This window comes from Pelodiscus sinensis, chromosome 2, assembly GCF_049634645.1.
Source record: "Pelodiscus sinensis isolate JC-2024 chromosome 2, ASM4963464v1, whole genome shotgun sequence".
In the NCBI taxonomy this organism is placed as follows: Eukaryota; Metazoa; Chordata; order Testudines; family Trionychidae; genus Pelodiscus; species Pelodiscus sinensis.
The window spans coordinates 158,787,811-159,076,168 of NC_134712.1; the positions used below are offsets into that span (position 1 = coordinate 158,787,811).

General features: G+C 41.8%; 1 long non-coding RNA gene across 1 annotated transcript; it reads left to right on the plus strand.

Moving 5' to 3' along the window:
* The first annotated feature begins 40,434 nt into the window (after positions 1-40,434).
* LOC142827252 (uncharacterized) lies at positions 40,435-148,557 on the plus strand. Its single transcript, XR_012901852.1, has 3 exons — positions 40,435-40,547; positions 131,741-131,862; positions 147,257-148,557. It is a non-coding gene; the product is annotated as an uncharacterized LOC142827252 (long non-coding RNA).
* Positions 148,558-288,358: the final 139,801 nt, after the last annotated feature.

Consider the following 288,358-nt stretch of genomic DNA (forward strand, 5'->3'; position numbering starts at 1 on the left):
ACACAAGGCTAGGTTCTGACCTTGGACTGGGAGGAAAAAAGAGCCTTCAAGGGGCCTTTGTGCTCTCCACCCATGTAAGTGGGCATAATAGGACAGGGGATGAGCGGAGGAAACCCACTAGGAAATTGTTTCATCCAGGTAAAGACTTGATTGTAGATATTCCCTGTGCTCCAAAGGGGGACCCAAATTACAGATGGTAGTTATCAGAATTACGTCAGCTCAAGAAGCAGTGCAGCATAGTGCCCTTGGGTTGTGGTTCGTGGTAAAGGCCCGACTGTGTCCACATTATATGTACTGCATGCTGTTTTGTACAAATTTCACTTAAATGGACTTATTCAAGATCTACAATGCTATAACTGAGTGCAAATTCTGGTCATTGTTTCTCAGGGTAGGTATTTTAATTCTGAAGTCTAGTGTTAAACCTCAGGTATGTTGGAAGCATTTGATCTATAAGCAATTGCAGACCTTATTAAAGCTGATGGGCATGCCAGCTCCCATTCATTCAGCCATCCAGAAGAAGCTATTGAATTCCTTAATGGAATGGATAGCTAGAAAAAAATGGACACCACTCAAGTCACTATGTTTCATGCAAGGCCTAAGCAGAGGTTGGCCTCTGGGCTGAGGTTTCTCTGAGGCTGATTCCAAATTGAATGGATGGGGCATGGACTGGTTGCAGCAGTATGTGTTTGAATGTATGTCAGAGGCCCAGAGCAACCAGAAGGTAAGCAGGCAGTGATAGGCATTCAGGAATTAGGCCTTGAAGGAGCAAAAGGAGAGCTTATTGGGGCATAGAACTAGCTAGAAAGGTGGACTTGGAAATTGTGATCTAGGAAATTACCTGCTATTTTTGTAGGACTTGGTGTACCTTCTTTCTAAATAAATAGGATTGTGCCAAAGAATATACCTGTTACCTAATGAGTTTTCTTTCTAAGAAAAAAACTTAAAAAACAACAAATAGTCTTCGTAGCACCTTAAAGACTAACTAAACATGTAGATGGTAACAGGAGCTTTCATGAGCAAAATCCACTTCTTCAGATGACCGGAGTATAATAAGTCCAGATCTAAGAATAAATAAGGGAACGAAGGGGGTGGGGAGGAAAAAAGAGAGACAGTGAGTAGATAGTTCAAATAGTTACAAGAGGCTGTTAAGAACCATTAGCACCTCAATTGTTTGGTTGGTCAGTTATGTCATTAAAAGACGGAAGATAGTGAGCCACCCTATATCCCAGTTCTGACCATTTGCATGAGAATTAAACTTATGAATGAAATTAAGTTCCAATCCTTCTCTGTGCATTTGGATTATAGAATTGGTCGGAAACAAAATGGTGACTTGGAGATCCATTAATGAGTGTCCAGGAAGATTAAAGTGTTCTCCAACAGGTTTTTGTGTATTGCCTTTTCGAATATCTGATTTGTGTCCATTAATTTGTTCCCGTAGAGATTGTCCAGTTTGGTCAATATACATTGCATTGGGGCATTGCTGGCATTTGATGGCATATAGATCACATTAGTGGATGTGAGTTAAATGAGACTTTGATTTGGTGGTTGATGTCATTGGGTCCAGTGATGAAATCGCTTATATAGATGTGTGCGCAGAGTTGGCACTGGGGCTGATGGCAGGGATAAGTTCCTGGATGATTATGATGGAGGTGTGTTGCGTGGTTATTGGAAAGAATTTGTTTGAAGCTAGGGGTTGTCTGTAAGCGAAAATTGGCCTTTCCCACAAGGCCTCTGAGAGTGAGGGGTCATTTTCTAGGATAGGTTGTAGATTGTTGATAATGCGTTGGAAGTGTTTAAGTTGTGGACTGTAGGAGATAAGTGGAATTCTGTTGTTTTATCTTCTGGGCCTGTCTTGAAGTAGTTCATGTCTGGGTACTTTTTTGGCTCAGTCAATCTGTTTTTTCACTTCTACAGGTGGGCAAGAATGTTCATTCAGTTTTAAGAATGCTCTATATAGATTCTCTAGGTGTTTGTCTCTGTCTCTGGGATTGGAGCAAATATGGTTATATTTTAGGGCTTAGCTGTATACAATAGATTGGGAAATGTGTCTAGGATGGAAGCTAGAGTCATGAAAGTAAGTGTAGCAGTTGGTAGATTTCCAGTATAGGGTGGTGGAAATTTGCCCATCATTTTATAGTATTGTAGTGTCAAGGAAGTGGATTTCTCTTTCTAAGGGAAACAATCCAGAAAGCTCCCTCAAATAGTAGGTTAAGGCATTTGGACCAAGAAACTGCAATTTACTACTTATTACTAATGTGTCTAAAGTTGCAGTTAGATATAGCATTCTTAAATTGCTACTTTAAATTGGTACACATGCATGACATCATTCAGTATTCGTGCTTCATCCTATGGGAAAATATATTTTGACTGTTTATGTTTGGCTAGTGTGTTGGGATCCATTTCCGTTCTAGGTATGTGTATGGACCCATGAGCATCATAGGAGGGTCCCTTTGATATGAATTAAACTATATTCATGTTAAAGATGATTATACACAAGCTGCATATGCTGTGGGGAGGCATATGCTATGGGCTGTTTAATTAGCTTATTGAGCATATTGGCTAGACCAGGAATAGAGGATATGCTGAATTCCTGGCCCCACTATATCAATAGGAATTTTGCCATTGTGTTCAGTGGAGCCAGGAATTCACCCCATAAATCTAAGTTAAAGGGAAAAATGCATAAGAAAAAATATTTTACAGAAGTGGAATGAACTTCCTGCTGAAGTGGTGGAATCAATATATATTTGTTTGAACTAAAATTGGATGACTATATGGAATGTTATTAGTCAATATTGTGCTTGGGAGTAGCTGACCACCTTTTCTGAAGCTCAGGAGACTTTTTTTTTTCACTTGCCATGTTTTATTCCCAATATTGACTATGGTATTCGGCATGGGAAACTTTGTTCTCCTCTGGCACAAAAAAAAATTATGTAAAAGTTGAAAGGATTTTTGAACAAGTTTTCAAAACATTAAAACCTTTCATTGCTTACAAAAATATGAATACATTTTATAAAATCAGAGATGGTATCAACCCACCCCAAGGTCTATTTTTGGATTCTAAACTGCTATGTAATTAATTGTAATTTGGCTAGAGCTATATGCTAACAAAGCAGCATAGCTTACTATGTTATAGGCATGAACTGCTGTGTCCAAGTATGCTTTTTATATCCAAAGCAACAAGTTGTGTGGAATAATGGTGCTTACCTGGTACCGAGATGCCAAAAGGGTAGATACACATATTGATAGATTAATTCTTTGTTTCAGGCTACTTGTAAAGGGTTCTATGAATAATTTCTTTAATATATTAAGCTGCCTATTCTCATGACAGAAGACGCCTGTGAGAGTTTTTCTTATAACGTTTGAGCTTTTGCCATTGTTAATATTAAATGTTGGTTTTGTGACTTGATTTAATTTTAGGTTTTTCATAATTTAAATCCAGAGTCCAGTTGATTTTTGTATATGAAGTCTATAAATTGCTGACCTCCCCACTTGGCTACTTTTCCTCAGGATATGCAATATTGCTTCTGGCAAAAGAGTGATTTCACCAGAAGAATACAGTCTTCTAACCTCCCACAACATCCTTTCCCCCCACCTCCAGAAAATTACCCTAAAACAAAACAACCTAAAGAAGCAAAAAACTAAATTAAGTCTGAAGTATCAAAGCCAAAACGCTACCACAAATAGTTTTTATTCTGAAAAGGGAGATGTGCCAGAAACTCCCTGGAGTCTCCATGAGGAAATTTTGCTATTGCTATTGATTTTACATGGAAGGTGCACAGATGCTACAGTGAAGGGTATAGGATAAAATCCATAAATAGATTCCAGAGATGTCCAACATTCTTTGTATTAATTCTGAGGTCAGATAAGGAAGCTAAAAGCTATGTTTTCCTTTGAAAACTTGCTGCTTTTTTTGTTTTCACAGTTTCTTTTTTAACTGTCTTATTGATTAGAGCAGGTAAAGTATTTATGAAGAGGCATCCATATGGAATGTGAAGCTGTTTGCTGCCTATGACTCTGCAAGAGAAGTTTATAAAAGGAGAGGTTATACCTCAGTACCTATTGTAGCTTCTGAAAGGGATGAGTAAAACAGTCAGTATGTACACAGGTGAGGGGAAGAGATGGAAAGGCTAAACGGACCTACTAGTTTTGGTCATGGGTCCACTCTTACCCTCCCTTCAGGGGAGTGTGAGAGAAATTCAGAAAACAATAATTAAAGGACACTGTTGCAAAGTAGGATTCTCCTGCTGACCTGTGCCTTAGAGGATGTTGGGATCTTGTTATTGCTGAGCTGACCCCTAGGGACAGGCTGGGCTCATCAGATTCCACCTTCTAAAATAGGAGTGGCCTTATTATAAAAGGAAATATGTAGGTTTGTGAGAGAGGGGTCGCTACCATATTACAGAAGCCTTACTAGAAACTTAAATATTAGGAGTTGGGTGGAACTTTGTTGTACAGTATTTGAGTAACCCTGCCGTCTAAGCTGAAAGGAATGTGTCCATTCTGGGTTTTGTTTTGGATAAGGGGGTGTGGGTGTCAGGGGAGGAAGAACTGAAAAACTGGGAAAGACAGAGTGCTTAAAAGAGAAACAGAAAGTACATTGGCTGACCCTGGAAGAAATCTTGGGAGAAGTTTCTGAGTCAAAGAAACAGGCTAAAAACTGCTCATGGTGCTGTGAACAAAATTAGCTGTTTCTTGTCAGTGAGTTCTTTTTGCGTTCAGAGACACAGGACTTTGTACAATCTTTGTAAATAAACAAAACCCCATGAAAGAAAATATCAGAATAGATCAATTTCTGCTTTCAACTGGAACATCCACAGGACTTTGAAATGTTGACTAGCCACTTTGGTCAAAAAAATGGTCAGAACTTGTGAACTGTTAATTCTATTGAGTCAGGATGGAGTAGTTGATGATAATTCTTAAAGATATCAATGATGGTCAAAGGGGATTGAAATAACACTTAAAACAGGACCTGGAGGGTTCACAGAAAGTGCTAATGTGGCATCTGAAAAATTCCATCAAAGGGCTGATGGATCAAGAACCATAAAGTGTTCATACTTGTTGGGAAGCTCAGCTGCAAAGCTCCCAGGCTACAATGGCAAGCAGATCAAGGAGGTGATGAGCAACCTAACAGACACGTAGTGTTTCAGAGCAACAGCACCACATGGCGCCCAGGGTCTGCCATGTTGAAATGCCACATGCAACCTGGAGCCAACAGGAAAGTAGCTGGCCTCGGGCTGCAGGTGGAGTTTCAAAACAGCAGCGCTGCATGGAGCCTTGGGTCAGCTGGGTACTTCCCAGCCTGAAATGCTGTGGGGAGCACAGGGCCAGTGGGGGGACTGTTTGAGTCCCCCACTGACTCTGTGCTTTCCACAGCACTTTCACTTTTTGTGCTCCCTGCAGCACCTTTAATCCCAAGGCTGTTGCTACACTTCAAAGGCAGAGGCACCCTTATTGACTAATCAAATAGTCAATGCAAATTGCATTGACTGTTTGATTAACCAATTAATCTAAATTTAACATCCCTAATCTTGGTATTCTTATTATCGCCATATTTGGGAATTACGTAGAAGAAAATGGGAAAAGAATGTATACCTTTGGGTAAATATTTTTTTCCAAACAACGCTTTTGATAAAGTTGATTTTGTACACTGTGTGTTCACAGCCAAAGTTTTACATCTTTGAAATGCTCCACAGAGCTACTAAAACTATGCCATACATGCCAGCTCCTAGATTCAATGGAAAGTTAATTTTCATTATTTAAAGTTATTTTAGTTTTGAAAATCCAGCAGAATAAATATAAAAGGAGGAATTTATGCATGTGTTAAATATGGAGCACAGGGGCTCAAAAGCTGCCTTAGGAGAACGTATCAATTTCTGTTATTGCATCTGAATCTCAAGACCTCTACCATATTGTAAAATGCACTAAAATTACTTCTAGAATGTGACTCAACACTTGATGCACTGAACCTGCAATATACTTGGTGCCTGCAACCCCACCCAAACTCCTTTCAGCCCATTTTGTATCCTATATAAATTGGAAAGTTGAATAACAAATGTCAATGTAAAAAAAATTACAAAAGGAAGAGGAATATCAGTTAGCAATTATCCCATATCAAAATGCAAAGTGATATTTTTTGTTCATTTCTTCCCTTTTTCCTATATTCTTTTCTTCAAATTTCCCATCAATTTATATTTAAAAATATTATAGTATATAAATATTTAGCAGTAACACAATGTGGTGCCATAGTCTTCTGCCTGGGAACTTATGACCTAAAGCTTGATGGGCAGCTTTAATATTTGTTTTATACTGAGCATTTCTCCAGAATGAAAACCAATGGTTGATTATAGTGCTATAAAACTGAGTGTTCCCCTACATGGGGAAGGATATAGGGAAATTCTTTGGGATCCACATTTCTTCTTTTAATCCTGTCTGATGAGATTTTTCTGTACCCCCCATAATTGTGATGAGCACACTCATAGCTCTCTCAAGTTGGAGGAGGCTTATCCTGTTAAGGAACTATGTGTTGAATAAAACCCCCTGTGTTTAAACTGTGTGTTGAATCAAAGTCTCGGCTGAGAATGCCTCCTTTGGATAAATTAAGCAAATACATCTGAGCATAGTTAGGCTTGGAGCTTTAAAAATGGACTGGGTGACCTTCAAATTTTTCAGGGAAGGGGAATTTATTTTCTAGTCAGCAGAACAGAGTGCTAGAAGCAGAAAAGATGTTTTCTTTATATTGTTTTGTATTCATAGATGAATTTATTATGGAGTTTCAGTATTTAAGGTACATGAGAGATGTGGTCATACCGATAATTTTTTTGGGGGGAGGAGGGAGTAGGTGATCTCTTGGTTGAACTAGAGTCCCATAAAATAGATCTGGCCACCTCAGAAAGGGTGTGGTGTGAATTTTGTTTGACCTGGGCCTCCATCAAAGTTTCATTCCCAGCTGCACAATTGCTGACTTTACCACTCATCACCTTCAAAGGAAACCTTTCCTTTTGGCTGCAGAATGCTATATGTGGTCCCTTTTCCAAGCGCTTCAATGCCTCTCCTCAGATGACTGGCTAGATGCCAAGTGTAGCAACTCCCTTCCTTCTTCAGTCTGAGTGGTCTCCTTGGTGCTTCCTGCCCCTATTGGATGAGGGAGGACAGGACTGAGTCCAGGATTCTGACTGAAATTTCTCCATTGGGAAAGGCAATGGTGCTGGCACCTATTTTGTTGTTTTGGAATGACACTGCAGGCCAAGTCTTCAAAGAGGCCTCAACGTGGTCTCTGTCATAGAGTACCCAAAATTGCATATTTGGTCATAACCAAGAACTTGAACGCTGGGCAGTCTATTTATGAATCTATTTATAACCTCGGAAGGGGATTTTTGTTTTGAAACCCCAAACTAGTATGACTTTACAGTAGAATTCTGTCAGTATATTATGCTTACAATTTTCTGTACCTTTTAATCATTGTAAAATTTCCCCTATTTTGTGTGTATGTGTCTTCCACTTTTAAATACACTTTAAAAGCAAGTTTAAAAAAAATCAAAAATTGGAGAAATCTTGCATGTCGAGCATGTTTTTTCCAGCTCTCAGTGCTTCTGGAGATGCATAGAACTAGAACAGATTAGACTTCTTTTTGCTAATGAAGTCAGCCTTCTATTTTAGCACTGGCTAATTTGCGTTTCATTTTCATTACCCTTTTAGAAATCTGATTCTATTAGAGATGTTGAAGAAAGCACTCTAGGCCACATTTCCAACAGGGTGTAGCTGCGGCACCCAACAGCTCTTATTTAGGCACTTCAATGCAGCAGACAGGTCTTTAAAGGTGTTCAGCTTTTATTAGCTGCCACTGGGAATAGCAGAACTTCTGGGGACTGAACACTGTGGAAAAGATGGCCAATTCACATGTATAAAATGGGAGCTGAGCTAGTCTCAAAATCTGGTTCAATTGGCTTTGGGTAATTTAGTTGAAAATTCATTTCTGAAATATTCAGTAACTTTTCCTTCTTTTTTAAGCTGACACCTATTTTTGGGCTATGTTGTTCACAAAGCACAGGCATTGGATGCCAAATTTGTCACCTTCCCACTTGCTTGTACTGTACATGATATCCTCAGCACAAAGCAAAAAAGTCCTTGTGAGAAATTCCTGATTCCTTTAAATTTTTGGAAGGTCTGTAGTACATACAAATATATTTTAAGCAGCTGGTTATAGGAAGTGCAGTTTTAACTATTTCATGTTTACTTTGGCAGATAACCCTGGTGTTTGAGCTTCAGCATTGACTTGACTTTGGCATTCATTTCAGATCAGCTGATATGAAATTCTCCCAAAAATAAATATTTATATTAAAAAAAATAGCTACATGTATTCCATATCCTGCTAACTGCAGTGCTAAAATATCATATGCTGCTGAGTGTCATGCTGCATTTTTTTGGGAGCTCTCTTTACATTTCTCTCATATTTTCCCAGGTATCAAGGTCAAGCTGAGTGGTCTATAAGTCCATTCTCCTTTTTTCCCCTTTTCAAAGGTGGCCATTATGTTAGTCCTTTTCTAGGCTACTGGAATCTCTGCTGTCATCTGTGAGTTTGCAAACATTATTGCCAGTGGCTCTGAGATGTCTTCAGCTAATTCCTTAAATACTCTCGGGTCAATAGCATCAGGCTTAAGGCAAGATCTCTGACATGTTCTTACACTTCCTTATGTGCTCTCCTGCCCCTTTAATTGTCTGTGATAAGTAAGTAAGTAAGTGTGTGTGTGTGTGTGTGTGTGTGTGTGTGTGTGTGTGTGTGTGAAAACTGCAGCAGAGTAGTTGAGCAGCTTTGTCTTCCTACCACTTCCATTCCCAGCTCATCTTATTTGTTGAGCAATATACCCATGGTATCCCTGATATTTCTCTTCTGTATGACATATGTGTAGAACTCCCTGTTGTCTCTTACATTTCATGCCAGTTGTAATTCATTCCTTTCCTTGACTTGGCTGTCTTGATTTTGTCCCTATGTGTTTGTGCTGTTCCCATGTGTACTTCCTTGGTGACATACCCCTTATTACACTTCCTGTATATATCCCTTTTAATTTGTAGAACATTAAAAATTTCCTTGTGTGGCCACCCTGAAATTCTATGGCTCTTCTTGTCCTTTCTCTGTACTAAAATAGCATGACACTGAGCTGTTGTATTTCATCTTTTAGGAACTGTCAGCCCCCTTCAACTTCTTTTCTTTTTAATTGGTCCTCTTTGGGTCCTTACTAACTATTTCTGAGTTGGTTGAAATCTGCTTTTTTTTGAAATCCAGTGTTTTTGTTTTGCTATTCTCATATTCATCTTTCCTTTGGATTTTGAATTCTATGAGATCATGATCATTCCTCCCAAGTTCAAGGGCAGAGTTTCAGGAGGGCAGGGAGGCAGCAGTTATGCACACTGGAATGCAGCTTGCTTTTCTTCCCATTCCCCAGACTATCAGGGAGCAAGGGGAAAGTACTTGCATTCTGTGATTTACTCCTCTGCCCCTCCCTTCACTAGCCAGGAGTGAGAGGCGTGCATGGGATGCAAGTACTGTACCCTTGCTCCCTGATAGTCCAGGGAACAGGAAAGAGAAGCAAGCTGCATCCACATGGCTGCTGCTTTCTCTTCCCTCCAGAAACTCTGCCCTTGCACAAGTTCCTGGACATCTTCATTCTTGCTGCCGAAAACCAGATCCAAAATGGACGTCCCCCTTGTTTGTTTCCTGGAATGAATCAGAGAGTTGTCACCTACACATTCTGAGACCTTTCAGGAAATAGTATGCTTTGCTTGGTCAGTGTTTCAACAGATATCAGGGAAATTAAGATCCCACATTAGCTAACACTTGAAGAATGCCTCAGCTACTTCCTTTTCTTGGTTTGTTAGTAATGATGTTTTACTGGGGATCCATTATAGATTATCTTTTCCCCTTTTGCTTTTTCCCAATATCAGTATATCTGCTGCTCACAACCTTTTGGATCTTGGAGTGAGTGTCTATATTCTTGATGTACAGTGCAGCTTTTGCTTTTTTACTATAATTATCTTTCCACAACAAGCTATATTGCTCAGTGCTAGTACGTCAATTTTGGGTTTTGACTTACCAAATGTTTCTGTAATGGTAATCAATTAATAATTTTCTGAATACAATATGACTTTGAGTTCAGCCTGCTTGTTCTTCTAACTCCTTGCATTGGCGTTTGCATTACCTACAGAAATAAAAAATGTTATTGCAGACTGTACTGTTTTTCTTCTTGCTTTTTTAATGCAGTTTGATTTCTAGTCTCTTGTCCATAATTTGGTCCCTTCTCCTGGTCTTCATTACTTGAGCCTAGATGAACATTGGCTGAATTTTTGTCACCATTCCCTATCACACCTACTTTAAAGTTCTCCTTACCCAGATGATGCCCAAAGATGCTCTTCCCAGTAGTTGGTACATTGAGCCCATCCGAGCACAGTAATCCTAATTTCTGGAAAATCAGCTCATTGTTGAAGAACTCAATGCCTCCTTGCTGACACTGTCTTTTTAACCATACATTTACTTCTACTATTCAGTGGTCCCTGTATGGGTCTATTCCTTCAACATAGAGAATGGTTGAGACTATCACTTGCATCTCAAACTCTTTTATCCTTCTCAGAGCCATGAATTCTGCAATGATCTGCTCATGGTCATTCTTGTTCCAGGTGAGTTAAATTCAAGTGTGAATTTGATATACTTCCTTCATTCTCAGACTACCCCAAATAGGCACGAATATATAATTATTCAGTGCTACTGTAATAAAAACAAAAGTACTTTTGTAAAGGTCATGAATTATCATATTTGCCTAAGGTTTGGAGAAATGAATGCATGAATTACAAGTAGCCCAGAAAGGATCAATTCATATTAATTTAGTTATCTTTTCTTCTGGAAAACATGGTATAACAATTAAAAGACAAACATTAGCCCTCCGATTTTGAAAGTGAAAACAAAATGCCTTTCCTTGAGGTGAAAATTCCAAGCGTGTAGTTCTCTTGAGACTTTTGTGTGTGTCTCACTTTAAAGGCAAAGAACTGTAATCCATGGGAGGAGAATTTTCAGACAGGCTGTATACATAGCTATGTACTGTGAAATAATCACAATATTTATTGAATGGTTATTTGTGAAGGAACACATTTATCAGCAATTTATAAGTAACCGCAAGGTGAAATTTGTTCCTCATTTGCAGGGCATTATCAATTTAATGAACATTTTTAAAAGGAGAAAAATACCCACTCCCAAATATATAAGACTGTTACCATTTTATGAAAATAGAATTTACAATCCAATAAACCCTTCCCAAAGGAATTTTAATAGAACTTGTTTAACTCTGTCTTAACGCTGGTGGAGAGGGGGAGATTTTTATAATGCATGAAGAGCTACTAAAGTCTCTTTCTGTAAACTTGTGAAAGATCATATTGTTCATTGGCCCCTGCAAGCTTTCTGCAATTTCTTTGGTTTCACGGATACGTTTTCCTGTTTTGCTAATCTCACTGTTTCTCCTATGATGCTGTGCAAGAGAGGCCACCCTCACCTACTCAGTACTGGAGAAGCTGTCTGTACCCGTAACTTCATGCACAAAATAGGCTCATTGATGTTAATTGTAGTACTCACTACAGTGGATACAGTTAAGGACACACAGAAGACTTTCCAGGACTCAGACTAAACTCAGGCCGCTACTCTTCAGTTATACAATTGCTTCCTCTGATATTTCACGTCTAGTACTCTTAGTTATTACTTGTATCACTATGCTAGAAAACCTAACAAATACAAAAATCTTTCCAATTGAACTATGAATCACTTTGGTCAGTGATGCCCATCTACATCTAAAGCTGTTCTTATGAACATTTGGATAATGTATGCTGAGGATCACTCACTGCTGTTATGGAACCAATCTCTATTATGATCCTAAATTTAAATATGTTTCTACAGTCTAAGAATAGATAGTAAAAAATTAAGTGTGGAAATGTAAAAACGAAATCCCCTATGTCAACTTTAACTTAGTCACTTTAAACATACCAATAGGAAAGGTTCTCCTGAAGTTAACTTTAACACTAAATTACACTCTTAAATTGGGTAGACAACTTTCAGTGATTCCACTGATTGGTAGACTCTGACCTCTGAGGGTAGAATTACTGCACACAGCATTCCTGAATATTCATAATTTTCTCACATCACAGGTATGTTTGATTTCCACAGAAGTTCTGCTTTTACATATTAGCATTAGAAACGACCACAGTTAACCTGCTGGTCCCTTAGGTTGGGTCTCTAAATGAAGAAAAATGTATATGCCCGACATTTAAAATTGTGCCCATTGTAAGTCAGAGAAAGGCTTTAATGAGAAATGGTTTCTGACCCCTTGCCATCAACTACTGTCCATGGATTTATTTTCCTTTCTTATTTTGAGGCTGTTGTGACCATGAGAGAACCCCCTAGTATTAGGAAATGAGGTTGCAGGGATTACTATCTCCAGAATTCCCGATTAAGCAGGGGCCCATGAATGAAGATCAGGCCTCTGATGATGTATTTAGTTCAGTTCCTTATTAGGGTAACAGTTGCTCTAATGTAATGTCCAGTGCCTCAACAAACCAGCCTTTCCTCTCGGCTGTGTCTTCAGTCTCCATTGCCAGTGCCTCTGGAGTCTTCTACAGCCCTGATAAGGAGCTCTAACCCCTCAGACCAAGTCTTCCTGAGGTGTCTATCCTGCAGACTCTGTCTCATGCCCCTTCATGGCAGTCCCAGTGGTTCTTCCTCTCACATTAAGCTCACTCCTATTTATGAGTCTCATGTATTCACTAAGTTATCCCTAATGCCTGTTTGTACGTTCTTTTTGGCTGAGAATTAAGGCACAGGACTATAGACGTAGCTAATCAGTTTTAGCCCATTCTACACTGGGAGGAGTCTCACTTAGGACAGTCTTTTAATTTTTATACTGAATCATTGACAGTTTTTGCTGGTAGTGATTTTAAGTAAGTATCTTGCTCTAACTTCATGATTAATGCAGGATAAATATTAAAGCATTTTCTTTAATATCATCTTATACATGTAAACACCAAGCCAGAAAAATTAGACTTGTCATCCTTCAGTTCCTTAAAATACTTTTATGGTGTCAGATTCAGTATTAAATTTCCTTGGTTAATTCTGCAGCAATCAGTTAAAAAACTGGTATTTTCTTAAACCTAAGATTTTCATATGGAGATTTTTGTCCCTAAAGACTCTGAAAATCCTTCTTGCAATTTATACTCGTCTTTTCTGAAGAGTGATCAATGGATCACCAGCTGACTTCAGATCCTTTCTTTATGTTGCTCAGAAGGAAATGTGTTGAGAACTAAGGAGTATTGGATTGCAGTGACTGAGTGGTGGGAAGAAGAGTCATCCATGATGCAATGTCAATCTTATATTCCACAGTACAGATGGAAAATATTGGAGAACCCCATTCCCTCTCAAAATATTTAAAATATATTTTCTTTCATTCTATTAAATACATTTTAAAATTCATACACCAAACTCAGCAAAAGCAATTCCTGAATTTTTGTATGTTTATTCATTAATCCAATATTAGAGCTGATAAACAGGCATTGGTCTATTTTCTTAAAATAGGTAAAAATGCAGTGTATGCTTGTGTAATGCTCACATTCCCATCACAACTAAACCATGTTTCCAAAAAGTCTGCAGAGAAAGTTGAGCTATGCTACTTGATCCCTATAACCACAGGTATTGAACAAATGCTTTCCATGGGATGCTAACCTCAAAATAGACTTTTTTTATGCCTTTTTTCCCCTCAGTAACTGTCCATCCTGGAAGCTGAAAAACACATTGCTGTTTTAGTTACATGACCTGAAGATAATTGAGAAAGTTAGTTATAGTGATGTTTTCCATGTCTACTAGGCCCTGGTTGTAGAGTATGGTCATTTGCTAAACAGGGCTTTATTCCTGCAGTATCCCTGCATTACTTTTCTTAAAAGACTGCAGCATTGACAATACAAACATCTCCTTCACCAACCACAAAGTGTCTGGAGCCTTCTTTATCTGAGGGTAATAGTTGTTTGGGAAGTGGAGGCTAAGATGTGAGTATTCTTTGAGATTCTTCATTCCACAGGGAATAGATCTCACTGTTGAGAAATATACAAAGACACTTGTGATGTGAGGAAAAGTCCATCTCAATTTCCTCTCATTTTGTTCAGTTCTTTCTTGAACGGAAAATGGAGTGCAGTGACCTGCTTTAATGATGCTTTTGTAGCACTGCATTTCTCTGTGGCACTCATAAAGGGTTTTGAGATTTGAAGTACGTGTTTCAATAGGTCCACTCTGTGGAATTGAGAAGAATGCCTTCCTAAATGAGGTTTACAGGATCAGTCGGCAGAGGCTTCCCCAGCCGACAGATCGGCATCTAGACTGCTGCGCTGTGCCCGATCAGCTGATTGTCGGCACAGCATGGTGGCCATGTTTATTTTAATGAAGCGGGGATTATTTAAATCCCCACTTCTTTGCCTATGACAGGTAAACTAGTTTACAAGGCTCCATCGATGGAGCCATGTAGTCTAGACATACCCTAAATGTATAAACAACTCCACAAGGTGCAGCAGATCGGTGGTTGCTGGTCCTGTAGGTATATGTCTTTAAATTACCAAAATGAAAATATTTGTACACCTGCATAGAAATGTACGAAGTCTTTGGATTGCATACTGCACAGATGTGGATTAAAGCAGGTAGAAGAACTGAATAAATGACCAACAAAGCCCCAACAAAGCCTCAAAACAATGTACTGAATCCTGATGAGCACTGAGAACGTAAACCTGAAAGCTAGCTCTGGAGCAGTGCACACTGCCAGCTCACTGAAATTGATTAGAATTCCACTCTCTGGAGCAGTGGGAGATGCTGTTTCAGCATAATCCTGGTGTGTTTCACTTCTTTGTCTACTGGTTTGGAAGAAATTACAGCTCTACTCAGTTGCATTTTCCTGCTAGGAGGAATGCAAGAGAGCACGCGTGGTGGGGTGGAGGGTAACTGTCTTCCAAGATCTAAAAATCAGACAAAAGGGAAGTTCAGTCTTTTGATGGATTCCTCAGTCTTATATATGGTTCCTGTTATTTATTGTCTTGTCTTCCCTATTTTTACATATCTGCATGCATTCTTTAGCTGCATTGATATAAAGTCTAATTTTGCAAACACAAACTGCACAATGGCAGTAATTGGGTCCTTGGTTAGCCACATAAGGAAATGACAACAGGGTAGGCCCACTGCTTAGTGAGGAGGGAGAAGCAGTAACAGGAAACTTGGAAATGGCAGAGATGCTCAATGACTTCTTTGTTTCGGTCTTCACCGAGAAGTCTGGAGGTGTGCCTAACGTAGTGAATACAAGCAGAGAGAGGGTAAGTTTAGAAGATAGGATACACAAAGAACAAGTTAAAAATCACTTAGGAAAGTTAGATGTCAGCAAGTCACCAGGTCCTGATGAAATGCATCCCAGGATACTCAAGGAGCTGATAGAGGAGGTATCTGAGCCTTTAGCTATGATTTTTGAAAAATCATGGCAGACGGGAGATTCCAGAAGACTGGAAAAGGGCAAATATTGTGCCCATCTATAAAAAGGGGAATAAGAACAACTCAGGAAACTACAGACCGGTCAGTTTAACATCTGTCCCAGGGAAGATAATGGAGCAGGTAATTAAGGAAATCATATGCAAACACTTGGAAGGTAATCAAATGATAGGGTATAGCCAGCATGGGTTTGTGAAGAACAAGTCATGCCAAACTAATCTGATAGCTTTCTTTGATAGGATAACGAGCCTTGTGGATAAGGGAGAAGCGGTGGATGTCATATACCTAGACTTTAGTAAGGCATTTGATACGGTCTCGCATGATATTCTTATTGATAAACTAGGCAAATATAACTTAGATAGGGCCACGATAAGGTGGGTGCATAATTGGCTGGATAACCGTAGTCAGAGAGTTGTTGTTAACGGTTCTAAATCTTTCTGGAAAGGGATAACAAGTGGAGTTCCTCAAGGGTCTGTTTTGGGACCCGTACTGTTCAATATCTTCATCAATGATGTAGATATTGGGATAGAGAGTACGCTTATTAAGTTTGCAGATGATACCAAACTGGGTGGGGTTGCAACTTCTTTGGAGGATAGGGACATAATTCAAAATGACCTTAGCAAGTTAGAGAAATGGTCAGAGGTAAACAGGATGAGGTTTAATAAAGAGAAATGCGAAGTGCTCCACTTAGGAAGGAACAATCAGTTCCATACATACAAGATGGGAAGCGACTGTCTAGGAAGGAGCATGGCGGAAAGGGATCTAGGGGTCATAGTGGACCACAAGTTGAATATGAGTCAACAGTGTGATGCTGTTGCAAAAAAAGCAAATATGATTCTAGGTTGTATCAACAGGTGTGTTGTAAGCAAAACTCGTGAAGTCATTCTGCCGCTCTACTCTGCACTAGTTAGGCCTCAGCTGGAGTACTGTGTCCAGTTCTGGGCGCCACATTTCAAGAAAAATGTGGAGAAATTGGAAAGGGTACAGAGAAGAGCGACAAGAATGATTAAAGGTCTAGAGAACATGACCTATGAAGCCAGGCTTCATGAACTGGGCTTGTTTAGTTTGGAAAAAAGAAGATAAAGGGGGGACATGATAGCGGTTTTCAAATATCTAAGAGGGTGTCACAAGGAGGAAGGTTTCTGAGGACAGGACAAGGAGTAATGGGCTTAAAGTGCAGCAAGGGAGGTTTAGATTGGACATTAGGAAAAAATTCCTAACTGTCAGGGTGGTCAAATATTGGAATAAATTGCCAAGGGAGGTGGTGGAATCTCCCTCTCTGGAGATATTTAAGAACAGGTTAGATAGACATCTGTCAGGGATGGTGTAGACGGAGTTTGGTCCTGCCTTGAGGGTAGGGGGCTGGACTCGATGACCTCTTGAGGTCCCTTCCAGTCCTATGATTCTATGATTAATTGTATCCATTGTACATGGAAACTGAAAACAAAAGCTAGGCACCAAACATTAGACTTCTAATCCATATTTATATTCTACAGTGTCCCAATTGTCAAAAGGGCTAATTATTGAGAATCTCTCTTTGTCAGTGAAGCTTTGGAATGCTTGTGAAAATCTGTCTATTTATTCAGATACCTAAGGTCCTTAAATTCCATAAGGATTTAGGGAATTTTAGGCACCCATTTTTAAGTTTTGGCCATAGTAGTTAACAAAGATGTGCAACCTGGGAGGGGAAAAAAAATCAATTTAAGTACATTTACTTTCTTTGAAGTATTTAAAAGAAGGTAGCTATGATTTAAAAAAAATTCTGTGGGTATTTGGCAAAACTCATACAATATGTTAAATTATTGAAAAATTGCATATGATTAAGACCAGTAGAAAAAGGACTCTCAAAGTTAATACATCTCTGTTGCTATGACCAGACTACTTTTTCTTTTTAATTCTTGGCTCTTACTATGCCTGGTAATGAGATTTAAAGTGACAAAATAGCATGGATTGACAAATGATCATATCTTTATGGTCATTTAACAACTTTAACTCATAATGCTAACTTTACTACATTGTGTTCACTAGTTTTCCAATGACTCACTTTCGAATTTAATGCAATTTATTCCAGCCAACTTCTGTCTTGTTTTTCATTTGTTCTCTAGTTTAGTATTTCAATATAGAGTCCTATGATCTGTCTACACTGACTCAAAATACCCCAACAACCCTGCAGCAGACCCCAGGTTAATTGACTCAAATTCCTGGTATGTGGCTAAGTCTAGCAATGTAGTGTGGACTCTGGTGGTATGTCTAGACTGCATGTCTCTGCTGACAGAGGCATGTGAATTAGACTACCCGACATAGTCAATGAAGCAGGGATTTAAATATCCCCTGCTTCATTAAAATAAAAATGGCCGCCACGCTGTACCGGATCAGCTGATTGTCGGCACAGCGCAGCAGTCAAGACGCAGATCAGTTGACAAGGGAAGCCTTTGTTGACCGCTCCTGTAAACCTTGTTCCACGAGCCTCTGTTGGCAGAGGCATGTAGTCTAGACATACCCAGAAAGTGGGGAGAGTCTCCCTACCAAAACTCCAGCCTGAGTAGAAAGGAACCTACATTGCTCTTGTTAGACTCATAACTTGAGACTGAGTCAGCTGACATGGGTTCTGAGACTGCAATGCGTTTTTGAATAATGTAGAGTTTAGGCCAAAAGTGACCACCCGGTCATCTAATCTGACTTTCTGTATATCATATGAAATCATCAGGACCAGTAAACAAACTTAGACTAAAATATGACTGTTGCAAGGGGATGTGGATTGCAACTGCTTTAAACACTAAGGAGAGGGGATCACCACATGGGAGTGTAAAGGATTTTTTATTCAACTAAAACTGGGAAGGGAGGGGAATCTCATTCATACACTCAATCACACTTACAGTCCCAGGCAGGATGATAAGGCGAGCAGAAGGCAGTTCATATTCTTTGATCTTCCCAAGTTGACTCCTAAGCTGGTCCACTGGCCAGGCGATCCGAGCAGAGGGCGTTCTGGGAGGCTTCACTTGATGGTCCACCACCACTGTGTCTCTGTTCCTCTCTCCTTCAAGGATCAGCCATATGCAGCCTCTGAGTCTAGGCCTCTTGGGGCCGTGTGCACACCCGGGGGCCGTGTGCATTGTTGTTTACTCCTGCTGTTTACCTCAGACATTCTTCTGCACTCACTCAGGGAAGGGATAGGGTGTTAACAGACAACACTCCAACAGTTTAAGGAACCAAATAACATTAACAGGTGAGAAAGAACAACCACCATTTTAACTGTCCCCTTACTTCTCCTTTGCCTCCAACAATGACTTGTCCTGTTATGTTGGCTATATTGTTACATAATGCTATGTATATAATTAGTATTTTTGTCAGCCTTCTTAATAAAATATACAACTATTTGTAAAAAGGTATTTACAGCTTCTAAAGACACAAATATTTGAAGCATATTCAACAAAGAGTAACAGTATTGAAAGAACATGTTCAACTGTTTTTTTTTCTTATACTGGTTAGTTTCTCAACTTATTTAATTTTATTTCAAATACAATTACACCAACAGGATATTGGAAACAGATTTGACCTTCTGACCTTCTGGGCAAACATATGGTCTTAGCCATGAGTATCAGCATGTGTCTAAATGATATCATGTGGTTTGCAACACCCCTGGGAGGGTAAACATTACACTGCCATGTTGCAGCTAGGTAACACTATAGCCCGAATGTCTGAAATGCACATTCAAGTATTCCACAATATATTCAGCCTATTCATCAGTAGGATACAATGCCTCTGCTGTAAGCTGATAAGATGTTGAAAGAGCTGCAATTGGCCCATCAAAAGATGCCTGCAGCTTAAATTTGTAGTATTTCACTACTTGAGGCTGCAGATGGATTTTACAGAGCAGCTGCTCTTAAGTTATAGATTTAGATATATAACAAAAGGTACAGTATGGGAAGTTTCAAGCATCCAAGAGAAGTTATTGCTTTATTCCCTTAGATTGTACACTTGATGCATCATGTGGCATATGAAGCCAAACAAGAGGGAGAGTCTGCAATGTTCAAACTTATGATAGGTCACAAGAAATTAGTCTGAAGCAAAATTAGTGTTACTGGAGCAGATTCTAAATTCAGTTGCTTTGGCTTTTAGGGAATTACAATAGTGTAAGTCATTGAGTTGAGAATTTCTTCCTCTATTTTATCCCATTATCAGTTGTGAACCTGTTGCCTTTTTACCATACATGGGCTCCTGAGTGCGTTCGTTGCAAGTTTCACTTTCAGTTGTTGTGTGTCCTTTCAATCTAAAGTTCAAAAGTATGAACTCTTCCATGAAAGGGTCAGAGGTAGTTACCACTGCCTGCCTGATGAAATTTTATAGTTGCCAATTATTGTTTTTATTATTCCTGACCTTTTAAAAGTATTTCTTTTTACATTTTCTTTGTGTTCACTTCTCAGGAATTTTTCTCCACTTTTATTTCCTCTTAATACAAGTCTACACAATGTAGGTCACATCCTTCCTTTGCTCCAGCCAGCCCCAAAGGCTGCACTTTTAAAGCTATCCTAGTGACTTTGCATGCAGACAGGAACCGTTTCTTTTTTTATTGACTCCTTGGGCCTGCCACAGCTGACCCCAACCAAGGAAAGTGTTCTGTCCCTTGGAGTTTCTGTGGAGATCCTTTATATTAACGAGAGTCTTGTGGTTTCAGTGGCGAGACAAATTAACTTTTGAGTGACGTTAAATCTATCACAATAAAACATATAAACCATTATGGGACTAGGGGAAGGCAGCTTGACTTGATGTACTTGCCCTCTTTCTACTTTACCTTCCTGCTTTTTTTACCATACCCTTTAATGCCATTTCCTCCAGAAACAAATATAGGGCCAGACTGTGCCCTTACACAGCTGTACAAAAGAGTGGGATGGGGTTAGGTCTCTCTCTTCTCTTCTCCAGCTTAGTTTCCATAAAGCCCTGCTATACCTGCAGCCATAGTGCTATGGGGATAACAGAAGTTGTGACTCAGATGCATCTCATTAAAAGTAACTGGATGGAGAGTTGGCAAGGAATAGGCAAAGCAACAGTTCTCCACAAAATGCCAGTAGTGGATATGTCTAGACATGAGGGGGCACGTTTGCTGCTACAACTTTTTAATAGGTGAGGTAAATTGCTCCCACCACCGAATGCAATGGGGAAGCCTTGTAGGCAATGAACGTCTTCAAGTTACAGTGCCTCCAGTTGCTTGCTTTGGGGCAATGCACCTCGGCACTATCCCTTACGAATGCTATCTGCTGAAAACTCAAACTAGGACTTCAGTTGAATCGCCTTGAATCAGAGGCCTACATCAGTGGAAAAAATCCTCTCCTGTATGTTACTCCTTTTGCAATTTTACAACCTTTTATGAAGCCACCTTGTGGCCTTCTCTGTTCCAATGAGAAGAAGCCAAACGTGTCCTAATTTTTGTTTCCCTGCAACTGCATATGGAGGGATCCTTTGTATACAGGTATTCCTGTGCCTAATGGAAAGTAGGGTTCCGCTACCCGACAGCACAAACTCTGAAACTCCAGAAGAAGATTTTTGGGTCAAGGGTCCATGCCTGGAGTGGAACCTGGAGGTATTCATGTTGTCCCACCCATCAACCTCATGAAGAGTTTTCTCAGATGTTAATGCAGCCAGAAGTTCCGTATTGCAAATGCTCCGAGTAGCAGAACTCCATTCTGTGGTCCTTTATCTTAAATAAGCCTTAAATAGATGGACGTACAAATGTGGCACCAGCATGTTCATTGGAGTTACTGTTTGATATGCTATGACTGCCTGTCGTGGAAGATTTTAGAATAAAATAATGCTACTGGATTTGTAGGTTTATCATCATCAAGCCTCTTCACTGGATGTAATGTAGCAGTGGTGATTGCACAGAATGGCACAGGTTGTCCCTCAACTGGGATTCTCTGGACCATAGAGTCCAGGTATAAGGAGACTAGTCGGGAGTGTGTGTGTGGGGGGGAGGTGTGCTCAGCCAGGAACTTCGTGATGAGGAAGGAGGATGCAGTAGGGAAATCTGGCCCAGCAGCTGCAGAGCCCTGGCAACCCTGGACCTCCAGCCTTTGGAACAGCAGGGCTTGGCTGGAGTCCTAGCCAGGGGGCAGCACAGGCCATGTTGGGAGAGATCTCCGCTCATTCGGCAAATCCCCTTGTTCAGGACCAGTCAAGTCCTGAGGATGCTGGATGAGGTCCAACCTAATTGGCTCGGCCCCAATGCTACTGGAATCAAAAGATGGTCTGCCAAGGTTCCAAACTGCATACAATTTTTTCCTGGAGTGATGGACACAGCTGCTGGTTAAAGTTAAACACTAACTTATCCATGTACATGGAGTTTACTCTCATTGTCTACTGCCTGTTTATTTGGCTGATGATGAGTATTCAAAAAAATTGGTAATGGTTGAGTAATGTAATAGACCTAATATTACCTTCTGTGATGGTTACAATTTAAGTCTTGATTCCCTGTGCAAGAAAGGAAAATTACAGAAAAAAATGAATTATGGACAAGTGCCTTGAAGTAATAGAAAATAGAGATGGGCCCAACCTGTGAAGTCCAAACTTTACTCCCCAGTATTTGGAGATGATTTTATCAGGTAGTTTTGATTCAGATCACTATATTAGGTAGATATAGGCAGTTGAAATCCAAAGCTGAAATCCAGGAAAAAACTTCTCATGGATATGGCTGTGTTTGGACTATCTCATTGAAAACAAAGGAGAGGAAGAGCCAGATTCTGCTTTCAGTTGTGCTGGTATAACTTGTGAGGAACTTCATTTAAGCCAGTGGAATTACTGATATTAAAGATGTTGTATGAGATCTGCCTCTTAGAATTAGTTTAATCTCAAGAAAAAAATAGTGTGTGTCAATAAATAGGAATATACTTGGCATTCTCTTGTGGTACTGAAGATGTAACTGTTTCTGCAAAGTGATAACATAACCCTAAATATGGTAGCATGAATATTTCCAAATTCAGTAAAGGAATAGGGAAGTGTACTAAGCTGACATTCTAAAGCTTAACATACGGGGGCATGAGAGCCTAAGGAAAAGCCATACTCTCCACATAGAAAAGCAAGACCTGTCAGAAGTAAAATATAGTAACAGAAGCTGCTCCTTATATAAAAAGTCAGCAGCAGTAGCTCTTAGTGACTTTTGACCTTGTAGTTCAGCCTCCTTATAACAAAAATTAATGCAGCATGAGGTCATTTGTACAACAAAGATATTTTCAGGAAGCTCCCTTTTTAAATAGGCAGAGAGGGCAAAATGAAATCTTTTTATTGATATGTTATAATGAATCTATTAGGAAAAAACATCCTGAAGAGATTTAGAATTTAACACAGTCTTACATGCCAAGTAAAATTGTTCTCTTTTAGGGAACAAGCCAAAACAAAACAAAATAAAAACCAAAAAACAAAACTCCACAATCATCTGTTTTGTACAAGTGCATGTTAACTATCCTTTTCTTTCACATTTTTCTACTTAAAGATTTAACAGCTGTGGCTCTTGATTCTTGAAGGACTTGATCAAATGCTGTTTCTGTTGTGTACGGATTTGGTTTTCTTAAAATAAGGTCCCTAATATCACTCTCACTTGGCTGGTTAATAATGTAGACGAATCATTACATCTGAAGCCACGTATCTGAAGATACGTTCCAAAAAACTTGGACTTATAGCGAAACAACTTAAAGTGGGGATTTTTTTCCTGCAGTTGACTTCCGTTTGTGCAAATTGGGGGGTCATTTTTTTTGTGCATCTTAAAAGAGGGGAATGGGAGGACTTATCATGCATCAGTTCCTACAAGTGTCAACAACTTTAGTGCAGAATGGATGTTTACCGGGGTGACATATGACTAGGATGCCCTGAACACACATTTACATTTGCTTATGGGAAAAATTCTCCCCAGTGTTTTGGTGCGAGCCTGAATCTGAAAGTGCTGAGTCTCTCTTTCTAAATTGTATGCACAGTGGTTGCTCATGCTTAGTGATATTTACCAGTGTGTGAGAGATTTGCTATACGCTTATCTCTTTTTTGTGAATGTAGTCCTTAATAAGGAGTGGTATGTACTTGAACTGCCTCAATAAGAGCCGTAGGAGGAATTGTGATGTGAGAATTACAGTTTTTTCTGTGATCACTTCTTGTTCTGGGTTAGAGAGGTAGAGCAGGACACAATTTACTCAAGTTCGCAGTACATTGCCCCACTATACACTAGCACATGAATGAAGGAAGAGAAAGGAAGCTGTGGATCCACCCTTGCTTTTTCCCTTTTTGCCCATTCTCCACTTACTCAGATTCCCCAGAATGGGAGGTGGTTCTCACTACAGGGAAAGCTAGCTACCTACCTGCCTGCCTAGCAGAAGGGCTGGCAACCCAGGGCCAATAACAAGGCTTCCCCAGAGAGGGGAGATATTTCCCTGTGTTTTGTGTTGTGAATTAATTTGTTTGGCAGCAGAGTACATCTGGCACCTGCCGCAAAGCCTTCCTGGAAAACAGAAATAAATCAAATGGGGAAAATAATACCCCTGCCAGAGGAAGATGCTCCGAGCCCAGTGAGGTAGAGGAGGTGCCTTGCCACATCACATTCTGATATGATTACTCGTGTAAGCCAGTGCCTGACTACATGAGAAGTTTGGTTAATTTCAGTGAGACTCTTCATCTCGTAAGATACTCTTGATATAAGTAACAGTGGCATACAGGAATGTTGAATAACTTCATGATACTAAAAAGAAACTAATGTGGAATGTACATTTGCAATACCCTTAGGACTATGCAGCTGATTGTTACCACTGCTACAGAATTACTTTGTCTATACAGTCAGTCCCCGGGTTACGTACAAGATAGGGATTGTAGGTTTGTTCTTAAGTTGAATTTGTATGTAAGTTGGAACTGGTACATATTGTAGGGGAAACTCTAGCCAAACATTTCTCCAGAGCTCAGTTTTATTCTCCCACACCTCACTTCCCTTAGTCCTTTATTCTCAAGCTGAGGTGTCTGCTGAGAAAAGCCGCTCCGCGTCTCCCTGGTCTGCTTGGGGGGGGGGGGGGGGGGAGGCCGGGTGCTAACTTCGTGTCTCCCTGGTCTGCTGGGGGGAAGCAGCTAGTGCGGGGTTGCCTCACCCTGTTTATAAGTAGGGATCCGATGTAAGTCGGATCCATGTAACCCGGGGACTGCCTGTATGTACACGTTTTCTGGACTAAAAAGGACAGGACAATAAGCCATCTTCACTTGACTCACTGAAAGGTGCTCACAGTTTTGGCATGCTTTCAAGTAACTCTTCCTATTTTCTTTTTAAAGTGAAGCCTTCTCCCCAAAATATTTCTGCGTAGGGTCCCCAATGGGTTACAACAACACTGGTTGTTGCACTTAACTTGTGCTGCTGTTGTTTATTTTTTCATGCTGATAGTTCAATGTGATCTGGAAAACATTTTCATGTTTAGCAGTGGGTTTTTTTTTTCAACCTCCAGCATGTGAGCCAAAGCATTGTTTAAAAAAAAAAAAAAAGTGAATGGAAAAAAAAGGTGCATACTCAGTGAAACCTTTACACGTTGGTCAGCCTACAAAATTTGAGATAACTTTAAAGATGTATGGATGTGGATACAGAGTGCACAAGCTTCATAAAATGAACTTTCTGGGTGCTGGAGGTCTATTCACATCAAAGACATTTGGAATGAATGAACATAAGGCCTACCAAGTATATTCATTTCTGCCACAATTTACTTTTGGCTAAATTATCTTTTTCTTCAGGAGCAAACAGAAGAAAATGATATGGAAAACATTAAAAACACTGGGGGATGACAATATTGAAAATCATTTTAATCCAATATCCACAGATTAAAAACAGGAAAAAAGCAACAAAATGAATAGGAATGGGAAAAAACGTCTGCAGATCCAAAGATTCATGGCCTGATTCTGATCTGTCTGGTTTTATTCAGATATAATTCAATTGACTTTGTTGAAGTTATTCCTGGTTTATACTTGTGTAAGTGAGGGTTTATCTATGTAGCCATAGAATCGTAGGGCTGGAAGAGACCTCAGGAAGTCATCGAGTCTAACTCCCTGCCGAATGCAGGACTAACCCTAACTAAATCTATCCAGCCAGGGCTTTGTCAAGCTGGGACTTCTAAATCTCTAGGGGTGGAGATTCCACCACCTCCATAGGTAACCCATTCCAATGCTTCACCACCTTCCTAGTGAAATAGTTTTTCTTACTATTCCATCTAGACTCCCCCTACTGTAACTGGAGACCACTGCTCCTTGTTCTGCCATCTGTCACTACTTAGAACAGCCTCCCTCCATCTTCTCTGGAACCTCCCTTCAGGAAGTTGAAGGCTGCAATGAACCCCCCCCCCCCCTCTTCTCTTCAGACTAAATAAATCCAAATCCCTCAGCCTCTCCTCTTAGGTCATGTGCTCCAGCCACCTTATTTTGGTTGCCTTCTGCTGGACCTTCTCCAATGTGTCTACATCCTTTCTATAGTGGAGGGCCCAAAACCTGATGCAATTCTCCAGATGTGGCCTTGCCAATGCTGAATAAAAGGATATACAGGCAGTCCCCGGGTTACGTACAAGATAGGGACTGTAGGTTTGTTCTTAAGTTGAATTTGTATGTAAGTCGGAACTGGTACATATTGTAGGGGAAACTCTAGCCAAACATTTTTTTTAGTTTTGGATAGCATAGGGAAAGGTTAACTCCCCTCTAATGTTTGTTTTGCTGTCTGTTCCCCTGTTCAGAAGATTTCACATCTATTTCTGTCCCTGTGACAAACTCAGGACTAAAGGAGTAACTCATCAAATACCAAACAGCTCTGCACCATGCTTTGAGCTAATAGCTTTATTTCCACACACCACCCAGGGTTCTAGGAGGAGGGTCCTTTTTTTGCTAACACAATGAGGCCAGCACTTTGTTTGTTTTGGTGGAGTCTTTGTTTGCCCAGGGAGCCCAGCATGTATAGGGGGAGGAGGGGCGGAGAGGCTGCTTTTGTCTGCTGTTCCACAGCCTGTTGCTCAGGGGAGGGGGCAGCCTGTTGCTGGCAGGGGGGGAGGGGGGAGGCGTGCAGGATGCGAGGCCGCGGGGGGGGGGGCAGCGGGCGTGGGGGGGCACTTTTCCTCTGCCCGGCAGCTCTGCGGGATCCCTGTCCCTGTGGCCAGCTGCTGCAGGCAGAGGCCAGTTGGAGCCGGCCGAAGAGGAGGAGAAGGTAGATTCTAGGACCCAGGTGAGCGAGCCCCGGGGACGCTGCTGCGCTCCGGGAGCCCGGCATGTATAGAGGGGAGGAGGGGCAGAGAGGCTGCTTTTGTCTGTTCCGCAGCCTGTTGCTCAGGGGAGGGGGCAGCCTGTTGCTGGCAGGGGGAGGCACTTTTCCTCTGCCCGGCAGCTCTGCGGGACCCCAGTCGGAGCCGGCCCGAGGAGGAGGAGGATCCTAGGACCCAGGTGAGCGAGCCCCGGGAATGCTGCTGCGCATGTGCGGGAGTTGCCTCACCCCGTTCGTATCTAGGGATCCGACGTAAGTCGGATCCATGTAAGTCGGGGACTGCCTGTAATCATTTCTCTAGATCTGCTGGCAATGCTCCTTCTAATGCCATTAGCCTTCTTGGCTACAAGAGCACACAGTAGACTCATATCCAGCTTCTCATCCACTGTAATCCCCACGTCCTTTTCTGAGGAACTGCTACTCAGCTAGTTGGTCCCCAGCCTGTAACAATGCTTGGGATTCTTCCATCCCAAGTTCAGGACTCTGCACTTGTCCTTATTGAACAGCATCACATTTCTTTTGGCTCAGTCCTCCAGTTCATCTAGGTCACTCTGGACCGTATTCCTGCCCTCCATCACATCTACCTCTCCCCCTACCTTAGTGTCATCCATGAACTTGCTGAGGATGCAATCCATCCCCTCATCCAGCTCATTAATAAATAGGTTAAACACAATTGACACTAGAACCGACCCTTAGGACACTCGGCTTGAAAATGACCACCAACCAGGCATTGAGCCATTGGTCACTCCCTGTTGAGCCTGACAATCTAGCCAGCTTTCTGTCCACCATTCAGTCATGGCAAGAATACTATGGGAGACTGTATCAAAAGCTTTGCTAAAGTCAAGGTATATCGCATCCACTGACTTTCCCAAGTCCACAAAATCAAATACCTTGTCATCGAAGGCAATCAGGTTGGTCAGACGTGACTTGCCCTTGGTGAATCCATAAATCATAAGTGTACTCCAGAAGAGTGATTAGGCTGGAGAATCCCATATCTCAAGATCACAACACTGCTTTACAAGTATCATTAACAATAGCAAGTCATGTTTACATATCTATTTGCCTATTTGTAAGTGTGAGAACAATGACAATCAGATCTATTATTTATTGTGGTCTCTGATTGCTCATATGTGACACATGGTAGTATTTCTACTGCATAACCAAATGAGTGAAAATTATATTAACAATGGAAGAGCAATTCAGAGATTTCATAATAGGAACGGGTGAATTTTTGTTGTAAGACATCTGTCTGAGTAGCCACACAACTTTTGCTTGACAAAAATATTCTTGAATACAAATGATGGGTAAATTCTCACCTAAAACAAATTTAAAAGGATCTCAGATGACATCTAAATGAACTTGTATGTTTTTTGGTTTGTTTTCAAATCTGTGTTCCTGCATAATTATTAGAAATATTCTTTCAGCTCTTAGAGCCTATTAGATATTTCAGGATAATTAAGGTTTCAGATTAATCATGTTGTTTTCAATGTTACCTGGTGAATATGTTTTGTATAATGGAGAATTCCAGATAAATGAGATTAGGATATTTGTAGCGTGTATCAGTAAACATTAGTATTAACCTTTCTCACCCACTGCCAGAGCCATATCAAAGGGACAAGTTGAAGAAGGAGATCATGGTTGATATCTAACTGAAGATCTATTAACCACCTTTTGGGATAATTCTGAGTAAGATTTAAAAAATAATGGAAGTAGATATAAAAGCTGTTTCTGTACTGAATTACAGTGTTGCTGCATGAACTATGGGTCAGATCCTCATTGCAACTATAGCAGGATCAAAAGAGCCCTATATGTTTGCTGCATCACAATGTCTGTACTGCAAGAGTCCTATCTGTAGATAGAGCACAGCAGCATCCAGCCACATGTCCTGAGTCCCATCACATCTTCAAAGTGCCACAAAGAAAATGGATTAGGTGGGAAACCCAATTTCTCAAGATCACAAATAGTGTTTCCAATAGCAAGATAAGTGCTAATGCTTTACAAAGATGTTTTACCCAATCCAGGATTTAAGTTATGGGAAGATGATATCCAGAGCACAGACACAACGTTTATGCCATTTTATATATGGAAAATAGTTTATCAAGAGGAGAAATACTTTGAACACTGTGTGGGGGAGGTCCTCAGCTGCAGTTAATTGAAGGCGCTTCAGTGACTTGAGTAGAGGTACACCATTTTTCACCTGCTTAGGAGTTGTCCTTTTCCATGGAGTTACTTTAAATTTATTCTCATGAAAATGTGAACAGACTTTTATCTAAATAATACAAAGGTTCTTTTTTCCCATTTATGACTGCTTTTATTTTTATTCCAAGGATTACATTTTGCTTATTTGTGTCCTTGAAGATTGAAAAACTAGGCTTGATACCCAGCTTTTACAAACAACTCTCTATAAAGCTGAACCTGAGTAGATTCAGCTGTGACTTGTGCCTAAGCAAAGACTTATAGGTCCAGGCCCTCTGGTATATATTAAGAATTGTACCCATTTTCTTAATAAAAATACCAATTAAAAAAAAACTTGGTTTAAAATAGAAATTGCAGTTCCAAGTGCTCCTGGACACTGTTGTGATGTGTATTTTAAGTTGAAACTTTGATTCTCCAGGGTGACTGAGTTGATAAAAATAAGTGTCTTTTTATGAATTCATCTCAGATTTCATTCTTTAAAACATTATTTCTCTGCTAGTTTGGACATTTTTATGCCATTTTTGGAAAGTTGGCTGCAAGAGCGGGTACACAATGTCCTGAGAGTTAGCAGGTCTGCAGATAGAATAGGCTTTTCCTTCCTTGTTAAAAGTCAGTCGTGGTATTATTTACATTGTATATTTAGCATATCTAAGTTCCATTCACACTTCCATTTGATGTAAAACCAGCAAAATATTCACAATCTGATTCTCAGCAATAATAACTCTGGATTATTATTCCTGACATTTGGTTGTCAAGAAAAACAGAGCAAAGGGACTAGTAACTAAATACAAAAATTATCAGTTGTCGGTTACTATAGACAAATCCAGTTTCCAGTGGAAATCTTCTATAGCATGATATGGCTCTTCATGATGATTTTTGGGTCTATGCCAATGCAAATTATATTGCATATTTTTGTATGTTTCCTTTCTGTGCCTTTTATTAAGAAAAAAATAGCAGAATCATTTCTTTATGGGATGTAAAAAACCCACCCTCTCAGGCATGTTGGGATTACTGTTCAAATGGTAAATAATTTTTTCTGCCATTAACAGGATCTTTTTTCTGCCATTAGCAGGATCTTTTTTTCTATGGCACTAATATTAAGGTGTTAATGATAATTTTCACATAGTAAGTACTTGGCAAGTATAAATTAGGTTTCACACACACACACACACACACACACACACCCCTCCAGACTGAGAAGTTGGTATGAATATATCCATTTTACAGTTGGGCACATCGAGGCATAATACAATTGAAACCAATAAATTTACATTTGGGATCCTGAAGTTAATCATCTGCTAACAATTCCTTCTGTCTAGAACTGTCATGGTGGCTTTCCCACTAGAAAAGGGCACATGCCTGAGGCCAAGGGAACATGGGAAGGACATGTCTTCAGACCCTGGCTCTGGCAAGCCAAAAGCATAGTCTATGACGGTAGTTTGGCCTGCAAATTTACCCTAATTGTGAGAGAAACTGTGGGAAAAGTGGATGAAATTAAGTGTCTCAATTTGCAATGATAAATGTTAGTGGGAAAAGGTACAAAAGAACAGATAAGCTGAATTATTCCAGACAAAAAGGCCTCCTGATATAGCTCAAAGGCTATGTAGAGCTCATACTTGTAAGTAAATGAAGTACAGGATTGGAAATTAGGGAACCAAAGTTGGTTGATGCAAATTAGACTTAATTGGTGAATAAAAAGAGGACAGAATGCTCTGTCCATTACTCCCTTCTGAGGTCCTTAAAAGACATTGTGGAACAAACAGATGTGAACACAGGCTGACTAAAAGATGAGCGAAGGGGAAGAGTGAGCTTCATTGTGGCTGCCACTCCATCAACTATTGGGGCCCCAGGATGCAGTGTGCCACCATTGTGCCTTTTTTGGTCCTAATCTTGAGAGATGTTCTGACCAGATGGAACTAGAACCAGGAAGCCAGAAGTCATTGCCACCTCCACTGGCTCTGGCTAAATCCTGAATACCTCCTGGGCTGGGAGATTTTCTCTCACACTGCCAATACCCCACTCTGCCTTCTGTATCCTTTTCCTTTACCATCTTATATCGTTTTTTCCTCTCCTCCCTTTAACTTCTTTTTTAATAGGAGTCTGGCTTAGCTGGCCAAGACTACATATTTGCAACACTGCCTGTGCTCAGAAAAGCAGCTAAAAGCCATCTTCTGAACCACCCAGTGCCGGTTATAAGTTTACCAGGCCTTGGAGCAGCAGATAAAACACTGTGCAGTGCTTGTCTTTCTGGAAGTGAGATTCTGTGAGAGATACAGAAGCTATATTTTTCTATCTTGTCTGTCTTGTGGGAAATGGGATTGGTCTTTAATAGCACCAGTGACAGCTCATCTGAACTATGTCTCTTTTCCCAGAATGGCAGTTTATATTTTTAATACCATATATAAGACTTAATGAGAGGAGTTTTCTTTTCAAAATTTCTTTCCAGCTAAAGGGAGATGGGGCAAATCTTGTTCTTAAAATTAGATTCTTACTTAATACCTTATATTCTAAATACTTGAAATATTTCCCTTCTTTTCTGTATCTTTATTGAAAGAATGCAATGATTCTTAATTGTTTGCCTTGTGCTAAGCAAGCTGAGGTTTTTGCAAACTCTGAAAAGTGTTTAATACTTTTTAGTGTTGGACAGAGGCAGTGTCATGTTAATATCTTTTACTCTTTAGGCCCATTTATTCCATATAAATTCACATAGTAGGTCTCTTGGGGCTGTGTGAAGCCAGGTCGAATTTAGAGCAGCCTTAGGCTACTATAAATTGTTCAGGGAGCTGAATCAGGCCCTAACCAACCCTAGAATTGGAGCTTTGCAAGGGTGGAATGAAGTAACTTTTCCTGGCCCTCTGCCCAGCACAGGTCAGCTGAACCTACAGATCCTGCCTTCTTAATTCATTTAAGCAAAACTGAAGGAATGCAACCCACATGAACTGAAAGTACCACAAAAAAAAGGTGTGGAGGAGGGGGAGGGTTTGCCACAGACCCCTATGAATCTCAACTGCAAAATTCTGCAGTTTTTCTCCCTTAAAATACTTTAGCTGTGGTATCTTATGATGACATAAATTAGAGATGCCAATGCTTAATGAAATACGAAGAATACAGATAAAATATCTTTCAGTTTGTACGTTTGCATTTTGCAACATTAAAAACAGCTCTGGTGAAGAAAAGCTGAACTTACCTACCAAGCTGTAGATACTGAAGGAGAGTTACTGAAGAGCAGGGTCTCAGCTAAATTTACAACTTTTATGTAAATGTAAAGAAACCACACAAACCTCCTATAGAGATGTTTATTATAACAACAGCCATCTCAGCTTCTCTAGTGTTATCCTTTTGATTGCAGGAATGCTTAAGGAATCCAACAAATGTGTGTGCTGTCTACTGAAGGGAAGATGAAATCAAAGGGCCCTTTTCAAAGAAGTAGAAAGGGGTAGCCCCCTATTCCCTCCTCATGATTTCCTCAAACACAGAACCAAAATAGAATAGGAACTGGTGTATTAATAACCTAAAAGGGCTTTTTTTAGCTCACATTGGTGCAGCTCCAGTATTTACAAGCTTGTGCTTTTGAGTAACTGAAAGACTGCTGTCTATCAAAAGAGCAAATTTATTTTAGATAATGTCCACTATGTGGTTGGTGCATTCTCAACAGTGGGGGGGGGGGGGGGAAAGACACAGACAAAGGGTATGTCTACACTGCATTCCTCATTTTATAAGGAGTAAGGGTAATTTCGAAAGAAGGGTTTTCTTTTGAAATAACCGTGTCTAGACAGCGTTTCTTTTTTCAAAATAGCGCCCGGACGCAATTATGCAAATGAAGCACAGGAAATTCAAATCCGTGCTTCATTTGCAGTTTCGCTCAGCTGCATTTGCATTCCTCTCTCGAAAGAGGAATGCAGTGTAGACATACCCAAAGAGAGGGGAAGGGTTACAGCATATAAGCGAAATAGGTAAGGACTTGATTAGCTACGATTTGGTAATATAAGCTTATGCTCATGTTTAAGGGTATAGAAACTATTCCCAGTTCCCCCTCAAACTTGCCATTATTACTCAGCTAGTTGCCCATAGTTATCACAAGAGAAGGCTCATGTCTCTGGGGGTATGTCTACACTACCCCGCTAGTTCGAACTAGCGGGGTAATGTAGGCATACCGCACTTGCAAATGAAGTGAAATGAGGAGTAACGGTAGTTCGAACTAAGAAGCCTAGTTCGAACTACCTAGTTCATGCCCCGTGTAGCCGCGCTGCACGGGGTTCGAACCTGTGGGGTTTTAAAAATGGCGGCTCCCCGCTTATGCAAATGAAGCCCGGGAAATTCAAATCCCGGGCTTCATTTGCAAGTGCGGTATGCCTACATTACCCTCCTAGTTCGAACTAGGAGGGTAGTGTAGACATACCCTTGGAGTGGCATTCCTTGCTAAAAAGGAGCATGTGAGAAAAGGCATGGAGAAGATGAGGCTGGCATCAGTGGATAACTGGAGAGGGTAAGGGTGAGGAGAAACTTGTAAAGAACTCTCTAGCAGTTATCACCGATATCAGCACATCTCTCTTAATTATCCCTTCATTGTATCCTTCATGATGGTACTTACTGGATAAGGAGAGGTGATATCCTGTTTCTTGTTTATACTCATTCTTGCAGGAAAATAGCTATTTCCAAAAAGGTCTTCTTATCCCCTTTGTCCACTCTACACCACTATGTGTTATGCTGTCTCACCCTGGTCTTGCGCCCTATAAAAAAAATTATGGTTTGCATAATCAGCTGATTTCTGTCCACGTTGATATTCAAGTGAAAACCAGGCCTAAGGGAAGTCTCATTGACTTCATTGCCTCCCCAAAGCCGTCGTCGTCATCATCATCATTAACAACCATGGGCTCAACGCCCATTGGTGTCCGATGCCTCCCTCATTATTTCCTTCCATCTTTCCCTGTCCAGTACGGAGTGGCTTAGTTTCTGTAAACTAGCTCCGCACCAATATACTATATCATCTACCTGTTCTCTGTGGGGTCTGCCTCTCCTATTCGGACCATCCATTATGCCGAATACCAGAGTCTTAACTTTTTGCTTGTTATTCATGCTGCAGATATGCCTGAATAGCTGTAACTTCCATTGTATCACATTCTGCAGTAGGTTCTCTTTCAGCTGTATCTTGTAAAGCAGAATAGCAAAATAATGTAACAACTCCACAGTTGTGTAACAAATATGTAACAATCCAACTGCTAAGTATTGTAACCCAATGAATTCCAATATGAGCCTCTAATGTATCACCTTGAACAGTGCATGTAAATGATACAGGACTGAAATATCTGAATGAATATACATCCAGGCTACATCTACACTGGCCCCTTTTCCGAATGGGGCATGCTAATTTTCAACTTCAGAATAGGGAAATCCGTGAGGGATTTAAATATCCCCCACGGGATTTAAATAAAGATGTCCGCCGCTTTCTTCCGGCTTGGGGAAAAGCCGGAAAAAAGCGTCTAGACTGGCCTGATCCTCCGGAATAAAGCCCTTTTCCGGAGGATCTCTTATTCCTACTTCAAAGTGCCTGGTATTCCTACTTCAAAGTAGGAATAAGAAATCCTCCGGAATAGGGCTTTATTCTGGAGGATCGGGCCAGTCTAGACGCTTTTTTCCCGGCTTTTCCCCAAGCCGGAAGAAAGCAGTGGACATCTTTATTTAAATCCCGTGGGGGATATTTAAATCCCCCACGAATTTCCCTATTCTGAAGTTGAAAATTAGCATGCCGCTTTCGGAAAAGGGGCCAGTGTAGACGTAGCCCTACTCATTATGTTTATAAATGTAAAATCTATGTGAAACCAATCCGTATATGTAAACATGTCCTATTTCAAAATGGAGTCTAAAACTCCATTTTAAGTTGAGAATTCTACTGACATCCATTTTTAGTTAAGATCTTGTCACGTATTAAAGCTACCTGTGTATCTAGCTGTTAGGATTTAAAATTCAGTACAGTATACCTGTTGAAATTTGAATAATCTATAAATATTCATAAGCATCTTGTGTCAGCCAATGATTTTAAAACATGCTGGTAAGCATCTTTTCTAAGCCAATTAGATCCTACCATGGAACCTAATGAATATGCATGAACCCAGACTATTTAAGTTTCTGCCGCGCAGCAGTTGCTGTCGCGTCGGGTCTTCGTCGGGTTCGTCGATTCCGTCGGGATAGGCTTAGCTTAGGTTAAGAGAGAGAAAGAGAGCATGCAAGTGTGGTCCTGTAAAGATATTCTTCTAGAGAAGCTAGCGGAAGGCTATGCTACCTCTATTTTATATAATATAGTATTTTCTTGAGTCAGGCTGGCGGAAGGCCAGACCTCCTCAAATAGATTAGTTAGGTTAGTTAGTTTGGTATTTTAGTTAAATTAGTTCCCGTCATCGAGTCTGTACGTCAGGCTGCGTTGGTCCACGTGTGTCGGCCGTCGTCGTGTCTGTACATCGGGTGTGTCGGGATTAGTTTAAGGTTTTATTTTTAGGTTAGGTTTAGGATAGATAGGATCCAGTCTCATCCATCGCCTGATCCAGTCGCACCGAAGCATGAGAAGAGGCGTCGAGGACCAGAAATTCTGCGGAAGGCAAATCGACCGTCTTCGATCTCAACTCCTGCTTCGAGGGATCACCTTGGCTGTTCCTCTCCTGCGGCTTCCAATTAGCCAAGGGATTGAAGGTCGCCAAGCGTCGGGATCATCCGTCGAGGGACGCCTGGTAGTTCCTCCCTTGAGGCTTTAATTAGCCAAGAGGTCGTAGGTCACCAGCTCCACACCAATCGCCCTCTGCGTCGTAGACTCTGAAAGTTAGTTACAGAACCTTTGGGGGACTGCCCCTCAAGTTTCCTTCAAGGCACTGTTAGTTAAATTTGTTAAACAATATAGTCGTGTGGTTTTCACTGAAATTTCGGTCTTAAGTTTTCATTTTATATGAGCCTAACATCCCTGAGAAATTATATACTCTCCGGTGATTAGATACGGAGTGAGAGTCGCACCTAAGATACCATCCCTAGCGGATGAGACCAGGGTATGGTTACAAAGTATCCATCTGGAGTAGCTAGTCTACATGACACTTCTCCATCAGTTCAAAGATTACTGTAACAATCTTCCTATATAATTCCTCATTGGTGACCTTCTGCATCCATTTTATTCTCAGGATCTTTCTATAACTCCTCTTAAATGCCAATATCTTTCTTTTCGAATCTTTCATTATCACCCATGTAAAACATGCTGCTAACTACACACGTTTTCAAGATGCTCAGCTTCATTCCTAAGCTAATCGCTTTACTTTTCCAGATCTTATCCATTACCTTCAAACTCACTCTTGTTTTCTCTATTCTAGTCGTTATTTTATTCTTACTCTAGATCATACGTCACGTTGCTCCCCAAATACGCCAAGTTCTCTAGTTCAATCCCATCTGCACTGATCTTCCTTCCTCCTTTCCTGTATCTGGCTGACCATCAGAGAGGCATTTTAAAGAGTCTCTAAATATAAACATAAATATGTCATCTTGTATAATAGTTTCTCCTTAATTAACAGTTAAATATAAAAATCCCTTTTTTCAAAGGGAGATGATGTGAGGTTTAACTTGTGCCCAGGAGCAGCCTTACTCATTATAATAACATAGAGCAACATGCCACCAAGTGATAAAGGATACTTTACAGAAACTTACTCTACCCTGAAGAGTTGCTGTTTATAGACTAGACAAAGTGTAGGAGGGGAAATGAAAGCATGGAGATATGAAGTAAGTTGTTGGAGGTCAGACAATAGGTCTGTGGCTGAGCCAGGAATACAAAACACAGGAGTCTCAGTGTAGTGCCCTGACCATGCTGCCTTTCAGTTATTCATGCAGGAATATTATCAAATTGTGTTTAATTTAGATAAGATCCTTCTGTCACTTTTGACATTCATAATGTTCAAAAGCCATTGGACCATCAATTTATAAAAGTAGCCAAACAATGGGTATTTTGTCTTGGTTTGCCACAGTTAGAATGATCTTGACACTTGGTTGAGAACAGTCCAAATAACAGCAGGAGACAAGTTCACAGTCAAGATCATTCTATGCAATCACATGACAATTTGGAACAAATAGTTAAAATCAGCTAACTCAATCTAAGAACTAGCTGAAGAACATGCCAAGGCATTGGAGCCAATACATGGCTAATTTGGAGAATGGTATGGTATAAAGCAACATTAGTATATTGAAATAACTTTATGAACTTTTGCATTGCTTATCAGCTGTTACGCTAACTTTTAAAGTAGTTTTTCTTCATGTTCAGGGTGTCATTACATTTATGTACTTAGAAGCAGAAGCAACAGTAAGTGAAATCAGCTGTGATTTAATCAAAGTTTCATGAGTCCTTAATTCTCTTCTGATGTCTTCAAGGGTAAATCAAGAGAAACTCCACTGAAGATGATGGAATTATACCAGTGCAAAAATGGCATGACTGAAAGGAAATTGAGACCTGATTCAGTTATAGCACTATGCTAATAAGGGAAGGAAAAAAACCCTTAATTTGTTTGGCTCTATTATACCCTGTGTAAATTACCATTGCACCTCTTGGTACCTCTGTTAGGTTTAAAAAAAATGAATTCATTTGACAGCTGGAAATGAGAGAGCCATTTGTAATGTCACTAAGTGATGGGATAGCATGTTGAGAAATAAATGATCGATTAAATGTAATGGCTGGCATCACAATGAAATATAGGATGACAGGAGTCCTTTGGTAGGAAAAAGTTGAGGAGTCAAATGACAAAAGTGATAAAGCAGTGGCTGTAATCAGATTTCCCATCTTTGCCAGTCTTCTGAATAGCATGGAGGGGATCTTACTGTGCCTGATTTTGAACCAACTCAAAAGGGGTTGTGCGCGTATGCACGTGTGTGTATGAGAGAGAAAGAGAGAGAGAAGTAGAAGCAGAATTCAAACACTTTGAAGTTCATGACTCATTTAGGCCTTGACAGACCATCACAATCACCCTCCTCCCTGTACTCTATGCCTGGGAGCTAGCGGGAACGCTATCCTGACAAGTTAGAGCAGCACTTAATTTGTAATGGAAGAGATGCCAGGGCTCAAGCAATTTTTTCACTTTCATAACTGATGTAGCAAGCCTGGAGGTGCCAGGGCTATGAACTGACAAGCCTAGAGGTGCCAGGACATGGCCCTGGCAGTCCCTGGCATAGTTTAAGCACTGCGATAGAGAGATCATGAGAGAATAAGTTTTTCTTCCCTTCTCCATCCATCTGATCCTCTCCTTGGATTGCAATGAAGGCAATAAATGTCCTCTCTGGGTGCCAGAGAATGGAAGATAGGACGAGGGAGCAACTTGTCATTCTCAGAAGCCAGCAGAGGAGACAAGGTAAGCTTCAGGCCTCCACTAAAACTTCACAAATAAAGGGAAGCCCATGGCCAATTATGGTCAAAGAGAGCTTTGTGAAATGCAGTGTCCCTTCTACTAGGAACAGGGCAGCCAGGTTTAGGGGCCAGCCAGGTCGCAATAGTTCAGATTTTCACAAAATGCAACCTCACTAAGCAAATTGCAAAATATCTGAAAAATAGTTTGTGAAATTCTCTTATCCTCATTTCCATATGGTGAGTTGCTTTTTTGGCCCTGATTCTATTGTCACATGTGCTAGATCAGGAGTAATTCTATTGGAGTAAGCAGGATTATGCCAGTGCATAAGCTAGTGTAAGGAAGATAAGAACCAGACTCTCATGATTTTAATTATGTCATCAGACTCTTCCCTGGATTCTGTTCCTGGCTCTGCTACTAAATGATCTCTGGCAGGTGTGTCTGTTTACTGTACTTATCTTTACACTTTCTGTTGAGCAGTATGCTTAACTTACCTCACTGGGATGAGGTGAGGTTTAATTAAGTAATACTTACAAAGGGCATTAAATAGCAATTGCTGTGTAGGTGCAAAGTATCATTAATTACCAATGACAACTTAAGTACAACTTATTTTAAGTCTGTAACACCCATGATTGAAAAACATTGCCAGGTATTTTGAAGGCTGAGCTTTGCTATACATAAACAATTCCACTTCCCATTTCTTTAGTGCAGCATTCTGCCATTAAGTGTAGGTAGATTTAAGTCCCTGTCCTGCAATGATCTCCATTCCTCCAGACTTCTGCACTCATGTGAAACCAATAGAACGATGATTTAGGCTTCAATGCAGGACTGGGGGCTTAATTTGTAAATGGAGAAAATATCTTTTCCTTTTGTATGACTGTAAATGAAAACATTAACTTTTGGTTAAAAATCATGCTGCTCAGAGTGATAGAATTCTATTTTGTGCTCTGTTTCTTTAAATGTACAGTGAGCAATGCAGTAGAATGTGTTCTTTATTAAAGAAGTATGTGAGATGCTGAAGGGTCTTGTGATTTAGCTAAAACAGAATTTGCTCAGGGCAGGGGAGCTGTTTTTTAAAACAAGACTCCTTGATTGTGTTTAGGAAGCGGGCAGCAGAGCAAGCTGAGATCCTCAAATACAGTAAAGAACTCTCTTCTGCCCCCAATCGTTCATAATCAAGATTCATCCCAGTAGAGTGCCAAGTTAAACGAAGCATAATTAATGTATTTGAAATTGTCCGGCTTTGCTCAGTTTTTAGTTGTCTTGTGTACTGCTGTAAATTCTAAATCAACAGCATAGACACAATTTGAATGTTGTATTTTGAATCTGGCAGTATGCTGTGATAACTCTGCGGCCTCATAGATTTTATATTTTTCTCAGGGTGACTTCTAAAGACAGTGATCAGTTTGCAAGTAAAAAGATGCTTTCGGATGTCAAGTTTTGGGAATCTCACAGCTCAGCTGTGCTTCATTGACATTAATAACGATTCTGCGGGATCCGGGGACCCTCAGTTATTGCTGTGTAACACCGCGGTCTTAATGGGCTTTTCTGAGGTGTCGCTGGGAAAAACAAACAAAAAAATCTACATACCCAAGAAGAGAGAGAATGCAGCACACACTCTCTTGGGCTTGCTCTTTCTCTAGCTGTGCACTTTTTGCTTTTCAGTTACTATGACATGGACAGAAAGCTGATTTCTGAGCTTGTCATTTACATCTGTGCTTTCACTGCTATGTGTGGGTGGAGAATTGTGATTTGATAGCATTACATATCTACTTTATACAGGCTTAAATGATTACACAGGGGGCAAGGCAGTAGAGAATTAAGATAATAGGGAGTATATCTATTGAGCAAGGAAGGGACCTGAATCGCTTTTCGTTGCATGGCCACTTTTTTTTAAAATATCTAATACAGCAGAGGATTGAGGCTCATAATGCAGCACTTTGGTGTCTTTGCCAATATATCTGAATTCCTTAATCATATGCATAGGTGTTCCTTAATCCTATACACAGATTTCCCACTGAAGTTTGGAAACTGCTTTTGCAATTGTTCCTGCTGTTTATTTAGTGCTAGGAATGTGCTTGGCCTGGTACAAGATACAACGATAAAGACCCTCTTGGTTCATGAGCACAGTATAAAGCAAGCCATTTCTGTAGGAAAACAGTTGGGCTTCACAGGATTCTGTTACAGCAGCATTTTGGGGGGAATTGAAGAGGTAAGGCAAACTGCTTTGGTCTTATAAGCTATTTAACTGTTTCAAGAATCTTTGTATGTACATGTTCACTTTATTTTTGTCATGTTACTCATTTTTCTCTAAGCAGTGTTAGGTTCTTTACTTGTAAACTAATGGGACTACTATTTTGAATGATGTTAATTGGGTATATAAAAGTTTTCAGGATCAAGGCTTTAATGTTTGCTTAATGTTTTGGTGTGAGTGAACAAATAATACCAGGTTGTCAGGAGTTTCTTTTGGCCTCTGGGAATTTAAAATAAATTGTCACAGTCATAAACATACGGTATAAGCAGAAGTTTAACAGAATGTTATTAACTTTTGTCCCCTTTTATGTTTTCATAAGTGTCGTACTATCATCTTGGGGTTTAGTTTCTTAGAGGCAAAAGAAGAAAGGAGATGTAGGGTATGTCTAGACTACATGCCTCTGGCGACAGAGGCATGTAGATTAGGCTACCCGACAGAGTAAAATGAAGCGGCGATTTAAATAATCGCCGCTTCATTTAAATTTACATGGCTGCCACGTTGAGCCGACAAACAGCTGATCAGCTGTTTGTCGGCTCAGCGCGATAGTCTGGATGCTCCCCTGCCGACATCAAAGGGAGTTGTCGACAATCCAGGTATGCCTCATCCCATTACTTAAATCGCCACTTCATTTTACTCTGTCGGGTAGCCTAATCTACATGCCTCTGTCGCCAGAGGCATGTAGTCTAGACGTACCCGTAGATTGTAAAATACCTTATAAGGTGCTGTTTATTAAAATATTCACTTAAAAATGGAATGAGTCATCCACAAGTACCCTTCATATATCCACAAACTCATGCATAGGAATGGTTTCCTATCAATGTCAGTAGGTGTTACTCATGCATAGAAATTTGTAGGATCAGGATGACAAATAGTCTCTGTCACATAGTAAGAACCCAGCTTTTTGTTTGCTTAGCGTTTCCAGCCCATATAGGATGCTGGCAAGGAGTTAAAGCGTGGTTGCCATAGCATCTTACTCTATCCTCTCACTATCCTGGCTTCTACCAGCAACTCCCCACCTGTCTTCCACCTTTTTAGGACTTTATATAGCTATATTTTTGTGTACTGACATACTCTTCTGTCAATTTTAGCTGTTTCTGGTCAGCAGGAAGCAATGTCTTATTAACTTCCATCCATCCATCCATCCATCCATCCATCCATCCATCCATCCAAAGAGACGCACACATACATGTGTGGGGGAAGAGACAGGACAAACATAGACTTGTAGTTTTCCATTTATTTAAATGGGAGAATGCAGTATTGCATATATAACTATGTAAGGTTATTAACAGAGTAAACTGAGGTCTAGTCACAGAATTCCAAAATGGGATTTCTCAGAAACGGACAGGATCTGTTTCAAGCACTTTATATATGAATACTAAAGGACTTACCCGGCATTGCTCAGGTCCTTCAGGGGTCTGGGAGCATGGGGCATGCAGGAGTCCAGACAGGGGTTTGAGGATGTGGGGGGTAGGTGGTGCAGAAGTCAGAAGGTGAGGGAGCTCAGGGCATGGGATGGGGCTGTAGGAGTCAGGCTTGGGGTTTTGGAAAGTGTGTGTGTGTAGGTGCGAAGGGGGGAGGCCACCGGAGAGGGGGTGGGAGCAGTTGCTGACTTCTCCCTGGGGCCAGTTCAGGGTGGTAGGAGGCCCCAAGGCCCACCCACCACCTATTTCTTGGGGTTGACCGAGTGCCCTCCTGTGGTCATTCTGTGTCTGCTGTCCCCCTGTGATCATTCATGTATAACTATCCTTGCTATCACAGCCTTCCCTTTCCATTTGGTGAGAGAGGATCATATTTCACACGTATCCCTTTGTCCTGGCACAATCAAACCCTGACATTTCTTTAAGTTATAATAGGAAGCTGTGTACCAAATTTGGTGGGCTTAGCTATTACCGTTTACGACAAATAGACTCATAGACAGACAGGTAGACACATAGATGCATAAACTTTCTTTTCTTGACTCTTTCAGGTTTAGGAAGCTCTATTTTTCCCGCTACTTTACTACTGTCCTAGGAAAAAATGCTAGGTATTAAACAGATATTAGATTATTATTATTATTAATTAATCTATTCTGGTGGATTTTATCAAATAGGTGTGTCTTGGACCTTGCTATAAAACTAGTCAGACTGACTCATTCTAAAATCTTCTGGTAACTTGTTTCATAAATGAATCAGAGCCCTGCAAAAGAGGGGTGACATTGCAATGGTGGTCATGGGAGGACACAGAAAAATGAAGAGTCTGGTCTACAACTGGCTTAAGTAGGCGATGCTCTTACCTAAAGTGGTCTCAGTTGCCTGTTCATTCACTGACTTCAAAAATCACTGGCCGCTTTTTGTGTGGAGCAGCATCCTAGGTGCCCTTAATAAAAGACCCACCACTGTACTCTAATGTACCATAATATGAGTGGGTCCCAGACCAGGAGTACCCACCCTTGCTGTCCTTTTGCTGGAAAGAACTGGAAATCTGGTGAAGCGTTGTTCCCTTTCTCTCCAGCCTGCTGCTTGAATAGCCCTATGTCATTATAGCACTTCCAAGGGGATGTTATCCATAAGAGAATGGTACCCCAAATAACCGTTTGCTTTCTGTGAATCTCAGAGGCAATCCAACAACTGAGAGACAGTAATATAAAATCACATTATGTCTCTATGGGTCATTTCAGATGTTTTTATAATGGAGAAATCATTTGATATTGTTAAAAGGTAAAATCTTGATAGAAAAGTAAAATTGGAAACTGTCTTGTTCAACCCACCTCTTCATTGGGCAGGTATTTCTACATGAAAGATTTAAGCCAATTAGGGATGTGCTCTAAATCCTTATGGGAATTTTCTTCTTTAAACTCTACTGATGTATCATTTGAATGCCCAATAATAACAAAAAAGACACTAAAACTTAGACCTAAGTGATTTTCAGCAATTAAAATAGCTCTGGTATTTTAAAAGCCAAATACATTGACATTTGCCAGATATAAATGCATTTTCCATTTACTCTGCCAGAAGAAGTTGGACTAGTAAAAGTCATTAGGGCACAAACTACAGTGCTTGCTGCAGGTTTTGCAAGGTGGGACCTTAGTCAGTTTCATCCTATAGAAGTGGTCTTAGGAAAGCATTTGTGTTCAGGAGCGCCGTGCTAATCCACTTTCTGTATGTTTGCCAGCCTGGTTGAAAGAAAGAATATAAAAAGGAAACTGAAAGATGGAAAACAGGAGGAATGAATCATATACTCATTAGACATCTTCACAGTTGCTGGTGACACTGACTGCACAGTGCAATCAGTGCTGAGTACCTCAGTATTTAAAAGAAAATGGGTATAAAACCATTAAAAAAATCACTCTGGTGTGGTTACCTCCTACTATGTTTTTGTTGTCTTTGAGTTAGCATATATATTCATAATACCTGTTATAGGTAAGAATGCAAATCCGCTTTTAACAGAAGACTGTTAGAAGTCCCCTTTCTTTGGCACATTAATATTTTGTGATGAAATTTTCCATGTGTTATTTCTGCCCTAGTGGAAACATTGTTGAAAGTTCACACAAATCTTGTAGCTTTTCATTTTCTCTGTGCTCCAGACCAACAGTTTGAAGGATAAAACCTTACAAGAAAAATGTCATGGTTAAAATAAATGACTTTCATTTTAGGGGAGTTTTAAGTTATTGATAGTTGTGGACAGAGAATATATATAGAAGTCCAAATGTTAGGAAATACATCCATAAATGTGCATCAAGAATCAGTGGTAGTTGTTGGAGTTGGCCATCATATTCCCTCTGCATGTGCACGTCCTGTAGTTTGTGTAAGAATAGTTGAAGGTCCTTTGGAAGCATCTGCTAGCTTTTGTTTCATGAAGAAGCTGGGAATGGGAATGGAATAAAATTCTTCATGGTTTGTTTTCAGGCAATTTAAAAAGAACTATTCTAGATAAAGATCCTTACTCAGAGAAGATAGTACTTTGCTCTTCCAACTCCCATTGAGATCAATGGGATCACTCCAAGATTAAGAAGCTACTCCATGTGAATAAGAGTATTAAAATCTGCCCCTTAGGATGCATTTCAAATTGCTGTCTCATGTATCCCGCAGTGGCTATATCTGTGCTAAAATGAAACACCCATGGTGGGCCCATATCAGCTTATTCAATGCCTTGGGGCTCAGAAGCAGGTCCGAAAATTATAGTGTAGATGTTTGGGCTTGATCCAAAGCATGGATTCTGACACCTTGCATGCAAGCAGGGATAATTTCAGAGCCCAAAGTATACCGAAGACCATACATCTACTCTGGTTTTTATAGCCCCCCAGTTCTGTGAGCTCAAGTCAGCTGTCCTAAGCTCTGAAACTTGATGCCAAGTTTTTTTGTTGTGGTGTAGACTAACCCAATCTATATGATGCTTTAAAATTCTGGGAGAGGTGAATTTCTATATGCATGAGACTTTAATCTTTTCAAATTCTAAAGATGTATGCAGATAAAAATATGTATTTTCACAGGAAGCTCAGGTTGTCAACTCTATGCACAGAAGAACATCAAAGTGTTTTAATATACACAAATCTAGAGGAGGTGGTGCAGCTTTAACTGTGAAGTATGTAGGTGGCCAGATGAAGTTTGGATTCAGATGTTCAAGTCTCACTTAATGTACAAGCTAAATTTTCCACACAATCTGTAACTTCAGGTAAACTTTACTTGGACAGGCATCTGTAAAGGTAAAGTGAGTCCTGTTTTCAATAAGACTGGTAAAACCTTGTCACTCGCAAATGTTTTTTGTGGTCTGGTTTTCATTATAATAACTCAGTGCAGAACTAATTTAATGCTGTGCTACTATCAAAAAATGACAGCAGGAAGTAAACTTAAATGCCGAGAACAGACCATATGCAATTCACTTTTATTTTTTAATGTCTTCCATAAACACACACAGATTAAATTAGGAAAGCTGGTATAGGTTTTTCGGTTACATGTGGTGTTTAGTTAAATACTGAAGGATAAAAATGGAAACCAGGAAGCCCACAAGTTTCAATTTATTTTGTGGGCCACTGGGCATCAAAGACAAATTGGATCTTTAAGATTTTCTTTATGGATGAAAAGTTAGCCCTAAAGTCCTTGCTACAGAAGAAATGGCATGAAAGCCCTTCTAAGCAGAGATATTAGCAGCAAGTAGTTACACTGGAGTTTGTCAGTTAATTTAGCACATTTTTTAAAAAAAGATTAAATTACTTTTTTTTCCCCAAAAGTTGTATAGCGTATTATATTTCAGGCATAAATAAAAGCTACAGAGCTGTTTGCAACTTGATTCATTGTCACTTGATTCAGTGGAGTCACAGAGTGATCAAGTGAAAAGACCTAGAGCACTCTGGCATACATTAGAAACAGGAAGAGACTTCTTTAAACCTAAAGTCTACAGTGATGAAGTCTTTTATCTTTAATCTCAAGACCACAGGATAATGTTCTGGCCTCCTGTGACTTTCCTTGGGTAAAGCTTCCCAAGGAAGCTCAGGGGTAAAGGTTCAGGGGTTTTGGCTGCTAAAGGAAGGAGTCTATTTTTGCGCCTATTTATTCTGTATGGGTCTTGCTGTATTTATCCTGTATTGGGCCACTTAAGTATTATGGTAACACAATTATATTATCATGTAACCTAGTCATTTGAGCAGCCTGTGCCACATAATTAAGGACAATTGCTTAAAGTCTTCCTTTTAGTTTCATTAATAGAGACCTGTTTGTCTATTTTGCTTATAACCAGACTGCATTATTGTAGCTACTCTTTTGTGTTATGTGAAATGCTATGGTGTGAACTTTTAAGTCCACGTATGACTTCAGAAGCAGTCAACTTTTTAAAAAAAAGTTCATTCTGCATGTAGAGGCATTGCTAATTCCAGTTGTTTTCCCAAGCACTGGATCAATAATGCCACTAGAATTAGAATGAACATTAAGCCTGTCCACTGCGAAGTCCATGCTTGTGCTTAAAAGCTCACATCTCAGCATTTACTGTACAGATCCATTGTGTCCATCCTATCAACCTATTTATTATTACATAAGAATGTAACATAAGAACGGCCGTACTGGGTCAGACCAAAGGTCCTTCTAGCCCAGTATCCTGTTTGCTGACAGTGGCCAGCACCAAGTGCCCCAGAGAGGGTGGACCAAAGACAATGATCAAGCGACTTGTCTCCTGCCATCCCTCTCTAGCCTCTGACAAACAGAGGCCAAGGACACCATTTTATCCCCTGGCTAATAGCCTTTAATGGACCTAACTTCCATGAAATTATCTAGCTTCTCTTTAAACTCTATTATAGTCCTAGCCTTCACATTATTATTATTATACTTGATTATTATTTCTTTTATTGTTAATGATTGTGCCTTTTAGACACACCCCTGATGCAGCACATAATACCAAGAGGAGCTCCAGCAAGGAACAGGGCTGGATTTACTCACCTATAGACACAACATCTTGAGTGCCTCTCCTGCCTATTGCTGACCTACATGTTTTCCAATTTAAAAAAATGAAACGTTTACTCACTTTTAACTTCACATGCCCCACAAAATACCAGTAGATACATGGCTAATTGAAAATCTGGTCATGGAAAAGAATTTCAGAGCACAGTTTCTCCAGGCCTCTCATCTTCCAGGTGGAGTGTGGTGAGATTCACATAGCTAACTCACTGTTTGATATTTAGGGAGCTGGAATCTGTCATTGCCCTTATTCAAGCCAGTGCTTCTGGAAGCAGGTATTTGATACATAGACCCTAATCTGTTCACATTTGCGTGGAACAAAGATTTAGGCAGGTCCTACTGTCTACGCAGGGAAGGATGAACTATTTACTACCTCTTCTCCACTCCATATCTATCTAGGAATAATACCTAATTGAGCCCTAATTCTTTGGTGTCAGATTCTGCCACGCTCAATTATGCTGGAGGAGTTCTTTAATTCATGAGTTTTACTGAAGTTATTTGAACTACTTGCCACATAAGGTGCAGTGTTCCCCGTAAGCTGTGCGCTTGTGTGGCTGCTCCGGAGAGATTCAGATGCTGCCCAGGTGTGTAGCACAGCGCCCACAGCTAGGTTTATATTTCTCCACTGGTGGACATCCACACATGCTTTGGCACGCACAAAAAAAATTTCTGCTCCTGAATGAAAAAATGCACACATGGACGGAGAAGATTAGAGGAAACATTGATAAGGTGCAGTAAGTATGATGGAATTTTTCTTTTAGCTACCATTGTGAACGCTTGCAGAGTTTTAACAAAGAGTATGCTTGGCACATACACAGAACCAAATTCATCTCCCATTTGATCATCTTGTACCCTTGACGTGCAGGGAGAAGTTCTCATAGATTCCATGGAGATGTTTGCTTAATAAATACTGGCATAATGTAGGTGACTTGAAGAGGAGCTGAGGACTGAACTGTGGTTACTTATTAGTTAGCAAGATGATGTTTGGATTGCGAGGGTACTATTATAGAGTGTTCTGGGTTAACTAGGGTTGGTGAAAAATTGGCAGCTTTGCTCACCAGAAGTTTGCACAGGCTTTCCCATTGGTTTTAGTCTATATTAAGGTTCACCCAAGTTTTGCTTTCATTTTAAAGTTCAAATGAAAATCTGAAAGCAAATTTCAGTAAAAAATGCAGTGTCGTGCTGAAGCAATTCCTCTAGGTCATGGTGGGGAACCTCAGGCCCAAGAGCTGGATGTGGCCCCCAGGCTCCACTCCCCGCGTTGGGGAGCCTGTGCCTACTGCAAGACTGGAGCACACAAAATCTGCTAGCCTGGCTCCTACTAGGCTCTGGTGTAGGAGGGGAATGTGGGGAGTGTCTTTCTCCTTCTCTGTCAGGGGCCAAGTTAGTGAGAGGTGGGTTTTTTTGTTTTGTTTTGGGGTTTTTTGGCTTCTCACTTGAGAGCAGCCCCTGACTGATTATCTGTGGGTCAGCAGCCCCAAACCCAAAAACGGTTCCCCACCCCTGCTCTAGGTTCAGTCAATATGAGGCGTAGGATTGCAAACCTGGGCTGGAATCTTGAACATAATTAGGAAAATCTTATATTTTGGAGTTTCCATATTAATACTTTGCTGTGCTCTTGGAGAGCAATATATTCAGTTTATAGATCAATATACAGTAGTCAGAATCTGTCCTGACCCATCTTCCTTTATTATTTAAAACTTATTACATTATTATTTTCTTATGCAATTTGTTTTCCCCTCTTGCAATGCACAGCTGAGATGCTGACATGCATATTGGGTTGATTTTATGATTATTATTCCATTGGGGGAAAAGGCATAAAGTGTTTTGAAATAAAAACTTACACAAAACATTAAATAGACTATGCAAAGATATTTAGTAAGAAAAGTTGAGCCAGATTGAGAGCCTCTGACACTGCTCCTTTCATTCCTTTGCATCGGTGACCAGAATAATGCCCTGAGGCACGCTTGCACTCTCTTTCACACACATACAAAAAATGGTTTTTGAGCCATACATATATTTACTTACATCATTTATGTCCTATGTTTCAGTGACTCCCACAATACATCCAATATCTCTTCACATCTTGGGGACTGTCAGATAAATCCTAGAAAAACATGTAATATATACCAAAATAAAATTATTTAAAAGAATGTTTCAATATTCAGAAGTGAGGGCTTTAAAATGGCAAAAATAGCTGTGACATAAAGGATCCTGGGGTATCTAAAGAAACATTGAAGAGACTTGCACAAGATAAAAAGTCCTTTATTTTTAAAAAAGTACGCCTCTTATAGATGCTAAACTGCAACTCACTATAAATAACTGAATAGTCCCTGAATAGTCCCTCTGAATTCAGTGTTAATATTCGTATGTTAGATAACATGCATGTTTGCAGGAAGAGGACAGGGATGTTAACTATTGTGTAATAGCTGGATTGTTAGTGGTTACAGGTTTACGTGCTGGGGGAGGAGGTAGGCAGGAGCAGGTGCTCATCGGAAGCTGGCTTTAAGCAGTTCCCCACAAGCACTGGCTCCCACCAGCACCCGCCCCCCCACTACCTCTGACAAGAGGCAGCTCCATGGGAACTGATATGCATGGAAAGCCAGCTTGAAAGCCACTTCTGGTGTTGACTTGCTCCTGCCTGTCCCCTCACGCCCTGTGCTGCTACCTCTTTTAAACCGACTCCCACCCATCCCCACTTGCTGCACTGCTGCCTCTGTGGGAGGTGGGGCAGGTCAGATAGCTCCATGTGGATCAGCTTCCACCTGCCCCTCCACACGTCTGCCTCAAATACAGAGGCAGCAGCGTCAGGGGGGAGCAGGCAGGTGCCTCCGTGGGAACCCAGCAGTATGCACAGGCAGTTGGCTGGAAAGCTGCATTCCCACGTTTAATGGCTCCTGCCTGCCCACCTCACCACCTTTGCTGCTGTCTCTCTATCAGAAGCAGCAGTGTGTGGGGGAAGTGTGGAGGGAGGGACAAGCAGTTCCATGGGAGCCGGTGTTCATGGAGAGCCAGCTCCTCTGTGCTGCTGCCTCTGCAGAAAACAGGCAACTTTGCAGGAGTCAGCACTTGTGGGGAACTGGCTTAAAAAGTCAGCTCCCCAAAGGCACCGGCACTTGCCTCCCCACCCTTCCTGCCTCCAATACAGAGGAAGGGGGGATGCATACAGTCATTAGGATTAACTGATAAGCCCAGGCTTATCGGTTAATCATGTAAATGACTACACACTAACATCCCTAGAAGAGGACCCTAATCTTGTATTCATGAGAAAGTTACATACATTTATTCTTCACGAATTATGCTGTTTGTTTATTTTCTGGATTTCTTAATAGTGCAAGGAGCTTTGTCAGTTGCACTTTGGTTTCTAGTCAATGTATTTGTTTGGTCCTAACTCCATACTGTATTGCCTGGATTTGCAAATTGTCAGGTGTACTGTATAGTGTTGTTTTTTGTTTTTGTTTTTGAGAGAGAGAGAGAGAGAGAGAGAGAGAGAGAGAGAGAGAGAACACATTCATAGAATTTAAAGAACGATCATGTAAACCTTTATAGTAGTGTTAAGTTTAAACACCGTATCTTTGGGAAACCTAGTATGGGCTAAATTTGACCTGATTGTGCTATTTTAGTGCCCCAATTCTTGTTTATAACTAAAATGCTGAGAAACTTTACCAGATCTAAAACACCTATTTTGTTCCAGTTGTATATTGTAGTTTTTATATACTTATCCCCCAAGATCTAGAATAAGAAAAGTATGATTGCTTAACTTAGTTTATATGAAATACTTAAAATGGAACCCTCACATTGTGTGGCGGTGGTTTTTTTGTCTATAGCCAGTAGGACAAATTCCTTCATTTTGTGTATGGGCATGCTGCTAAATAACTAGCCCCAAATCCAAAAAGCATCTTTTAAAAAGAGGCAGTCTGATTCCCTAACTCAGCAGTTATTGGACCAAAATGCACATGAAAGTGCATTGTGGGACATCTTAGGCTTCAGGATGGGTTAAGTGACAATAGTACCTCTGTGTACATTAAAACATCTTAGGGGGTAGCCATGTTAGTCTGTAACTTTAAAAACAATGAGAAGTACTTTGGCACCTTAGAGATTAACAAAAATATATATAGGATCATTGGTAAGACCCACTTAATCTGATGAGTTGGAGTGGCAATAAGAGAATCCAAGATTTATATACTAGTAAAAGAAGTACTTCTCAATTGTAGGACCCATGTTAATGAAGCTAATTAAGAGGGTTGAATGTGTCCCATACATGGCTTTTGATGTGAAAAGGCGGATGTCAAAGGCAGGGAAAATTGGCTCTGTAGTGCTGTAACCAGTTAATGTCTTTATTCAAGCCCAGGGTAACAGTGTTAAATGTGTAGATGAATTCCAGTACATTAAAATTTACAATAGTGTTTTATTGTTAAGGCACATTAAGTAGTGCAACTGAAAATATAGATATGCAAAGACTTTGTTTGGTCTGGAGAAGGAACCACCTAAACATATGTGAAATGCTTACCTAAGACATGGATACAATCAATACAATTCAAAATTAAATTTAAAATGCATTTTTGGTATATGATTGTGCTTGTAACTTTGAAATGGCCTTCAACTATCATTCATGCAAGTAAAGCTCTGTCACACAAACATTTATTGTAAGTAAACAGAATGAGTGTAAACACAATCAAAGCAGTTTCAGGTCCAAGCAGATGTTGAGTGAGCTGTTTTATGTTTGATGCTTTTAGGGAGTTCCCAAAGTATATGGGAAAACTTACTACCACCTGCTTTTACACCTTCTGCCAACCACAGATCAGTTAAATTGAATACATTCTTACAGAGATGAATAGCATTACTCTAGGGCAGAGGTGGGCAATAATTTCTGAAGGGAGGGGCAATTCACAAATTTCTGGAGTGGTCATGGGCCACCCCAGAAGGGGTAGGTCTTGGGCAAAATGGGCAGTGCAAGGAGACTTCCATGCTCTCCTGCTCACAAACCCATATTGGCCTGGGGGTGGGGAAGTGTGTGAAGTCTTTGCCCTTTGTCCCGTTCCTGCCCTGCCAGGGGTGTGTAGTGTTTAGAGGAACCGCCAGCTGTTTTGAATAGCTGGTGGTTCCCTCTGGTGTCACGTACCCATGATGGTGAAAGGAAACTTTGCGCATTTCCCTGCCCCCAGGTCTTGAACAGCTTGGTGGCCATAGGCCAGATCAACTGGTTGGTGGGCTGAATCTAGCCCAAGGACTCTGTCTTGCCCACCTTTGCTCTAGAACAAAGGAGGTCTGAGTGCAAAGTAGGGAAAGGTAGGTAATTTAAAAGACAATGACATGAATAATGAAAACTCCTAGAAAATACAAATCATTATCCCAGAAAGGCAAGGAGGATATGTAAAAGATTCCTTTTATTTTGTCTGTTTGGTTCCTAAATGTCTTTTTCATATTTGCTTCCAAATGATCTGCTATCAGCAAGACATATTTTGAATTTGACAGAGCCATGCAATAACTGACTCTCTTTACCCTGATGCACTTTTTAACCAGACACATGAACCTGATTAAGTTTTTCTGTACTGAGTTTTGTTGTTTAATTGGCTAATAATGGACAATTCTGTGGAATTTCAATAGTGACTTTGATTGTCTGCCTGAGTAACTAATTGCTGATGGAGCTTCCTGAATGATGCCAGAGAAAACATTGTTTAAATCCCATTGAATTTTATATTAGGAGAATCTTATTGGGCAGCTCTGGAGAAAATCTTTGTTTTATGAGAACTTCATGATAGAATGAAACAATATAGCTGTTTCTCAGAACGAGTTCAGTTATCCGCAGTACAGTTATATAAGCCTGCAAGGTCAATGGAAAAATCCCAGAAGGGATCAATACTGTTTTACACATACAAATTTGCATAAGCATCCATCAGACGTCCAAAACAATCATTCACATATTAGTGAGCAAAAGGGAGTATGCCTGTATACGACTGGGATCGCTTAATCTCCTTAAGGTTAGGCATGTACTGATGTGCTTTGCTGAGTGAGAACCATAGTGCTCAGTGAGAGCACTCAAGAAGAACCAGAGTGCAGGACTGAGCTCATATTTCTCAACCCTTTGGGGTTTATCATTTTGGACCTTCTGTCCTGTAGTATTATGACAGAAAATCATTGTGCAGCAATTTCATCTCTATTTCAATAAGTTTTTGTATGTAGAAGTGCTTTGGCTTTTTATTTTGGTTGTTGATCTAGAAATATTCTCTCAAGCTTTTGTGAGGGTAAAGTTTAGAGGTGGAAGCAACAGGGGTGATGTTGTGGTTGGTGTCTGCTATAGACCACCAGATCAGGTGGATGAGGTAGACGAGGCTTTCTTTGGGCAACTGAGAGAAGCTTCCAGATCACAGGCCCTGCTTCTCATGGGGGACTTTAATCACCCTGACATCTGTTGGGGGACCAATAGAGCAGGATGCAGACAATCCAGGATGTTTTTGGAGAATGTTGGCGATAACTTCTTGGTACAAGTGCTGAAGGAACTGACCAGGGGCCATACACAGCTTGACCTGCTGCTCACAAACAATGAGGAACTAGTAGGGGAAGCAGAGGGGGGTGACAACCTGGGAAGCAGTGATCATGAGATGGTAGATTTCAGGATCCTGACCACAGGAAGAAAGGAGAGTAGCAAAATACACACTCTGGACTTCAGAAAAGCAGACTTTGACTCCCTCAGAGAACTGATGGGCAGGATTTCCTGGGATGCTTACATAAAGGAGAAAGGAGTCCAGGAGAGCTGGCAGTATTTTAAAGAAGCCTTATTGAAAGCACAGGAAGAAAACATCCCAATGTGTAACAAGAAAAGCAAATATGGTAGGCGGTCAGATTTGCTTACTGGGGAAATCCTTGGTGATCTTAAACACGAAAAGGAAGCTTACAAGAAGTCGAAACTTGGACAGATGACTAGGGAGGAGTATAAATATATTGCTCGAGAAAGCAGAGGAGTTATCAGGAAGGCAAAAGTGCAATTGGAATTGCAGCTAGCAAGGCATGTGAAGGGTAACAAGAAAGATTTCTACAGGCCTGTTAGCAAGAAGAGGGTGATCAGAGAGGGTGTGGGGCCCTTACTGGATGAAGGACGTAACCTAGTGACAGATGATGTGGGAAAAGCTGAAATATTCAGTGCTTTCTTTGTCTCTGTCTTCACGGTCAAGGTCAGCTCCCAAACAAATGCACTAGACAATGCAGTACGGGAGGGAGTTGGACAACTCTTGATGGGGAAAGAACAATTAGGAACTATTTAGAAAAGCTAGACATACACAAATCCATGGGTGTGGATTTAATGCATCCGAGGGGATTGGCAAATGTCATTGCAGAGCCTTTGGCCATTATCTTTGAAAACTCGTGGAGATTGGGAGAGATCCCGGATGATTGGAAAAAGGCAAATGTAGCACCCAGCCTTCAAAAAGGGGAGAAGGACAATTCAGGGAACTACAGAACAGTCAGCCTTACCTCAGTCCCTGGAAAAATCATGGAGGGGATCCTCAAGGAATCCATTTTGAGGCACTTGGAGGGGAAAGTGATCATGAATAGACAACATGGATTCATGAAGCGCAAGTCATGCCTGACCAAACTGATTAGCTTCTATGATGAGGTAACTGGCTCTGTGGAAAGTGGATGTGATATACCTTGACTTCAGAAAAGCTTTTTATACAGTCTCCCACAATATTCTTGCCAGCAAGTTAAGGGATTATGGATTGGATAAATGGACTGTAAGATGGATGGAAAGCTGGCTAGACTGGTGGGCCCAATGGGTAGTGATCAACTGCTCGATGTCAGGTTAGCAGTCGGTTTCTAGTGGAGTGCCCCAAGGATCAGTTCTAGGGCCGGTTTTGTTCAACAATTTTATTAATGACCTAGATAAGGAGATGGATTGCACCCTCAGCAAGTTTGCGGATGACACTAAGCTTTGGGAGAGGTAGATACACTGGAAGGCAGGGATAGGGTCCAGAGTGACCTAGACAGATTAGAGGATTGGGCCAAAAGAAATCTTATGAGGTTCAACAAAGACAAGTGTAGAGTCCTGCACTTGGGATGGAAAAATCCCAAGCATTGTTACAGGCTGGGGACCGAATGGCTAAGTAGCAATTCATCAGAAAAAGACCTGGGGATTACAGTGGATGAGAAGCTGGATATGAATCAACAGTGTGCCCTTGTTGCCAAGAAGGCTAATGGCATATTAGCTTGCATTAGGAAGAGCATTGCCAGCAGATCTAGAGAAGTGATTATTCCCCTTTATTTGGCTCTAGTGAGGCCACACCTGGAGTACTGTGTCCATCTCTGGCCTCTCTCCCCCACCCCCACTATAGAAAGGATGTGGACGCATTGGAGAGGGTCCAGCGGAGGGCGACCAAAATGATTAGGGGGCTGGCGTGCATGACCTATGAGGAGAGACTGAGGGATTTGGGTTTGTTTAGTCTGCAGAAGAGAAGAGTGAGGGGGGATTTGATAGCAGCCTTCAATTTCCTGAAGGGAGGTTCCAAAGAGGATCGAGAGAGGCTGTTCACAGTAGTGACGGATGGCAGAACAGAGAGAAATGTTCTCATGTTACAGTGGGAGATGTCTAGGTTGGACATTAGGAAAAACTATTTCCCTAGGAGGGTGGTGAATTACTGGGATGGGTTACCTAGGGAGGTGGTGGAATCTCCATCCCTGGAGGTTTTTAAATCTCGGCTTGCCAGGGCCCTGGCTGGGTTGATTTACTTGGGATTGGTCCTGCCTTGGGCAGTGGGCTGGACTTGATGACCTTTTGAGGTCTCTTCCTGCTCTGTCATTCTATGATTCTAAAGTCAAATCATTCTGTATTTCTGTAATTTGGCAGTTACAAAGGGATCTGTAGAACAGAAGCAATAATCTGGGGCAGGGATAGCAAGCTCCTGTTTTTACATAACTAAACTAGCCATTGTTACCAATTCTCGAGAATGCATCATGAGCTTTTCAGTCTATAGTGTCTTTTGTTGGATTACGAGAGCTCACGGTACAATACGGTAGCTAAGAGAGTAAATGTGGTCCTGGGTTGTACAAGGAGAAGCAAATCAAAGAAGACTAGGGAGATGGCATTACTATTGAATAAAGCACTAGTGAGACGTTTACTGGAATATTGTGTCCAAATCTGGTGTCAGCCGTTGCTGAGAAATTGGAATGGGTTCTGTAAAGAGCTACAAGAATTATCAAGGTCTGCAAAACATGCCTCACAGCATGAGACTAAAGAAACTCAATCTTTCCTTGGTTAACCAAGAGACGGTTGAGAAGTCTTGATCATAGTCTAAAAGAAGAAGATTTTGCTAGCGTAAAGCTTTTGTGATCCAGTGGCTGGAGCTGAAATTAGGTACCGTCAAACTACAAGAAAGAGTATTTTTTTACAGAGACAATAATTGACCATTGGAACAATTTACCTAAGGTTGTAGTGGATTTTCAATCATTAAGTCACTAAGCCACGATTAGACGTCTTTCTAAAAGGATAGTCTACTTCACCCTGCAATTATAGGCTTAATGTAGCAGCTACTTTGTGAAATTGCCTGGCCTGTGTTATGCAAGAGGTTAGAGTAGATTATCACACCAGACCTTTCTGTCTCTAAAAATATGACTCAGCTTCCATTTAAAATAAACAAGTTTTCAGCCTTCATGGTTACAGAAAAATGCTTGGAAGTGTGAACTCTAAATGCTGGAACCCAAAACTGATTTTATTTGAATCTTTTGACTTTTTAAAAGAAAATGTCATGAATTTTAAGTTTTTGTGGTTGGTAATGTTTCTCATCACTGCTATAAAATTCTGCATAGCTGCCATTTCATTTTGTATCAAATGTCTAATATATAATGCCACAGGCAAGAAATGGTTCTTGCTAACATTGGTGAGTCTTGCTTAGTCAGTTTCCAGAAGCTTATCTTGATAAATTTGCAGAAGTTAAATTTTGGTCATGATGGGAAGAAAAATAAAGTTATGATAATTTATCTTACTATACAAAGGCCCAATTCTCCACTCCTTGTTCTAGTAAAAAGTGTCATTGAAATCACAGTTGCCTTAGTCAAGCGGGGCTAAAAGCTGCAGGGTTGGGTCTCTGTGGAATTGGAGTTATTCTGTTCTACTAACCTGCTCTTAAATATCTCCAGTGATGGAAATTCCACAACCTCCATAGGCAATTTGAGTGCTTAACCACGTTGACAGTAAGAAAATTTTTCCTAATGTGCAACTTAAATCTCCCTTGCTGCAATTTAGGTCCATTGCTTCTTGTCCTACCATCAAATGTTAAGGAGAACAATTTTTCTGCTTCCTTCCTGAAATAATCTTTTAGGTACTTGAATCTGTCACCATGTCCTTTTTTTTTCTTTCTTCAGACTAAACAAACCCTTATAGGTCATGTTTTCTAGAACTTTTATCAATTCTATTGAACTTCTCTGGACTTTTTCCAATTTGTCCATATCTTTCCTGAAATATGGCACTCATAAATACACTCTAGTTAATAGCTAATCAGTGTGGTGTACAACACAAATACGTCTCGTGTCTTCCTTCTAAAGTGCCTGCAATACAACCCAGAATGATGCTTGCTTGTTTTTGCAACAGTGTCACTTTTGAGTGATATTTTGCTTGTGGTACATTGTGATCCCTATTCCACTTTCTGCAGTACTTCTCCCTAGACCATTATTTCCCTCCAAAGGGGACTGGTGGTGACAAATGAGGATCCAATGCACAAACAAGTATTACCATGAAGTTCTTTCAATCCTTCCAGAAGGTCTTCAAGCAATACAAATAGGTCTTCTTTGCTTAACGTTCCATCTCCTGTCCTTTTTAGGTTGTTTTCCCCACCATAGATGAAAAATTGGATCAATTATATAAAAAGGTGTATTTTTGGCAGAATAACTGATCATTAGTCCAAGGAGAATTATTCTCTGTCTATTCAATGAGCTTTGGGAGTTGTCATATGACCTACATGGTCCATTTTTCTTATATTTTCAGTAATGTTTTCCAATATTAGACTGATACTGATTTAGGCTAATACAAAAAAAAAATAAATAATAAAAACAACCCTCTGAAAAATAATCACAACCTTGAATTTATTCTGTTCTGAAAGTAAGAAAAAGCAGTGATTCCTGAGAGCCTGTGAAAGTAAAATAAGAACATGAGAGCATCCTTACTGCATCAGACCAAAGATCCATTTAGCCCAGTATCTTGTATTCTGACAGTGGCCAATGCCAGATGCCCCAGTGTTGTCGGCAAGAGTAAGTCTCAGGTCCTACCCTAGGTTCTCAGAGTACAAAGGATGATACACAGGTATTTGTCAAACACATGTAGTTTATTTCCTGACAGCTAACAGCTGCACCCCTTAACTAGAAGGGCAACATAACAAAGAAGCGACATATCTTATGTCCCTTCCTGCTAGCCGGGGATCCCGAGTCAGCTGCAGACGAAGTGAGAGGTTGTCTCAGCTTCCAAGGCACTGGTACCCAAAGCCCATCGGTTAGGTCCAAATTGCTTTTTCTTTGGTGCAGTGTTAAATACAGTTCTCTTGCCTTGTTTTGCAGTTTGGAAATTTCCAGGGGTTACTCATTATATGATGATGTAGGCTTAGCTGTTAGTTATCGATCTGGTTCTGATCTAGTTCTACTTGTTCTTTGGCATTGTTTATGTGATCAGTACATTAGGGTAAACAGAATTGTTTGAGTTCTTGCCCTTTACCATTATCTTGTACTTGTTCTTGCTATACTGGCAACAATGCTTATCTTTAATGGTGTCTGTTCCCAAAGACTTGGTTCTGGATCATCAGATATAGGGGGAAGGGAAAGGGGGGAAAGAATGCAGGTCTCACCACCCCTAAACTGGCATGTACAAAGTTCTTCCACAATTAATGCCTATATCAAGAGGGAATGAACAGAACAAGTAATCATCAAGTGACTGTAATCATCAAGTGATGGACCCTGTTCTCCATTTCCAGCTTCAGGCAAAAAGAGGCTGGGGAAAACCATCCCTCTCCATCCTGACTATTGATGAATCTATGTAATTGGTGAGATGATTGTACAAAATAGCTGTTATGTTGTTTTTCTCCTCTATAAATTAATTAAAAACCTAAGTAGATCTTCATTCAATTTTTTCTCCTGAAACAGTAGATGAGGATGGTGACAAATCCTTATCTAGTGCAGACATAATATTAGGGAAGTGTGGGAAAACTTGTGTTGCCAATGCAAGTTCTTTACTTGTTCTGAGCACTATTAATTTAGCTCAGTGGTTTGAGCATTGGCCTGCTAAACCCAGGGTTGTGAGTTCACTCCTTGAGGAGGCCATTTAGGGATCTGGGGCAAAATCTGTTAGGGATGGTATTTGGCCTTGCTGTAAAAGCAGGGGACTGGACTCAATGAACCTATCAAGGTCCTTTCCAGTTCTAGGAGGTAAGCATCTCCATTCATTTTTTAAAAATACAATTGTTATTGTATTGTATTATATTGGAAAAGGTACATTACTTACCACTGCAGACCATTTCCATAGCAGTTGTGGAAATATGGGGGAGGTTCTCTGTCTCATTGTTCAAGGACTAAGTGTCATTACGGTTGAGCACTGTGTAGGCCATCCATGTCTGTAAATAGGTTCCTTGAATATACCAGACAGGATATAGTGTCACTGTTATATGTCTTAGTTAGGGATGATTCTTTGTGAAGAGTAAGTATGTAATGCATTGTGAGATTCATATTTAAGGCACCACCTGTATTAGCTATCAAAGCATAATTTTGTATACTTCTTGGACCAACTATACTATAGCACCTACTAACTGGTTATATTTTCAGGATGGAAACTGGTTTAGTCTCCGGAAGTAAAGTGAAGTTCTAGGAATGGAATGTTTCTTTAATGTTGTAACTGGCTTTTCCTCACTATGGAGTGCTGTCTTCTATAATATGTAGTTTACTGGTGTGGAGTAAGAGGTTTAAGGTACAATAAGTAAGGGTGCCATTTTGAGAGGTGTGGGGGGGGAGGGGACGCAGCAGCCATGTGCTCCCGGACACAGTTTGCTTTTCATCCTGTTCCCTGGATGCTAAGGGAGTGAGGGGGAAAGTATTTGCATTCCGTGCATGCCTCTCACACCTGGCTGGTGAAAGGAGCTCATCAGCCAGGTATAAGAGGCATGCACAGAATGCAAGTACTTTCCCCTCTCTCCCTGATAGTACAGGGAACAGGATGAAAAGCAAGCCATGTCCCAGAGTGTACATCTGCTGCCCCCGCACCCTTCCAAAATGGCGCTCTTGAGAATAAGAAGTATACAAAAATGAGAACATGTAGACTGACACGGAGACGACCGCAGGCCTTTATTGAAGTTATGGATATCTTTATCAGTTCTGTTCTGAAAAACTACCATAAAAACAGTGTTTCAAGGGTCTATATCTTTCTCACAATTCCCTGATCAAAAGTATTTATATTGACCAGTGCATAATATTTTCAACATTAAAAGGCAACCCTGAACATGTAACTGAATGCAACTGAAGAGACAAATGTTATTCTTTCTAGCTCTAGCGCTAACAGTGAAAGGTACACAATTAATAAATGAGGTAAAGGTGCCAATGAAGAACAGATTTCTGTATAACTCTATGTAATTACTTTGAAGGTTGAACTTAATATTTTGTTGCTTTACGAACCATGGTAAACTTTCTAGTATAGTCTTTCATAGCTGTGTGAGCTCAACACAGTGCAAACAGAATTAAAATCAGGAAATAAAATATTTTGTCATCAAAGCTGACTCTATAGTTGTTTTCAAAGTTGTTCTCTTCCTAGATCTGTTAGCTCAGAAGGAATGTATGCTCTGACCTACTTGTTGTGGAGAACCATATGTTGTAGTAGCAGTAAACAATGAATTTCTTAACAAGCAACAGCAAATCTTAGGCCTGTGTGACTGAATTGGCATGGAACTGATGCCCCCTGAGCCAAAAGAGTGGGCAGCCAACTCAGCTCAGTACACATCAAGGCTTGCCCACATTTGAAAGTTATCGGTACAGGAAGTGGGGTCTGTGGAGAGGATGACTGACACAGCCAAACACATGAGAAGGCCCATCTCCATTCCCATTTTCAGGGTAGGAGTGTGTGTGAGAGAGAGAGAATAGAGAAAGCATGTGTGTAGGAGGTGATGGTATGAACCAGGCAGGAGAAAAGGGAAATGAATGGAAATAATGAAGAAAATGATACTTGACCACTAGAAAGGGAAATATCTTGTGTTGCTCTGTGGCAATTTTAGTTGAGTTAGCAGAATTATTGGCCTTTAAGGAATCTCTGTCCCAGAGACTGGCTAAAGGACAGTCTTGATGAAAAGAAGATGGAGGGAGGGAAATATGATATAAAGCCAGAGGGTAGAATACCATGAGTACTTCAGTGAGCAGAAAAATAAAGACTTGCATAATGTCTTCAGTCTCTTTTGCTTGCTCTTCTCCCTTCCAGTCCCCCACTCCTTAAAAGCAAAAAGGCCAACCAATCATCAGAGAATTGGCCAGCCATTGATGGTAATTTCCAAGTGTCTTAAAAGTTTCTTAAAGGATCTATAAATTATGTTGTAGACTAAGGATTTTAAACCCAAGAAAAACAAGGAATATTCATCTTTAGCACAGCAACTGCTGAGAATGTTATAAACCATTCCTGATTGCTAAAAAAAAAAAAAAAAAAAAAACCCTGTTGAGATTAAATTCAACACTCTTAATTCCTGACATTAATATATTACGGGAAAATGAAGACTAAAACCTGTTTATATTTTTGAAGCTTTATTTTTATACAAAGAATTCAGAGAAAAGTAGGAAAACGTCCCATGTTTGGAAATTATGTCCTTCTAATAGGTAATTATTTTCATGAGTTGTAAAGTAACTGTAGAAAACCTGCTATGTAGTTAAACATGCTCAGTATCGTTGACATAAAAGCTCTGCCAAAAATGTTAGCGTAAAACAGGAATGCTTCAGCCTTCAATTCAACAGGGATTTTAAAGCAATAAAAATATGAAACAGTGAGGCTAAAATAGTCCTATGGGACTATTAGTGCTCATTGAAAGGACAGAATATAAATGGATATGGCAAGCCATATGGACAAAGACCATTAGAACTTCACCCAGTAATGTGCCATAGAATTACATTTCTAGTACAAAATGTTTTCCTTAAGATGGTTGGATGTTTCACCCTTGCTTAGATGGGCATGTATTTTTTCCTGTGAAGCTCACAAATGTAAAGATATTCACATATTTTAAACATGTAGCTTTGTAAGTGGTTTGACAGCCATGGAGATTGAAGTCTCCTATTTTGCCACAGAAGGGACATAGAAAAAGAGAGAGATTATTGTGGAATTAAAGGCGTGGGAAGTAAGAGAACAGGAGCGCTGCAACACCTCCCAGATTTTGTGCCCTGTGCTGGGGTCCTAACTGCTAGCCTTCACTCTGTCACCCCATTGCTGCCAGGAATCCCGGCTTCCAGCCCCACTGCTTCTGGAAGCCCCGGCCACTGGCCCCATGGTCATGGCCACCAGGGACTCTGCAGCAGGCTTAGGGGCCCCGTGAGTCAGTCCCCTGCTTGGGGCACCTCACCCTCTCCAGCTGTGGCCCCAGCCTGGAGTGGTGAGGGGCATGTATGGGGTAAGGTGGAGGAGGACACAGCTCAGCACCCCCACCCTAAAAATTATTCCATCTCTGCTGCTGCCCATTGATACTAACCTGATGATACTAAACTGCTTAAGATAGTTAAGACCAAAGCAGACTGTGAAGAACTTCAAAAAGATCTCACCAAACTAAGTCACTGGGCAACAAAATGGCAAATGAAATTTAATGTGGAGAAGTGTAAAGTAATTCACATTGGGGAAAAAATAACCCCAACTATACATTCAATATGATGGGGACTAATTTAGCTACAACTAATCAGGAAAGAGATCTTGGAGTCATTGTGGATAGTTCTCTGAAGACGTCCATGCTGTGTGCAGCAGCAGTCAAAAAAGCAAAAAGGATATTAGTAAGCATTAAAGAAGGGATAGAGAATAAGATGGAGAATATCTTATTGCCCTTATATAAATCCACAGTATGCCCACACCTTGAATACTGCGTACAGATGTGGTCTCCTCATCTCAAAAAAGATATACTGGCATTAGAAAATGTTCAGAAAAGGGCACCTTTGCTTAGGAGTTTGGAGTGGGTCCCATATAAAGAAAGATTAAAGAGACAAGGAATTTTCATTTTAGAAAAGAGGAGACTAAGAGGGGGGATATGATAGAGGTATATAAAATCATGAGTGGTGTGGAGAAGTCAATAAGGAAAAGTTACTTGTTCCCATAATATAAGAACTAGGGGCCACCAAATGAAATTAATGGGCAGCAGGTTTAAAACAAAGAAAAGGAAGTTCTTCACACAGCACACAGTCAACCTGTGGAACTCCTTGCCTGAGGAGGTTGTGAAGCCTAGGATAATAACAGGGTTTAAAAAAAAAGAGCTAGATAAATTCATGGAGATTAAGTCCATTAATGGGTATTAGCCAGGATGGGTAAGGAATGGTGTCCCTAGCCTCTGTTTGTCAGAGGGTGGAGATGGATGGCAGGAAAGAGATTGCTTGATCAGTACCTGTATGGTTCACTCCCTCTAGGGCACCTGGCATGGCCACTGTCAGTAGACAGGATACTCGGCTGGATGGACCTCTGGTCTGACCCAGTATGGCCATTCTTATGTCCTTATATTCATCTTTACTTATAGTCATTGATGGACCTAACCTTTATAAACGTGTTTTATTCTTTGCTCTGTTATAGTTCTGGCCTTCACAACATCCTCTGTCAAAGGGTTCCATGGATTGTTTGTGTGTTATATGAGGAAATACTTCCTGTCGTTTCTTGTAAACTTGCTTCCTATTAATTTCATTTGGTGAGGCATAGTATATAACACTTATTTATTCTCCCCACACAAGTCATGATTTTATACATTGTTGATGCCCTTCTCTATACCTTTTCCAATTCCACTATTTTTTTTAGGTGGGGGAGGGAGTGAGAACCAGATCTGCACACAGTATGCAAGATGTGGGTGTAGCATAGGTTTATATAGAGTTATGATATTTTCTGTCCTATTCTTTATCCTGTTCCTAATAATTCCCAGCATTGTCAACTTTTTTGATTGCCTTTGCACAGTGAGTGGATGTTCAAAGAACTAGCCACAATGGCTCCCAGATCTCTCTTGAGAGGTAACAGCTAATTCAGACCCTATCATTTTATATTAATAGCTGGGATTATGCATTCCAAAGGGCAGTGCTTCTGTGATTGTCAAGCTGTCCTTGTATCAGCATGCAACTGTGTCCAGATTTACTAACTTAAGAGAGGGAGGATAAATGGGCCTGTTTTGGGATGTTTATCTCATGGCCTGGTATTTGGGTGAGCATCAGATATTACATCTTCTTGTGCAGAGGCTGTTCTCAAAGTAGGACAAACTCCACCAGAAATGTTACCTGTTTAAATCATGAGTGGGGTACTTTGGACCCAGGGGCTGAATCCGGCCCCCTGCTTAATAGCACCAAGCCCACAGCAAATGTGTACAGGAAAGGCTGAAAGCCCCGAGCCTTCTTTTTCCCTTGCTGGGCTGGAGATGTGCCAACCAGCAGGGGTGATCAGGGAAGCTTTATATGCTATGCTTTCCTACAGAAACCATAGTCAGAAACCATGGCCAGAAACCATAGTCAGTGGGAGCTATGGAGGCAGCGCCTGTAGGTGAGGGCAGCTTGGACACCATGCACCACCATGGGCCACACGGACATGCCAGCTATGGCATAGGGACAGATCATGCTGTAAACCTGCCTTAGTTCTGCAGCTCCACCGACTGGGAACTGCCCAAAGTTAATGTCCCACATCCCTTCCCATCTTCCTGCACCAGCCCTGATCATCCTCCCACACCTTAACTCCCTCCCAGAGTCCCCTCCTGCACTCCAACCCCCTCATGACCTGCTCAAATCCAGAGCCCAAGACCTTTATTCCCAACCTTCTGGTCCAGCTCTGATCCTCCTCCCACATTCAAACACCCTCCCAGAGCCAACACTCCTGCATGTCAGCCTCCTGACCCAGGTTGGAACGGTCTTCCACACTCTAACTTCCTCCCAGAGTCTGCACCCCTGGTCCTGCTCACACCCTGCTCCTGTCCTGCACCCTCAGCCACATCCCAACCCCCTGCCCATTCCTGTACTCCATATCCCTTGGCTCAACACTGCAAGCCCCTCCTACATCCCATCCATAATTCCCAGTAAGGTGCATGCCTGCACGGCTGCACACAAAATATTCTCCACCCGCCTATCTCCTCTGCAAAGCTGCGCAGCGGCACTCACCTTCCTTCTGGAAGGCGAGTGGTGTGGAAGGCAGCTGCTCTGGGCTTGGGCCAGCTGAGGTGGCATGGTGGAAGGGCTATGGGGGGGGGGTTGAGGCTGCATGATGGGGGGCTGGGACCTGCTGTGTGGCGGGGGTTCGGGACCTACTCGGGGCAAAAACTGTCTCTGGGGAAGGGCTGCTTGGGGGCCAGTGACCTGCTTGGGAGGCCAGGGGCTTGGAGCCAGTTGGGGGCCTTTTAGGGGGTCAGGGGCCTCAGGGTGGGGGGCTGGGGCCACAGGGTTAGGGGCTGGGGTTTGTGTGGCAGCCAGGGTCACTCCAGTGGCCAGGGCCAGCTCCAGCTCTTCCCCAGGGCTGGAGCTGTGTTCAGGGCCACAAAGTGGCTTCCTGACTGCTGCCTAGGCTGACAGCATGGCCCAAAGCTGGAGCCAGGCAGTGGTGCAGCTGCTCCTGGGGCTGGGGCCCCTTTCACCTCTCTTCCCCCCTCCAGTACTTCTCTTTTGTCCCTCAGAGATCCCTGCCCCCAAGCCTCTGTCCCCCCCCCCCCCCCCCGCTCCCCACATGCCACTGCCCCACCCTCAGCACCTCACTCCCTGCAAACCTTGGGCACTGGTAGCAGCTTCCCTCTGCCCCAGGTGGGTACTCACAGCAGCCCAGGGAGCAGCATGTCTTATCACCTCCCCATGAGGAGGGGGCGCTCTACCTGTGAGAGTCTCTTTGGCGCAGAGCCACTGGTGGGTGCCACACATCCAAGCAAGTGCATGTCACTTCAATCTCGGTGCACAAGACAAAACTCACTTTGCTCATGGATGGAAAATCTTAGGAAAACATTGATCCCAACCCCTTATACTTAGCTCCACTCCAGAGCCCATACCCACAGTCAGAACCGTCACCCTCTCTGGCACCCCAACCTCTTTCTCCACTCTCTATACTGCAATGGGACCTCAACCTTGTACTATTGGTACTTACCAGACCACCATTTGAACCATTGGCCACATGCTTTATTACCCATCTTTCCATCAAGGTAGCTTTTTCAGTTGCCATCACCTCAGCCAGAAGGGGGAGAGAGTTGAGAACATTTGTGGCTGACAAAAAGGGTTCCCTTTGTCGTCACCTACTGTCCCCAAAATAATTTGAGCTTTGAATAAGCAAATGATCCACTTAATAGCATTTCCCCCAAAGCTTCATGTATTCAATAAATAGAAGAGACTTTAATTCCCAAGTCAGATGAGCCCCTAATATCCTACCTGCTTAGAAAATCACAAAGGTTATTTGTTGCTATAGCATTCTGCACTTAAAAATTCTGTGCCAATTTTTAAAAATTCTGCAAATTTTATTTGTCAGAACAATAGTAATACATAACCACTTGAGTTTGAGTTATTTTGGAATGTATTTAAAAATGCCCATGAACAAGTATGTCTGTAACCATACAGGCAGGCACAATTTTCCCCAGGAGTACAGAGAAACCTGCATGATAACCCACTTCCTGTTTCTCTTCTCCTTCCCCTCTTCCCCAAGTCCAGCTGCAGGCCAGACACTCTCAATCCCTCTTCACCGTCGAAGAGCCAGTAAAACCCCATTTCTCTACCTTGCAGAAGCAGTAAGAACAAATTAATGTTAAATAATATAAATGTCAAAGACTGTGGTGATGGCAACCATAAAAGAATCTACATAAAGTGTTCTACCAAAGTTTCTAGACATAAAGCATCTAATTCTGTTGGTGAGAGAGGTGGTATTTCAGTCTCCATGCCTCATTTTGCCTGGGCCCTTTTTTTGGGGGGGGGGGGGGAGAGATGGGGAGGAGGGAGATGGTATACTATAATCCACTTACTACAGGAAGGGTGTGTGCAAATGTTATCTCTATTTCTCCCTTATCATAAATAGGAGGTTTGTTATAAAAAAATACAAATAAACTTGTATCCAGCTGAAATTCTGTCTGGTTTAAAAGAGACCATGCTCTGTCCTTGAACTCTGTACAGCATGCACAAATACCTAATGTCTGAATAATATGTCATAAGTAAACACATCGCTAAACCAGAGAAGTGGATTGACATTGTCAAATTATTATCATAGAAAGCATCTATCAACCAGAAAATGGTAATGGCTTTGACATTTCTGACTTGTGGGTGATTTCAATCAGTAATCTAAAGGAGGATTTTGAGCCACAACTTTAATCGTTCAATACATGAAGTAGCCAAAACATTTTAAGAGTGCTTTCCTCTGTGGTTGGTATCATGCAGAGTAAAGCAGTCATGAAGGGGTTAACTGTATTGCTCAGAGTGTGATGGTTTGGAGCTTATGGAGTCAAGCTCCAACCTTCTCTTGTTTTGTTTATGTAGTTGGTATTTTCCCCACCTCTGCTTGTTAGGTAGTTCAATAAATCAACACGTTCTCAGACTGCAGTACTAAAAGTAAAGGGTGTACTACGTGATGTTTTTGAACAATAGTTTTATGGAGCTCTCTATAGAAAACAGTAAGCCTGAGCCAAGAACGTCTTGGTATCTTTCTGCAGTCTCTATGGAAAAGCTTTCATGCTTGTAGCTTTTAAAAAAATAGTTTACTGTTCATGCAAATAAAATTGATCTGAAGGTGAAGACAACTTCTGTATTTAGTATTCATTCTCATGACCTATTCCCTGCTGCCATGCTGCCAATTTTGCAGATCTATTAGTGTGATTATAGTCAGAGAAATATTTCAATGTCAAATAACAGTATCTAGTGACATCTTGATATCCCTTCTTTAGTTTTCTCTGGTTTTGACCCTATTTACATGAAAATAAGATAATTTTAAAAACTAAAGATATCACACAGCATTAAGAACTGAAATCTTCAGGTTTCTGTATTCACTGTAACTACATTGAATTACGGGCCCTAGCAAAGACAACTTCTTCACACTTCCATGTCAATGTATGTCAATTTCACATTGAAGGGAGGAGAGAGGATAATTCCTGTGGTCTACTGCTTTGAAAACTACTGATGAAAGAATATGTATTATTTACCCTACAGAGCCAGCAGTAGACCGAAATTAATGTATTAAATACGGTTGAAGTAACTTAAATACATTAACCTTAAGTGAAATAAACCTGCAATAAGTTTATTTTCATACTCAATTTGCAACATACTGCCTTTTATGAATTTGTGCTTTCCCTTTCAGCAGGTTTGGAGGATCTTTAGGTAAGCTGTATTCATTTTTTTTTTAAACACAGCGTAGTTTCTGGAATGCACATTCTATCTTATTTCCAGTGCCCTCACATTTTGGTTGTCTCCTGTGAATTCTCCCCCCTCTCCCCTCGCCTATTGTGCCATCTGAGATCCCATGTTAACCAAATTCTATTCACTCTCCCTCCCATAGTTTGATTCTTTTTCTTTTGCCATGGCAAAAGAAAGTCCTTGACACTAACAAGTCCTTAATATTTTATTCTAGCTATTTGGTCTCCATATCTGAATGTGTATCCTTGTCTAGCATGCTTCCTTTCTTGCTTTGAGTCTTTTCTGTTTAGGGAGGAGGGCTAGGTATCAGGCACACCCAATGATATGTTCGCTATCCAAAAATATTGTTTCCCCGATTTTCTTTCAGGACCCTGCCAAAATCTTATGCTGCCATCTGTTAGTTTTAAACATCAGAAAGCAGTGATATCTTCTTTCCAACTTTCCTGTATTGTTCTGGGTTGAGGAATTAAAATGGTCATGGCATCTTCTGCAGACAGGGCATGGGGTGGTAGTGTTAAAAGAGACTCTTAATCTAAATAATCAGCTCTAGCAAGAGCTTGTAGGCACTCCTAAGTTTATCACAAATTAGTTAAGAATGCTTGTGTATATATGTGTGTATTATAAAGGTATATAATTGTCTGGAAACCTGTTAATGTTTGGATGATTACTCTTCGGTGGATCAAGCCAGCCAGCAAAGGGAAGCCAGAAATTTTGTTTCTGTACCAAGGCAATTTGCTTATTCTGAAACAAACAAACAAACACAAAAAAGACTTGAAATCACTCCAACTTACTTTTCTTTCCATATTTTAAGTATTTTATAGCGGAGTGAATACTTTTCCAAGGAACTTTTTCTGGTTGCTTTTGGCAAAGTTGTACCAATGTTTCCACTTTAACTTGTTTTGTTATACTTAATTTGTTATACTTTTTTTGTTATACTTTTTGTTATACTTAATTCTTCTGTTTTTTAAAATTTTATTTTTGGTATTACAGTTCCATCCAGCTGAGCTCCATTATCCTTTATTTCGCACCCTACTTGTTCCCAACTTCACATAGTATGTGTTTGCCTTCATACTATTTTCTGGAAATTGCTGACCTTTCAGTAAGTGAAATCAACCAAGCCAGGGTTTGCTCTCCTGAACTGTAAAGAATGTCAGCACCTGTCTAAACAGTATGCTGAGACAGAATATAGCAGAAAATTTTAGAAACAGGTTAATGTTGGTTCTTTGTTTAGAAGGAGTCATATCTTTCTCTCATGTAGACCTCCTTGGCTCTCAATTTCATGTGTTTCAACATTCTCATGGTTGTGTCCTTTTCCAAATGAGCCGTCACATTCTCTTGTGCTGACTTCCAGTACCCAGAAGTGTGTGCATAATGCAGTCTCATTCTTTTCCTTCCAATCCCCCTGTCAATCATTACTATTTCAATTAGTTTTTCAAACTAACTTCCATCGAGCATTGAAGGTTGAGAGAACAAATTAAATCTTCTAATGTACCATATTAACAATAATAATAAAAACAGAAGTTTAACCTCAAGTAAATGTCATCCCTAAAATGTTCAACTCTTACCCTTGTGCCTCTCCTCCTTTTTTGTCCTACTTCACATCCCAATTCAGCAAAGCTTTCCAGCAATGTGAAAGAGCTTCTAGTGTTTAGGCTTTGAAATGTGCACTAATGCCACTTGTAACATTGGACCTTGGATTTTAAGCTCCCTAGACAAAATACTTCTCTTTTTATTCTAAGTTGACCGTACATGCCTATGATGCTATAGAAATAATAATAATAATAAAAAAACCTACGATGTGTTTCAATTCTGAAAGTCTAATTTTTGTCTAACACTGTTCACTAATGAGCCAAATTTTGCTCTTTGGCATATTATTTCTATAATTTCTACCCTCCAGGAAATAGTGTGTATTTTAAAGGTTGAATTTAGGCCTTTAATGTATATTAAACACACAAATGCATGTTTCACATTTTGAACAAAGGCCCCTTAATAAATCCATCATCACTTGTTCTCTGCGATGAAGCCACGTTGACCACATGAGAACAATTTTGATCTCTAGATGGTACAAGCCACACAAATAGTATAAGAGCAGCAATGCAGTAATACAAAAGCAGAAGAAATACCTGTGTGAGAATCCTCCAACATTACTATTGGTGTTATTCAAGTAATCATCAGGTTTGCTATTCTTGTTGCTACTGGAAAATATCTCTCAAAACACAAAAGTGGAGGATTTTCTACAGACTGAGGACTGCTAATCAGCAGACAAGAGAGTTGCTGCTCCCCATTTAATTCTGGGGTTAAAGAAAAGTTTAATTGGTGAATTAAACCAAGTGGGACTAAGACAAGTCTGAAGGGGAGACTTTGTATTCTGATCTTTTGCTGAATAAAAAGCACTTACAAGAGCAATGTGAAAGAGCTTCCAGTGTTTTCCATCTTCTTAGAAAACTCCAGAAATAGGAAAAATGTGAACCCTTTTTCATGGGTTTGCAGCCAAGGCCTTTGTCTTCAGTTTTCCACCCTTTGGCTGCATTTTGAGTCTGGAGTCATTGTACACTTGTAGGACGTGTAGCTGCCTTCTGGCAACTCCTATGCCATCATTCATTTATGGCCAAGGCCTTTCATACTAAGAAGTCAGTGGAACAACTCTAAATTTACACTGTTGTAAATGAGAAATCTTACGCATAATTTAGTATTTTTACAGTCTAAAATGTTTTAATATTTCCTAATATATTATTTCAAGTGTATAATTCCAGTATAAATTAGCCAACATGTCAATGTGAACTGGAATATGGATTATGAGACTGAAAACTATAAAGTCAATTTGAATGTGAATTGTATACATGTTTATGAAATTGGAACAAACTTTCACATTCAACCCTGAATCAACAGTAAACCTCTTAAACTGAATGTTAAGAATATATTTGATTCTTTGTAGCAAAACATGACTCCATACTTAACAGAGAGCACTTTTCTAACCTAAGCACTTTATTTTGTATTTGATGGGATATGTTAACCTAAAGAGTCAGAATTATTGCTCTCTATAATAAGACACTACTGGGAATTCATTTAAAAACTGCTAAATCTGGGAGAGATTCTATCTTTCATGCTCACATTGAGTGGTACCTTCTGCCTCAAGTAGTCCACTGAAGAAATTGTTAAAGCCACTCTAATGATAGGATGGTGGCAGCAGCATAAGGCTATAAATAGAACAGAATATTGTATCTTCCTTCCACCCTAAATCAATCTACAGGTCTATCACTCATTTGATGCCACATTCCTTGCATTACCCGAACACCCTGGACTTCAGTAGAATGTACTAAGATTACAGGATGAAGTCGTCAGTCTGCAATACTCCTCCATGTCACCTCAATCCCCATTGCATGCCTTTTAAATTGGAACTGGATGAAAGAGAAAAAATTTCATGACCAAGCCCATATGGAGGTCAGTAGAGATCTTGGGTGGATCCTTGTATGAGAAAAAAGTTAGTAGTGGAATTGGGGCCCTCGTTTGTAAATAAACCATGGCACACATACAGAGCATTTTGGTGCATTTTGTTTGGGTTTAGCTGTACTTCTTTCAGATCACTGAGAACATCAAGAAAAAATACCTTGGCATTCCAAATGCTGAAACTGGACTTTTGACAGCATTTTATGCATTTAAATTCTAGTATATATAGAAGCTCTCATTTCCACATGTATAATATATGATGAAATAATTAACCAGTATGCATACCAATACTTTCATTTCGGCCCTTTATATGAAAGAGGCTTATTGTCAGAACACGGAAAAGTTCATCAAACTCATGTCACAGGTATTTTTATAAATAATTTTTAGAAAAAAAGTATTTTAAAGTATACTTCCTGCCTAAAGAGTTGAATTAACAGCTTCAAAAATTGTCTTCAAATAATCAAAGAATGAGTTCTCAGTGGTTAGTAACTGATCAAATTTCTACCAATATTGTCTCATTGGCATGTTTCAAATAATACTCCCTCTAATTTTTTTCCATTTGTGTGCAGAATGCATTTTGTTATGTGCAGGAAGGCATGTGCAGATGTACACCACCAATAGAAACAGAATTCCCAAATAAGAGGAAAAGAGACAACCTAATATCACTATATATTAAAAAGCTACCTTATAGATAATTACTCCAGCCAGGAAAGGTTAGGAATTTTTTAAATCACTTACATTCAATGCAAATGAAAGAGAAATAGAAATTATGAAATGCATAGACCAGTCAAAATACTAAAATAACACATTTTTTGAAAAAATACAGAGAATACATGTGCATTGCAGGAAGGATGAAGTAGTAATAACAATCATAATACAAGTATGTGCTGTGAAGTGAGTGTGAATGAGACTGTGTGTGTGTGTGTGTGTGTCTCCGTCACCGTCAGTTTGTGTATGACTGAGAGAGAGACAGACAGTGTGAGACACAGTTTGTGAAACTTAGTGGGTGTGCAACACTGTGTGTGGCTGGGTGCATAGATGCCAAGTCAGAGTATGTCTACACTGCAGAGTTTTTCTGGAAAAACTGCTGTTTTTACGGAAGAACTACACTTACATCCACACTGCAATTGCATTCTTTCGACAATGATAGGAGTAGCTTCAACAATCTTTCGGTTGGCCCAAGTCTGGCTCAATATCAGAGCATTTTAGATCTCTCTTGTAGGCATGTTGAAATCTAAATTTTGGGCCTCCTCTCTGTTTGACCCTCCTTTAAATCATCATACAAGATATCTGTAGGAGATCTTCCATCTTTCAACCTCTGCATATGACCTAAACAAGAAAAAATGTCTGTGCTTGATAATAGTTGTCAGGCTGGAGATTTGGGCTCTCACTAGCACTTCTTCGTTGGTGATTTTGTTTTGCCAAGTGATGCCTAGAATGGAATTCAAGCACTTTAGATGGAAGCTATTGAGTCTTTTTTTCTTCCCTGCTATATGAAGTCCGTATCTCACTGCCATAAAGGAATTTGCTGACCATGGAAGCATTTTAAATTAAGATCTTCAACATACGTTTTTTGTTCTTCTATGCTTGCTTTGTGGAGTGATCAAAGTTGATGGCTATCTTCCCAAAATGTTTTGTTCAACTCGTCATCCAATGACAAGTTCTTGGTAATAGTAGTATTCCAGTTACAAAATGAGTCCAGGGTTTGGACATTGGTATTACTGAGGATGTGTCTAGATTAGTGTTTTTTCAAAAACCGTGGCCTTTTTTCGAAAAATCTTCCCCTGCTTCTAGACTGCTGCCATGTTCTTTCAAAAGTAAATTGAAAGAACATGGCAGTTTTATTGACCGTGGAAAACCTCGTTTTATGAGGAAGAATGCCCTTTTTTCTAAAGTGCTCTTTCGAAAAAAGGCTCTATGTAATGCAAAGTGTGCTTTTTTTGAAAGAGAGTATGCAGACTGGCTGGGTGCTCTCTTTTGAAAAAGCAGCTTGCTTTTTTGAAAGTACAGGTAAAGAGGCTTTTTCAAAAGTCTAGGTGCTCTCTTTCGAAAGAGGCTTGCAGTCTAGATGTAGCCTGAGTGTCATGGAAGGCTAGCATTGTGTGCCTTGTCCCATGATTGCTGTCTTTTCACTTTCATGCTGAATGAGAAAGTTTGACATGCATCTTGGAGGTGATTTACAAGCTCTTGTAGGTAAATTTCACTAGGAGAGACAAATGCAGCAGCAGCAGCAGCAGAAGCAGAAAGGAATTCTCTCAGAGCAATTTTTTGTACCTGAGACTTTGCTTTCAGTCTAATAGCTTCAACATCTTGCTATCTGATCACCTATGAAGATAAAATATAATTGTCTACATTTTAAGAGGCATAGCTCAAAAGTACTGAGAAGACTATTCCTAACAGTGTAGGTGCCAAGACACATCCTTGCATTACTCTGCTTTTTTTATCTCAAAACTTTCAGAGGTGTTTCCTTCCAATTACACTGTACTTTGCATACTGTAATAATATTGTATTATGCTGAGAAACTTTAGGGCGGCATCCAATTTTTCAAAGTACTTTGTAATCTGGACCTCCTTAACCAAATCAAACACTTTGGCCAGGTCAACAAAGGCAATAAAAAGTGTTTTCCCTTGTTCTCTATTTTTATCCTATAGTAAGCAAAGAGAGACTATCAAATCTCCTGTAGATCTACTTGCTCAAAATTCATTTTGTGTCTGTGGGTAGACCCTTTCAGCACATCTGTGTCAGCACCACTTTAACAGTTTGCTAGCGATGCTGAAAATTGAAATGCCTCTCTAACTCTGTAGTTGCTACAATCTCTCTTGTTTCTTTTGTTTTCTTATAAGGTAATGATATTTGTGCCTCGCATGTTCTGAGACTATATAGATGTACATTTGTGTATGACTGCTGGAATATCATCTTTTCCAAATGCTTTTCCCATAATGAGAGACTCTAAAGTCTTATCCAGCACTTCAGTGCTTGGTTCTTGATCAAGCTTCATTAGTATGTCAAACTTAGAGATATCTTCAAGTGTATTATCAGCGATGCCGTTACTAGCAGAGTACAGCTCTAAATAATGTTCCATGCAATGTACCATCTGTTGTGATTTGTCTGTCAAGATCTTTAGATATGATAGGTGTTACTTTGCATATCATTGTTTGGAGAGCTCTTTTAACACAATCATACATGGTTTACAGATTTCCAGCTCTACTTCAGATTGTATATTGTGGCATAGGTTTATCCAGTACTTACTAGCACATTTCTTCCATAACCCTTTTGCTTTTTGCAGGTTTTTTAAAGTTAAAGGTATTGGCTTCTCGGTATGTTTTGCTTAAGCGTCTTTCTTTGCTTGAACAAATAGTTGGAACTCCAGTTTCTGATGTTCAACCCTAGCACTAGTTTCATTTGGACCAAATATATTGTCTGATTTCATATATCTTTTTCTGTGATTTTCCCCCCCCCCCCTCCCCCACACACACACACTGTACTATCGCTAAATCCAACAACCTAAATTAGACCAAAGTTTACAACCCACAGGAAACTAGACTCTTATGTGCCATAGGCAGAGACTAGAAGGACCAAAGTACAGCAGTGCCAGAGGCCCCTCCAATGGTAGGGAAGTTATTGAGATATATTCAGATAATCCTGACAAGTGACCCACATGGTGCCGAGAGAGAGAGAGAGATGGAAAAATTTACAAATTCACTACTATTCTTGGTTCTTATGACAGTGGTTAATTTATATAGTATATAAATATGTTGCCCTTTTCCTTTTAATGTCATTGACCCATTCCTATATTAAGAAACTAAAGACAGAAGTGCATGACTTACTTTTCCTCGGTAATTTGGTATTTTATATGCCCATATTTATATGCTCCTCATATCTGTCAGCTCTGTAGATGGCCCTCATGTCTTTTTGAGAAGGATTTCTAATTGCCCTTTTTTTGATGGAATGCTGTGTGACTTAGTCCAGTAACATTGTGACCCGGTCTTCCCTACAAACTTAAGTTACTATAATTGCATCTCATGGGGTGTGGAAAATCCACACCATTAAGTGCATCAGTTATACTGACCTAACACCTGGTGCAGACAGCACTACGTTAATGAGAAGACTTCTATCGTTGACATAGCAACTGTCCCTTGGGAAGGTGAAGTACCTATGCTGTTGGTAGTGTCCTCATGTGTTTGCATGGCACAGATAAAAAATCTAAGTGTTTTATAACTCTATTAACAACAAATTCAATTAATTGCTACCAAACAGATTTGAAATTCCCAGGATAATTCCAACACTGTAACCCTTTTTTGTGATCCTTCAGTTCAGTTCTCTAATACACCACCTCTCATTTAAGTCAGACATTGTATTTTTTGTAAGCACCTCAGCCATTTAAACACTGATTCTTTCAGGGCTCTTGGATGAATCCTATCCACTCCTGGCTCTTTATTAGTTTGTTCCAGTGCTTTCTGTTTTAACATCTCAGTGTTAATAGGGATTAATTTTTATTATATAAAAAGAATATTTTCAATGTCTCATTCATTTCTTGACATCTGCTGAGACTAACAAGGGTGTTAGCTGTGATGCTGGCATCTCTTAGGTATTTAATAATTTTCTTTCATCTCACGGTCTCCAAACGATATTCAGTGTCAAAATCTGGATCAAGAAGAGCCTTTTGAAAGAGGAAATGCTAACCGAGAGTAGAACAAACCAAGAAATGATTAAATCCAGCGGTGTTATTCCATGACTTGCTGTGGATTAAAGGACACAAGTGAAGATAATAGTACCTGTGCTCTGTCTCATGACCTAACTGAAATATTTTATTTGGTCTGTTGTGAATATGGATAAGCAATTTGTCCATAATACAGGTCCTTGGAGTCCTGTAAGGCTGAATAATATTCATTCTTGGATTAGGTAAATGTTTGATCAGGCTGAGAATGACATTCCCTCTTTCTTCATACATTCCACTCATGTAGCTGTTAGAAGAGACCAAACGAAAAGTTATGAAAGCAGTTCATTGGTCTGGGTCAAAGACATTTCCATTGCCCTGTACTTTGGCTTTAATCAAGGACTTTTTATGTCTGATTCCACATTAGAACAAATAGCTTTTACCACTGGCATGTGATAGAAAGTGGACTAGCCAAGATGGAGTTATGTTTTCAAGAAAAAAATGATCCCTTTCCCTCCTCCTTTTCATAGGCGTCTGATATAAGTGCTACTTTTTCATTTCTTTCCCATCTCTCTCACAAAAAAATATTTCCCGCACAGTCAACCAAGACGGTGAAGCCTAAAAAAGAACAGTCAAGGTATTTACTATTTTGAGCTGCAGAAGAGGAAGAATTACTTGGACAATTACAGTGGATTTTGACTTTCATCCAGTTGTGGAATACTGTAGTTTTGCTCCAAACTTTTTGTCTATTATCATGAGTTAGACAGACTTCTGCTGTCAGGTACCTAGGCTTGTGTTGCTGTGTAAGCTTTTCTGGGGGGTGGGAAGGCAGGGGAAAACTTCAATCCACTCCACTGCTGTGTAACAGAGAGTAACAGGCATTTCTTGCCCTCACCAAAGGCCCTATTGCTTTGCCCTAAGAAGGTGCGCTGTTGGAAGGGAAGAGCAGAAAGTTCAGACTTCCAGGAGTGGCCTATCAAAGTTCCCCTTTTCCTTACCAGTTGCAGGTGGATCAAGAAGAACTTGGTCCTCTGATTCCTCTTTTGGTATCTCCTTGTTCTTGCATTATAAGAAAGTAAATAGGCATCTGTCTGGTTACTTGTATATCATTGCCTCACACACATCTGTTATGTGATGTCTTATTTATCTCCGTTCGAAACTAAATACTCATCTTTTCTCAAATGGAAAATGTTCCATACCTATAATTTTTTGCCCTTCCAGGGACCTTTTCTGTTTCTGCTAGGTATTTTTAGTGATGCGGTTGACAAAAGGGAACATGATGTTTAAGACAAAAAAGGTAATTTCAGTCATTTTCTTTATACAATTTAACTATTTATTTCTTGGGTAAGTCTAGGTTGCATTTTAAAACCCAGGTGTGACGGGGTGTCTTCCCCCCCGTCCCTTATTCGCAGCCGGGGAAGCCCTGGGCAGCCGCCGTGGCGGGGAGATTCTCCCGTGCGCCGCCTGCTCCCACACCGCTCCGGCGTCGCCTTGGGGCGATGTCAGCAGGAGCAACGGCGGGGAGGCCCCGGAGTGAGCGGGGGTTGGGAGGAGCAACTAATGAGCCCTCCCTGGGTAAGGAGATGGGCCGCAGGGGCGTCAGCGTTGGGCGGGGCTGGAGCAAGCCCCGGATCGACCCCGGCCCGTGATAGACCGGCCAGGACGGTGGGGCCCATTTTTAGAGCGGGACACGCCGGCCCGGGGGCGTGGGGGGAGAGAAACAAGCCCGACATGGAGCAGAGAGGCCGGCTAGGTGCGGGCATCTCAAACCCGAGCCGGAACCCGAGGTATTGGCAAGCCGCCGGTGCGGCTCCACTGGCAATCCTGTCTATAAAGGGGAAGGTAGGCGCCGTGATGGGAAGGCTTCCCCAGGGGAAGGGAAGTAGCCCAGGGCAGAACCCGGTGTGGTTGGCGGGTCAGTGAGTTGAGGCTACCCGCCCCACTGACCGGACAGGATCCACTCAGGGATCCGAGTCCTTAGGGCCCTGGGCTGGGGCCCGTGAGCAAGGGCGGGTCTGGGCCCCCCCTTCTCCCCTCCATGGGACCCCTCCGCGGTTCCGAGGGGGCCGCAGCGGCACGAAAGGCTGGGTTTGGGAGGGCGAGAGTGATGTGGGGAAGAGAGAGGGTTTGGCCGGTGATGAGCACCCGAGGCAGACTGCAGGCGGCCCCGCGGGGGACCGAGTGAAGACAGTCAGATAGGTGCACTGAGGCACGGTAGGAAGGGGGTGACGACAGGGGCACCTCCTAACACCAGGGAAGCAATAAGCATGTTAAAATGTGATTATCTGGCTAGTCATATAGTGAATACAATTTGTATTGACTGTACGATTAGTCAGTAAGCGCCACTGCGTAGAGCCGCAATGGCAGTAGCTCCAGGAGCTGACTCCAGCCAGGAATGAGGAGTTCTGGCTCGTGCTGGCTCCGGAGTCCCCCTGTGCTGTGGCTCTGTATTTTAAAGGTAGTAAGGAGCCTCTAGGCTCTTACTAATTCAAAATGCAGAGGCACAGTGATCAGCACTAATTGAGACTGCTTGTTTGTGGCTTGTGCTGAGTCCAGCAGCCCCTTTTCAGAGTGGCCATCCCTGTCCACTGCAAACAGGCACTGGTGCTGGACCAGCCCCTATTCATGGTGTCAGGGCTGCTCAGGCAGCAGCCCCATGTCCATGGCCAGCCCAGGGGCTTTGTGGTGGCAACAGCCTCTATCCATGAGGGGCCCAGTTCCCCTCTGGGACCCCTGTGGACAGGGGCTACTTTGCAGCATCCCCTACTGCCCCCCCCCACCCCACCCACTGCCTCTGATAGAAGCAGCAGGCAGTGGGGCTGGCAATACTCTGAAGATGGTGCCGAGGGGAACCGGCATTTAAGCTGGCTCCCCCCACAGCACTGGCTCCTGTTCCTCCCCTTACTGCAAGGGAGGGGTGCTGCAGACATCACAGGGTGAGCGGACACTGCTTGAGTCCCCACTCGCCCCATGTTCCCTGTGGCACTTCTTGTTCCGAAATGCACAAGAGCCTCAGAGGGCTCTCGTGCATTTCAAAAGCAGAAGCGCCTGCAGTGGGAATGGTGAGACTGAGGACTGAAGCAGTTGCCACTCATGCCATTTCCTGTCTCTGACTGCCTCCCCTGCCCCTATCTTCCACGGAGGGGCTCCGGCGGGCGGGCAGCCCATGCGCGCCTGGGATGCCCCGCCGCCGGCTTCCCCCGAGGCTTTCAAAGCCGCAGAGGGGCTCCGGCGGGGGGGCAGCCCATGCGCGCCTGGGATGCTCCGCCGCCGGCTTCCCCCGAGGCTTTCAAAGCCGCGGAGGGGCTCCGGTGGGGGGGCAGCCCATGCGCGCCTGGGATGCCCCCCCGCCGGCTTCCCCCGAGGCTTTCAAAGCCGCGGAGGGGCTCTGGCGGGGGGGCAGCCCATGTGCGCCTGGGATGCCCCCCCGCCGGCTTCCCCCGAGGCTTTCAAAGCCGCGGAGGGGCTCCGGCGGGGGGGGGGGGGGGGAGCCCAGGCGCTCCTGGCGCTCCTGGCGGCTTTGCTCCCGGTGCCTCTGGTCTGCTGGGGACCATCTCCAGCAGACCAGGGACACCGGGAGCAAAGGAGGCGGAGGGGCGCTGGGGTATAAGATGAAACCCTATCTTTTAATTAAAAAGATAGGGGGTCGTCTTATACGCCCAGTCGCCCTATACGCCGGAAAATACGGTATGTCTAAACTACATGGCTCCGTTGACGGAGCCGTGTAGATTTGTTTGGTTGGCAAAGGGAAATGAAGCCGCAATTTAAATAATCACGACTTCATTTAAATTTAAATGGCTGCCCCGCTCTGCCGATCAGCTGTTTGTTGGCAGATCGGGGCAGTCTGGACACTCCCCTGCCGACATAAAAGCCCTTTATCGACCTCCCCGGTAAACCTCATCCTACGAGGCATAACGGGGAGGTCGATAAAGGGCTTTCAGGTCGGTTCGGGAGTGTCCAGACTAGCGCACTGAACCGACAAATAGCTGATCAGCTGTTTGTCAGCTCAGCGTGGCAGCCATTTAAATTTAAATGAAGCTGCAATTATTTAAATCGCGGCTTCATTTCCCTTTGCCGATCAGCCTAATCTACATGGCTCCATTAATGTGTATAACAATATTGTTTCAATTGTTTCCTCTAATATGTATTACACAGAAGTTGTCAATGAGTTGTCAACTCTTTTTTTTCATTTAACCAACCAAATACAGAGTTAACATCACATGTTAATAATTCCAAAAATAAACCCTCACAACATTTTAAAAAAGATAGGTGCCTCATTCTTGTTTCATGCAAATGAAAGTTCTGAGGTAAGTGTTGCTTTGTGCTCAGCTGTGCAGAAAACTAAATAAAAAAATGGCATGTCACTGAAGACATTTCTTTCTGTGTTTGCTCCTTTTTATTTCTCTGGCACTCTAATAGATCAAGTAATTGTCACAGTCTTCCTTCAATTATTCTTAAATAATTTTTTATTTATCTCTGGGTTTTTAGCTGTTAGCTCTTCAATATTCCTTCATAATTCTCCTGATTTCCTGATTACATTCTACAAACTACTAATGATCTCTTTCTATTGATATCCTATACGTTGAATGTCCTTTCTGTGAGGGATTTTATTTTGATTTAAGTTTTTGTTGCAATTTTTCCAGATTAAATGCTTTATCTTATGTATGTATTTCATTATTTATTTATTCTGGGTTATTTGCTGGTATGCAGGGAGCACAGAAGAAGTTCGAGTTCATGTGCTCAATCACATGTTTGAAGTTAAATAGGTATTTAAATAAGCATTTTCTTGAGTAGATGCCAAAAGGGTTAGTGCGATAATGTCAAGGAACTGACAGGCTTGAAAGTTAATTATGTAATAAAAAGAGCAGAAGGAAAATAATCTGGTGATGATGGCATGAAACAAGATAATCATTATTACACATAATCTAGATGAGCATGAGAAGAAAATATAGAACAGGAAATTTTTTTGGCTACAAATTAGACAGAAAAAAATATAAGAAAAATGTCAAAATTACAGCTTTTCTATTGATTCAGGGTAAGTGAAAAATGCTTAGTATTTCCAAGCAATGAATCAGTTTCTTTTGCTAATGGCTTTTTACTATTATAATGGAAAGCAGGACTACACATCTTTGTTCAGGACAGTTGCTGAAATGTTTATCTAAATTACCTCACAAATGCTCATAATTTGAGTTTAAGCTTTGATGTTGGCATCACTTTCTTCTCATGGAATTGAATGAGCATGCCCATACAGATAGTGAAAGACCTACACTGTGTTCAAAAATGGTGATTTAGTTTTCATTCGTAATAAAATTGGCAGAACTGTTTATTAATTCACTAGCCAATTAGCCCGTCATAAGACAGGATGTTCAGGTCTCTCCTCCACATCAGTCTTCTCTCCTGAGCCTCCGGTCTCTCTCTCTCTCTCTCTCTCTTGGTCTCTCTCTCTCTGTCTTTCAACCGCGGAGCCCAAACAGCCATTTGGGCTCCGCACTTCCTGTGCTGCATAGGGAGCTTAGAGCCCAAGCTGTTGCTTGCGCCACTTGATCCCACGCGGCAGCCTGGCTGAGCAGCACAGAAGTCAGCTGAGTGCCATGGCAGGAGGTGAAGGGGGGCGGAGCCTGGAGCCGCTGCCATGCCACACGTCACCGCACCGCCCCCCTTCGCCTCCTGCCGTGGCGCTCGGCTGACTTCTGCGCCGCTCAGCCGGGCCACCGTGGGGGAGCAAGTGGCCGTTTGGGATCCACACTCCCCATGCAGCATGGGCTGCCCAGAGGGAACAGCCAGCATTTCAGGCAACAGCACCACCCAGAGGGAACAGCCAGCATTTCAGAGTTACAGACTCTCAGACATTGGGCTACTATATATGTGATGATAAACATACCTCTGTGAAATGACTAAAATGTTAACTATACCTATAAAATGATGGGGACTAATTTAGCGTTCCCATTCAAGAGAGAGAATCGTTGTACATAGTTCTCTGAAAATATCCACCTAATGTGCAGAAGCAGTCTATGATATAGGTCTACAAAATCATGATTGGTGTGGAGAAAGTAAATAAAAAATAGTTATTTACTTGTTCCCGTAACATAAAAACTGGAGGTCACCAAATGAAATTAATAGGTAGCAGGTTTAAAACAGACAAAAGAAACTATTTCTTCACACAACACACAGTCATCCCATGGAACTCCTTGCCAAAGGATGTTGTGAAGACCAGAACTTTAACAGGGTTCAAAAAAGAACTATAAAAAATTCATGGAAGATTGTTTCATCAATGGTAATTAGCCAGGATGGGCAGAAATTGTGTCCATAGCCTCTGTTTATCTGAAGTGGTAGGGATCACTTGGAAGACAGGATACCAGGCTAAATGAAACTTTGGGCTGATCCAATATGGCCGTTCTTATGACTGATAGTGCTCAGGGAAATTTTCCAGGTGCATCATATGGGTTTCGTAGTTATGGGAGTTACTTCTAAACTATGATGTTCTTTTCTTTGAGCTTTGACTACAGAGAAAGACATTGAAAGAAACTGAAATGGAGGGTCAAGGGTGCACAGGCTTGGGGAAAAAGACAAGAAGGAAAGTGATCAACAAGTTATAGAAAGTCTTAAAATGAGTCAGTATAATTTATTTTCCTTAACTGGAAGTCTTGCAAAAGAAGAAATACATTTCTTGTTAGTCTATAACATAGCTTGAAAAGGTTTTATAAAATGCAGTTATTGAACATCTTGGAGCCAAAAAAACCCCTCAAAAGTCATAACAAAGTAATAACTTATTTGAGGGAAGTCAGCGAAAGAAAAATAGTGAGTTTTCATTATTGATGTAGAGCCCTGAACTATCCTATAGCTAACTGCTTTTATTCTTTCCTTGGCATCGTCATATTTGAGAACATCAGTTGGCTCTGCTAATTCTTCTTGATCCCTGCCTAAAACTGCTGTGCTCTGTTAAGCAACTGACATCTTTCAACCTGAAACATAGTTGAACTTCAGAGCTGGGTGCTAGGGATGCCAGTTACTTGTGGGAGTTTCTGTCCCCATGGCATGATATTCTGACTGGCTCTGGCCCTTCTGCTTTTCTTTTTGTTCATTTCTAAAATGGGCATATAATTTGAATACAAGCACGGTGGCTTCTAGCCATTGTGGAGCTGACACATTGATAGTCATATTCCTCTCTTAGAGTGTGTCTACATGGTACCGTTATTCTGAAATAATAGCAATTGCATTATTTCAAAAGAAAATTGAAATAACTGATGGCTTTTTTCGCTGTTTGTAACCTCATTGCACGAGAAATAATGCCTCTTCCAAAAATATCTATTTTGGAATAGGGCATTTGTGGACATGGCACTAGGAATTTTTTTCAAAATAAGGGGCCTCCAGGAAATCCCACAGGTACCCTGCTGGCCACTCCATCCACACTCCTCAGGTCTCTGTAGTTCCTTGTCCCCTGCAGCTCTTAAATCTGCAGACACAGGGCAAAGGGCTTGTGGCAGGAAGCTGGCACTCACAGCCTCCAGCCAACCATAGCTGCCACTGAATGTTGTCTGGTCAATAGGGCAGACTCTCAAGCCCTCCAAGGATTGCCTTTGCATCTCAACAAGCACTCTGTCTCCCAGGAGCCTGCCAGGCACCACAAGAGGCATGCGCCATCCTGGTCTGGGGTGGAGATCCTGGCCGTCATCGAGGTGTGGGACAAGGAAGAAAACCTCCAGGATCTCTGCTCCAGACAGTGTAACACTAACATGTAGGGGCCACATCTGGACCCAGGAGCAGATCCAGAGTAAGATCAAGGATCTCCACCAGGCCTACACCAGGGTGAGGGAGTGTAGCTCCCACTCCAGGGCAGAATCCCACTCTTGCATCTATTTTGAAGACATGCACTGTATCCTGGGGGACAGTGCAGCTTTTTCCCCACCCCTGGTGGTGGACTTGGGGCTGGAGATGCCTGTCATCTCCAGCTGGGTTTGAGGAGGAGCAGGAAGAGGAGGATCCTGACGTGGCCATCTCCATGACCACGATTACCCTGGAGTCAGTACTCCATGGCCTGGATGTGTCTCGGGCATCCTCTGATGCTGGGGAAGTATGATCAGGTGAATGGTCTTAGTTTTCTCACACAGACAGGCTTGTGGTGGCAGTGCTGAGGTGCTGTGGTGCCATTGTTGCTCGGCCTCCTCAGTCTGGCCATCGTGCTGCAGTCTGCGCATGTGGATGCACATGCAGTGATTGTCTGTGCCACGCAGCCCCAGGAGGCAGCACCAGAGCACCTCCGGGCTCCTGCTCACAGGATTTGGGGAGCCTGGCCACACTTTTGAGCCCCACCCCGGGTGGGGGGACACCTTCCCACCATGAGCCACTGCTAGAAGGATGCTGGGGACAAAGACACACACATAGACTGGTGTACCGCACATGGGCATGCCTGCTCGCTTGAGGCAGCACCCGCTCCCAGGGACAATGCTGCCAGGTGCAGGTGTGTGCTACTCACATCCTCTTCCCCCTTCACCCTCACCCCTTCTCCTCCCAGTGGCCAGGGATGCAAGGTCTCTCCACTTGGGATGACACCACTGCCAGAGCTGATGTGTGTGCAGCACTGATGGAAGTCCAGCCAGCTCAAGCTCCCCTCCACCCATTGGCTCCCAGTGTGGCCTACAATTTCTCATGCCTGCTTGTTCCTGGGATGTGCGGCAGGTGGGAAGCATGGTCCCCTAGGAATGTCTGGGCCCCTGTAAGAAAGGGCCTGCTGTCCAGGCCACATGTGGCCTTGATCCTAGGACATCACTTTCCTCTGACCCAGGAACTGTCATTCTCAGCTCACAGATGAGGACCAGGCTTCAGGGACATTGTCTCCAGGGATGACTGACCGTCTCCTTCCTCATCCTCCCCCTTTCAACTCCCTCTCTTCCAAGGTTCTCATCACCCTTCCCTCTCCCCCCCCAAGGTTCTCTCCCTACTCCTTCCCCAGTTACTTCTACCCCAAATAAATCACAACACATTCCTGTTTTTATAAACCAAACCGATTTTTTTATTGTGACTGCATGGGAGAAGGGTTGAGTGGGTAAGGGAGAGGTTGTTGTAGGAAAGGCGGAGAGGGGCAAGACACAGGCCCTTAGTGGGGAGGACCTGGGGAGGGTGTCACTTAGACACAGTTGAGCCTTTTGGGTTAACATGACTGGGGATAAGAGGAGGACTACAGCCCAGAAATCTAAACTAAATGTGAAAGGACTTCTAAGTTCCACCCAGAGAATGGTGAAGCTAGTGGAACCTGTGCCAAAGGGGTGCACTCGACAGAGGCCAACAGATGTCTAAAGCACAGCTCATCACCATAGATGTGAGACCTGTAAAATAAGATGATGTCTCTTCCCTTATTGCTAAAGCACTTTGAGTTCCATGCAGGAATAGGACTTGTGCAGAACTCTGGTGAAAAGCAGGGATTGCTATCAGGGGACTCTTAGCTAAGGAGGCCAATCGTGCAATTTTTCAGATTATGATGGAGAATCTTCTTTCTCCAGGCATTTTCTTTGTAAGCAGGTTGCAAATATGAAGAAGGGGTGAAATGACTTTTCTCCCTGAAGGATCGTTAAACATAATTTATATAGTAGTGAGTGCATACTATGGTGATGGGTTCCTTAGAAAAGCATGCAGTCATTAGTAATACTAATATCAATTTGATATATGGAATGCTTTGTTCTAGACAAAAATGTTAAGCATAGAAATGCTAACGCATAGGAAGAACAACTAAGTGCAACTCTTTTAAAGCTCTTCGTTTTTCTCCCCAGTAGACCTAGCCTAAAAACTTTTACCATGAATGTACATTTGTGCTTGAATGAATTTACTTTGATTCAATTCATACCCTTTCTTTAATTTTCTTCAAATATATTAACAAATTAATTTTAATTTGTCAGGGATGTTCACAGAAACAACATATTTTATGCAAATATTGCTGAACTTGTGATATTAAGTTATGCTATTGTGATAATAAGACCATTAAAAACAGAAATGTGCTACATGACTTAAGAGAAAAACAACTCAATTTTTGAATTTGAAATATTGACTATTCAAAAAGAATTGCTTGCAAGCAAACTATAGATCAAGATTTGTTGAGAAATTATTCTACAAATTTTAATAATGAAAAAATTCACAAAAATCTTAATTGGTTTCCAGGTAATTTTTTAATAGAAAAAGGTAACATGTCTTCAGACATCTATATTAAAATACTTTTAAAGTTTGTTCCCCTTAGTCCTCTGTAATACATACAGACTCATGGTCTATATACAGATCACAAATGTTGGTAGCCTTAGGACTGATAGTCTTATACTTTCACTTCTCATCTTTTTTATGCAGAAAAATAAGCTGCATTGTTATAGATACTTCAATTTGAATGACAGAGGCTGGAGGTATCATGTTGATATTAGTAAACACTTTTTTGGAATTTCTAAATATTATAGCTGACAATTTCCTAGATCCAAAAGTATTGCATCCAATACATGGATGTAGACCTTGTCTTGGCAGATAAAATGGAACAAAATGTATACCATACTTACAAGATGAGGGAACTATATTCTGGGAAGCAGTGAGTCTGAACAGGATTTGGGAAAGGGGGGATGTCAGCTTATTGTGAGCTCCCAGTGTGATGCTGTGGCTGAAATGAATGGTGATGCATGGGTTCATAACTAAGGGGATCTTGAATAGAAATATCAAGGTTATTTTATGTCTGTATTTGTCACAGGCATGACTGCTGCTAGAATACTAAGCCCAGTTTTGGTGTCCACAATTCCAGAAGGACTGTTGATAAATTCTCTTCAAAACAAACTTCAAAGAGAAACTGCTGAGCTACAGTTACAAATTTGACACCATTAGAATTAAACAAAGACTGTGACTGGCTAGCCAAGTACAAAAGCAGTTTCTCCTCTCTTCGTGTTCACACCTCCATGTCTGCTAGAAGTGGGCCTCATCCTCCCTGACTGAATTAACCTCATTATCTGTAGCCTTACTCTTCATTGGAACTCTTTTCTTATACCTGTATATTTATACCTGCCTCTGGAATTTCCACCACATGCATCTGATGAAGTGGGTCTTTGCCCATGAAAGCTTATGCTCCAATAAATCTGTTGGCCTATAAGGTGTCACAGGACTTATCGTCGCTGTTGCTAAATTGGAGATGGTTAGGAGAAGAACCACAAGAATAAAGGACTGAAAAACATTAGAGTGAGAAACACTAGAAACTCAATCAATTTAGCTTAACAAAGAGAAGGTTGATGGGTGATTATCCCATTCCATACAACCCACAATGGGAACATATATTTGATAGTGAGCTTTTTAGTTTTACAGAAAAAGGTTCAATATGATTTAATGGCTGTAGGTTGAAACTAGATAAATTCAGGTGGAATATAAGATGTAATTTAAAAAAATAGTAAGGGTAACTAACCATTTACCAAGTGTCGTGGTGGATTCTCCATCATTGGCAATTTTTAAATGAAGATATTTTTTAAAGATTTGCTCTAGTAATTATTTGGGGGAAGTTCTCTAGCCTGTTTTTATAGCATATTAAACTAGATGATTACAGCAGTCCCTTCTGGCCTTGGAATCTATGAAACTGTAATCCCTGAGCACCTTCCATATAAAATCAATAGAAACAGTGACATCCCCTACGGACTTCAGAGTATCTGGTGTATCTCTTCTTTTTTTGAGGATGCTTTTTTGGGGAGCAGGGTGGACATGGAAGTTTAAAGATAGAATGGAGAATTAATTTAGTAGAAAAGATTGACTTTCTTAAATAATAAGTGAAGACTAGAGTCCTTACCGGTTTTACCTTAAAACAAATAAACAAACCCAACAACAACAACCTGCAAAGAAGACTAGTGGTATTGCCTCCAGTTAAAATGTTTCTTTCCAGCTCCCTTTGACTACCTTGAGAGGGATAAAAAGACCCTAAATCTCTGAAATTAATACTGTTCTGATTAGTTGAGTGACTAAACATGTAATAAAATGCTCAGTCCTGTATAGATGTATTTTTGTATTGTATGTATACCTTTAAATACAAAAATAAAACATTATTTTATGAGGACAGAAGTTCATACATGCTTCCATGTGAAAAACAAATTGATGTTCAAGAAGAAAAACACTCAGTTGCATGCTTACTGCATAGCCTAACCATTTAACAAGCCCAACAACAACTATAAAACCTATAAAGCTGTCAATGTAATTGCCAAAAGAATCACTATGAGGCCAGATTTTGTTGCTGAGACATATCTTCTAGAGTGTGGCATTTGAACTCCTCACTTTTAGATAATAGGGCTATTTAACACGTGGCCTGTGGGCCGCATGTGGCCCACACCCTGTTTCTTTGTGGCCCATGGTGAGGTTTGGATTTATGTGGGGTTCAACGCACGGCCCACGGGTGGGAGCCAAAACAAACAAGTAGTCAATATAATGGTCTTCTGTTGATACGCATTTTAGTACAGGCAGTCCCCGAGTTATGCGGATCCGACTTATGTCAGATCCACAGTTACGAACGGGGTTTTTCTCGCCCCGGAGGACAGGAGCGGCGGGACACCCAGATGTGCTGCGGTCCCGCCGCCCGCGTCTTCCAGGGCGAGAAAAGCTGCTCCGCGTCTCCCTGGTCTGCTGCGTCTCCCCGAGTCCCCCCCCAGCAGACCATGGAGACGCTGAGCAAAGCCACGGAGCACGCGGGCAGCGGGACAGCCCAGACGCACCGCGGCTGTCCCGCTGCACGCGTGCTCCATGGCTTTGCTCCCCGTCTCCCTGGTCTGCTGGTCTCCAGCAAAGCCGCGGAGCACGCGGGCAGCGGAACAGCCGCAGCACATCTGGGCTGTCCCGCTGCCCCCATGCTCCGCAGCTTTGCTCCGTGTCTCCCTGGTCTGCTGGAGACCAGCAGACCAGGGAGACGGGGAGCAAAGCCTCGGAGGACACCGGCAGTGGGACATCCGTGGTGTGTCTGGGCTGTCCCACTGCCCGCGTGCTCCGTGGAAACCAGCAGACCAGGGAGATGCGGAGCAAAGCCACAGAGGACCCGGGCGGCAGGACCGCGGTGCGTCTCGGTCCGCCGCCCGCGTCTCCCTGGTCTGCTGGGGGGGAGGGGCGAGGGGCGCAGCTAGTGCGCCCCCCCAGCAGACCAGGCTTTTCTCCGGACGCCTGTGGTAGAGCAGCTGGGGCGCTGCCGGTTGGTCCCGTAGCGCCACTCTGGGCGCTACTGGACCAACCCAGCAGCACCCCAGCTGCTCTGCCCCTGGCGTCCTGATTCAGCCGCTGCTGGTCAGTTTAAGCAGCGGCTGAATCAGGACGCCTGGGGCAGAGCAGCTTGGGTGCTGCTGGGTTGGTCCAGTAGCGCCGAGGAGCGGCGCTACTGGAGCAATCCAGCAGCACCCCAGCTGCTCTGCCCCAGGCGTCCCCAAGTCAGCCACTGCTGAAACTGACCAGCGCTGACTACAGGAAGCCTGAGGCAGAGTTGCTCTGCCCCGGGCTTCCTGGAATCAGCCGCTGATCAGTTTCAGCAGCAGCTGACTTGGGAACGCCTGAGGTTCTTAAGTTGAATCTGTATGTAAGAACTGGTGTCCAGATTCAGCCTGTTGAAACTGATCAGCGGCTGATTCCAGGAAGCCCGGGGCAGAGCAACTCTGCCTCGGGCTTCCTATAGTCAGCCGCTAGTCAGTTTCAGCAGCGGCTGAATCTGGATGCCAGTTCCGACTTACATAAAGATTCAACTTAAGAACAAACCTACAGTCCCTATCTTGTACGTAACCCGGGGACTGCCTGTAGTTAAATTCCTGGACTGTCATGGCTCATTAATAGTGCTGTCGTATGGGTGGGAATGGGGTACATATTGCATTTTTAATATCAGCTTAACTGATTTAAATGGAGTCTGTGTATTGTATAGTCTTGCCTTAATCTTTGTATTCATGCTCGTCAGTATGAAAAGCTATTTTCATATGTTTGCATATATATTTGCATGTTCATGTAACCACACTTAAGTTGTGGCCCTCGGCATGTGCTGTGAGTATCATTATGGCTCTCGGGGCTTCCAAAGTTGAGTAGGCCTGGTTTAAATGGAAGAAGGAGAGATTAGTGAAATGCCATCTTGTACTGCTGTTGTCCCTCTAGATACTAAAAGCAATATAGTAGATGCTATTTCATGTTGTGTGTGCTAGTTAGTCACATGAAAAGACTCAATGGAGTCTATATTATTGGTGGTGATATTCCTGAATAAAAAAGTTAGTTTTACCTGTGTTAATTATTGAATGAATAGTACTGCATGTTGGACTTAATTCTGAAGTTTTTAGCATCTTTCGATTGTTTTCATTTGTTTATTAGTATGTATCACACTTTCAGGGAAGAGATGTTTTCAGACTTCTAGGTCCAAATTTTTTCCAGAATAGTACTAAGGCAGCACCACCACGTTGCATTCAGTAAACTTATATGAGTGAACATAACAAGAGAGGCAGATCCCTCAGGATCTTGTTCAGGTTTTATTTAATATTTACTCATTCCTTATTGATGGAAACTCATATGAAATAGGGATTTGCCTGAGTTATGAATAAGCGCTGGTCCAATGGGGTAACTCATCTCTGGATTTGGTTCACTTATTTATACGTTTAAAAAAAAAATTAAACTAGTGTTTGTATTGAAAAGGGCAGGTGTTGCCAACAGAGAGAAACTGATACTCCTTGAGGAGCTTTGTGCAGCTATGTACGGTTAAGTGTGGAGGAGAAAAAATGGGCAAATAAACGGAGTCCTTTTTCCAGTTACTGAAGGAATATTTCTTGAATAGTGGAACAAATGGAGAGGTACCACAGAACCCAGTGTTTAGGTCTTCTGATGTATATGCAGAAATAGCAGAAACTCTCAGCAGATTTGTACATGTAGGAAAACCTCTGTAATACAATAAGAACTGTATATTGTTCTAGGTAGCCCCTGGAGTTGATAACTTGGTTGGATAACCGATTCTTCCCAAAATATACATAGCCGATGTACTAATGTTTGAACCAGAGTCACTCTGATGGAGAAAAAACATGTAGCCTTGATGTTATTGGAAAGTACCAGCGCTTGATATCCAGGTTTAAATAAACTGGCAACTTTTACACATCAAAACCACAATATTAATGTCGAGTTATTCAGTTCATTAGAAGATTCTTTAAAACTAGCAATAAGAATGATGGCTGTTATACAGAATCATAAATACCATCAAGTAGGTTGTTTTTAATACCTGATTGTTTTCCTGAATTTATTTATCTCACCAGCCACATGATGGCGGCAAAGTATTGAGGAAGCTTAGTTGCCTCCATTATCATCTTCTGTGATAACATCATTTCAGAATATCAGACTCTTCTGTACTATATGTTCACAGAGAGACCAAGCTGTACATAATGATATGTAGGGAAGAGCAGTTTACTTATGTAATACAAATATCATCTTCGTGTATATCCTTTTCTGGAGAATTACTGGCTACCAGTTTGTCTGAGCACCATATACTCAATAGCTACGTCTAGACTGGCATGATTGTCCGCAAATGCTTTTAACAAAAAGTTTTTCCATTAAAAGCGTTTGTGGAAAAGAGCGTCTAGATTGGCACGGATGCTTTTCCGCAAAAGCACTTTTTGCAGAAAAGTGTCCGTGCCAATGTAGACACGGTTTTGCGCAAGAAAACCCCGATTGCCATTTTTGCGATCGGGGCTTTTTTGCGCAAAACAATACCATGTTGTCTACACTGGCCCTCTTGAGGAAAAGCATTTGAGCAAGAGGGCTTTGCCCGAATGGGAGCAGCATAGTATTTCCGCTAGAACGCTGCTTTTGCGGAAAAACTTGCCAGTCTAGACGAAGCCTAATAATTAATGTGTTGAATACCGAAGTTGATGCTTACATGTTAAGTATGGGATTATATGTATGGTTTAGAAATTCTAATTCAGCTTAAATACAATTCATATTCACTTATAGGGTTCTGATCTCAGTTACGTCACTGTAAAGCTAGAGTGACCCTCTTGACTTAATGCAGCTAACTGTATTACTCCAAGTATATGCCAGAATGACTGACTTCAGGATATAGCCCATGCACTGTAAAGGCAGCATATTATTCTCAAACATTGTTCAAAAAGAGAACCATCTACTGCTATTGTATTTCTAAACCAAGACAACCTAGAATACTACTTCATCGTGTAGTTTTGAAATAGTGGAAATATATTGAAAGCAAACTTACTGCAGACAAGAACATGAAAACTGAACTGAGGCCTTCATTTTGAATTCTAACTCCATTCTATAGCACACTCTTTCACAAACTAAGCCTGCAGGAAAAAGCAACATATACATAGCTTGAGGCCAGACATGCTCTGGCACAAACTGGAAATTGGTTTAGAGCTACTAGAGATTAAAACCTGTATTTTAGAATCCATGCCCCTGCAAAGCATGTTATGTGGTACTTAAGTAGTGAATTGTTCTATGCATCATTTCACTTGATTTTTTTTGTAGGGGAGGGGTGTCAGGAAGTCTAATATTCCATTAAATTAGCGTTTCCCACCCCCTCTCAGGGAGCATGAGTTTTGCTGTATTAGAACTGATGCATCTTGTTCAGGGGTCCTATTTCTGACAGTGACCATGAAAGATGAAAATAACCCCATAATGCACCTGAGAAGTAAAATAGTATACCATGGGAGATATTTTTTCTTAACTCAGCAGGCGATCTGTTTGATCTCAAGCAGGAAGACAGCGAGCTCTTGGAGTTGTAAATTCCTTTTAAACAGTATTGCAACAAACTTTTACCAAGGGCTTAAGGCTGCTTTTTCTTGGGGTTTGCTCTACTTTGCTCCACATGGGTGCATTCTATGTCATTGTGCAGGGACAGCATATGGGATTATATTAAATAAGTGTTTCATTGGAACAGTGAAAGGAATAGGAACATTTACAATTTTTAATGAGTTACATAAAAAACCTTTTCCCTTTGTTTATTCAACTTTAATGATATGAAAGAACATTTTAAGTTTATTTTAAGGAGACTAATACTTGCTGGGCATCACCTATACATAGACATGAGTTAATGCCATAAAATGATTTATTTAAATATAGTTTCTGATTTTTTTTCAAAGGTTCAGAGTCCCTTTATTTGTTTTTGGTGAATGTGCTAGCAAATCAGTTTCCTGGCAGGAATGTTTGCTGTAATAGGTCTTCCCTGCAAAAGCAGGCAGGTACATTTTTCATAGAAAACACATTTTCTTTGAAATGTTCACTCTGGGAAACTTTTTGTAAGGGTTATGGCCATCCATTTAAGGCAGAGTAATACATAATGTAATCTACAGAGTGAATAAAAAAAGCTAAAAGTTAAGATATCAAATACAAGTAGGCATTGTAAATAGACTGCAGAGTGAAAATTACTCATGGAAATTATCCAGCAAAAAAAAAAAAAAAAAATTTTCAGAATGAATACAATTAAAAAAAATCAAATTCTGCCATTAATTTGTGCCTATAAAAAGCTAAATTTGGAGAATAAGTTTTAAGTTATTTGCCGAGTTATACCTCGCAAACTCAGCATGGTATCCTATTGAGAAAAATTGAAATGAGCTTATGTATTTGAATATTGCTGATCAGATTAGTTGAGTTTTGGAGAAACTGCCTTTTTTCCCCTCATGTCCTTTAACTTTTTCATGCCATCTAGAAGTGTAGAAATGTCAGGGGTAATGCTTATTCAGTTGTTATTTCTAACTGTTCCGAGAATCATTTAGACTATGTCTAGAATGCAAGCCTCTTTCGAAAGAGGCATTTTCGAAAGATACTTTCGAAAAAGAGCATCTAGACTACAATCAGTACTTTCGAAAAAGCAAGCTGATTTTTCGAAAGAGAGTACCAGGCAGTCTGGATGCTCTCTTTTGAAAAAGCACAGTTTGCATTACATAGTGCCTTTTTTCAAAAGAGCACTTTTGAAAAAAGGCGTTATTCTTCATGAAATGAGGAGTACCGCCGTCAAAAGAAAAGCTGCGTTCTTTCGATTTAATTTCAAAAGAACACAGCTGTAGTCTAGTCGCAGGTGAAGTTTTTTCGAAAAAAGGCTACTTTTTTTTTTTTTGAAAAAAACCCTGAAGTCTAGACACAGCCCCAGAAAGCTTGATTTCTTGAATACAGAGCCTTAAAGGGTAAGATTGCAAGACTGAGTCTCAGTGCATCAGCTGATAGGAACCACACCATTGTTAAAACTTGATTAACATTACTTTTCCCCAATTGGACAAAATAGCTTATTTGCATAATACCTATTACATGTGATTTCTTCTCTAAAACTATATGCTCATTTAGGCATACTTCTGGAAAGTAGACACACAAATGATATTTTTCTTTTCCCTCACATAGGCCCAGAAGAAACATGAATACTGAGTTTGTGATATACTAGGCTACTTATTGCTGTTCGCTTACATATGAGATCATTAATGTAATATTGAATATCAAACCTCTGCACTTTTAGTTCTCTCCAATTAGTATATTCTATCACATTTTTGTGTATATTTAGATGGAAAACCATAGTATTTTTTTTAAATGTACAAGTGAAATTGTCAGTCCTCTCCCTTGATTCAGGAAGATTTTTTGTTAGTCATTTAGGGCAGTGTTTCTCAAACTTTATATATATATATATATATATATATATATATATATATATATATATATATAAAACCCCAGTACCTACAGTTTTCAGACACACAATTTTTTTCTACCATTGCAACACATTTGTTTAAACAACTTAATTGTAGCCAGTTTGGGTGATGACATTTTTGGGTGTAAAAAGTACAAAAACAATAAAGCGCTGTAAAATTTAAATAAAAAATTCAGTTTTCTCCAAATTTCAGTTGTGTTGCTTCTCTTAAGTACCCCTAAGGGTACTCCTACCACTAGTTGAGAAACACTGATTTAGGGTATGTCTACATTGCATGCTTATTTATAAATAAGCTATTCCGGAATAGTTATTCTGAAATAGCTTGTTTCGAAATAGCATGTCTACATTGCAGGGAAGCCTCAAAATTAGTTTGAGGCAGGCTTCCCTAATGTAGATGTGCTAGCTTGCCTCCAGGAAGCACTAGGGAGGAATAACTTAGAATGGCCCTGGTGAGGGGCTATTTCAAAATAGCAACAGTGGAGCTTCTATTCATGCCTTATTTCAAAATAGCTATTTCAGAATAGGCATTATTCCTCGTAGAATGAAGTTTACAGATTTCAGAATAAGCCGTCTGTTTCAAAATTATTTTGAAATAACAGAATAGCTGCGTAGATACTCGCATTGTTATTTAGAAATAATGCTAGTTATCTCGAAGTAACAGTGCAGTGTAGATGCACCCTTTGATGTGAAATGTAGTATCTTATGTGTATCACTATTTAGCGAAGTTCAACACACACATTTACTATAACTAATACGTTCATTCTGATCCATAAACAACATGCTTTCATTGCATTCTTTTAGGTTAGCTGAGAGAAAATAAATAGTGCACTCTAAAGCATATGAAGAACATATTTTTGCAATGAATAAGGTTCCGTTTTCCATTTGTAAGTCAATGCAACCGCTGCACTCAATTCTGTACATGAACGGTCTGCATTTCCAAAAAGAAATAAAGATACTTGGATCCTTCATTGACTTTTCAGTTTTGAGGAAAATCAGAGTTGTCAGCACCAATAGATTCTTGATATGAGAGTAAAGTAGGGACTTGAGGCCTATAGAGTTTCAAGTAACATTATTACTTGCAATATTTCAGTATTCTCCATTTTCTTTTTGCTCTATAGCAAATCACATAGTATGATATATTTTAAAGCACTCATATAGCATTATGTAATCACTCCATTTATACTTGGTAATTGCAATCTCGTAACTTCATAGCGTGCACACAAACTCAGAAAAGTTAGACAAAAACATGAAATACTTTTGCTGGAAGCTTGTATTATCAAACTATTCCTTAAAACTCAAAACAATAACTTGCTAACCAAAAAAGGGGTGATAAAGCAGGCTGCTCCTTAAGACACACAGATACAACTCATTGCATTATTCTGCAGGCTTTGCAGACTGATTGCTTTTGGGCTCAGTCCATATGCTTCTTCACAGAGCCCCCTAAGCTGCAAGCGGGACTAGCAAATATTCTGAAATTGGAAGTGAGATCTTACCCTTCAAAACAGGTTTTTTTTTAGGAAAAAAAATGTTGATTACCAATTGACTCTCAAGAGTTTGAGTTGTAAATCATGTGATTTTAGAAACTCAGGAAATTAGGGGCTTCTGCCTTTATTCCCCATTATATGCCTCTATACCCACTACTTCCCAGGAGTTTCAGCTTTGAGAGACCCCAACTGTTCTCTCTCAGGTGTCTGTGCTTCTGCCTTCCCTGATTCTTACATCTCCCTGTTGAATCATGGCTCCTCTAGAGAAAGGAATTTGAGTCTTCCCCTCTCTGCTCCGCAGCCAGCCCTACTCTGCCTAGGATCCCCAGGAGGGCATTGCCATTGTGGGAAGGAATGCATGAACCAAGCTTCCTTGCCCCATAACCCCCAGTGGCACATGCTTCTCCTCCCACTGTGCTGCATCTCCTTGCTAGCAGGGGAAGGACATGCCACTGAGGGGGCAGCAATAGGCTCAGTGTGCCTCCACAACAGGATCATGAACAGCTTCCCTCTCCACCTGGCCACTGCCTCCCTCCCCTTATTCTCTCTACTTGCTTGAGGTTTTCTGTGCGCTGAGAGGAGCTGCCACAATCTCCAGAAGGAATGCCCACAAGCAGACCAGGGCCTAGGTTCCAGCTGTGCTCCCTCAAGAACTCCATCAGCCTTTTCTCTAAGAGTGTGTGTAATGGCTCCTGCCAGTAGCTTAAAGGGAATGTTCTGTAGTGAGTACTTCATTTCAGAAGAAACAAACAGAAAATGATCTCAAGATTATAAAATTGCTTCATATTTTAAAAACTTTAAAAACAACGAATAGACTAGCAGCACCTTAAAGACTAGCAAAACATGTAGCTGGTATCATGAGCTTTTGTGGGTATAACCCACTTCTTCATATGACTACGATATTAGAAGTTCAGATCCAAACAGACGAACTCAGCTACCCCTGCTTTTCATCATTTAAATATTTTTATATAGTCCTTTTTGCAATTCAAAACCTTTTGTCACTTATTTGATTTGCCTCTATTTGCCTTTTATAACATATCTGGATATAAATCTTAGCTGTCCCAAATACAGTTGATAAAGTAATAGTAGTAATTTTCATTTCTATAACATCTTTCATTTTCTATAAAGGGATGTGTTCTTATTTTTCTCACTTCCAATTTTTTCTCTTCCACTTTCTTCTCAGATCCATTGCCCTCCTGAGAGGGAGTATTTCTCAAGTACCAACTTCCATTAAAATATGGGGATAATATAAGCATATGAGAAAAGTAACACAAGGACCTGTCTCAAACCAATGGGAGTTTTTCATGGACTTTTTTGGGAGCTGGACTGATCAACAGAAGTAATGTTTTATTAGAAATAAACCCAAATTGGGATCTCTCTTATTCATATCTCTGAACTTTGGCAGTTCAGATGGAATGGACATTTGGATTCAAATGGTTTCTGGTGTTAGATTTCACATTTAAAACCTGATTGCAAGATTTAGAGAAACCAAAATCAGGGTTAGCCTTGTTGGCCAATGTTCTTTCTATTCTATGGTAAAATCAAATTAAACAGAAAACTTGTGGTTAGATGCATTCCTTTGCCACTTGTTTGTAATATTAGCCTATTTGAGGAGATGTATATGATTATAATAGAGAGTTCCATATTTGTGAATTTAATAATGCGTGTGTTGTGTTTAAAACGTATATTGTATGTTATGCAATGCCCCTGTAGCAAAAATATTTTTGTGGCAAAACTACTAAAATATCCTTCTGCTATCCTTAATGAAGGAGCTGATGCTACATGATGCAGAGTGGCTTTGTTAAATAGAAATTACAATGTGGGCACCTTTTTAGAATTAAGCCTGAAGGTAATCTAAAATTTTATGAGTTACAAGTTCAGTTTATAGTATTTTCTAGCCAGCCAATGCACTCTTACTTCATTAATATCTTTAACGTTTGGAACAGTATTAATCTGAAGTGAGTATGATCTCTAGCCATGGCAATATCTTGATATTCATTAGCAACCCTGTGTAGAATACTGTTTATCTGTGAAAGCTATTTAGATTGCATCAGATGCCAGACCAGTGAACATGAGTATATCTGCATTTTCAAGCCATCAACAATGAGCGTAGCAACTTCTCACATTGTTTTGTGGTGGATCAGGACTTTTTTTAAATTTCTTAGATTTAAGATGTGCAAGGTCTTATTTTCCATTTTGGAGGGATTATAAAGGCACTTCCCTTCTCATAGAATATTGCATATATGTGTAGAAAATTGTGCCTTCAGTTAATCCTTTTATAGTCAGAGTGTTGCCCAAATTTACCAGAAAGCATGCCAGGAAAAACTTTAGACTTTGGGGGATTTAACCCATGAAACTAGAAGATTTCCAATAAGGAATCAGCAATTTTACTCCTGGATCACCAAAAATCATGGTTTAAATTTAAGGACAACAATGTTTTGCATTTGTCCACTAGTAGGTCCTGAGACATTTGAAAAGGCATAAAATAACATTTTATTAGTTCACATCCATTCATTTAACTGAAATGCATTCCTTACGTTAGGAAAACATTCCTTCAAACCCAGCGTAATACAATGTTGGAAGGACTGTACTTAACATGTTAAGTATAGATTAAATTTATTATTTTGTTGCTCATTTTTTGTCTTCAAGCTATTTGTCAACATTCAAGGCCATTACTGATTATGATTAGGAATATTTACTTGGTCGTCAGCCTTCCTGACAAGGCTCCTGAGTTGGAGTCTTACTATCTCAAATGTAAATAAGGCATGTTTAGCCTATTTATACACAGAATACACCACTCAAAAATACCTGTGCTTGCAGGAGAAAAATTAGTGTGTCTTTTTCCTCACCTAATATAATAATACAGGTTAAGAAAGGCAGGTTAGAGCCTTATTAATTACCCAGAAGAGGCATCAAAGAGTCACCACTACTGGAAGCAGTGAGATTGATATCATGCTGTAATTAGCCATCCATGGGAGCGACCTTAAGCAAGACTATTAATATGCTTAAAATCACACACATTCTCGTAGGCCATCGGCTTCGTACCTTGCTGTCAGGGATTAACAATTGAAGTGCCTTAAAAAACAAATGGGGTTCATGAGAAGGTAGATGATGGGTGGTGATTTAGGACCAAAGTTAAGGTTGTTTGGAGAATAACTCTGGTTTTGATTGCTGTGAATCGAAGATGATGCAAAGTAGCACTTGCCTAGGGAGAGCAAGCATGGTTATGCAATGACAATGTGGTGAAGTGTGCACAAACTGCTCAATGCAATATTCCCAGTATCTCTGTTGATTTACACTGGAGTCCATGCCTTGCTTACTATTGGCCATGAAAACAGCAGCCATTGCCCTTTATTCTGTTCCTTGTCAATGAAATGAGAGGGAGAGAGAGATGTGCAAGAGGAAACGTTATTGCTGTTGATTCTCCTTAATTAGTGGGTAGCACTTACAGGCCTTACATTCCTTTTTAGTGTAGTTTTCCAGCCTCTGGTCATTATTATTGCTGGACATATGCCCCATATGCTCTTATAAGTCTGGCTCTCACGTTGCTTATGTGATAGAGTGCTGAGCAGAAAGACTTCAGAATCAGCCCCCTGCCATGCCAGCCCCATTTGTGTGAACAGTGGTGCTAGTTGGAAAGAAATCTGCCCTAATTGTGGAATAAGAGCCAGCTGCCAGTCCAATTAGCCCAGGGCTGTATAAGAGGCTGGGAAGAAGGAAGCTAGAGAAGGGAGGTGAGAGAGAACGGGAGAAAATTCTTCCCTCCTGGTTTCAGCCACAAGGAACCCAGTGCTGTATGCACTGTATGGGAAGAAGGTGGTGGGTGCACAAACTTGTAACTAAAAGTTCCTACATGCAACAGCCTCTGAGTGACTTTCTGGGTGTTTTTCTGGAAAAACAATACTTACATCCACACTGCTATTGCATTCTCTTGACAGCAAGTCAGTCAAAAGAATGGAGGGGTTTTTCTGACAGTGGTAAACCTCTTTCTACGAGGAAGAAACCTTTTTCCGGGAAATGATTGAACCCCCGGCTGCTGTCCCTGCTCCTGCCCAACCTCCCTGCTATGCCTCTGCCCCCTCCCTTGCCCCCCAAGCGATGCCTCTGTCCCATCCCCCTGCCATCTCTTATCACACTCCAACTCCCCTCCCCCCGCACACTCCCTGGTTGTCCCAGGCCCCACCCAACACCAAGTACCCCAAGGTCCTCAGATCTGAGGTGGCACTTCCAGCGGCACCATGTGCCACTGCCAGCCCTGAGTCCCCTTCCTCCCTCCCCCTCAAGATTCTCAGCCCCCCTCCTGCCCAGTTTATTTTATTATAAAAATACCACAAAGTTTGTTTTGATCAAATCAAAACAGGTATGTTTATTGAGAGTTCAGGGAAGGGAGGAGCTGTGGTGGGAAAGGGTTAGTGGAGCAACACACAGCACTTAGTGGGGAGGCCCTGGGGAGAGTTACTGGGGTCCTTGTGAGAAACTCTCCCTCAGAGCCTCCTGGATGTGCACCCCCAACTGATAAGCCTGGAGGATGGCAGCTGTGTGTGGCTGCTCAAAGGCCCTTCCTTCCCTGCTGGCCTCTTTCCCCCCCAACCCAGTAGGAAGGCCTCCCCCTTCCTCTCCACAATGTTGTGGAGGATACAACATGTGGAGACCACCTCAGGGATATTGTCTTCCCCCACATCGAGGTGGGTCAGGAGCACCTGAATCTTGCCTTCAGGTACATTCCACCTGTATGTGGGCCTTGCTGAGGTGGGTATTGAATTGGTCCCTGCTGGCGTCCAGGTGGCCGGTGTACATCTTCATGAGCCACGGCATGAGGGGGTAGGCTGCCCCAACCCCAACATCACGCCGGGGGGTGAAAATGTGCCAGCCTCCAGCTTCTGGCAGAGGCTGGAGTTTCTAAATACACGGGTGTCGTGTGCCTTGCCCGACCACCCCACAAAAATGTCAGTAAACTGTCCACAGTGGTTGACCAGGTACTGCAGCAGCACCATCAAGAAATAGTCCTACCTGTTGATGTCCTGGGCAGCTCGATGATGTGGTGTGCAGATTGGGATATGGGTTCCATCAATGGCTCCCCCGCAGTTGTGGAACCCCAGAGCAGCAAATCCTGTGATTTAGCCCATCAGTGAGGTCCAAATTGCTGTGTTCTGGTACAGCTTTAAATACTGTGTGTCTACCTTGTTTGTGGCAGTTTGGAAACATCCAGGGGTTACTCGTTGCTTGTTACAGTTTGGCTCCGTTGTATTGCTTGTTCTTTGACTTTTTTTACATGATCAGTACATTTAGGTAAACAAGATTATGTTCCCGCCCTTATCTACAATTCGTTCTTGCTACAATGGCGTATGTTCCTAGAGGCTTGCATCTGGCTCATCAGTAGTAGGGAAAGGGGGGGAATGGGAAAGGGGGGAGAATGCAGGCCTCACCACCCCTATACTTCATGTGTACAGAGTTCTTCTGCAATTGACCCCTACAGTACTCTTCTCTTCATGATGAGGCAAAAACATTTGAACATGGGCCTCTCCCATTACAGGAGTATGTCCAGGCCACTGGGCTATGGCATGTTGTGATTTGGGGCTTTCTCAGTCTCTCTTGTTAAATCTGTTGCATGTTGGGTTAGTAACTAAATACTCACTAGGTCAGGAATATGAATTTGCATCTCCCACCTGGCAGGAAATTGCCTTAACCTCTGGGCTGTAGGCTAGTCTGAAGTGGGACCTTTCTCAGTCTCTCTCTCTCTTTGTATTAAGACTTACAGCACAATAGCCCAAATGTCAGAGTTTGGGATGCTCCCCTGCAATGTGGGAGATCCTTATTGCACCTCAGGTGGAGAAGGGAAGTGAACCCATATACCCACCATTTTTCTAGGGGAGTGCCTAATCTAAGGGCCAATCTCTATTTTCTCTCCTCCTTTGGCCAGTTTGTGAACTAAAGCCTTTAAAAACAGCCCTCCAAAAAAAAATTGTCAAGTGAAATTAAACCTTTCCTATGATTCCAAATGGACTGTTTAATGTTGCTGGAGATTACATGTTGGATTTGATCTGGACCAAATTTTGTATGGATTTTTTGGAATTGCCTGCATACTGAAAAATCTGTTATTCCCCTGGCTCTACAAGCATGCACGGAGAATGAAATGGCTGAACTTCTGCTTGCTCATAAGTCACCTAAGTATTGCTTGTATACAGTAAATTGCACCCCCAGATTCTTCAACACTTCATTGGATTCAGACACTGCCTAATGAGCTGCCCCCTTTTCTCTCTGGTGCCTAAAGACTAGATTTGAACACCATGGCATTTGGAGGAAAGTTGAATCTAAGGGGTATGGGCTTATTTCTAAGTATTAATTGTTATCTCTGGTTTTGGGAACTTGGAATTCTTGTACCATTCATGCTGATTTCTATGTTGTGGAGTTTACTGTTGAGAAGTCTTTTAATATGTACATACTTCTGTGATTTTAAATGATAGTTTATGGAAAATGTTTGAGTGGGATGGAACAACCAGTTGAATAAAGCCCTACTTACAGGAGGCATGGCTTGGATAGTACACAGGTCACTTTGAACTTGAAATACTTTTCCATGAGAAGGAGTACCTAGTAACTTTTCATGAATTATAGCAGATTGCAGTTAGTGGCATTTATGGTTCACAAAGACTAATGTGATGGACCTTAGTAATTTTGATTAGCTTACATTTTATGTGAATTATCCATTGAGCCAAAATTGGTTTCTGGGAAATTGATCTTTCCTCTCTGATTATTCTTGGAAAATCTTTCTTAAAAAATAAAAATAAACTTCACTTTGATAGTCTTGGATATGGCAGTGTTTCTTGCTGCTTTATGGAGGCCCACTACAGAAGCAAGATTGTCAGAAAGTGTTACGGATAAAGATTTGATGAGTAGTGCAGCTGCTTGGAGAAGGAGACAATTCTACTTCTCTTGATGTGGAAATAGTTCCACTATCTCAACAGGCTATTTCTTTATTTGGCTTAATTATAGCAGCATGTGCTTGCACCATCAGGAAGGAAGGTTGTTTTTAAGATGGGACTTAATCACAGAATATGGTGTTATGGCCAAGATGTAGAAGTTAGACTCTTTCATTGTGTAGATTAATACTTTTTATAAGACAGGTCATCCATCAGCAGAGAAGAAAACTTTTATTTGCATCTTCCTTTCTTAATGTGTTTTGGCTTCAAATTTTTGAAAGCGATTCAGAGTAAGTAGCTAAGGCAGACTTGGAACTACGGTTACTAAGTTTGCAATGTTACTTCTTTAAAAGAATAGACAAGCATAGACATGGGTGCAAACACGAAGCTCCCACTTATTTAAGAGAATTAACTTTTCATCTTCAAATACAATCTGCTTATCCGAATGAGAAATACCTCCTATTCCAGGAAATGTGAACTGTGTAAACATGGGACTTCACTTACTGGTCACTTGTGAGCTGTTTTATGAAGATTTAAGTTATGTGCTTAAAAAAAAAAACATTTTAAAAGAACATTGGCCTTGGGAGTGCTGCATCTTGCATCTGGAAAACAGAAGTTGTATCCAGTTATTGCAAGTAAAGACATCTTGATCAAAGCAATGCAGAAGTTCCACTTACACAGATTACCTGAGATATGGATGTCATTTCAGATACGTACCACAATCAGAGGGGAAACTACCATGGACAATGATTCCTTCCCTTCCATTCACTTCTCAAAACCATTCTTCTTTCCTCTCCAAATGAACTAATTCCCTGATTATTATTCGCTAATGCTAATTTCCTATTGGCAAGAAGGGAGGGCTGAACAAAACTGTATTTAACATTCCCATACATATGTACCGGGCCCCCTGCTCTTACTAACCTTACTATCCCTTACTGGACACAGAAAACACCAACTGTGCTTGCGGAAACAGAATTTTATTTTATTTTCTAGCACATACAATGACATATCTGTTTATAACAGAACAGAAGGAAAGAGCTATGACTATACCAGTTTGTATGTAATAGAAACTCCTGAAGCTCAAATTTTGTCAAATGCAAGTACGTGTAATCCTCTGAAACGTATGTAAGTAGCTATTAATATATTACACAAAAATAATGTTTGCCGATGAATTTGCTTATTGTTAGGTACAGAGATTCTCAATCATTGGCACAGGCTGGATGGCTCTTTATGGGGAATCAGGATCAGCCTTTTCCATGGCCTAGAAGCTACTTGTGATAGGAAACCTTAATTATAGTTAATGACTGCAGTTGTGAAAGTGTTGTTGTGGGATGGGAAGCCATCCAAAGGGGAAAACCTCATTATAAAAGATCCAGGGGAGAAGAAAGTGGGATCTAGGGGAGAGGAAAATTTCCTTTCTAGAAAGGGCCTAGGGAAAGCAGACTAGCAATGGCCCAGGGATGGAACTAGTTCTTATGGTGAGCCCTGGAAAAAGGAGCAAGGCATAAAGAGACACTCCTGAGGGAATGGGTTAGCAATAGAGAAAAAAGAATCTGTGAGGACGTAGGAAGAAGCCAGAGGCCTGGGAATCAGATAAGAGGCTATATTTAGCACAGGCTGCAGGAAAGTAGCACAAATAGTTCAGGTAGAATGTAGCCCAGGGAAACAGTGACACATCTCATGAAGCAGAGCAAGCTGCTTAATACAGGTCCCAGAAAAGCAGTTAGAAGGTGGGCCTGGATTCCATTACCAAACTGAGGAAGGGGTGTTTGAGCCTGACATAAGGACTTTAGAGCCCAGGGTGTGGTTGAAGACTGAGCTTAAAGGACAGGTTAAGGAATAGCCCAAAAGGAGGCAGAAGGAGCTTTTGAGTTAGATTGTTTTTTGGACTTTTTTGTATTTTTTTTTTTTTTTACTCCTGAAGGGGACCAGACCTGATGAGACTTAGCCCAAGGGCTGAGTCACAAACAGAACCAGTCATCATAGGGCTAAAGAGTTGATCAACGGTGGATGCTAAAGACGAAGACCTCTATAGTGCCAAGATCTGATACCTAGGGAGTGGTACAGCTGAGAGTATAACCACTTCCAGTAATCAAAAACATTCATAGAAATACAAGCTTTTGTGTTGACAGGGTGTTCTCCATGAGGGGCTATCAATCCCCTTCTTGGTTTGAAATGACTCCAATGTGATGGACTTCAGTGTACACCTCTGATTCCATCTTTTTTTCTAGATCTTTCAATAATCACTTTACTTTGTATTATATAAACCCAAATAAAAATACATACATAAACATACAGGCGTCTATTTAAAATAATGAAAAGATTCAGGGGATAATTTTGGCTGGAGTGTGATTTTTTTTTTTCAAGTCTCTCTTCTCTGGTGGTAGTTGAGACGTTCCAGAAACTGAGACAAAATGTTCCAATACAGTACTCCCCTTTTAGTGCTACTGCATATGAGAGAGTCCAAAGACACCTTAGTTTTTGGGGAAGAATATGCAGAATGACATCTAGATTACATAGGTCAGATCACTGCTGGTATAAATTAGGTACTCCATAGACATTTATTTCATATATCATTTGAGGATCTGGTTCTAATACGTTGGGTTTCCCTAGCAGGTTTCTGTCCACACTAGATTTGTGCAAGTCTCAGAAGGCTTTGGCAGAGTTGAGAGATACAATCATAGAGCTGGAAGAAACCTCAGGAGACAGAGTCCAACCCCCTGCCCAAAGCAGGACCAATCCCAACTAAATCATCACAGCCAGGGGTTTGTCAAGCCAGGATCTGAGAACCTTTAGGGATGGAGATTCCACCACTTCCCTAGATAACCTATTCCAGTGCTTCACCACTCTCTTAGGGTACGGCTACGCTGCATGCTTATTTTGGAATAAGATATTCTGGAAAATATATTCCAACATAGCTTATTTTGAAATAGAGCATCTGCGCTACAGGGAAGCCTCAAAATTAGTCTGAGGCAGGCTCCCCTAATGTGGACATGCTATCTCAATATAGAGCCCCAGGAAGCATTGGAGAGAAATTAGTTAGAATGGTCCTAGTGAGGAGCTGTTTTGAAATAGCAGCAGTGGAGTGTCCACACTGCAGCTACTTTGAAATAGCTATTTCGGAAAGGAAGTTAGTCCTTGTGGAATGAGGCTTACAGAAGTTGTAATAAGCTGCCCACTATTTCGAAATAACGGAATTACTGTGTAGATACTCCCATTGTTATTTCAAAATAACGGTAATTATTATGAAATAACAGTACAATGTAGATGCACCCTTAGTGATATAGTTTTTTCCTAATACCCAACCTAGATCTCCCCCCTGCAACTTGAGACCATTGCTCTTTGTTCTGTCATCTGTCACCACTGAGAACAGCCTTTCTCCATCCTCTTTAGATCTCCATTTAACGTAGTTGAAGGCTGCTATCAAATCGCCTTTGACTCGTCTTCTCTCTAAACTAAGTAAGTCCAGATTCCTCAGCCTCTCCTCATAAGTCATGTGCTCTAGCCCCTAATCATTTTTGTTGCCTTCCACTGGACTTTCTCCAATGTATCCATATTCTTTCTGTAAAGGGATGCCTAGATTTGGATGCAATTCTCCAAATGTGCCCTCCCCAGTGCCAAAAATAAAGGGGAATAATCACTTCCCTAGATCTGCTGGCAATGTTGCTACTAATGTATCCCAATATGCCGTTAGCCTTCTTGGCTACAAGGGCACACTGTTGACTCATATCTAGCTTCTCATTTTTCTGGTGAACTGCTGCTAAGCCAGTTGGTCCTCTGCCTGTAGCAGTGCTTGCGATTTTTCCATCCTAAGTGCAGGACTCTGCACTTTTCCTTGTTGAACCTCGTCTGATTTCTTTTGGCCCAATTTATCTAAGTCACCCTGGATGCTATTCCTACCCTCCTACATACCTACCTCTCCCGCTACATTAGTGTCATCTGCAAACTTGCTGAGGGTGCAATCCAACCCCACCATCCAGGTCATTAGTAAAGATATTGAACAAAAGTGGCCCCAGAACTGACCATTGGGGTACTCTGCTTAAAACTAACCACCAGCCATACACTGAGCCGTTGATCACTGCCTGTTGAGCCAGATTTCTGTCCAGCTTAGAGTCCATTTTCCAATCCACACTTCTTTAACCTGCTGGTAAGCATAGTGTAGGAGACCACCATATCAAAAGCATTACTAAAGTGAAGGTATATCATGTTCACCACTTTCCCCATATCCACAGAGCCAGTTACCTCATCATAGAAGGCAGTCAGGTTGATCAGGCATAACTTGCCCTTGCTGAATCCATGTTGACGCTTTCTTGATCACTTTCCTCTCTTCCAAGTGCTTCAAAATGTATTCCTTGAGGATTCCCTCCATGATTTTCTGGGGACTGAGGTGAGACTGAGGTAGAAAAAGATCAGCAGCAGCTCAGGGAGGGTTATTAGGTTTTGCCAAAAGGGTAACCAGAATTGAAATAATTAAAATGGTTGTAATTCACATCTTTAGTTAGGACAGTGCAAATCAGTGTCTGGATATTCTTATTTCAGAAGATGAGTCTAGTTTTGACATAAATTGATCTTTTTTTTTACTGACTTTTGTTGTATTAAAGTTGGGCACACTTATTCTGAACTAAGTCCCTATACAGACTTCTACTGAAATAAAGAAAGATGCGAATTTTACAAGCCTTTTAGTTATTTCAGTTCCAGTTATGTAAACAAAACCATAATGTACAAGTTGGCATGCTCCCTGGCAAGAAAGATTTCTTTGATCAATAGTAAGAGGCCATATTAAATGATCTGATATGGCCTTAAACTATATGAAAAATAAGCTATCATAAATAGGAGGCACAGCAAGCTTGGAGCAGAACAATTTTCATTGGAGGGAATAATTTGGTTTCCAACATGCTATAACCATGTACAGGAAAAAATTACAGATAATAAACTATTTCTGAATCCCATAATTTTTAAGGACTTTAAATATTGCTATATTCTGTTTTCTGCAAAACATAAGGTTCCTTTCAGTTTTCTTTTACTATTTAAATACATCATGTCAACCAAGACAAAATTATTCTAACAAAAATAAGATAATCTGTTCATTGGGATAAATTATTTAACTGGCACAATTTGTATTAAAAATAGCACAACATGGGAAAAGTAGAAGTTCATCATCTTAATTACTATTGTTGGCTACAAATGGCCTCAAATTAATCAGGAAAACATTTTTTTTGGCAAAACAAACAGTTAATTCTCTAACCCATCAACATTTTTCTGCTTGTTTGGAAGAAAGAGAATTGAGCCAGATATTCATCTCCGGAACACTGAAGCTTTTTTCTACATTTGAAAGATTGTAGAAATGGTAATGGAGATAAAATTAACCACAAACCTTTGTAGAATTATTTACATTGACATTAATGATAGAAAGAAATAACCAAATTGCTATAAAATTCAAAGGTTGTTGATGTTGTTCCTTTATAAGACCAGATCTGAGACCAAAATTTTTCTGTGCAATGTTAGATCTTTTTTTTTCTTGCCGCGATAATTTCCACAGCATTAAACACTGCAAAGTATGCTATATTAAGAAACTGGTTTGTACTGTTTATTTAATAACTAGCAGGTGAGGCCCGTTGTTGACTGAGCAAAGCCATTTTTAGTAGATTACACATAGGAAAGTTCAAGAAATGAAATATATGTTATAGAATTTTGTATTAATGTGCTTGCAAGTGGAAGTAAAAGAACAGTTTTCAACTTCAACCATCATTCATTTTATTGAATAATTACCATACATAGTAAATTTGAATTAGAAACTCTTAGTGAAGAAAATTAATTGGTGTTGGTTGAAATAAATATAAAAATGAATCAAAATAAAATAAAAAAATCACTGGTTCATAAAAATCTTTAGACAATGATATCAAGCAATCAATTCTGATTCTTAATGATATTTATTATATTAGTAGGTATTACGCAAATACATTCTAAATAACAAAAGAAATATGAACACCAAAAAATGTTAACTCCTATCAAGTAAAGCTTCCGTTACTCTTTGCGTAACTAATTTGAATTATTTTGTGATATGTAACAGTAACATTTTCTTCTCACTAAAGTGACAGTTGAATAGGCAACTTGATTTTAATTTTGTTAGCAAATATTTTTATGAACTCTAATCATAGTAGTCATAACTTTTTTTCTACTGAAAAATAAAAATTATTTAAACTTTCACCCAGCATATTAAATAGTAGTGCATTCAGCTAATTTAAGGACTGTTTATGCAAACTTTGGTATCTGTAGGTAATTGTGAAGTATGACTTTATTTTGCACAAACAAACTCTTCAAAATCTATAGTAGATAATAACCCCTAAAATTAGTGCGCAGCAACAATTTGCGTGAGCTATAAATTTTCTGAAATGGATTTTAAAGACTGTTGTCAGGATAAGGCAATGTATTATCTAATCTGAAAAATGGTACATTTAAAACTACTCTTGAACATGTGAGAACAAGGTGAGGAGGTTTCCTGGTTGGCAGTGAAATGTTGGCTTTTGGGTCTTTTCTCTAGGTCAGTGTTTCCCAATTGGTGTTCCGGGGAACCCTGGGGTTCCGTGAAGCAAAATGAGGGGTTCTGCAAGGAGCCGGCACTCCCCCACCCCTTCTGAAAGAGAGAGCGAGCTGGCTAGCCAGCAGAGGCATGGGCAGCGAGTTATATGGGCTCGTGGTGCCCATGATCCACCAATATTTGGAGCTGGAGCGGGCCCCGGCCCCCCGAGTGTCCTCCCACCCAGGCCCCAGAGCATCTCTCCCTCATCCCCAACCCCTGTCCTGTCCCGTCCCTGCCATGCACAACCTTCACTGAGCTCCCCCTTGCCGGCTGCTGCTGCCCTGTGTGGCGTGCTCAACCCGGTGGGCGGGGAGACGCCCTGGCGTGACGTAACGTCACGGCTTGGGATTTTAAAACTGCTGGAAACTGCATTGCACCGCACAGCTGAGTTGCAGGTTCCGAGTCTGGGGATGGAGCGCAGACTCCAGCCCCACAAAGTGGAAGGCAGAAGGTAGGGGAAGGAAGAGGAAGCTGGGAGAGGAAGGGGCTTGTGCAGAGGGGGAAGAGAGGAGAAGGCACCAAAGGGACAGGGTAGAGGAGAGACAAATGCCAGGGGGCCAAATGCAGACAATGAGGAAAAAGGCAGGAGGGGAGGTGTCCGTGGGAGGGGGGACAGGGTGATGCTGGGAGGGGGAAGGGGAGAGGGTAAGGGCATTGAGGGCTAGAGGATGGAGGTGCTGGGAGAAGGCTTGAAAGAAGGGGTGGGCATAAGGAAGGCTGGGATGGAGCAAGTCATATGTGAGGGCACAGGGACATGAGGATGGTGAGGGGGTGGGCATCAGAGAAAAAGAGGGCAAAGGAGGTAGGGGCAGTAAGGGAAGGGGGAGGCAACAGGAGGGTGCAGGAGTAAGAGAAGGTGCAAGTTCCAGGGGATTCTGGGGATGAAGCAGAAGGGCAGACACCTGCAGGGGAGGGACCAGCACCAGAGGAGAGGGGCAGGGCAGGTTTAAGGAGGGAGGTGTTAGGAGGAGGGGTAGCTCACATGATCAGAGTGGGGCTACTGGAGGAGTGGGCACTGGGAGGAGAGAAGGGCTGGTGGAGGGGGGCAGGTCTCAGGAAGGCTGAGGGCAGTGAGAAGGGCAGGAGTCAGGACAGCAGAGGAGGGTGAGGTGTTGGGATGCAGCAGGCACCAGGGGAGCTGATGGAACAAGGGGAGGACACATGTGAGCAGAAGAAAAGGTAAAGGGTTAAAAAGATTTACTAATAACTTGGGTGCCACAGTGGCATATCCAAACAAGCCACATGAACTCAGTACTGGTGCACAACACAAAATTCATTTTGCTCATGCGAGGAAACTTCTAGGCTACGTCTACACTGGCGTTTTCTTGTGCAAGAACACGTCCACACTGCCATGTGCGAGCTGTGCTGTTGCCCAAGAGTTGTGAACGCTCTCTTGCCCAAGAAAGTGCTGATGACCATTTTAGCCATAGGGCTTTCTCGCACAAGAAATTCATGTCGCCTGTCCACACTGGCCTCTTGTGCAAGAACAGTTGTGCAAAAGAGCTTATTCCTTAGCAGGAGCATCATAGTTCTTGTGCAAGAAGTCCTGATTTCATACATGAGAACGTCAGTTTACTTGCGCAAGAACACACGGCCAGTGTAGACAGGAAGCAAGTTTTTGCACCAGAGTGGCTGCTTTGGCGCAAGATCACGCCAGTGTAGACACAGCCAAGGGAAGGGAGGGAGGCAGGGGCAGGGAATCAGCGCTGGCTCAGCATGTCTGCATGGTTTGTGGGAAGGTGCAGGGAAATTGAGCTTAGTTGGGTTGCAGAGTGGGGAGACTGGGCTGGGCTGTGGTGTAGGGGTATGTGTGTGGACCTCACAGCTCAGTTTGGCTGCAGGAGGAGGGAGGTGCCGGGAATTGGGGCTAGACTCAAGAGGAGGGAGGGGCAGGGAATGGGCACTTGGCTCAGCAATTTTGCGGGGAACCAGTGCAGGGCTCAGCTGGGCTGAGGTGGATGGGGGAGGGCATACGGAACAGATGGGCAGCTCAGCTGGGCTATGAGGGGCTGCAGGGAACTGGTGCTGCACTCCCTTGGATTGTGGGGGATGGTTTTGGGGGAGGTGCAGGGAACCAGCAGGGGTGGACAGCTCAGTTGGGTTGCAGGGGATAGAGGTGCAAAGAAGCCTAGTGGGGAGGGGAGTGGAACCATGAGCCCTGAAATGACCTCCCCTGGTCCAAAAAACCCTCATCTGGGACCGATCAGGGAGGTTTAACTCCTACCCAAGTCCCCTCCTTGCACCTTCTCTCGTAGCCAGACACCCTACCCCCAATCTGCTCCTGCTCCCTCCCCCTGGCCAGACACCCTACATCCAGCCTGCTTCTGCACCCTACCTACCACCCAGACCATGCCCCCTTCTGCTCCCCACCTCCCTCCCAGAATCTGCACCCCATCCCTATCCTGTTCCTTGGCAGCCCTGCCATCCACCCTAGCACCACCCTGTCCCTGGCCCCAACACCCTGCCTCACACCCCAGGACTCAGCAGCACCCTATTCCTTTTCCCAGCACCCAGCCAGTCACCCTAGTGCCCAGCAGGACCATGTCCCTGACCCCAGCACCTTGCCACCTGCCTGCCCCAGCATCTTACCCCGCCACCTGAGCCAGCATCCTTCCACCCAGCAGCACCCTCTCCCCAGCCCCAGCACCCACTTTCACTCTGTCCTCTGCCCCCACCAGCACATTTGGGACCACATTAGTGAGGCTTGGGGGTTTTTGGAGGGTTGTTGGGGTTTTTTTTGCATCTCACTTGTGTGGCCCCAACTGACTTTTCTGTGGGTCAGTGACCCTTGACTCAAAACAGGTTCCTCACCCCTCTCATAAATAAAGACAATGCTAAAACCCTTTGCGTTTGACATAATATTTTATTTAAAAATGAAGCCAGGCCAACAAGCCCCCAACTGGGGCCAAACCCCCCATCTCACTGCAGCATCATAACACTCCTGCATCACCTGACCCCAAATCTGAGCCTATCATACACTGGAACCCCCTGTCCTGAGCCTCTTACATCCCCACACTCCTGCATTCCCACATGTCTTCTGCCACAACACTCCTGCACCATCCACATATCACAAATCTGTGTCCTGAGCCCATCATACTCACAACCTTCTTGACCTTAGTCCCTCACATATCCAGCCCAAACTCCTACACCCCCACATCCATAAGCCCATGGCTTGCTCAATACCCCAACCTTCCACCTGAACCCAACACTACCCAGCCTGGAGTCCCCTCCCCGAGCCAACATCCCCTTCTCCTGCATCCAAATTCCCTCCCAGAGCTTGTACTTCTCATCTCTTCCCACCCCCAAATCCCTCATTCCCACCCCACACCTCCTGTCTCAACCTAGTGAGAGTGTATAAGGGCTGGGGATAGCGAGTGATGGAGAGGAGGGGAACAGAGAGGATGAGGCCTCAAGGAAGGGGTGGGGAGTCTTTGGGAAGGAATGTGATTTTCATGCATCGATGGGGATTTTCATGAATTGGTGGGTCCCTCTCTCCCCCCCCTTTCTTTTCTTTTTTCTTTTTTTGTTTTGTTTGACAAACCTAGGGGTTCCTTGAAATTCTGAAAAACTGAAAAGGGTTCCTAGACCAAATAAAATTGGGAAACACTGCTCTAGGTAGTATTCTATTATCCTTTAAGTTTGCCTTTCTTGCTTATAGATTATGAAAAAGTTGATCAGTAGAGAATTCTCTGGTATTGATGTCCACTTCACCTGTAAGGCAACCCTTTCATTGATATTGGTATCCGGCTCTTCTGAGAGGAAGTGAAATGGATAAAATAAGTCCATATTCTGTTTTGTGATGCATGGGTGCAACTCCTGTGTTTAGAAATTAAACTTCTGATTCATCTGATACTCAAGCATGTGTGAGTAGTTCCATGGCCAATTAAATGGAGTACTACTCACATGCTTAAAAGTAGTTTGTGTTTAAGTATCTTATGGAATTGAGTTTAAAATGGGTATGTGAAGGTGGAGGAAAATGTTTGTTTGTTCATTTCTGTTGGAGTGTGGATGTTAAGATATATATATAACATACATAAATGCTTTCTGGTGATAGTTTAGAAAAATGATCATTCATATGGAGGAGTACAAATACTTCCTCTGATAGTTTTATATTATGTTGCTTGCTGTCTCTTTGAATATTCAGTGGGGTGTACAGACTACATCTACATGGGGTGTAAAGACTACACTGTTGGTATATCAGGAGCTAATATGCTCTGACCTACAGCTGAAGTTTGAATAATTTAAGAGACAGGTTTCTAAGTAGTAATGGCTGATGTAGGGAGTTTGTTCATTTTGTTTCTCTCACCAGTTTGAAATAAAGCCTGTTGCTGAAATAGTAATGTTCAGAAATCCGTGGCCAGATTTGCAAGAAGCTACATGAAGTCATAGGGCATTTGATCCATAGCTGCTTTACGTGTTTTTGTAAATCCTTCTAGGCACCTATACCAGGGTACAGGAGTACTTCCAAGCTAAAGAGTTAATACAGCAATCAGTTAACGTTGAACTTTAAGAAGGAGCAGAGGAAATATAAAGGCCTGACTGGAGGATGGCAGGAGACAGGATGGAAGGAGGAAAGGACAGCTGCATGGGAACTGGAGCCTCACCCACAGTTTTGTATGGACAGACTGTAGCTTAAAGCTGTTGTCTTTACTTAGTTACCTCTGATTATCTTCTGGTTAGTATCTTTGTAAGTTTTTGTATATGTGAACATGGGAAAAATGGTCCACAACAGACTAAATACTTCTGGGCTGTTTTATTTTGTAAGATGGGAAATCAGTGCTTCAGTCCTTAGGTACTCGAACTCCTTGTGAAAATCTGGCCTCTAGTCTTTATATAACGGCATGTGTAATGCTGTGAAAAGCCAGACATCCAGTTCTTATTGGTCAATCTGTAGCAGTCTGTTTAACCCCTTATTATTGTGGCTATCAGTATAGCTCTCTTGGAAGTCTGATCATGGCATCAACAGAGAGATACAACCATGCTCAGCATTAGAAAAGGAAAAAGTTTGTTTTAAAATGTTTAAAGATGTGTGTGTGTGTGTGTGTGTGTGTGCATTCCTTTACTGTAATCACAAGAAAACAGAAACATCCCAGCTGGAACTTGTATGTTGCTCTATTAATCAGGTCATTAATAGTCTCAAAGTGCAAAATTCATTTCCAGTTCTGTTCCAGATTTTGAATGACTCGAAGTTTGGGTTATGTTTCCTTGCTCAGGGTTTTGGTTCAGGCCCAGATCTAGTCTATTAATGGATAACTGTTACTAAACATTTTTTTTTTTTTTTTTTGCTGCTTGGGGCTGATAAGATTTAATAAATGGCAGCTGACTTATAATTGGAATGTTTTGAGTGTGCAAGAGTGATTGTATACAAATGTCATGGCAGCCTGACACATCTGTAAACAAGATTCCTATCTCTATTAGGCCTCATAGTACCCTGGTAGATACTCAAAGATATCTCCCCTTTACTCCTTCTAACTCTGAAAGAACTGTGACCTCCACCACAGTCTTCCATTAGCCACCTGAGAAATCTGACCTCATATTCATACTAGCCTGGCTGCCTCCTAATTTGGAGGTAAAGTTCTCTCAGCAATATTTTTCTGCTGGTTGCAGCCTCTGCTGGGAATCCAAAATCCCTCTATACTCTTACTCTTGTTGATGTAATTTCCTTTTTCCATCAATGGTTCATGTTGATTTGATTTGTTTTTTATTTGATTTAATAATCAATTGACTCATTTATACTGTATTTTGCTGTTTGTATAATTGACTCATTTATCTTTGTCATCCAATGCACATTTAGTGGATCTCTCCAGTTTTGTACCAACTGCATAAATAAAAATTGTTTTCCTTGCTGTATCTGTTAGGCACTATCTTGTGCTGAACGTTATGTCCATCTCCCTTTCAGCTATCACCTCCACACCTGCTGTACCACCTTTTACAACCCACTTGACTTCACTGTATTTACCTTTTTTACTTTCTGCTTTCCTAACTTTGCTCTCTCTGCCACATTTTTTCCCGTCGTCTTTCCTTCCCACCTCCTATTATTTCATTTCTAGATCTCACCCTAGAACTCATCTTGTGTGATCAAGTTTTCATGTAACCCCCCTCACCTTATTGATCACATCCTTGTCTACCTTATGCCTACTAACATCATCTTAACCTGATCCTCCTTGTATACCATTCTTTTGTTTCTCTTCTTTTGGTCTTGTTTCTCACTTTATCCCATGCTGCCTACTCCAAAGTAGGGTGTTAAATATTAGTTAATTGAATAGTCGATTAACCTCATGACTTCTTATCGGTTAGTTGACTATTCTATAGTCCCCGGAGATGGGGCCGGAAGCCAGTGCACCCTGGCCCCACCCCCAAAGAGCCCCCTGCCACTCCACACTGCTGCCTCTGTATCAGAGGCAGCAGCATGGAGTGCCAGGCAGGAGCTGGTCTACAAGGGGAGACAGTTTAAAAACTAGCTCCCCTCACAGACTGACTGCCTGTTGCCCCGCACTGGCACGAATGCAGCAGCACAGGGTGGCAGCAGCCCCTGTCAAGGGGAGGGGCTGAGCTTCTGGACCTGGCACAAGCTGGAACTGAACCAGGATGCCTGCCTGCCTGGCTGCTAATACACTTATAATGCAGAGCTGCAGCAGGGTAGGTTCCAGACCCAGCGCGAGCTAGGACTGAACTGGGCTGCTGGCCAGCCTGCTAAAAAGTTTACTGGCAGGTGTGTGTGTTTCGGGGGGGGGGGGGCGGATGCGTGTAGCCTATAAGCTTTTACTTATTGGTTAATCGACTACACATTACATCCCTACTCCAAAGCCTGTTAGTGGCATTCAGTATCTTCTTTCACTCCTAGTGCAAGCTGCATGACTTTTTTTTTCTCCCTTCACCCATGGTATATCTATCATCTACCCACAAGCCTTACTTTTCTTTTTCCAGTTGGACTACTGTCTTCAAAAGGTATTCTTCTCTCCCTTGTTTTCAGTTCTCTCCGCTGATTGTGTTCACGACTATCCTTTCCTTCAACTCCCCCTCCTACACATTTATATATGATCTGTTGAGTAATCTGTCTAGTGTTCTCCTGGTATACATTGTCTCGGTACTTTTAAAGCATTTTTGCTCCAATAGCACTTTACAAATCAAACATTAGATCCTTGTATCATGATTTATGGAGTTTGCACTTCCACTGTCCTCCTGTATCGCTGATAAGCCCTAATGCCTCATTCTTTCTGTATTTATTTTTACAGTAATATTCTGCCCTCATGCTCAGGAAAGTGCTTGAACTGGGCTACTGCCAAACAGTGACAATAAGAATATGCCATGAGGGATTTAGACTTACCTATTTAAGGAAACAGGAGTTCTGAGGCTGTTTCTGAATGCACTGCCAGATTTCCTATACCAAGCAAGCCGCTGTATACATTCTGAGCAAAATTCTGGTCTTTTAAAATGATAAAATCTATAAGCAAAGTCAGAAGAAAACTTTGGGGCTCCAGTAAAACTTCATATATAACATGCCAAGATTACTTTATTTCCAACTCAGATAATGTTCTCTAGGAAAAAGGGAAAAATTGGGTTGTGTCTGCTGTTTCTTTGGTATGTAAAATATATCAACCAACTGGCATCTGTCAAGCTCTTTAATCAAATGGAATCCTGTTTTGTGTAGCCTTAAATCATTGCTTGGCTTACAAGAGACATTATGCATGATATATTTTGCCTGTACTTGAAACTTGTAGAATAAAAAAATAATTCTCTTTAGAAAGGAAATGAGCAAATAGGAATTATGTGTTTGAAAGCAGAGAATAGGCCTTCTTAGTCTATTTATTGTTACTTGACATTTTATAGCTTTTACCATGGATTTTCAAAACAGTTTTCAACTAATTAGATAACTCCTTTTCTGTCTGCAAACTGTCTAACCGGTCTGGGTACAGTAAGCTTCTGGAATTGGGGTAGATGTCATTCTTCCTATTGATTACTCTAAAGTAAAAATAAAAAAAGCTCTGTGTGTATGTGCCTGTCTGTATATGTATGGATATATTTAAAACATTTCTGATATATCACTTCCTAAAAGCTATGTAATGTTGCAGTATGAAAATATTTTATTAATTGAATCATTTATGCATATTTTCATAAAATATAAAGTAATTTTAGAGAAGATCAATTATTTTACAGAAACAATGTCTATTTGGGGAGGTAGAGAATGTATTTTAGATGATATTTCAGGATCAAATCCTGTTTGAGTATAGGTGGCATCGGAGACCATGTTTTTCTTACACTACACGGAACTGGGGGTAATGTGGGTAAATTATATGTGTCAAGGTCCTCAAAAAAGAGGTTGGCTGGTGAAAGCATAAATTGAAGGTCATAGCTATAGTTCTGAGTATGATGAATTTGCCAATGTAATAATATTTAGCTTTTTGCCTTGTGTTTTTCATTTGTAGATACATATAAGAATGTGCACTGAGCTCTTGCATCCTCCTTTTTATGTTTGTAGATTTCTGTGCTTTACAAAAGCGGTCAAGATCATTATCTCTTTTACAATGTCAAGTAATGAATGCTTGCAGCTCCCATTAATTAATACTATAATAGTATAAGATTCTTCTATTATAGCAAGCACCCCCCTTCACATGCTTCGGAACACTGCACAGCAATGAAAATAGAAAAAGCAATTGTATATAAACATTGTACATACACACTAGATACTGCAATCCAAATAGTACATCATTAAGTATGGGGACTGGGAGAATGCTGCATTGGGAGTCAACATTCAATTGTTTAAAATGCCTTCTTAAACACTATTTATATATATAAAACTGAAAATACATGACCAGAATCAGATGTCTATGAGGATACCATAGCAGAAGCAGGTCATCCTCAAAACTCAGCTGCAATGATGAAAACTCCAACAGACCGTTTTTTCCCTGGACTATGATAAACGTGTATGCTAAAATATAAGGTAATGTCCAGATATTCTAAAGAGTTTTTTCCCCAAACATAGTGTTCAAGGCTGGTCCATTAAAAAAAATCCTGTCAGAAAATTTGTGTCTCATGAATTTTTCCATGAGAAAAGATGTTTTTGGTGGATTTTTCCATGAGGAAGATTTAAATGAAACCTTTTGTTTTGGATTAACATTAATCTCTGCATTTCCTAAGCAATATCAGTGCCTCATTGGAGTTGGAACTCTGGGTGCCTGATGCTTCTATCTCCGCTTCTGATTGGGCTATATTTCCCAGAATGCTTTATGGTTTCATCTTTTGATTGAGCTGCCACTGAGCATCATCAAGTTCTGATCAGGTCTAATTGGAAGCTTTTGGGTTCTCTTAAAAAAATCTTGTCACTTCATTTAGGATTCTAAATGGAAACTGAGCTCCTCTGAAAATTTGAGGCTTAATGACTCTATGTTAAGAGACATGTCAAACAGTCTGAATTAACACCTATGATGCATTAGTAAGCTAGGCTATGGAAAACAAACTAAATTTAGGAATTAAATATGCACTACTTTTCTGCCTATTTCAGGGACACAACACATGTCAATTGTAAAACAACTATTTATTACCAAGCAAGACAAAATTGATCTATCTGCTGCAACCATCATTCTGTAGTTCTCTGGAAAGGCAGCACTGAACCAGTCTGAACAAACTTCATGACTGCTGCTCTTAATTAGAACAATATAATAATAAAGATAATTCTCTCAATAAAATATTTTTGATAACAGCTTAGCATGTAGTTTAATACAATACAACACATATTTTCATAGTATGTTTGTTTCTGGACAGATACATCTTAAACAGTAGCTCTGAAACTTCCTGGGAAGCTTTAATTTGATTTTTAGTTTCCATTGCTGGAAACCTTTCCAAATATCTTGTTACACATCCTGCCACTCTTACTTATGCCAAACTCTGATGTATCTCCACAGACCAAAGCAGTCTCTGGTTTAACTCTATTAGTGTGAGTGCAGAAAATAAGGTTAAACCAGGGATATTTTGGCTCATTGCTTTAAATAAGAGTTTTGCATGAATAAGAGCATAAGTCAATGCAGTTACCAGAGGACTGAATTGAATGGGCATAAGTGAATGGAGTTACCAAAGAACTAGTTCAGGGGCAGTTGCAACTAAGGAAGGACTAGAAAAGTCTGTTCCTGGTAAATAAAGTAAACCATTGCAGGTCTTTCAGTGTTAATTATGTTGCCTCCTGCAAATAATTAACTGGACGTTTGTACTTGAAGAGTGAGCTTCACTGTTTTCTGCATCATCATCAGACTGGAAATTTTAAATTATGCTAGACTCAGTGGCCGTAAGAACACTTTAAAAAATAACGGCCAGATTCAAACTGTGTCTTCTGCTTAATCATAAGCAGAAAAGGAGCCTAATGGGATACAACCAGAGTCAACTGTTATTTTCTGCCTTTTAGGGTACAGCATTGATTTGTTTCAGCTGGGAAACTTAACAATGTATGTTCCAACCCCAGTATTTCTTCTTGGCTACATAGGTGTATAAATCCAAGCACTGCACATATTTAACTTCAGTGGAATTTACTGAATAAAGATGAAGGTCAATCAAGAGCTATGGGTTTAAAAAGTAATTCAGAACATCCACAGTATTGAAAAGGATAAAGTAATTGGGTTTTGGCTTTTTTAAATTTTTATTTTTTCACCAGTAAGTCAATACTATGTGTGGGGTAGGAGAGGAAACCCATTTTTCATCCATCTGTAAGAAACAAATTCTAACAACAAAGTGCCAGATTTTGGTAACTTTAGTCATGTTCAATAGTACCTTATTCAGTTATGAGTCTCATTGGACTCAGTGGGTTACTCATGGAAAAATCTGCCACTTAATGTGAGGAAAAGTTTTGGAATGTGGCCTCCAATAATTTCCTTTGTAACTCTCTATAAAATGGCCAAAATAACCACAGTAACTAATTGGTTAAATAAAATTTGAAATTTCTGGTCCAACTCATTTTAGAGTTATAAGGTGAAAAAAAATTCCAAGATTGTGAATCATTACATCTCTGGAATCATTTGTACAAGTTGCTTCACACTTTCCAGTATAATTCTACCACAGGCATGCTATTATAACTGAGAAATGTCAGGTGAATTGGTTTGGTTCTGGAGATGTTAGATATAGTTATAGGAACAAAAGGATAAAATTAATTTTGTAATGGAGAGTGACTTTCCAATTTAATTATGAATAGGTTAGCATTTTACTATTTAGCAAGTTTTTATGTCTGGGCTGATTATCGCTTCCATGAAATATTTCACAAGCTTCTTGCTTTGCATTACTTCTTGATATATTTAACCTGCATGACAGAGTGGTTTGATTCTTAGTAATAAGGTTAGTAAATCAGAAAAGCTAATGACAGGAGGCTTAGAGGCTCCAGTAATGATTTTTGAGCATGCCGAGACAAGAGGATGAATCATTGTGATGAAAGGATGATTGTGCCAGCATAAAAGCTAATTAATTAAAAAGACATTTTATTTTATCACAGAAGATTAACTTGGGCTGGAACAATTATCATTATGCTTTCCTTATGTGCATGAACAGTGGATAATATGATTACAAACCTCCCATTGGTTACATGCTTCTCAAGGCTGGACTGCAAACATTCCAGATTAGAATGAAATGTAGCAGAGAGAGATGGATGGAAATGTTTGGTGTGTGGGGAGTACAATTCTTGTCTTGTTTAGACTGGTGCTGCATGTTTTTCATTGTGTAATATGTTTGCTTAACTTTTGTGTCTGTTAATAGGTTTGTCCCAGTTACAAAATACAGCTCTAGTAAATACAGGGGGGAAGGGAACCAAACAACAGTGTTGCATTTCTTAACAAAAGAAGAAAAGCAGAAAAGAGCTGATAGCAACTTTTATTATAACTTCAAAATTGTACATATCTGAATGCTGCACGTGTGGTGAAAATTGCTCATGATTTTGTTTACTAATTAATATTGCATATAATATTAAAATATTTCAGCATTGTTGTGTAGTGGAACCTATCTGCCCACTTAGCACAATGGGGTCCCCCAATTCTGGTGGCAGCTTTTTGGACCCTGCTGTCCCATACACAGTAAATGATGGTAATCTGCCATCCTGAAACAGGTTACCTTGGATTTTCCATACCAGGGTGTAGTAGAATCTTACCACAAGGGAAGGGAGATTTAAAATCAGTTGTAATTGTTGGCATGTGTATATGGGCCTTTAGGCAACCCCAAAGGACTTGCAGACATGCTTTTTAATGATCAGGAGACTTACCAAACTGTCTCCTACTCACCCCACATCAGACACAATATTTCAGTAATTAGTAATCAATTACAGTTTTACTTTTGAGACAAGCTTGCTTCCTACTCAATTATTCTTAGCTCATAATAGCTGTGCTGACAAGTAGTTGAGTCATATCTTTTACAAGCCTGCCAAAAGCCACACAGCAAGCAGAGAGAGGCAAGACTTAAGTGAAACCATGTTCATTGAATCCAAAAGATAATTAGTGTTATGGATAATTATCTAACTGCTGCTACAAATTTATGTTCTAGGTATACAACAAAGATGCTGTTGTCTGGTGAAAAGGGTATTTTTAGTTCCAAGAAATAAGTCACAAGTACTGTAATGTTGCCATAGTACCATTAGGGATATTGAGTGGTTTTTCACATTTGAGTTTCAGGTGTTCAGACCCTTCTAAATATGCTGCAATGTCTTTACAACACCCAAAGGAATGAAAGTGGAGGACCTAAAGATCATTCATGCAGACTGGGTTCTTAACACTAAATGTCAAAGATCTTTTCTTAAACTCATATAATGGACCAGCGGCCAGATCCTAACTACATTGAAGACTATTTGAAAGATTAATATTAACCTTGAATGGAGTTGATCAGGCCCCTGATGGGTAGTTCCTGAGGAATGCATTCAAATTGTGCATATGCCCATTTGCACAGCTAAACCACACCACATCCAGTGCCAAAGGGAACGCTCAGAGGCTGTAGATTTAGATGGAGGTTTTGCTGCTATATCGTACTGTATTTCAGCATGTAGTGTATCATGGAGCATATGCCCAGTTGGGTAACATGCACACACAAATCAACCTTAACCTTCCCAGTTCCTAACTTTTGGCATTTAGTTGTTCAACCTTAATGTTGCTTTAGTAGTAATCTTCATGCTGCTGAGTAGCTTTTTTTTTAGCATAATTAAAATATCTGTACCATGTAACTAAAGTATCCAGCTCTATATAGAGATATCATGCCTTTTCACTCCATATAATCTTCATAGGAATATAAATATATTGTTCTGTATGCACATGTTAACCAAACACATTTGAATTGTTCATTCCAAATCCTTGAAAATGGAGCCTACTTATAATTTTTGGAACATTGTGTTCGAAAACGTAGTATTGTGAAATAGCTGGAAATTAATTTCATTTTGTTGTTTTCTATAAGATTTATTTTGCTTTTGGTGAGCGATCTGTCACATTGTGTAGATTTTTATACTTCACTTGTAACTATGAACTGGCCAGTTTTACTGTAACCCATAACTGTATTTTCAATTAATAAAATATATCTATTTTTAAAAGTTCAGCGCCTATATCACTGTTATCCAGCCTAGCAAAATTGTCTATTATAATGATATATGTCATAGTGAAGAAAAGATTCATCTTAAATAATCTGAATTTCATTCACTTATATCTGTGAAAACAAAGTCAGAAATAATTAATCATTTTTGCTTGGTGGCTAAATCCTTCTCAAGCAGCACTTCAAACAGGCCTTAGAGCTTACGACCTTTTCTAATTGGGACCTTGTTCTTGCTGCTGGTGCTTAGTGTAATATATTTGCATTGGATTCACTGGTGATTTCTTCATGAATCATGGAACTGCATTTGCAGGTCTGAATCCAAAATTAAGAGATCCACATACTAATTAAAAATACCACTTTCATCATGACTAAACCAATATGCAACACTAAGCTCAAGTAGTCATTATGTGAGCATATCCTTGAGGATTTAGAAGAAAGAGTATTCACTTTCCTTCCCAGCTTGTGGAATGGTAATACCAGAGCTGGATTAAGCTCTTCGTAGGCCGTAGGCATTCTCATAATTGTAGGCCCTTAAATTAGACTACATAGAAATGAGAGAAAAATTCCCCATTACCTGTACACCTAATATCACTCACTTTAATTTTCACTCTTGAAAGTGTTACACCATGTGAGAAATTCATGGTACTACATTCTAAAATAACAGCCATTTTGTTGTATACTACAATTATACTTAGGAATCGGCTGATAAGGAGAAAAGAAAGCTGATGTTGCTGCTGCTATGACTATAAAATCCACAGAGAAATACATTGCTGATAACTTGGCAACATTCTGTCTCAAGATCGGTCAGCATCATTTACGAAATAACAATACATTGGCTGATGCTGGCCATACATTTCTGCCAGAAACAGTATTTAGTTGTAGCCCAGGTTCCCTGTAAGCTGTGTGCCTGTGTGGGTGCACAGCCCTTTTCTTAGCCCCACAAAGAATTTCAGAGCTCCCTGTGAAGTAAGGGAGCTCAGCTGATCAGCTGGAGAAGCAGGAGCAGGGCACTCACCCTCTCGGAGGAGCAGAAGCAGCAGCAGTTGCTGCTGCTGCTGACTGCTATAAATGGAGAAGCTGGCTCCAGCCTCGGCTCCAGGGCTGGGCAAAAGATGATCTGTGGGCTGGATGTGGCTCCCTGCCTGCCTTCCAGAAAGCTGGGTGCAGGGCCACCTGGGTGTTTGTGAATGCTCAGAGTCTGGAGGAAGGGAAAACAGGCTTCTCGTGCTGCCCCTTCCCCCACTAGTTCCCATTGGCCAGTTTCCACCAATAACAGCTGCCTGTTTGCAGGACAGTGCCCCTTCCCCCATCTTCCAGGCTTACAGCATTCAGTTCAGAACAATAAACGTGGTTTCTGCATCTCCCCTGAGCATGTTCAGGGGCTGGAAGGCAGGGACCCTGGCTAAGGAACATGCTGGGCTACTGGCTGGGAGCCAGGTAAGGTCTTCCAGGCACCCCAGCTCCTCCTTCCTTCCCCCAACCCTCTGCCCCCCTTCTGCATCCCTATCCCATGTTACCAAAACCTTCTGCACCCCTGCTCCAGCTCCCCTACACCTTCCTAGACACTGCACCTCTCCTATACCCCTCCTCAGGCAGGGCTGGCCCAAGCCATTTGTGCCCCAGGAGTGTGGCACCGCTGTCCACACAACCCCCACTCAGACCCTGTATCCTAATCTGCTATCCCTAGTCACAGCCCAAATCCATGCACTCCCCCTCCTGCACTCCTGTCCCAGGTCACAATATTCTCTGAAGTCCTGGCATCCCTTCCTCACCTCAGTCCATTGCCTCAGGTCAGGATCTCCTGTTTCACCCAAACTCTCTCCCAGATCCCATACCCCAATCCCTTACTCCAAGCTCCCTTCTGCACCCAAACTCCATCTCAGACCCCCACACCTCCTCCATTACTATAATGGAAAAGTGTGGCCCTCAACCACTTACTAAATTATTGTAATGGCCCCCCATCTATTGTCCACCCCTGTGTTAATGGCTAAAGGTAAGAAAGCAAACAATTTTTTTAACAGAATTTTTTGAGTGTTGCAGATATCTAAAACTCTGATCTTACTGATTTTTTAAAATCCTGTGTTACTAATTAATACATGGTAAACTATTGAATTAAGGCAAGATTTTTGCTATCTGTTAGAGTTCTGCCTCTTATGAGTCAGAAGTAGCAAGTACTAGCTGTGATGCTAGCTGCCTTGTAGGATGAAACCTTATTTGCAAGATCTTTGAACCATACATCTAAGGTCTCAGAGGAGTAGCCTTATTAGTCTGTAACTAAACAAACTTAAAAAAAAAAACCATCAATGGTCCTGTAGCACCTTACGCTAACAAAACATATAAATAGTATCATGAGCTTTTGTGGGGACAGCCCACTTCTTCAGCCAAGGATAATGTTAATTTTCTTTTCATTAGATTTCATATTATGTAATTATATGCATTGTTCCTTGCTAATTATCTTTTGTTTTAATATATTTTCTTTCACACCTCTGGACTATTTAAAATATATTTGTTTACTATTTTTGTTTGTACTGGTGGGTGCACAACCATATACTACCTCAGTATTGGTGTTGCACATAAGAAATTTCAATCAGCCCAAAAGAAAATTCAACCTGCCCAAGAATGGAAAATCTTAGCGGGAACACTGGTAGTAGCCTAGGGCTTCTGAAACATAACTCTGAAATGCAAACACTGTGGCTGTGTCTACACTGGCATGAATTTCCGGAAATGCTTAAAACAGAATACTAAAACTGTCTACATTGGCAGGCTGCTTTTCCGGAAAAAGGGCTTTTCCGGAAAAGCCCTTTTTCCGGAAAAGTGTCTGTGGCCAATGTAGATGCGCTTTTCCGGAAAAGAGCCCCGATCGCCATTTTTGCGATCGGGGCTTTTTTCCGGAAAAGACTACTGGGCTGCCTACACTGGCCCTTTTCCGGAACAGTGTTCCGGAATAAGGACTCATGCCCGAGTGGGAGCAGAATAGTTTTTCTGGAATAGCGCTGATTTTGTACAGTAGAGCATCGTTGCTTTTCCGGAAATTCAAGGGCCAGTGTAGACAGCTCGCAGCTTAATCCGGAAAAGCAGCTGATTTTCCGGAATAAGTGGCCCAGTGTAGACACAGCCTGTAGTAGTAAGTAGTGTTCCCGTTAACATTTTCCATCCTTGGGCGGGTTAAATTTTCTTATGTGCACCGCTAGTACAAACAAAAAATATATATATATAAATTCATATTTTAAACAGCTTGTAGGTATGGAAGACAAAAATTTTAAAACAAGGGAGAATTAACAAGGAACAATGCTTATGAAGCTTATTTAATATCAAGTAATAAGAAAATTAACAATACCCTCGGACTACATGTATTTTATCATCCTTTCTAACAACTCAAGCTAGTAAACACACCAAAATGTGTATTATCCACACAGCTCCTCTTTAAAATGCTAAAGCAATCTGAGAGTCAACTGGAAACAGTTATGTTCTCCTTGAAAATATTAATACAATATTTACTTACACTGGCAAGGAGAGAAAAAGGCACGCACTGAGGCATATACAGTTTCCCTGGGATGTCAACTCTTAATTTGATTAATAGTGCACAAACACAGAATAGTAAAAATAAGTAATAAAGGAATACAGAAAGCAAATAAAGCCACGCCTGTGAAAATAGGAAGGGAAGTAAAACATCAAGTGGTTGGTAATGGGTATTTTAAATAAATGTTTAGGATCACTACTCAAGTGAAACAAAGATCTGTAAACATAGCTAAAAGTTACCTTTGTTTGAAACTTTCACATTGTGTGTGTCACTAACTCTAGGTCTACATCTACACTGCAGGCTTCTTGCGCAAGAACTGCTTTGTGCAAGAGTTCTTGTGCAAAAGATCTCGCACAAGAGCGTGTCCACACTGCCATGTGCTTTTGCACAAGAGATGTGCTTTTGTGCAAGAGCATCCATGGCAGTGCAGATGCTCTCTTGCACAAGAAAGCTCTGATGGCCATAGAGGTTTCTTGCACAAGAAACCCCTGTTGCCCGTCCACACTGCCGTCTTGTGCAAGAGCTCTAGAGCAAGAGGGCTTATTCCTCGTGGGGAGAGGAATAATTGTTGCGGAAGAAGCCCTCTCTTCCAACTCTTTACTGTAAATTTACTAGCACAAGAACGGGCATGCAGTGTAGATGCTCTGCAAGTTTTTGTGCAAGAACAGTTGTTCTTGCGCAAGAAGCCTGCAGCATAGATGTAGCCAAAGAGTAGAAGCTCCAGAGTAGCACTTTAACACATGGCTTCAGAGTTTGTAGACAGATCCATTTTCTAAAGTGCTTGCAAATACAGTCTTCATCCTACAACACACCTAGCATCACACCTAATAACACCCATTGACTCATAAGAGCTAGAACTATATCATATAGAAAAGATCTGGCCTTTATGTCCCTCCCCAAACAAATTCTAAAACTTAAGGGAATCCACTCTAATTGAAAGTCCAAACAAATAAATAGGTTCCATGGTAAAGTTCTTTTAGTTTTAACAATTTACTAGTATTAATTAGTAATACAGAATATTTAAAAGAAAACCCAAAGACTAGAGTCTTCAGATATCTATAACACTCCAAGAAATCTGTTAAAAGAATTATTTTCTTTTCGTACCGTAAGCCATTAACACCTATGTAAACTTTCTTTGAAATGTAATCATGCAACTGTCATGAGCTAGGCCTTTCTACATATTCCTTATCTATAACAGCAACCTATGTTACAATAGAAAAACACCAATACAAGTCAAGTCAGATTCTGCATTAAGATCTGCTAATGCAGAATCTCTTCACCTTCATTATTTGTCTGCTCTGCATCTGTCTCCCTCAAAAACAAGCTAATTTTTATCTCAGGCTAACATCTCCAGGCAGATTGCTTCCTGTTAAACTCAACACGGCCAAAAGCAAGCTCTTTATCTTTCCCTCCTGATATTAGGTGAAAAATATTTTGGTCTAGAACTGCTGAGGAATCACTGTTTTTTGTGACTGCACTACAAGTCTAACAGTGGGTTCTACATTATTCTTCCCTCCCCCCCCATCATATTTTCCTGTTATATTTAAGATCCTGCAATTATGTCACCAATCACCAATTAATACTAATGTTCCCTCTAAACTGCAGGGCAGCACATCTTCACAGGTGATTAATCAGCCCTGCTCAGTCAGTCAGTTCCCTGCACTGAGCCCTGAGCCTCTGATTGGGGGGGTGGGGCGGAGAGGGTGATTTATCACCTGTGAAGTTATGCTGCTGAGCAGTTTAGAGGGAACACTGATTCATACCAACTCCTCCTCACTCCAGCCTCAACAAGGAAAGGGAAGTTATATTTGACTAAGCTCCCTCTGATACATTAATGAGACAATGAAGTTTCCACAGCAGCATCCCCATCTCCCATATAGCCACATGCCTCCTTACCCCGGCATATCAGTGTAACCCCTCTCATGCAGCCTGTTTCCCCCCCCCCCCTGCTCCAGACTGGAGTGAGTCAGAGCACCCAACAAACTCCCCCTACCTCACCACACAGATGCCAGCATCCACCCTTTTTTCCCCCACCTACCTACCCCATGCAATCTGCTCACCCTGTCCTCCTCTCCCATCCCAGCAGGCTGGAGAGTGCTAGGTTTCTCAATGAAACTTCAGCCAAAACCAGCTCCTGTAGTCACAAATAACAGACAAGTTGGTGACAAGTTTTCCAAATTTCACCACTGTTTTCAAAATGTATCTTGCCATCTTTGGAACAAAGTGTGAAGAGGAACACTCTTTTTCAAAGTTAAAACATATAAAGAACTGTCTTCGGTCTACCATGAGACAGAAACGATCATTTTCCCTTGTGCTAATTGAGCGTGAGCTTTTGAAAAAATTACCTTTAATGTAATCTCTGATTTTGCTAACAAAAAGAGTTGCAAAGTAAATATTGTGTTATACCTGTATGTTGTTTGTTGACTAAAGATTTAATGCATCTGCATTTAATTGACCTTCATAATTTGTGCATGTATACTAATACAACATAGCAAGTTAAGTGAGATTTAGCAGTTTTCTTTTCTTATTTTTGAGTCAATTATAAATTTTTTTAGCCCCTATAATTTTTCATAGGTCCTAGGCCTACCATGCCTAATGGATAAATTGAGCCTGGGTAAAACAGCAATTTCATCTCTGCTCTTGTAACCTAAATCTACTGCAGTATTCCCCAAACTTCTGCAAAGTTTTGGCCCTCTCCAGGAAATTGAAATCAGTGTCTTTTTGAGTTCATTTTCTCCCTCCTATTTCACCTTGGATGGTCCATCACCAATTCAAAATTGGTGAAAATTGACAATTGTTATTTACCCTCTGAAACATTATCCTCTCCCTTTTTTCAATCACCCTAAAACCCACCACTTGCTTGTGTTTAACATCTCTCACTTCCATTCTCCTCACAACCAGGCAATCACTATATTTCCTTTACAATATTTCTAAACTATTTTTCTTCAGTTCCACCAAAAACACTTGTTCCCTGTCTTGCTCGTATTTCAACTTGACTACTGTGTAACTACTTCCTTTCTGGACTCCACTCATCAAATCTTGTACGTGCGAATGTTCACCCTCAAATAGAGGTCTGTCTTGGAAAATGTCTGTTTGAACAGTGGAAGTTTGGCAGAGTTAAAAGCAAATAAAAAGCTGCTTTATAAGGATGATATGTAGGTTTCCTGAGCTTAAGCTGTCACTGTGTGCTGCTGGTATATTAGAATTGGTGTGGGCAATAATTTTTGGTGGGGGGGCCACGCCATGATTTTGGAAAGTGGTCAATGGCTGCATTTTTCTGTGGAGGAGGTGCGGAGTCTAGGATGGAGGGTGGGTGCAGAAGGGAACACAGGGTAAGGTACTGGGGTGCAGGACATGGTTTGAGGTCTGAGAGGGCATTTGAGTGAAGTAGGGGGTTGGAGTGTAGGGTCAGGGAAGAGGTATGGGTTCAGGAGAGATTTCTGGCTTTGGGGAGGGGTATAGGAGAGGGCAAAGGGTCTGGGAGAGAGTTATGACCTGGGGCAAAGGAGTGCATAGGGTTGGAAGCACTCCCAGTGTAGGCTGGGCTCCCTGCCTGTTGCAGCCCAAGACCTCTTGAAAATGCAGGTTGTTCCCTCCATGTGGCTCTCAGTTCCGAGACAAGAAAGAGGCTCGTGCCGTCCCCATCCCCCAGGCCAATTTCTCAGCTTGGGTTGGAAGCCGGGAGATCATACAAAGCCTCCTCTTCCCTCCAGAGCAAAAAGATATGTTTTGAGGGCTGGATCTGGCCTTGCATTTAAAATAGGTGCAGCTGAGTGCAGGGTGTCTATGGGTTGGATCCGATAGCTTGGCAGGCCAGATCCAGCCCTCAAGACATATCTTGCCCACCACGTATTAGAAGATATATAAATTATGCATGTGCATTTAAGTTTATAGTGCTGAGTTTCAGTTATCCTGGTTTTGGGATGGTGAAGGGAAGCTGTAGTTAAGGGTCATCAGAGATAAGAACAGCTTGAGTTTAGAAACACGTTTATTTTAGGTAAACTGAGTTAAACATTCTATCTTGCAATTTTTTCTCTCAACCCCTTATCTGTAGTACTTTTCTCCTATTACCATTCCTTGTCACTGAAATATTATGAGCATAGCTATTGTGAGAATGTTATCCATAGTGGAATATATGGATTAGACACATACTTACCATACCTTGTTAAATTGTATTCAATCTGTCCATTACATTGTAGGAGTGGCCTAGTCTAAGAGAAATTCTGGCTTTGGGGGCCTCTAGCTCTGTTAGATGACACTGCTTAATGGACACTTACTGATATGCTAATTTAGTGACACAAAATGTTTCCTTCTTGTAAGGGCTAACAGTTACACTTTGTTGCCATTATCATGTTGTAAAGATTTTAATCTTTAAACCACAGTGAGTGACTGCTGTGATTGATTTCACTGTTCTTGACTCACTGATTTTCCACAATGTATTTTCCAGGGCATCAATGTTCCTGATTTGTAACAGGAAGAGAGAGAAGTAAAGGAACAGTTTTATCCATTGCCTTGTCACATTTGTAACATTGGGAACTAATAATGAATCAGAAGGAAAAGAAATCAGAGGTAAGCCAAACATTTTGCTAAGTACTTTCCAAAACTAGCAGTCAATTTAAACTTGAAGGAAAAGATCTAAACACACTATTGATTTCCCCAAAACTACATCTTTGTTGTGAAAGCTTTAGTTTATAAGTTTGCACCTTTCAAAATACAAGTAGTCCTTGGAGTTACGATGTTTTGGTTTTCGTTGAGTAGAACTTACGATGCTTCTAGATTGATACTCTGATTCAACCTATGACTGTAGATTTCGAGTTTACTACACTTGGTCCTGCAGAGGAGTAGGTTGTTGCTCTAAGTGAGAGTGTTCTGACTTGCCACACAGTTGTAAGGAACTAACTGTCTTAAATCCAGAGGACTGCCTGTAATAATAATGATTAAAACATAAAATTGGCAAATGCCACTATCTCTCATTTTCTGATCCAGATTTTACATGTACACTGACTATCAATAACTTTATCCATATCATACACTAAAATTCTAAGCTTCTGAATACCTATTAACAAATAATGCAGGAGGCCCTCGTGATTTGTGGAATTGCTTTTCTCATAGTTCCGGTATACACAAGTCTCCTGGCCTGGCTTAGGGGGAGGAGAGTTGCGGTGTTCCCTGCAACTCCTGGCTACTGTGGTGAGTTGCAGTGAATTTCCCATGGCTCTTGGCAGCTGTGGTGAGTTCCCTGAAGCTCCCAGCTCCAGTCATGAGTTTGGGAGCTGCAGGGAGCTCACCACAGGGGTCAGGAACTGTGGCTCCCAGTATTTGTGAATTTTGCTATTCATGATAGATGCAGGACCATATCCACCACGAATGGCGAGGTTTATTTCTATTTTTTTAAAATGCAGTGCCCCAGAAACCTGTTTTTTCTTCCTCAAACATGGAATTCTCCTTTGAAAAAAATGATACCTGCTCAACGCCTCTGAGGAATAAGAGTCAACCAGTACTATTGAGTCCATTTCTCATTATGGAAAAAAAAATAATTAATGTAAAGTCTTCTATTTCATGTCCTTTGTAATCGAGAAAGGAGGAAGATTTTTCTCCATTTGGGAATGGAAAGTCTCATTTTTCCTTTTGCTTATGCACTTGTTTCTGAAATTAGAAGACCCTGGGAAAATTGACTTTTAAGTCAGAAGCTGTTGTCGTATACTTCTAGAAGTGAACCACAATATTCAGATGATGGAGTTAGTAGAACCAGGGCCTTGTAGAGTTGGACTTGGGGTAACTAGACCACATGGTTCCATAGGTAGAGGGATTCAGCCTACAGTATTACAATGAAAATAATAAAAAAAATTAAAAATTATTTTGTAGTATTTCTATTATATAGAGAATACCTGAGATTTGTGTGGGATGATTTGTATAACTCATTTGTGCCTTACCACTCATCACTAAGCCTGCCATCCCAAAATCATGCCAATATCATCTTCATATTCTCACTATCCTGTATTATATAATTTTATATTTTATATAAACACATAATGTCAATCATCAAAGCCTATCTAAGTATAAAAACTCATAGTGCTCTGCTCCCTGTCATACTTTACACTTCACATGTGGGCTTTCCTCTTCTTTTGTAACCATTTGGTTGTGGTGTTATGTGATGGTCTTTCTAGTGTGGCACAATGCATGCTAATATCATTTTTTTGGGTTCAGGGTTTGCCTTGGCAGCTAAACCTTGACCCTCAGTCAGAACTTCTATATTCCTCCACAGTTTTCTGTACTGGTTTGGAAGTAGAAAATTGTGAGCAATAGAATTAGATGAGTAGGGTTGAAAGAATAATTTGTTTCTTTTGTCCCATTACCGTTCCTCCTCACTGAAGTATCAAGAAGGTGGTTACTGTGAGAGTTGGTCCAACTGAGAATTTCATGCTGACACTTCCGATGTGCACAAGAGGAATTGTGATCACAGTTTCTTCCGTTATTCTTCCTTGTTACTGTTGCTACTCATATCAGTGCCCCTTTTGTGGGGGTTTCCCCTCTGAATTGTTATAGCATTTCTGACATCCTGCACGCAGCTGCCCCTATTTTAAATGTTTCTGGTTTTGGTGGCGTAAGCATCTTTTCTTTGCTAGAGAGGGAAATGCTTCCTTGTCAGCAGAGGCTTACAGGAAATGTATCTTGGCTATCTCACTCTGCTAAGAACAATAAACAAGTATAGATACTGACATCATAGTGTGAGTAGGGACAGAGGGCATGAATGATGGATTGTGAATCATCTGTGTCCGTTCAATGGTGGATTGTGAATATGTCACGTCTCTCTGACTTGGCAAAGTTAGCAGTTGTATGGGAGGCCACCAATCAGAACTGAACTTGTACCGGAAAGCGAGTCTGGTGATTCAATGGATGGTACCCTTCCCTCTGAATCATGTCTGAACTAGCATAAGGGGCAGAGTGCTACTAGAAGTGTTGCCTTTCAGAAGAGATTTAAAAGCAAGTTCTTAACTACTGTTAATTATTAAAATAGAGTAGCGCTGTTTGTGAGAGTTAACATCTTGCTTTAGTATGGTGACTGAATTCCAATCTACATAATTGCATTCGGTCAAACATTATTCACTTTTCATTTTCTTTTGGGGAAATTATATTTCATATGTGTTCTTGTATCATTGCTGTGAACACTTGAAATATTTCCTCTTTCAGATCAGAGTTTTAATTGTAGGAATTAATGTATATGTGGGTGTATGAGTAATACATAATATTAATAATGTGTGTGTGTGTGTGTGTGTGTGTACAAGTATGTGAATACTTCACATAAAAATGTCAGTCTAATACTAAATGTCGCCATTTGTGTGTGTACAACTCACCTCATTACATAGTATTTCTAACAGTAGTGGAGGATCCTTCCAAAACTAAAACATGCCAAATAATATATGCCATAGTTCATGTTTATAGTTCATACAATATAGTTCAAATGCTAATTTACTAACAGTTTCAGTGCATGTCTGTTAACTCCCCAACATCTGGGCTGGTTGCTTTTTGTACAGATGTGCACCTTTTATTTCTGGTTTGCATCTTTTTAGTGGTTGAAAACACCCAGCTATTACTCTTTGTGCATGACATAAGCTCGTATGACATTTTACTATTCATACTGGTTACTTTTATTTTGGAATGTGCTGTGTTTCCTACTGGAAATAACAAGAGTGCCATAAAGAGTGTGTCCTAAAGCTAAACTGGGCCCTGAATTAAACCTGAGGATTTTAATAGAGCCCAGTGTATTTGTGGAATGAACTAGGGACACACCTTTACTGTATAGGATATGCATCTCACCTGTTCAAAGGTGAGTGGTGTCTGGTTTTTGAACACTAGGACTGTGTCTACATTGCACACTTCTTGTGCAAGAACAGCTGTTCTTGTGCAAAAACTTGCAGGATGTCTATACTGCACACACGTTCCTGTGCAAGTAAATTTACAGTATAGCGTTGGAAAACAGGGCTTCTTGCACGAGAGCTCTGACACTCCATCAGGAAGAAGCCTTCTTGCACAAGTGTTCTTGCACAAGAGGCCAGTGTAGCCAGGCAGCCAAGAGTTTTTGCGCAAGAACTGGCCTCCCAGGAAAAAAGTCAAGTGGATGCTTGGATGCTCCGTACCTGCACTCACAGCTCCTTACTTCCTGGTTACCAGACGCCCCTTAAAGGCACATGCAGCCTGCAGATGCTGCATGGCAGCAGCAGCTCAGCCAGCAGCTCCACCATGCGGCTCTGCCCTGCTGCACCCAGGAGCCCCCCAGAGATGTCTGCTCCAGGGGGACACTGAGAGCCTCCACCTTCCTCCCAGCAGCCACCTCAGGGCTCCCAGGAGACCCGGAGGGGCACATAGCGCCATACCTCTTGCTGGTCCCAGGCAGAGGTCGAGGCCCTTCTCGACCTGTGGGCTGAGGAGGAAGCCCTCTACAACCCCTATGCCTGTCACCGCAATGTGGACATTTTTAGCCATATGGCCCAGGCACTCTCCCAGCAGGGACATCTGGCCCGGACCCTTGAACAGGTCCAGGCTAAGGTGAAGGAGCTGCACCTGGGCTATCTCCAGGCCACCGAGTGTCAGGGGGCAGGAGCCGACACCTGCCCCCACTATGACCGCCTCCATGCCATCCTGGAGAACATGGCCGTGGAAGGGCCCTTGGTGCCTGTTGACACCGGCCTGCACCCCTCAGTCACCAAGCCAGAAGAGGAGGGTGAGCTGCCCATCGGGTCTGGGTTGGAGGAGGATGAAGATGACCAGAGCAACACCGTCACCCTCCACCTTGAGCCAGTGCTGAGAAGGCAAGACATCTCCTGGGCTTCATCCGAGGCCAGTGAAGGATCCTCCGGTGAGTGTTATGCGTCTCACTCGCAAGGACCTAGAGGGGAGGGAGAGGGAGCATCATTCAGGCACTTTGAGCTGCACGCTGTGTAACAGTACACAGCATGTGCAACCTTGTGCAGCCTGACTGTGTGGCATGTGGACACAGCAGGCAGCTTCAGGGCATGCCTGGGACCCTGCTGCTCACACACGTCCTGACTGGGGGGGGGAGGGGTATGCCGACTTGAAGCAGCCAAGGCTGCAAAAGCTCAGGCCAGACCCCACACCTCCCGAAGGGTCCCGCACACAGAAAGCATGCAGCCATGCCTGCCCATGTGATACAGCAGCTGCTCCTGGGAAAACCGCAGCAAACCAGCCCTGTGAGCACGGCCCCCACAGAGCCCTCAGCTGCTCCCGGCCCCTAGGCTGCCCCTGAGGCAAGCCCCTCACTGCAGCCACACACTTCCCTGGACTACTTGTCTGAGGGCTAGCGGGAGGGGGAGCAGGGAAGCGGCCAGCCTGGGCCTATGGCCACTTGAGTTTTGTTGCAAGGATGGTTCGCCCTGGCTCTGTCTCCGAGGACATCAATTGACAGGGGTCCAAGAACCCAGACCTTGTCCGCCACACTTGCTCCCATGCAATGTGGGGATGTGTACACAAACAGGACTACAGCGTCACTGGTGTGTGGCTCACACTCAGTGACAACAGTCGAAGCCATGTGCTCTACCCTTGTGAGGGAGTGTGCACAGTGCAATGCAAACACACATAACAGAAGAACAGAAGAATGGCCAGACTGGGTCAGACTCAAGGTCCATCCATCCCACTATCCTCTCTGCAAACAGGAGCCAGTGCCAGGTGCCCCAGAGGGGGTGGACCAAAGATCAAGTGATTTGTCTCCTGCCATCTATCTCCGGCCTTTGACAAACAGGGGCCAGGGACACCATTCCTTACCCTTTAGCTAACAGCCTTTTATGGACCTCACCTCCATTAATTTATCTAGCTCCTCTTTAAACTCTGTTATAGTCCTAAATCTTCACAGCCTCCCCTGGCAAGGAGTTCCACAGGTTGACACAACACATGCCAAGTGGCCAGGACACAGACAAGGAGTCTTCAGTCACAGTGATGTCTCCTAAAGGTTACAATCTATGGAGGATCACTTTACTGCAGGGGGAATCCTGTATGCAAACATATGAACAGGGGACCAACTAGGCCCAAACCACAGTTGTGTGGTGTCACCTGGGCTCAGGACGGAGGGCAGGGGGCGCAGGGACAGTGTGGGCAGGGCTGCCTAACAGCCTCATCATTCTCTCTGTTCTCTGTAGCAGGACCACCCAGGAGCGAGGGACCCTCCAGCTCTGTGGCAGCGGCAGCCCCAACCTCCCAGGCCCCAGTGCAGCAGGCCAGGCAGCGAGACCAGCTCCTGTGGTGGTACATTCAAGCCATCGAAAGAATCCAGGCTTCACTCAACAGGAAAATTGAAGCTGACCTGGAGTGGTGGCAGACCACATGTGCGACGTCATTACTACCCTGACGTCACACATCGATCATGCTGTGCACTATGGCATGGCCTTAGCACATCCTCTTGCCCTCCCTGCCATGCCCATGCCCCCTTCCGTCACCCCTCCAGCCACCCCTTCAGCCGCTGCCATGCCCCCACCTGCTGCACCCTGTTCTGCCCACCTCCCCGTGCTGCCTGCCCCAACCCGGCCTGAAGGCCAGTGAGGCCTCGACACCCGCGGAGACACTGGCAGGAGACGCCCCTCCCAGCAATAGTTCCCCCTCCCAGTGGGCCCCTCCCACTTCCCACCCTTCTTCTCTATTGTACATACAAATAAAAGTTTTCTATTGTTTTAAAAACAAAACGTTTTTTTTATTGGGAAGGGAGGGGAGGGAGGTATAGATGGGAGACAGAAGCGACCCTACTGTGGGGTCTGGGAGAACATGTCCTTCAGGTCCTCCTGGATGCACACCCCATTGTGGTCTGCCTGGCGGATGGTGGCTGTGTGGGGCTGCTCAAATTCCCAGCCCTCAGCTGCCACCCATGCCGGGAGATAGGCCTCCCCCTTCCACTCCACAAGCGACAGGCTGCCGCAACTTCAGGAATGTTCTCCTCACCCATCTCGAGACGGGTGAGCAGGCAACGGAAGTGCGCCTTCAGCTGGCCAAAGGTGAACTCGACCTAGTTGTGGGCCCGGTTCAGGTGGTCATTGAAACATGCCCGGCCGGGGTCCATCCATCCTGTGTAGGGCTGCATCAGCCACGGCATGAGGGGGTAGGCCACCTCCCCCACAATGCAGAGAGGCATGTGGATGTCCCCAAGTGTAAATTCCCGCTGGGGAAAGAAAGTGCCGCCTCCAACCTGCGATGTAGGCTGGAGTTCTGAAGGACGCAGGCGTCATGTCCCTTGCCGGACCACCCAGTGTCTGTGAAGCAGCCACAGTGATCCATGAGGGCTCGGAGCACCACAGAGAAGTACCCCTTCCGGTTAATAAAATGGGCCACTCGATGTTCCGGAGCACAGATGGGGATGTGGGTCGCATCCATGGCTCCCCCACAGTTGGGGAACCCCAGAGCAGCGAAGCCAGCCACCGCTGCATCCATGTCCTGAAGGCAGATGACTCTCTGGAGCAGGATGCCATTGATGGCATGGAAAACTTGCAGAGGGGGGCACAGAAACACAGGGAATGCACCGAATGAGGAAGGGTAGGTGCCCGCCCCCTTGTGATGCCCTCTGATGCCCTCTGTCCCCAAACACACCAGGGCCCCCTCGCCCACATCCCCCCCCCCATACCAGCAGGCCTGTGTGAGGGAGGGATGGCACAAATCCCTAGGTGATTGGGCTTCCCCTACTCCCCCCATCCCTCCAGCCTGGAGTCTTCCCTTCCCCCAGGCAGGGACTGCAGTTCCCCCCAAGGGATTACGTGCATCATGCCAGCACCGACTGTGGACCTGCCCACCCTGAACTGGTGTGCCACCAAGTAGTATCTGTCTGGGGTGGCCAGCTTCCAGAGGGTGATGGCGACCCTCTTGTTGACCAAGATGGGGGCCCGCAGCCAGGTGGTACATCTCCGGAGCACAGGGGTGAGCCAGGTATGCAGCTCCAGGAACATCTGCTTTCTCATTCTGAAGTTCCAGAGCCACTGCTGGTCACCCCATTGCTCCGGGACCAGCCAGTCCCACCGGTCGGTACTGGTGTCCAGTCTCCAATATCGCCTCTCCACCGTCGGGTGAGCATGCCGCAGGGATGCCACCGCATCCATGGAGAGGGAGTCCAGATCAAGCTCAGTGTCGAGCTCCTGCAGGAGTAGCGCAGCAGCTGCAGGCACTCCAAGATGGCACAGCAGTGAGAACGCCAAAGGCACAAAAAGCACTAGGGCAGAAGCTGTGGTGTCCAAAGAGGCTGGGTGGCCGCAGCCAGTAGGTGGTTCTCTGGAGCACAGGGGCAAGCCAGGCACACAGCTCCAGGAACGTCTGCTTTTGCTTGCAAAAGTTCCGGAGCCATTGCTGGTCACTCCATTGCACCAGGACCAGCCAGTCCCACCAGTCGGTGCTGGTGTCCAGTCTCCACAAGGGCCTCTCCATCCTGGGGTGGGGATGGCACAGGGACTCCATGGACTCCCTGGTGAGGGAGTTCAGAGCAACCTGTGCCTCCAGGTCCTGGAGGAGGAGTGCAGCAGCCTAGAGCAGCAGCTGCAGGCATCCAAAATGGCCGGAAGGGGCCAGAGCAGGCACAAGGCCACCCCTGGCTCCATGGCACAAGAAACAAGCTGAGAAAACAAAATCAGCCAAAGGCACTAAAAGGCACAAGGCAGTGGTGTCCAAAAAGGCAGAGGGCAACCACAACTAGAACTGCTATGGCTGTCAGTCCCTACAAGAGGTCCCAAAGCACGCAGCAGGAGAGAAACGGCTGACCAGGGAGATCCCTTTAAGCACGTGTCTCAAAGGAGCTCCAGCCCCCACCCCAGAAAGTCCTGGTGCCCTTTTGCCCTTGGCAAAGTAGTTCCGGGCTGAAGTTTTTACACAAGAGCGTCCCGCCAGCATGGACACTCTCTTATGCAAAAGCGCATGGCTTTTACGATGCGCTGTGACCAGTGTGGATGCTGTCTTGCACAAGTATTTTTGCGCAAGAACTCTTGCATAAAATAGTCCTTGTGCAAGAAGCGTGCAGTGTAGACATAGCCTTATAGTAGAAAACTGCAGCTGGATTTTCCTTTACAAAATAAATCTCTGGTTCTCCATTGTGATTAGTTTGCTCTGACTTTGCTTTGATCCCTGTGACCACATGGGCTTCTGGAAAATCTGAATAGTGCTCATAGCTAGTGTTCCTTGTAAGCTGAGAGATTCATATACCACCCAGTTGATTAGCAGAGCGCCCACAGCCAGCAGCATGAGTTTCTACTGGTGGTGAACATCTGCACATGCCTCGGTGCATAGAAGAACATTTATTCTGAACATGGATGGAAAAAAAATAGGACCCTTCCTGAATAAGAACAACTTGGCGACAGTGATTCATGCTCTTGTTACATCCTGAGTGGATTATTGTAATACACAGTATGTGAAGAGTCTTCAGAAGCTTCAACTGCTCCAGAATATGGCTGCTCGAGTTTTAAATAATACTCATTATATGGAGCACATTATGCTGGTGCTCTGGCAGCTACACTGGCATCCGGTATGTTTCCAGGCACAATTCAAGGTCTTGGTTATGACTGGAAGGGTATTTGAAGGACTGTCTCCTCCTATATGAACCTGCCCGGGGATTGAGGTCAGCTGGGGAGGCTCTGTTCCATGTTCCTTCATGTATGGAGATAAGGTTGATGTCTATGCGGAGCAGGGCCTTCTCAGCCTTTGCTCCCTAGGCTATGGAATTCTCTCCCCTGGGACATTCACCTGGAGCCAATATTGGCATTTTTTCAGTGCCAGGCCAAGGCCACCCTTTTTACCTGTGCTTTTTATTGGTGTTTGGGGGTGTGTGTGTCCCTTCTCTTGAGGTGTTTTAGAAAGTATTATGTCTCCCCCTTTGGGGTCTTGTATTTCACTTTATATACATTTATTTATTGTGCTTTTAAAAAAAGTTTAAGCCACCTTGAAAATTTTAAATAGAGGGGTGGGGTACAAATATTTTAAATAAAAAGAAAAAGAAAAAGAAAAAGAAAAGAAAAAGAAAATTGCCCATAACACTCCAAAATCATGCATCTACAAAAATTAAGTCAGAGCCTTCAAGCTAAGTTCCTTCTTTATCCAATGGTCATAGATTGGAGATGGGACAGAAATATTAACAAAACCAGAATACTAACAGAAATATTAAGCAAAACAAACCAGTGGTCCCCAGGCCTCAGATAATCTTAATTCATCCCTGAACCTAAGTATATTCAGTATTTGTATAAAAGCTATCAAAAGGTACTCTAAGTTATAAATGTTTGTCTCTCCCCTTCAGTTTGTATGGCAAACAATGAGAAGGTTTATGAGGCTGTGGTTTCCCAGGAAGATTCAAACTGAAAAGTCCAGATATTTTTGCACTTTGTATATATGTGATTGAAAAAGTACCTTCCATCCTGCCCAAGAGATCAGGGATTAAAGTGATGACCTCTAGAGCTAAACTCATGAACTGCTGCAGCTTGAGTTAAAGAACCAAGAATCTGTTACTGGTGGCTGAAGCAGTTCATATCCTAGAATCATAGGGTTGGAAGAAACCTCAGGAGGTCATCGAGTCCAACCTGCTGCCCAAAGCAGGACCAGCCCCAACTAAATCAAGAGTGATCTGTAAAATATACTATTCCTGGGCACATATTAACATTTACTTTCATGAGACAAAGTTTTTGATTTGTGTCTTGACCTTTTTCTCTGCATTTTTTAAAGCAATTTGAAGAAATAAAGAATTTTGCTCAAACTAAAAAAAGAAAAAAAAATATCCGGCCTGAAACTACAAAGCATAATAAAATTTCATACAGCAAGAAGTTTTACAAAGTTTTGAGAATGTGAGAACAGGAGGTTATAATTAAAATCCTATTGTAACGGTTTCATTAATATAAATACCATAGGTTTTTTTGTTCATTTCAGTGTTTTGTTCTATGACCCCCACATGATCTAACTTTCTTTTCTAACAGCAGCTACATTTTTCAAAGTGATACATTTTTTCAAGTCACTGACAACTGTAAGCAATTTGCTTTGAACATATATCGAGTCAATTTCTATGCTGAATAATGGTTGTCCTGGAAATTTAAAACTGGAATATTCATCTATTTAAGTTACAATGTCAATAAAAAATAAGCATCCTAAGGTTTATTTTCAGTGTCAAGGGTTTTTCCTTTTCTAAGTACCGCATCATCAAAAACGACAATTTTATAACTCTGAATAAAATGGCATTTAACTGGATCTTGTTCCATTTAAATATTAGTTTGCATGAAAGCATTTTTACATCCAAAATTTTAGTATTCTAGTTTAATTTAGCAAAGCAAGGAGATCTGGAAATTAGCATCCATTTTGTGCACAGTAGTAGCTTTTAATTAGAGACTAATCTTATGCCCCACATTGAAAGAGTCACAAATTTTGGGGGAGTTTAGATCTAAATCCAAACTTTGTGACTTCAGGCCCATAGCTACTTTTAATCAGAGTTTTGCTCCATTACATTCAGTTGGAGGAAATTGAAAGGAAAAATACACTGCTGGCAGCCAGACTTAATAAATGAACTTTAAACAAATTGGAGTAAAGGGCCTTACTGAAGAGACAGCAAATGAAGTAGAAAACAAAACAGACAGAGAAAGAAAAGTGAAAATGAAATTGAGACTAAAGAAAAACAGTAAGAATTGATGACTTTTCAGATTTATGTATTTTTCCCTCAGGAGTCTTAGCAAAATATAATGAATCAGCATTTGTTCACCATTCATTTCTCTGGCAGTAGAAGCAGTGATGTGCAACATTCAGAATGAGGTCTGATTAAGTTTCATGTAAGGGAATTCCTCTGTGAATGTCCTTTGTGTTGCCTTCACACCTGCTGAGCTAGGAGAAACATAACAGCCCCTTTCATTGCTTCAGTTAAAGCCTGTCACAAGGATGACATCATTGCTCTCACAGACATTTTAACTTAGGGTCCTGGAGCCAGACTTTCAGAATGCTTGACAGATAAAAATCTGAACATCTTTAACTGATTGTGTTCACTAACTTGCCAGAGCCGGTTTACACATACAGTAGGTTATCTGGAGTTTTTTTTTTTTTTAGGGAATCATGCCTTTGAGCTAAACAACCTATATTATGTTGGATTTAGACAGAGATGGGTTTCTTGTGAAAAGTGACTTTATGCTAGTCTGGGCCCTGGCTAAACTTCTCAAGTACCTCAGAGGTTTGATTCTTATTGACATGGCTTCTTGGCCTCCTCTCAAATCCTCAAACAAAGAGCCCCACAGATAGCCCTAGTGCAGAGTGAGTTTTCAATTTTTTGACTAAGCAACAACAAAAATCATTAAGTGAGACTTATGCATACAGATTAACAGAACAGCATATTATTCTTGGCGCTCTCAAGACATTTTAGTTAATTGTTGCCACTGAAACTGTAAAATGGGATGAAGACTGTGGAGAGAGAGAGAAAAGAGGGATAAAGACTGGGAGGGACATACTCCTCACATCTTACTTAACCCTGTTTGCCATTCAGGCTAATCTGAAACTTATCTCCTTGCTGGCATTTTTGAGCACAAAGTCTGGTTTAATCTTTGTGTGCTGTGATATTGTGACTTAACGTACAGAAAGCACAATTTCAATCATTTGGTGAAAAGGGATTTTAATTCTTGTATAGTCAATGAGTGAATTGGAAATGAAAGCAGTGGATATATATTTTTTTAAAATTTTGGCAGCTGCAGAGCATTATAAAGGAGGGAACTCTGAGCCATAAGTAAAGTTGAGAAATAACTTTCAGAATTAAAAAATACAGGGTGAAACACTCTCATCCAGGACTCCTTAGTCTGGCACCATCTGTGGTCTGGAAGGGTCAGAGATATTGCTAGACCAGAGAACTCCGGCTGCAGACGATGAGAGCGGCTGGGAGTGGAGCTGGTCTGGTTGGCATCAGCCTGAAGATGCAGTGACCTGGAGGTAGAGAACCCTGGGAGCAACTGCCGCCCAGTTGCTTTTGGGGTTCCCCAGCCCTGCGTGGCGGCAGCTGCTCCTGCGGCTCCCAGTCCCCGTCCCGCACAGGGAACCCCAGGACCAGCTGCTGCCTCACATGGGTCCGGAGGCAGGGAGCAGAACCAGGCAGTAAGGCCAGAGGAGGTCTGGCCTGGTCTGAGGTCCGAGTTCTCGCAGGGCAGCAGCCAGGAGGGGTGCCCTGGGAGAGTTTGGACACCTTACCTCCCCTGCTCCAGCAAATTCTCTTGTTCTGGACCACTCCGGTCCCAAGGGTGCTGGACTAGAAAGGTTCAATCTGTACTTGCTGTTTAGTCAAGTGTCCTATCCTGTTGACCTCATGTGTAACATCTGTATATAGTATTGTGCCTTCACAGTGTCATGATATCACTATTAATTAATGGGAATGGGGGGAGGTTGCATGAGTACAGAGTTTAGAATAGTGTTTAAGTCCTACTCATGGTCCAACTGAAGACAAGTGGGAAGTTGGATGCTGATTTCAGTATTAGAAGGATGAGGTCTGCAGACTTCAGGTTAACACAGGTATAATGTAAAGAAGATTTAGCAGTCACATTTTATGAGGGCTTCCTTCTTGGGTCTGCTTTTGAGGTTTATTATGGATGAATGAATAATTTTTGCAGATAGTTGTGATTCAAAAAGTACCACTACTTCTAAAACTGTCAAAGATGAGGCATCAGAGTCTGAGCAAAAGTGGGACTTAATGATGAAATCAAACTTCTTACATCTTTCAGTTCAATTAAGGTAAATTCCCAAATTGTGCCATATTTCACCATCTTGCTGATATCCCACAATTTTACTTTGGGGTCTTAGCAAGTCTGCTGGACTGGCAGCTGCCTCCATATTTTTCATAATCCAGGGCCGTCCAAAGATCAAAGACTTGCCATGCAAGTCTGGAGTGTCTGTGTCCAGGGAAGGTCATGAGAGCATGTGAGATTTGAAGACGGCAGCTGCCTGGCTAGGACATTAAACCTGCTTTGAGAAACTTTGCTATCAACTACTGCTTGGATGAGACCAAGGTGGTGAGACTAGCTAAAACCTCAGTTGAAGGAAGACACACTTTACAGTTGAACAATGGAGGTATCTGTAAGCAAAGACCAGTGATTTCCAAAATTTTTGCCATGGAGGAACCCCTAAAATAAGTTTTCATATCCTGAGGAACCCCTACCTATGAAAACGTTTGCTTGGCCAAAAAAAGTTGACAGCGTGGAGCGCAATTCAATTACTGCTAAATTATTGTCAAGAAAATGTATTTGTAAAGAGCTGTTATATAGGGGTATGTCTAGACTACATCCCTCTGTCACCAGAGGGATGTAAATTAGACATACCAAAATTGCTAATGAAGGGGGGATTTAAATATCCTGCGCTTCATTAGAATAAAAATGGCCGCCATTTTTTGCCGACACGGAGATTTGCCGGCAAAAAGCGGCAGTCTAGACGGGGATTGGTTGACAAGGAAAGCCTTTTCCAACTGATCCCTTATGCCTCGTGCAACAAGGTTTACAGGACTGGTCAGAAAAGGCTTTCCTTGTCGACCGATCCCCGTCGAGATTGCCACTTTTTGCTGGCAAATCTCCGCGTCGGCAAAAAATGGCGGCCATTTTTATTCTCATGAAGCATGGGATATTTAAATCCCCACTTCATTAGCAATTTCGATATGTCTAATTTACATCCCTCTGATGACAGAGGGATGTAGTCTAGGCATACTCTATATATGTCAGCTTACATTGTAAGAAAAAAAATTGGAGCATTTTTCCTGTCTTTTTTGGTATTATCTAATCTTTTTTTTTTAATATCAAATCAAAATAAAGATTACTTAAACATCAAAATAAAGTTCACATCCAAAGTCAATATAAAGTTTACTTTCAGTGTGCCACTTAGGCTTGTTTCTTTTTGCACAAATGTTGAATTCTTGGCCGAATTTTTGACAAACACACTCGCAGTTCTTCCTCAACAGATAGCAGATGATTTCTTTCTTTGCTTTTAATGTTTGTAAGACATGAGAGAGCTTGATCGCAGAGGTAAGAAGTTGAAAACTGGAGTAAGATGTTCACTACTTTTGCTGAGATCACAGGATACTCTCTTCTTATTGAAATCCAAAACACATCAAGTGGCACTTGATTGAATTTTATCTTCAAAGTTTGATCGCACTGTAGTTCAGTCAGTTCTCCTTCTTCTTTCAGTCTGAGTAAATTTTGTGAGAATTCAACAAAAGGGTTCCTAAACCAGTCATACATTTCTGGAAGAAAGAAGGAAAGTATTGGTCAAGCTTTTCTGTCAGTGATTCCAAATGACTAGTAATTAGTGGGATGACGTCTTTATAATCTGTCTGACTGAAACAGAAGTAGGAATGGAAACATTTCAATATTTCCACTTGAAAGATGTCTTTTCCAAACCTTGAGTTAATTCTTGAATGCAAGAAGTTTGTCTGTGGAAGTTAGAATGTTTTCTTTTGGGCCCTGCATGGTGGTGTTCAAGGTGTTTAAGTGCTGATAAATACCTGCTAAGTAGGCTAGTTTTAGCAGCCATTTTGTATCTTCAAGAAAGTCAGAAAAACTGGCTTTGTTATCTTTGAAGAAAGCAGTAGTTCCTGTCACAGCTCAAGTACCCTTGTTAAAACTTTCCCTCTTGAAAGCCATCTAACATTGGTGTGTAGAAGGAGAGTCACATGGACTTTTTGCATATTTTCACACAGTTTTGCAAACATGCGTGACTTAAGAGGGTGCTGCTTTATAAAATTGGCCATGTTCACAGCTACATCACATACTAGAAAAGACTAGAAACATGGAGAATTCTGGGAAGCAAAAGGGCAGGCACAATACAACTAAATATAACCTTAGATATGAACTGACCAAAACAAAACAAAGAGACAGTTGGTAGTGTACGAGGATTACTCCAGTATTGCCAATTGCCGGACAAACATTCCAGCGATATTTTGAGGGATATTTAGAATTGTTTCCAGTATTTCAAAATTTGTATTTATTTATTCCTCGATTTCTTGCAGAACCCCTGACGATGGTCTGCAGAACCCCAGGATTCCCCGGAACCCTAGTTAGGAAACACTGGCATAGACCCACAGAACCAGTGAGGAAAGAGAGTGTACTGTAAGAAGAGAAGCACTTTTGAAGTAAAACTAGGCCTATTGCTAAAATATAGCAACTGTTCCAGTTAGATTAAGGGTACACATGGAAGAGGAGGGGAGGTGTGCATGAGGGATGATTGTTGGGAACGGGCTTGAAATAAAACTCAGAGCCAGAGATACCCTCTGCCCCCAAAACTTTATAAAATTTTGGCTCTAGATCTGAACATTGAAATTTAGCTCTGTTTCTATTGTCAGACTTCAGTGTATGGGAAAGTTTGGGTGTAACTCCGGCCTACACAGCAGATGGGGCCTTTTTAAGTCAGTATAAATATTTCCACTCTTTACCACTTGTATAATGTGCTGCATTGTGCCTTGTCATTGTGCCGCCCAAGAGAAAACATGAATAAAGGAGGTAGGGATTACCCTCTGTGGCTATAAAATACTGTAGGGTTAGCAATAGATTAAATCTGTTGGTATATGGCAGCAGTCAGACAGAATACAGTATTTAGTGTCCAATGTAATTTCATAAATGGAGACAGCTATCATTGCAAGCAAAACCTAATCAGATTGCAAGGCTTTGTCTTACTGCCTAAGCACTCCTCTGGATGGTATAGCTCTGTGTTCTATTGAAATTAATGGACCAGTCTGCCATATCACATTTACATGAATAAAAGAACACGTTTGAATTGAATGCATTAGTGGGAAGCATTAATGGCAATTAGCATTTTAATATGAATGCTATAACATAAGACCATTGATTGCTCAACTGATAACTGCAGCATTCAAATCCAAGAGACATTCTGCACCTGTTGATCTGAAGACAATGGAAGTCCTTAGTAATTCAGCCTTGATGACAAAACAGAAGAACTACAGTGTGTGCAAACTGCTCTGAATTGAGGGCAATGTCTGCTCAGCAGCAACACAAGTCCTTGATTTTGGTGGTAAAGTTCTAGCTTGAGTTGTGAGAGTAATGTTAATCTGAAACATGTTTTTTTAGTTTATTATGTTATAGATTGAGGAGTAATTCAAAAAAACCTCATGACACAGCACATCATTGTGAAGTTCATGCTAATAAACTTTTAGTATAAATGCTATAAAAGGATTATTGGCTTAGTGTAATTAGGTTCAGGATAACTTGGCTAACAGACTTTTTGGGCATCACATTTTTCCTTGTGTTCTTGCCAGCACCCCACCTATCAAGCATTTATATATATTTCACACACATACACACAACTCGATCCCTTTAATAAAACAAATATGCATTTCCAAAATACACCATATTACTCAACCTATTACTCATTCTCATAGTATTGTCTTTGACTCTGTTTCTTGTTTCCATATTTTGTTGAATTTAAAAGGGGCCTGCCATGTGCTGACTTCTGAATATTAAAGTTTTGAGTGTTTTGCAAAAGACTATAAAAAGAACTTCAGGAAAAGAGCTACACTGAAAAATCTCTTTTCTAGCAGTCTTGTGAAAAGGAAAATATTTTACAATTTCATCTCATATCTATCCTTGTTTTCCAGCAAAAGGTGACTCTTTCAGGTGGAAAATGTCTTTTACTGCAAAACTGGTTGTGAAACTGACCATTTTCTGGCTTAATGAACTATGTTGGGAGATTTGAGATTTCTTCCAAGGCAGAATTTTGCCAGTTTTTTACCATGAAAAATATGGAGATGATAATGAAAAATTCACAAAGACATCAAGGGAAATAATTTAGGCCAGAAACACTAATAGAACACTAAGTCAACATTTGTATAATTTCCAATCTCAGTTGAAACAGAAAAATACAGGAACATGTGACTGTGATTTTCAACAAAAAAAACACCAACAACAATTGCCCCAGAACAATTAAATTACAGGGGGTATAAATGGACTTGCAAGGTAATTCTCTCTAGTTCTATAGCCTATCAAAGGAAACTGCTTAAATATATTTAATGTTTCAATATTAATAAAAACGTAATCTGTCACCATCATGTGGCATTCATATACATCTATCTTTGAAGCAGGTGGGGTTTTTTTAGAAATATTTCAATAAATAGAATATGTATTTTTCTAAATTAGAGGTCATGAATATCTGAATAAATATTTTTGGCATTGTCTTTCTGACCTTTCCAGGGTTACATTTCACTGCCTTGCCATTGTATGACTTATTCCGATTACATTGTGTTAACCATTATTAATAATTTCCAGTAACACCTACAGGCTACGTCTAGACTGGCCCCTTCTTCGGAAGAGGCATGCTAATTTCTAACTTTGGAATAGGGAAATCCGTGGGGGATTTAAATAACCCCCGCGGGATTTAAATAAACATGGCCGCCGCTTTTTTTCCGGCTTGGGGAAAAGCCGGAAAAGAGCGTCCAGACTGGCGCGATCCTCCGGAATAAAGCCCCTTTCCAGAGGATCTCTTATTTCTACTTCAGGGCTTTATTCCGGAGGATCGCGCCAGTCTGGACGCTCTTTTCCGGCTTTTCCCCAAGCCGGAAAAAAAGCGGCAGCCATGTTTATTTAAATCCCGCAGGGGATATTTAAATCCCCAGCGGATTTCCCTATTCCAAAGTTAGAAATTAGCATGCCTCTTCCGAAGAAGGGGCCAGTCTAGACGTAGCCTCTGTGTGTTAGATGATTTACACACAAAAAAGAAAGCCCAATCTCTTGCTCACAATCTAAAGGCACATAAGTAAGCAGGAAGCTATTGCATGAAATTAAGGAGAGTAACACATATATAATAAGCACAATGAAAAGTTCATTTTGGTTCTAGAAATATGTACAGTTCTTGTACTGTTTTCCCTCTTACACCTGGGACACATCGCTGTAACTTATCATACTGTTAAAACCAGAATGAACACTTTTAACAGCAGCCTAATAGTTAAATAGTCAACTATTTGATGGAGGAATGGTGGGTGCAGGAGTCAGGACAGGGCCTTGTGGAAGTGTGGAAGGGACAGTGCAGAAGGCTGGGGGTGGGAAGATGAGGAGATGGGACCCCCCTGTCCTGAGCATCTGTCACAACTTTTCTTTCCCCCCACCCATGCCCTCCCCAGCTATTAGGGATGTTTTCTCTAAGCCCCAAGGGTCTTTTCTTTTCCCCCAGTCCCTCCCAGCTGCCAGGGGCCTTTTTTCTCATCTCCTCTTCAGTGCTGTGGCCAAGGGCCAAGAGTGGGGAAAGAGTTTTGGCCGGGATACTACTCACTCGGTGTGCTGGCAAGCAAGATGGTGGGGCGCCAACTTTGCTGGACACTCCCTTGGTGGTACGACTGCCCCCCAATAGACAATCTGCAGGATAGCTCTCCCCTGCAGGCTCACTGCCCCCCAGTGACCAATCTCAGCATCGTGCTCTCTGAACACTAGCCCCTCCTTTTCATGTTATGGAAAACAGTCACTTTTCCAGGGCTTTTTGTCTTCCTGACACAACCAAACCCTGACCTTGCTTCAAATAAGGAGAAGGGGAAGCTGCATACCAACTTTGCTGGCCCTACCACTTACCATTTTGGAGAAGTTCTTGAACAAATGGACTCACAGACAGACAGAAAGATGTACTCTAAGGCTACGTCTAGACAATGGCGCTGTTTCAGGATACTATAAATTTCCCAAAATATTTTTTTTGTCTTTAAACGTGCCTGTTATTTCAAAATACATTACAAATATTATATTTTATTGTAATATAATATTTTTATATATATAATATTGAAATAATGTGCGTGCTATTTCAGAACCACTGTAAGCCTCATTCTGTGAGGGTTAAGGGACTTGTCAGAATAGAGTTTTATTTTGAAATTTGACACTGTGTAGACAGCACTAAATTTTGAAATAAGCTATTTTGAATTTTCCCTGAAATTCCCAGGTAATGGTGCAGTGTAGACCCTGGTAGGTAGGTAGGTTAATGGATGGATGGTTGGAGCAAAAATAAATGAGGCATGTAAAATAAACACAAGGTACTCCTCAAGTACATCAGTGTCATTTAATAAGTTCCTTATTGGCAAGGTGATAGGTCTTAGGAGTGACTGAAATGTTGACAAGGTCAAATCTTGTGAATAAGATTTGCCCACATAAGAAAAAAGGCACAGATATAAATGGATGGGGAATGGAAGTTTACAGTTGAGAATGGCAGCATGTGTATCATGAATATTTTGATGTGTTTTTAGGCCCTGATTCTGAACACATTTAAGCACATGCTTCATGGGAGAATGTCCATGTAAGAATAGTGAAAAATGTTGATGCTTGAAGGTTCATAGTCTTACTTTCTGTTGCATTTAGGGAGCACCAGCTATATTCCTGAGCCCTTTTCTTTCTCTAGGACACATTATCTTAGTGGTAAAGAATAGAGTAACTTATTATTGACCAAACAAAAATTAGTCCAAGAAGTGAAGGCCATATGATAAGGTCTTCAGGTTATTTCTAAATGATAATTAATAATGTTGAATTTAAGCTTTTGATTTTAAACTTTTTCAGATTTACTATGGTAAAATCCATTGATTTGTTCAATTTATATTTTGTTTAATTTAATGAAAATGCAACCGTATGATCAAAATATTATGTAAAGAATGTGTATACACCAAAATGAAGTCCTAGCCTATCCTTGCATTTTACTTTGTGTGCTTGCACACCCCAGGTTTTTGTCTTTTTTCCTTCCTTTTCTTGCCTTCCTTCCAAATGGCACACAGGATGCCTTTAGTTAAGTACTGCCCTTGTCCCCAAGGGAGGAACTGAAGTTGCCTTCAGGGAATCTGGTGACCCCTATGCTATCAAGAAATGAAGTGGGAATTGATAAATGACAATGAAATCCATCTTTAAGGGCAGCTTATGCTCTCAGTCCCACTTAGGATGGAAGGAGATGGCAGGCATAAACTTTGGATTATGAAGAACCATGGTAAAAAGTGGTTCCTTAATGCCAAAAGAAATTATTCAAAATGTAGCCTTGCTCCAAAGTTTATTGAGTTTTAACTGTCTGGGAAACTGGAAGAACATATTCTGTTGTTAAAATAATAATAAAGAAAGTGACTTACCGAAGGATGCTAAATTTTTTAAAGGGATAGTTTTAAAATAAATGCTAACTGAATGACTATGCTGCTCTATCAGGAAATGCTTGATCTGTTTGGGTGTGGTTTTTTTACATTGCTTCATATTATTTGTATAGAAATTTTAGAATATATCATGCATGTGTATCTGCTGTGTCCCACCTATCTATGTATTGTGACAAAGCTCCTATGAAAACTTGGTGGGTCCTGCGCTTCCTGGCGGATTTGCTTGCCTCAGAGCCTTACAGCAGCCCATAATTTTAGGCACCATGCCCAAGACTCTAATTTGCTGTTTGTTGAGCTCTTTGCATCACTGACCAGTGTATGGTAAAATGGAGAATAAATACCACAGCCCCAAGTGGAAATGGGGAGATGAGAGTTGAGGGGAACTTGGGCCCACCCTCTACTCTGGGTTCTAGCTCAGCACTCTGTGATAGTAGTGGTTCATGTGAATCCCTGGCAACTGCTATAATACAGCTCCAAGACTCCTGGGCTACTTCCCCACACTTTCCTTCTCTGTGGTTCATCCTCCTAGTTGTGATCTCCTTTCCTCTTCTCCCGGCAGCGCTCTCTTCCTTCTTTCCAGCTGCACACACCTTACCACTGCAGGAAAGCTTCTTTTATATCCAGTCTGAACTGTTTTTTTTAATTACCCCTGGGTGTCCTAATTGGCTTAGATCCTGCAGGCCTGGTCAGTTAGCCCCAGGTGTTCCACTGCCCCTGATTGCTTCCACTGGTTCTAAACCAGCCCTTCCCTGTTACTCTGGGAGCAGGGATCTCCTCAGTCTGAGGCTTATAGATCTCTCCTCCACTACTTTTTCGTAGCCTTTTGTTCTGACCCTGTCACAGTATGTTCAACTTTTGATAATGACAAGATGGCACGTACAGTTTATGCAGCTCTCTTTCTTATACTGGGAAACTATTTCTCTGAAATGTGTAGAAGTGCATCATCTTTCTTTCATTGTCCCAATTCACTGCATGTCGGCTGAGCTTTCAGCACATTCCATTATTTGGCTTCACTCTTGACGTATCTGCTTAGTTCTTAATGTACTATTTTTTTGCTCATTTTCTGACAGCATGATATTCATAGCCGGCCTTCATTCGTCATTGTTTGCCACGTGTCTGGTTGCCATATGTCATCTTTCTTCATTCATTTTTGTTCACAGCATATCCTTCTAGAATTGTTTCTTTGTCCGCCTTCAGTCTGCGTGTTCACTCAGCATTCATTGATGCTTCCTCCATTCATTTTCATTACTTGCACACTGGCTCAGCATTCATAATTTTCTTTTCTACAGCCTGTTCCCTTTGCATCTATTCAGCGTTAGCTGCCTTTTCTTCATTCATCACCACTGACTTACTTTTGATTGACATCTGCTGGTGGTACACTACAGAGTAATAACATATTGTGATTTTAAAAATGTCTTAGTATTGCACAGAGTTCGGCCATATCAGTGGAAAGTTTTAAGTATCTGTAAATAAGAGGGCATCTATTTATCCCTATATAAGACCTATGTATTATGTAGACTCGGATATTATTAAATATTATTTATTATTTGTATATTAATATCTGGAGGCTCCAAGCAGGGCGATAGCCCATGGTGTTAGAATCTGTTCAAACAAACCTGGTTCCTGCCACTGTTAAATTTATGTGAAAGATAGCCTTTGCATTCAAAGCTGCACATTTGTTCACAGGATCTCTCAGGAACAGTATGTTGTTCTTATTGTCAGCATCATCAACTGATGAGAGGGAGGAAAACCAAAAACAATTAAGTTTTTTTAAAAAATACTACTGAAACTTTTTTAAACTAAAGCATTGCAAAACATTTTTATACTGAAAGCCAAAACCAGGTAAGAATCACTTTGCTTTGGTTTGTGTTACAAACTCATAATTTGCCTTGGCAGAACTTCTTAAGTGTGTGATCCTTCCCAGGAAACTTGCATAAGTTTTGAGCAAGGCTTTACTGATTTATGATTTTGTGTCATCATTGTGCAGCAATGTGTGGTTTCAACATGAAACCAGCTGTGTTAGTCTGTGTGAGGTATGAAGAGGATTTTTGACCTCTTGTTACCTGCCAAGTAAGTAGACCTTGGAAGATTAATGATATCACACCTGGAAGTGGTTTCTCAATAGGCATTTATTTACATCTCTCAAGCTGATGGCACATTCTTGAAAATTCCATAGGTTTTTAGCTGAGAAACCAGATCTTCCTTCTTATGATGATTTGAGTAATATTGCAATCTCTCATGCTTCTGACTGGTGAGCAGTATTGAAACTGACTGATTGCAGCTGATTCTGGTAAGAGAACCTCTCTCCTATAGCAGCCATTTTGATTTTGAAAGTGTGGCTCATGCTGAATTCTTCTTTGCCACTTCTTAAAACATCATAATCTACTGTGGATAGCACAGAATTCATGACACAGGTGGAACTTGGTGCATGTTCCTGAGAACATTTTTTGAGTTCTGAAGTTCATTCAAAGCACATCTCATCTGAGTTTGTAAATGCATTCCGTTGCACATCAGAAGAGGAAGAACATTGTAATGAGCTCCTGGGAAGCAAAAGTTGGGATGCAAATGAGTATGAATGGTCTGGAACCACTGCTTAGTTGCAATTACCCTACTGGAGCTCTGTGAGGAATTAATCTTTAAATTCTCCCCCATAAGCATGCCATTTGTTTGGCCTTTCTGATTAGGTCAGGCTAGGCACAATATCTGTACTTCTCTCCAAAGGGCTAGAGTTACAATTGCAGCATAAAGAGATGGAGCCATTCCTGTAATGTTTAGACTCAGATTTCAGACACCCAAAGTTTCTATTTTTTTTTCCAGATTTAGTGTTGTAGTTTGGGGTCATCATTAATGCTGTGTTTTTTCTCTCTCACATACGCATGCACGTGTATATATATATATATATATATATATACGTGCATGCGTATGTGAGAGAGAAAAAACACAGCATATATATATATATATATATAGTCATGCAACTTCCTTTTTCACAAGGCAAATAATTTTATGGGAAAAAGAAAAATCAGACAAATACAAAAGAAGGTCCAGTTGAGTTTATTTTTTTGTCTTTTTGGAAACATATATGGAAAATACCTATCCCTGCCTGTGTCTTGTGCTTTTGCATTCTCAAGACTGATAGTGATTAAGATTGGTTTTTTTTAAGTGATTCTCTCTCTCTCTCTTAAAAACATTTTATTGTTAATGTAGCAGAAACTAGAGTGGAATGAACCACTAAGTACCAGCTTAGAACGGGCCATTGCATAAATACAAAAATATTTTTCCTAGAGGAGTCTTGAATTTTTTCCATGAATAGTTCCATACTGTCCATCAGTTCTGATTGACTCTGAGCCAGGAGATTAGTTGGCCAGACCCATTTTTGCTTTGCTTCCAATGGTATCAATGTAAAAAGGAAAATACAATTTACCAATGAATAAAAAGCTTCCTTTACTATTGTAACTCTTCTGCCTGTAGCAGTCAGCAGCCGGAAGGGCTGGGTTCAGTATCTTGGAGAGATCTTTCAAAAAGGTAACCAAACTAGCTCGAGCCCCCATCTGCTGGATGCCATTAGAGGCAATTCTTCCCTTCTCACAAGTTCTGAGTCGGAGATAGAAACAGTCTGTTTAATCACAGTAATTTAGCATCAACCTACAGAAACACACATAAAGACCACCCATAACATAAACAAGGAAAACCTGCAAGCAAGGTACCATTCCCAGAGCCTCTTTGAGACAGACCCATAGTCTCCTATAGACAACCACCTAACCTCAAGATGATTCTTACCAACCACCACAGGACATACCACACTAATACCAACCCTGGTACCTTCTCTTGCAACAAACCCCGTTGCCAGCTTTGTCCACATATTCATTCTGCTGATACCATTATTGGACCTAACCAAGTGAGTTATAAGATCAAGAACACATATTCCTGCGCATCCAGAAATATAATCTATGCTATCATGTGCCGAAAGTGTCCGTCTGCTATGTACATTGGACAAACATCTCAGACACTTCGCCAAAGGATTAATGCCCACAAAACAGATATCAGACAAGATCACAAAGAGAAAACAGTTTCTTGCCATTTTAACCAGAAAGGACACTCTCTCAATGACTTAACCACCTGCATTCTGCTACAAAGACCTTTTACATCTGCACTTGAAAGGGAATCCTCCGAACTGTCATTCATGTTAAAATTCGACACTTGCCAACAAGGATTTAACAAACATTTGAACTATCTCACCCATTACCAAGACAGTTTCCCCAATTATCACCTCTAATACCATTAACTCACAAACATCCCACTCTCCCTACCTCTAATATCATCAATTCACAGACACTTACCTTCCTTCCTCCCTCCCCCCCCCCGCATCCCCCTCCTGTTCTGCAATGTGATTTGTCCTTTTCATATTTGTTCATTTTTTTTAAATTGTATCCTTTGGTATATATGGTTGTGACTACTTTCTTCCACTATTTGATCTGAGGAAGTGGGTCTGGCCCACGAAAGCTCATCATCTAATAAACCATCTTGTTAGTCTTTAAAGTGCTACATTGTCCTGCATTTTGCTTCAACTACCCCAGACTAACACGGCTACATTTCTATCACTATTAATCATTCTTGTTTCTCTTCTCTGGATCCTCTCCAATTTCTCCACATCTTTCTTGAAATGTGGTGCCCAGAACTGGACACAATACTCCAACTGAGGCCTAACCAGCGCAGAGTAGAGTGGAAGAATGACTTCTCGTGTCTTGCTCATAACACACCTGTTAATGCATCCCAGAATCATGTTTGCTTTTTTTGCAAGAGCATCACACTGTTGACTCATATTTAGCTTGTGGTCCACTATAACCCCTAGATCCCTTTCTGCCGTCCTCCTTCTTAGACAGTAGCTTCCTATTCTGTATGTGTGAAACTGTTCCTTCCTAAGTGGAGCACTTGACATTTGTCTTTATCAAACTTCATCCGGTTTACCTCAGACCATTTATCCAATTTGTCCAGAAATAAGATAATATGACCCTGAGGAAATTTTCACATATGGCTCTTACAAACTGCATGTATCAGTCCCTTTTAACAGCAGCTTTTCTACACCAACCTGGTCTTGCCTGAATGTGCTTATTTTAGCTGCTTATACAGGATAGAAGGCCTGTAGGTTTCTTGTGTTACAGCCAAATACTATGGATAACTATGAATGACTATGATGAATAAAACAAAGCCCCTGAAAATGTGAGTCAGTGACAGCAGGATATAACAACAAATTAGTATAAATCAGCCCAAGAAAAACATGTTATCTGGCCTAGCAATCTAGCAATTTAACCTTATGGGACTACTCCTCCAGTACTCTACTCCTTTTCCCATATGCTGAAGGGATGGTGAATGCAGATGAGATTGGAACTTCTCCTGATTTTTGCCAATGGGGAGTTATCTATGCAGTGGAAATTCTCCTCTTGATGTCATCAAGTAACCTTTTTTACATCAAACAATCCAGTCCAGTGAGTCTACACAAGCATTACAGCTGATCAAGTAAATAAGTCTACTGGTTTATAAGTACTAGTCCTTCAGCTCAATTTGATCTCATTAGAAAACTTTATTATCTACTAACTTGCAGTGTTTCAAAATAATCTGCTGGTGTGGCTAAATGTGTGTATTAAGTAGCAAGTAAGCATATTAGACCCTTATGACAATTTGGCAATTCACATAATTAATATTGCCTGTGAACAATGAAGAAGCTGCCAAACATTTGTTCGTGAAATATTTTCAAATAGATGATAGATTTGCAAATTACAGGACTGAGTTGCAAATATTTTTCAAAACAAAGATTCCTTGAATCAGTAAATACCATTCAGTAAACTCTACTAAGAATCTTAAGGGGGTAGCTGAGTTAGTCTGTAAATGGAAACACTTAAAAAAAATGAATAATCTTGCAGCACCTTAGAGATTAACAAATACCCACAAAAGCTCATGATAACATCTACATGTTTTGTTAGTCTCTAAGGTGCTGCAAGACTATTCATTGTTTACGTTTTTCTACTAAGACTGTATTGCAGATATTGCTTCAGGTGAGTTGAGAAACTTAGGCAAAGAATAGGACTAGGGTTTCTGCTTAAGGCAGGCCTGGGCAAAATACTGCCCATGGACTGGATCCAGCCTGCCAAGTCACCAGATCTGGTCCGGGGAGGCAGTGGGGAGCCCCAGGCAAGCTCCCGTGCTTGCCCCGCAAGCCGTGCAGAAACACCGCTTTTAGGCTTCCTTTCTGCTTCACAACTGGAGGGGAATGGGGAAGTTTCAGGAGCTACCCCCAGCATAATCCCATTGGCCGGTTTCTGATCAGAAACTGGCCAATGGGAGCTGCTTGTTTGAATAACAAGAAGCCAAGAAGAACCACTCTCCCTCTTCTCGGCTCAGTTATTCACTAAAGCACATTGCCAGGCAAGCAGGCAGGCTGGCTGGCTGGGAAACATTTTAAGCTCTGAAAGCCTTAGCTCTGCACACAGACAGGCTGGTTTGGCTGCTGACTGGTAAGTCTCCTGGCCACAGCCTACATCTGGCACCCCAGTCTCTCTCTGCCCCAACCTCTGTCCCCTACCACTCAACATACCCAAGCCCTTGACCCTCCCTCTTGCACCCATACCCCCTCCCAGATCTGGCACCCCAGTCTCCTGTCCCAGATCACAATCCTCTCCCACCCTAGGTCACATCCCAAACCCCTGCACTCCAGTCCCCTACCCTAGGTCACAACCACCTCTTTCACCCAAACTCCCTCCCAGACTCCATTCTCCCTCCTGCATCCCAATCCCTTACCCCAAGCTCTCCTTTGCATCCAACCTCCATCCCAGACCCTGCATCTCCTCTGTTAATATCATGGAAGACTACAAACCTTGACCACTTTCCAAAATCTCGGAATGTCTCCCTGTTAAAAATTATTACCCACCCCTGGCATAGGGTGAGTAAGAATTCATCAGAAACTGTAAGCAAATGTATGAAGATTTATGTTTGAGCCACTACAGCTCTTTCCCTTAACTGCTAGCTGTTGTCTCAAGCCTTGACCTGGTCAGCAGTTACGTAGTGTATGGGCACCGTAACTTTTTTCCTTACAAAGAAAGAAGTCAATGAAAGATAATAATAATGAGCTTTTTGGGCAGAGAGCTGTTTGGACAAGCATGTTAAGCAGATTAGTTCACATGCACAGCAGTTTTGCTCCTTAGTAAAATTAATTTACAGGTCTACAACTGGCTTTATTCAGTTGTCTGAAGTGGTTTGATTTCTAGACTGAGGATTATGGATTAGGGTGTGCAGACTTAAGGCTCAGAAATAGCCTGTGTGGGTTTTTTACTTTATTTTTAATTGACACAAAGACGGTTACAAATGTATCATTTTGGGAGGTCTGTGTTGCTTAAAATTTGTAAGAAAGAGTAATATTTTTTTCTTAATAAGTTGTCAATTTGATAGAACAATTGTGAAGTGTGTTGAAAAGCAGAACATTTTTTTTTTTTTAAAAAACTGAAGTGGGAAGACTTGTTTAATTTGATCTTTTTTTTACTGTTATATATATATAGATGGAAAAGTTTTTACGTTCAAATACTGTTGTTTCTTCTGGAGCTCCAGACAAGCTCTGCTTGTTTCCCATCATATTGATAAACAGATTCTTAGGCAAAACAACAGATGACAATTGTCAAGTAGAGCTTATGCAGGAAATGTTTTCTCTTGCTCCCTCCACCGGATCCTGCAACTATTTTGTAAGTTAATTTCCCTTCAGTTCAACTGGGACATAAAGTCAAAATCTCAAAAATCTTAATGAACTGAAAATGTTTCTTTTCCTTTTTTGGGTTAATCAAAAGAAATGTATTAGATAATTTATAAATATTTCAGTTGGCTTTTTACCTTTACACTTTTTTTCGGTCTAATTAGCTAAAATGTCTAAAAAAAGAAATGTTTGTCTTTTTAATTGGAAAAAAAGAGTTTTTCATTTAGAAAATTTTGAAATGAAACATCTTAACAATTTTGTATATATTTCCTTTACATTTTTTCTTACAAGTCGGGACATTCTTTGAACCTGATCCTGATTCACAAATAATCTTTGTTTTAACAAATCTGGTTTTTTTTAATAATTAACTGAAAAATTCCCAGCCAGTTTTACTATCAAGTATTTGGATAAATTCTACATGATATGGGTGGAAAGTGTGCACTGATATGCATATGAATGAAACAAAGCCATTTATGTTGTTATTAAGAATGTGGGGTCCAATTCTGAGGCTATGTCTAAATTACATTTCTCTTCCTTTTCCGAAAGAGGAATGTAAATGAGTCTGATCAAAAATGCAAATGAAGCTGAGATTTACAAATCTCACTTCATTTGCATAACCACATGAAAGCACTTTTTTGAAAAAGGGGTTTTCGAAAAAGAAACTGCAGTCTAGACGGGGTTCTTTCGAAAAAACAAACAAACCCCTTTTTCGAAAGAACCTGTACTCCTCATTTTTTCAGGAGAGGCACCAATTCTTTTAACTCCCATTGACTGTAATTGGCTTGATTTGACCCCTTTTATTTTTTGCGTTTGTGCTGTTGCAGACTGCTCCAGTGCAGTTATTGTAATGTAAAGGAAGGGAGAGAAATTACCAGAGTGTGTAAAGAAGTTAAATTATTTTTTTAAATGACATTAGAAGTTGTTATACTCAACTTCTTTTTAGTACCATTAGGACTGCATGCTGGAACAGCTTCAAAATTAATCTAAAGCCAAGCCATGTGTATGAGGTACAAATTATATAGCCTGTCTCTAGATGATTACTGTCAAATAAAGAATAATCTATTTTCAATGTTCCATTCATCATGTAGATCCCTGTTTATGGGAGTGTTCAGTCAGTGTGTGTCACTTGGTATCTTTTCAATGTTTGTTTCACCAGGTCTAGTGAAAAACTCTTTTGTTAAAATATTTTTTAAACCATTTTTTTCTTGTTCAGTAAAGTTAGCTATGTAGTGGAAGCAGTAGGATCCTAGCAGTCTCATGAATTCCAATGGTTGTCAACCTTTTGAACAGTGGGTCTGATTTTTACAGATGGGGAAGTCGAGCTCTGAGCTATTGTGATTAACCACAGGGCATACCGGGCATCTGAGAGAACTCTGATTAGAATTTAGATCTCTTTTGTCCAAGTCTGGAGTGGTAACCATGAAACCGCCTTTCCATTCATTTTTGTGAATAATATACCATTAATATACCTCAAATACAACATACTATAGTTACTATATAAGACCCAATAAGAATTTCGATCAAATGAAAATTCCGAGTCAAGTATTTTTCACAAATGTTTTCCTTGATCTAACTAATTTATTCTATAGATGCACAAAATATAATAATGTACAAAAGTGCCAAGATTCTTGAGTCTGTGACTCCTACCATAAGGATGACAGGACACATTTTGAAAAGTGAAGAGATGAAGTGAAAGTAACAGACTTTTGTACACACAATGTATATGATGCTAGTTAGATTTTCAGTTGGCTACTTTTGCTTAAGATCCTGCTTCTGCACGTAGATATATACATGCAGATACACGTTTGTGTCATTTTGGCTCTGCTCAGGCAAGAGGTTTCTGCCTTCATCCTTATTCCTATAATGACGTACCTAGGTACCTAATTTGGCGCACAAGTAGTCCCCCTGAAATCAATTAAACTGCTCATGTGCGTGGAGTACATACATAAATATTTGCAGGAATAGGCACTGTTTGTGCAGTTAGTTGAAGGTTTCTTGTGATTTTTTTCCCAACTAGAAAGTGAAGAATATATTTTTTTAAATCTTCTTGTTATGAAATAAAACAAAAACCATATACTGTACTATGTCATTCTCTTTATGTGCATATTATTTCTAAAATAATAAGTGTGCAAATCTGTAAATGAAAAACAAGAATATGAGAATTTTGGCCTCTATTTGAGAAGGGGTAGATATGGGTGATTACATTAGAATCTCAATTTTGAATGTATTATACAATACATTTTTAGCCCTTGTAGTTGTAAAAGAACACTTGAAAATGTGATCTGACAGATGTGGTAATGCCTGCCTTCATATTAAGCCTGGACTTGGACTCAGATTGGAGTCCAAGTCCCACTTCCATCCACAGACACATCTGTCTGACTCAGGTGGGCAAACACTCATTATTCAGGTCCCAGGACCTTGGTAGTGAAAGGGTTCAGAGTCCTAGTCACCTAAGATATGGGTCCAAACCAGGCCTGCCAATGTGTGTGTGGGGGGGGGGGGGGGGGCGGCAATGGGGCCAGTTTTCCCAGAGCCCAGCAATTCAAAAGGGCTGGGGCTCCCATCAGCCACATCCTGCTCCTTTGCTCAGGCCATGGCCAAGTATAGAACCAAAAGGAGGAAGAGTTGTAAGGCAGCCCAGGTCCATGCCAGGCATGTGTCTGGGCTTTCTCTCATTCCTTGTTGTACAATTGTAACAGAAGCTACAGAGCCTTGGGCTAAGCCAGCCTTAGCTACGTGATGAACTGTACTTTAAGGGACTCAAGCTCTCCATGGTTAAAAGGTAGCAAAAATCTCCTGCAGATAAGGGATTTAGAGAGTAATTGTATCCAAGAGGAAAGGGCTTGGCCCATATGAAATGGATGAAGACTGTAGAAGTGTGTGTTTTGGTTTGAATGACGTTGTGATGCACTAGAGGGAGACTGACACGGAACAAAGGTTAGGGAGGCCTAAATGAACCTGACAACTAAATAAATCAGATTCTTCAGTAACTTAGTGAACTGTGAGTTCTTAACAGGCCACTGAAGAGACAAGATGGTCTCAGATACAGGATGCCATAGATTGACCTCTGCCTCTCAAGCACCTTCTCATGGACAATAAGGACACATCTACACAGCAGGGCAAAAGTAGAATTAAGATGGCTTAATGCGGCTTATGGCGCTGTCTACACAGCAGGAAGTTGAAGGAAGAACACTCTTCCTTCGACTTCCCTTACTCCTCATGAAATGAGGGTTATAGGAGTCAGAGTAAAAAGTCCTCCACCTCAACATTATTTAGAAATAATGGCTTGCTGTGTAGAAGAGCACTTTGTTATTTTGAAATAATGTCAGTTATTCCAAATAATGCTGCTTTGTAGACATATCCTAATTGACCATACTGAAGAACCAGTGAAAGTTCTTACTGTCTTTGGAGCAAGATGTTTGCACTCCCCTACAATGAAAGCTCAGTGTTCCCAGAGCAACTCTTACGAGTTGTTAGGAGGATGCTTTGACCAATACATTAGGGCATGCTCCCTCGCATATGTAAATTGGGGTTAGAAATTAGAAGATAAGATCTTCAGTTTTAAATGCCAGAAATATATAATTTTATTTTAAAACTGACACGATGATTTTCCCATTTAATAGAAAAATTTAATATTGGTCCTATTTTAAATTTCCATGTTAAAGCCAAAGTATTAAGTAAAAATAGGTCCCAATAACAGAAGAACATAATAACGGCCGTACTGGGTCAGACCAAAGGTCCATCTAGCCCAGTAGCCTGTCTGCCGACAGTAGCCAGCACCAGGTGCCCCAGAGAGAGTGGACCAAAGACAATGATCAAGCGATTTGTCTCCTGCCGTCCTTCTCCATCCTCTGACAAACAGAGGCCAGGGACACCATTTCTATCCCCTGGCTTATAGCCTTTTATGGACCTAACCTCCATGAAATTATCTAGCTTCTCTTTAAACTCTATTATAGTCCTAGCCTTCACAGCCTCCTCTGGCAAGGAGTTCCACAGGTTGACTACACGCTATGTGAAGAAGAACTTTCTTTTATTAGTAAAATATGAACAAAATTGCCTTCATTATAAGAATATGCATAAAGTTGTAATTTAACTTTAAGACTGTTGACTATTTTGTGTCCACTTTAGCCACCTACCCACAAACATACATACTTACCACACAAAAATTGTCTTTTTATTTTACTCTATTTAAAAGTTTTCTACTTTTTACTGGTTTTGCATTTCTATTTGCCAAAACTGAATGTATACTTTCTCTTGAAATAGAAAAATTAAAGATAAATTTTCCCAATAGTACTTGTACAGTCTTTTAGATCCAACCAAGCAATTGCAAAATGCCCATTGCCTTATCCAAGCTCAGTAATTTTTAATTGACCACATTATATTCCCATATTTAAAAAAAGGTATCAACCATATTGAGAATAAAAATAGTTATATTTAGAGTATAGATAAAAAAGAAACTTAAATTGTACTAAATAAAAACTTCTTCACATTTCCTCATTGTGACATATTTTAATGCCTGGGTAAATTTTGTATGAAATGTGGAGGAAAGGGTAAATTTGTTCACATAATTTACCTTGACTTACTGGGCATGAGCTGCATTTTTCATTTCAAGACAAAAAAGCTGAATTGTGCTACGGATTTGTGCATTTTAATCATATGTCAATCATGGCAGCTGATTCTGCTTCAATTGGAGTTATTGGTGAAACTTCTGCTGTCTTCCATGGGAGCAAGATTTGATCACAGGTCATGGAAAACAAATGATTTTCAGTGGAGTTGCACTGGATTTATGCCCCAGTGAATTAGAGAGGAATTTGGGATGGTAACTTGAACATAACCAGTAGCATAATTTATTATTATTATTCAGTATTTAAATGAAAAGTTACATAGACTTTTGCCAAATATTTCCAAAATATGCGGATATGGTCTAGTCTCTATTTTGTTCTTTCCTGTAATGTACTTTTTGGCATCATTTGAAGGAGACAAGTTCACTTCAGGACAGGTTTAGAATGGGAGCTGTTTGACACTCTTTTTTTCCTCAGATAATATTTTTGCTATGGTTCTTTGTTTCTTTATGTATTTATAGTTCATCTAGCCTGTCGCTGTGAAGTCGTGTGTGTGTTTTCAAATGTAAGAAATCCATTGGTCTTGTAATGTGACATTCAAGTCCCATGCTACCAGGAGCAGATATAGGGCAGGGCGAACGGGGCGGCCGCCCCGAGCCCCGCGCTTCAGAAAGCCCCGCACATGCACCGTGGCGCCGCTGTGCATGCGCATGGCGTCACTGCGCATGCGCCGTGGCAAAAGGGGGGCCCCGCGGAATTATGCTGCCTGGGGCCCTGCAAAACGGTCATCTGCCCCTGCATGCTACTTTCCATCTCCTGAAATGTCAATGGAAGAGTTGAATCTAATTCAAAAATCCTGAGTCCTTCAACACGGAAGTTGGTTGAAAATGTAATTATAGAGGAGTTAACAAGGCCGTATTCACACTGAGGGATTTGCACTGATTTCAGCCCTCTTGTGTCCATGATTTCTGCAGTTTAATGATGCATTGAGTTAAATATTTGTGTAGTTATATTAAAATGTTGTTGCCTTGATGCTATAGCTTTGGATATGTCCAGACTACTAGGGGGTGACAATGGCATGAATGGTCATACCTAAACAAACATTATTCTAGCTAGCTCAGGCCCCAAACCTGTGGCAGTGAACTTCAGTCACAACTTGAGACGGCTCCATACACATATTCTTAGTAGGATTCCAAAAGGTTATACATGCCTAATACATAGTGAGACTATCCATAGGAGTTTTAATTTTTTAAAGAGACATTAACTTATGTTTCAGGATACTTCCTTCATGGTCAAATTATGCTAAATTTTCCATTGTAGCTCAGTCATGGTCTTCTGTAGCATCTGATTTTAATCACTGATACAGACAGAGACTAGATGGATTGTAATTGGCCTAGTTCTGATATGTTGTGACAATACTTGTGTTCCAGTAACAAAAACAAAACAAAACAAAACAAAGTCCACAAAAACTCATAACCCACCCCGAAATCAGCAAACAAACAAAAACCAACCCTGTAGGTAACCACACTTAAACCATAATAAATTTAATCTCCTGATAATGTGCCTGGCCATTTTCTCCAGGACACACCAAACGTAACACTGGATTCAAACCCCTTCAAACACTGGAAAAATTCACATCCAGACAACGTATCTCAGATCTGTGTCCAATTCCAATCTTCCAAATATTTACATTTGCACTGATTATAGATACATGATTTGTAAGATGCATTTTTTGTTGTAAATGCAAAATGCAAATGAAAAGAAAGAGAAAGGAAAACCCTTTCAAGAGTCTGACATTTAGCATTTGGTTAGTAGCAGTATTGGCTATAACACTGAAATATTTTGGAAGAAGCAAAAGGCATGATGTGTTTACACGGATTGATTATCCAGAATATCCAAGCTCTTCTTTTATTTTATAGAGATTATTATGGGAAATAACTGTTTTATTGTTTATAAAACAGCTGTTTTAAGTAAATACTACTTCCAAGAGTATATGTCTGTTTGTCTGTCTGATAACACTTGTGACCTATTCCCTACTATTGCAGCTGCAGATGACAGAATTCTGTGCATCTGGAAAGAGTACAGAAAGTCCATGCAAGAATGCACCAAGAAACCCATGTATTTTTGAGCCCAAACCCCCATAACAAGAAAAATAAGTGTATTATAGTCACGTGTTTCCTTTTCTCTTTTGCTCTTTGGCTTCAAATTTAGATTGTACATTTGACATTTTTTTTTCATTTGTCTTTTTTGGAAAGGATAGAGTCCGCATCTGTTAAGAGGAAAGGACTTCTTTGGTTGGAGATAGTCTGTGGAAACAGATTTTTCACCTCACTTGTGTTTTCCCCTAAGAGAGTATTTTCAAAAGGACCCAATCTTGTTTCTAGCTGAAGTCAATTAGAGATTTATCATTGACCTCAATGGTAGTAGAACTGAGTCACTCACAGCAAACCTTTAATAGAGATTGTACACTAATTAGGACTTATATTATTATCACGTAGTTCTCTTTCATCAGTTTGGTGTATCCTGGGTTCTCCAATAATGCCGTGATACAGTTTTCATTCACATGATTTAACCTCATATCTGGCATTTTTGAACATTTCTCTCTAATACTGTTGAAATATCTAGGTGTCCATAAAATGTATTGCAACAGAACAAAGAAATTAAAACTCTCCACCATACATATTTAGCTGTTTTCTGCACTCAGCTAATGCAACGTGTTTTATTATAACCCTCAGAAGGAGGATGAACGTGTTTGGGAGCAGGTCATGTGAACAGACAACTCACAAAATATCACAACTGTACTGGGCAACCTCTCATACAGGCATACCACCTGTGCATTCGTGCACACTTTTTTTTTTTCCAAGCTAAATCTGCTCCATGGGATTGTTTGTGAATTATAATTAATGAAAACAAAAGTTTTCAGTATAATTCATTACTGATCCATGTAATGAGACGACATCACATTTGACATTACAGCATTGTTCGCTGACTTACGCATCAAAATGTTAATGCAATCTGTGAGCACTAACTGTTGTTCAGAACAAACCAGCCAGAAACAGAATCTTAGTTTGTCCTAATTAGTGGAACTTAAAAATTTATCCCCTTCCCCTCTACACATCACATAGGCAGATGAGATTGAATGACAGTTAATTAAACAGGGAATCCAACACTGTCTCTAAACTAACGAACTCACATGGATTTTCAACTCACCAAAATGTTGCTAAGTCCTGGATCACACTGTTGAAATTCTGTGGGGCCTAAAATGTAAAAGTTGCATTTTCCATCTCCACTTCTTGCAAAGAACACAGTAGGGTATGGACCCAAAATGTCACAGTAACTATAAAGTGTCGGATGGAATCCTAGCTCCACTGAAATAAAAGGAAAAATTCCCATTGAGTTCAGTGTAGCCAGGATTTCATTTCATCCTTGGTTACTGCTTAGCATCAATGATGACACAGCAAAATTTAGAAATGTACAGAATTATTCAACTGAAGGGCTTTTAAAAGAATACTCTTTCAGATCACGACAAGATACAAACAGCAGGGACCAGTTATGTTTATATTGGTAGATAAATATATACATTTATTTATTATTATTAATAATATTAATTATTATTGTATTATTGCTTATCTCCTAAATAAGGCATGTATCGGAGGCGGGGGGAATCCTAAAGCTAATGCTAAAATTATTTAATACACATAGTAGATAACACACTCTTTGATTACTGGTTGACTAATGGGATGGGAAAGGAGTTACATAACTTTTCCCTGATAGGTGGTATATCCAATGTCAGCCGTGGCCTAGATCCCAGGCATATACCTGGTTATTGCCTTTTGGAGAAATGTATTTGTCTAGTGTTATACAGATGTCTATAAAGCAATAACTGCCATCAGGTTTGGCTGATTTGCTGTAGTCCTGGAGGAGAGATTAAGGGCTGAATGGATGTAGAACATAATTGTTCTCTTGCCTGAATCCTTCAAAATTAGATAGTAAATGTATTAGGCAGGGTGCGTGAAATTTTGAATGGAAGCACCACTTCTGGTCAATCAGAGTTTTAAAGGACTTGGACCCCACAATTGACTCCTCTATGGTTTTGTGTTCGTTGGAAGTGGAGAGGAGTTTAAGGCAAGAAAAAGAGTCAAATGAATATCTGAACTGAGTAATTTTAAATGTTTTACTAATAGGAAAGAGGAGAATTTGGTGCATTATATTTTGCCTCACAGAGAGTCTTTGTACTCAGCATACTCCATGAATAGGACCTTTGTTTAGTGGTCTTTGGAGAAATGAAATACCTTGATGAAATTTTTCCTACATCCTCCTATGTACCCTTCATAATAACTTGTTGCATGGAAGTAATTAGTTTCAAGTAATTCTGTATATTGTTTGATGACTAACATAATAAAAAAATATAGTCCAAATACAAAATTACCTTTAACAACATGCTTCTAATTCCCTACAAGCTAATACTTGCGTTTTCCCCCAGAAGCGCTAAACAAATGATAATTTTAAGGTTTTTGCACACACTGTTCTGATATTAGCACTATATTTAGTTGTACTTTCTGTTATTTTATTGAAACAGCAGACAAATTCTAGAATTATACACCTCCATATTGTCAATTTCTCCAGTATTTGAATGTTGGTAGTCTTGGTTCAAAGATTTATTGGAGCTCTATATAAAACATTAAAATATTGTCATCATGGGAGACTTGATTGGTGCTGATTGATCCTTTCTGTTAGATAACCTGAAAAATGTCTTGGAAAATACCAATTTTGTTACATGTGATTTTCAAAGCCAGTTGTAGTTTCTCCTTCATATTACACTCATTACTAGAAGAATATATCGCTTATCCTTATATTGGATTTGGTTCTTCAGAGGATCATTCATAAAAGAAATCCAAATGGTAAAGGAATAACTTCAGGGTACTTGTTTTTTGTTTTGTTTTGTTTTTTTTTGCATTTTTTTTCTTTTCAGAAGATTACTTACTTTGTGAGTCATGAGAAGGATTTTACAAAATGAAGCACATTGTGAGCATCCCCATTTAAAAAAGAAGTACAGTAAAACTCCATTAGTCCGGCATCCAATGCTCCGGCACTCGGGGCAGTCGGACAGTTGGAGCTGCTCTGCGCCTGGTTTCCCCATTCAGCCGCTGCTGAAACTGACCAGCAGCTGAATCGGGGAAACCGGGGGCAGAGCAGCTGGGGTTCTGCTGGGTTGGTCCCGTAGTGCTGCCCCTAGGGGGCATCCCTCCCACCCCACCCGAGACCGCTCATAGCCCCCCCTTCTGATAGTCTGGCATATCTGATAATCCGGCACCCCCTGGGTTCTAAAGATGCCAGATTATCAGAAGTTTACTGTACTAGATTTGTTTTGCCATGTATAATACAGTTTAAAGCGTGTAGGTGTGGGTGGGTGTTTGTGTGTGGTGGCAGGAGTGGCCTGAGCCCAGGTGGACAGCACAATTGGCGCCACCCTCCCCCCCCGCACAGCCGGCAATGGTCATGATGTCATCATGGAGCACCCCAACACCCCGTGACATCATCAACGGGCGCCCGGGCCAGTGGCACTCTAGGCAACTGCCTAGTTTGCCTAGGCTCACGGGCTGCCCCTGGTGGTGGGAAATATAAAACATTTATTTAATAGTTGTTAGGGAACAAACAAGCAAGAACAAGTGAGAGTGGGAAAGATTAAATGTTTTTCAGTGTTAGTGAAAGATAGTCAGTTGTTATCTCATGGACAGGCCTTTAACTGCTAGGGTCACCTCTAGGACTATTTTAAAAAAATTGCATCACATTAGTTATCCTACACTCATTTGGTACAGAAACTGATTTAAATGATGGGCTACAAAACAGAATTAGTATTTCTGTAGTTTCACATTTGAGTTTCTTCAGAATTCTTGGTTGGGATTGGATACCATTTGATCCTGGTGATTTATTACTGTATAATTTATCTATTTGCACCAAAACCTCCCTCTAATAACTCCTCCAGTCTGAGAGTTCCTCAGATTTATCTCCTACAAAGAATAGATCGGGTTTGGAAATCTTTCACATCTTCATCCATGACAACTGATGCAAATAATTCATTTAATTTCTCTGAAATGACCTTACCATCCTTGAGTGTTCTTTTAGCATCTCAATCATCTAGTGGCCCAACAGATTGTTTAACATGCTTCCTGATTCTGATATACTTATTTTTTATTACTTTAAATCTTTGGGTAGCTGTTCTTCAGGTTTTTTTTGGCCCTTCTAATTTTATTTTTATACTTCACTTGCCAGAGTTTATGCTCCTTTCTAATTTCCTCACTGGGTTGTAACTTACAGTTTTAAACAGTGCTTTTTTGTCTTTGCCTCATTCTATTACTTTGTAATTTAGCCATGGGAGCACTTTTTTGAGTCAGTCTGTCTATCTGACTGTCTGTCTGTCTCTTTAAATTTGGGACGTACATTTAAGTTGGTCACTATTATCAAATGGTCCAGCTATATTCACCTCTTGGACCAGATTCTGAAATTTACTTAGTTCTTAACCAAGAATTGCCTCTTCTTTTGTGGATTCCAGGGTATCTGTTCCAAGAAGCAGTCATTTAAGGTGTCAAGAAACTTGACCTCTGCATCCCATCCTGAGATGACATGTCAATATGAGGATTATTGAAATCCCCCATTATTACTATGATTTTTTTTATTTGTATAGCCTCTCTACTCTGCCTGAACATTTCACAGTCACTGTCTGTGTCCTGGTCAAGTTGTTGGTAGTATATCACTACTGTTATATTCTTCTTATTAGAGGATGGAATTACTATCTATCTATGAGCTATCTAAGATTTTTATTTCATTTGATTCCATACTTCCTTTGCACTTCACCACCAGCTTGACCTGTTCCATCCTTCTGAGATATTTTTGTATGCTGTATCCCATTGATTATCCTCATTCCATCAGTTTTCTGTGATACCCGTTATATCAGTTATAGTCAAAAGGGTAGATTTGAAGGTGGACAAGATGGCAAACACTGACTAATTTTTTTCTGTGCATAAGTATCTACCTTGAATTAAATTCTTGCCCTAATGAAGTCAATGAGAGTTTTGCCACTGACCTGAGTAAGGCCAGGATTTTACTCCCAGTGAGGAAGGATCTTGAAAGATCTCTTAATCAAGTCCTTGTCACTTCACCCATACTCCATTCATGGGCTCCAGGTTGGTATAACTTTTACTGATGCCAAGAATGGGTCCAAGCACAGTTGTCCCATCCATAGGATGGACTGGAGCAACTGCCTGGGGCCCTGTGCTTTGAGGGCTCTATACCTCAGGGAGACAGAGTTCAGGATGGTCTGGGGCATTAGTTGGGGGCCTGGCATCATCATCAGCAAGTGACCTGGCCTCAGCCCACCACACAACCAGTTCTGCTGCACCATCCCATCCCCTCCTTCAAAGCTCCATCTCTTCTGGTCCTATTTCTGGCTTCCACTCCTCCCCGAATGTCATTGGAGCTGGTACATGGAGCGGAGAGGAGTGGGCTAGGGCTGGGTTGCTGGCTGCTGCGAGTGCCAGGCTCCCTGCTAGCCTCCCAGGCTTTCCTGGATCCTGCCTCTCCTGGAATATTCCTGAATATTGGTGGAGCACAGGCACCAATGGCCCGTATAACTCGCCACTTCGCACTGATCTAACTCTACTCCAAAATTAATGGTGAAGTTCCCATTAATTTCAGTGGGATCAGAATTAGGCTCAAACTGGGAACATGTCTTGAATCAATAAAATATTACCAGTTGATCAACTAGATCTCTGAACCAACACGAGATACAAAACTGCTCAATATTCAGATGTTTCCAGTTTAGGCCTAATTCTGATCCCACTGAAATGCACTTGAACATGGTGCCCATGTTGCACCAATGTTTAGGTTTATATTTTCAGACAACAGAGATGTGTTTTCCAAAGCAGCAGATCATCTAGAGTCTCTGATATAAAAAAAGGAATATTGGTTCCTGGATTAAGTGTATGGGGCAATCTGTAAATAAAAAGACAATGAATAAGTTAAAACCTGTTCTTTTAAGTGCCATGATAATGCAAATACTGTTAGGCGTGGTAGGAAAATGTGTACTTTGATTTAAGCAGACAAGTACCATGAATATTCAAGGATGATCATAGCAGAAACATTTTATATGGAGGGGGTAGGCCAGAGTAATAAATATTCCTTCTTTTTTGTAACCGAGACTTTAGGGCTATGTCTAGATTATGACAGAGGGATGTAAATTAGGCACTTAGAAAATGCAAATGAAGCTGGGATTTGAATTTCCCGTGCTTCATTTGCATAATCACGTTATGGTGCTCTTTCGAAAAAGCACCATTTCAAAAGTAAAACCATGGTCCAGACGTGGTTCTTTTGAAAAGGGAAGGCTAGATGCCTAGATGATCTGTTGCTTTGGAATACAAATCTCTGTTGTCTTGTTAAAACTGCAGATAGTGCTTGTCGGAGTGTTTTAATGTTGAGGACAGACTCTGTGTAGGCAACCTGTTCTGCAGTATTTCAAAATCTGTCTCACTATATATCATTATCTTGTTTACTTTTTAATAGTTGTTGTCATCTTTTCCTGTCACTGGTGTTCTCTGGCCTAGAATTCGCATAACATTGTGTTTCTTCTCAAAATGTCTTCTCTGCAGATGTTGACCTAATATTGGAAGACTTCACAAGGTATCTGCTATATACATACTTTTCCTTGGAACAAATCCAACAGACTTCCAAAATTTCATTAATTTTATTCTGAATCCTCAGCAATAGTTTATCTACATTTTTCTTCCAACTAATGCTAAAATATAAGAAAACACTAGAAAAGCAATGGGTCTGTCATTTATGACCTGGAGTTCCATAAGGTGGAATCATGTTACATGTTCAAGTGGCAAGGTCCTCTCTTATTCCCCTGTCTGAGAGTGTATGCACAGTATACCTAATGATTCTGCAACCTTGAATGTATACTTCACATCTCTTATGTGCTCTTTGATAATTCTGCTGTAGATTTTTAAGACCAGAAGGGAACATTAGATAGGTTTGCCAGCTTTGTAAAATTTAAAACTGGACACTCCAGCAGGAGTGCTTCAACATCTCCTACCTTGCCTCTTCCTCCCTCCCACAAGCCCTGGCCTTCTTCACTTCACCCATTTTTTACTTCTCTTCTCACTCCCCCTGTGCCTCTTCCCCCACCCCCAGTTTTGGGAAAGACTCACCTACAGAGCCGGGCTAGGAGCTGCAAGTGAGTGGCTCTAGGTTAATAGGGACTGTGCAGATGATGATACAGCACTTCCCTGCCTCCTATGGCCTGGTGACTTCTGGTATCCGATGAGTGATTATAGTAGTTGATAATTCAGCTGAAGACCAGACACCTAGCCACCCTATCATTAGGTCATCTGGTTTGTCCTCCTATATAACATAGGTCATAGAATGTCACCCAGTTAGCCCTGTATTGATCTCTATAGCTTCCTTGATAAAAGCATATTTCTAGGAAAATGTCCAGTCTTGATCTGAAGACCTCAAAAATGGAAGTATCCACTATTTTCCTTGGTAGTTTGTGCCAATGATTAATCACCCTTATTGTTAAGCTTTGTTGCATTTTTACTGAATATGGATGTATACTGACCACAATCACCTCACATAAAAGCTACACTTTTTTGGGGTGTGAAAGTTGTTTCTAACCAATAAACTTCTTGGAAGGGATATGACACAATTTCATAGGCACTTCTCACATGTAACGTAAAAAGACTTTTGAGACTGGCGCTTTACTCTTTTTATCCATTCTTCTAATTCAGTATTGCAGTGTTGCAAAAGTAGAAAGAAGGGGAGAGGGGAGGAACTCAAAGCCATTAAATTAATCTGTTCTTCATGATTTGGCATATTGTGGGTAAAATATTGCAACAGAGACTCTTTACAAAGGTTCCGCCATCTCTCTTGTCTGCCAATTTCTAGAAAGTCAGAGTACATTTAAAGCCTCTAATAGGCCCCTGCTGGGTGGAACAGTGTGTGGAAGACAGAATCATAAACAGTGTAAATATGATTTAGAGAATGTTTCCAGTGTTCCTCATTCCTCCTCAGAAGAATCTCAGTCTAATCTGAGTTTAGGGTCTTCTGTGACAACAGCAGTATTCTATTCCATAGTTCTTCTGCCGTGATAAGTCTTAGTCAACAGTCACCTCATGACTTTTAATTAGGTTGAAGTTGAATACAGTCCCCCTCCCCCCCCCGCCCGTTGAAAGACTGATGAAAAGAAGCTGAATGCATAATCCTTACTGTTCAGCACTCCTTCCTAACCATATTTTCTCAAGCCCTTTTAATGGCTAATCACCCTTTGAGAAAGTGTGTATTTTACTTATCCCTCATTGCTTTCTGTCTCAGTGATGTCATTTTGCTTTACCTAAGCTTCCAGCTTTGTTGAATACTATTATTACTATACATATGGTGAAGGCCAGCAGTGCTTGTAATGTTTACTTTGTAATGTCATGAATAAGACCTAATTGTTCATGTGCTTTGAATAGGTTTTCTGAATAGAGGTACTTATTAACCTAACAACTTTAAAAATAGCTGTCTGGAGGCAATGGCAGAAACAACAGCAACAGCAAAAACCGCCACCCCAACAAAACACCAGACAAGAGCTGAAGAACATTTGCTGGTCACGTAGTTTATAATTTATTTCCTTTTTTTTTTTTTTGGTTGGGAGAGGCTACAAAATCACCTATTTTATTGTGCCTGCTGTTCCATCCTTGCCTTTCAATAGGCCTTTTGTCTACATGGCAAATTAAACCAGACTTGTCTGCACACAGGTACACATGCATACAAGGAGAAAAAGACCATTGTCAAGAGCACGTGCTAATCTGCATGTAGGGTAAGAATAACATAAGGTACTGGTGGCCCCTACCTTTATTTGTGAAATAATCTCTGTCTCGCTCTCTCTCATAGAACAAAACAAAATACCTAAATGAAAAAGCCCCCCCCCTCCCAACGTATAATACCAAATGCAGAGATTATGTTTTGATGGAAATTTGATGGAGGTTGCTGGTATTGTTGCTTCTGAATAAATATGTATATGAAGAGATGTCCCTTTTTTTCATCTGAGTGTAACACCCCAGAGAAATAATTTTCTCAGGTCCCTTCAGTATTCTACTTAGCAAGAGCCTACATTTAAAGCAGACGTGCTTTTCTAGTAATCGCTGCTAAAGCTAAAGCTTATTATGTCCATAAATTGAGGAGATTTCAGAAATGTTTTAGGTAAACTCTCAATGATTTATACATAGGGAATTCTTTTTCTTCAGGACACTTTCCCTCCTATACCTCAAGATATTTTCTGAGGTAACTTCCATTAGCACAGAAGAGTTTCTGAACAAATGGCTATTGCAGCTAGCAGGAAAATAAAGAGTGTGTATGGGTGTGCAGTGGCGGGTGTGGGGAAGGAGATGGCATAATTATCTGGGAGAGTTTCAAAGCTCCCTATGATAGGTTTTAAGTGGATCAAGTTCATTGGGCATAGGTATAAGAGGATGCAAGAGTCTTTAAGTTAGATTAGTTGCCATTTTTGAAGGTTGAAAATCTTTTGAATTAAAATTAAAAAACATGCAAAGAGGCAATGTTCCATTAAGCTTGCATCATTGCACATGCTGTGCATTTCTTATACAGGCAGTCCCCGGGTTACGTACAAGATAGGGACTGTAGGTTTGTTCTTAAGTTGAATCTGTATGTAAGTCGGAACTGGCGTCAGCCGCTGCTGAAACTGATCAGTTTCAACAGCGGCTGAATCTGGACGCCAGTTCTGACTTACATATGGATTCAACTTAAGAAACCCAGGTGTCCCCAAGTCAGCTGCAGCTGAAACTGATCAGCGGCTGATTCCAGGAAGCCTGGGGCAGAGCAACTCTGCCTCGGGCTTCCTGTAGTCAGCCCCTGGTCAGTTTCAGCAGCGGCTGACTTGGGGACGCCTTGGGCAGAGCAGCTGGCGTGCTGCTGGGTTGCTCCAGTAGCGCCGCTCCTCGGCACTACTGGAGCAACCCAGCAGCACCCCAGCTGCTCTGCCCCAGGCGTCCTGATTCAGCCACTGCTGAAACTGACCAGCAGCGGCTGAATCAGGACGCCTGAGGCAGAGCAGCTGGGGTGCTGCCGGGTTGGTACAGTAGTGCCGAGGAGCGGCGCTGCGGAACCAACCCGGCAGCGCCCCAGCTGCTCTACCCCAGGCGCAGGCAAGAAAAGCCTGGTCTGCTGGGGAGGGGGGCACTAGCTGCAGCCCCCCCCCCCAGCAGACCAGGGAGACGCGGGTGGCGGGACCGCCCGCGTCCTCCACGGATTTGCTCCGTCTCCCTGGTCTACTGACCAGGGAGACAGGGAGCAAAGCCTTGGATCACGCCCGCAGCGGGACAGCCCGGGCGCGCCTGGGTTGTCCCGCTGCGGGCGTGCTCCAAGGCTTTGCTCCCCGTCTCTCTGGTCTGCAGGGAGACCGGGAGCAAAGCCATGGAGCACGCCCACAGCGGGACAGCCCGGGCACTCCTGGGATGTCCCGCTGCGGGCGTGCTCCAAGGCTTTGCTCCCCGTCTCTCTGGTCTGCAGCGCATCTGGGCGTCCCGCCGCTCCAGTCCTCCGGGGCGAGAAAAGCCCCGTTTGTAACTGAGGATCCAACATAAGTCGGATCTGCGTAACTCGGGGACTGCCTGTATCTGACTCAGCAATGGTTGCCAGTATAGACATGGCAATAGTCTTAAGACTTAGAAGAGCCGTATGCTAGCCTCCTTGTTACATTGGTCAAGTTGTCCACTTGTAAATCCAGGGAGTGGAGTGAGAATAAAGAGGGTCTCTTGGACACAGGAACATGTTTTTTGGTGCTTATTGAGAATGCTCCTGTACAGATTGAATTGATTGGATTTTTGTTGTTGATGGTTGGGTGCTTTTGTTTGGAAGGTATTGTGTAGGAGAGGGGTAATTGTAGCAGTAGTTTTGCTCGTTTTTCAAATAAAAATTGTGAAGTGTATAATCCTCAGTGCTAACTTCAAACAAGTGCTCACAGCCCAGTGCTGCTCTTAATTATATGAAGATATGTGTTCATATTCTACATTATTATCTGTCGTTCTTGAGTCAAAGTGAGAAGAATGCTGACCCTTTTGTTAACTGGAGAATTTGGCTGAGTTAAGGTTTTGCATTGTTTTTCTTTCAGCTCTTTATATTCAGGTGTTCTACCACAACATGCTTTCACTATGATGTAATTGTTAAGTTTAGAATTGCCTCACTGCCAGACAAAACTGATTGAATTACCTTTATCAAAATACATCAAACAATGCGTGTTTGGCAGACAAAACATGACGTGCAATCATTTTGTCCCCAACAACGTGCACTTCTGACTTAAGATATTTTTTTCCTCTTTACTCTGTTTTCATGGTTGAAACAGTCTTTACTCTCTTGTCAAGCCCAGGGTTTGTGTGTGAAGGGTATGAAAGCATCACCCCGTGGTCTCCCAAGTAAGCATGGCCCTGCTGGCCAGGGGAAGGCAAGAGTAGAGTGCTGTCTGCGCCTCCCTCCCCCATGCTCTGGCCGGCTGGGGGAAGGCTGGAGCTGATTTCCCTGTTTACTTGGGGTATCATAGGGGGTGCATTCACACCCTTGTGGTCCACATTTACAAAAACAGCACCCCCCACAGAAATTCTTGCATATGGGCCAGGTCTTACACCATCAGAGTCCAATTTGTCTGACCCAGATGACAGTACCACAGATCTGCATTGCTTGGTCACCACAAACTCAGTTTGAAGCCACACTAACTTGTCACTACCTTATGTGTATTATTTCCAAGATAATTCCAACTAGCAGTGCTGCTGCTTTCAATAGTCCCTGAACATTGGCTCACCTATCAGATCCAATGATTTCAGACAGTGGTGATACTTATTTGGATTAAAAGAATGAATACAGGCCCCAGTCTGGGCTCCAGTGCTAAGCACTGTCCAGACAGTTAAGCAAAAGGCACAACCCCTCCTCCTTGGAGTTTACAATTGGGTGCAGTGTGTTACTTGGTACATCCTCCAGTCAAATAGGCACAGCAAAAGTCCTCTGGCTGTAGAATTTCTGTGTCATAGGTGATCTGAATAGATAGCTATGAACTTGAATTAAATGTTTTTAAAGATCTATTTTAACATCGCAGCCCACCAAGATTGTTAAACAAACAAACAAAACCCAAAGACTAACAAGCCATTAAAACTACTCAACCTGAGATGCATAAAACAAAATATGTTAAATAAGGTACAAACCAAAGTAGCCAGGGAAAAGGTTTTCCTGATGTCAAAAGTCTTTCTTTTCTGGGGCAACTGGTATTGGTCACTGTATTGGTATTGGCTGGAGGGACTCTTGGTCTGACCCAAAATGGCCGTTCTTATGTTCTTGAAATAGTACTGAGATCTTTCAAATTGTGTGTACATGGTATGGTTTTGTGAGGCAGAAACTAGAAAGAAAGAGAAGACTAGCCTGTAACCCAGTTATTGTCTGAGATGTAGGAGATTAATTCAGAGCAGGGGCTAGAATCTGGGTTTCCAACATGACAGAGAAGTGGCCTAACCACCAAATTATTGCCCATTCTCAGGTTTTTGTCTGCTTGTCCCGTTCCCTGGTTTTGATAAAAAATTCCATCCTGGACCTGAGAAACTTTTCTCTGCACAAGTTTAGTCAAAACCAATATGTTCCTTTAAAAAGATTTGGTTTCAACAAATCAACTTTTTCCACTGAAAAATAAAACATGTTGTCAGAAAATTCCCAACCAGCTCGCATTACATGTTTACTGACAGCTGAAAATAAGTGGTTGCCTCACAGCTTCCATTTGCCAGTAATCACGGGACAAATCAAAGTAATATTTCCTTCCCAGGAACCGTATCTTTTTCCTTTCAATTTTTTTTCTCCTGGGAAACACAAATAAATTACTGTAACTCTACTATAGCACTATTGATGAAATACATTTGGTGCATTAATATTAAGCCACATGTGACTATCTAGTATGTATCAAGCAAAACCTCTGAGAGAGCTTTTATTTAAAAAAAAAAAAGACAAATATTCAGAATCGTATGCCTAATCATAAAAGAGGTGGTCCATAATACTGGCGTTTAAGGCTGATTAGTTTAGGAGTGCTTTTCAGTGATATCATAGGCCACATCTACACTATGAGATAAGGCTGAATCTATTATGGTTGATGTCTGGTCACCTGATTTTGCAAAGTCAAAGGTTCATGTCTTCACTTCGGAAAATAATTCAATGTTCTCTGAAGTAACATTACTCCATTAGGGATCCTGCCGTCAACTAAGAGAGCTATCCCACAGTGCCCGCACTGCTTTGCGTTTTGAGTTATGTTTTTGGAACCAAAAATGAGCAGCAGGTGGTTATGGGTTCATTTCATCAGCATCCCATAATGCACTCATCTTGCTCCTCCCCCCTTGCTTGAGATCAATGGGAAACAATCTTTTCATGCCTTTTCTGTCCCTGGTTGCCCACACAGATGGAATAGCAACTTGAACATGCATCCTGTTTTGCATCAAACCATTGTGATGCTGATGTCTGCCTTGGTGCACCATTTGGCATAGTATTTTGAGAGCTTATGCGTGTCCCTCTGCCAGGAAGAGGACAAGGACAAATTTCAGGATCCCATGGATTCACTGATCATGCAAACCCTTGTGCTGGTGCAAACACAGCCACCAGTCAAACCTGTGGACACAGTGGCATGCCAGTTCTGGTGCCATGAGACAAACACAGACTGGTGGGACTGCACTGCGATGCAGTTATGGGACGATCAGCAGTGGCTGCAAAACTTCTGAATGCACAAGGCCACTTTCTTGGAACTTTGCAAATGGCTTTCCCCTGCCCTGAAGTGCAAGAATATCAGAATAAGACCTGTTCTGAGTGTGAAGAAGCATGTAGCAATAGCCCCGTTGAAGTTTGCAATACCAGACAGCAGCTGGTCAGTTGGGAATCAGTTTGGAGCAAGGAAATCTATAGTGGGAGCTGTCTTTGTACAAGTATCCAAGGCAATGAATACCATTCTGCTATGGAGGGTTGCGACTTTGAGAAACATGGATACCATAATGGAGGGCTTTGCCGTGATGGGTTTCCTTAACTGCGGTGGAGCGATAGACAGAACACACACCTCATCTTGGACCCCGAACACCTTGCCATGGAGTACATAAACTGTAAGGGGTACTTCTCCATGGTGCTGCAAGTGCATCACAAGAGCCATTTCACCAACATCAATGTGGGATGTTTGGTAAAAGCTCATGATGCACGCATCTTTAGGAACTCCTGCCTCTTCAGAAAGATGCATACAGGAACCTTTTTCCCAGATCAGAAAATCAGAATTGGAGAGGTGGAAATGCCAATGGTGATCTTTAGCAACCCAGTCTACCCCTTGCTCCCATGGCTCATGAAGCTGTACATGGGCAGCCTGGACCCCAGTAAGGAGTGGTTCAACTACAGACTGAGCAAATGCAGAATGGTGGTTGAATGTGCTTTTGGACAGTTAAAGAGAAGGTTTAGGAGTCTCCTGAATAGGTTGGACCTCAACGAATGCAACATTCCCTTTGTGGTGTCAGCCTATTGCATACTCCTGTAGCCCAATGGGGAGCACCCCGGGGAATAAGGGGTGTCCCCCTCGGGGTCAGTGGGTGGCTACTCCAACCCACTACTCTTTGTCCCAGGTTAGTTCAACAGGGAAGCTATTTCTCTAGCAGTCTAGAACCCCCAGCCCTTGTGCAGGGCAAAGACTGCAACAGGCCACCAGGTAATAAGCCAGCCCAGTCGCAAGGCAGGCTGCCTCACTTAAACAGTCAATAGTTCGGCCCTAACGCAGAGCAAGTTCTGCAATAAATAAACAATTAGGTAGCCAGCCCAAATGCAGGGAAGGCTGCCACAGTTAAACAGTGAGGAATTAAACAGCTAGAGGGCAGAGCAAGGGCTTCACACAGAGCAAGCCAACCAGTTCACAACCAGTAAGCACAGGTAAGTAGTCCATCTCCTTGTTCAGGAGGAGTTCAGGCACCTTGCCTGTGGCTGCCAACTGCAGGAGGGGGGACTGCCACCCAATCAAGGGGTAGCAGGGTAGACATGGGCCCTCCCTACACCACTGCGCCCCAGCCCAGGGCCCTAATAGCAGCTGGTAGTCAGTTGCTAGGTCAGCAGGGATCCAGTTCCAAAACTCACTGACCTGTTATTTTGGGTCAGCGGGATGCGGTGTGGACCCCCTTTTGGGTCAGTGGGGGTCCACACCGCATCCCGCTGACCCTCAGTCAGACCAAGGTCGGCTGTCCCTGGACTGGCTCCAATTCTCCCCTCTGCACCCTGGTTCTGAGGCAGGTCCTCCAGGCCGCATGGGTTGGGACCCTCCAGTCACATAAGCAGTCCTGCTTGGTAGTCCTCCAGCAGAGGGCCCAGCGGTCCTGGCCAGATGTCCACTTCCTCCAGTTCCAGCTTCAGCTCTGGCTCCTTAGTGGGTGGGGCGGGGGAGGCTTCTGGCTCCCTGGCTTCCTTGGGCCTCACTGGTCCTTCAGGAAACCCTTTTATATTCCTGTGCCCACCCCCTGTCTCCTTCCCAGGTGCCATTTATGTTAGGTTCTGCCCACCATGGCTCAGGAAGGGCCATTTCCCCGTTGGGGTCAGTGGGCAGCCACTCCAACCCACTACAGCTCCATAATCATTGTGAAAGCAAGGGGAAAAGTTATCTGGCAGGGTGGGGGGAGCAGAGCCAGAGAGCCTAGCCAGAGATTTTGAGCAGCCAGACACCAGGGCAAGAAGAGAGCATAGTGTGGGGCAGTGCAAATCGGAAAGGCTTTAAAAGAAAAATGTATGAATGGCCAGTTTTGAGACTCATGTACATTTCTCTCCACAAGGTGCCTCTGAATTCACTGTGTTTGCTTGTAATCCCCCACTCAACCCCTGCAGTAGAAGCAATAAAGAGACTGTTGTTCAGAGATCATGCTTTTTTATTTAGGGATCATGCATTTTTATTTAGAGAAGACAGCAGGGAAATAAAAGAAGTCCCTAGTGGGAACCTGAAGGAGGCAGGGGGGTTCAGAAATGTAAGAAGGGCAGCCTTTTGTCTCCCAAGGTCCTGGAGATTAAGGCTGTCCCTGAGTTTCTCCCTTCCCCATGTCCTGGGACTCCCTGGGTGGAGGCTATGGAACTGGGGAAGGAGGGAAAGTTATTTTGCATAGGGTGAATGGGATTCTGGAGAATGTGTATTTTTCTCCAGGCACGCAACCAGATGCTCCATTGCTGTCATCAGGAAGGCAAATATACTGTCCTGCTGCCTTGCCTGCCCCTCCCTGCACACTCTCCTCTTCTGCCTTTCCCCAACCCTCTCCTGGCATTCAGCCCCTATCTCCTCCAGGAGCATATTCATCCAGTCCATTTGTTCTGTGAACATATCTTCCTTGACCATTTTCATCTGTGCCAGGCAGACAGCTGGTGGGTCCAGGGGAGTAAACAAGGAAATTTTTTATTTAAAGCCACCACTGTACAGCAGGTACACAGCAGAGTTCTCAAGGGAACCTCTGTACTCATGCAGAGGCAGCCATGGTATGGAGCCTGCAGGCTAAGAGAGGGGGATGGTGTCTGGTCATACTGGCAGGGCCAGGGTGGTGTCCAGCACACACAGCTTCCTGATAGAATACTACTTTTCCAGCCCACAGGAGCCTACATGTGGGACAAGGGAGGATGGGGTCCAGTGAGTCAGGACAGTGTCCACCATATGCGGCTTCCCAGGGAAAGTGCTGCTTTTCCAGAGGCTGAAGCCATGAGGCATCAGCTAATAGTTTCCCCTCCTCCTTCATCCAGGTTGCCATGTGAGATATCAGTTTCTCTGAATCACACATAGAATAATAGGGAGTAGTTGCTGACTGAATGTGGCCAGAAACCTGGGCCTATGTTGCAATGCTTTGTGAATCAATGCTGCCAGACCACTTACTTGTGGCTTGGCATGGGAAGGTGTCCTACTGCAGAGAGCGGAATGAAGCAGGCCTCCCCAGAAATCTTATGAGAAAGATCAAAGACTTCCTGAGAGCTTCATGGAGATATGCAGGGAGGGTTTCTGCTCCATCTCCAGGCACGTTAACAAGTTGTTTCGGGGTCTTCCCTGCACCCCCTCCCCCCCGCACTGTGTAGGCACAGAGCATGCCACACATCATACCCCATTGCCCTAACCCACTTGTAGTAAGAAAAAAATTGTGAACTCACCAAAAGTGTCCTTCCCTGGATCAGTGCTCGTCTGGGAGACATCCTGGGAGGAAGGCACTGGCTCCAACGTGATAAAAAGTTCTTGGTTCTAGCCGATTGCCGGTAAGCCATTCTCCTTCTCCTCCCCCTCTGCCCGCTGTCCTCCATGCTGATGCCAGGCGTGTTTTGGATGGACTCCACAATCAGGCTTGGGAAGCTGGTTGGGTCCCCCCGGCACTAAAATAGCATGCAGCTGATTGTAGAACCAGCGTATTTGCAGTGATGCAACGGACCATCTGTTTGCCTCCTTTGTCTTGTGCAAGAGTGGAATTTCAGGCATGGGGGAGGGGGGAAGGGGCGGAGGCAGCAGCCATGTGCTCCGGGACGTGACTAGCTTTTCATCCCATTCCCTGGTTGCTAAGGGAGTGAGGAGAAAGTACTTGCTTTCCTTGTATGCCTCTCACACTTGGTTAGTGAGCTCCCTTCGCCACTCCCTTAGTGTCCGTGGAATGGGACAAAAAGCAAGCCATGTCTCGGGGTGGACGGCTGCTGCCCACCGCCCCCTCCCACTCTTCCAAATTTCCACCTTGGTCTAATGCTACAACTGCCTGAGCTCCTTTATTCTGACTCTGGACAGCTGGGCTTCCCTGGAGTTAAGCCCTGGCCACCAGGCAGTTTGTGATCTTTGTCTAAGTGTCTGTGTTTCATGTGCTGGTTCGGAGTTCAGAAAGAATGGGTTCCTCTCCCCATGCCTCGATGAGGTCCAAGATCTTCCCGACGCTTCATGCTGGTGGTCTTCTGTGTTGGGAACTAGAACTCATGGGACTTGAAGCATTGGAAGTCATGGCCATATGTGCTGCCCAGGTTTGTTGCCCACTCTGAGATGTGCTTGCAATACTGACCACACAGGAAATGAAATTCAAATTTTCCCTGGGCTTTTCCTGTTCACCTGGAGAGCAGTAAAGGTGCAAGTTCTGGCCAGAGCAGTCAGAGTGCGGCACTGGAGGATGCTTCCCAGAGTCCAAGAGCATCAACTTTTGCCAGTTCTGTGACTATACTACCATAAACTCGACCAGACAAGGTTGGAAATTATGTTGTTCCCTGTGAAATCAGGAGTACTGACGTCAACATCAGCAGCTCTTAAGGTCAACGAGATAGGCTTGGTAGTGTGGACGTGTTTAGAAAATTGCTCTTATGTGGCTAAATTCAGTGTAAACACCTAGACTACGTCTAGATTGCAAGCCTCTTTCAAAAAAGCCTCTTCAAAAAAGAGCATCTAGATTACAACCAGTACATTCGAAAAAGCAAGCCGCTTTTTCGAAAGAGAGCACTCAGGCAGTCTGGATGCTCTCTTTCAAAAAAAGCACAGTTTGCAATACATAGCACCTTTTTTTAAAGAGCACTTTCAAAAAAAGGCGTTCTTCCTCATAAAAGGAGATTTTCTGTGATCAAAAAAACTGTCGCATTCTTTCGATTTACTTTCTAATGACCCAGGTAAAGTTTTTTCAAAAAAAGGCCACTTTTTTTGAAAAAAGCCAGCAGTCTAGACACACCCCTAGTGTAGACCCGGTCATAGAAGCGTATATTTAGTGATAACGGAAGAGTGAGTCTAGCAGTGATTAGGTGGCTTTATTGAGCTCACATTGCTCTACTCCCAGCAATACAGTGGATCGTGTTCAGGATTACTTTAACTTCACTCATTACAAAATGATAATATTTGCAATATTAGCAGCATTGTAATATTTATATTTTATTAAGTTATTGCTAAATTTAAAAAATATGTTTACAAATAATAAAAACTTCCTGGCAATTAAGATATTCTTCCTTTGTTAGGTGTCCAAATACTGATATGCATTTTGTTTGTTTTAGAATGAAATTTGTGCATAACGTAAGAGTTTGCCTTAGGACAACATAGAGCCTGCTACGGGGTCCCAGTTTCTGATGTGCATTAAGGCAAAAGTTATGGTGGTAAAAGTGACTGTGACTGTTTCCAGTTGTTGTTCTAGAGAATTAGGGTACCAAAGCTGTCCCCAAAGTGGCACATATTGATTGTGATCTTTGTGGGGGTGCTCGTTAAACATTGATCTGTACCCCCAAAATGTGGTTGCGGCATAGGATTTCTGTGAAGGATTTCTGAGGTGATGTGTTGGAACCTCAGAGGGAACGATTTCAGCACACTTCCCAGAAGTCACAAGGGTATGATTGTAAGCTATTAAGACTGAATGCATCTAATTGCCAAACCATGCAGCAAACATCATTGCTTTGAATCACTGTTGCTGTACATATTTTCCTCCACATTGAGGTAAGGGGCAATATGTGGAGAAAGTTCAGGCCAGATAGTGCAGTCTCTAACCAGGTGAATTTCCCATGCGTTGCAGCAAGAGATATGCCTTAATAAAAGTTAGGGATCTAACTATTACAATGGTGGCAATTTTCTATACTTGGTACAGAAACAAATTAACTGAAGAAGACTTCAGAAAATGTTCTGGACATGCAATATGACAATTTATGGAAGCCTTTATTCACATTGGTAGTTGAAGAAAACACAAATGATTCATATGAGTAAAATCCACAGTACTAAGCCTATATGCTGAAATTATCTCTCTCCCAGTAGCTTACAGGATACAAACCACTGAAAATAAGATGCTGCTTACAAGTATTAAAGATCTATGTTTTTATAAATGTGAGATTACAATGGTTGAATTCAGGAATGCTTGGATTTTACTTTCTTTTGAGACTGATGTTTATATTTTGTTTGTTTGACATACAAAAAAAAATATGATAGAAGATACCTAAAAAATTAGAAGAATTTGAAATAGAGGAATTGAAACATTTAAACTTATGTTCTGCGCCCACCTAGTTAGTTTGAGTTGCTTTAGTGAAAGATGCAAAATCCTCCAATAATGCATCAGCTCAATTGTATACTGCAATGCATGAAGAGGGAAATTTCCTTCCTTAGTCCTGGAGGTGTCTTGTTTAACCCCTGAAGCATGATATTAAATCACCGAATGTTAACTTGCATAATTAGAAATGTTATCCCAGGTCATGTAATTATATCGTTCTTTTAAAAATTAAGCTATACTCCTGCAGTAGAGAATTCCACAGAGAAACTATATTAAGAATTAAAAAGAAAGTATATCTTTTTGGTTATTATACAGTCTCTGCCACTTAACTTTATTAAAGGGTTCCCTTATTTTTGCATTGTAAGGGGAGCCTGGGCTGTAAACCAGGGGCATAGCTATGGGTGGATCTGACTGGGCGGTGGCCCACCCACTTAGTATCAAGGCACACCCAAATCAGGACTAGAATCCACAGGTTGGGACTCCTGGCCCTGACTGGGTGTCCATCAACCTGGCTGCATCACTCTTCTGCCAGTGCCATGTGCTGCTGCCCCAGTCTCTGGCCCCAGCACTAGCCCCACAGAGGGAGTAGGTCTGGGCAGGGTGGAGCCTGCCAAAAGCTATTGCCTGGCAAGAGCTACTCCCCAGAGCTGCCATGTATGAGAGTGAACTGTGTGACACAGGCATGCTGCTACTTGTGTGGATGTAAACCTTCTCACACTAGACAATGGAAGCCGTTGCATAGAAAAAGTATGCCTAGAGGTAATTATTTGCTTAGGTTGCTCACTCAGGTATTTATCAAGTCAAAAGTTCTGCAGAATGGAGGAGAGTTAAAGATGATGTGACTGACTGATTAATTGATTCAAAATTATATTATAAAAGTTCAGTGAATTTACACCTACACAAGTAGCAGCACTTTTAACCCCTCGAAGGCTTTCAGTGCGGGGAGGGGAGAACCCCATCACAGACGTATGTGTTTAAGGTTGTTTTGTAGCAGTTAACACTTTGCATTTCTACAGCCAATTCAGTAAATTGCTGTCAGGAAGGGAAGCCAGTGGTTTCTGACGAGACGACAGCTGAGAACTTCAGAATATATAAAGCTTGTATGTTATATGACTCTTGGGAAGCTAGTATCCCTTTATTTTTCCTCATTACCTTGGATCTCTAGCTGGTCTCTGTGATAAGAAAGGATGATATATCACACACTTTATCCTGTTTCCTCCTCCTCTTCTACCTTATTTAGTTCCATCTATACAGGGTCAGCTCTTCAAGTCCTTCTCCATTTGAATCTCTCTTGAAGCAGTTCCTCATAAATTCTGCAGCCAGTCAAATCCTTTAGCATATCCATCCATCTAGTTTTGGGTCTTCCAACCTTTCTCTTACCTTCTACTTCTAAGCTTGAGATTCTGTTTTCCATATATTCTTTCAGAGTCTTCTTTTCATTTGATCAAATCACCTAAGCCTGGTTTCTATCAGCTTTCCTGTGATTGGTACTGACTTGATACATCACTCAATTTGTTGATTTGAACATGGGTCCTCACTGTAATGTCAAACACGCATCTTAACATTTTCATATATATTGTATTCAAGAGACACTTTTGTCTCTTCCTTGGTCCCCAACATTTGGAGTCATACAAAAGTGGAGGTCTACTTATAGACCTCCTTACTATCCAGCTACAGATACTATCCTTATTATCTTATAGATCTTACTTTTCAATTGGTAGGCATGCTCCGATAGTAGATAATAGTACGTAGTTCTGTCCATTAAGTCCATACCTTCCTGTTCTGGAATTCTCCTTTGTCCTATTTTGTCAAACCTAGGTTTTTGAAATTTGGTACTTTTGATAGTGGCTGGCCTCCCAGATGTATGGTCTCATTGTCTTCCTGCAAGGTATCACCCAATCGATAAGACAATATGCTCTGTTTTATTTCTGCCGATTTGCATGCTGTTTCTTTCGATTACAAATCTTCATCTCTCTCATGATCTTCTTCCACTTCCTCTTTACATGCCCCCATGAGCATTGCTTTATCTATGTTACTAGTGTGCTCCAGGACATTTGTTAGTGTATTGGGCACAACATGAACAAAAAGGGGCTTAGTGCTGAGCCTTGATGTATCCTAACTCTTACTTGAAACTGTTCGGTTTCTTCATATGGTCTTCTGACTGTGATGATACCATCCCCATATGTCTCCTGGATGGGTCTGATGCAGTCTTTAGGTATCTGTCTCATTCTCATATGGCACAGATGACTTCTCTTGGAACAAGGTCCTAAGTATTCTCAGGATCAATGAATACTATGTATACGGTTCTCTGCTTTTTGAAAATATATAGCAAAAATAGCTTCCATTGATTACTTGCTTGACATAAACCCAAACTAATTGTCACTGACCTTTCTTCTCTTTGTGATGGTTCCCTCCCCACATTCTTTATGAAATTGATGTATGGATACAAATGCAACTTGAAGATGCATTGGACAAAATACCTCATGTAACCTGTAAGTTTTAATGTCTCAAGCTGCTGGATTTGTATATTTTATTTTTGTGTATATGTTACTCTTGTATATAAAGTTAGAAATATGGATTATGGAATGGTTTAAAATGTGCAAATGAAAGCCATGAAGGGTGTTTCCAATGCTGGGACACCTTAACGACTGAGACTATGTCTACACTGCAAAAAAAGAGATCTTCTGCAAAAAATTATTGTGCAAGAGTGTGTCCACACTACAAAAACACATCGGAAAAGTGATACGTTTTTGCGCAAGAGAGCATTCAGACTGCATGGACGTTCTCTCACAAGAAAGCTCTAATTGCCATTAACAGAATGGCCACCAGGACACCTGTGCTTTTTCTGATAGGCTGTTTTTGCACAAAAAAACCATTTCCCATCCACACACACCTTTTTGCGAAAGAACTCTTGCACAAAAAGGAGTTATTCCTCGTAGAAAGAGGAATACCTATACCGCAAAAACCCCTCTGTTCTGTCAATTCGCTGTAAATTTTCTTGCACAAAAACGTGTTTGAGGTATGGATGCCCTGCAAGTTTTTGTGCAAAAACTCTGCAGTGTTGACATAGCCTGAGTGATCAACTTAGCAACTTGAGAATAGCCTTCTTTGTCCTTCAAGTCTGAGCAGTGGTTGGTCTTAGGAAGACACGTGACCACCTCAACTGGTAGAGGGTGACCAGGTAATTTTACATGGAAGGTGGGAATGAGAACAAAAGTGGAAAGTAGAATATATAAAACAAAGAGAAGCTATCTGTCCCTTTGTTTTGAGCTGGGATGACACACCGAGGAGAATAGCCGGAGACCCCAGGAAGGAAAAAAAAAAAAGATTTTCCCTGGTTTGAAAGTTTGCCTGAAATAAGAACAATTTTAGGGTAAGTTTACAATAAGCTTTGGTGTGTTAGAACTGCTATGTGTTTTATTTTTAAATTTGTAATTTACTTTGCAAATTACTTGTATTTACTATCAAGCCCAGTGTAAATAATTATCATTTGGGGGAGCAAACAGTGCACACATCTTCATTTCATTGTTAAGGGGGGCTTACCTGAATGTGCTTTCAAAGTGTGTAACTCTCACACAGTGTGTAACTCTGATTCTGGGTTCTGTGCTGCGCTGCCCCTTTGAAATGCTGCCATGGTGTTTCAAAGCAGCAGTGCCACATAGAGCCCATACCCCAGGCTCCGTGTGGTGCTGCCACTTTGAAGTACCCTCTCTTTCTTCCTCTTTGCTTCCTCTATCTGATAGAGGCAGTGGTGAAGGAAAAGGAAAAAAAAACAACCAAGTTTTAAGCTTTGGCAACTAATGTTTCTGAAGCATAAAAAATGATAGCAAAGAGGTGGCAACAACTAAGGTTAAGCCGGTGGAGGGCTTATATATCTGTCTTGAAACAAAGGAGGGAGAAAAAATATAAAGATCGAACAAAACCGGTGTAATTAGAAAACAAAAGGGAGATCAAAGTCTTTACAGATGAAAGTGGATATATGTTAATCAATGAGAGCCAGGTTAAGAAACAGCAAAGAAATTAATTTGAATGGTTTATGATGAAAGATAACCCAAGAGAATCACACCAAATCACAATCTTGTATCACCAGTCCTAGAAAAAGTAACCGCAAAAGCACTGAACAACGTGAAAAATATCACAGCTGTTGTCCTTGATGGCATTCTAGCAGAAGTATGGAAGTGCCTATGGCAAACAGGAGTTTTAACTATTTAACTGTTTCAGGTGGACTGAGAAAATGCCTGATGCCTGGAGAGAGAATGCATTAACACTGATATTTAAGAGGGAGACACACAAGACTATGGTAACTTTTGTGGCACTAAACTCAAGAGCCACATGATGTAGATCTTGGAGAAAGTTATTGAAACAAACGTAAAGAGTGTGACAGGCTGTGTTACAGAAGATATTCTCATTGGGACTTTTGTTTCACCAAGCAGGCTCTTTGCATTCCTTAATTTGGCTTTTAGTGCATTCACATTTTCTATTAATCTCTTCTTAAGAGATCTTTTTTAATACACCTTCTTTCTAGCTTTTGCCACTGTGTACTGTCTTGGTGCATTTGGTGTTTATTTTAGCTTAGTAACTTACTTTGATATGTCTGTTTTCACTTGCAATCACTTACATCCTGCTTTTTATACTTTTGTTTATTATCAAGCCCAGTGTAAATAATCATTACCTGGAGTAGGAGCAGCCACTGTGCACATATCTTTCATTGATCAAGAAGGAGAACTTATAAGCTTTCTCTATTTAAAATTTAATACAGAGTAAGATGGATTTATTTGGGGTTGGTTTCCTGGTTGCTACCAACAGCCTTATAGATGAGCTCTCCCAGAACTGAGCTGATTAAGTGTTTGTGTTGCTCTGCTTGGGGATGGTTACCCCAACTCTGCGCCTTGGCTGCGGGAGACCAGAGCTTCTTACACAGCAGGACAGGGATGGGGGGAGACCCAGAGGGCTGGAAGATGAGTTCAGTGGCTGGATCAGCACACCAGATCCATAATAGTATGTATGTTATAATCATTAAACTCTCTCTCTCTCTCTTTTGCAAAAATGACTATATAAAAATGTCTTCTGAGATAGGAAACCAGCTTCTTGAATGTATGGAACTCCTGTTGCTTATTTTAGTAGCAAAAATACACTTTTTGCACCTATTAGCTATACTGAGCTAATGCAGAGAAAAGTGAGTGACTCCATTCCTTTTCTTCTCACATGTCAGTAATATAATTATTAACAAAGTTCCCATTGTAGGACCAAATTTTGCCATCAGGTAAATCAGAGGAAAATCTAGCTTCCAATATCCATGTTACTAGATGTGATCTCAAAGTGGACTTGGCAGAAAGGACATTGTCTTTCTTTAAAATAAAGCATTGAATCTAGTGTTATTGTGATGTAATAAACTTGTGTCATCACTATGACAGGTTCTGCCATCTCAGGGTGCCACTTGGGATTGGGGTTGCTCACCTGATCCGGAGAACCATAAATGATGTTCCCTATGCACTGCACTACGGCAGCAGCTCCTCAAGCCCCCTTCCAGCACACAGGCTAGGGGACACCCCTCTGCAATTTCCTAGAGATGCTAAAATCACTAAAAAATTGCCAGGCACTTTAGTGTAACCCTGTCTGGAGTGTAAATCCAGAACTACATAGTGTTGCATTTCACAGAGAACTATACTGTGTTAGCTCATTGAAAGTTGCCCCTCCCTCAGTGTGGAAGAAGATATGCACAGCTTTTTGTCCCCCATCCCATTATGATTTTAGAGAAAACAAAAACAAGTTTATTAACTCCAAAAATAGATTATAAGAGATTAGAAGGGATAGCAAGCAGATCAAAGCAGATTGCTGAGTAAATTAAACACATAAACTAAGCTTAAGGCACTAAAGACACTGTTACAACTATCAAATTATCATCCTAAATATTGTCTAAGGCTGTTTGCAGAGATTCTAAAAAGCCAACTGTACTGACCTGCAGCTTAAAAATTCAGATATTTCCCAAGGCTAGACACCCTTTTAATCTGGGCTTGGCTATTATTCCCCACCCTCAGCTCAGCTGTTTCAAAGTGTCTCATTGGGCAAGGAGGCAGAGGAGAACCATGATGATTTCACTCCAGCCAGTGGAAAAGTACTTAGTTTATTTTATCATATGACTTGATCACATGACCCTGCAGCCATAACTCAAAGTCTATTTGTAATGTCCCCAAGAAGAATTCTTTGTTTTCTGTGGTGCCTTTTTTTCTCAGTGAGTCATCCGAATTGATTTCATTCTATCTGCTGGGTATTCCTCAGGTATAAACAGATTTATAGTTGATATATAATCAATATTTTAACTTCAGACACAGAAATGATACATGCATACAACTGGGAAAATAATTTTCAGCAAATCATAACCTTTCCAGTGATATGTGACATGACCTATCTCACACAAAATAAATCTTAGTTATGCCATAATCATATTATAAGTAAATCTCTATGGAAAATATTGGGCATATTACAGTTTCAGGGTGATATCTTAACACATGCCTGTAGCTAACAGAAGTAATCCACATATGTGTCTACTTTACAAAGTAATACTTTGTAAGGCTACTATTTGGTTGCCATTGTCCTTCCCTTATATATCAACTATTTTTTACCATGATATCTTTATTTTACCAGAAACGATGTGGCCCTAAGTTCTTTTAGATAATTTGACTTATTCTCAGTTAACCTCCCTTCCCACAAAAAGACCCCCCCAAACTCCTCAAGCTATTCTTTCACCCAGCTTTAAGTATTTGCAATTTCAGTGTTTACACTTTCAATTAGCTCTCCTAATTCTCTTTCATATTAAGTGGATAGTAGAATTGCAACATCATTTTAAAGGTAAAATTCTAGCTCCATTAGAATCAATGAGGGTATGTCTACACTACAAAGTTAATTCGAACTAACAACCGTTAGTTCGAATTAACTTTGATAGGCGCTACACTAGCAAACCGCTAGTTCGAACTTAATTTGGAGTGCTTAATTCGAAATAGCGGAGCGCTTAATTCGAACTAGGTAAACCTCATTCCACGAGGACTAACTGCTAGTTCGAATTAACTAGTTTGAATTAAGGGCTGTGTAGCTTCTTAATTTGAACTAGTGGGAGGCTAGCCCTCCCCAGCTTTCCCTGGTGGCCACTCTGGGCACCACCAGGGAAACTCTTCTGCCTCCCTCCTGGCCCTGGAGCCCTTAAAGGGGCACGGTCTGGCTACAGTGCCCGTGCCAGGTGCAAGCCTGCCAGCTCCCAGCCAGTAGACCCTGCACCTGGCCCGGCTCGAGCCAGCCACCCGCTGCCACCCAGCCCTCCGCCTCTTTCCAGGACCAGGCTGGCGGCTCCTGGGAGCCTGCCCTGGTCCGCAAGAGGCGGATGCCCGCCTGGTCTAGTGTGGACATCGTGGACCTCATCCATGACCTCCGCACTAGGCACAGGAAAGTGGCCGTCTAGAGCAGGATAGCTGCCAGCCTGGCCACCCAGGAGCAGGTTTGCATGAAAATCAAGCTGGTCCACTGAGACCCCCGACCCTGAGCCCTGAGCTTAGAAGGGCCGTACTGGGTCAGACCAAAGGTCCATCTAGCCCAGTAGCCTGTCTGCTGACAGCGGCCAACACTAGGTACCCTGGAGGGGATGGACCGAAGACAATGACCAAGCCATTTGTTTCATGCCATCCATCTCCAGCCTTACACAAACAGAGGCCAGGGACACCATTTCTACCCCCTGGCTAATACCACTCCATGGACCCAACCTCCATGAATTTATCTCACTTCTCTTTAAACTCTCCAGCTCTGCCCCAGGGTCCACAACAAAAGCCTGGTCTCCTGGGGGGGCACACTAGCTGCGCCCCCCCCAGCAGACCAGGATCACGGGGAGCAAAGCCGCAGTGGCAGCGGGGTGCCGCGCCTCTGAGGCTTTGCTTTGGCAAAGCCTCAGAGGCGCGGGACCCTGCCGTGGCTGCAGCTTTGCTCCCGGTGTCCCTGGTCTGCTGGAGACGGTCCCCAGCAGACCAGGGACACCGGGAGCAAAGCCGCAGTGGCGGCGGGGTCCCGCGCCTCTGAGGTTTTGCCAAAACAAAGCCTCAGAGGTGCGGCACCCTGCTGCCGCTGCGGCTTTGCTCCCCGTGTCCATGGTCTGCTGGGGGGGGGGCGCAGCTAGTGTGCCCCCCCCAGGAGACCAGGCTTTTGTTGTGGACCCTGGGGCAGAGCAGTTGGGGCGCTGCTGGTTGGTCCCACAGCGCCACTCTGGGCACTGAAACTTACATACAGATTCAACTTAAGAACCCCAAGCGTCCCCAAGTCAGCTGCTGCTGAAACTGATCAGCGGCTGATTCCAGGAAGCCCGGGGCAGAGCAACTCTGCCTCGGGCTTCCTGTAGTCAGCGCTGGTCAGTTTCAGCAGCGGCTGAATCAGGACGCCTGGGGCAGAGCAGCTGGGGTGCTGCTGGGTTGCCCCAGTAGCGCCGAGGAGCGGCGCTACTGGAGCAACCCAGCAGCACCCCAACTGCTCTGCTCCAGGCGTCCCCAAGTCAGCCGCTGCTGAAACTGACCAGTGCTGACTACAGGAAGCCCAAGGCAGAGTTGCTCTGCCCCGGGCTTCCTGGAATCAGCCGCTGATCAGTTTCAGCAGCAGCTGACTTGGGGACGCTTGGGGTTCTTAAGTTGAATCTGTATGTAAGTCAGAACTGGCGGTCAGTTTCAGCAGTGGCTGAATCTGGACGCTAGTTCCGACTTACATACAGATTCAACTTAAGAACAAACCTACAGTCCCTATCTTGTACGTAAACCGGGGACTGCCTGTATTATGGGAACTAATGGAGAACTTTTCTTTATGCACCCTCTCCACTCCACTCATGCTTTTATAGACCTCTCTCATATGGGACCTGTTCCAAACCTTGATCATTTTAGTTGCCCTCCCCTCTCCCACCCTCTCTCTTCCCCTCTCCCACCTCCTTTTCCCAGTCTCCCCGAGTTTTGTTCAATAAAGAGAGTTTCTATTTTTGAACATACGTGTCCTTTATTTTGTACATCAGGAAGGGGGGCTAGGGAGAGGTAAATGGAAGGAGGTGAGGGAGGAATGGGGGACGAGCCCCCGATAGGGAGGACTGGGGTGGCTCTGCGGGCTCCTCGGGGTGGAAGCTCTCCTGCAGCCCCCTGATTGACCCCCCCCAAATGGCTGCCTGTGGCAAGTGCAGCCGGTCTGATGGCCGAGTGCTGTGATGTGCCGAGTGTGGGCACTCAGGGCACTCCAAGCCAGGACTGCTCTGCAAGCGGGGAACCCCTGAGAACTGTCTGTCCGGGGTGGGGGTCGGGTCCCTTTAAGCACAGACCTCAGCAAAATGCTAATTTGAACTAGTTTTTAGGTTTTTAGGTCTAGATGCACTAATTCAAATTAGCTTAGTTTGAATTAACTAATTCGAATTAAGTTAGTTCGAATTAGTGCTGTAGTGTAGACATACCCTGAGAGTTTAACCGTTGACTTTGATAGGCTAAGGATTCCAAGTGTCTTCATCAGTTAATAAAGTTGCAAATCCCACGAGGAGTTGTTGTTTTCATCATCATGAAAGTAATACAAAATACATGCAAAAATTGTTTTTATTTTAGAAATATCCACAGTTCTGAGGGGTCAGTCTCCCATGTTAAACCTTCAAAGTGTGACATGTAAATAAAATTCCACAGAATGTCTTAAAGAAATTAAACCCCTTCCCCAGTTTGCAGTATTAGTTCAGCACATCATTCAAAAACCAGATTTTGTTCAGGACGTCCACCACTTCGTTTAATTTAGTTCTGGTTTCTGTTATTTTTCAGTGTTTCCATAAATTCATGTGAAAATAATGCAGGCAGCATCCATTTTTTAGAAGCCTGTTGAGAGTTGTTAACAAAGGATGCAGGCATTTGAAAGTTTACATATGTAATTTCCTAAATAAGAGAATATTATAAATCATGTTGAAAATTCTCCTGTGAAAATAATACATCTTTTGTACACAGAGGCTACGTCTGCACTGGCATGATTTTCCGGAAATGCTTTTAACGGAAAAGTTTTCCGATAAAAGCATTTTTGGAAAAGCGCATCTAGATTTGCAGGACACTTTTCTGGAAAAGCACTTTTTCCGGAAAAGCATCTGTGGCCAATCTACATGCGCTTTTCCACAAAAAAGCCCCGATCATCATTTTCGCGATCGGGGCTTTTTTGCGGAAAACACTACTGTGCTGGCCCTTTTCCGGAACAGTTTTCCGGAAAAAGACTTTTGCCCGAACGGTAGCAGTATAGTTTTTCCGGAAAAGCACTGATGATTTTACATTAGATCGTCAGTTCTTTTCCGGAAATTCAAGTGGGCAGTGTAGACAGCTGGCAAGTTTTTCCGGAATAACAGCGGCTGATTTTCCGGAATAACTTGCCAGTGTAGACACAGCCAGAGAGTAGAAATGTAATTGGCTGTTTCTCAGCTGAGTGCATCTTTTGGGACTACAACTTTGAGGAAATGTTATATGTAAATCATTAATGTGTATAGTAGAATTTCCACCTTTCCAAGGTGGAATATTAGACACACCCATCTGTTAGTCAAATGTAAGAAGGGACCATTATTTCTGTGTGACCAGATGGCGTGGTTATCTTCACTAGAAAACTTTCTAATTAAGTATATATCTTCCTAATGTTCAGCCATTGGGGCTACGTCTACAGTGCAGGCTTCTTGCGCAAGAAGCTTTTTGCGGAAGATATCTTCTGCAAAAACTTCTTGTGCAAAGTGCGTCCACACTGCAAAAGCGCATCGGAAAAGTGATGTGCTTTTGCGCAAGAGAGCATCCAGACTGTATGGATGCTCTCTCACAAGAAAGCTCTGATTGTCATTAACAGACTGGCCACCAGGGCACCTGTGCTTCTTTCGAAAGGCTGTTTTTGCGCAAAAAACCTGTTTCCCATCCCCACACACCTTTTTGAGCAAGAGCTCTTGTGCAAAAAAGGAGTTATTCCTTGTAGAAAGAGGAATACCTATAACTCAAAAACCCCTCTCTTCTGTCAGTTCACTGTAAATTTTCTTGCACAAAAACACGCTTGAGGTGTGGATGCTCCACGAGTTTTTGCAAAAATGGCTGTTTTAGTGCAGAAACTCTGCAGTGTAGACATAGCCTCGGTGCCCTTCCTCTATCCTGTTTTACACAGAACACAAATATGAGTTGTGCCTGCTGCTCAGAAAGTGGTATGTGGCTGTAGGTCCACACGTGTGCACATGCTATGCACACATCACTTTTGTCTCCCAATTTTTGCATTCACTATTCTTCATTTCTATAGGTGATTGCCATCTAGTCATGTTTTTAGTGCCAAATGTATGAACCGCTATGTAACCATTTAAAATGCAACTACCTTTGCAAGGCTAAGTACTAATAGGGCCCTTATCCTGCTACTTTCTAGCTATTTTTCCCTGTGCTTAGAGCTGTCCTACTAATAATAAGTTGATCTTTGCTGAAGAGATTTGTTAGTGCTGCAAAGCCAGAACCTGTGCTGGTTTGGTGGTAAATTATACTATTAAATTACAGTTCTTTATTATCCCTTACCTCTTTTATATGAAGTATGGAATAAGCATGTGCCCACAAAATTTGGCCAGCTTCTCTCCTGAGAATTTCTAGTTGGGTGTTGTATTGGTTTTGTAATGCAGCCAAATATTAAATTGTTTCGGCTCCATTATAAAATGTAAGAAGGTTTCCTGGCAACAGCCACTTTCTAAAATAAAATTTAAAAAAATAATAAAAAAAACCAAGGTGGGGGCAAGTATATATAGATCAGCCTTTTTAAAAACCCTTTAACCTTTACCACAAAAAAGTAAAACATTCATACAGAGCGAGCCCCCCCTCCCCCCGCCCCCAAAACCCACCTTTCTGCAGTTGAAATATACATTTGGTTGAAATATAGGCCCTAATTTGTAGCTCTTAAATTTTTGGGCACCAAACATGAGACACCTTAAATTGATTGGATTTTCAGAATATCCTGAACACTTAACCTCTGGAAAATCAGGTGTTTCAAATTGTGTACCCCAAATCACTGGTCAGTTTTGAAAATCATTGGGAAATGTTTTTATGGATAATTATGATGCTTATGTCCTTTATTTTATTTCAAGGAAATATCACATAATTCAAATTGGCTTAGTTAAGTAAAAGAGAGAATCAATGAGCAGAGAAACGTGTGAGTACTTTTAAAAAGCTCTTGCCATGCTCTCAATAGTCACATTGTGAGTCAGGCTGGTTACTCCTGATGTATTATTTCTGTCATTGAAAGAGCATTGAATGTGTAACCTATACTGGTTATCTGATCTACAGTGACCATATTGCACACTGAGTAATTATTTACTTGAATTGTGAAATAGTGATGTAGTGGTTTTTTTTATAAGGCAGTATTTAGGACAATGAAATATGAGTACTAGATTCTAGTGTGTTAGCATCACCATTATGATCCATATAGTTATATGCTCTGTTATGAAGATCAGTAGTGAAACTGCTATAAAGACATTTGAGAGCTTTAAAGTCAATGAGCTATTCTGAGTTAACAGAATATGGGATTAGCTATTTCGTGAACATTGAGCATGTATTTCTAAAGGTTAGGGTGCGTGATCGCAAGATGCAGGTTGGGTCTCTGATAAGTATGGTTGAGATTTTCAAAACAGACTAAGGATGTAATTGATTCCTGTTCATTTTCAACTAAAAAGCAATATGCACAAATTTACTTTTACAGTGTGTAAGATTCTGAAGGAAGCTCACTAATCGTACCAATATGCCAGTGTGAAAGAGGAACATAAGTGCCTCTGAGATGAGCAAAGTTATTTTCCTTTCTCTTATGATGAGATGTACAATGTAAAGGCAGGGCCACTGGGAGGAAGGGGGCAAATGGGGCAGCCTCCTCAAGGCCCAGCAATTTAAAAGAGCCCAAGGCTCTGGCTGCCACTGCTGCTACCTTGCACAGTCTGGGTATGTCTAGAGTACAGTGTTATTTCGAAACAGCTTATTTTGAAATAGTTAATTCAAAATAGCTTATTTCGAAATAACACATCTACACACAAAATGCATTTTGAAATAGCGTTTTGCTATTTCGAAATAGAACGTCCACGCTGAATGGACGCTGAATTGCATTGAAGGTTGGCTGGAACCATGTCCAGCAGGGCATCAGGTCAGGAGTTAATTTGTGTGGCTGCTGCCTGAGGCTATCTGAGGGGTGTGCTTAAAGGGACCCCCACCCCGGGCAGCTGGTTCTCAGTTTCCCTGCTTGCTTGCCTACCTCTATGAGGGACAGCAAAGCATTTGTGTCTCTGTGTACCCTGGTTGCCCTCACTCGGGACACCACAGCACTCTGCAACATGGAGCCAGAACTGCCCCTGGGGACTCTGGTGCTTCTCGTGAACATGTTGCTGCAAGCCTGGCTGCACTTTCTGCAGGCTGCCATCTCTGGTCTGCCCCACTGGGGGCTTGTGCCTCCCTCACATCCTTCCACTTACCCCCCTGATCCCCACATAATCATTCCTCCCTCATGGCCTTCCACTTACCCCCCCCCCCGACCCCTTTCCTGAGGTCAAATAAAATACATGTATTTTCATAAACACAAACTCTCTTTATTTAACAAAACAGGGCGGGGATGGGGGATGAAACTCTGCTGAGACTGGAGAAAGGAGGCAGAAAAGTGGAGGAGAGAGGATGGGAGGGGGAGGGGGAAACCTGGAAGGGGGAAGAAGGGGGAGGGGAGGCTCAGGGTTGGGAGTCTCACCAGACCAACTTGCTTTTCATGCGAACCTGCTCCTGGGTTCGCATGTGGCCTTTGGTAGCTAGGCTGGCAGCAATCCTGCCATACATGGCTGTGTTCCTCCATCTAGTGCGGAGATCATGGACGTTGGGGGCATCCCCCCCAAACCTGAGTAAGGTCCACCTTGAACTCTACCCTGGACAAGGAAGGTGCCGGCCTTCTCCGGGCCCTTGCAGGCTCCTAGGAACTGGCACACTGCTCCTGGGGAGCGGTAGAGGGCTGGCTACCAGTGGCTTGCTGGCTCATGTTTTTGGGCCACTGGGGGTGTGTCTAGACTACATGCCTCCTTCGACGGAGGCATGTAGATTAGCCAGATCGGAAGAGGGAAATGAAGCCGCGATTAAAATAATCGCGGCTTCATTTAAATTTAAATGGCTGCCCCGATCTGCCGATCAGCTGTTTGTCAGCAGATCGGGGCAGTCTGGACGCGATGCGCCGACAAAGAAGCCTTTCTTCATCGGCACAGGTAAGCCTCGTGAAACCAGGTTTACCTGTGCCGATCAAGAAAGGCTTCTTTGTCGACGCATCGCGTCCAGACTGCCCCGATCTGCCGACAAACAGCTGATCGGCAGATCGGGGCAGCCATTTAAATTTAAATGAAGCCGCGATTATTTTAATCGCGGCTTCATTTCCCTCTTCCGATCTGGCTAATCTACATGCCTCCGTCGAAGGAGGCATGTAGTCTAGACACACCCTGGGTCGGGGCACTGACTGCTGGCTCTGGGCCAGCAGGCTTGAAGCTGGCACAGGCACTGTGGCCAGAGTCTACCCCTTTAAGGGCTCCAAGGAGGGGAGGAGGGTGAGGAGTGTTCTTGGTTGAGGCTGGAGTGGCCATCAGGGAAAGGCTGGAGGCCCCCTATTTCAAAATAAATGTCTACAAAATAAATGTCGAATTAGCTATTTCGAATTTGGTGTTATTCCTCGTAGAATAAGATTAACAAATTTGAAATAAGTGCTGCACTATTTTGAATTTATTTCAAAATAGCGGTTTGGCTGTATAGATGCTAGTAAAGATAATTTGAAATAAGGGCTGTTATTTTGAATTAACTTTGATGTATAGACATACCCTCTGAGTGGTGGTGAGGGCTGGCTCGGAGACGCCAGCCCTTAGCCCTGCTACTTCCACTGGAGGTCCCACTCCTTCTGGGGGCCTGGAGCCGAGTCCCCCCCCCCCCACACACACACATTGCTCATATCCCAGAAAAATATGTTCCCAGCCCTGAACCAAGGGAAGCAGGAGGCAAAAGAAAAGCAGAGACCAAGGGAAACAGCATTATTCCAAAAGGAATCATCAAGGGGATATAGCTGGATATAAAGGGCTAGGTACAAGAGATGCAGCATTTTTTCAGTGTTGTCCACCTAATAAGCAGATTTTGCTTTTTCTAATTTGTAGGGCATGGGAGCAAAGCATGTAGGGAAAGTAATTCTTGTCACATCTTTAACAGAAAATATAATCTGTTTTTTAGACTACTGATGCTATATGCAAGTAACTCAGCCACTATTTTAGCATTCAGAGTGATTTGAAGGAACAATTCATGTCATATAGGTGGGTACATGGAAAATGTACACCAGGGTTCTCAAACTCCCAGCCAACAGGCACCTATGGGCTAGAGCATATTTGAAATCCATCCCAGAAGACCTGGCAGCAGGGGATCATCTCCTAAATACAAAAAATATTTGTCTGCATGTGTTACACCTAGGGTTACCAGGTGTCTGGTTTTAAACCAGATAGTCCAGTATTTGAGCTTTCTGTCTGGGAAACATATTGAGAAAATACCGGACATATAAATGTCCGGTATTTTCTAATTAAGTTTTTATTATTATCATGAGTATCAGTGCATAGTTCCGTACTGCCTGGCTGGTAGACACGCTCACACTGCATGAGCATGTTTACAAGCTAGGCAGTATGCAACTACACAGTAGAGAGGAGAGGGGCCAGGACAGGATGGAATCCCTGGGGCCAGACTCACCCATGTGCCCCACTGGGACCGTGTGCAGGATGGGCAGCACCCCAGGATCTGTACCCCGCATCCCACTGGCTGGTTCCCGCCATTCCACTCCCCACCAGCCAGCCCCACTCTCCGGTGGCCGGTTCCCTGCTGGCTAGCCCCGCTCTCTGGTGGCCGGTTCCCTGCTGGCCAGCCCCGCTCTCCGATGGCCGGTTCCCTGCCAGCCAGCCCAGCTCCCCTCAAACCCCTCTCAGCCAGCCCTCCTTTCCGCTGGCCAGTCCCCCCCATCCCCATCTCCCCCAGCCAGCTCTGCTCTGCTCCCAGCCAGTCCCCCTCCCACCCCAATCTGAGATCAAGTGTTTCCGGTATATTTTTTTAAACCATCTGGTAAACCTTGTTACATCTCATGAAGTGTACTACATTGATAGCTGTATAGACACAAGTCCTTTAGTTGCTCACAATATAGAATAGATTTGGGAAGCAAAAAATGCTTTTTCATGCTACCTTTTAAAGTCTCTCCACTCTACTCTTTCATGAGACTTGCCAGGAATGTCTGTAAAGAGTTTTGAGTGATAGAAATGTAGCCGTGTTAGTCTGAGGTAGCTGAAGCAAAATGCAGGACAATGTAGCACTTTAAAGACTAACAAGATGGTTTATTAGATGATGAGCTTTCGTGGGCCAGACCCACTTACTCAGATCAAAAAGCTCATCATCTAATAAACCATCTTGTTAGTCTTTAAAGTGCTATATTGTCCTGCATTTTGTAAAGAGTTTGGTCTTCGTGCCTGTTTCAGTCCTTCTGTGACTGTCAATGTGAACACCAACTATGATGTGGTAACTTAGGCATTGTGAATGGATTGAAATTGCAAACTCATTTCACATAGGCCAGAAAACAGTCACCAGAAGGCAATAATTTGTGGTCGCTCTTGATGTAGTTTGATTTGAGCTGGTGACCTAGAAGTGAAAGGCACCCGTGTAATATTACTGATCTTCTAAGCAATCTGTTTCTCTGATTTTCAAGGATTTTAAAAGTTTTGAGGCTGCAAATGAGACTGCTGATCATACAAGTGGAGCCATTTTTTTATTAAAACCACTTCCTGTCTTCTCTAATTACTGGATGTCTTGTTTTGTTCTTGTTTTTAAAAATCTTCATATCCTGCCCTTTTCATAATGGAAACACAATAGAATAGATATATAGGCCTCTTTTTGTTTCTGTGGCTTTCCAGCCCCAATTATAACATTTTTTTCATGACATAATTCCCATATAAATTCTTTTCACTGGTGTCTGTGACAAATACAGCTGCAAGCTTTCCACTAGTTCTTTAACTTTAGTGATAACATGCCTCTATAAATTAACCAATTAGTCTGGGTTTGTGGTCATATATGTCATCACTTAGAGGTCTGTAGCGGTTAGCGACTATGCCTAGAGTTACTAGGGTTAAACAGTGGAAAGATTTGTTGCAGGGTAGGATGAATTAAGAGTATTCATACAAATACTTCACTTCTGCACAAAAAGGTTTTCTACTGTATGTCTGTTCAAATTAAATGGAGTCCTCTTGATTTTGTTCATATTTATACTCTCATTTATAACTCTTTCTGACACCCTAATATAAATAACCTTTGATGGCATTAAATTCTACTGCTTGCTTTACTTCCAAGAATATGTCATTCCTCATAGCATTCAACAACACTAATGGGATTTTAGTGAAAACACTCTGGTATTATTCCAAAAACCTCTCCTCTGCCTTTTAGAGGTGTGTACTGAGTGGGAACAACACAGAAACGTGTCCGTTTCAGAGCAGTGTTTCCACAGCTGTGTCATGATTTGGGCCACTTTGTCAGAGAGATCTTTTCATGGTTCATCATTTTATTCGTCCTCCCTCCCCCTGTCAACAAAATTGTAATTCTCTCATTTCAAATGTTCTCCAATGGGAAATAAAGGAAAAAGAAATTGCTCGAACTTCTAAAATGTGGGGCTGTAACCGTCATAATAAACTGGTTCCGCTATTGAAAGGAACATCACAGTAGATGTTTGAAATATCCCACCAGTCTTTTTTGTACTTTGGAGCTAGCAGGATTGAAACTGAAAATGTCTTCAATTTTCATGGCTTTCCCATACTGAATTCTCTCTCAGATAAATTAACTGTATGCACTATGTAGCTATAATGTGGAGGTATTTTTATTGGATTCATCACCATACCACCTGGAGAGAAAGTACACGTGAAATGTGAAGTTTGGCTGTGCTCTGTGAGGTAATTGTGTGAAACTGGATTCTCCTTGGTCAACAGGTCAGATTGTCATTGTCATATATGTTGATTTCAATGAAAAAAAAATCCAGTTTTACTCCCAGTAGTTGGATTGGTTTTGGAGTGCCTTTGAGTGAGTGAGCAGAATTCTTCCTTCTTGAGTATCCTCAGCACCATTATTAAATAAGATCCAGTTGCATTGCCATATTATATCTCTGATAAAGTCAAGTTTCCCTACTTTATTTCATGGGGCTGCAACATATATAATTTGTGCTGCAGAATTTGTATCCTCCATGCTGGGTTATGATTAAAAAAACCAACAACCTCAAACAATACATCCTATCCCTAACGTGACTTTAAGTTCCCTATTTGAATTTGCACACTAGCTTGTAAAACAAACAAACTTTTATTTGTAAATTGAGCAAGTTTGGTACGGACGTCATTGCCAGGCAATAAAAGAGAGACCCCATGCTGCCATTTTTACTGAGTCATTTTTTTAGAGAACCGCACTCTAATTGAATTAAACTGTACTGGTGTTTGAAGGAATTAGTCACAGACTACTGTTCTTGAAGAGCAGGATGTTTTATCATTTTCAATCCTCTTCTCATTTACAAATTCACAAAAACAGAATCAGAGCTCTTGCCCAGTAATTTCCAAATCCAGGATAGCCACGCAGCAGTATTCAAATGAAAATGCTAAAAATACAGTACCTGTGTATTCTGCTACTTTCATTTTTGTAGGCCATAGTCTATTACTAGGAAATATCAATAAAAAAGGAAGAAAAAGGACAAATAGAATGAGAAAGACTCGAATAAAAAATGAAAACATGAATTATAGAGAGAGGAAAGAAGATGAGAAGAGGTATCAAGAACGTAGTGTTTTGGTCCCCATTCTGCAGTGCCTATATGCTTTAATGGAGATGGGCTTCAGAGAAAGAGGAAATGTGAGATCATTGATAAATACTAACTTTGAGCACAGCACTGGGTCAGAGTTGCTGTGCTGGGAACTTGACAAATGTCCTGAGGGAAGTGGAAAGAATCTTGACCCAAATGATGCAAAATGATTGTGGGTATGTTAAGTGGAAGTCAGTTTTCAAACACATAAGTTATGGCTACACTAGTATTTTACTGGTAAAATTTCTGTCACTTTGGAAACACACCACTGATAGACAAGTTACACCAACAGAAACACTTGTGTGAATTGCATTATATTTGAGCATGTATATATGCTCTTCCAATGACATTGTTACCATTGTTCATCTGGGGGAGTTTAATTATGCTAATGGGAGAGCTCTCTCCCACTGGCATAGAGTGGCTACACAGGAAACAGTACAGCAGTGCAGTTGTGTCAGTACAGCTGTGCTGCTGTAGACATGGAATCTGCCATACTGAAAATCAGAGCTGCAGTCCACGTTCAGTAGAATTCTGTGCCTCAGCAACCAGTACCAGATGTTTCAGTGGGAGGTGAAAGACATACCCATAAAGGAGTATCCTGTCGGAATAGGAAATATTTTCCTAACCTCCAAGAGTCAGTGATTGGTGTATGCCCCGTAGAAGGAGGGTTTACATTCATTCTAAAATAAAACCCTCTATCATATTTAGTGTAACTGTGAATGTTCTTAATATATAGGTAAATATATCATCTTTTTTTTTTTTAGTTTTACTATACTCTTAATGTCACTATGATAACCTTGTGACAGTGAGTACCATGGATTAATTAAGAGTGTGAGTATTTATTTTTTATCAGTTTTCAATCATAGAATCAGAAGAGACTTCAGGAGGTCATTGAGTCCAACCCCCTGCTAAAAGGACCAATCCCAACTAAATCATCCCACTCAGGGCTTTGTCAAGCTGGGACTTAAAAACCTCTAGGGATGGAGAAATTCCACCACCTGCCTAGGTAACCCATCCCAGTACTTCACCACCTCCTATTGAGAGAGGTTTTCCTAATATCCAACCTAGAGCTCCCCCACTGCAGCTTCAGACCACTGCTCTTTGTTCTGCCATCTGTCACTACTGAAAACAGCTTCTCTCCATCCTCTTTGGAACCTCGCTTCAGGTAGCTGAACGCTGCTTTCAAATCCCCCCTCACTCTTCGTTTCTGTAGATTAAATAAGCCCAAATCCCTCAGCCTCTCCTCATAAGTCATGTGCTCCATACCTCCCCAATAGTTTTTGTTGCCATCTGCTGGACTTTCTCCAATGAGTCCACATCCTTTCTGTCTAAGAGGGAGCCCAGAGTTGGATGAGTTGCCTTTAAAGTTAAATGTACTTATATTCTGTTATACAGAAAAAAAACCCCCATAGTGCAGACTTTCACTTGAAGCTATGCTGTCCATTCTTTTAGTTTTGTCAGCCCCCACAGAAGATCCTCCTGGTATTCTTTCATCTCAGTTCAGTTATCTGCAAATTTTGCCATTTCATAGTTAATTCCTTTTTCAAACTAGAAACTATGGTCCACATTCTGATATCCTTATCTCATTATGTGAGTGGTCTCTATGAAATCCATGATACTTTCCAAAGAATTAAGTACTTCTTGGTGAATACATGCTTTCACTCTGTCTCTGACCTTTTATAGCTGGAGTAGATTCTACAGACCTTTTGTGCAGGGCTGGCCTGAGACATTCTGGCACTTCAGGCACGGGCGTGAGGCGCCACCACCGGGGAGCACGGCACAAGCGCAGCTCAGTCCAGCCTGGCCGTCGCTGCTGGTGCGTGTGCCGGGCCATGTAGGGCACCGCAGCCATGGGGCTAAGAGCATTGCTGGCCAGTGCTGCGGGGATATCGGCAGGCCGGTACTGCGGGAGCAGGGCGCGCAGCACCTGATGGCAGCTGTAAGGGATGCCGTGCGCCCCTTACAGCTGCTGTCAGGCGCCCCCCATCAGTTGGCACCCTGGGCAGCTGCCCGGCTCGCCCATGCTTCCGCCCTGCTTTTGTGTAACCTTTATGATGGGAAGACAGGAGGAGCTGGGTCACCATGGATCCTCCCAACCTGCCTGTGTCTTGTCAACTACTGGCTTGTTTAACCTACTGTACAGGGAACTTTTTCATGGTGAATGGGGCTCAGTTAGCCTCCTAAGAATCCATATGAATGTTGTCTTTTGGATTTTGTTTTCCTACATTTTACTGGTTAAAGCATTCAAGCTTACCCTGGAAAATTTGAAATGGGAAGAGCTTTGTGTGGGTTTTGCATACTTGTTCATGTAGTGCCCTGATGTCAATATCTTTACCATTCAAAGTTAATTCCAGATGTGTTGCTCTTGTTTTTTTCCCCACTAAATTATGAAATAACATTATTCTTTTCCATTAGTCTTTGGTGATTACATTTTTAAAAAGTCTTTAAATTAGAAACATAATGTGAGACATGCACCCGCCTATGTCAGGAAAGTAACTGTGTACTGGAAACTTTGATCCTACAGGAAGCAGGTTAGTTTCAACCAAGACTTTACCTTGTTTGACCCTCTTTTCATCAACTTCCTGCCTGTCAGATGCTGTAAACTCAGTTTCCCCAGCTGTTTCATAGCTTAGTGTGCATTCTATTCCTTGGTCTTTTGCTAGTGGTTCAGGAATGCAAAATGAGTAAATAGACTCATTTTTTTTCCGTTTTGCAAAGAAAAAACAGGGGGAAAGTTAAGGTTTAAGTTGGAGAAACTCTTTGCACTTTGATGACTCCTTGTCAATTTTTCTCCTTTCTTAATTGAGAACAGAATGGAAGCTACAACATTCCAGCATTATTCTATATCATACTTCCACGGGCGAGGTTTTTTTTTTTTTAATAGAAGTCTTTTCTGATCTTAAGAAGGTGTATTATTTTGATTGCATCTTAGTGAGATCTTGAAGGATTTTACTTGGTTCTTCCTGTGCTCTAGTCCAATTTTTCTTTCTTTCTTTCTTTCTTTCTTTCTTTCTTTCTTTCTTTCTTTCTTTCTTTCTTTCTTTCTTTCTTTCTTTCTTTCTTTCTTTCTTTCTTTCTTTCTTTCTTTCTTTCTTTCTTTCTTTCTTTCTTTCTTTCTTTCTTTCTTTCTTTCTTTCTTTCTTTCTTTCTTCTTGCAAGGGGAGAGAGCGATCATGGGTGATGTTTTAAACAGAATACAGCGACTCTTGTCACAATAGCCATACAGGCACAAACAACATTTGTACATAATAGGAATGTTGATTTTTGTGAGCTGCACTTCTTTAACAATCCAGAGATATATCAATCTGGAAACATTATTGTTGTGTAAAAAGACCCCATGGAGCTAAATTCTCTACAGACATACAGTAATAAAACAGAGGCTGCAACAATAAGCCTATAATTTAATAAGAGACAAAGGATATGAGAGAGTTGACTAAATGAGAAGGGTTGGGATTGGAGGATAGGGTTTTTTTTTTTTTTCAAAAAGAGGTGTAATTTTTAGATGGCCTGAAGCTTCCATAATGGTGGTGGAGTGGTGTTTCTTTAATAATGCAAATCATGTTTAACCTGTGCTGGGTTAAACTCAATACAAATAAAGAAAGAAAAGAATAGATGGCCAGAGCCTCAGCTGATGTAAAAGCAGCTATATTTAATCTAGATTGGGTACATCACATCTTAGTTTATGCTGTAGAGCAGGGGTGGGCAATCATTTTTGCAGGAGGGACATGAATTTTGGTATGTGGTCACAGGTTGACTCCTCCTCCTCCCTAAGGGGTGTGGCCTTGGGCAGAAGAGGTGGGGCTGGGGGCAACAGAGAGAAAGACAGAGCGTGTGTGAAAGAGTCACTGTGTGAACGACATACACTGTGACACAGATTGAGTGTATGTGGCACAGAGACAGGAGTGTGTGTGTAGCAGTGTGTATGGGGCACAGACTGGGTGTGTATGACAATGACACAGATTGTGTGGGATGGCTGTTGCTGGCTAAGTTTCTGAGAGAAGCCATGTACTGTTTCTATGGCTATGTCTAGACTACAAGCCTGTTTTGAAAGAGAGTGTCTAGACTGCAACCACTTCTTTCGAAAAAGCGAGCCTCTTTGTCGAAAGAGAGACCCAGGAGATCACCAAGAGAGCACTTTCAAAAAAAGTCATTCTTCCTTATAAAATGAGGTTTACCCTGGTTGAAAGAACCGCCACATTCTTTTGATTTAATTTTGAAAGAACATGGCGTCAGTCTACATGCAGGGGAAGTTTTTTCGAAAAAAGGCCACTTAAAAACAAACAAACCTGTAGTCTAGACACACCTTAAGAGAAGGAAATCTGTCCTTCACTGTTGTCTCCCTCCTCCTCCATTCTGCTGAGATGGGGTATGGAGGGAGGGGGGAAGAGTGTGTGTGTGTGTGTGTGTGTGTGTAATCTTAGAATCATTACACTGCCTCTTAAGACAGGAACTCCTCTGAGCCACTTACCATCCATGCTTCAGATGTTCCTCTGTGTGTCTCTCTCTCCCTGACCCCTGCTCTGAAGAGGTGAGGTAATGGGCAAAGGGACAAACCTGACTTCAACACTTTCCTCTCCTTTCCCCCCTGCACAGCTATCATGAGAATCCTGGGAGCAACTGGGCTGCAGGATGGAGCAAGGTAGGAGGAGGGCAGCTGAGCACACGTTGCCAGCTGTAAGTATTCATGCTCTGCTAATCAGCTGGAGAGAAGCTCATGGCAGGCTGGATCTAGTTGCCAGGTTGCCAGATCTAGTTGATCTGATTTTACCCACCCCTGCTATAGACATATCTTCAGTCTGCTGCTTTTTTACATCATGGTCATATTTTAACAACTTAAACTTGTATTGGTTACTTCATTAATCTCAACAGCTTTATCATCTTGATGGGCAAATAAATTAGTCAGTGGAGCCATTTCAAATGAGCTCTGAGAACATCACTATCTTTATGTCTAGGGTTCCTCAGGATATAGCCATACAAAGAGTCCACTCTGATTAGCACTCAGAGCTTGATGAATAAAGATTTTTCACCCACTGATGCAAAGCTCATTGGAGTTACACCAGAGGTAGATTTAATTCACTGCATGGTAAATGTTACCTCCCAAATTCTCTCTTTTACTTCCATATCCTTTGAGGATATGCTTCAGACATTCTTGCTCAATCTTGCTGGCAGTGACTTTTTCCATGTCAGAGAAACAAGGCATTATGAGTTACACTTGAACAGCTAGGTAATAAAAGTAAAAGTTTGGCAAGGCCAGGAAAGGAACCATTCTGAAGGCTTTCATGTTACTAGTAGGGAAAACATTTGTACATGCTCATCCTGTATAGCTGGCTTCCTGTATGCTTTGCTACTTAGAAAGTGAAATATGTGTTGACCTTTGCAGAAACATAAATGTACAGAAAAAGTTATACTGGTGGATTTTAACATGAAGTACTACTCCGGTCAATAGGACTCTGTCTATTGACATCAATGTCATTCAGGTCAGGCTGAGAGGGCAATATGTGAAAATGCATTCATGTGACTGACGGTGAGCAGGCTGGCCAGAATGACAGCATTATTATTTCATAATTGTTACAGACTGAATTAAGGCATTTGCTTAAAGCAACCATCTGAATCAGAGCCTGAGGAGAGAGCTACTTTTGTGGCTGAAGTTAGTGGTATAGATCCTCATGCATGATATTCTGATGATTTACATTATTTGTGTAATTTGTTTAACAATAGCACCAAACTCACATATAGGTTTTCAGTGATGTTATCTCATATTACAGCTTAGTAATTATTATTGTCACTATTAAAACTAGAATTTTTAAAAGGCTTATGAGACCATCTATTTGATACTTTTTTGGGAAAAAAATGATCATGGTACTATTTTTACAAAGCATTTCAGAATACTAAGTGTGGATTATTTAATGTGTCACTAATAACTCTAGCTGTAGGGTAGGGTCATGGCTACCAGCTAGTGTTCAAACAAACACACACAAACAAAAACAGCTTTTCAGTTGGGAATTAGTTTAAGAACCAATTTGCAAACCATTGTTCCTAGGAGAGGTGAGCTGATCGACTAAGTAGGGAAATAGCTTGGTAGTCAGGGAGCTGCTTTCAGTTCCTTGCTCTGCCACAGGGTTCCTGACTTTAGAGAAGACCTGGGCTTACTCTTTTAGGGTGTGTCTCGACTACAGGGTTTTGTCGACAAAAGTCCACTTTTGTTGACACTATACCTGCGTCTACACTGCCGCTATGTTCTGTTGACATAACGTCGAAAGAACTCAGCAGTTTTGTCGACAGCTGTAAACCTCATTCTATGAGGAATAATGCCTTTTGTTGACAGAGTTCTGTCGACAGAAGGCGTTATTGCATCTACACTATCCTTTGCGTCTACACTGTCATGTCGACAAAGTGGCTTGCTTTGTTGACAGAACTGGATGTAGTCTAGATGCTCTCTGTTGACAGAAGCTTTGTCGACAGTATCTATTGACAAAATTTCTGTCGACAAAAGCCTGTAGTCTAGACGTAGCCATCGTCTCGTGCCATGTCTACATTACAGTAGAAGACATGAGGCCCAGCCATAGCTGGTCTGGGTTAGCTGGCTCAGGCTGCAGGGCTATAAAATAACAGAGTAGCCATTTAGGCTTGGGCTGGAGCCCAGGCTCTGAGGGCCTTTGAAGGTGAGATGGTCTAGGAGCCCTACTCCAGCTGAAGCCCTAACATCTACTTTTCAGTTTTTTAGTCCTCTGAGCCCATGCCTGCTCATCCAGACTCTGTGCCCCCATTCTCCACCCAGCAAATGGGGATAATGATACTTCCCAATCTCACAGGGAGTAGGGAGGATAAAGGCTGTGAGGTGCTCAGATATGACACCTATGATTTTCATTATAAGTCTTTTTTATGATCTGATAGATGTGGGGCTGGCAGGTTCCCTACATGGCTCCCTGTGGCTTCCCAAAAGCAGTAACATATTCCTGCAGCTCCTAAGCAGAGGAATGGCCACAGGGACTCTGCCCTCACCTTTCCCCAGCTGTTGGCTGCATAGCTACCATTGGCTGGGAACCACAGCCAATGGGAGCTGCAGGGGAGATGTGAGGTGGTGCAGGTAGCATACAGAGCTGCCTGCCCACGGTGTCTCCATCTAGGAGCAGCAGGGACATATTTTTGCTTTTGGGGAGCCACCTGAGGTGAGTGATGCCCATATCTGGCAACCCTAAACCTCTCCTGCACCTCAACCTCCACCTCAATTTGCTGGCCTAAGCCTCCTTCCTCACCCAAATTCCCTCCCAGTGCCCATGCCCTGCATCCCTTCCCATGCCCCAGCCCTGAGCCCCCTCCTAAACTCAAACTCTCTCTCTCCTAGCTAACTAGAATTTTTGACTTACCAGTACTCCCTATCCCCCTAACATGCCAGATATCAAAACTTTTACTGTCAGAGCAAGGCAGGGAACATTTCTTAGGGAAAAGGGGACATGTCCAGAGTATTCTTGTTCCTTGGAAATCTATAGCATTTGAAATGGCTTTTTGGGTTGTTCCAGCTGAATATAATTTAAAACAACCCCTGAGGCTGCTTTAAATTGTTCCTGCCTCCAGTTGACAGGGGGACTACAAAGATTCTTGGAACAATTTTTGCACCCGGCTTCCTTATCTACAATAAGTATGTTTCAGCCACAGTCTAGAATGTCAGCTGCAAAATAATTATAATAAAAATGCAAAACAGAAGTTGGTCTGTTATCATAGGAAGAAAACACAAAGCTAATTTAACTGGCTAGAGCATACCTTGCACTATTTGTGTTTCCTACAGTTTTTATATTAAAAAGGGTTAATTTGATGCAGCACATTGATTAAGGAGTGATTAATACTCTCACAAGTAAAACTAGATTTGGCTTGAGGACACTGCTAAGAGGATTCTCAATAAAGAAAAATAGAGCTTTATTGGTTTCCTACCTACTTGTTGGACAGTGTTGCCAAGAAGTTATAATAGAGTCCTTATCCAGCTAATGTTAGGATTCAGAAACGAGTTACATGCTTGACAAACATTTATTTTGAAAGGGTGTTAAGTTCAAATTGGGGTGGTTCAAAGCTTGTGCAGTTATAGTTTAAAGAGCATTAATCCAAGGGCACTCAGTCTGCTTCAGGCAAGCAGTCCATTTTCAGGTTTAATCATCTTTCATACCTTCATTAAACTTGAAAAAAATGTTCTAATAGCTTTAAAAAAGGATGGGGTTTTGGTTGGGTTTTTTTGGTTTGTTTTTCCATGTGTTTTCCAAAATCTAGTATGGAAGGAACAATATGTTGACTAAATCTATTATTCTCTAAGGAGCCACAAGACTCCTCGTTATTTTGCAGATACAGACTAACACAGCAAATCCTCTGAGTCTTTTCAATATGTTGTCTGTTATCTTTAAGGACAATTTTATATTTAGACTCTGTGAATTAATTTGAGGTAATCTGAAGGAGAGGAAGCTAGCAACATCCCAGTGTGTCCCTTGAAAGACTGAAAAATTCATGCCTCACAGTTTTCTTCAAGATTATCAACCTTGAGTTTTATTTTTAGCATCTATTCTTCTTCTTCCTGGAAAAGAAAAGAAAACATCTTTATCTCTGACTTCAAACATAAAACTGGAGTGAAGAAATTGCTGTAAAAATGCTTAGCACGGACTGTTACTATTTAACCTGTTGACTGCAGTAATCTATCATGCGTAAAAAGTTATGAATTTCAGTGACCAGAAATAACTGGAAATGAACAGATAATATTTAAAAGTTTACTTTAATGTGCAGTGCATTTATAGGTGCATATACTATTGGCAGGGTCCTACCAAATACATGGTCCATTTTTCTCAATGTCTGTCATACAATTTTAAATAATCTCAAATTTCATGATTTCATAATTTTAAATCTGAAATGTCACAATGTTATAATTGCAGGGATCCTGTCCCAAAAAGGAGATGAGGGGGGATATTGTAATGAGGGGTTGTGATACTGCTGGTTGTAGTGCTGCTGTTAGAGCTGAGTAGTCAGAGCTTGGCAGCTGCTGTTTGGGACCCCAACCCATATGCAAGTGTGTCATGGTATTGTATTGCCACCCTTACTGCGACTGCTGGCAGGACACATCCTTCAAAACTGGGAGTTTGAACAAAAATGGTGTGAGGGAGTGGAAACATAATTTCCCATTATTATAATCATTAAATTTTGTAACATTTATTTGAATCACTTTGCAGTGGAAACTGGTAGGGTTGAAAGGTGGAACTTGGCCAAGACAAAGACTTGCTTGAGAAATGTGTTTGGGTAGGATCTTCAACTGGTGTAAATTGGAGTAGGACTTCAGTGAAGCTGTATCAGTTTAAATAGGTGAGAATCTGATTCATTGAGTATTCCTTTGAAAGTTGGCTGAGGCTTGGTCAAATTACGAGCATAAAAGCTACTTGTTTCAAATGAAGTTGAGGTTTAGTAAAGATAGTTGCTAGAAATATCATTTACCTCTCAATGTTGGAAGGCAGATAGGTTGCAAAATGATAAATATGTAGGGCTCTGGGATAGAATGTTTACCCCACAACAGCCTTGAAGAGCCTAAATTGGCCCAGAACGGGCTAATTGACCTTCACAGTTGCACCTGATAGTGGACCCAGAGACTTTTAAATATAAATTGTTGGTGGAGCCCAGCTGAGGGGAGAAACTGTGAAAGGCTCATAAAGTGGGGAAGTTTGTAGTATCAGAGGTTTCAGGGAAAGACTCTGAAGTCACTCACTAGAAGTTGAGATGGGAAAGAGGAAACTTGGGAGATGGAGAATAAGTTTCGGAATCTGAGCACTGAAAGAAGGGTCACTTCCCAAGGCGTTGTGGGGAAAGAAATCCATATGTGTCAGAGTAGGAAGAAGCCCATACAATAAGATGGGGACTAATTTAGCTACAACTACTCAAGAGAGAGATCTCGGAGTCATTGTGGATAGTTCTCTGAATACATCCACTCAATGTGCAGTGGCAGTCAAAAAAGCAAACAGAATGTTAGGAATCATTAGAAAGGGGATAAAGAATAAAACAGAGAATATCTTATTGCCTCTATGTATAACCATGGTATGCCCACATCTTGATTATTGTGTACAGATGTGGTTGCCTCATCTCAAAAAAGATATATTGTCATTGGAAAAGATTCAGAAAAAGGCAACAAAAATAATTAGGGGTTTGGAAGAGCGATTAAAAAGACTGGGACTTTTCAGCTTAGAAAAGGGGGGCTATGATAGAGGTCTATGAAATCATGACTGGTGTGGAAAAAATGAATAAGGAAAAGTTATGTGATGAAGTCTAGGACTTTAACAGGGTTAAAAAAAGAGCTAGATAGATTCATAGATGTTAGGTCCATCAATGCTATTAGCCAGGATGGGTAGGAATGGAGTCCCTAGCCTCTGTTTGTCTGGAAATGGATGACAGGAGAGGGATCATGTGATGATTACCTTTTGTGTTCCTCCATCTGGGGCATCTGGTATTGATCACTATCCGCAGATAGGATACTGGGCTAGATGGATCTTTGGTCTGACCCAATATAGCTGTTCTTATGTTTTTATATTCTTATGAAGCAGCAGTACAGAGACAGGGACTGCATAGATATTTGGCTGCTGGTTATAGGGTCCCTGGGCTGGAGCCCATTGTAGATAGGGTTCCCCTATGAGCTACTGAGATATGATGCAGGACTCTTGCAAGTACAATCTGGACAGCTGGTCTGGTCAGACTTTGATACCCTGGAATGGAGGATTATATTGTCATCTAGTCAGGGGATGAAGTATTGAAGTGAGAGCACTGCAGTGATGAAGTGACCATCAGCAGGAGGTAGCAGATGGGAAGAAAGTTACTATGCCACTCCCGGCCAGGAGGAGGTGCTTTTGCAATGAGTGATGCCATTTTCAGTTTCACTTAATTATACTGTAATGCACCCATTATTTAAGGCCCCGAGTACAAAACTCCATCTCATTTAGCATAGTATAGGGCTTTTTTGGTTCCTGTCTTGGTCTTTGTCCAGTAAAGTCCATATTGATTGGACTTTAAGCTATGGAGTCTAAATTTGAGGGTCCCCCTTTATTTGTAACTACTTTGAAAAGGTCTCTGGCAATATTTTTCTGTTGTAATAGTCCATGTACAGAAAAGGAATGCAGTGCCTTCAGAGTCCTTTTTCAGGTGAGATACATTGGCTTGGCTACCTGAGAACTGTAATTTTCCTATAAAATGTATAACAATCCTGAAAACTGAAAGGATACCTCTACATCACCAAGAGATCTTCCAAGCCATGCTCAGCAGATTTGGACTCACATTAAAAATAGTTGTATAGACATTGCATCTCAGGAGAGAGGGGAGTGAGCTTCAGAGCCTGAGCTTCAGTCCTAGTCACAATTTTTCAGTGGTGTATTCACTCAGTGAGGCAAGGTGCTACAAGTTCTTTAGTTTAGGTTAGGTTGTACCACATGTGATGGGTTGGCCCCCTTTCCATGGGGGGCAATGCTGATCCAGCCTGTCTTTGCCATCAGCCTTTATTCTCCCTCCACTGTGCTGTTTGACAGGCTGTGAAGTCCTCTTCCAGCACACACACAGGTTGGAGTGCACCCAGATGTAGAATCCCAGTCTGTGATCAGCTCTGTGTGAGATGACTAAGGTTGGGGTACTGCCCAGCACTCAAGTGCACACACCCTCTGGGGGTGTAAATCCAAAATGTTATTGTCTCGTGTAGGGATCTTTGCAGTGTAAGCTCATAACATTCACACCGTCCTTCAGTGTTAAGGAAGATATGCACAGCTCTTTTGCTCCCCCCACCCCAGTTATGAATTTCAGAAACTGGGTTGAGAATAAACAAAGTTATTAACTATACAAATGGTAAATATTATGGTATAGTGAGGGATAGCAAACAGAACAAAGCTGATTACTGAGCAAATTAAACATGCAGATTAGGCTAGATTGCAGGCTTCTTTCAGAAGAAGCTTTTCCAGAAGAGATCTTCCAGAAAATCATATTTCAAAAGAGAGCTTCCACACAGTAAAAGTGCATCAAAAAAGCAATCTGCTTTTTTGAAAGAGCATTCAATCAATGTGGGCCCTATCTCACATTTAAGTTGTGATTACTATGGATGGAGTGGCCATCAGGGCACCTGGCTTTTTCTTGGAGGCCTTTTCTTTTGGGGGAAAAAAAAAACCCTTTTCCCCGTCTACACACACCTTTTTCTGAAAGAGCTCTTTTGGAAAAAGGCTTCTTTTTCTTTTACCAATCTCGGAAAAAACCCTGCGTTCTTTTGACTTTCTGTCGAAAGAACACAATTGCAGTGTAGACGTAAGTGTAGCTTTCTGGGAAGAACTCTTCAGAGTAGATATATGCTTGGAGATTGGGATGCACAGAATTTAAATAATAAAAAAGGTGTTTTAAGGTGCTGTCTTGATTGCCCCATGGAATTGTGACATTCCCCAGAGTACAGTCGGTGTATACAACAGCTGTGTCCCTCAATTCTCCAACTTTGGGTGTCTTTTTACACTGCTTCTCTGTGAGAGCAACCACTCCTGATCTGCTCTTTAATAGCCTCCAGCAGGTCAATCACACCCAGCTATATTGTGCCAGGGCTATAGTCAGCAATACCAGCAAAATCCCAGTCCCAGACTTCCCCCCTCCCCATAAATGTGCATCTTATACTGCCCAGTACCCTGCTGGACAACAAACACTCATATAAAGCCTACCATTTCATTACTAGAAATTGATATGCACAAATCTTTTCATCCTAAATGAAGTTTCCTGAACACTTCAATCTGAACACACATTGGGTTAGATAAAAAAAACAAACAGGTTTATTAATTATTGAAAGATTTGATATGATTACAAGTAATGAGGCATAAAATTCAGAACTGGTTAAAAGAAAATATAAGGTAAAACACAATAACTAACTTAATAAGCTAAATGATTTCCAAGCAAAGGTTTCTCTCACCATATGCTTTAACCGTCTGACTAGCTGGCTGGAATCCTTTCAGACAGAGTCCCTTCCCCAGTTCAAGCATTACTTTCCTTGTCTTTGGGTTGTTGTTGATGCCGTGTCTGGAGAGAAAGGGAGGAGTCTTTTAATGTGTCCATTCACCTTCTTATAGTTATTTCTTTGAAAAACATTTCCAGGGGAGATTCAGGAGACAAGGTCTGAGTGAGTGGAGACCAGCAGCTACAAAATACAGCTTTCGTACTCATACCTTTTGCCTGCCAAGGAATGGTCACTTAATTGGGTCCATTTGATTCTGTCGACATCAGGCTGAGGCATCAGTCTGCCTTTTGTCTTTAAGGAATGGGTTCGTGCCTGCTTTTCTAAACTTGGAACATTATACTGTATAACATTACAACTTTACATTACATACAAGTTTGTCACATTTCACCAGGAGAAATCAGTGAAATGAGTTTTCAAATGTTACCTCAAAAGGCATACTTTCTATAAAATCAATTATAGTGAAGGATGAGCATTGTCTGTATACCCATCACAGGAATGGACGTTGTTATTTGTCTACAAAACTACTCCTTTCCAAGGTACTCCTTGGCAACCCTGGAAATAGACCTCCCATGTAACACTGCTTCTTGCTACAACTAACACTACTTTGCTTCAGAACTACTATTTGACAGTTTCCTTCCAATTCCTTTCTGGTCCTCTCCGCTGGGGAAGTGAACCTTTTAGCATTCCCTGAAGACCAATACATCATGACTGTTACAGACTAACCAGGAGAACAATTTCCAAATCTGAAAGGTCCTCACAATGAGTGGCAGCTGCCTCTTTCTTATACCACTGTAACTCTAGGTCAGGCTCTTCTACTGCTGATCTCAAATGTGGACATTTGGCATATGGAGAATAGGCCCCAGGCCATTTAGATATTAGATAATAAGGCCATTCTTCTAAAGAAAATAGAGCACTGTAGGGTAGGTTGGCTTAAAGGAATGATATATATATCAAGAGAGCCTTTTACCTTTAAGCAAAATACAGGACTATGTAGCACTTTAAAGACTAACAAGATGGTTTATTAGATGATGAGCTTTCGTGGGCCAGACCCACTTCCTCAGATCAAGTAGTGGAAGCAAATAGAGGAAGTGGGTCTGGCCCACGAAAGCTCATCATCTAATAAACCATCTTGTTAGTCTTTAAAGTGCTACATAGTCCTGTATTTTGCTTCAGCTACACCAGACTAACACGGCTACATTACTATTACTATTTCACCTTTAAGTTATTGGTTCAAACCAGTCCTAATTAGAGGAATTAAGTTATTATCAACTTGTCTACATTAGACTTCAATGCAAGTATCTATGGCCATAAAAACACCATTGGTACTCACAATGGCAATTTCAACAAGGTGTCCAATGAAAGACAGGGTGCAGAGAACAAACTGACTTCTTGCCTTCCAAAAGTGTTCCAATAGAATCCCAGATGAGACATAGTGGCAGAGCAGGGAGAAGAAACTATCTTTGAGAGAAAGTGTGTGACTAAGTAAAGAGCAATGTCATCTGCATTTTAAGGGCAAAAGTCTCCCTTGTATGAATATACACAACTTTCACCTAAGTTAATAACAGCAAAGGGCATCTGAAAACACAAAGTGACTTTTAATTGGAATGGTTTAGGATGTCTTTTCAATGGATACATTTTTTCCCTTGGTTAGTTTAAACAATACCATAAACAATTAAATGATTGCAGATAATGCAAAGGAAACACACAGTACCTTTAGCAACCACAACATATTTATACATGGGTGACATCCTATAATCATAATGCAAGGCCCCTGACTAAGTAATGAACAGCAAGGAGTAAATTCAGGTTCTTAGGATTCATAAATATGATTCTCTCCTGCTGGAGCTAAAGGACAATCAGCTGTTTGCTCACAGACTGTAGTATGTTCATGGATCCATGTGGTTCAGTCACTAGAGGGAGACAGTAAAACCTATTGTATGGCCCTAATTCTGCACCATTTAAATCAACAGAAACTTTGTCATTGACTTCAATAGACAGAGGATCAGGTCTATATAAATATGGGTTATATGACTCAATAAGTGGTCCCAATTTTGGTGCATAGGGCCTTTGATGCTTAAATACAAAAATACAGCCATGTATTGCTTATCAGCAAATCTCTTAATTTTTAAACAATTAAAGCAAAGAGCAGAATAATAAATGTTAGGGATGGTCTAAACTGAAAACATATATTGCCATAGCCACATCTCCTACAGGGGTGAAACATCCACATCCACATCCTTGAAAGATGTAGCTATGTTTACCTAATCACCTGTTGTAATCTGGTTATTGCCTTTTGAAGAAGTGGATTAACTACACTGTTGGGAAAACCCCGCATCCCTGTAAATAATGTCCAGGCTGAAGAATTGCAGGATCACAACTGCACAGCTGCAGTTGTGATGCTACAATATATTTAAATGTTAACATAACCTTAGTTAATTTCTGCCACCCTATCTTCATTGGGTGCCCTACAAATTAGTAACAATCAGTTTTAGATCCATCCAAGTACCTAAAAGGGTGTTACAAGGAGGAAGAAAATTGTTCTCCTTGACCTCTGATGTTAGGACAAGAAGCAATGGGCTTAAATTGCAGCAAGGGAAGTTTAGGTTGACCATTAGGAAAATGTTAGACTTCAATGCAATGAGGAGTAATGGTAGTTCGAATTAGGAGCTTTAATTCGAACTACCTAGTCCGTGCTGCATGTAGTCGCGGGCAGGTAGTTCAAACGACGGGGCATTTAAAAATGGTGGTGCCTGGGAACATGCAAATAAAGCCCGGGATATTTAAATCCCAGGCTTCATTTGCAAGTTCGAATGCCTACATTAGCCACCCTAGTTCGAACTAGGGTGGCAGTGTAGACATACCCTGACTTAGAATGGCCAGGACAGTATCACTACAGAGTACTATTTTAATTTACTTTTTACTTTCATTATTTATTTGTATCATGTTGGACTTTGTAGCCCCAGCGAACACATGGATGGTGCTACTGCCTAGAAATAAACACAGTAAAAGACAGTTGTTGCCCAAGAGATTTTATATTGTAATTAAACAAGAGGTGGAAGGGGAGAAAGGAAGAAATATTACTTCAATATTCTTGGTGGGTAACTGAATGATAACATAACTTGCCAAAAGTTACATAAGAAGTCGGAGATCTCCTGAGTTCCAGTACAGTGCTTAGACTGCAATGTTTCCCTCCCTCTCTGAATTAGGTTTAATGTCACTAAAATGCATAGCCATCTGTCTAGAAGCATCTCTTCTTCCCGCGTTCTCTGTGCTGTTAGATAAAATCTTTAGCTAGCACAGTGTGGGGGAGAGGTTCTTCCTCCCCCCCCCCCCCGGTTTTAACAAGCTCAACTGAAGCGTGTGTGTGTGTGTGTGTGTGTGTGTGTGTGTGTGAGAGAGAGAGAGAGAGAGAAAAGCAATGAAAATCAGATTTCCTAATAACTTAATAGGTACAAGTTGTACTTTTCTTTCTCAGCAACAGTGAGAATTGACATTTGTATCACATCACAAAAATAGAAATGTTTTAGCTCCTGGCCTCCTATTACACATTTAATGAGCTACTTCAAACACCAATTCTCTGAACGGATGGAACAAAGATATAAACTCTGTGCCTGATCCTGCAAACCTTACCCATGGGCTTTAATACAGCAAAATGGCAAGGTCATGCGGTGAGATCAAAGAAAACCATAAGGCGTGAGTGGCTCTGTAAAGAGAAGAACTAGGGTGTGGGCACTGAAGTCCTCGGGGAGGAATTTTAGAAGCAGCCAAGCCTGGGAAGGTTTGTGCTGATATTCATTTTTTCATTGTTATTAAAGACAAATCCCTGGAAATGGATTAATTTAGTTTTACATAGTCTGTGAACTATTTTTAGAGCAGATTCAGAAAAGCACTTACTCAAAACTTCTTCAGTTCAATGGAAGTTTGTCTACTAGAAAATACCTGTAATTGTCTGCATATATTCCATATCTTAGCATTGTGTTTTATAGATCCAAATAGTCAAAAGTGTTAGGTAATTTGAAGTGTCCTAGTTTTTGCTTGCCACTCGAGACAGTTGTGGCCTGATTTTCAAAATTGCTGAGCTACCTTCAATTGTAATTTTAGGTGTTCTGCACTTTTGAAAATTGAGCCCTAGGTTTCCTAGGTTACCAAATTCTGATGAACTTATAATGAAAGAACAACAAATGCTCAGCTAAGGGCATACCAAGGAGGAGGCCTGACCTTCAGTCTCAGCTCCTGGAGAGAAGGCTGACTGAATGAAGGACCACCTGTGGTGGTATACCCTCAAAAGAAGAGATAACTTGATGCTGACTCCTCTCCGTAGGGGACTATTCTCCTTTGTTACTTGCCAACTCAATGTAGGGTCACAGCCTGACAAGGCTCCTTTAAGGAAGAGAACCTTAATGCAGTTTTGGGATGATTCATTGTGTTGATTTCCCTCATTGACAACCCTGGAAGGGGCAGACCATGTGGACATCATCAGAAGCTAAGTCTCTTAGGATTGGAACTGGATTGGGAGGCTGAAGGCCCTGTGGAAAGAAGTGTGGTGACAGTCTTTTAAACCTATGGAGGTGTTTCAGAAGACATCACTAAGTAAATTTCAATACAAGTTTATGGAGAGAAGTGATGGTTTGGGGTATACAAAACTAGAATAGACAAAATATATCCTTGAAGTTTAAGAAAGAAATATGTCAAAATTGGCGCTCAGTTAAGTTCATTCTTTTATTTCACCATTCTTCTTTTCATAAAAAAGTGATAAGATCAAGAGTCATCCTAGAACTATTTAGAATAAAACAAACATATATGAGCTAATGTTAGCAACTATCTTCCAGTATTATCCCAAAATAAACTTTCATTTAATTTTGCTATTAACCTCTATACATTTGGTGCTTTACAGAGAAATGAACGGCAGGTCACTATTTCAACAACAATACATTTTAAGGTGCAAGGTCAATATTTTTCAAACACAGATACTGCAAATTGGTACCTAAATCGATATTATAGATTTTGCCAAAATAGGTGACCTGACTTTAAGAATATGTAGCACTTTAAAGACTAACAAGATGGTTTATTAGATGATGAGCTTTTGTGGGCCAGACCCACTTCCTCAGATCAAATAGTAGAAGAAAATAGTCACAACCATATATACCAAAGGATACAATTTTAAAAAATGAACACATATGAAAAGGACAAATCAAATTTCAGAACAGAAGGGAGATACGGGGGGGGGGGGGGCAGGTAAATCATCTAATAAACCATCTTGTTAGTCTTTAAAGTGCTACATAGTCCTGTATTTTGCTTCAGCTACTCTAGACTAACACGGCTACATTTCTATTACTGACTTTAAGAGGTACTGTGCACCTAAAACTCCCATTGCCTTCTGGGAATCAGTTCACATATTTAGGTGTTTAACTTTATGCACCCAAATTTGAAAACTGTGGCCCAAATTCAATGGCAAAACTCAGCCTAAATTCAATCAGAGTATGATTGAATTTTATATTACATAACACAGCAAGAGTTGACAATAAACAAATGATGATGGGGGGAGGAGATATGAATGGGCAACAGTGAAAGATCATGAGATATTCTTAAGGTTGTGAACATATCTTGTCACTTCCTCTTTGAATTTAGTTTTAAACTGTATTAATTTTGGCTCCAATTCTGTCATCAATTCTGTTGATGTTCATGTTGACGTTGATATTCTCTTCATGTTGTATCATTCTATATGATGCAAGTAGTCTCTTTGAAATCCGTGAAGCTACTTTACATTAAGATGATAATTGACTTGAGTTACTCAACAAGTGTGAAAGTAGCAGAATCAGGCCCTTAGTATGCAGGTGTTTATGGCAAGTGTGCCAAATAGTTATCTGGAAAATGATGTACCTGAGGGTATGTGTACACTGGGAAATTATTTTGAAATAGGTATTTCAAAATAATAACTCCCGAAATAACTATTTCTAAAGAGCACGTCCACACTATAAAGCACCATTGAAATAGTGCAGAATTATATCGAAATAGCGCATCCACACTCATTGGAGCCTGAATTGCATTTAAAGCCCCCAGAAGCACTCTGGGCAGGGCATCAGGAGAGCAGTTACTTCCTGTAGCTGCTTGCTGAAGCTAGCTAAGACTCGTGCTTAAAGGGCTCCTCTCTATAGCCACATCTCACATGCCACTTCTCCACCACCTACCCCTCGAGGGACAGCAAACGCACACTGTGTGCTTTGGTTGCCTGTGTGGATGCTGTGCCTCATAGTACAGTTTATCAAGACTGCTTCAGGACCATGACAAGTAGCTCGAACTGGAGTTCCCCTTCAACGAGGCCCTAGAACTCCTAATGTACCAAATTACCCTTCATCCTCTTCACACTGTGGAACGCTTATTCTGGTGGAGAGAGACCAGTTCCAGCTAGTGGGACTGCATCACTTGCAGTGGAGGGACGACCAGCAGTGGTTCTAGAATTTCTGCATGTGAAAAGCCACCTTCTGGAGCTCTGCAAATAGCTCGCCCCTGCCCTCAGGTGACAGGACAGCCCTCTGCAACACACCATGCCCCTGCAGAAGCATGTCGCCATTGCTTTGTTGAAATTTGCCACGCTTGACAGCTGTCACTCTGCTGGGAACCAGTTTGTCATGGGGAGATCCACAGTCGAGGCTGTGCTCATGCAGATTTGACTGTTTTACTAGAAGGGTGCTGAAGAACTGAAATGGGTTACTTAGGAAGATGGTAGAAGCTCCATCCCTAAAGGTTTTTCAGTCCCACCAATGCCATCCTGCTGCAGAGGGTCATTACCCTGGGCAATGTAGACCCCATCGTCACTGGCTTTGCCGCTATGGACTTCCCCAATAACACAGTGGGTGGCATTGACTGCACCCACATCCCCATCCTGTCCCCCGACCACTGTGCCTCAGAATACATCAAGAGAAAGGGTTACTTTTTGATGGTGTTGAAGGCCCTCATGGGCCGCAAGGGATGATTCTCAGACATTTACATTGGGTGGTTGAGGAAGGTGCATGATGCCCGTATGTTCCAGAACTCAAGCCTCTTCCACAAGATGCACATCGGCAGTTTTTTCCCTGACTGCAGCTTGAGGGTTGGGGATTTTGACATGCTCATGTATATCCTGGGCAACACAGCATACCCTTGCTCTCCTGGCTGACGAGGCCCTACATGGGCAGTCTGGACCCCCACCGAAGAGAACTTCAACACCAGGCTCAGCAGATGCTGCATGGTTGTCGAGTATGCCTTCGGCTACCTCAAGGGGAGGTTCAGGAGTCTCCTCACCATCCTGAGCCTCAGCGATTGGAACATTCCCTGCATGCTTCTTCCTCCCCCCAGCAGGTTTCCATGCAGGGGGTCGGTGTCCTCCACATAGATACACTTTACTGGGAGCAGATGCTGCCCCAAGAGTGTGGGCATGAACCTGTGCCATGTGTAGCTCTGCTGTGTGCGTTTTCATGACCCCAGCCTCCTTAGTGGTGACTTGTCATGGGAAGGTGTCCCACTGCAGAGTCCAGAGTGAGGCAGGCCTGTCCAGGAACCTTGTGAGAAGAAGCGAGGAGTTCCTGTGTGAGAGCATCATGGGTCTGAATGCTCTGGACTGGTACTCCTTGTGCATCCATGTGCACAGGCTGTTGTGTGAGTCCAAGGCCGAGCAAGGAGCATGAAGACCCTCGCCGCCCATCTCCTGCCCCCATGTTTGTATGGGGAAAGTGATGGAACTCACCTAAAGAACCTTTGCTGCATTTGTCTGAGCCCTGGGAGAGATCTGGTGGGGTCGGGAGAGATTGGCTCCAGGAAGATGACGACCTCCTGGCTGGCAGGCATGCTGTCCAGGCTCCTCCTCCTCCTCCACAACCCCGCCATTGTCATGCCTGATGATGAGCGTCTCCTGGCTACAGTCTATGATGAGGAGGAGGGGGAGGTAATTTCCTCCTCCTCCCCGGATGGTATCCAGCTGCTTGTAAAAGCAGCATTTGTGAGGTGTCGCCTCAGAGCAGGAACTTTCCTCCCTGGCCTTTGTTTAGGCCTGCTGGAATTCTTTTATTTTCATTTGCAGCTGTTCCAGGGTGCAGCTGTGCCCCTTCTGGGTCTGGCTGGCAGCCATCCAGACAGAGACTTCAGCATTTTGCCTCTTGGTGCGGAGATCCTGAATGTTTGTTTTCTCACCCCAGAGTTCAGTGAGATCCTGGATCTCCATAGCAGTCCAGACTGGTGCCCTCTTTCACCCCTGCTCAGGGGTTTCTGAGGGGTCTTCAGGCATGCTGGCAGCCATGGGGAGCTCTAGGGTCTGCCATGGCTCCACAAAAGGAGGGTGCTGTGTGGCACAGGGCTGGCATGGCTCGTGTGGTGCCACAAGCCCTTTTCTTTAAACTCTGCAGGAGAAGGGGAGCAGTGGATTTGTCAGCTGTGTGGCCAGATTGGTCACAAGGGCAGCTGGGAGAGGCTTCTGGAGGCCAATTATTTCGAAATAACAGTAGCTGAGCCTCCACACTAATGCTATTTTGAAATAACAATTTAAAAATAGGCGTTATTCCTCATCTCAAGCAGGAGTTACTATTTTGAAACAACAAGCCCATTATTTCAAAATAATGGCCTTGGTATTGTGGACACTCACCTAGTTATTTTGAAATAAGGGGAATTATTTTGAAATAACTTCCCAGTGTAGACATGCCCTGAGATTCCTTTATACTAATGGGGATTCTTTTTGGCTATGTCTATGCTGCAGCCTATTATGTCAAAATTTAAAAGTTTGCTTTGGTGTGTGAATATTCCACCCTCCTGGGTGACATATAAGCATTTGTGTGCGCAGCATTATATTACTGAATAATTTATGCTGCTAGTGGAGGTGGGATTTTTATGCCGGTAGGAGAGCACAATTTGAGAACATTTTTATGGGGTGGAAGTTCCCCTAATGCAGTGTTTCTCAAAGTGGGCCAGTTTGTTTATGTAAAACCTCCCCAGCCACTGAGCCTTGCAGCTCCCATTGCCTCCTGTTTGCCGTTTGCAGCCATGGTGAGCTCCGGGAAGTGGCATGTCCTGGGCTGCTGCTTCCCGCAGTTCCCCTTGGCTGCAAATGGTGAACAGGCACCAATGGGAGCCACGAGGCTCTGTGGCTGTGGAGTGTTTACATAAACTGGTACGGCCTGTTAATAGCTTTCTCAAAGTGAGCCTGCAGCCCTTTGAAAAATACTGCCTTAAAGCATGTATACTGGGATTGGCTCTGGATATGATCCATGTACAGTTTTTATCTTGTCAAAGTAATTACTTGTTTGATAGCTGGAATATTGGAAATACAATAAAAAAAGCGGCAAAAGTAGGTGTGGATCTATCCTACTCATGTTACTGTCGTATGGAAATAAATTGTTCTGTGTGATATTGATGACTGAGAAATGTCCCTTGGTTCACTTTTCTTTAGTTTATTTGAGGTAGATATTGCATCTCTGTTTGTTACATGTCATAATATCATGGAAAAAAAACCAACTGAAGAAACTAAACAATTTTATAAATGGTTATGTAGTCGCCCCCTCATTTCCTGCCTGTTTGTATGTTTCCCCTCTTCCTTTCTCTTTTGCACTCTAGTATTTAGCAACCTGTTTGCCAGAGACATCTCTGTCTTTGTCACTTGTTAGATTTTCTGCCAGCAAATTGGCCGGATGGCCTGCCACGTTCCACATACTAATGACATAAAAAACCAAACAATGGCTACTTGAGAACAATTGGCAATTTCTCTATCAGCTTTATGTAGCGTGGAGACTCTAATTGACTATTTCTTTCCCTTTTTTTCCTTCCCCCTCCCTCCCCTTTTTATTCCAAAACTGTACCTTTACTAACTCCATTAATCTGAAAAGGTGGGTTGTGCCCACGCAAGCTCATGATACCATCTATGTTTTGTTACTCTTTAAGGTGCTGCAAAGAATATTTGTTGTTTTTTAAGTTTTTCCAGTTACAGACTAACTCAGCTACCCCTCTGAAGCTTTTCTGCCAGCAGTTAGTGTGGCTGAGCAATATGTGTAACTCCAGCTTAAAAATGTCAGAGCAAAGTTCTTCTTACAGAAATGAAGCGTTTCATGTGGGATAGTATTCCTAGCCTGGGGTACTGGAAGTTTGTTTTACACTTTTAATTGAATGAAATTAAAACCAGACTATTAACATTTCCAATAAAAAAAGGAAGCATGTTGAGTGATGCATCAATGACTGTAAATTTTCCCCTATATAGATCGTTGCCCTTTGAAACAGGCCTGTCTGCCTGTAGATATTGGCATCAGGCATTTTCATAAGTCTACAGGTGCCTCTTTACTGCTTGGAAATGCTGTGTCAGACATACAGATGGTCAAAGCCATGTCTTCCTGGATTCAACAAATAACCCCTTTATTGTTATGTTTTCGGTCTACTTTTTAGGTTCTGGAATTATGTTGCTAGAATAGATGTTCCCTGTAAAATGTGGTCATGAACCACAGGGTGGCATGAGAGGGTTTTATTTGTTCTTAGTTCTTGAGCACAAAAGAGGACCTCTTTTCTAATGATAATTGAAAAACACTTCCCAGACTACTGTCCCTTAATTCATATAAGTTGAAATTCAGCAAAGCATTTAATCATGTCCCATTGCTATAACTTAAGATAAGCACATTCCTACTTTACTTTGCAGAGTAGGAACCACAGATTATTTAAAAAGAAATTCTTCAAATTATCATATTTCATAAATTGTCAAGGACTGGAGTATATTTTGTAATATGAATAGGCAGAGGATAAGTGTTGTCAAATGGTAAAATGTACAGGAGTTTTGTTAATTTCAAAGCACAGGAAGTCAGACAAACAGAAATAAAATATTTCTAGTCAAATCTGAGTTTTCAGGAGCATACACGTCTTTTATCTTTCCAGTTAGACAAGAAATAGCAGCTGTTGAGTATCACTTCAATGAGTATGTGTCCTCTGCTTGCTTGTTGTGGCTCAGTCTCCCTTTAGTAGTGGCCAGGCCATAGCTGTCTGTGCTGCCTCTCTTCTGAATGCACATTTTAAATGCATAGTTAAGATCCTGTTGTTCAAAACCTTCAATGGTAGTCTTAACACTCCATGACAACCACAATATATTTTATGATTCCTCTGGTACAAAAGGGTACGAACTCCACACTTACTCCACCCCATAGCCATACCCCATTCTGGCTCCTTCTTTGAGGCCTTGCCCTTATTCCCACGGTGACCATATTTTCTGAACCAAAAATAGGGACGCTTAGCCACACCCTCTGACCCATTAGGCTCCACCCACCTGCCACAGGAAGTCCCTCCCCTGGGGGTATTACTTCTGGGGTCAAAATGTACATGTGACCGGAAGTAAATGGTGTCATGTGACACCCCTCTAAAAACTCCTCCCACTGCCCTCTACCAATAAGGACAGGTTTGGAAACTATAGGTGCCCCTCATGCAACTATACTGCAATTGCATTAACCCTGACCCCAGACCTAGGGTCCCAGGACACTGCAGCACTAGGGGTCCAACTGCAATTCAAGATGAGATCCAGGATCCAAGACCTATTATTTTGCAATGTAGATGCAGCCCCATTTGACTCAGGGCTTAGGAATCATGCAGAAATATCCCACAACTTCACGGGACAATTTCCTTAGTCCTCTTAATTGGAACTGATAAGCATAATCTGTTAACAGGTAATCAGAGGGGGCTGGAGCAGCTTCCCACTGCTGCAGGCAGCGGGCTGCTCCACCAGTACAGAGGGCCTGCTGAAGACAGGGGATGCTCTTGTCTGGAACAGCCCTTGTCTGTGGGGAACTTGGGGTCCCAGCTGGCAGGAACTACACCAGTGTCCAGAGCAGCCTCTCTCTGTGAGGAGTCCAGCTTCCTGTCGACAGAGACTGCTCGAGAGAGGGCTGGGAGCCGGTGGCAGCCCCAGTGTGACCTAACATTAACCAGTTAATTAATGAATGGGAATTTACATCCCTACTGAGATGGACTGCAACTGCATTTTTTGATGTTACTGTAAATTTATCAAGTGTCCTGCGTTTCCACAAGCCAGAATGACAATACTGAACTAACCATGACAATTACAGGGTGGAGAAGACCATGTCACTAATCCTCCCCACCACAGCTTGAAAGGTCCATTTCCCATGGAGATCAATGGGGCTGGGCTATTTTATATGCAAAGCTACTGAGAAATGTACATGTCAATACTATGATGGCAATGCCTATATTATATAAATAATACCTAATATTAATTGCCAAATGAGACCACTTCCTAACCTGTTTACAAATGATCTGATCTAATTTAAACTTTAAGCTAGGATTGGGCCAAAGCAATTTGTTGATCTTACCTGAGAAGATCCAGTTAGCATTTAGTCACCCTTCAAAAGTATAAAGGACCAATCAGTAAAAGCCCTAGTGCTTGGTAGAGGTGATCTTTGAAAAAAATTGGAGAGACTTTGAATTGACTTCTTCTGACAGCAGTGCTTTCTCCTCACTAGAGGTGGGGTCTTTAGCACAGGTTCCATTTTGTGTGTCAGAATAACTCAGAAATGTGTTGTCACAGCTACTCCTTTCAGGTCTAGATAACGTGCAGCCCAAAAAGAACAAATCCCTTGAAACTGGAAGTCAAAACATCTCACCTTCACAGAGCTCACAAAGGGCTTGTTTACCCAGACACACAAGTCATAACCCACTCTGTAGAGACACAATACATCCTGCCTCTCCGTGGATACGCCATGTGTTTTCACAAGGTATCTTAACAGGTTGTTTAAATCATCAACTGTTTGGAGGAGGAAGACTCACAAAGAGTCTGCCCATCATCCACACAGCAGTGTCACAGTGATTTCACTGCTGTGGTAACAGACGTGGGCTCTTGTGGAGCAGCAGGTAGTCTGCAGCAGTCTCTTGGGAGAAGAGGCCGGAGCTGCCTCTATTTCAGTGGTTCTCAGACTTTTTGGCCCATGACTCAGTGTAAATCTTTCTGCAGACCACCAGTTGGTAATGAAAACTCACTGCTAATTACACAATTATGCTGGAGCCATTTTGTTAGTGCTGCAGCTAGGGAGAACAGTTTAATTTAAATTATTAAACAGATTAAGAGTTAACTTTCTCATGTTAGTTTATCAAACTTCATTTAAAATAAAGTAAAATATTAATTTATGTCCAATGCAAAATGTTCAATGTCTTATTTATAGCAGGGGTAGACAAACTTTTTTGGGTCAGGGGCCACTGACACACAGAAAAATCAGTTGGGGATCACAAAAGTGAGAAGCGAAAAAACACCTCCAAGAACCTCCAACCTGCATTGAAATGGCCCTGACTCAGAGAACTCACCTCACTGGTGCTCCAGCCCCAAAGGGTGAGTGGAAGGGACATGGAGGACTGAGGTTCAAGGCTTCCCATAGGCCAGATCTACTTTTCTGGGGTTCCAGACTCAATGGATTTTAAAGTCCCCCTTTACCCGTTGGGGTAGGGAACAAAAATTAAGAGTTCAGTGTGTGGGACAGGGCTGCCAAGTGGGATAGGCACGGGGTGCAGGATCTGGGAGAGAGGTATGGTGCAGAAGGGGGAGAGGTTGCGAGATCTGGGTGAGAAGTAGGGTGTCTGGCCAGGGGGGAGGGAGCAGGAGCAAGATAGGGTGCAGTGTTTGGCCAGGAAGGAGGGTACAGGCTCAACTGTGGATGAAAGAGCAGGTTGGGGGTAGGTGTCTGGCTGGGGGGAGGGTGCAGAAGCAACAGAGGATGTCCATGCAAGCTGGGGGTGAGCGGAGTGAGTGAGGAGGATTGAGGTGTGGGAGTCTGGGTGGGGTGGAGGAGGGAGCATACCTGGCTTCATGCCACCTGTCATTGGGGAAAGCTTCTGCACAGCGTGCTGCCATTTACCCAGCAGGGTGGGGAAGGGAAGGGGAAGGGAGCTCCGCCCTCCTCTCCCTCATGCTGCAGGCAGCCCACGCAGCCACAAGGCTGGAGCACCAGCTTTGGCTTCCCATTAGGAGTGTGGTGGGAGGTGGGGTTGGAGAAAGCTCCCACCACACCAGACCCAGCTTGCAGAGCCCAGCAGAGCGAGCGGGTCTGTGCACTGCCATGCACAGAGCACACTGGCAGACCCTGAACATACCCCCCTCTGCAGTGCTCCAGCCAGGCTTTGCGTGGTCCCTGCTGGGACTCCGGTGGCAGTTCCCAGGAGCGGCTCATCAGCTCCAGCCAGTGCCTGTACCACTCCAACAGCAGTGACGGCCGCTGTACAAAGAACCAAGTGACTGCCTGCAGATGGAGGAGGTGGTGTGGCTGGGCTGGCGGCCATCCATGGCAGAGGCAGTCCCACAAAGGGAGGAAAGGGGCCACGTGGTGGTGGGGGCTTGCCGAGTGGCAACGCACACTGCACTGGAGCTCGGTGCTCTGGATACAGCACACCACTGCAAGTGGCTCTGACTGCCCATGCAAAGCACCAAGGAACTGCTTCTGTGCTGGGTGGAGGTAGGGAGTTGCTGCTGCGCCACGCTACCGCTGAGAGTATGTGAGGGTGTACCAGCGAGGGAGGGAAATGGCAGTGCCATTTGTAGTCCAATCCAAACGGGTTTTCCGGGACATTTGCCTTCTTTATAGGAACACCGGGACAGAACCTTTAAATCAAGGACTGTCCTGGAAAAAAAGGGACATATGGTCACCATACTTATGCCACCTCTTCTTGTCCTTACTCTATCCCCTCCCTTGAGGTCCTGTCCTCACTCCACCTCTTCTAGCCCTAGTATGTGTAAAAAATAGTTATAAGAACTGTAAAATGTGCATGTGACATGATTATTTTAGTGAGACTTTATCTCACTTGAACAACCTCAAAAACATTGACTATTAAATCAATCTTGTGGCTGTTTTCAAAACAAGATGTTTCGGGGGCCTCTTTCCCTAATCAGCTTTCTTTTATCCTACCCTTTTCTGTAACTGTTGTGATCCAAGATTTCTGTTCTGTATACACAAGCAGTGGTGGAAAGGGGCAAATCTTCAGGCTCACAAAGTCAGCAGGTACCCTGATTTTGGGGAATTAGGAACGTAATGGGTAATTTCAATTTTAAAAGTGATCTGTAAATGGGCACTAAGTGAAACTGTGCCTTTGTCTGATTTTCTTCTGTTGCGTAAAGAAGGCATGAAGATTCAGAGGCCTAGATTTTTTTTGTTGATATGTTTATTTTTGTTTTAGGCAGGGAAAATACATTTATGTTGATTCCTTTTATATAAAAAATCCAGGCCTACTGTGACTTTGCCAGGCCCTCGGCCAGGTGTGTGTATGTGTGGTGGCTTCAGAAGGCATGGGGCCACAGGTAGAGGGGGACAGGCCAGTTGCTGCTACAGCAGTGGCGGGGGCTGGGAGACCCCAGCAACTTTTAAATCACTGGGCCCTATGGCAGCAACCCCCTTTGTTCCCACTCTCTTGTTGGCAGGTTTACTCAGGTCCTGTCTAGCCCAGGGCTTTGGCTTTGGCTTTGTCTGGACTAGAGTTGGTGGTCCTGTTACAATTTGAGCTAATTGATCGTAAATACTAATTGAGTTGATAACTGAGTCTCTACACAAATGTTTGTTCTGGGACACAAAGTTTTGTGGTTTTCCTGAGGCTTAACCATCCTGTTTTGATACTTTGTAAATGTTTGTGTCTAGTTTGGCATTTACAGTCACTTAACAAGCAATTGGCAATCAATTACAATCGGAGGACAAATGCTTGTCCAGACAAAGCCCATGATAACAGGAGAACTAGTGAAATGATAACATCACAAGAGACAGAAACCTGAGCAAGGGAGAAGGAGAGATTTTAAATCACACTTTGAAAAAACTCTGTTTTTGTCTGATTTTTAAAAAAATGCCTAGGTAACTTCAGTGTCAAATGAGTATTTTTGATAAAGGATGCATGAGTGCATAGGAGGAGTGAGCGAGTTATATTTGCCCCCAGATTTTTGCCATCCTAAGAGACCAGGTAAGGCCCTCACCCCAAAATGGCACTGCTGTGGACAGACATTTCCCCACCTAGGCAGAGCAAAGGATCTTGGCACTGGCAGAAATGGGGGCAGGTAGCACTAACCTGGTACTGCCTGCATTTGGAACCCCGTAGGAGCTGAACCTTACCTAGAAGATGTAGGTATGAGGTCGGGTAACTCAGGAAAAGGAGTGCTCATGGAAATTACACCAGTGTGCAGCAGCATGACTTGGAAATGCTCTTCAAGGTTGCTGGTCTTTCTCACCCGGCATGACTGAGGTGCTTCAGAGTGCATTGTGTTACTATGAAATGTGTGCCATCGTACAAGAGAGGGTCTCTGATGTATGTCCTCCTACTTCAATCCCTTCAGCCCATGGTTGGGGTAGCACATTCTGGCCCAGGTAAGGATCAGCCATGTGTGGTTGCATATGTTGCCTGGCTCAGAATTGTGCATCTGACCCAAAGGTGTGATTCCTTGGAACAGGAAGTAGTGTTTATGACTTGTGACCCAGCACAAACTTGTGGAGCTTGCACAGACTTGAGTAGGAATCCAAAAGAGGGTAAATCATACTCAACAATTGTGCTTATAGAGATAATGATTCCATCAATAGCCTGCATTGCTTATGCCATGCTATTCTAAATTGAGTTCTAGAATGGTTTCTTTAGATGAAAATGTAAAAATGTCAGCATAGTATAATACTGCTCTGTCGACAGAATCTCTTTGAGCTCAGCTCCTGCCTGACAGCACTGCAGCTCCACTCTAACCAGTAGTAAAAGAGCGAGCCATGAGGTGAGAGTGAGGGGAGTCAGGTGTCTTTGTATAGGAGTCAGAAGGAAATCTGGAATAGAGTTCAGGTGTGAAACTGTTTCAGACACTAAGCTTTCCCTCCAGTGGGTAAAGCTGGCAGAGCTGCTGGAAATGTCATTGTTAAATGCATTCAGAGGGAACTGGGTCTTTTAAAGGGGCTGGAACTGAAGGGATAATTGCCCCCACAGGAAAGCCCCAAAGAAGCCAATGCCTCCTTTCAAAGGGGGAATAAGAACATGACAAGAACCAACATGCAGATAAGTGGGTGAAAGTCTCTGATCTGTTAACCCTTTGGTGATACAAACTGGCTTTAAAATGGCCAAAGATGACTGAGAAGAATTCTTCCTGCACAGGGACTGTGCTGGAATGGTGGGATTTAGAGCAGCAATGTGTCATCTCTGGTGTGGCAGGGTCAGGCCAGGGAGCTGCTGCAGAAAGGGAAAAAGGCATCCTCAGAAGGTAAAAACCTGTAGTTAGATTGCAGGCTGATTAGATGCTGGGGGGGGGGGGGGGAGGGGGGAGGGAGTTGGCTCAGGCAGATTGGGGCCAGCTGATTCCTCTGCTGGCTAACTGAGGGCCTTTATAAGCCTCTGCAGTTGGAAGCTAGGGAGAGTGAGAGGACAGAAGGGAGGTGGTGGAGAGACAGGGAGCAAAAAAGTTAGAGAGACCATTCCACAACAGCATTAGGCAGAAGCAGCTAGAGAGGAAGTCTGAGGAGGCATGGCCGGGCTCCCTACCACAGAGACCTGCTGCAAACTCCAAACTCTGGAGTTAGGAGCGAGAGGCCTACCCAGTGGTAGCCTGGGTAAGAGGGGCCCTTGCCACACTTGCAACTGTGGAGTATAAAATCTAAAAAGCTAAGAACAAAAAATGTTGTTTAAAATACCACTTAGGTTACTACATTTTAGTCACGTCATTTACAAGCACTGAAGACTGAGTAAAGAAATAGTAAAGGTCATCATCCCTTTTGGATAGTGCAGATAATAAACACACTCTTTTAATCGAGCATAAAGGACTGAATATTTAATCACCACACAAATTCTGACTCATGGATTGTAGGAGTGGGAGGATTTTTAGTACATTATTTTCCTTACTCAATTTCTGTATCTAAAAGCCTCTCAGTCAAATTTTCCTACATTTTCCAGGATGTTGCTCGTTTCAAATCCAAAGTTACCCATTTTCGGCACCAACTCGGTGTCCTCCAACTTCTATTCCTGACACCTAATTACAGTGCAATAAAGAATCATAAAACTGAAGCTACAGAATAAGTTATTTACTAGAACACGTGAAGAGCTATTCTAAAAGAAGGAATCCCACATTTTTTCCCAGCTTTTTCCCAGCTGACTAATTTTTATGTCCTCCATTCTGGATCGTTGCTACATCCTGAAATTCACATGCAGCAAGTTTTAGAGTTATAATCTAAATATTTTGTTCTCAGAGTTGCTCTGATGTTCTTAGTGAACAAGTCCTCATTCCCAGTTATTTTACAATTTTCTATGTCTAATTGACTGCTGCTCTCCTCCTCGGACCTGCAATTATGTTACATGCTACAGTAGTTTAAGTTCATGAGGTTGAAAGGTTCTGTTTCAATCTGAATGATCATTGATGGTCTGCAACTATGATCAGAGAGGTCCTGAAAGGGTGAAGAAAAGGCAATACGCTAAAAGCTTCCTCAATTCATTTCTTATATAGAGGCAGACCCATCAGCAAAGGGGACAAATGCCCAGGGTCCAGAGATTCAAGGAGACAGTGAGCTCTTGGCCACTGCTACTGCAGCAGTGGCCAGAGCTCTGGGCTCTTTGAATTGGTGCTGGAATGTAGCTCTGAGGTTTTGGGCTGGAGCTGCCATTGTCTGGGAGGCACTAAGACCAGACTGCCCTCAGCCTTACTCCTTCGGGAGCAACAGTCCCTCTTTGTCCCAGATCTTGTGGAGGCTGTTGGCCCTGCTGTATAAAGGGGGTACTGCTTCTGTCACTGTTGGAGAAAAGGAAGGTACCGTCTCAGCAATATGGTATCCTCCTTCCTCAATCCAACAGTAACTTCCCATGGAGGTTCTTAGCCTACTTCTTCAGACAGTAAATGAGGTAGTGGTCTAGGTAAATTCCCCTGGTTTCTTCCCTCGCCACACTGCCCTACAGCACTACAAGATGTCATCGCAAGATCTTCCCAAGCAGCATGTGTAGTAACTTTTGCTGCTTTTGCGCTCCTCTCAATTTTGAAACCTTTGTCCCTGGAAGAAGGCATGTTGTCTTAGGACTTGTAGAAGCTAATGGGCAGTGCAGAGGGAAAGGATCCTTCTACCAGAAAACTAATATGTAAGTTTGGAACTCGGTTAAAACTCAATTTCATGTTCATTTTATTCCTGCATTGGGTAGAATGGTGGTACTCATTCTTTATTCTGGAGAGGATTCCTATTAAGATAAATGTGTTTTACTTTTTGAAACTTTTGATTTGAAACTGAGTGTCTAAGGACTTCAGGATTTGAGCCCTAAATGCTATAATGGGTCAGACCAATGGTTCACCTAGCCAAGTACCCTGTCTTCCGAGTTAGATGCATCAGAGGGAATGAACAGAACAGGGCAAGTGATCCATCCCCTCTCGTGTGATCCCAGCTTCTGACCAATATTTAAGGACACCTAGAACAATAAGTTGCATTCTTGACCATATTGGCTAATAGGCAGGGCTCGCCGAACTGCGGCAAGCCCGGCTCGCCAGCCGTGCTGTCCAGCTATCTGCGCATGCACAGATCATTCTGCGCATGCGCAGATTGCCCGAACCTGGCTCTTCCAGGTTATTTGTCAAGCCCTGCTAATAGGCATTGATGAACCTACCTTCCATGAACTTATCTAATTCTTTTTAGAACCCAGTTATACTTTTGGCCTTCATAACATCCCTATAGCAATGAGTTCCATAGATAGACTGTGTTCTATGTAAAGCCATTCTTATATTTCTTGTAAACCTGCTGCTTGTTAATTTCATTGGGTAACCAGTAGTGACCCTAGAGTTGTATAAAAGGGTAAATAACATATCCTTAAGTACTTTTTCCACACTAGTCATAATTTTATAGACCTGTATCCTATTCCCCCTTAGTCATTTTTTAAAGCTCAATAGTTTCAGTCTATTTAAACTCTCCTCATATGGAAGCTGAATAGTGATAGAAATGTAGCCGTGTTAGTCTGGTGTCACTGAAACAAAAAACAGGACTATGTAGCACTTTAAAGACTAACAAGATGGTCTTAGGTGATGAGCTTTCATGGGCCATATATTGTCACAACCATATATACCAAAGGATACAATTAAAAAAAATGAACACATATGAAAAGGACAAATCAAATTTCAGAACAGAAGGGAGATGGGGGGGAGGGGGAAAGGTAAATATCTGTAAGCTGTGTCATATGCCTAATGATTTGTGTTTCTCTTCTTCATACTTTTTTCCAATTGTAATTTTATTTATATATATATAAATACTTATATATATATATATATAAGCGTGCATCCCCGACAGAGAGGAGGGCAGAGGAGAACGGAGGAGGTAGAGAGGAGGTGGGGAGAGCAGAAAGAGACTGAGAGGCAGGAGGGGGAGAAGAGAAAGAGAGAGATGGAGAGAGAGGCAGGAGGCGGAGGAGAGCTAAGAGGAGGGGGGAGAATAGGAGGAGGGGAGAGAGAGAGAGAGAGATATGAAGCGAGAGACCAGAGGCTCAGGAGAGAAGACCGAGATAGAAAGGAAATAGAACGTGGAGGGGAGACCCGAAAATCCTGTCTTATGACAGGCTGATTGGCTAGTATGTGCATAAAACTGAAACAGAGCTTCATGAGGTTCAAAATATAGTCCCTTTTTACGTTATGTTTATATTTTGCTTGCCTTCTCAGATCAGTTTCCAGGACAATACAGGAAACAGAAATACCAAACCACTGCTTATCAAAGTGCTGTCCACACAGTATCTGTGATAGAAGAACCAGTTCTCAGCTGACAAATGGCCCAACCCTTCTTCCATTGAAATCAAATTTCCAAAATTGTCCGATAGCACTGGGCCCACCTACTGTAAACATAAAAGCAGCAAATAAAACCTATTGCTTTGCATTGAATAACTGAGACCAAAACCTGGCCCTTGCTCTGAAGTGTGTTTACCCAAATATTAACCAAACTTTGAACTCTTTGAGGCATGCCCATCACTAATAGTAATTTTTTACCTTCATATTCCCCATTCTCAACATCGCTATATTCTTCCTCCAGAGGCCTTTGTAGCTTAGGGCTAGATTGTGCAATTTTTGCATATATTGGTGAGCATTCTCTTAGACTGACAAAGTCGTTCAATGGGGTGTAAAATGAACAGCTGCTCTGGGCAGGTACTTATCAGTGTGAGAATTACACACTGAGTGCTTACATTGTGCATCAAGGAAGATTTTTATATCCCTTTCACTACTGTAAAAATTAAAAACATACCCATACTCCTGTTTTACTCTAATTACTGTTTTATTTATGTGGTACAACAGCAACTGTGGTGGCTTTGCAGGCTGGTACTCCATTGCAGGAAAAATCAATGATGCAGACCCTATTCTGTCTTGTAATGTTAAAAAAAAAAACCCAAAACAACAACATGTACCAGTCCTGGAATAGAGATAGTGACAAACACCATGAAGGCCATTTTTTTTTCTTTTCAGAAGTCTCAGCATTAGTGCCTGGTTCCTAAGGAGCAACTCTGGCCCAATATTAACTCTAGTGAGGGAAAGAAAGCAAATAACAAATTCTCTTGCTATTTGCCACAGCTCCCTTAGCAAGAACTCAATATAGCATTTGTGCATACTTTGTACCATTCACACACAAAGGAATTATCTGCACAGAATATTGGGGTGTGTGTATATATAGTACTTTGGTATACCATATAACTGGATGTGTAGACCCTGCTACTGTGTACAAAAAAATTCTATATGGTGCTTTAGTATCCAGAGTACAACAGCCAACTTTTAGTGCACATTAGCAGTTAGTGTGCTGCATGCTAGATCACTGTCAATTTGCACCCCAATGTACATTGCTGTACATTCTCTCTTCAAAAGACATGCCCAAAGAAAAATAATTTATCTTACTTTGTGTAATAGTGCTGTCTTGTGATTCCCACCCTAACAACGTTATGATTTAAAGGCTAAAAAACCCTCTATGTTGGGGGTTGATTTGTAAAGGCACAAAGGGAATTAGATGCCTAGCTTCAATAAGAAGTCAATATGGGTTAAATGCCTAGCTCTCCCATGTGATTTTGAATATCTCCCCCTTAAAGTGTCTTGTTAAACTTTCCCTAATGGTGCCTTGTAGAATAATTGGTTGATTTGAAAAGGTCAAGAATTATCCAAATTATTTGCCGTTTGGAAAGTGTTGCTTTTGAATTTTTGTACTGCTGTAAATCTCCTTATTACTTAGATGTTGGAAAAAGAACGTGTTTTTAAAAACATAGCTCTAAACTGACCACTAACTTGAACTTCAATCCATCATTTCATGTGAAATGAAACACTTTGTACTATGTCCTTGAAAAACCTTCCTCTCTATCACCCCAAAATAGACATTCACTGTACAATTTTTATTAATATCTTCAATCAAATTGTACTTGGATTATTGTGAAACTTACTTCTGTTTAAAATTGCAGTGTGTCTGGAATTCCAATTATATTTGAATGGAATGAATTTCATAGTCAAAATGCAAACCCAAAACAAAAGTGAGCTCAGCTACTGAATTTTCCTTTACATAACTACTACATTAATAAAAGGATACAACTGCAAATGATGATTTCACAGCCTGGAAGTATCTGGAAAATAATTCCCTATGTGGGAAGGAGGACTGCTGATTAAAAACAAGTTGGAAAGCTTTGATTCTTTCAAGCTTGAGAGGAAGAACTTGGAGAAAATAAATCCCTGTTGCTGAATGCAATTCCTACAATTGAGCCTGCATTACATAATAGTGTATAAAGGATGCAAGGCCGGGTCACGCAAGCTTTCAGTTACAGAAAGAAAATTGCTAAGAAACTGAAGAACATTTTGCCACTGTATATCTTTGTTAATACTCTTCCCACCTAAATATTCTCCTTTATACAAGCATTTGCTCGTTCTTTTCTCTACTTTAGAAGTCCTTTAATAAAGACAGCCAGATAAAGTGGTGGTGGAAACACTAAGCATTGCTTATTAAACTGCTGCAGGAAGGGGACAGTGAGATGGAGAAAGAAAAATAACATAGATGGACATGTCTACTGACTTTTAAATTATGCAGCAATATTTACTTGAAAACCTCAGTTCATATGGAAGCTACAATCTCAAAGCCCATAGGTATCTGCTTTCAGAGCAATAATGTTCAGATGCAGTATTTAAACATACATCAGGTGAGGTACAAATCTCACACACAAAAATTCTTTCCTCCCCTGGCACCACTCAATGTGTAATTTAATAGCTCTTAAAAAGCTTAACTCAATTATAGTGAAGAAGTGGAAGGCAGACCTGGGAGTTGGCGCTGCCATCATTGGCTCCTTGACTGTGAGGAATAGAGCCAGAGAGGCGCAGGGTCATCCCTGCCCCCCTGAAAACACCCTGAAGTCTGGGCTTAACTGCTACAATCCTATTTTGGCTTCACCAAGCAGTGGTAACCATAGCAACACCCTTATGAAGTGGCTCCTGGGAATGATAAATTGATGTGGTAACAAAGCAGCTTCTTGAGGTGCTAGTAGCTATCCCAAGATTTGAGCATTAAGCCACCCTACATTTGCATTTTCTAGCATTGTGTTTTGCTGTTGGAGAGAGTGGATTGTGATACTTAAAGTAAATCATGTGTCCTTAAATCTGCATGTATTTCTCAATTCAACAAATATAGATGCAAATTGTGTTTAGTAGCTTTTGGGAAGACTTACTTAGGCTGTGCCTCACTTGCCTGGGCTGATGAGCTTCCCCAATTTCACATACGGTATGTCTACATGGCAAGCTGGATAGCATATATATGCATACCCAAACTAGTATTGATTGAGCCAGCTTCTGAAAGTTTGCAGTGTTGCCACATCAGCGGGATGCTGCCAGTGGGTAGCTGCCCAAGTATTTGCCCAAAGTCCCAGGTGGAATACTGGTCGGGTGTCTAGCCTGTGATTCTGCAGGCACAGTGATATTTTCAAATGGACTGGCCCGATCAAAGTTAGCTTGGATATGCCAGTACATGCTGCATTTGTGCTTTCCTATTGTGGTGACATAGTCATAACCCATCACGATGGATTTTAATTCCCATCTTTGTATTCCTGTTGTTAATTAATTAGAGAGTTATTTCTTTCACCACCATCGCAATGTGATGCCATACAAAAATATAGCAAACACATTCATATGCTACTCACACTTGACAAAAATAAAAAAATCTATCTTTAATCCCTTGTTTTCTGATATAGGTTAAACCTTTCTAATCCACCAACCTTGGGACCTGCTGGGTGCTGAACCAGCGAATTTGCTGAATCACAGGAGATCAATATTGTAGTGAGTGTATTTTTAGCAAGGGGAAAAAAAACAACCAAAAAAATGGAACAGTGCTCACAATGCTGCATCTTAATGTATGTCTGTACGAGACACCCAATGTAAGCCCACTCCTGGCCGAGGCTTATCAGCTCTCATAACAAAGTGTTAGTGTTGTTACACAATTTTACTATATTGGCACAAGGAAATAAGTCGATAAAGCATAAAAAATATGCTTTCACTTAGCAACATTGCAAGTACTTCTACTACTTGCTGGGTTCTTAGAAGACATTTTGGGGTAAATTAGAGCTAAAGAAGAGCACAGAGCACTGAGAGCCAAAGCTAGTGGCTGTAAACAAACTTTATGGAACCATAAGAAACTTGGTCACACCCACGATAAGCAGACATCCAGCTTACTAAAGTCATGCCAGATCACGTATGTTTCTGGACCAGAGAATGCTGGATTAGAGAGGTTCAACGTGTACCATTGAAACTGCTTGCTGTAGGGTGAATACAGACAAATGCATGATTTCAATGATACTTCTTGTGTTGTTCCCAAAGATAGCAAACCCTGGGTTGTGGCGTATCAAAAGATAGAGCAGACTTCACATTCATAGACACTCCTCTGAAATCACCTGATGGGAATTGCTTTGTAGATCAGAACAGTAGTCTGTACACACCAGTATTCCATCTCAGCAGCCAGCTGCTTCAAAGAATGATTAATGAAGCCTTGTAATAGATCATTATGAAAATGTCTGTCTTTAGGGGAAGTTTTTCATATCTGCATTGGATAGACTTTTACTTTGAAGCATGAAGGTTTATATCCCTATATTTTTAATCCTACCATACATAATTGTGGATATGCTCATTTGCATAAATACTTAATCCTCTTTTAGCCCTTGGCCTCAGTAATGTCTTTTAACAGTGAGTTCTATGGGATAACACTGTTTTATTTCCTTTATCAATAGCAAGTTTGTTGCCTCTGTTTGCATTATGAGAGAGGATAAATAGAAATGCCTGATTTACCCTTTCCATACTATTTCTTATTTTACATATGTGTATTATTTTTCCTTTAGTCTCCCCTTTAAACTAAACCGTCCTAATATTTTTAGATCTTTCCATACAAAGGTCTTCCCATGCCCCTAAGAATTAGTTTAATCTCTGGACTTATTTCATTTTTTGCAATATATTTTCTGAAAAAGGGAAAACTAGAAAAGAATGCATGACTTAAAGTAAAGGAGTACCATTAATTCATATAGTGGTATTATAACAGTATTATAATATTCTCTGTATTTTCTCATCTTTTCCTGATGCATCCTAATACTTTGTGTCTTTTGTTCTAAAAATGACAGTACTTGGTAAAGATCTTTATGGAAAAAATTTGATCAGTTCCACGCTTGGCTTCAATTTTTGTTGTTTATCCTGTTGCTAAGGCTCCACCAGGCATTATAATTGTGACTCTGTACACTGGCTGTAACTCAAAATTTACTAATGCAACAGTGAAGGAAAAGGGAAAATATCATTAGTTTTAATTTTGCATATGTAAGCAGTCAAGATAGAAGTGTTTGCTTGCTTATTCAATCAGAGACAAGAAACAATAGCAGTGATTTATTTGTCCAGTTGTCAAGAGTATGCTGTCTGTATAAGGATAAACCTAAATCCAACTGATCCACATTCCACTTACTGGCGCTTTAAAAGAAACATCTTTTGGGAACCCTATTCCTCTGAAGGTCTGTTTTCCTGTCATTTAGGGACAGGAATAAGAGAAAAGTGCTATCTGCTAGAGACTTGTGCACACTAAGCTCATCAGCAGACTGAGCCAATGCTGACAAGGAAACCAGGTATTGTCTATTCATGCAGTTTGAGTACATAAGCATTTTATATCAAAGTAACTCATCTCTGGCAAGATGGCTGATCCAAAACAGACACAAGAGACAAATTTCACTCTCAGTTATGCTAATGTAACTCCAGTGGAGTTTGTTTCTTTTACTGAGAATGGAATTTGGCCCAAGCTGTACAAAATATTTATTTTTAATTCCAAACAATACTTGACATTATAGAACATCAAGCATAGCACTTGGAAATGATACCAACCAATTGAACTAATAAGTAACTAACAATAAGTGGTGGAATGAAGCTGTTGGGAAATAATTATCCATGTGGCTAGTGGAGGTTTAATCCACATGAAATGGAGGTGGTGGTGGTGGTGGTGGTGGTGGGTTGGGAAACGATTTGATAGAATTGCTGGAAAAAACAATTTGCCCCTCTAACTGAGGGGTTTATCTCCTATTTGTTACTTGAGTTCTCAGGGTCAGAATCTGATTAAACTCATAGTTGTTGATGGATGACCAGGCTACAGTTGCAACATTCTGGAGTTTGTTTCTTTTTTGTGTAGTTGAGACTTTTTCTCATTTAGATTTCTCCTGTGTCACATTGAGATAAGACTACTGTGGGGCACTCGTTGTGGCTGAATCTTAAGCCTGTTTGGAAATTGAAACTGTCCTAAGATGCAACTGTCCTATTGTTAAATAGGATGTCACATCTCACATATATTGCACCACTGCTTTTTGATCTGCCGTGATTGCCTGGTGGGATTCACTTAGAGTTGAAGGTATTGAATTAGGCCCCTTTTCAATGTCCATACTCCAGGGCAGCTGCCCCCTTTGCCCATCTTCCCCTCCTATCGGCGGCCTTGCTTCTACTGTGTTTTTGTGTAAAAAGATTATGCCAGCAGAAGATTACTACTGGGAGAATAATGGGATATTCTTTTTTTACATTATGACTAGTGCTGGTGAAGAAATGGCAAAGGCACATACAGCCTGCAATAGGAGAGAACTGCTGAATAAAATAAATGACTATGAAAAGAGGTGCCTGCTTATCTCCACAACAACAATCATGCCCAGTGTATTGGTTTCAGTGACAATGTATCAACAACGGCAACTTTCTGTCTGTTCTAGCAAGTCACAAACTATGGTCTCTGAAGATATGCACAAGGCAGAGAGTATGTTATGGATGATGGGTGAGGTGGCAAATGATGTTTAAAATGTTGGCCGCTATGGATAATCTACAGTCTCTCTTGATATGTGGAGATGTTCTTGGACTTTTTTATGGTGTTTTTATTACCACATCTTTCTTTTAGGGCAGAGATGGGTATACTGGCCATACACAGCTGCTTTGTTTACCTGAGCATTCTCAGGCAGAGCCACTCACAGCTCCAAGTGGCCATGGTTCACCGTTCCTGGCCAATGGGAGCTGAGGGAAGTGGCTGCGCCCGTGGCCGCTCAAGTACACAAAGTGTATGGCAGCCTGCCAGCAGCTAACCCTAATGAAGCATATCTGGCCCATGGGCAAGAGGTTCTCATCCCATATTTTGAGGCATGTATACAGATCAATTAGGCACCCATGGCTGGATGCTGTCAGTGGACTCAGGCTCTCAAGACGTTAGCTGTGTGGCTGTTTAATTACAGTGTAGACTTCTAGAGGAAAGGCAGCAGCCCAAGAGGAGAAGTCTACGTTACAGTTAAATAGCCCCACAGTCTGAGCCCCATGACACAAGCCACTGTCATGAGCAAAGCATGGGTTTTTAATCATAGAATAGACATAACCTAAAAGAAAGATAAGGTAATAAGCATGCCATAAGCTTTAGTTTTAATTTATTTTCCTCCCCTCCCCCCACACACGCTCAAAATGGCACCCTTGAGTGCCCTCTTGAAGGGTCAACGTCCTGGCCCCGCTTCCTAATGAGACTGTTTATTCTAAGCTGTACTTGTTCTCTTTATTCTTCTGTTCAATTCCCACCACAAGTTCCAACTATTTATTTAGAGGTTGGGCCTAGCACAGACATCAGTGACAACAGAATGCAGGTTCCTGACTCCTTCTGAGCCTGATCCACTCCACCCTGTCTCCCTCCTCCTCTGCTCTCACTTTCTTCCAGCTTTTAATTCCAAGGCTGGCAGACAGGGCCAGCTTTCAGGCCACTCCTAGCTGATTGTCCAACTCCAACCCATTTTCCCTAATCTGGCTGGAGCCAATCAACAATTTTAAGCATCATTTTCGTTCTCAGTGTCCCAGAATTAGTAAAGTTTGACTACATTTATTTCAGAAGCATTTTGGCTGTAGAGCAGTGTTATTGGTGTAGTCTTTAACATGCTACTAGACTATTTGTTGTTTTTTTAAGTTTTTCCTGTTACAGACTAACGTGGCTACCCCTGTGAAGTTTTATATTATTGATGCCAGTGTCTGGGTAAGAGTACCATAAACAGCCTGCATAAACTAGCACAACCATCAGCTCCCTCTTTTCCTATGGTAATGTAGCACGCAGTGTTTCCTTTGTAAAAAAGCAGGTTTTCCCATACAGAAGAAATACATATTTAATGTAAGTCTCCACTATATGTGAGGAATTATAGCCCCCTTTAAGATACATTTGGCATATTTTAAAGTTGACCTATTTTATATTATCTAAAATAGATAATAGTCATTACAGGTATAGGATTCATGTTTATATATGAGAGAAAATTCCTGAGCTGTAATATGGTTTCTCCTGCCCTGTGTAGAAACTACAAAAATCATCATTATGGCACCATCTACCTGGAAGCAAAAAGGCAAAGATTAGTGCGAGGCAAAGCATATCCAAGGACAAGTTCCTCTGTTAGTGCAAAAGATGGGACATACCTAACACAGAGAAATGGAGGACCTCCCAAACTGTGGCAGACTCCACTTAATCAGTTGATGGAGAAAGGAGACCAAAGAGTCAGGCTTTCTTAATAGGTAGGTTGGGGGATTTTACAAGCTAAGTTTACTGCTGCCATCCATATCTACCTGGCAGTGCATGGTAAAAGTGTGAAATAAAGTCTGTGTTGTGACCTTGAATTTTGCCTTTTCCCTCTCTACTTTGGAGGTAGAAAAACTGTGTGAGACCTTCTCTGGCAGTAGTAGAGTTTTGTCCTACTGTTACCAAGGCATATTAATAAATTACTTTCATCAGTGAATTATAGTGGTACTATAACCAGACACTCCTTACACCTTGTAAGTGTCCTAGATGTTCAGAGATCCAGATTGGTAATCATTGAGCTGCTGATCCGGGGTAATGATTTACAAGATACTGTGAGACCATATGATCTGCAAGAAAGGACCCTTAATTTGAAGAGGAACAAATGCTACAGTGGGCTGAACGAGATTAGTTATGCAAGGAAGACACTCCATGATAGAGAAATTTGATCTGAAGAAAAGCAGCTATGCAAGAGAAAGGATTTAAGTAAATTTGTCTTAAACATCACACAGTTGTGTCCACCATTCAGTGATATTCCACTAAAAGCCAAGTGAATCTACTAGTGTAGATTGCTTTGCCCATGTTGATTACTGCTGCAGAATCAGGGCTTCTCTTATGAATAAATTAAATCTGAGGTTAGAATGGAAAAGTTTATGATCCTATATCTATAGTTGCTTCTGCTCCCTTTTGAATGTTACCTTCTTGTGCTAGCCTAATTTTTAAGAGATGTTCTGCTGCTGCATAGCAGCCTCCCTTGAATGAAACCAAACCAAACTAAACACTGTTTATTTTTGTAGCTGACTCACTCTTGGAAATAAAACATGGGTTTAAAATACTTGAAAAAATGGGTTCCCATCCTGACCTTGTTGTGCAAAGCCTCTGAACCTCTGACCTCCCTCACCCAACAAATTTGCAACACCTCTGATCCTTCCAGATTCAGCTCTCCCTAATTATAAAGATGATATTTTGATTGTTTGCATTGGACCAACACATTTAAACTATTTAAACACATTTAAATTATTTGCATAATTTGAAGAGACTTAAATATGTGAAGTGCTATATTCTTTCACTAATGCTACACCCAACACGTCCCAGCATCAACCTGAAAGCAGTTAAAAGGAAGTGTATCAGTCACATAAATGCCAAAGTCAACCTTTTGTAGCATAAGATGCTATCAGTGAATTAGAAAAAATGCAAGAGTTATGCCAAGGAGGAGACATAAGAAAATAACTGTAAATCTGCCTTTAAAAATCCAACCAAATCTCATTTTGTTTAACTTTCTGAACTGCTGTGTTATATTGTTTTGTGTCCCATTTGTTAGGATAAGTAGTCAGTAAACAAGACAAAGTTCACATACTTTAATATTATTAAAATGTTCTCTAAACATCCCCTTTAGTTCAACAATCTTGTTATTGGTCAAGCACTTACTGTATAATCTGCAATGTTTAAAAATGTCTGTAGCATTATCATCGGAAAAAATGTCTAAGACTTCATTAGACCAATTTTATTTTTATCTATTTTTTTCTTTCATCTTCAATTGCAGCTAAAAGAACCCTAAATTACTGATGCTTAAGTATGCTCTTTAGAAAGGTTATTGAGTTCATTTTGGGCCAAATTGTAGAGATTTTTTCCCCAGACAGACCTTTTTAATTTAAAAAGGGACTTGTTTCTGGTTTCTGCTTCATTGCACAATTAGAAATGAACATTCCATATTATGGTCTCCAAATTGAGCAATTGGCTTTATATTTACTTCCCTCAGGCAGAACTTATGATACCACCTCTGGCTGCACATATCCTTGAGGAAGACAAATGATGCAGCTTTTTACTGATAAAGATAATAAGCAACTCCAGTCTCTAGTAAAACTGTAAACATAAAATATTGCTGCCTGATGCAAGCATTTTGTTGAACTTAATGTATAATGCAAAAATATGTTGCACACTTCAAATTCCAGTTAGTTTGGCTGCTGATTTCACCATGTAAATGCCTTCTTAATTCATGAACTTTTATGCAGATTTGTTTTTTTTAGTATAAATGTTTGACCTTTTTTTGTAGGAACGCCCAATGCACATTTACAAAAGAAGGGATTTCTTGAACAACATTTGCTAATCATTATATGCTCTATGCTATGAACTATTAACCATTTTCAGATTTGCTTTTATAAAGTTTCAATTTCCTGGTCAGGATGTAGAAACAATTTCAAATAGTTCAAGACAACAGCTAGCACACAACCAGTAGGATGAGATGTTTGTTCAAATTTTTCAACAAATCTGAGTACTGACTATATCTCAGGATAATTTTTCAAACTTTTAGTTGATTGAAGACTTATTTCTTAATCTTCCAGTCTGTTGACATTGGTTGTAAGATCATGTTCAATGAATAATTGTGAGTTATTGAATTTTTCTGCTTAAGAACACCTACAGATCAAGGATTCAATTCAGCAATGGAATTCTCCAAGATTGTATGGTAGGCAACCAATCCTGAGCTCTACAAATGAATGAATAATGAAATTTCATTTCAGATTAAAAAGATACCCAAAACAAAACAAAAAAACCCTGAACAATTCTAATTCATAGTGAATTATAGTTTAAGAATTGTCAAAGGATTATTGATTAAAATGCACAGAGATATTAAAATAATTGTAGGGTAGAAGAAAGTAGAGATACAATGTACAAAATCAGACAAGAAAAGTATGAGCAGATAGTCTCAGCTATCTTCTCAGATTTCCTCTATCTATTGGTAGCGACATTTGAAGGCATGTACTAAGACCAACTACTGTAAAAGGCAGCTAGTCTGTCATTTGTGAATGTTGTGTACAAAATGCCATCAAAAATAACTTTACAGCTTAAATGAGATGCCATCTAAGGTAGGCTGAACTAAACACATTTCAGACCAGTGAGTGTCTCACTCTAGCTCTCATTATATTTTTATAACTGTTTTGATAAATGTTTTTTTGGAATTGAAAAGCTAAAGACCATCATTTCAGTTGTAGTTGGCAGTGCAGAGGCACTTTTTCCTCCTTGCTGTTCACTTTTAGATTGCAATAGGCAAAATGTTGGAAAAAGCACATTACCAGCTGCGCCTCTGCAGTTTGGTGAAACATGCCAGAGCTTATCACGAGCCAGAAATAACCCAATAACCTAAAAGTTCTAAAAGTAAACTCTTTCCCATGTATTTCCATTTCCTGCCATGTTTTAACACCACTGTGAGAGAACATCACAGAGTTATGGCCTGATCTTTTTTCCCTTTTAAATTTCTGTAAAAACTGTTGGTTTTAATGGGAGTGTTGTGTCTTTTCAGTGTATGACTCAGCTTCTGTGTAGCTCAAACTTGTCTTTTATAGGCCTCAATCCACCTAGTCATTACCTCTGAACATTTTGGTTAAGATAACCATGTTTGTGAAAGCCGCCATGAAAATAAAATGTGATAGCTGGGTAGCTTCAGTTCCTGAGTTTCCTGGAATACAGTCTATGATGCAAAGGGACCCTAAATACTCAATCTCTGGTCTGATAGAAAGCATATATACTTCATATAAATTAACTCAAAATTCTGTGCTTATGTCCAAAGGAAGACTAGAAGCTACTACAGAGAAGTCTTCCCCAGATGTCTAGCTGATGAGTCTCACCCATAGGGTGTAACTGTTTACCATATATCAGTTATCCCCCAGGTCAGATTGGCAGAAAGCTGGGAATAGAAAGGCTTAATTTCCTTTGAAGGATGGAACATGGATCACTTGCTGGTTTGAACTGGAGTAAAGGGAGGACTCTGTTACTTGACGTCTTTCAATCAAGATTTTAGGACTTCAGTAACTCAGCCAGAGGTAGTGAGCCTGCTACAGGATCCAATGGGAAATCTCTGTGGCCTGCGATGTTCAGAAGATCAGACTAGAGAAGTGGTGGGCAACTTGTGGCCCATCAGGGTTCTATTTGAAGCCCGCCAGAAATTTTGTTTACCATTGGCCATATGTAGGGTTGCCAGATTCCACTGGTTTTCATCTGCATAGGCTTTTTTCTACTGCTATCACTCTGAGAGCTATGCGCTGCTCTGCATCCAATCATACTGCTGCTGCAGTTCAATCTGCACACCCCACAAATTCTGGATATACAAACGCAGTTAGTGAAGCTACTTTATTCCAGAAGACTGTCTGGATTACAAGAATCTTGTGTCCCACTGAAATGAAGGAGGGTCACTTCTGCAGCCTGCTCGCTAGCTTAGGTTGCCCATCACTGGACTCAAGTGCCTTCTGGCCTTAAAACCTGAGTCAAAGGGCTCATCTAAACTACGGGGAAGATTTGAAAGAGGATATGCAAATTCCATGAGAATTTGCATATCTTCTTCCGATCTCACTTTCGAAAGCAGAGCTTAGAAATGACCGCGTAAACCTCATTTTTGGAGGAAAAGCAGCTTTTTGAAAAAGGGGGGTTTGCCAAAAAAAAAAAGTTTCTAGATTACTTTCACTTTCGAAAGCTCTGCTTTTGAAAGTGAGATCGGAAGAAGATATGCAAATTCCCGTGGAATTTACATATCCTCTTTTGAATCTTCCCTGTAGTCTAGACATAGCCTAATATGAGGCCAGGGGATGTGAGAAGAGCAGAGCAGTCATTTCCAAGCTCCTTCGGACAGGGTCTGTCTTTTTGTTCCGTGTTTGTACAGTGTCTAGCACAACGAGGTCCTGATCCCTGACTAGAGTTCCTAGACTCTGTGGCAATATTATTAATAATAAAAGCAGTGTCCAAGCATAAAAAGGATTTCCTGGGCAGTTATTCTGCAGCTCAGGGTGACTTGAGGAAAGAGGAGTGGCAAATTCTACACACTGCTACTCCTTACTGCCATAGATGCTGAGTTTTTTTTTTTCCTAGAGGGAACTCCACATCCCACTCTCCACCGAGGCTCTACCCTCCCTCTACCCCCTCCTCCGAGGCTCCACCGCTTTCCCACCCCCACTCTGCCCTCTCTCCAAGGCACCATCTGCTCACTGCTCTCTGCCTTGCCCAGCCATCAGCCGTTTGGCAGTACCTTGATCAGCTAATCAGGGGTGTGGCCAAACAGGTGATTGGGGGGCCACCAGACAACTATGCTTACTACTGGTCCCCCCAAAAATGTTTTCTCTCCTCCAGCACCTACTGTTATGATAGCAGTCAAATAATGGTTCTGGGTGTGGTGGAAGTTGTTATATTTACACATACACTGAGAATAATTCATATAAAGTTTACACATGCCATATGAACCTGAACTTTTAAGCCTTACTCATGTGCTTAGTCCTTTCATGCAACTGCATGCGTGAATAAGGGCTTTTTGTGAGAGTAAACACAATCACTCCCTGTACATGTCCCATCTTGAACAATCCTGGAGATAGATTATGTCATGATGATTCAATATGACTACTCCCAACCTTTAGATCTGTAGCTAGATCCAGATTTCATGTCATAGTCTATGTCTACAATATCTTTATAATCAAACAAAACAGTTATTGAAATGTTGTCATCAAGGCTTACAAATCTGTAAAATAAACTTGAGTAGTTGGGGAGCTGGGAGAACTCCTACATTGTGAATTTAATTGGCAAGGTAATCCCAGCAGTCTTAAAAGCAGACACCAGCATCACCATAGTCTTTGGATGCTTTCCCCAGCCAGCCCATTCACATCACCCCATAATGTCTCTATTGATCTCCATCTAACTGGCTTTTGTGCACATCTCCATCTGCCAGACACTAGGAAAATACTGGCAACACATTGCCAAAGATCAATGGCAAATATATATGTGCAAAATAAAAACTATAATTCATACCTACCAACACATAAACTATGCGGTTAGGGCAATCTAAAAACCCAGCACTCAAGAGGAACTTGAAAATACAAACATACATATTTAAATTGACTCTGTGGTGGATCCTTGTCATAATTGGCATATCACCATCAAAGTAAATGGATCGATGTCCTTTTGGACCAGCTGAACATGTTATCCATGTATATTCATTTTCTGCCCAATTTTTTTCAGGATAAATTCTTTTATCTGCACAGACTCCAAAGCAGAACCAACTCATTCCCTTCATAGAATCATAGAGATGTAAGAGACCTTAGATTGTCATCAAGTCCAGTTTTTCCTAATATCGAACCTAGACCTTCCCCACTGTAACTTGAGACCATTGCTCCTTGTTCTGCCATCCCTCACTACTGTGAGGAGCCTTTCTCCATCTTCTTTGAAACCTTCCTTCAGGAAGTTGAGGGCTGCTATCATATCCCCCCTCTCTCTTCTCTTCTGCAGACTAAACAAACCCAAATCCCTCAGTCTCTCCTCATATGTCATGCACGCCAGCCCCCTAGTCATTTTGGTCGCCCTCCACTGGACCCTCTCCAATGCGTCCACATCCTTTCTATAGTGGGGGTGGGGGAGGAGTCCCAGAACTGAACACAATACTCCAGGTGTGGCCTCACCAGAGCCAAGTAAAGGGGAATAATCACTTCTCTAGATCTGCTGGCAATGCTCCTCCTAATACACCCTAATATTCCATTAGCCTTCTTGGCAACAAGGCCACACTGTTGACTCATATCCAGCTTCTCATCCACTGTAATCCCCAGGTCCTTTTCTGCAGAACTGCTACTTAGCCATTCTGTCCCCAGCCTGTAACAATGCTTGGTATTCTTCCATCCCAAGTGCAGGATTCTACACTTGTCCTTGTTGAACCACATCAGATTTCTTTTAGCCCAATCCTCTAGTCCGTCCAGGGCACTCTGGACCCTCTCCCTGCCCTCCAGCGTATCTACCTCTCCCCCTCTCTTAGTGTCATCTGTGAACTTGCTGAGGGTACAATCCATCCCCTCATCCAGGTCACTAATAAAGAACAAAACCAGTCCAAGAGCAGATCCTAAGTGTTTGATCCCACCTCTAATCCCTTTAAATTTCCCAATATGCTTCAATCTGTAGTGATTGGCTTGAGGCGCCTTAGGTTCTCTCTGGAGAATAGTCATATGATTCCTTTAAATGATTCTTTAGTGAATTGCTGCTTTTTTTGTTTTTAACTGACTACATCAAATATTCTCCCTCCCTTGTTTTGGATAAATCCCATGATACTGTGGTGAGTGCATTCACAGGGAAGGAAACAGGAATATTTGAATTTGTATGTCCATTCAAATGGAAAAAATCTGTGCCCGTGGTTGAGGAAGAAGGAGGCATCACACAGCAAAATGGTGTTTGTTAAACTACACTTTGCTATAGGTATTGAGGTTTTACTCCTGAAAAATATAATGATAATGTTGATAAGATAGCACAGTTAAGCTTGAGTCCTCTTCAGAGTGGCAGGATGTGGCGTATCCTCCCTAAGAATTTTTTAGTTGCCATTTTACCCAGGTGGATATATTTAAAAAATAAATAAAAGTGACCTTCAGAAATATTTTTATGAAGCGCAAGTAGTTAATCTCTGAACAGAATGATTTCTCAGAATCCAGGGAGGGAATGACTCAACATTTCCTTCAGTCTGGAGGCAGAATTTTAACCTTCCAGCAGATCACTGTAAATGTGTGAAGTATTGTGTACTGCCCTCCTGACTTAATATTAAGTATAAGAAAAAGAAATTGGGCTGTCCTGTTAAATATTGTTGTTAGCCCAAAACAGTTAGATTTGCTGATCAGAAGATGGGCAGTCTGCAGTATCCTACCCCCTCCGCGTCTATCATCAGTGTTTAGTGTAGTTGAAACGCAGGCAGGTTAAATAAAACAGCAAGATCTTTATTAGATAACACAAACAAACTAGGACTCTCTGAACCATAACCATAATGGCTCAGATGTTAGCACAGATGTTATCATAGGGGCTGAACCCCAGAGCCCAGACCCTTACAATAGGGAAGCAAGACAATAGGGAAGGACTAAATCATGTCCTATAGACACTGGGATGACACAGGAATGCCAGGAACTGGATTCCAGGAACCTCTGGAACAGGTAAGTGAACTTCCCTCAATCTTCTGTCTTCTTTCTTCTGTTTTTGACATGCTGTCCTGCATGTGGTATGCAGACACTCTCTGTCTGGTTTTGTGCATGGATGAAAGTTAAAGGGTCCCTTTTAGATGTTATTTCTGCTGGCTCTAGCTCTCAGCAAGGCTGGCTCATTGTGGGAGGTCTCTGTACCCCACTGGGATGACCTGCTTGCACAGCACCCAGAGACACAGAGCTCTGTCAGAGTGACAGACATTCCCTTATATGCTTTCCAGTTGCTGGGCAGATTTACTGTCATGTGGCACTCCATGCTGCCGCCTTTTCCTCTGTTTTGGCACCAAACTGGAAAAAGGGCGCCAAAAGCCTGGAGAAGAAGGGGCATCAAGATAGAGGTCAGGTTGTCCTTTTGCCAATTCAAGAAGGAGAGTCAACCAAAATGGCAAGCATATGAATCAGTCATGTACTTATCCCTTTCTTTCCAACATTTTCCTGTCCTTTCATTTTGTTTCCTCCACTGTGTGTGGGGGAGAGAAACCATAGGCAAGGAAAGAGTTACGGTCATTCTGAGAGCCCAGTTATGCTACCTGACTGTCTGGAGGATGGGCCAGTTTTAATTAAAGATGAAGTCCAGCTGGAGAAGAGCTAGATGATGACTATAAGGAAAGGAAGCACAGATGAGAAGGAGCTTGCAGAGGGAGAGAAAAGAGAACACGGTAGTCCCTCTTTGAATAGTGAGAGTGGAACCTGGAGAATACAGAAAAGTCATCAGGGTGAGGCACATATTGGCGTGACAGAAGACCAATTGACAGATGACCTGGGGATTAAACAGGAATGGAAGATACAGACTAGAGACAAGGTTCCAGGAAGATAACTCTTTGGCTATGTCTAGAATGCAGCGCTTTTCCGGGATATCTCTGGTATCCTGGAAAAGCAATATCATGTGAAGATGTGATTCAGGCTCTGTGTGTGGAGTGCTAGTTGGTCTGAAATTCTGCAGGAGTAATGTCTTGGGCTAGACTGGAAGTTCTGCAACAGCTGCATGGGACGGGGGGAAAGGAAACATTTAAAGTGACTTCAAGTAACCGCATTGTTTCAGTTGTCAGAGGGGGAAGCTGGAAGTTTGACGAGTAATAAGGAGCAGCTGTGGGGGAGGGGAGACAGCTGGGATTATAGGATAAATATACTTGGTAGACATTTGTGCTAAAAGAGTTAAAACAAAATTGTCAGCAATACTGGGTAATATTGATATTTACATTAGAATACACAGGATGATGGAAATAGTCAATGTTGTCTTCAAGTTGTCATTGTCAAGTCCAAGTCGAGTCTCAAGTCACTACAGTTCAAGTCTCAAGTTGAGTCTTGAGTCCCTAAAGTCACTTTCAAGTCAAGTCCCAAGTTGAGTCTCAAGTCTTAATTTAAAAAATGTCAAGTCACTTTTGTACAAGCCATCAATATCGGCATTTTCAGACAATTTTTTCACCAAGTCAGTTTAACAAAATTAGCACATCTCAAGTTGAGTCTCAAGTCACAAACAATGAACCCAAGTTGAGACTCAAGTTGAGTCACCTAGGTGACTTAAGTCAGACTTGAGTTCAAGTTGTGGGACTCGAGTCAACAACTCTGGAAATAGTCATCATTGTTGAAAATAACAATGTTTAAATGCAGTCCAACAGGCCTGATGTAGGTGTCTGGCTTTCATTTCAATGTAAGATTTATTGCACTTCAGACTTCTACAAGTTGGAGAAGGCTGCAAAGTGGAAAAGAGCAGGATTGTGTGAGCTCCTGTATTTAGAGGCCCTGGTAAATTTCCCTTTGGATCAGTTTTGCTATTTAATGGGGACCCATTGGGACTGTAATACAGCATGATGTAAGGCTAACCCTTGTCTTTACTTCTGGTCACCAGCAATCTGATCCTCCAGTGTCAAAGTCACTGGGAGTTGTGCCAGTACCTGTAGTGGGAGGACAAATGGATACTAAATGAGAACCCTTTTACTTTTTTCACAGTAGTCTAGTTCATAAACTTGAATTGTATTCTTTAAATCTTTAAATTAGTATTGTTTCTGATTTTCATTTTCTAGGGAGGACTAACAATTTGGCATATTCTGTGATTGATATTTTAATAATGATGAAAGGCAAATTTCAAATCACTAATGGTCAACATCATAGTATTTCATGCCAATAGCTGATATGATTTCCAGCAATGTCAAGCAGAGATGAGACAAGCTGGTAGTGGCAAATTGCAGTCTCAGATGACTGAATAAGTAAGGTCCAAGGTCTTGCCAAAAACTCTATCTGTAGAATTTCTTACTGGCTGCAAAGATAGGTTGATTCACAAATGCAAACAATTTTACAGCAGACTTGCTAGAATTTACACTCACTGTATTATTTCCACTGTGAATAAAAAGTGAGAGTTTGGCAGTAGCTAAGTAGGGTTTTTTTATTCCCAAGTGGGGGCCTTTCTCTGAGATTTAAGTACCTAAAATAGCAGTTAGGCACCTAAATTATTTTATAGATCTAGCCCATAGTTCCTGCTAGTGATTGGTGGTGAGCAGAACTGGTCAGAGAACAGAATTTGCATCTGACATTCTGAAACTTGAATGACAAGTTGCAATATTGATTTTTAATAGAAATGGATATTCCTCCATTTAATAATGTTAAAATGTAAATAAAATATTTAATATAATATATAAACACCTTGAAATGAAATTTATAACAGTCTAAATGAAATTAATCTAAATAAGAAAGTAAAAAGTATTCACTTCTATGCTTTTTGGCTGAAACTTTTGTCAGTCTGCTACACATTCTCATTAAATATTTAGATTTTGATGAAACTGCACTTTAGACAGAAAACAATTCCATCATTTTTTTTTCAACCAGATCAGGTGGTGATGGATTTGCATTTGGTGAGACTAAGACAAGTCTGTGAGCAAATGTGAAAATAAAATTATTGTCTAATGGATGTGGGTCACTGTTACCATTAGCTGCCTTTAAAAGAAAAAATTCCAAAGGCGTCTGCTGAGGCCAGTTATGAGAGGATCTGAGCAGATAATCAGTTAGCCTGGAGCCTGCCTGCAGTCTGTTTGTAATGCTTAAGTTGTTCCAAATTTGCAGATTTACGTCGCCAATCTACAGCCAAGCTTATGTCCCCAATGTTTAGTTTGAAAAGCAATTTTGTAGAACTGCCACAGAACGTCTCCCATATTTAATATACTATTAGGAAAAGAAAACAGAAATACATTGTTAACAAATTAAATAAACAGCTGATGAAAGACAGTGTGTAATATAGGTTGAACGTGGAATTAAGCTTTTAATTTTTGTTCTTCTCTGATTCCTGATGGGACTTTATATTAATTCTGCTTGTTATAATGTCTGTGGCAAGAGGAAAATACTTTGGTATAATTTATTTTGAATTGTAAGAGGATTCCATTTTAGTCTCTTAAGGGGTTATTTGGATGAAATTATGTGCGCCATAGTTTTCAAATAACACTTTTATATGTTGACTTTAAAATTAAAAAGGGTATGCTATTGATGTTCTTGCTGAGAGTGCATAAAGTACTTCTATGTAGATGTTTAAAGTCTTATATCTCTTCTAGTCTGTCTCAGCAAATCAAGTCTTAAAAATCCAGCTGATAGATTCTTTTCAGCATAACCATAATGCCCACTGTATTCAATGAAGTGTTGAGACTAATGAAGTGCTTAAGTCTTTTTTTGAAAATGTGACACGTGCTTTTGAAAATGTTACCTTAGTGACCCAAAACCATCACATTAAAGTCAATGCAGAGACACCCACTCATTTTGTTGGGAATTAAATAAAGCCTAAATGGAATTCACTGAACTGCATATGACCTATTGTGCCACTGGAGGAGCCCCCCCAACATCTCTACATTCTGGGACCCCATTATCCGTCCTACATCCCAAGCGTACCAGGTCCAGGTTGGTTGAAGGCGGGGCTTGAACCCACAGTCTGTGGCTCTGAAGGTGGGTACCTTAGGCCCCACCCAAGACCAACCTGGACCTGGCACCCCTGGGATATAGGACAGATAAAGGTGTTGCAGAATGTAGGGAGGTTGGGGGGCTCCACCAGTTGCAGTGGCTAAGGTACCCACCTTCAGAGCCACAGATCATGGGTTCAAACCCCATCCTCAACCAACCTGGACTTGGACATAGGACAGATAATGGGGTCCCAGAATATAGGGACATTGGGGGGCTCCTCAGCTCCTCCAGCAGCACAGTGGATAAGGCTACAGGTCAAGAGTTCAAGCCCCACCTTGGCACCCTAGGGAGACAGGACAGATAAGGGGGTCCCAGAATGTAGGGAGGATGGGGGGCTCCTATTGGTCATATCTGCTATTTTTCTCCACATCCTTACAAAAATGACTGTAGCCCACTTTATGGGTGTTGTGCATCTCAACTGGAGTTTGCATTCTGAAAAAAAACCAACCTACTGAAGCTTTGCTGTCAAGACCAGTACTTAGGCTAGATTTAGTTAGTAATGGTCATAGTATTTGGAAAAGTCAACAGCTGTTGTATTTATAAACACGTGAAATAATGATAAAAGCAGTAATGTGGCCTGGCTAATTCTCTTGAAACTCGAAAACATTATGCAATTACTATTGCATCTACAAAAAGTAAAAGATTTTGGTTTTGAATTTTGTTATGTATTCTTTTCAACTTTGGGGAAAAATGTCAATGTTTATACCAAAGAAGCAAAAACTACCCAGACTTGCTTCTTTCTGTTTAAATGTTCAAATTATAGCCACAAAATGAACATTAACAACTTCCTGAACTTATCCCTGGTGAATCTAGATAAGACAGGATGAAAATGGGACATTGGCACTTATCCAAACCAAAATCATAACAGATCTGAATGTAGATGGAAATATACCCGCACTATCAAACTTTCTGGAGTACTTTGCTGTGATGCAGACTTTCGTAGCAGAAAAAGATTTTGAAATCTGTTTAACTTGGTGTAGCCAAAGTGAGTCATCCTTCAACTCTCTTTTTCAGCAATTAATGTTGTGCACCAGCCTCTGATGTTCGGTGTTTTGTATGTTTTTCAGTAATTGTCACGGTTAGGTAAGTCTTTTCCAATAGATATATTAATATCCTTTTTCTCTTGAACTAATTATATCCACTATTACATATAAATATTATTTAAGAGATAGGATTTCTATATAAGATAGCCCAGAAGATAACATAGGTATCTTGAAATATTGGGACATTAAAAAAGTACAGAGCTGGCTCAGACATAGATGAAAAGGAAAGTACAGAGCTCAAAGGGAAAGGAGCAAAGGCAAGAGTTAATTTGGAAGGCTATGGCACATTACATAGGAAAAATGGAGAAATTATGTTTGTAGATCAAGTGATTTTGGAATGTGCAGTGGAGGTGGATAGAATATATGATAGGATAATTTTGGCAATGTTAGACTTTGAAATGGCCCTCTATGTTTTTTTTGTGCACCACAGAAAGGATGTGATGAAAAGACTATGAGGTTTCCCAAGGATACTGGATATTGCTGTACTGAAAGTGATAAAGAATGAAAGAAAGAGTCCTCATGGAAGCCAAGCTTGAGGGTCATGTGGGCAAGACAGTAAATGCTTCAAAAAGCACCGTGGCAGCTGGTGATTTGGGTATAAAAATGGAAAGGGGAGATTATATTAGAACAGGCCCAGACATGATTTGGTAGGCAGTAATACATTGTTCACTAAAAAGTACAAATGATTTCCTCCTGTAAGAGTGGTAGAATCTAGACACATATTACTTCCTGATAAACCATAGCAACTCAACATAGAATGCTGGTCTTGACTATGGATACATGTCATACATAAGAGGAAAAAATACCAATTCACAGTGGAATTATAGGTATAAGCAAAATTCAAGAATGGTGCAAAGAGAATGCTTGGTGAAACAAAACCAAGATCCCTTTTCCCTGATGAGATCTTGTACTGCAATACAAAAGTTCAAGAGGTCATGAAAGACACAAAAATGTGATTAGTATGTTGGCAATTGATGCTCCAACAGAAGTATACCTAGGTAGAAAGAGATATTTTTAATATTTTTATGGAACCTTCTGGGTTAGATATGCTAATTAAATTTAAGATTTCTGCTATTATCATTGCTTTTTGAGAGGATTTGCCAATTACTTTGAGAGGACAACACCAATTACTGCCATAGCAACAAAACAAAACAAACAAAAATTTGCTAAATCACATGTTGGAAAGAAGTTACAAGACTCTACCCTTCCAACATACCCACAGTATTCATTGGGAACCAATCATTTAAGGGTTGCACAGAGACCTTGTTAAAATTAGTGGTATCACAAAGGGATATGTATCCCAAGCCAGATTTGACAGCTTTATGCAGAAATAAACCTTTTAATAGAAAATTTCCCAAGGACTTTGCTGTGCACATACAGAGACACAGAGAAAGAGAAGTATGACATTCAGTTATATAGTTTATAGTTGGCTTTTTGAGTCCTCCTTCTCCATTCTAGTCTGGTTTGAAGAATTTCCCTGGAAACGCTGCAGCTAATCAACTCCATCTATCTAGTTTTGAGAGATCCAACCATTCTCTTACTCTTCACTTCTCTTTATTCTGGTGACACATTAAGAAGGGCATAGAGCCAAATTGTTGGTTTACACACACGCATATGTTAACAAACTCAGAAATGTCAATATTTCCATGAATATGGGTACATGCTCATGTGTGTTTGTGTTCATGATGGGTTACTGACTGTGTTGTTAAATCAAAAGGGGTTATTAAAGGAATCAAACAGAAAAGATGCAATAGTAAACACAGAGTCTTGGAGGAAACCATGGAAAAACTAAGTATTGAGGGAAAAACCCCTATCTGGCTCTAGGCAGGCTTACAGTGGTTAGGGATGTTTACTACAGTTAAAACACTATAGCAGCACAGTTGTACTGGTGTAGTACTTCAAGGGAAAAGCCACTTATGATGTTGGGAGACATTCTACAACTGGTGTAGATATTTCACCTCCCTGAGAGAATGTAGCTAGGTTGATAGAAGAATTTTTCTATTGTCCATAGTGCAGTCTACACCATGGGTTAGCTTGGTATAGCTGTGTCTGTCAGGAGTATGGATTTCTCACAAGCTTGACAGACATTATTATAATACCAGCGTGAATTCCAAGTGAATTCCAGGCCTTAGTCTAGAATCAAGGAGGATATCAAATATGAGAGGACCCTGGGCTTATCAATACGTGAGGCTTCAGTGAGTGGACAGAGACTGCCCAGGGAGTGTCACTCTCCAGGATAGTAAAAGGACACATGGAGACAGATCCTGCTATTAGCATGACTGTCTGCCCTGTCCCAGACAGAGACAGTGGTTAGCTGGGCTGAGAGTTGACAAGGCAAGAGTAGTTGACAAGGCAAGAATAATAGTAAGACCCTGTCCTCAAGTCACTTTAATTGACTCACTGATCACAGGTCCTGAGAGTGAAAGAGGCTGGGCCAGATCAGGTTGGGCCTGTTGACCTAATATGGAGTGTGGAGAAAAATGTGCAGTCTGCAGATTCAGTGCAAGTGGTTGGTCATAGGTCTGTAAATTGAGAGGTGCACCTGAGAAGGACTAAAAAAAGTCTAAAGTGCAGTGTGACCTGTGACATACTCTCTCTCTCTACTCAAGTAATTGAATTGTTTTTTGCTTTCTTTCCATTTTACAAACCGCCTACTTGGGGAGATGATGTTTGTTATCATTGTTCACTTTGCCAAGTAACCACTGACATCAGAAACGACAGATGACTATAATCTACAGAGCATCTAGTTGTACTTCTCCTTCCAATCCCCTCAACCAAAGGCTTAGGCATTCTTTTTATGCTGCAGATTTGCAAAAAAGGACAAGGCTGCCAGCTGTCACTTCTACTGGAAGACCCTCTATAATGACCCTCTATAATCTCAGAGATATGAGTGCCAGCCAAAAATATGAAGGATGACTGACTAGTTTCCAAAAATCTTTTTCTAAGAAATATTTTTATTAGTGCGCTAGTGTTTCTGGACAGATACTGTGTGACAAAGTTTGAATGAATGATATGCCAATTTTTTTCAAACAACAGGTTTGGGCAAAACATAGTTTATGAACTTGGAATCAGAGCAGATAGTTTCCTAAATGCTTGGCTGATGTCTTCAGGTCAGGTCAAAAAGTTACAGTTTATGCGGCTAATCTCGAAAGTGCCTGAAAATGAATGCAAATGTCTTACACAGCCAAAAATGGTGATTGTAAAGGTTGCTGGAATGTTAATTCTGGTGAAGCTGGGCCAAACGCTTGATAACAATGGGCACAGCAACATGCACAGTAGATGCTTATCCATTTACATCAGCAGTAAATTTGGCCCACAATATATAGCAGAAGTGACAATGAGTCCTGGGGCACCTTATAGACTAATAGATGGATTGGAGCATAAGCTTTTGTGGGCCAAGACCAACTTAGTTAGATGCATGTAGTGGAAATTTCCAGAGGCAGGTATAAATGCAGGCCAGAATAAGGCTAGAGATAATGAGGTTAATTCAGTCAAGGAGGGTGAGGCCCACTTCTAGCAGCTGATCTGGAGGTGTGAACACCAAGAGAGGAGAAACTGCTTTTGTACTTGGCTAGCCATTCACAGTCTTTGTTTAATCCTAAACTGATTATGTCAAATTTGCAGATGAACTGTAGCTCAGCAGTTTTTCTTTGAAATCTGGTCTTGAAGTTTTTTTACTGCAGTATGGATGGCTAGCTTTAAATCTGTTAGGGTATGTCTACACTACAAAGTTAGTTCGAACTAACGGATGTTAGTTCAAACTAACATTCATAGGCGCTACACTAGCGCTCCGTTAGTTCGAATTTAATTCGAACTAGCGGAGCGCTTAGTTTGAACTAGGTAATCCTCATTCCACGAGGATTAAGCCTAGTTCGAACTTACTAGTTTGAATTAAGGGGTGTGTAGCCCCTTAATTCGAACTAGTGGGAGGCTAGCCCTCCCCAGGTTTCCCTGGTGGCCACTCTGGCCAACACCAGGGAAACTCTACTGCCCCCCTTCCGGCCCCGGACCCCTTAAAGGCGCACGGGCTGGCTACGGTGCCCATGCCAGGTGCAAGCCTGCCAGCACCCAGCCAGCAGACCCTGCACCTGGCACGGATCGAGCCACCCACCCGATGCCCCCCAGCCCTCCCCCTCTTCCCGGGACCAGGCTGGCGGCTCCCGGGAGCTTGCCCAGGACCGCAAGAGGCGGGCACCCGCCTGGTCTAGTGCGGACATCGTGGACCTCATCCACGATCTCCGCACTAGGCAGAGGAAAGTGGCCGGCTTGGGCAGGAGAGCTGCCAGCCTGGCCACCCAGGAGCAGGTGTGCAAGAGAATCAAGGGGGTCCACTGAGCCCCCCGACCCTGAGCCCTAAGCTTACAATGGCCGTCCTGGGTCAGACCAAAGGTCCATCTAGCCCAGTAGCCTGTCTGCCGACAGCGGCCAACCCTAGGGACCCTGGAGGGGATGGACTGGAGACAGTGACCAAGCCATTTGTCTTGTGCCATCCCTCTCCAGCCTTCCACAAACCTTGGGCAAGGACACCACTCCTACCCCCTGGCTAAGACTACTCCATGGACCAAACCTCCATGACTTGATCTCACTTCCCTTTAAACTCTGTTCCAGTTCTAGCCTTCACAGCCTCCTGCAACAAGGAGTTCCACAGGTTGACTCTTTGCTTTGTGAAGAACAACTTTCTGTTACTAGTTTGAAGCCTGCTACCCATTCCATTCCTTTGGTGTCCTCTAGTCCTTCTTTATGGGAACTAATGAAGAACTTTTCTGTATGCACCCTCTCCACCCAACTCCTGCTTTTAGAGACCTCTATCCTGTCCCCCCTCTGTCTCCTCTTTTCTAAGCTGAAAAGTCCCAGTCTCTTTAGCCTCTCTTCATATGGGACCTGTTCCCAACCCCTGATCATTTTAGTTGCCCTCCCCTCTCCCAGCCTCTCTCTTCCCCTCTCCCGCCTCCTTTTCCCAGTCTCCCCCAGTTTTGTTCAATAAAGACAGATTCCATTTTGGAAGACACGTTATCTTTATTTTGTACATCAAGAAGAGGGGCTAGGAAAGGGTAAGTGGAAGGAGGTGAGGGAGGAATGGGGCACGAGCCCCCGATGGGGAGGACTGGGCTGGCTCTGCGGGCTTCTGGGTGTGGAAGCTCTCCTGCAGCCCCCCAATTGCCCCCTCTCCCCAGATGGCAGCCTGTGGCAAGTGCAGCCGGGCTGATGGCCGAGTGCTGTGATGTGCCCACTCAGGGCACTCCAAGCCAGGACTGCTTTGCAATGGGGCACCCTTTAGAACTGTCTGTCCGGGGTGGGGGTCGGGACCCTTTAAGCACAGCCCTGGGCTAGCATGAGACAGCATCTCCACGCTCTAAGTCCTCCTCTGATGCCCTGCCGGCACTGCTTCCGGCCATCCTTAACCCTGCTTCAGGGTCCACTTAATGTGGACGCGCTAGTTCGAATTAGCAAAATGCTAATTCGAACTAGTTTTTAGTTCTAGATGCGTTAATTAGAATTAGCTTAGTTCGAATTAACTAATTTGAACTGTTAGTTCGAATTAGCGCTGTAGTGTAGACATACCTTTACTGTGTCCAGGGAGATTGAAGTGTTCTCCTACAGGTTTTTGTATATTGCCATTCCTAATATCTGATTTGTGTCCATTTATTCTTTTACGTAGGGACTGTCCAGTTTGGCCGATGTATGTAGCAAAGGGGCATTGCTGGCACATGATGTGTATATTATATTGGTAGATGTGCATGTGAATGAACCAGTGATGGTGTGGCTGATCTGGTTAGGTCCTGTGATGTGGTCGCTGGTATAGATGTGAGGACAGAACTGGCACCGAGGCACAGATGTGGACTCACGAGAGCCGAATAAAGGGGAATAATGACATCTCTGGATCTGCTGGCAATGCTCCTCTTAATGCAACCTAATATTCCATTAGCCTTCTTGGCTACAAGGGCACACTGTTGACTCATATCCAGCTTCTCATCCACTGTAACCCCCAGGTCCTTTTCTGCAGAACTACTACTTAGCTGGTTGGTCCCCAGATTGTAACAATGCTTGGGATTCTTCCGTCCCAAGTGTAGGAATCTGCACTTGTCCTTGTTGAACCTCATCAGATTTCTTGTGGCCCAATCCTCCAATTTGTCTAAGTCACTCTGGAGCCTATCTACCTCTCTCCCTAGCTTGGTGTCATCTGCAAACTTGCTGAGGGTGCAATCCATCCCCTCATCCAGGCCATTAATAAAGATATTGAACAAAACCAGTCCTAGAACTGAACCTTGGGGCACTCCGCTAGAAACCGACCGCCATCCTGACATTGAACCGTTGATTACTACCCGCTGGGCCCGGCCTTCTAGCCATCTTTTTATCCATCTTACTGTCCATTTATCCAATCCACATTCCCTTAACTTGCTGGCAAGAATATTGTGGGAGACCATATCAAAAGCCTTGCTAAAGTCAATGTATATCACATCCACTGACTTTCCATGTCCACAGAGCCAGTTACCTCATCATAGAAGCTAATCAGGCACGACTTTCCCTTTGTGAATCCATGCTGACTATTCCTAATCACTTTCCTCTCCTCCTAGTGCCTTAAAATGGATTCCTTAAGGATCCCTTCCATGATTTTTCCAGGAACCGAAGTAAGACTGACCGGCCTATAGTTCCCTGGATCATCCTTCTTCCCTTTTTTGAAGATGGACACTACATTTGCCTTTTTCCAATCATCTGAGATTTCTCCCGATCTCCACAACTTTTCATAGATAATGGCCAAAGGCTCCTCAATGACATTTGTCAACTCCCTCAGTACCCTCGGCTGCATTATGTCTGGACCCATGGATTTGTGTACGTTTAGCTTTTCTAAATAGTTCCTAACCTGTTCTTTACCCACCAAGGGCTGTCCCTCTTCATCCCATCTTGAGTCACTTAGCTCATTAGTCTGGGAGCACACTTTGTCCGTGAATACAGAGGAAAAGAAAGCATTGAGTACTTCAGCTTTCCCCACATCATCTGTCACTAGGTTACCTCCTTCATCCAATAGAGGCCGCACACCCTCTCTGATCACCTTCTTCTTGTTAACATGCCTGTAGAAACCTTTCTTGTTATCCTTCACATCCTTAGCCAGTCGCAATTCCATTTGCGCTTTCGCATTCCTGATAACCCCCTGACATTCTCGAGTTATTCATTTAAACCCCTCCCTGGTCATTTGTCCAAGTTTCCACTTTTTGTAAGCTTCCTTTTTGTGCTTAAGTTCACCAAGGATTTCCCCTGTAAGCCAATCTGGTCTTCTACCATATTTGCCTCTCTTGCTACGTGTCGGGATGGTTTATTTCTGTGCTTTCAATAAGGCTTCTTTAAAATACTGCCAGCTGTCCTGGACTCCTTTCCCCTTCATGTTAGCATTCCAGGGGATCCTGCCCATCAGATCTCTGAGGGAGTCAAAATCTGCTTTTTTGAAGTCCAAGGTGTATATTTTACTACTCTCTTTTCTTCCTTTGGTCAGGATTTACCATCTCATGATCACTGCTTCCCAGGTTGTCACCCACTTCTACTTCCCCTATTAGTTCCTTCCTATTTGTGAGCAGAAGGTCAAGATCCTTCAGCACTTGTGCCAAGAAGTTATCCCCAACATTCTCCAGAAACTTCCTGGATTGCCTGTGTACTGCTGTATTGGCTTCCCACCAGATGTCAGGGAGATTAAAGTCCCCCACGAGAACCAGGGACTGTGATCTGGAAGCTTCTCTCAGTTGTCTGAAGAAAGCCTCATCTACCTCATCCACCTGATTCAGTGGCCTGTAGTAGATACCAACCACAACATCACTGCTGTTGTTTACTCCTTTAAACTTAACCCATAGACTCTCAGCAGGGTTTTCTCCCTTTTTATACTGGAGTTCAGAGCAATCATAGTGCTCTCTTACATATAGTGCAACTCCTCCTCCTTTTCTCTCCTGCCTGTTCTTCCTGAACAGTCTATACCCTTCCATGACAGCACTCTAGTCATGCGAGTCTCTGTTATCTCAATTAAATCATATTTCTTGGACTTGGCCAGTGTCTCCACTTCTTCCTGTCTGTTGCCCAGGCTTCTCGCATTAGTGTACAAACACCTCAGATAACCAGTTGATCATGCTATCTTCTCCATTCGAATCAGGGGTCCTCCTTTGTTGCTTGTTCCTCTTTGCATTTCTTCCCGGTATCCGACTTTCCCACTCCCCTCAGGGTTTTGGTCACCGTCCCCCGACAAACCTAGTTTAAAGCCCTCCTTACTAGGTTTGCAAGCCTGCCCACAAAGATGCTCCTTCCTCTCTTGGTTAGGTGGATCCAATCTCTTGCGCTCAGAATTCTTGGCTCCTTCTTCCCAGCGCTACATAATCCACAGTAACCGGCTCAAGGTCATTCTTGGCCGTATCATTGGCTCCAACACGGAGAAGCAGGAAGGGGTAGCGATCCGAAGGTTTGATCAGTTTGGTAAGCCTCTCAGTCACATCCTGAATGCGAGCTCCCGGTAAGCAGTACACCTCTCGAGATTCCAGGTCTGGATGGCAGATGGATGGCTCAGTCCCTCTTAGGAGGGAGTCCCCGACCACCACCACCCATCGTTTTCTTTCGGGAGTGGTGGCCATGGAACCCCCATCCCTAGGATTACACATGCCGTGCCTTCCAGTAGATGGTGTTCCCTTGCGGTTTCTTCCTTATGAGGTCCCTTCCAAAGCATTCAGCACTGCAGAGCCTGTGGAGAGAGCCTGAATGCAATTTCTTACCTCTATTGCATTGGGGGATTCCCATGCTGGCCTTTTTCCCCTTCTAAAAGTTACATGCTACCAGTTCTCTTCCTGGTCCCATACTGCCCTCTCTGGCTCTTCCGCCTGCTGTGCTTGAAGGATTAAACGCTGCCTTCTATCGAGGAAGTCTTCATCCTCTCTGACGGAGTGTAGGGTCGACACTTGGGCCTCCAGTCCTCTAATTTTTTCTTCCAAAACGGCACCCAGCTTGCACTTAGTGCAGATGAAATCTGTTCTTTCTTCCGGGAGGAAGACAAAACATGGCACACTCCGTGCAGGTAAAAACAGCAGACCTATCACCATTTATCGCTGATGTCCTAGAGAAGGGATTTAAAAAGAAAGGCAAGAGAACATCGCCCCCTTCCCTCTCCTCTTCCCAACTCCCTCTCTAAACTTCCGGTTAGCACTCACCTGTTCGCAAGCTTCTTGGTCGCTTATAAAGCCCTGGACTGCCTGAAAGTCCCTCCCCCCTACCAAGGCTCAGCCAATCAGCAGAGACTTCTAGAATTTAAACTCTAATTAGAAGCCAACAGTTTCCACCTGCCAATCACAGTGCACACTCCATGAAGGGGAGAGGGAGGGCAAAGGGGAAGTGGAGAAAAAAAAAGCCTCACTCACAAACACAGAGGAAAAAACAAACAAAAACAAAAAAAGAACATACACCAACCCCCACTCACAAACACAAGCTGGATGAGTTATGGTTGTTGTGGGTGAGTTAGGGGTACCACTGTTATGGCCACATGTGGCAGGTAGATTTTAGACAGCTTACAGTCCTTTTTCCTCTGTAGAGAAGTGAAGTGTTTAATGTAGATCTCCTGTCTTATTTTGGTGAAGTGGAAGTTTGTGTGGAAGTTTGTGTGGAAGGTTGTTTTTTTATGACAGTCTCCAAATTGGAGAGCTTTTTTTTTGATATTTTCCTGTTTGCTGTACAGGATGCTGATCAGGTGGTTCCTTGGTTTCTTTGATAGTATATGGCATAATCTCTCACCATAGTCTGTGCAGTATGTTCATTGCAATGGATTTTTCACCTTCAGTCCATTTGGTATGATGTCCATCCATTTGTATTTGGAGAGAAAGATGATATCTGTCTGTACTTGTGCAAGTTTCTTCATGAGGTTGATAGATTTCCACTCCATATGGCTAAATGCAGTGCCTTGCATGGTGTCAAGTATCAGAGGGGTAGCCGTGTTAGTCTGGATCTGCAAAAGCGACAAGGAGTCCTGTGGCACCTTATAGACTAACAGATGTATTGGAGCATAAACTTTCGTGGGCAAAGACCCACTTTGTCAGATATATAGTATATAGCAGCACTCCCTAGAGTACCCCACTTTGTATGATTCATTCTTATTCTCAAGGAAACACTTTCAAGCACGAGAAAGTGATTCAGTCTTCACAGCTATTCACTTCTTGTCTTCTCTATTGATTATCAACAAGGCAATGATGAGGGTATTTGAGATGAGTCATCTAGAAATTTAACTGAGACTGCCAGCATATTTCAGCTAGATCATTGAACAGCAACCATTCAAGAATAGGAACTCTTGATCACTGTTCATGTTGGCTGAAGTAATGAGACTTGTGTATGGAGTTTGTATCCCATTATCAACCCACTATGGCTATGTCTACACTACAAGATAAATCAGAAAAAGAAACACAATTTTCTGATTTACTCTGAAAGAGGCTTTTCTGAAATTTGGCCTGTCTACCCAGGGCCAAATTTCAGGAAAAAAAACCCTCTTTCAGAACAGCCCTTCTTCCTCGTAAAACGAGGTTTACAGGGATGCTGAAAAAATTTATCCACTTTTCTGAACTGCAATCTAGACGTTGCCTATGTCATCCGACTACTTGCAAGGCAATACCTGCAAATATTCTTTTGTATTACTTTTCTTTAGCCTTATGGCTTGTAGCACACTGGAAAACAAACAAACAAACCACTAAAATGGGAGAGTGAAAGAGAGAGAGAAAAGTGAAGAGGGATGGTATGAATTGATTAGTTTGAAAACTATTAACTGTAAACGTGCATTCATTTTTCATAGACTTTTAGTAACTAAATCTTACTAAACTAACAAACATACTTGTTGTGTGTTCTTTGAAAAAGCAAAAAATATTTCTATCCTATTTAGGTGGCTTTTGGAGACAGACTGGTGCAAACTCGTAAGTTTCCTGCATTCCCTTCAGTATATAAGGGCTTGTCTACACTACTTTTTAAATCTATGTAACTCATGGCTTTTTGGGATGTGAAAAAACTACTCCCCTCCCCCGACTGATGTAAGTTGCTTTGACTTAAAATAGTATCTACACTATGGTATTTCGATGGGAGATGCTCTCTCTCCAATATAGCTTTTTCCTTTCATTAAGATGGAGTAAATATATCAACAGAAAAGCTCTCCTCTCCCAACATACTGGCATGATTTTGTGGAAATACTTTTATCGGAAAAGATTTTCTGATAAAAGTATTTCCGCAAAAGAGCGTCTAGATTGGCACGGATGCTTTTGCGCAAAAAATGCTTTTGCGCAAAAGCATCCATGCCCAGTATAGACGCGCTTTTGTGCAAGAAAGCTCCGATGGCCATTTTAGCCATCGGGCTTTCTTGCGCAAAAAATGAAGGTGCCTGTCTACACTGGCCCTCTTCCGCAAGTATTCTTGTGCAAGAGGGCTTATCCCTGAGCAGGAGCGTCAAAGTATTTGCACAAGAGGCTCTGAATTCTTACATTAGAACGTCAGTGCTCTTGCGCAAATTCAAGCGGCCAGTATAGACAGCTGGCAAGTTTTTGCGCAAAAGCGGCCGCTTTTGTGCAAAATCTTGCCAGTCTAGACGCACCCACAGTGTCTTCACCAGATGCACTACATTGGCACAGCTGTACTGATGTAACACAATAGTGAAGACAAGCCCTCATTTGCAACCACTTAGATTTACCCAGTCTCTTTAGAAGTAGGCAATTTCAAATCCACTTAAACTTGCACACACTTTTATTAGCATGTAACTTACATTTTTTGCATATCACCGCTGAACTTGTTCTGCTGAGACTTAGCATCTCTGAAATTGTCTGGCTTACATGTAGAAAGAAAAATAGTAAATGGAAAAACATATTGGAGCAGGGATTGTTCAGTGGTTTGAGCAGTGGTCTGCTAAACTCAGGGTGATGTGTTCAATCCTTGTGGAGGCTATTTGGGGCAAAACTTGTCAGAGATGGTACTTGGTCCTGCTGTGAAGGCAGGGGACTGGACTTGATGACCTTCAAGGTCCCTTCCAGTTCTATGAGATAGGCAATCTCCATTAATTTAAAGAACAGATTACAAGAATAATATATTAAAAGAGGCTTACCCTCTCGCCCCCATTTTCTCTTTCTTTTCTTAGCCCTTGGCAGGTAAGCTATATAAACTTAAAATCAGATTCAATTAGTATTAATGGATCTTGATCTTGCAATTGTGCAAGGCAGACCAACACAATTGCAGTCCATCTACATGAAGTATTTGATGAATACTTAGTTTGAGAACCCCATAGGGCTTAGTCATAAGCTAGGGTATCAAACAGTTGAGTGGCGCCAGGGATCAGCTGGTTTTGCACGTTCCTGCTAGCAGAATCGTAAGTGCTTTGGTAATTTAGGCTCCAACAAGGTCAGGCAATAGCTATGTGGTGGTTTATGAGTGTCGGTGTTGGACTTAAGTATCTAAAGAAGCAGTTAGGTTCCTAAATCCTAGCCCTAAGTGTTCACGCATTCTTGAATTTCAAAATGGCTTGGTGCATGCCTTCAGAAAAGAAGTCAAAAGTATAGACCAATTCTTATTTTGTCACAGCTGGTTTGCTTATCCATACTACCAGACTGGTTTGAATTTTCTTTCACATACTGTTCTTTTGTCTATCTAACCAAGTATTTTTTCTTAGCTAGGGTTTGCCCTGTTTTGTACATCTGGCTTAGTTTTATTTTAATGTCTCTTATTAATGTTACAGTTTTGCAGGCATGTGATCCAATTGGTCTCTTCTGTTTCTCCATTCTGAGATGTTAGCTTCCTAAACACTGTAAAAATTGGCTTAGCAAAAAGAAAAAAAAAAGATTAATAACAAGTTGCATTAAGACATTAGTGGTTTCACAATGTTCTGATAACTGAAAGGGGAAATAAACAGAGATTATTTAAATACCCCAAGCTCTATGATGAGAGCTTGGGATCTGAATCGACTTTGAATTTTTTGGATGGACCATACTGTATGTTTATAACAGGCCAAATTAATATCCTGGATCCAGTGTTCAGTGAAATCCAGTTATGGATCTGATTTTAATAGCTCAGGACCCATCTGTGAACTTAAATATTGGTGTTATAAACTTGTGCAGTATATACATAAGCTATGACAAATACTTTTAAAAAAGGAGGTGTTTTTTGGTTTTGTGTGGATTTTTTAATGGGGAAATATGGGGGGTTGCTTTTTCTGGGTGTCCAAATCGGGACATTTTAAAGGAACCTGGTCTTCAAGATTTTCGATCATACCCTTCTGAAAACCAGGCTCATTTTAGATGTCTCAAAACTGATACACTCAAAATTATTCATTTTTAACAACACAAAAAGCATCTTGCTTGTAAGCCTTGAATTCTTACTAATAACATTGTAAGAATAATACCTCCTGTATGGTGTAGGGTTTCCAACTTTCTAATTACAAAACCTGAACACCCTTGACCTGACCCCACCCTGTCCCTTACCCAAGACTCCCCCACCCCATCTTTCTCAGAGGCCCTACCCCCACTAATTCCATCCCCCCTCCCTCCTGCTCTCCCCCACCCTCACTCGCTTTCTCTGGATTGGGATAAGGGGTTGGGATGTGGGAGGGGGTGTGAGGACTCTAGCTGGCAGTATGGGCTCTGGGGTTGGATCAGAAATAAGGATTCATGTTGCAGGAGAGGGATCTGGACAGGAGCTAAGGGTTGGGATGTGGGAGAGAGTGAACACTCCAGCTGGAGATGTTGTCTTTGGGGTGGGGCTAAAGATGTGGTGTTTTGTGTACCAGAAGAGCTCCAGGCTGGGGCAGGGAGACTGAGGTGTAGGACAGGGTGTGTGGTCCAGGAAGGAGTTTAGGTGCAGGAAGGGGCTCAGGACTGGGCTTGGAGTGTGTGGTGTGGGCTCCAGAGGGAGTTTGGATGCAGGAGGGGTCTCAGGGTTGACACAGAGGAGTGGGTGCAGGGGAGTTATGGGGGATGGGCTCTGGGAGAGGGCTCAGGGCTGGGACAGGTGGTTGGAGTATGTATGGGGATGAGGCATGGGGGCTCTGGGAAGGAGTTGGGGTGTGAAGCAGGGGTTCAGGCTCTAGAGAAGAAGTACTTACCTCAGATGGCTCTTGGTTGGCAACTCAGTGGGGCCATGTAGCCCCTGGAAGCAGCCACCATGTCTAGCTTCTAGACATAGGGGTGGTCAGGCAGTTCTGTAGAGTGCATGCTGCCCACACAAGCCACCCCCACAACTTTCATTGGCCATGCTTCCAATGGGAGCTATGGAGCCAGTGCTAATGGTGGGGGCATGCCAGCCACTTCCAGGAGACACACTGAGCAAGGGCAAGCAGGAAGCCTGCCTAACTCACTTTTAATGGTCTAGTGAGTGGTGTTGACCAGAACCTCCAGGTCACTTTTTGACCCTGCTTTTTGGTCAAAAACCGGATGTCTGGCAACCCTAATATGGAGAAATTCCTTCAAAAATTAGAAAATGAACATCTTGGTGCTCAAATGTCTAATTTTCCCATGATGAAACAAAAGGATTTAGTCTAGGAGTTTTGGTTATTGTGAAACTTTCATGTGCAGCAGTCCCCAGATTGAACATTTATGTTTGTTAAGTAGACTGATGATAGTACAAATACCAAACAGAATATGAAAGAGTTCCTTTTGGAATCCTAGTTCCCAAGAACTACTGCGGTTTTCTTCATAACTGCAGAAATTCTTTAATGACTAGTGCTGGTGCCATATGACCCAAAGGCAGTAGGGAGGAATGTTTTCCAGAATTTCTTCAAGTGTAGGAGCTGCAACCTGGCCTTTTCGTGGGCCTTCCCACTAAAGAGAGAGAGACTCTTTGTCCTGATACATTTGTCCTGGGTACTTACATGCCTAAACCCCAGACTCAGGTGCCTAATTCACTGTTATAAATGGCACTGAGCTCTACAAAACTCCTGCCAAAATTGGTAGGTGCCTAAATTAACTTAATGCATACGTTTTTGGGATAAAAGTTGTTCCTATATTTCTGCTTTGGGGCACGCATGCTGATGCATCCCTCTAGATCTCCGGATGCCCCTCTTCCACTAAGCTCCAGAGCGATCTACAAACAAGGGAAAGATAGGCATTCTATTGTCTATCTCTTGTTCAGGGCCTGTTCTGGTACACCTATTCAGAGGCTGCCTACTGGATCAGATCCCATTTCAGGAGTCTGATTTGTCTTGCATGTCCTCAGGTTTCACCTCACTTAAAAATTATTTGCTTACAAAAACTGACATAAAAATACTAACGTGTCACATCTCCTTGTTACTGAAAAATTTCTTACTTTCTTATTTTGATATATAAGTATAAAAGAAAACATATTGAATATTGTACTTACATTTCAGTGTATAGTATGCAGAGCACTATAAGCAAGTCAATGTCTGTCTGAAATTTTAATTTGTCCTGATGATGCTAGTGCTTTTTATGTAGGCTGCTGTAAAACTAGACAAATATCTAGGTGAGCTGATATAACCCTGGAAGAACTCTGCCTTCCCCCAAGGTTTGGGAATCACTGCTTTAATCACTGAGGGTATGTCTACACTTGCACCCTCGTTCGAACTAGGGATGCAAATGTAGGCATTTGAAATAGTCAATCAAGAGGGGATTTAAATATCCTGTGCTTCATTAGCATGATCTTGCCGGCGCGTTACTCCAATCAACAGCTGTTTTGAAAGTGAAAGTGTGTGCCGGGATGTGTTAGTTCGAACTAAACCCCTTGGTTTGAACTAACATTACTCCCCATTCTGAATAATACAAAACTTAATTTATGGCCACCCTTCCTGGTGACCAGTTGCTATATGCATACATTAAGAACAAAAATTTCAGTCTATACGTATAAATCATTTTACAGCATCCATACATGGATTTCACAATGATAACCAGTGTAGCACAAGCTTTTATTATATTTCTGACACGACTCTTTTTTGATGAACTCATATGTAAATACTAGACCCAGGAGAATGTTGTAACCCTTCATGTACCTTCTCTCTGTCTAGTGCCAGTGGGCACTAAGAAGTTTCTAGATCACACTCCGAATGTGTGTGTGAGGAGCCATGTAAGGAGCAACCAAGCATGCTGGCTTTTATTAATCTCATTCTGAAGTGTAATTTCTCCCCATTCATTATATAAGGAGCTGGGGCACCTAACCCTGATATGTGAATCCCAGTGGGTTTTTTAGGTACATAAAAGTTAGGCATGATAACATTCAGCATTGCCATGCCCAGTTGATTCTAGCCCTATCTGTTGATCTAAAGGATTAATATGAGCCCTGTCAATATAGTATCGACTACTTCATGGTCTTTTGTTTCTTATCAGCATAGCATGGCCATGAGATAGGGTATTATTAGCTCCATCTTCAGGCAAAGAAATGAGGCACAGAGGTGCAAAGTTAGCTTCAGGATCATCAACTGAACATCTATCAATTAATTTTTGGCCTACTAATTGATAGTAATTGCTATTAGTGTGTGCCAGTTATTGTGTGTTTTTGAAATTATTTCATTTTTACAAATATAGTTACTTTTGATGATGGTTCCCACGTCACATACAAAACAATAGGAAGCCTATCACTTGTCTACAGAAAAACATGCTCACTCTTTGCATAGGGCCCACAGACCCTGTTAAGCTACAAATTAAAATAGTTCAAGAGGTGTATATGGTGTTTTGTGGGATTGGTGTGCTGGAGTGAATTTTACCAAAAATTAATAGCAGGGAACAACGTGCAACCAAGAGCAATAACTATGTTTGTTGGAGTGTCTAAATTCATCATAACAGAAGTATAACTTATGATAGAAATGTAGCCGTGTTAGTCTGGGGTAGTTGAAGCAAAATGCAGGACAATGTAGCACTTTAAAGACTAACAAGATGGTTTATTAGATGATGAGCTTTCGTGGGCCAGACCCACTTCCTCAGATCAAATAGTGGAAGAAAGTAGTCACAACCATATATACCAAAGGATACAATTTAAAAAAATGAACAAATATGAAAAGGACAAATCACATTGCAGAACAGAAGGGGGATGCGGGGGGGTGGGAAGGGGGAGGAAGGAAGGTAAGTGTCTGTGAATTGCTGATATTAAAGGTAGGGAGAGTGGGATGTTTGTGAGTTAATGGTATTACAGGTGATAATTGGGGAAACTGTCTTGGTAATGGGTGAGAAAGTTCAAAGACTTGTTAAGTCCTTGTTGGTAAGTGTCGAATTTTAACATGAATGACAGTTCAGAGGATTCCCTTTCAAGTGCAGATGTAAAAGGTCTTTGTAGCAGAATGCAGGTGGCTAAGTCATTTAGAGAGTGTCCTTTCTGGTTAAAGTGGCAAGAAACTGTTTTCTCTTTGTGATCTTGTCTGATATCTGTTTTGTGGGCATTAATCCTTTGGCGAAGTGTCTGAGATGTTTGTCCAATGTACATAGCAGACGGACACTTTCGGCACATGATAGCGTAGATTATATTTCTGGATGCGCAGGAATATGTGTTCTTGATCTTATAACTCACTTGGTTAGGTCCAATAATGGTATCAGCAGAATGAATATGTGGACAAAGCTGGCAACGGGGTTTGTTGCAAGGGAAGGTATCAGGGTTGGTATTAGTGTGGTATGTCCTGTGGTGGTTGGTAAGAATCATCTTGAGGTTAGGTGGTTGTCTATAGGAGACTATGGGTCTGTCTCCCAGAGCCTCTTTGAGTATGGTATCCTGTTCCAATATAGGCTGTAGTTTATTGATAATGTGTTGGACAGGTTTAAGTTGGGGATTGTAGGTGATGACAAGTGGTGTTCTATTGTTGGTTTTCTTGGGTCTGTCTTGAAGTAGATGGTTTCTAGGTATTCGTCTGGCTCTTTGCTGGGTGTTACGGGGTGAAGCAACCCCACACTGAAGGGAGGCAAGGGGAAACCTGGGCAGAGGGGCCCCCAGGTACTGACGCTGACGGGGAAACGGTTGGGAAGGATGCTCCGCCCCGACACGGGGGAAAGGGAAGAGCTGGAGCGGAGGTGAACATCAGCACTATCAGCACAGGACATGCTGACCAGGAGACGCCCGGTGATGACGTCACCAGCTGGGAAGGCGGGATGTTTAAAATTGGCGCCGACGCCACGGAAGGGGAAAGCAGCGCTCTGCGGCAGGAGGGCAAGAGGTGGCTTTCAGTGGCGTCGGAGAGGAGGGAAGCTGATGATCCGGTCAGCGCGGTGGACGAAGGGGCCACCGGAGGGGAAGATACGGATTGGGTGCCCGGCGCCTTGGTAGTTTAGGGAAGACTGCAGACAGGGGGTAGGAAGCGGCCCATGGCTGGGCTGTGTAACCTGAGAATGGATGCATTTAGGGGTCACCACCCCATCCACTGGCCAGGGAGATCTCCCTGCCTTAGGGCCCTGGGTCGGGACTTGGGAGAGTGGGCGGGCCCGAGTCCGCCTACCGTGCTGTTAACAGCAGCCACACCTACAACCAACAAAATAGACTCAAATGACTATTGGCTATGGTGGTGGGAGGTGCAGCAACATGGAATGAGTAGAGGGAATGAGAGGAAAGCACAATAAACCAGCTGAGTAACCAGAACAGTGGCCTCAACTTCGTACACTGGGTAAATGATAATTTCAATTTTTGATAAAAAAAAATGCATACATGGACCAGGCCACAGACTAAATTGACTAGCTAAATTTTGTGAGTGCAGTTTGCTCTGAAAAGCCATTGTAAAACAGTTTTGTACTAGTGCTGTGGTAATATGTCTCAATGATTCACAAAATGAATGTTCTAAGGTTTAAGTGAAAAGGTATGTTTGTTTAACTGCTTACTCTTGCTTACCCCATGCAATATCTAAAAGCCCAACTAGGTTCTCTTTTCACTTATGTGTACAGATTAAACCTCTCTAGTCCAGAATAGTAGGGTCCGGAAACATCCAGTCCAGGATGATTTTAGTTAGCAGGATGACCACTTATCAATAGTGTGGTCAAGTTTCCCATGGTCCCTTGAAGTTTTACAACCGCTAGTCCTGGCTCTCAGTGTTCCGTGCTGTTATTTAGCTCTACCTTACCCCTAAATGTCCTCTAACAGCCCTGTAAGTAATGCTGCTAGACGATATTGACCTCCTGTGGTCCAGAAAATTCTCTCGTCGTGAACCGGTCAGTTTGCTGGTTAGTAACCTAAAGTTAACCTACAGTAACAATTGTCAATATCTGATTGTCACAGATACTGTTGTTATTACCATTTTTAGGTCCACTTTGCTACTGAGATGGTTTTGGTGGACAAGTATGCAAGCAATTTCAGTACTGTCTGACACTACAATAAAAAAGTACCTTATTTTTAAAAGTATGTGTTCTGTTCATGACTTTGGGCTAAGACTGCAGAGCAAATATGATGAATTTGTGGCTTATACATTTCTTCCTGCTGCTCTTAGATTTCTTGATTTTCCTCACTCTTTAACTTTAATTGGATTTCCCCTAAGACTATAGTAGCGGGGTCTCAGAGTATATCTACAGATAGGTGACGTTTTAAATTCAAATCTTTTTTTTTTCAGAGAAAAATGCAGGTTTAACAATGATAAAATGTTTTGTGATTTCACGTCAATTTTGTTGAATTGTCCAATCCTCCTCCCTCCCCCCGTGCCCAAAAAAACCCTTACATTTAAAAAGAAAAAACATTTTATTTTGACCTTTATAAATCAGTGTGTTGTTTTTTTTGTTTCAAAATGATTTTGGGGGTTCAAACATTTCTTTCAAACCTATTAAAAATGTTTACAAATGTTAAAACCCTTAAAATCAGAACAAAACTCTAATTTTCAAGTTGAATGTAAGGGTTTATTTGACCTCATATGATTTTTTTTTTTTAATCTAAGAGGTTTGAAGCAAGCAGAAGAGCCCACATTTGGATCCAATGAAATCCCCATATAGGAGGTTCAGATCAGCTCTGACTGCTATTCCATTCTGCAGATTGGAATAGCAGTCACAGAGGGATTGCGTTGCAGTCCCCCATTTTGCTTTGGATTGGGCAAACCTTTTCTTCCCCTATTGTGTGCAACACCTGTTAACTGAACCTTGAGTAGGTGGTGTAAATTTCACCTGAAGTCTCTTCCAAGTTATTTAAAACAGATGAGCTCGCTAAACCAGTTCTATTGCTCTGCTGTTCTAAAAGTAGCAAAATCAGTAATGTGCTCTTTAGCTAAATGATGTAAATGACTTGGAGTGAAGGCTGTATTATATTCTGATGCTGACATACAGCACCATTTTCAGGTTTATGTTCTTCAGAAATGCATATAGTCTTAGATCCTTTTTTCTCTTTTGCTTTCATTACACAATTTTCGTTATGACACAGAGTAATGTGGATCTCCGTAGATTTTTTTTTTATGAATTCTAAAGGCAATCCATCTTCACTGAGAAGTTTGCTGTGGTTTCCAGTTGTTCAGTGAACCCAGGCCAAGTTTTACACACACCAAATCTATGGTTTTGCTTTATAACCAGCCGTGGTGGTTCTGAGTGTTTGAGTTTCAGGGGTTCATTCAGATAAATGTGATGTCATTGATCTATCTTTAGTGGGATTTTTCCAATGATTACTGAGACAAGCACAACTGTACTTTATTATCCTGAAAGATCCCTACAGAGGAAGCAGCATGAAATGTAGTTTATATATATGGAATGAAAGCAGAGTCGAATCACTGATGTAATCAGGGTTTCATTCTGTATGTTGTTACACCTTGGAAATTCTGCACCACTACGCAATGAAGAATTTTGCAGAAATTAATGTTGTGCATGAAAATTTCCTTCCCCCTACAGAAATGGGCTGCTGTGCTGCTGGTTGCCACTAGGGGCTGCTGTACCTGGCAAGCCCAGCTTCACACACAGAAGACACTGTCAGGAGGAAGGGGGGAACTAAAGCATTCCTAGCAGCTACAGTTCCCTGTGCATTTTAAGGAAAGGAGGTAGAAATGCACAGGAAATTCCAGAGAAGCTGGGAACCAGCATCAGGCTGTTTCTCCCTCTTGATTCCTGGACTGTGATGGAGGAGGACAGATGTCTGGATTGGGGGACAACAGGTAGCACTCTAGAGGTGCAGGGGATGGCAGTGGCTGGACTGGGGAGGTAACCGATAATCCCCCTGTAGTCTGGCCCTTCCCCACAAGGCTGAATGGCCTAGTCGCCCGAGGTGGTAAAACAAAATTGCTCGTTGGTCCTTTAAAGAAGGACTGGATGGCCCAATGGCCGGAGTACATAAACCAAAGTCACTTGTAGGCCCTGTAAAGCAGGGCCGGGCGGCCCAACAGACAGAGTCAATATCAAAGTCTATTACCATCCCTTTAAGGCAGGGCTGTGTGGCCCGATGGCCAGAGTGAGTATTAAAGTTAATCACTGGCCCTTTAAGGCAGGGCTGCATGGCCCAATGAGCCAAGTCACGGGGGTGAGGGTTGTGCCCTGGTAGGGAAACCTGGGCCCACCCTACTCCACCAGGTCCCTGCCTACCCTTCCATGATGCTCCTTCACATCCCCAAGCATAAAAAAGCCCTTTTGTCACAGTTCTGCTAAAAGGAGGTCTTCATAACAAGGAAGACACCAAAATGACAAATGATAATTAACTAGTTTTATTGTGTGTGTGTGTGTGTGTGTGTGTGTGTGTGTGTGTGTGTGTGAGAGAGAGAGAGAGAGAGAGAGAGAGAGAGAGAGACTTCTTAACTACAAATAATTGGAATGGCTTTTTAACAATCTTGCCATCTGGTACCAAAATTTTGTGGGGAGGGAGTCATTTCATTTGTTTTATAAATACCAGACAGAGTGAGATTCACTTCATCATTTCCTCATCCATGTCAATCAAGGACGATACTATTGTACCACAAAAATAATTTCTAGCAGCTTTCATTAATAATACAATGTAGACACAAACATGCTTCCAACCTTGATCTAGCAGAATGACAAAATCCTATATGGTAAGGGTTTATCATTCACAGCTGTTTGTCAAGTGATACTGTGTAGATTATTTCTGAATCATTGGACAGTTTTGAAAGTTTGGCAATTAAGATGAATTAGGCTGGCAGTTTATTTATTGTCTATTGAATTTAAGAAGCAAGGTTATGAATCTTGCAAGATGTATCTTCTTCTACCATCCAGAAGATTTTGATGAGGTTTAATATTGCTTATTGTACTCAAAATAAATATGAACCAGTCAGCAGTTAAATAATCCCTACATTCTTTTTTAAGGCTACTACAAATCAAGTTCACACCCTAACAACAGGATGACATTTAAAAATATGGTGAATGCAACCTTTATCATTTTTTTAAAGTAATTTAGAAATAAACATCAATCCTTTAAAGTTAGTATGTCCTGCCAAACCTGCTCCTTTTCTGTCTTTAAGTTTTCTTTAAGACTCAGCAAAATATCCTGTTTTTTTTCTTTAACTAGGAGGGTGGCATGTAATTTTCAGACATCTCTGTTTATTATTTCAGTAATAAAAATGAAAGTGAGCTGAGCATGTTATTGGAGAAGCTTCACTTTCTGGCAAGAGAGAACAAAATATTGCATCTTGTTTCTACCCTCTATTATTCTGAGGCAGAAGATTGGGTTGGGTGGGAAGCAAGTGTGGGTAATTATACAGAAAGAGGTTTCAGAAACAATGCTGAGCAAGGAGAGAAACACCTCTTTAGGACTTTGGCAAACTTTTATTCTTCATCTAAATGTGACCTTTTGGCTAGCAAACTCTGGAATGTGTTTATACCATTTTATGCCATCAGGAAAAGAAATTTGTTGTGGAGAAAATTGTGGAAAGAATGGCAACTCAGTTACAACAAAGTTGGCAAATTTGTGCAATTTCAGGATGTAGGGTCTTAACCTGCAAGCTTTATTCTTGCAACTAATCTTATGAGTACAGGCCTACTTCTGAAAATGTGTAATGTACCATAGAATGTAAGGAGGGGTTGTGGATACCCTTGAAATGTTTTGGGTATTTCAAGCAGGTTATTTTTCTGCATTTGCCTTAGCTTTGGGTACCTGACCACGGCTTGTGACATACCTTCCTGGAAGTTCTTTCATTCTCTTCCAAAAATCACTTGGAATATTTATTGTCAGTTATAAATCTGCCATGCTAATACTTTATTGCCATGTTTGAGATTCGGCTGAAAGTTTTATAACACAATTACAAAATCCTAAATAAAACAGTTATAAATGTGTATGTTATACTTTGCTTCTGTTCATATGTGTCATGAACTCTGATATGATGCCGTTACAACAGTCTCTTATATATTTCATACATTAAGATGTTATTAAGAACCTTTCCAAGCCTGTAATTGATTGTTGAAAGAATTTCTATTGTTTGAAAAGTAATACACATACTTCAACATTCAGACGAGGCCATGGATCTTCAGGTCAGCCCACTGTGGTGTTTATTTCTGCCTGTTGCTCCTCTGTGCCTTCTAGCAATAAGTCTTGAGACAAGAAACCAGTCAGTGCTGCAGAAGCAGAGGCTGGTAAAAAAGCTAACCTTAGTGACTCTGTTCCTTTACCACACTCTTCCTTTGTACTTTTATATTGACACAATGAACCAAGCTGAGCACTTTGCTTAGGCCATCATAATTTGAAACTTGATGAAACTCATTTCTTTTTCCTTATGCTCCCTGGGGACCTGAAACTTGAATGACTGTACTTGCTACAAATGATTTATGCCACTTTGTTTACCACAGAGTACATAAGAACACAAGAATGGCCATGCTGGTCCATCCAGCCCAGTATCCTTTCTCTGACAGTGCAGTGTATAATCCTTATACCCAAATACTTTTAAAATGAGTTAACTGGTGGTGCATGTTGCTATCTATTGTTTAATGGCACAGGGAAGTTATCTTCAAAAGTGCTATCAGACTTACATAAAGAACAGAAAACAGACATGTCAACTAAAGTGATGATTTTGTAATTACTATAATTATCCGGGATAAATAAATTTGAATTGGCACTCATTGAAGAACACCTCATTCTTGGCTGAGTCTATTCACAGCATTTCATGTTTGTTTCTGTGATGTCTTAGCAAAACCTTAAGAAAGATTTTGGCATGTTTGAGAAAGAAGCTTCTATTTTTTACAGCACAGACATTATATGAATCAATACGTGTAAAACTCTATTATTTTGAGAAAAAATATCTTCATAAAATGAGCATCAGTGGCCAGGTATGTAGCCTTTATTTCTCCATCGCAAAGGGAAAATACAACCAAAGGCACTAGCTATGGTTTTTTTCATTTTTTTTTTTTTATGTTCAGACACGTTTGATTGCACTACACTATCAGGTAAGAAAAAGTTGCTGCATAATATGAACTGCCATATTATAGACTGTAACTTCAATTCAGGAACAAAAAGAGTAACTTGAGGGGAGCATACATCTAATATGCAACTTCATTTTGGTTCTGTCTTTTGTTTTCTTTCTGGCTTTCCTTTTAGGTTTCTTCTATGGGAGCTTTTTGTATTTTTATCTTCTGAATCTGGTCTTGGGCATAAGAAATCAGACCTTTGGACATCAGCTAGGTTTTTCCTACTGATTTTAATTCACCACCATAACCAGAGTTCTGAAATTCTGGCCTTGATTTTCTTGGTGCTACTCTCATACCTCCTTAGTGTTAGGTTTTTCCAACTTTCTAATCACACAAAACCTAACACGCTTACCAGGCTCCAAGGCCTTGCCCATTCCCTGAAGCCCTGCCCTATCCCACCCCATAACCAAGGCCCTTTCCCCTGCTCACTCTGTCCCCCCTTCCTCCATTGCTTGCTCTCCCCCACCTTCACTCATTTTCACCAGACTGGTACAAGGGATTGAGGTGCAAGGGGTGAGGGGGCCTGAAGGTTTGCCTAAGAGTGTGGGCTCTGGGACGAGAGGCTTGGGGTACAAGCCATGGCTCTGGGCTGTGGCAGGGGGCTGAGGTTTGTGTGGGGGTGAGGACACCAGCTAGGGGTGAGGGTCTAGGATCAGAGCTGGGGAAGGGGCTTGAGGTTTGGGAAGGAGTGGGTTCCAAGAGAGTTTGGGTATAGGAGAGGACTTGGGGCTGAGGTAGGAGTTGGGGTGCTCTGACTGGGGTTGTGGGCTTTGGGAGAGGCAAGAAATGGGGGGGTTAAGGTTGTGGTATAGGGCCACAGGCTAGGGCTGGGGCTTGTGTTGTGGGGTCCTGGTGGCACTTCCTATCCAGGTCCTGGTGGCCCTTAGGCACATTTTCAGCCAGGGAAGCTCCACATGTTGCCCTTGCACCTGTAGGCCCCACTCCCAGAGCTACCACCATGGGAGCCAATGGGAGCTACAGAGCTGGCACTTGGGACAGCCTCCCTGCAAATAAAGGCTGCAGGGACCTTTGACTGCTACTGGGAGCTTCACAGAGGCAGGGCAGGCAGAAAGCCAGCCTTAGCCCTACACCCTAGTTATGCAGCCAACCACATTTTTAAGCCACCAGGGTTTCCTTTCAACTGAGTGTTTGAGTCTCAAACCAAACGTTTGGCAGCCCTACTTAGTGCAGTCTTAGAGCTTCTTTGGGACATATATGAGAGCCTTACAGCACCATGACCTTCCCTGAGGCTCTGACTACACAATAGTTTATGTTGGAAAAACTTAAGTGAATGATCTGAGCTACACCGACATAAGCATTTGTATGCACAGCCCTGTGTCAATGGGAGAGGTTCTTCTGCCAAAATATCTTATGCTGCTCACAGTGGTGGGGGTTTTTTTATACTGATGGGAGAGCTTGCTCCTGTCAGTACAGCATCTTTTCTATGTGCTCTAAAGCAACACAGCCATCCCAGTATAACTGCATTGCTGCAACGGTGTATGTATAGACTTGACCTGAGACACAAAAGAAATTTTTAATGCCAATTAGAAATTAAGTAAATTGTAGATTGAGGAATATTTCTTCACCATCATTTGTTAGACTGGGACACAGTTGTGGACAGAGCCTAAGTAATCTACAAAATCTTAAATTGACACAACGGGTGAGCAATTAAAATATTAACATTTGAAATGGCCTAAACCTAATTCTAACATTACAAATACAGTATAACTACTATTATTAGTTATTTGTATTACTGTGGAACATAGGAAGCTTGACAACTCAGAGGCTAATTAAAATAGTCGAAGGAATACCATTCTTAGTATTTTTGTAAATTTAAATGATTATTATTACTCTTTTTGTCAGCTGCTGCTTGTTCAGTGATCAGTTCACACTACTTCATTCCTTCATTCAGCTTGCCTGGGCACTCATTAATGGATTTAAAAGTGGCTATCCTCTTACAAAATAATTTCATGAACCAGCTAGAGAGAGAGTCTGTGGAACTGGCCGTCCTATGCAAATTTCACCCAAGGATTGACAAAAGACTTTTCTTGGGTGGGCTGTTATATTCAACACCCAAATGACACCAAAAGCTAAGTAGAGGGCACTTACAGTCCACTCTAATAGCCTCATTTAGCATGGACACTTTAATTTACAGTTTTTGCCCTTCACCCTCTCCCCTCTTTTTCTGCTATATATTTGTGCCCCTGGGCTCTTTGCTCCTTTCATCTGAAGAAGTGGGTTGTGCCCATGAAAGCTCATGACACCATCTACATTTTGTCATTAGTCTCTAAGGGGCTACAGGACCATTCATTGTTTTTTAAGTTCATTCCTTTAGTTATTCAAATACATCTTTAGCATGTTGTTCCTGAACACACACAAGCTGGGTCAGTATACACCATGGCTACGTCTAGATTGGCATCATTTTCCGCAAATGCTTTTAACGGAAAAGTTTTCCGTTAAAAGCATTTGCGGAAAAGAGTGTCTAGATTGGCACGGATACTTTTCTGCAAAAGCACTTTTTGCGGAAAAGCGTCCGTGCCAATCTAGAAGCGCTTTTCCGCAAAAAAGCCCCGATCGCCATTTTCGCGATCGGGGCTTTTTTGCGCAAAACAAATCTGAACTGTCTAGACTGGCCCTTTTGCACAAAAGCTTTGCGCAAAAGGACTTTTGCCCAAACAGGAGCAGCATAGTATTTCCGCAAGAAGCACTGATTTCAGACAGTAGGAAGTAAGTGTTCTTGTGGAAATTCAAGCAGCCAGTATAGACAGCTGGCAAGTTTTTCCGCAAAAGCAGTTGTTTTTGCGGAAAAACTTGCCAGTCTAGACACAGCCCATTACTACAGATGCAAATCTTTCATGGAGGTCCTGGAAGTCATGCCTGCCATGACGTTCCACGTTGTCCCTGACTTTTGCTGTGGTGGGCTTCAAGGTAGCTGGCTCCAAGGACTGCCGGAAGAGTGACCGGTGTGGCTGGCTTCATGCAGCACCCAAGCAGCAACAGTCCTGGAGGCTATCCAGAGTGGTGTCTGGGAACAGCAGCTGGGGAGCAATCAACCCCCATCACAGGAGCAGAGCAGCCTTTAGCAGTGGAGCCCCAGACGCAGAGATTTAATCAGACGTATTTTTGGTAAAAGCCATGTTGAGGTCACAGGCTGTGTATTTTTATTTATTACTGTGATGGACCCAGTGGGGTCCGCACTGCCCCGGGGGGGCCTCTTCCCCTCCGGGGCCAAGAGGGCAGATCGGCGGTGCAGGCAGCTGGAACAGCCCCGGCAGGGCCGAGACCCAGGGCGGTGGAATGCTCACGGCCCCGCCGCATAGGAGGCGGGGCCAGACCCGGCTGCGGCGCACAGGCCGGACGCCCGAGGGGCATTCCGGCTACTTGGCTCAGGGAGGAGCGAGGGCAGAGCACTTCTGGTGCCCGTGGGCAGGTGAGTTTTGGGGATCAACCCCATCTATCATGGAGGGAACATGCTAATCCCTCCACTTAGGGCCCCAGGCTGGGACCTGGTGGAGAGGGTGGGCCTGGGTCCCCCACTCCCCGCTCCCCACTCTCAACCTATTCGACCCGCCCCAATAGGCCGAAGGTCCTGGGAGTCGGGTGACTCCGGACGCAGTACAGGCAGCCGCTGTCTGTACAGGACGGG